The sequence below is a fragment of the Hyaena hyaena genome, unplaced genomic scaffold (assembly GCF_003009895.1).
Source record: "Hyaena hyaena isolate Hyena2069 unplaced genomic scaffold, ASM300989v1 scaffold_533, whole genome shotgun sequence".
NCBI lineage: Eukaryota > Metazoa > Chordata > Mammalia > Carnivora > Hyaenidae > Hyaena > Hyaena hyaena.
The window spans coordinates 535,008-812,475 of NW_024081161.1; the positions used below are offsets into that span (position 1 = coordinate 535,008).

At 44.4% G+C, this 277,468-nt stretch overlaps 6 protein-coding genes and 1 non-coding gene across 8 annotated transcripts in view; 3 read left to right on the forward strand and 4 right to left on the reverse strand.

Moving 5' to 3' along the window:
- Positions 1–16,823: 16,823 nt before the first annotated feature.
- POP1 (POP1 homolog, ribonuclease P/MRP subunit) lies at positions 16,824–51,192 on the reverse strand. The gene is made up of 16 exons (XM_039255478.1): positions 51,135–51,192; positions 49,860–50,003; positions 48,111–48,278; positions 46,418–46,593; positions 44,831–45,079; positions 41,560–41,647; positions 40,692–40,879; positions 39,529–39,785; positions 39,311–39,404; positions 37,054–37,165; positions 36,379–36,498; positions 30,123–30,238; positions 27,855–28,046; positions 26,026–26,180; positions 19,693–20,034; positions 16,824–18,793 (listed from the first exon to the last, which is right to left on the reverse strand). The coding sequence occupies exons 2-16, from the start codon at positions 49,999–50,001 to the stop codon at positions 18,139–18,141; spliced, it is 3,054 nt and encodes a 1,017-aa protein (XP_039111409.1). The 5' UTR covers positions 50,002–50,003; positions 51,135–51,192; the 3' UTR covers positions 16,824–18,138.
- Positions 51,193–51,316: 124 nt separating this feature from the next.
- Positions 51,317–65,719, forward strand: RIDA (reactive intermediate imine deaminase A homolog). The gene is made up of 6 exons (XM_039255485.1): positions 51,317–51,496; positions 60,140–60,245; positions 62,306–62,360; positions 62,595–62,663; positions 63,424–63,479; positions 65,144–65,719. The coding sequence occupies exons 1-6, from the start codon at positions 51,432–51,434 to the stop codon at positions 65,204–65,206; spliced, it is 414 nt and encodes a 137-aa protein (XP_039111416.1). The 5' UTR covers positions 51,317–51,431; the 3' UTR covers positions 65,207–65,719.
- Positions 65,720–78,466: 12,747 nt separating this feature from the next.
- On the reverse strand, positions 78,467–102,408 carry ERICH5 (glutamate rich 5). Its single transcript, XM_039255479.1, has 3 exons — positions 102,351–102,408; positions 80,828–81,730; positions 78,467–78,579 (listed from the first exon to the last, which is right to left on the reverse strand). Exons 1-3 carry the CDS (start codon positions 102,406–102,408, stop codon positions 78,467–78,469), a joined length of 1,074 nt encoding a protein of 357 aa, XP_039111410.1.
- Positions 102,409–111,145: 8,737 nt separating this feature from the next.
- On the forward strand, positions 111,146–115,450 carry RPL30 (ribosomal protein L30). The gene is made up of 5 exons (XM_039255475.1): positions 111,146–111,232; positions 111,340–111,391; positions 111,659–111,804; positions 114,481–114,611; positions 115,346–115,450. Exons 2-5 carry the CDS (start codon positions 111,371–111,373, stop codon positions 115,393–115,395), a joined length of 348 nt encoding a protein of 115 aa, XP_039111406.1. The 5' UTR covers positions 111,146–111,232; positions 111,340–111,370; the 3' UTR covers positions 115,396–115,450.
- Positions 115,039–115,170, forward strand: LOC120247536. Its single transcript, XR_005532344.1, has one exon. It is a non-coding gene; the product is annotated as a small nucleolar RNA SNORA72 (small nucleolar RNA).
- A 5,207-nt stretch (positions 115,451–120,657) lies between the features above and the next one.
- On the reverse strand, positions 120,658–238,930 carry MATN2 (matrilin 2). Of its 2 annotated transcripts, none has more exons than XM_039255477.1 (18): positions 238,770–238,930; positions 208,889–209,458; positions 199,194–199,316; positions 181,388–181,510; positions 167,766–167,888; positions 157,743–157,865; positions 151,288–151,410; positions 147,524–147,646; positions 147,149–147,271; positions 136,704–136,826; positions 135,106–135,228; positions 132,230–132,352; positions 128,163–128,576; positions 125,304–125,456; positions 123,976–124,047; positions 123,482–123,559; positions 123,003–123,101; positions 120,658–121,339 (listed from the first exon to the last, which is right to left on the reverse strand). In XM_039255477.1, the coding sequence occupies exons 1-18, from the start codon at positions 238,912–238,914 to the stop codon at positions 121,284–121,286; spliced, it is 2,817 nt and encodes a 938-aa protein (XP_039111408.1). In that variant the 5' UTR covers positions 238,915–238,930; the 3' UTR covers positions 120,658–121,283. The 2 variants fall into 2 exon arrangements, with proteins under 2 accessions (XP_039111408.1, XP_039111407.1); XM_039255476.1 differs by having other exon boundaries at positions 123,482–123,616.
- A 25,619-nt stretch (positions 238,931–264,549) lies between these two features.
- LAPTM4B (lysosomal protein transmembrane 4 beta) overlaps positions 264,550–277,468 on the reverse strand; it is an 81,653-nt gene continuing 68,734 nt past the window's right edge. Inside the window, exon 7 of the mRNA XM_039255489.1 lies at positions 264,550–265,721. Within this exon, the coding sequence (XP_039111420.1) occupies positions 265,644–265,721 (78 nt within the window). The 3' untranslated portion in view covers positions 264,550–265,643. The remainder of the gene's footprint in view (positions 265,722–277,468) is intronic.

The window sequence follows — 277,468 nt, forward strand, 5'->3', positions numbered from 1 at the left end:
ACTGTCAAAGCAAGTGGTGTCACAGCCAAGCTTTCTAACCTCCAGCAACCAAACAGCACATTGGCAGACTGTCACGTTTGACACGGCTCTCTGGCCACCGCGGGGAGGTGAGCCTGGAACAGCGGAGCCGGCAGATGGCTGGGAACACGCAGAGACATCACTGCCACTTACCAACACGAGGCCCAGCCAGGACCACAGGCTGGCGGCTTTGCGTCCTGTCACCTCCATAACGGGGGAGACAAACCTCAGTAGCATCTTCCCCGAACCCCGTTTGGGCAGACAGCCCTCGCTGAGGGGACAGTCTTCCTAAGGTCCAAGGCCGGCCTCTCTGGCTGGGTGTTTAAGCTGGTTCTTACCATGAGAATTGTAACACTGTGTTTGCCTTTTTGTGCTGACTTACTGCACTTAGCAAAATGTCCTCGGGGTGGATTCATGTTGCAGCACGTGTCAGAATTTCTGTTCTTTTTAAGGCCGAATAGGATCTCATTGTATGTATATACCACGTTTTGTTTATGCATTCGTCTGTTGATTGATACAAGCCTTGCGTCTCCATCTTGGCTGTTGTCAATAACGCTGCTACGGGAATATACGAGTACCTCCCACATGCACGAACCTGCTTTCAATTCTTTTGGATTTATATCAGAAGTTTAAAATTGCTGAATCATATGGTAATCCTTTTTTTTTACATTTATTTATTTATTTTGAGAGACAGAGCAGAGGGGGGGGGCAGAGAGAGGGGGAGAGAGAGAAAGAGAGAGAGAGAATCCTAAGCAGGTTCCACGCTGTCAGCACAGAGCAAGATAGCAAGATGTGCGGGCTCAAACTCACAAACCTCGAGATCATGACCTGAGCTGAAATTAAGACTCAGACACTTCACTGACTGAGCCCCCCAGACGCCCCTCATATGGTGATTCTATTTCTACTTTTTTCAGAAGGCACTATACCATTTGCTGAAGCAGGTATTATATAGCACCTAATAATGATAATAGAATAGTTTGTGAAAGTGTCCACCCCGCAAAGCCCTATCAACAGTTACAGGTCTTTCTCACAGAACTCATGGTCTGGGCTCAGATCCCAATAGCGACCCTGCACTTGATTGCACTCAGTCTCGCTGTCATAATCAACCTTCCCAAATTCTGCTCATTTCACAGATGAAAATCACGAGTTGAGCTGAGGGAGGGGAACTTGTAATGCGCAGCCGTGTAAGGAGTCGGGACTCAGACTCCTGGCAACCAAGCTCTCATCTGCCTCAGGTACGTGCGGTTTCGAGCCGGGGTTAGAACTGGGGCTCGTGCAGCTGTGCTGCCCAGGTGATGCCACTGAAATGCGCCTTGCCTCAGTTTTTCATCCAGAAAATGGGTCTAATGGTACTGACTGTTCTGGGGATTTAAGGATTAAGTGAGGTAATTATCTTAGTCTGCCCTGACTGCTGTAACAAAAGGCCACAGACGGGGTGGTTTAAACGACAAAAATGTATTTCTCATGGTTCTGGAGACAGGAAGTCCTAGATTAAGGTGTCAGTAAGGGAGCTCATTCTGAGGCCTGTTCTCTTGGCCGGTAGGTGGCTGCCATCTCACCGTGTGCTCACCTGACCTCATCTCACTGTGTGCTCACCTGACCTCTTCTTTGTGCAAGCGTGGAGAGACTGCAAGCTCCCTGGGGTTTCTTTTTCTTTCTTTCTTTCTTTTTTTTAAATATTTTATTTACTTTTGAGAGGGAGTTAGAGACAGCATGAGCAGAGGAGGGTCAGCGAGAGAGGGAGACACAGAATTTGAAGCAGGCTCCAGGCTCCGAGCTGGCTGTCAGCACAGAGCCCGATGTGGGGCTCGAACCCACGAACCGTGAGATCATGACCTGAGCTGAAGTCGGACGCTAACCAACTGAGCCATCCAGGCGCCCCTCCCTGGGGTTTCTTAGAAGGACACTAATCCCCTGTTGGGGGCACCACCCACATGACCTCATCTAAGCCTAACTAACAGCACAGGCTCAGAAACCAAAGCGCTCAACCAGCGCCTGCCATTACTTCCTCTACTTTACAGGTAAGGAGTCTAAGGAAGTCAAGAACCTTGGCAGAGCGGTGAGCTCCGCCATCGATCCAGGCTGCTTGACTCAGGCTCCCTGTGGAAGGTACTTCGCGTGCTTCCTGGTCAAGGTCAAGACTCCGCGGCCGGAAGTGCCGGCCGCTGAGGACGATCCCGATGTCTCCTTCTAGTTCAGGCAGCTGCCCTGGCACACCCCACAGGGACAAGCACCTGTCCCCGAGGCCACGGCCACCTCGCCACCCTGCAGTCTCCGATCCTTCCGCACTGCCGTTAGCTGTGGCCCGACTGCAAGATCCTACACTGCGGTCGCGGGAAGTCAGATGGCGCAGCAGCCGTGCGCGGCCCCAGCTCCTCCCGGACCCTTCGGCTGAGCTTGCCCACGGTGCTTGAGGGGGCTCCGGTGGGCAGGGGTCTGTGCTCTCCCCACTCAGAGGGTTAGGTTGCACCCGTGCTCCGAAGCCTGGTCTGAAGACTCCCGGAATCACTCTGCACACCCCCTCTCTCCACGCGCACACACGCACATGCGCACACACACACCCCCTTCAGCAGCGTCTCCCACCTTCCACTTCGTCTTACGGTTATTAAGATGCATGTGTTCTCTTTCTGGCCAAACTGCAAACTTCCTGCAGGTAGAAGCAAGAGGGACACTGTGCTCTGAGCGCCCAGGCGGTGCCCAGCGCCGGCCGTCACTCCAGGAACGGCAGCGTCAGAGTGACATCCAAAGCTCCCGGGGATCTCATTGTCGCCTGAGGCGGGCCAGAAATGCCCACGTGAACAGACGTCTTTATGTCCCAGACTCTCGTCCCAGGCCTCCCCCAAGCGGGAAGGGGAGGCATCAATCAACATGGAGGGCTTAAAACCTCAGCTTTTCTCTCTTTTCCCTTTTAAGGCATGTTTATTGTTATAATTGGCCCAAATATTTTAATTCCCACAAAGATGTGTCACCTCCAGTCTCGGCAATGTCAAAATGTCATCGAGTAACCTCCCTCGAGTTCCTTTTAACCTCCGTGTCAGCCGTCAACCTTTTAACCTCCGTGTCAGCCGTCAACTCCCCCCCCCCACCCCTGCCCCCAGGAGGAGGAGGGCGCAGCACAAAGCGAGGTGAGGGCGAGGTGAGGTGCCTTCCCCCTCCTGCTTCCCCTGCTTCTATATATATGCAAACTCATTATAAGAAATAAAATAACTGTCTGGTGCTCAAGCTAAAGCTTGCAAAGACTATGTCTTGCTGCTCTAGGTAAAGCGCCCAAGAACTGCTTGTCTCCAGAACGATTGTCCTCAGAAATAGAGGGTCCATTAGCATCTCTCCGCGTCATCCTTGCTTTTGCCTGTTGCTTTTCGAACCTTCCTCACAGCAGCATTTTGTTTTCAGTCCTAAGCTTAATACTTTGCTAAATAATGGTGCGGGGTGGGGGATGCGGGGGGAGTCTTTATAAGAAACACAGCCCTTTTAATTTCCCAACATGCAGATTGATTTACGCGTGTCCTTTCTTTCTATTCTTTGGACACGAGGTGCGGTGCAGGCTCTGTGTGTGTGCAGTGGTGTTTCATATTTAGTGCTTGTGTTGGAGCGTGACTCATTGGTGTGGACACTCACGTACGTGTGTCTTTACGTGGATGTGTGTGCATTTGTGTAGATGTATGTGGATATGAGCACACGTGTGGGTGATTCGCAGCAGGCATAGACCCAATATGCGTGTAAAGTTTCTCACCGGCCGCTTCCTTTATTTTGGGGCAACATGGCTCGTTTTAGCCAACGAATCGTGAACAGAGGTAACTTCTGGGCTAGGACAACCCATGTGCCTGTGTGGTGGCATCTGTTTCTTATGTTGCAGCCCTAACCCCCAGTGAGATGGTATTTGCAGGTGGGGCCTTTGGGTGGCGATAAGGGTTAGATGAGGTCTTTCGGGGGGTGGGGGCGAGGTGGGGAGGCAAGATGGGATTCGTGTATTTATAAGAAGAGAAAGAGAGACCAGAGCTGCCCTGCTCTCTCCCTCTCTGCCATATGAGGACATAGCCAGAAGACAACGATCTGCAAGCCAGGAAAAGTGCCCTCACCAGGAAGGAAATATGCCGGCACCTCGATCTTAGACTTCCCATCCTCTAGAACTCTGAAAAAAAAGTGTCTATTGTTTAAGCCCCTTCGCCTGCTCCCCCCTCGCCCCCACCTGCAGTACTTTGTTATAGGAGCAGGAGTCAACTAAACCAGGTCTTAGAGAGATGGATTCTAAATGACATAGCTTCCAGGGGAAAAAGGCCGTCCAACTCACATCAGACTGTGAAGTGAGATACAGCTCCTAAGTGTGCTTAGCCATTGAGAGCTCAAGGTTCATCTCTTGTTGCTGCCAGCATCATCTCATTTGTAAAACAGTGCAGATAACCATAGGGGCGCCAGGGTGGCTCCGGGGGTTGAGCGTCCGACTTCAGCTCAGGTCATAATCTCGTGGTTTGTGAGTTCAAGCCCCACGCCGGGCTCTGTGCTGACAGCTCAGAGCCTGGAGGCTGCTTCAAATTTTGTATCTCCCTCTCTCTGTCTCTCTCTCTCTGCCCCTCCCCTACTTGCTCTCTCTTTCTCTCTCAAAATAAACATTAACAAATTTAAAAAATAAAATAATCCAGATAATGCCAAGCAAACAGTGCTGTTGCTTGGATTGAGTTAGATAATAAGTGTTAAAAGGCCTGTGTGCCTTCCCTCGCCTTCTCTCTTAAGTAACTCGATGAAATTGAATGAGAACCTAATGAGCATCTTGCTTGTCTGGCCCTGCGCTAGGTGCTGGGGACCCAAGCCCAGGGACTCTGCCCTCGGGGACATTTTAATTAACAGGACAGATGTGCAAACAGGTTTTACACAATGTGGTTAGATGCCCGGCGATAGGAGGGAACACAGTATAGGAGGGAGCAGTTAATTCTGAAGGATTCGGGAAAAGTGACACAGAAAGGATTAGAATGAGCAGTGTTCTGAGAAAGAAATAGAGCTTGCCAGGTTCAATGAGGAGGGGTCTGCCCCACGTGAGATGGCGTGGTGGGTGTGAATGGTGAGCTGTGTCAATAAGAAGGGGCCTTTTCTGGTCTTTAGAACATTCATCTCAGTCCTGGGATCCTCAATCTCCACTTTTTTTCTTTTTAATGTTTTTATTTATTTTTGAGAGAGAGAGAGACAGAGCGAGTGGGGGAGAGAGAGAGGCAGACACAGAATCCGAAGTAGGCTCCAGGCTCTGAGCTGTCAGCACAGAGAGGGATGTGGGGCTTGAACCCAGGATCTGTGAGATCATGGCCTGAGCCAAAGTTGGAGGCTTAACCGACTGAGCTCCCCAAGCGCCTCTTAGACTTCACTTTCTATTGGGAATGACGCACCCTCCGTGAGCAGCCAGGGGTGGATGAGGGAGAGAATGAAGTTTTTTTGGTCTTGGTAAACAAAACACAAGCTTTAATTCTTTTTTAAGGCCATGAAAAACTGTCGTGCTTTCTTCGTATACATTCTGAAGGGAGCGACAGCGTCCGCCTCTGCCTCCCCAGGCCGACTGCGCGCTCCCAGGGGCCAGTGACAGACCTGGCCACACATGTCCCTGGGGTTCCCAATGCCGGGCCTCCTGGTCTGCAGCTAGAACTCCAGAAACAGCCATTGAATCCGAAGGAACGTAGAGCTCGGCCAGTTCCCGGGCTGCAGCACTGAGCAACAAAACTGAACGCCCGTCCAGCGGGTGATTTTTCTGGGTTCCCCGAAATCCCTCCATCCCAAGCAGTCCTGGGACTGAACTGAAGCTCCCCTCCCTGGGACCGATGGGGGCGCCTGTGTCGGTCCACGGCGCCACCCCGCGGCCATGTCTGGGAACTGCGCGGAGCAGCGCCCGGGGCCCCTGTCGTTGCATCGTCCTCTCCTGCCCACGGTTCTCAGGAAAACCCGGATCCCGGGGCGGGTGGTCCTCGGCCCCACTCTCTTCCCCTGTGCAGTCTCTGAGATTTGGACAGACACGGTTATTTTGATCTTGATATCTTAAGGCCTTGTTTCCCAAGACACTGAAGAAGGGGTCACTGTGGGATCCCAAATGGCACCTGAGAGACACAGGGGCAAAGACAGAGTGTGGCGACCCCTCACCAAAGGGTGTGTTGGGTAAGGACGCTGACAGATGTGGCTTTGATCCCAACGAGCGGCATGACCCCGGCCGTTCCCTCACCTCACAGAGCCTCAGTTTCCCTTTCTATAAAATGGGGACATAAAACTATAGAATTGCCCCAAAGATCTAAAGATAAGATCCAAATAAGTCAAGGCTCTGCGGGAGGTACACAGCAAGTGCTCAACAAATGCAAATATAAAACACTTGTGCTTCTACTACTTCTCAGAGTCTCATTTCAAGATAGCAAGGTAGAGGGGCGCCTGGGTGGCTCGATTGGTTAAACATCTGACCCTTGGTTTCAGCTCAGGTCATGCTCTCATGGTTCGTGAGTTCGAGCCCTGTGCCTGGCTCTGTGGTGATAGCTCAGAGCCTGCCTGGGACTCTCTTTTTCTTCCCCTCTCTCTCCCACTCACGTGCTCTCTCACTCTCTCTCAGAATAAATAAATAAACTTTAAAAAGAGATAGCAAGGTAGATAATAATTTTATTTCCATTGTTATTGACAAGAACACTGAGGGTCAGTTTGCTTAAGCGACCCACCCGTTGCCTTTCAGCCAAGGGCTGGCAGGAGGTGAAGGAAGCCCTTCCAGGCAGCACCTTGAGAGGAGAGGTGCGGAGGGCAGAGCCGCTGGAGAAGAGTTGGGATGGCCAAAAGGAAGAAAGAGGAGATGCAGAATCTGAATCCATCAGGGCAACCTGTTCCAGAAAAACTGTATTCAGAAGTTGGTCTTGACCCGGCCCTGTCAGGAGACCTGGGTTCTGGTCCCAGCTCTGCTTATGGGGCAGCCATGTCACTAGGTGACCTTCCTCCTCAGCAGAATCAGGGAGGGGTCGGAGAAGACACCTGCCTGCTCAGGGCCCCTCAGCTCTCCCCTGTCACTCAACAGTCTGGGCCTCATCCCAGGCGCCCTGTGGGAAAGGGGCCCAACTGTCACCCTGCAATGTCCATGGACAAGGGTGCCACCATTTGCCCTCGGAAACCTCCTGGAAGGAGGAAGCGAGGACATAAAACGCTGGCCTAGGGGGTGACAGATGGAAAGAATAACTCTCGACTCACTCACATGAACGGGAGATTAACATTAATCCTGGCTGGGACTGAGTAATGGCCCAAAGAGGCCCACACGAGCGGCCGGGGGGGTGGGGGGGAGCAGCGGGCTCAGTGATGCAGGCCGCGGAGCCAGGCCCACTGATTTATGGGCAACATTCAAAAAAATTAAATGAGCAGAGGTTTTGGAGATCAAGGTGGGGCAGAGCGGGAGGAGAGGCCAGTGCTCAGTAACGACCTCTCTGGGTTCAGGAGAATGCTATGCGGTGTACCCACTCCTTTCTGGATGAAGGTGTGTGTGTGTGTGTGTGTGTGTGTGTTTTCGTGTTTTGCTTTTGGCTGATGTTTTAAACACAAGCAGGCCAACTGGGAGACGTAATCACAGGCCTTTCATAACTGCCTAACGATGGCAAGATGAATGGTTTGGGTGGTGCTGGAGTCATAAATAACAGCAGCATATCAGGGCAAAATTAAAGAGCAAGAAAAGCGAATGAAATAAATCTCCTAGGACTCAGGACCATCTTTTCCTAGGAAAACATCACGATGAGAAAGCCTCGATTCCTATGCCAGACCAAGAGCCAAAATCCTCAACACCCTTCACATGGCACCAAAGCAACACGTCACTGACCTTGAAGTGCTTGAGGACAAGTCCACGTCTGATTCATGTGTGCATCTAACCCCTCTGGTGCCCGGCACAGAACAGCAGACACGTTGTGCTCAAACAGATGGGGGATGGGAGGAAGGACCGCATGGCATGTGAACTCAGACTCAAGTCAGCTGATCTATGCCCATATCCCGACTCTGTGTCTTGCCAGCAAATTATCAAGCTTCTCTAAACCTCAATTTCCTAGGGCACCTGGTTGGCTATGTCGGTCAAGCACCTGACTTTGGGTCAGGTCATGATCTCTCAGTTGGTGAGTTCGAGCCCCGCATTGGGCTCTGTGCTGACAGCTCAGAGCCTGGAGTCTGTTTTGGATTCTGTGTGTGTGTGTGTCTCTCTCTCTGCTCCTCCCCCGCTCGCACTCTGTCTTTCTCTCTCTCAAAAATAAATAAACATTAAAAAAAATAATAAACCTCAATTTCTTTGTCTGCAAAAATGGAGACATTTTGTGGCTGCAAATACGAAATGGAATACTGCACATAAAGCCTGGTGTGGAGTGAGTTCTCAGTGCTCCTCTTTATCATTACTAATGACTGAATGAAGTAACTGGGAGCTAAAGCTCCATTCCACAGGCCAAACTGGTAGAACTAGTTTTTTCTACACCTCAGGGAGATACAGGCTGAGGAGCCATGGGGGACTATGATGAGCAAGGTGTCGTGCTGGGGTTCGGGGTTCCCAGACATCCCTGCTCTTGCCTTGACTCCTGGGTACCACACCCCCCACCTCCCACCTTTGACTAGAGGAAGTGTCTACAGATTCAGACCAGGAACACGGCGGACGCCAGCCCACAGCTAGCCTCATCTCTGGCCTCTGGGGAGGGTGGGGAGGGGGAGAGCCCACTGTGATGATGCCGGCCCAGGAAAAACAAAACCTCCAACTCCAACCATCACTGACCGAGTCCTGAAGGTCTGATTCTCTGTGGCCACCGCTTCCTTCCCCACAGGGAGTACTCAGCCCAGGTATGGTCACCTGTAAGAGTGACAAGCTGTGTGGGGAGCCAAGCTCTGCCCTTGGTAAGAAGCAGTTCCCACTTTTCCAAAGGGACAGCCCTCTAGGCTACTGACAGGCAGAAAACAATTAATGATGCACCAAGGAATTGTATGGCATGAGATCGTTAGCTTGCATGAGAGCGCAAGTTCCAGGAGAACCTTCTGAGGAAAGCTTTCTTTTGGTCTGGAGCCGCCTGGAGCCTCTCAGCCTGGCGGAGTGCCCTGAGGGCTTCGACCTCCCTCCTCTCACCCCCCAGCGCTGGGCACTCGAGGGCCAGTCGGTGCCAAGCCCACTGGGCTCTCCTCTTGCGAGGGTGGGTACCACCGCAGACGCCCGAGCCTTGGCTCCCCGGCAAAGGCTTGGAGTGCTTCCTCAAGGCCACTCAGGCTTGCGCGGGCATGATGTAGGTGGACAGGAATGACTCGGGCCATCCAAAATGCCTGATGAGACCAAATGCAAACAGACGCTCTGACCTCTCCCTGTACACGCTTCAGGCTCCATCTCTCAACAGGGAGTCAGGACCTGGAATCTCAGACAAATCCATCCAGAGCCTAATGGCTGAGGGGCTGAAGCAAAACGCTGTCCCAGACGCCACCGGCCCAAACGCCCCAGAGTGTGAGGTCGTGGGAGCTCGCAGGGCCTGGCAAAGTACCCGGACATTACTTAAATGCTGGAAGAAACACAAGTCCCTGACCAGAATATTTAGCAATCAGAAATGAGGCCTCACTATTAACACAAACAAACAAGCAAACACTTAGGCCCTACGAATACCTAACACCCAGAGAGAGTGACATCCACATTTGTGAAAAGTCAGTGTCAAAAATATCAGAATCTCAGGAGTGGGAAAAAACACCCAAGACGCATATCCTGGTGATTCTGGAACCCGATCCCATGAATGGTGTGTATTGGAGTCATGTACGGTGCTTAATAAAAATGACAGACTTGGGGGCCACACTGCAGACGCTCAGGAGTTACTGTCTTTTAGCAAGCTCCCCAGATGCTTTTGATGGTCACCGGGTTTGGAAGCCACCGACTCAGTCCACTGCTCCTGCAACTGTTCGGTGACCACGAATCCCCCCGAGTGGTCTTATTCAAGGCAGACCTGGGTCAGGTCCGGGGTGCAGCCGGAGATGCTGCCCTTATAACGCTGCGGGTCTCAAGAGGCAGGACTGTTCTCCAAGCTCCTCCATTTTACTGAGGAAACAGATCAACTGAGCTGCAGGCATGGGGGTCGGGCGGCGGGGAACAAAATGGGCAGAGGGTGAGCAGAAGGGAAGCTGCGGGCCTCACTGGGCAGGCACGATGGGACAGCAAGCCCTGGGGGAGCCCCCAGAACCTCTCCAGACAACAGAGTCAGGGCTTGCGCCCTAACGACGGTTGCAGGCATTCGGTGGGACATATCAGAACCACGCCAGGTAGTGTCCACAAGCAGGAGAGTCAAGCTCCTGGCCCAGATCCAGCGTGAGGGCTCACAGTAGCCGAACCGGAACTGGCCCGCCCTCGCCCCGCTCTGGCAAGATCAACTGTACATCCACTTGCCAACTGCTGGTACGCAGTGCTCATCAATCACCCGACGCTTCCTCCCACGCCCCCCACACAAGCGGGCGCGCGCGTACACACACACCTCTTGGTTCCTCGCAAGTCGCGACAGGCAATTGTCACCCCCTCTCTTGAGGGCTCTGGGCTAGACACCTTTTCTCCAGGCTCACGTTCCCTCGGCACTTTTGGTCCAGCCCTAGCTGCAGCAACCGGCCCTGCGCGGGTGTGGCCCGAATGCACCTTGTCTTGGCTGTACCTCTTGTTTCTGCCCTTGGGCTTCTCGCTGGCCTTCCACGGGCAGCCCACAGAGTAGACTCAGGCATTCTAGGCCCTGTGCAAACCCAGAGGGGCCCCGGAAGGGAACACTCCCTGGGGCAACCCTTGACCAGCAGACCCGAGAGCTGGGAACTGAAGACTGCCTTCTCTCGTGTGGGCAACTCAGAGGCTTGTGTGCCCACGGGCAACCCGCTGAACAATGCACGCTTGGGTCAGCTTCCATTCCTTCCTCCTCCACTCTGCCGGTCTCTACATTTCTGTCCCCTAGGTCACTTCTTCAAATAAACTACCCGCAGGTAAGCTGTTCCAGGCTCTGCTTTTGAGAAATACCAAGCTCATGCGTGCCTCAAGTAGCAGCAGCTAAATCCTGCAGAGCAAGGCAAGAGGAAGCTGGAGGCTTCAGAGAGGGCCCACAGTGACCCAGAAGCTTTGAGACTCCCTGAAGCCAGCAGCCCTGCCTGAGGCTCGCCCAGCTGTGCAGGATTGTGCATGGAACAAATTATGTTGTGTCCAAAAAATAAATTTAAGATCCTCTGTTGAGATGTTGGAAACAAGAAGGAAAGCTAAAGAAATGAGGCTTGTTTAGCCTGGAGAAGAGAAAACGTTTAAAACTCCCTTTCTAGAAGGGCTGGCTCTCAATATTAGCTGACATAAGTGAGGAGGAGGGGAGACAGGCTTAAGCTGGGGCAGAAGGGGCAGGTCAACCACTGTATGGTGCCAAAGGGGACATGGCATCTCTGGGTGAAGTAATGAGCTCCCTGTCATTGGAGGCATTAAGCTTGTGATGGGGCGGGGAGGGGGAAGTGGGGGGACTTCCCAGGGATGACGTGCAGGGATTCATTTTTCAAATACGCAAATTATTTCTTTCTAGGATCCTCTTCAAAAATCAGAGACTTTCCAAACTAGGATTTTAACAGTATGGATCTGCCCCCAAAGAAAGAATATTGATTGATATGTAACTTCATAACCGTGCCTCCCCCCCCTCTTACACAACGGCATACACAACTGAATTGTATTTTAGTTGTTTTTGCGGAGCAGGCTGTTTTCTCATGAGGTCGTGGCACCACCTAGTGGCTCTTTAGTCCATTGCAACATATGCCTCGGATAAAACAGTATCATGTAATTTACTATCAGCAAGGCTTTAAAGCAGAAATTCAACAAAAATATACTGAATACCAGGCATGGTTGAGGGACTCAGCTAGAGCCTAGGGTGCCAGAGTAATCAAATAAGACATGGTCTCCCCTTCGTGAGGCTCACCGCCTAATAAACAAGTAAACAACCAAAGAATTATTATACGTTGTGATACCATCAAGAAATAAACCCCTGTTGTGATAGAAAATAATATAGGCAGAAGACGGCCTCTCTGAGAAATATGAAATCAATGTGGAAGGATGGGGTGGAAGGGGACAGTGGGGGAGAGGGGAAGGAACCTTCCATGAAGGCAGAGTACAGCGCATCCAAGTCCTGGAGTCACCAAGGGCTTGGTTATTCAAGGAACCAAAAAACGAGCCATTGGAGGGAAGAACAAGGAATATTCTGTGATTATAAACATTTCCTTAGTGACAGCACATAGAAGGTTAGCACAGGTTCCTCCAGAATAGTACCTGGTTAAACTTTAATTTTGAAGAAGCGGGAAAGGGAAAATGCCGTTATGTGAACTTGGTGGTTTGCTCAGGTCCAGCAGGGTCCTACCCGGGGCCATCAGTGTCAGCTGTGCACTCCATTCGAGACAGCCTACATCTACTCCCACCCTGCATGGCTCCGCATTCTTTGCAGGCTTCTGTGTCCTGGCCTAATTACACCGGAACCTCCTATTAAAAGTCTAGAACTGGTTCTCAAGCCTGGCTGCAAGTCACCTCTGGGAGCTCTTAAGAATCCTGGTGTCCAGGGGCACCTGGGTGGCTTAGTCCGTTAAGCGGCCGACTTTCGCTTAGGTCATGATCTCGCGGTTCGTGGGTTCGAGCCCCGCGTCGGGCTCTGTGCTGACTGCCAGCTCAGAGCCTGGAGCCTGCTTCAGTCTGTGACTCCCTCTCTCTCTGACCCTCCCCTGCTCACGCTCTCTCTCTCTCTCTCTCCTAGAAATAAAAATAAAAAAGAAAAAAAAAAGAATCCCGGTGTCTGGCTCACAGCCCTCACCAGTTAAATCAGCATCTCGGGGAGGTGGGCCCCAGGCACCAGGGCTCAGAAAGCTCCTCGAGTGATTCCAAAGTGCAGTCCCATTTGAGAGCTGATGATCTGGAAGGATACTCACCACGAGAAAACAAGAGACCTCATTTTATACTCCCAAGTAGTGAAGGTTATACAAGGAATGAGCCAGGCCCCACTCAGGGCCACCGGCGCTCTCATTAAGTTCCCACCTGGCTGCCTCACAGTGCAGTCGACAGACCTGTGAGCTGGGCCTGCTCACGGCACAGGAGTGGGTGAAGTTCACATGGCCAGATTTCATTCTTTCTCATTGCCATGTAGTATTCCATTGTACAGATAAACCACATCTCCTTGATCCATTCGTCAGTTGATGGACACTTAGGCTCTTTCCATGATTTGGCTATTGTTGAGAGTGCTGCTGTGAACATTGGGGCACATGTGCCCCTATGCATCAGCACTCCTGTATCCCTTGGGTAAATTCCTAGCAGTGCTATTGCTGGGTCATAGGGGAGTTCTATTGTTAATGTTTTGAGGAACCTCCACACTGTTTTCCAGAGGGGCTGCACCAGTTTACATTCCCACCAACAGTGTAGGAGGGGGCCCGTTTCTCCACATCCTCACCAGCATCTAGAGTCTCTTGATTTGCTCATTTTAGCCACTCAAACTGGCGTGAGGTGGAATCTCAGTGTGGTTTTGATTTGTATTTCCCTGATGAGGAGGGATGCTGAGCATCATTTCATGTGTCTGTTGGAGTGGGGGAGAAGAAGGGGAAAAATAGCTGGGGAGAGGGAGGGAGGCAAACCATGAGAGACTCTTGAATGCTGAGAACAAACTGAGGACTGATAGCGGTGGGGGGGAGGGGAGGGGGGTGATGGGCATGGAGGAGGGCACTTGTGGGGATGAGCACTGGGTGTTACATGGAAACCAACTTGACAATAATTAAAAAAAAAAAAAAAAAAAAAGAGTGGGTGAGGTTCATTCACACCTTCCCAAAGGTGCAGGGGCTCCAAAGAGCCAGACCTCCTACCGCCACAGCCTCAGCCCAAATCACACATCGGAACAGCCTTGGGGCTTTTCAGAAACACCTCTACTTGGGCCCAATCCGAGATTGCTTTCTGGAAGAGGAGGCCTGGGCTGTCAGGTGATTCCAACGAACAGCCGGGACTGAAAGCCATGGCTGTCAAGAAGATCTGTGCCTCTGCCCTCCTGCACTGTTGGTGGGAATGTAAACTGGTACAGCCCCTCTGGAAAACAGTGTGGAGGTTCCTCAGGAAACTAACAATAGAACTCCCTTATGACCCAGCAATAGCACTGCTAGGAATTTACCCAAGGGATACAGAAATGCTGAGGCATAGGAGCACAAGTACCCCAATGTTCATAGCAGCACTCTCCACAATAGCTAAAACATGGAAAGAGCCTAAGTGTCCATCAACAGATGAATGGATCAAGAAGATGTGGTTTATCTATACCATGGAATACTACATGGCAATGAGAAAAAATGAAATCTGGCCATGTGTAGCAACATGGATGGACCTTGAGGGTGTTATGCTGAGCGAAATAAGTCAGGCAGAGAAGGACAAATACCATATGTTTGCACGTATAGGAGGATTAGGAGGAACTTGACGGAGGACCAAGGGGGAGAAGAAGGGCGGAAATGGTGGGGGAAAGGGAGAGAGGCAAACCATGAGAGACTCTTGAATGCTGACAAAAACTGAGGACTGATGGATGTGGGGGGGAGGGGGGGATGGGCATGAAGGAGGGCACTTTGGGGATGAGCACTGAGTGTTATGTAGAAACTAATTTGACAATAAACTATTTGTAAAAAAAAGAAGATCTGTGCCTCTGATTTCTGGAAAGAACCACGGTGACCAGAAGTGCTGTGTAACCGGGCTGCCGCTGCCGCTCTGAGGAACCCGCAGCTGCTGGTCTTTGTTACCTTCTATTGCCTGCTAAGCAGCCCAGTCCTGACCAGTTAAGGCTATGACAGAGTCCATCCAGCAGCCAAGAGCCCGCCTCACTCTCCCCTGGGTGTGAGGACCCCCTCTAGGCTTGTGGCAGCCAAGGCAGCAATGCTACAGTGAGTAAGCGATGGGTCAGTCAGGTCCACACTAAACAAGCCCCATACGGAACTGGCAAATACGCACTTAAGCTGCACTGGCACCGTGTAGGATTCTGGACGAACGATTACCAAGTTTGTTTTTTTGAGAGAGTGTGCACAGGCACGGGTGTGCATGAGCAGGGGAGGGGCAGAGGGAGAGAGAGAATCCCAAGCAGACTCCACACTGTCAGCACAGAGCCCAATACGACGGTGAACTCATGATCTGTGAGGTCATGACCTGAGCCAAAATCAAGACTCAGACGCTTAGCCAACGGAGTCACCCAGGCGCCCCCTGAAGCTTTTATTTTACCTGAAAGAAACTAGACACACACCTCCAGGCCTAGAAGGATATGTACCAGAGAGGTAACAGTGGTGACATCTGCATGGTGAAAACCCAGGTGATTTTAGATTTTGTTGTTGCTTATCGGCATGTTCTAAGTTTTCAATGATGAATATGTACTGATGTAAAAACATTACTTCTGTGAAGGCTGAGGATGATCGTACAGAACCAGTTCTGTTTCTCACACAACCCAGGAAGGGGGTAGCATGTCTCCCGGTGTTCAGCTCACAACTCTGCTTTTTAGGACACTTCCTGACTTTGCAAGCTCTGCAAGACTTTGCCCCCGCGACAAGAGGGGCCAGAATGGACTTTTCGGCAGCTCTGTAGCACTGGTAGGATCAAAATAAACATGTTTATTCATGCTCTTGCATGTTTTTCACAGGAGACCATTCCTATATGTTTTTCACAGGAGAAACGCATTCTTCACGGCATATGTGCATATTTTATCATAGTGTTTTGCAAAGTATATTCCATGAAACTAATTTTCTCTGGAAAACAAGTATGAAAAAAGAACGGGGAGAGGGGGGGTGTTTGTGAAAAGCCGATTTTCCTTCCTGCAGGTATATCTGCAGGGCCTTGACGACACTAATTCATTGTGAATCTTTAATAGGAGAATATAGACTACAGCTTTCCCCACACTTATTTAGCCATCACATTTTTCCAGGAAACATCTCCAGGGAGCAGGGCTCCCACGAAAAGATTTTGGGAAATGCTGGTCTATCCTTTCAGCACCGAGGTCTTTGACTTACCACAAAACAGAGTAACATGCCATGTTCCATGATGCAGGCAGCAGGCCCCAGGCAGGGCGCTGCACGGAATGAGGTCAGGTGACTCACAGCACGCTCAGACTTCTGTCACCCAGCAAGCTAAGCCACAGATGAAGTGGCTCGGAGCCTAGAACACAAATGAGGAATGGTCCAATAAACGTTCACAATTGAACATCAGGTGACACTTTTAATTTATTCTGTTTACAGACACCGCTAAGTTACACTATTTTTTCAGTCTCATTTGGGTTGGATACAAATACATCCAGAGGCATGGTGAGAGGAGAAACATCAGACATTTCATTAGCTACTGTCATACTTGCTGTCTCCCTCCCCAACTTGTCACCCCCAAAGGCATTTACACCAAATGCTACTGCAAAAACCCAACACATTGACCTGAAATGCCTAACTGTACACTTAGATTAAAAGAACAAACCCCACTCAAGCTCTGCTAGAAATGAGTGGTGGGAAAACAAGGATCTGACCGTGTGACACACACATGGAAACTCAAAGTGAATGAGCGCCTAGTTTCTCCACAAGTGAAAAAAACCAATGAAGACTGTACTCTTCCCGTGGGACGAGACCTCTCACACCCTGCTCAAGCGTCAGGTGGACATCATGACTGCGTGTCTGAAAGCAGCCCGTCATCTTAATCATCACCTTGCAGGGGTGCCAGGGTAGCTCAGTCGGTTAAGCATCCGACTTTGGCTCAGGTCACCATCTCACAGCTCGTGGGTTCGAGCCCCGCGTCAGACTCTGTGCTGAATAGCCCAGAGCTTGGAGCTGCTTCAGATTCTGTGTCCGCCTCTCTGCTCCTCTCCCACTCACACTCTGTCTCTCACAAAAATAAACATTAAAAAAAGTCATCCCCTTGCAGAGAACTGCACTGTACAGCCACTCTCCCCAAAGTGTGTCCCTAAAAACACTGGTCCTACAAAGTGCTCCTTGCAAAAGGAAGTTTGGCATCAAAAAGATTTAGAAGATAGTGTAGGCTGTTATCGACTTCCTGGAGAGGCGCAATGTGCATTATCACAGGGAAGATTCTAGAAATCCTTTAAAAAGAAATGCATAACTGGGTTTAATCCAGAGTTTCCCCAATCAATCTGACCTTGGGATCTTTTTTTTTTTGATAACATATTTCACAGATTTTTTTTTTTACTTACTAGATCACCAGTTTACTATAAGAGGATATAACTCAGAACAGCCAGACAGAGGGATGCACAGGGCAAGGTGTGGGAAAGGGCAAGGGGCCCCTGCCGTCTCCAGGGGGCGACTCTGTCCCCATTATCCATGCGTTCACCAACCTGGAAGCTCCCTGAACCCAGTCCTCTTGGGTTTTTCTGGTGACTTCCCTGCACTGCATCATCCCTGACCACCTCATAGAACATATTTTGAGAAATCATCCTCTATTGTTTTTGTGAGAGATTCTTTGCAAAGACAAAAAGCACAGAAAAATCAAGAAACTCCCAGAGTCATGCGTTGGTCAACAGCAAAGAGGACAAAGGGTCCTAACGACCAGAGCCCCATTCAGATGCCACCCCAACACCTCTGCCATAGACCGAGCCTGCACGAAAAAGGGCAATAATACATTTTCCACAATTTCCATCTGCTGATGTAAAGCGTTAGGCACGCAGGTTCCGGTATGGAATTGAACACGGTCCAGACAGGGGAACCCTGTTTCATGCACAGAGGCCGGATGTTGAGAGCCTTTGCTGCAGCAATCAAGTCATTAAACAACCACTGTTGCTTATCACGCGTCTACAAGGCTTTTCAAACAGACTTCACCGTCCTTTGTTCCTAATAAAAAAGGAACAAGGAAACTAAGAGCCTCTGATTATTTTCAGCAAGAATGACGCGGACCAAGAAGTCAAAACGTAAAAGCTGCTGGCTCTATATGCCAAATAATTTTAAGGTGTTGCAGCAAGGGCAGGGAAAGATGGAGATGATCTTGGAATAGTGGAATGATGTCAGTACCGCATCACATGCATGATACAGAATTCTTTTATTGTCTCCGAGGCATTTCACGTGGTACTTCAAAACAGAAGGTGGCGAAAACAAAGTCCCTCCAGTGGTGGGACTTGGCAAACACGGTTATGATCTACGCCCTGCAAGGACGTAAGCCAGCATTCACACCTCCACGGCGATCCTGGCAAACCGATACTGCAAGGAGGCGGGGGCCCTCAGGAGCACCAGGCCCCTCTCCGCAGCTGGCTGCCCGGACAGCGTCTCCAGCAGACCCGTCAGGCTAACAAAGCCCAGAGCTTCTCCGCAGCCCACGGCCATGGAGAAATCTCCCTGCGTGACAAAACCGAGGAGGACTCTGGAGCAATGAGAAGTCACAACCGGGAGAGGGCCTGACCACAAGCCCAGGGTCAGAGCGTGGGGCCCGGCCGCAGGGTGCCCCCCCACCAGACCCTCAGACACGGCGCCCCCTCGGTTCTGCCTCCTCTCGATTTTCTTCTTCTCTTTCTGTTTCCGGATCTTGCTCTTGAATGGGTCGCTGTGCTTGGATTCCTGGGGCCCACAGTAGAGCCGATCCTGCCTGAGCTGGAGGAGGTCCTCCCTGGCCGGGACACAGATCATGGTGTGAGGCTCGGGGCTGCCCTTGCCCAGCAGGGACAGGCTGACCCATACCAGGGCCCGGGGGAAGCAGTCCGACAGGGCCAGGCAGGCCTCGCTGCTCAACGCCTGCTGCCTGCTTCCAGGGGCTCGCAGGGCTGCCCCGCGGGGTCCAGACCCGGGCCCACACCAGGCTGACAGCTGCTTCAGGGATCTTCTACTCCTATATGAAATCGGAGACACACGTTTGAGGATATTTTGTTTGAGGAGAAGACATGCAATTAGAAGATTGGGCACTGCTGGAGTTAATTTGATTTTTTTTAATACTCTATGTGGGAATGGATCAAAACTGTAATTTTTTAAAAATTAAAAACAGACATTAATATACTTTCGCAATGATACTTTCCTTTTTATGTGACTACTATTCTTAGACACTGAAGGATTCAAGGTTTAAGAAGTTGAAGGCAGGAAAAAATAAGACAGATAGAATCTAAGGCTGAGAGAGACAGTTATAGGAAATGAAGGAAGGATATGAAATTATAAGGTTACTATATAAAAAATCAACATAAGGCAAGAGAGGTGAGCACTTATGGAAACCTGAGCACAGAACAGAGGGTGACTGTTAAGCACACTCTAACAGGCTACGTACGGCAGGAGCACATTGGTACGGTAGCCTCTCCCACGTGACGATGTTCCAATGAACAGGCACCTAATTGCTCATAAGTTCAGATCACTGAAAAGGAACTAGAAAAATTCTAGCTCAGTGATTTAAGGAAAGAACGCCTGCTCAGAGCTTAGAGAGGTTCCTCATTCCTGAAGGTTACAGTCACGAGGGTACTGCTTGGGAAGAAAGGCCAAATGGAACAGGTCACGGGGAACAGCTGCTTTGGTTTATGTCTATGCACGATAATACTTTAAATCGTTTGGTCACTTAGTATCCTGCCCCAAAAATCAAATGTGACTCGGCTGTTTCCCTGAGCCCTCTATGGACACTGGAGAAATGGCTTTCCCCTTCAGAGAGTCCAGCCCTTCCCTCGAGCTTTGCATAAAGGAACAAAGACAACGTTTACATCCTGTAGCCTGGTCAGCACTGAAACACATCCGGAAGTCGTGTGCACTTACCTAAGAACACAGAGGAGACTGCTGGTGGCTTCTGGGCCCGTTACCCACTCAGTCCCCATCTGAGCTGGACACGCTGTGTCCATTACTTCTCTGGGCTCACTGGGGCTGCTTAGAGATGTGCCCACTTCCTCAGGTGGCTGATCAGTTTTCTGAGGTGTGGGGGCACAAGACACCTTCTCTCTTCTCAAGTCCCTCTCCTCACCACGTGGAGAGGAAGCCACAGATGATTCCTCTTGGGCCTGGACTCTTGATTCCCACTCTTGCGTTAACTGCTCCCACGGATAGCAGAAAGGTGCCAGGGTGCCAAGCTTAACATAGTTGGGCCGTTTTGCAGGAGGGCGCCTGGTGAAAACCAAGGAAGAGATCTAATTTTGCACAGTTTAGGATTGGACCATTAAAATAATTATGGCCATTTGTACTCCATCTCTATTTAAAAAAGAAACATACCAAAAAAAAAAAAGTTTTCCAAGAAATATGAGTAACAACCAACTCTTCAGTTTTAATTTTGATTTTATTTTTATTTATTTTTTTATTTGAGAGCGAGCGAGCAGACAAGCAGGGGAAAGGAGCAGAGGAGCATGGAGCCTGACATGGAGCTCGATCCCATGACTGTGAGATCATGACCTGAGCCAAAATCAAGAGTCAGACACTCAATCACCTGAGCCACCCAGGCACCCCTCTTTGATTTTAATTTTAAAAGGCAAGGCATCCACAAAGCGGCCACGCGTGGCCCCTGCACCACACAACGTTCTCCATTCTAAAGGAACAGAAAGGGCAGCGGTGAAGTTCCTCCCTCACTCTGGACCTGTGGCTGCTGAAACATGCCCCCGGGGTACCTGCCTCACTCGGAGACCTTTAAAAGGAAATTAATGACTCAGCTGCCCTACAAGAGATAGTGTCATTATCAGTTTCTTAACGTAACCTTCCAGAGGCATTTTCTGTACACATGTGCAGATATGTACCTATTTCTTTCCTTTCTGTACCCATTTTACACAAACGGTGACATACCAGGTAGAGCACGTTTTGCCTCTTTTCATGTAACAAAATACCTTGGAGATCATTTTATGTTAGTACATTAAGAAATCCCTCATGCTTTTATAAAAGGCTGCATACTATCTTCCACCATTGCGAGTCCACCCTAGTTTACTTAGATAGTCCACTACTGCAGGACTTCTGCTTCTATACATAATGCTGCAGTGAATAACCTTGACAATGTCACACCTGCACAAGTACATCCACAAGGTAAGTTCCTGGAATGGAACTGCTAAAGCACAGACTGTTGGCATTTGCAATTTTGAGCAACATTTCCAAACTGCTCCTCACAGGGTGAGAGCAACTGACCTTCCCAGCAATGAATGAGAGACGAAGAACCTTTGAGAAATGCCACAAGGCACTCCGGGCTGGAGGACTCTTACGGAGTCCCAGACCCTGTCATCAGACTGACAGTCTCCTGTGGGCCAGGCCCTGACATTCCCTCCCCCACGTGCTTCTTCATGCCTCAGGACCCCGAATGGAAATGAACCTGTAGACTAAAACCGCGGTTCAGTGTGAGTCTATACTCTGGAGACTGAACCAGATGTGTTCTGACCTCCCAAGAGGGGCAGCTGGTAAAAAACACTCCCAGGGAACTTGCCTATCCTGCAGACCTTTAGGTGGAAATAAATGAGCAATTTATACAAAACACGCATGCACACACACACACACACACACACACACACAAAATGATGAAAAACACTTAAAATATTGGGCTCTGCACTGAGGGTGCAGAGCCTACTTTGAATTCTCTCTCCGTCTCTCTCTGTCCCTCTCCCATTTGCTCGCGCTCTCTCTCAAAATCGTAAATAAACTTTCAAGATCAAGAAATAAATAAAAGCTGGTGCTATCCTGTTACTGGGAGTGAGGGAAACAGGCACTCCCCTAACTACAGATGAAACCCTAAATTAATACAAACAGGGGCGCCTGGGTGGCTTAGTCGGTTGGGCGTCCGACTTTCGCTTAGGTCATGATCTCGCGGTTCGTGGGTTCGGGCCCCGCGTCGGGCTCTGTGCTGACTGCCAGCTCAGAGCCTGGAGCCTGTTTCAGAGTCTGTGACTCCCTCTCTCTCTGACCCTCCCCTGCTCACGCTGTCTCTCTCTCTCTCCTAGAAATAAATAAAACATTAAAAAAAAAAAATTAAAAAAAAAATAAATTAATACAAACAGCAATTTGTCAACAGTACAGCAAATCCCTGAGATGTGTATCTTTTTTTTTTTTTTTAATAACCATTTATTGTTTTTAATTTATTTCTAGGAGAGAGAGAGAGAGAGAGAGAGAGACAGAGTGAGCAGGGGAGGGTCAGAGAGAGAGGGAGTCACAGACTGAAACAGGCTCCAGGCTCTGAGCTGGCAGACAGCACAGAGCCCGACGCGGGGCTCGAACCCACGAACCGCGAGATCATGACCTAAGCGAAAGTCGGACGCTTAACCGCTAAGCCACCCAGGCGCCCCATATCTTTTTTTTTTTTTTTTTTTTTTTTTAAACCAGAGACCTTACTTACTTGTGGGATCTGGCCTAAGGTCAGTGCTCTCTTCCCTCCAGCTCCTCTCCAGAGGCAGCGGTTTGTTTCCTGCCGTCCCATGGGCCTGAGCCGGGCAGACGTCCTCCTGATGCCCACAGACCACCTTCCGCTCCTTCCTCCCCAAGACCCCAGCCCCCCTGAAGCACGCGACATCAGATGCACCACTGGCCCTCCCTCGTCAGCCAGGCCCTCCCAGCTGCCCACACACCCACTCCTAGCCCAGCCCACTCAGCCCTCCCCACCACAGGCCAAGCGCCAGAGCTTACTGTACACTTACCACCTCCTCGCCGCACACCACGGCTCTGCACCTCTCTGCGCAGAAAGCTTCCCCTCCTGTTCGTGTACCCTAGACCCGCCCCACCCAGCAAAGCCAGGCACATCCAGCCCTCCAACCCCCCCATGCCAGCTGCGACGGGCAGAACAGAGGTGGGCGAGAAGACACGGCAGCTGTGAACAGCCCTACCGTAAACACGGAACCCAGCGGGGCTCCCTTCCGACTCTCCAGTCAGTTCTGCGTCCTGCGTTCCTGGAAAACTGTCTACATGGATCCTTCTCTCCTCAGACCTCCAGCAGCCTCTGGTCCCTTCTTACTCCTAGCGGACAACCTTGCCTCTCTGTTCACTGAGAAGACGGTCACCATCAGGACAGTACTACCTAAGCTCTGCACCAGAGTCTCTCCTACCTACATCTGTATTCACGACTCGGAGCCAGCCTTCCAGGCTGCTAACATGAGATCTGAGCCCGACCCTATGGGATACCGTGCCCTCTCCCGCACTCAAGGGCTCTGCTCTTGCAATGTGAGCCTCCCTCCCGTCTCCTGGACCGCTCCCACCAGCTCCGAAACATGAGCTTTCATCAAGGGTATAAGCTCTGAAGTGCCTGGGTGGCTCAGTTGGTTGCGTGTCTAGTTGAGCGTCTGACTCTTAATTTCAGCTCAGGTCACGATCCCAGGGTCGAGCCCTGCACTGGGCTCTGTGCTGAGTGTGGGGCCTCCTTTTCATTCGCCCTCGGCCCCTCCCCAACTCTCCTCACAAGCATGTTCTCTCTCGCTCTAAAACAAACAAACAAAAAGAGTATACGCTCCAAGAGGGCAGGAACAGACCCTGCCTGCCTTCCCCTGCTGTCACCACAGTGCCTAGAAGGTGTTTGACACATAGTAGGTTCTAAATGAACATATATAAAATGAATGAATAAATCGGATAAATGTGTAAAGATGCTTATGAAAAGCTGTTTATAGAAGCACAGAGCCCAAAATGAGAAATAACCTCGAGGGCCCCTGATAAATTACGGTACACCCACACTGCAGTCCTGGGCAACTGTTTAGAGATATTTTGAGCAAGGGTTGGCAGATTGATTCACACCTCACACCTGGGCTGCTGTCTGCTTTTAAATGACCCATGAGCTAAGAAGCTTTTACATTCTGAAATGGTTAAAAAAAAAAAAAAAAAAGAATATCCTATGGCACATGAAATTACATGAAACTCAAACTTGAGTGTCCACAACCAAAGTGAGACCGGCATGCAGCCATGCTCATTCATTTATGCACCGTGTGTGGTGGCCTTTGTGACACAAGGCAGATCTGAGCTGCCATTGAAACCAAAGGGCTCACAAAGCCAAAAATATTTATCATCTGGCCTTTGGCGAAAAAAGTTTGCCAACACTTGATTTAGAGTCACATTTATTGATATGGGAAAACCATCTATAATACAGTACTAAATTAAAAAAGCAGGTTTTGAAATAATATTCATAATATAATCCCTTTTTTAAAAAAAATTATACCAAGGGGCACCTGGGTGGTTTAGTCTGTTAAGCATCTGACTTTGGCTCAAGTCATGATCTCACAGTTTGTGAGTTGGAGTCCCGCATGAGGCTCTGTGCTGACAGCGAGCACAGAGCCTGGAGCCTGCTTCAGATTCTGTGTCTCCCTCCCTCTCTGCCCCTCCCATACTCACACTCTGTCTCTCTGTCTCAAAAATAATACACATTAAAAAAAAATTTTTTTTTTTTTTACATTGTACCTCAAAGGCACCTTGGTGGCTCAGTCAATTGAATGTTCAACTCTTGATTTTGGCTCAGGTCATGATCCCAGGGTCATGAGATCAAGCCCTGAGTTGGGCTCTGTGCTAAGCATGGAGCCTGTTTAAGATTCTCTCTTTCTTTCTCTCTCCCTCTCTGCTACTCCTCAGTTCGAGCCTACACGTGCTCTCTAAATAAATAAATAATAAATAAGTTAAACATTCTAGAAAAAAAAATTTGTACTTAAGAAAAATTTGTATCCTTGAAAAAGCAGGTAAAAAATTTAAAAATAGTTTGGTCATAAAAAAAAGAAAAAGAAAAATTTGTATGCGTGAAAAAAAATCTGAAGGATGAGAAGTAAGTATTACTGTCAATTATTTAACAAACACATAGAAGACTGGAGCTACATATTATAGGAGGCACAAAATACATGATCACTGCCCTGGTAAGCCGGCAATCCCCGAAAGCGTCCCTGTGATTTCACTCTTATTCATTCACCTGTCACTCAACGAAGTCTGAAAACCAGGCACGGCCTGCCTCTGTGGCTGCGGTGGTGAACAGAAAAGCACAGTAACTCAGCTCACGGTCAAGGAACTACAACATCCCACTTTCCACTCCTCCGTCAATCAACTAATAAAAGTTATTAAGAACACTGTGCACCAGGCACTAGCTAGACGTCACAGATTCCACAACAAACAAGAGCGTTTCTGTGTTTCTGGAGCCCAGAGTAGTAGGATACCGCTTCTCCAAGTTAGCATGCACTTCATAGTAGAAAGGTTGGTGAAGACCCTCACTGGCCACTCCTCCAGTGAGAAAAAAGAAAAATCAGTCTAGATGGATAGATACCAAAATGCAAAAACAGTGCTTATCTCTTTGGATGGAAGGAATACACCAGTTCACAAAGCATTTTTGCACATTCCCATAGTTTCATTAAAATGTCATAAATAGGGGCACCTGGGTGGCTTAGTCGGTTAAGCGTCCGACTTTCGCTTAGGTCATGATCTCGCGGTTCGTGGGTTCGAGCCCCGCGTCGGGCTCTGTGCTGACTGCTAGCTCAGAGCCTGGAGCCTGTTTCAGTCTGTGACTCCCTCTCTCTCTGACCCTGCCCTGCTCATGCTGTCTCTCTCTCTTAGAAATAAATAAAAACCTTAAAAAAAAATTAAAAAAAAAAATGTCATAAATATAGGGGCGCCTGGGAGGCTCAGTCAGTTAAGCATCTGACTTCGACATAGGTCATGATCTTGGCTCAGGCCATGCTCTCGCTGTTCACAAGTTCGAGCCCCATGTTGGGCTCTGTGCTGACAGCTCAGAGCCTGGAGCCTGCTTCAGATTCTGGTCTCCCTCTCTCTCTCCACCCCTCCTCTGCTCACAATCTGTCTCTCTCTCTCAAAAATAAAGAAAAACATTAAAATTCTTTTTTTAATTTCATAAATATGTATTACCTCAATAACATTATACAAAACACAACTTGTATTTTGAGGGGGCAGGGGCTGGTCGTGGAAATCCTGAACAAGTGTCTGAAACAGGCACATAATTTAGGCATGCACCATCATCAAAGAAGGGTCTATAGCCTGGAAGGGCCAGATTGTAAGACAGTCCTGACTTAATTATGTCTTGGTTATGTAAACTCAAGGAAAAGTCTATGAAAACTGCACGTAGTGTAAGAGTTACTGAAGCCATTCCAAATGTGACTGGCCAAAGTGGGTAGGCCCTTCCCTTCCTCATAAGACATTAGGAAACTAGAGAAGCCAGTTTCTTACCTTTTGTACTTTTCAAGGAGATTCTTGGCTTGCTCTTCAGCAAAAAGAACCCCAGCAGGGCAGTCTGGGAAATCACCAGGGATGTCAGGCGATCTTTTATACTGAGAATGCACCATAGCCTCTTTTAACCCACCAACTCTGGCGCCTCGATAGATCTAAAAGAAATGTCAGAAAGATCTTAACAATATACCAAATTACAGAAAAATTAGTGCTTAATGTTTGTTTGGGGAAAAGGGAATAAACCTAAATGCCCATCAAAAGAGAAAGGGTAAGTGCGGGCTAATCCGACAATGGATTATACAACAGCAAAAATGATGACACAGAGCTTCACCAATCAATATGGAAAAATTTGTGTTGAGTGAATATGGTAGGTTGCAAAAGCATATATATGGTAAGGTATATAAAGTTTAAAAACATGTCAAATATAGTTAACTTTAGGATACAAGCACACTTAATAAAACTATAAAATTAGGCAAAGTAGTGACAAACACCGAAAATAAGAATAGTGATTCTTTTAGGAGGAGGATTGGAAATGGAACTGGAGAGAGAAAGAAAGAGAGAGAGCTTCCAACAAATCTGTAATGTTTTACTTCTTAGGCCGGATGGTGGGTGAAGGGTACACAGGTATTCATTATATCAAGATCTAAACTTTTTTGTATGCTTGAAACACTTCATAATTTAAAAATTAGAATTATCTTAAAATATTCCCACTCTTTTTTAATGAAGTAAGTTCTATGCCCAACATGGGGCTCGAACTCAGAACCCTGAGATCAAGAGTTGCATTGCTCTACCAACTTAGCCACCCAGGTGCCCCGAAATATTCTCATTCTTAAATGATTAACTGGGTATCTCTTGTACTAGGCATAACTGCTAAAACTAATCACCTGTGTGAATCTGAGAGTTCTACATGTCTTTTCTAACCTATTAAAATAATAATTTAGGGGCTCCTGGGTGGATCAGTCGGTTAAGTATCTGACGTCAGCTCAAGTCATGATCTCACTGTTCGTGGGTTCAAGCCCCGTGCTGACAGCCAGCTCAGAGCCTGAAGCCTGCTTAAGATTCTGTGTCTCCCTCTCTCTCTGACCTTCCCCTGCTCATGCTGTATCTCTCTCTCAGAAATTTAAAAAAAAAAAAAAACATTAAAAGAAATAATAATAATTTTTTAACTATTCAGAAGAAAAAAAAAACACTGGATTTTCATAAAAATTTTAGCTGCAGTTAATAGGAATATATGGTCAGCACTTAAAAAGTGAAAACTGTATTCTATACATCTATAAACATTAGAAAATTATAAAAATTCTTTTTTTAATGCTTATTTATTTTTGAAGGAAAGAGAGACACAGTGTGAGCAGGGAAGGGACAGAGAGAGAGGGAGACACAGAATCTGAAGCAGGTTCCAGCCTCTGAGCTGTCAGCACAGAGCCTGATGCAGGGCTCGAACCCATGAACCATGAGATCATGACCTGAGCCAAAGTCGAACACCCAACTGACTGAGCCACCCAAGCACCCCAAAAATTCTTTTAAAATGTAACAAATTTCTTCCATGGGGAAAAAAAACCAACAACTCAACATTTCATTGCCACTACTATTGAAAAATTAGGACAGTTTTAAAATTTCAAAAATTTACATTATGTCAGCCCAACTCTTATTAATGAAAATCTGGTTCCAGGGATCTTATGACATATCTCATACCAGAATTACAGCTCAAAGGGTAGAAAAATAGAACTCAATTTCTAAGTTGTGTGTGATGTCCAGAACGCTTTCAGCACGCGGTATTTACCAGGAATGTAGTTTACACACTGTAAAGCCGGAATCGAAAAGGAACTTACAAACGGGATCCAGAAAGCCATGCCCCAGCCCTTTGGGAGCAGGACGTCCCAGCCACTTCCCCAGCCTCGGCGGTCGTCACCGGCCACCCGTCCCGGCTGTTGAATCAAAAGTATAGGTATCTTGGATTCGTGGGGACCTAAAACAAGCTGTGACCCAGGCACCAGCAATTCACTTCTCTTCCGGTTTAAATCCTAAAGTGGAAGAAAATAATACAAGACAAACAACCCTAATTTTCTGGGAGATTCTACTGGTTCTACTTGTAAGCTGCTTTAGAAAGATAAATGCTCTTTTAAAAACACAAGAAAGAAATGTTCTCAGTAAATAAATGTGAGCCATTTGAAATACATGGTATTCCTCTTACGGTGATTTTCCTCTATACAAGAGCTTTGTTAGAAAATGCCAAATTATCTTAAATTTGAGCTACAATATACCAGATGGCTCAAAGTTATAAAATAATACGCATTCATTCTGCTAATCTCTTGGATCAGGATTAATCTTATCTTCTGATTCTCAGTCCCTGCATTTACTTTGGTTAAGATTTGTAGTCATGAGGTGAAAGAGGTACGAACAATAAACAACTTTTCAAGGAGAGAGGGGCAAGTGGGAAACGCTCTGGCTCCTAAGAAACTTTCTCACCAGGTCTTAAAGATTTAGAAGAGAAGATGCTATAAATTATTTGTTAGGTGTACTGTAGGGAGCAGTGAACAACATCTTCTCAGACTTTTCCTGCCAGCTGTAAAAAGAGATGAACAGGGAGGAGAGAAGCCTATACAGGCGAAACTATACAAGACACTGCCTCCATGTTGCCAAGTCTAATTGTCCCCTCACGGATACCCCTCAAGCATGATGAAGCCCTGATACTCCCTTTTTTACCTCTGGCTGAGTTTCCTCTACCATCTCTACATGTTGGAAATTCCAAAATATCTATCTCCTTAGCCGGGACTTTGCCTCCTGGGATCAAAACTTGCCACCTGGGCATCTGCTCCCGGAAGTCTGAGGCCCTTCACACTCAGCTTACCCAAGATTGAACTCATTGTCCCCAATGCATCTGCTCTCTTCCCATGTTCCCCACCTAGCTGAATGATGCCACAATTCCCATCGTTCAGTCACTCATTCATTCGCCCATTCACATATTTACTGCCTATTCATTTACTCATCCATTCAAATGTTTACTGAACACCAATTCTATGCCAAACGCTTTTCCAGAACTTGGGAATGCAGCAGTGACAAATCAGGCTCAAGCTCTCTTTTACCTGAGGTACTGTATCTAAGCTAGACTGTCGGGAACTAACCTACAAGTCTCCTCCTTCCCCACTTCCCATTATCCAAGCAACTACTGTGTCTTCTCAGATTTACCTTCAGGAATCTGTATTCAACCCCAGGCTCTCTACTCCAGCCACACTGCCTCAGTTCAGGCCCCCATCACGTCCTCAGTTAAGGACTACTTCCAGGGTCTCTTTTAAGGCCATCCAACCAGAAGTCCTCTCTCTGGCCCCATCCCTAGTCTAATGCACCTTCCACAGTGCTGCCATGTCTGATCATGTGGCCAGCTTAAAACCTTCAATGGTGCTCGACGTCTGCTGTCCAAATCCTTAAAATGCCTCAAGGTCTTTTATGGTCTGGCCCCTATTTATTTCATCTTCTGCCTCACTCTCAACTCCAAGCCACCAATCTACTTGGAGATTCCTGAACACATTATATCCTGTTTTTAGCCTGGGCCCTGGCACATGCTGGCCTCACTTCCGGCAATCCTTTCTCCACTACAGCCTTCGCTCCTGGCCCCAAGAAGTCTTGTTCATTCTGAGCACCCATCTAAGAGCTCAAATTCCAGCTCTTCCATCCAAGAAGCTTCCCCCAATTTCCCTCATCTGGGCCTGGTACCCTTTCTTCCGGCTTCCTTTGACCCTATACTTTTTCAAAGATGCCCTAGCCCTCTATCTCATCATCTACTATGATTCCTGGTCCTGGTAGGAGGCTCAATCATTGTGAAACTAAAGATAAAACATTTATAAGGGGGAGAAAAAACAATAAGAGAAAAATGTATTTAAACCATGGGATTATCATTTCAAGAAACATTCTCTGTATTAACGTTTTCTAGAAATTATTCTTCTCTAAGAACAGAAGAAAATCATAAGGGATCAAAAGATTGAAAATAAAAGGAAGTCTATGAGATTCTATAGAGGATGAAATAACTTTCATAGTGTCTAGAGTGAGGAGTTTCAACCTGTCCTCAGGACTTTACCAATAAACCTTATACTATTAGTTACCTGATCCGAGATTTTATTCTCTGTGACATTCTTACAGAGAGCTTGGTTCCAAATAAAGCTATGCGCACAGTCCACAGGCACACCCTCCAGGAGCAGCTGTCTAACTTTCTCATTATCTAAGAGGGAAAAGAAATAGCCTTCAAACTACATCCTTCAGTTCAATGAAGTCAAGCTCTATAAACATTGCCACCTGCCCTTCTATTATAAGAAAATGTTCTGTAGGTACTCAGCTTCTCTAGAAGAATTTACTTGACGAGAAATTAAGTTATTTCTATAGCTAGTATCATAATAATCTGTGAAAGAGCAAAGGCTCCTAAATTTATATTTTTAACATTTATTTTTAGTGTGTAAGATATAAATATCATATTCAACTGCCTGTAAAGAACTAACGCGTGTAATTCCACATTTAAGATTATCAAATTCTAGGAACCACTGCAGAGGTGAATAATTTCTTTCTAATGTGTTATGACAGTACAAGCCATATTTTAACTATTGGTTTCATGGTTCTTTATATCAGTCCTGGCCCAATGGTGGTGAGCCAACAGATACCAGCATTCTCTTCTGCCCTATTATTTCAAGTCTCTTACAACCGGTTCTCATTGAACTGAATATCTATTCCTTCTGTAAAACATGTTTTTCTCATTCCTTTAAGATGAGCATATTTTCTGTGAAATATATTGTTTCATCCCTTTAAATAAACTACAGCATGCCAAAAAGTACTCTAGTGGAAAAAAAAGAGAGAAACTTTTTCGATTCTCAACATATATATTGATAGAAGAGATTTCCTACACTCAGTCATTTAAACACTAGGGGTAAAAAAAAAAAAATCTTCCAAATGTTATTTTCTTGAACTGAAAAATTAAAAGAAAAAGAATTAAAAAAAAACAGACAATTCCTGAGTTTTGGCTTAGGTCTAAACTGCCTACATAGAAAGGTCACTCAAAGGCACATACCTGCATGGGTCTGATGGCCGGGAAAAAAAAATAAGTTGGAAGCGACTGAGCCACAATGACATATTTCAGGGAAGAACAAAGATAGAGAATATTAAATTGATGAAAAGATCTGAGATAAAAGCTCCGTAAAGCAGAAAGTGCTTCTAGTCCGCTATTCCTCATGGAGATAATAACCAACAGTATCCCGAGCAACAGTGCTGTGTGCCCCGGAAGTTCACACAGCCTGTCTAGGAGCAAACAGGCTCCGTTTCAAACAGCCCCTGTCTACCCAGAATGCCTTCCTATGGGGTCCAGCCATACAAAGAGTGACAGAACTGGGATTCTGTTCAGACCTGGCTGCAGACAAGACAAGGCACAGGAAAGCACGACCTCATCTCTAAATAGTCTAAAAAATAATAATAAATAAATAGATGAAACAAAGTAGGAAGTATATCCAGACAATGGAATTTTATTCAGAATTAAAAAGAAATGATCTAGCAAGCCATGAAAAGACATGGAGGACTCTTCAATGACTATCACAAAGTGAAAGAAGATCATCTGAAAAGGATACATACTGTATGATTCCAACTATAGGGCATTCTGGAAAAGACAAAACTATGAAGACAATAAAAAGATCAAGGCTGAGAGAGGGAGCGAGAGATGAATAAGGAGAGTACAGATTTTTTGAGCAGTGAAACTATTTTATGATATTACAATGGTGGACTCGTGTTGTTATAAATTTGTCAAGTCCCATAGACTATAAAACACCAAGAGTGAACCTAATGTGAACTATGGACTTTGGACAACCATGTGTCAATGCAGTGCCAAGGGGCTGTGCATATGTGGGGGCAGGAACTTTCTATTCCTTCCACTCAATTTTTGCTGGGAACCTAAAGCTGTCCTAAAATATAAAGACTATTTAAAACAAAATAGAATATTTCGGCAGAAGGGAAAGCCCTGTTAGGTCAATGGTCTTTAGTAGTGAGAGAAAGAGACTATTACCAGCTGAGTCAGCATGCACCTAAGTGGGCCCTGAATGACTTACCAGTTCTGAATGTAGTTCTAAGTCCTTTGCCCAAGGCTCATATAAAGCGTATTTTCTTTCATACTCAGGCAAAAGCCTTCTAATTAACTACATGCCTCCAGAATAACTTAAAGGCTGAATGAAGGAAACAGCTTGTTTTCTCCTTTCTGACGTGTATTTGAAGATGACCAAATTTTAAATTAAAACTTTCTAAGTAAGTTTCTTTAGAGAAGCAAAGGACATTAATAAAAGCTTTTCTCATTTGGGAACTGAATAAACCAAAGTAACAGTCTTCAGATTCACTCTAAATTAAATATCCAGAACAGTTAAAGGGTAGCAGCTGAAGCTGAGGGCTTTTTCTCCCAAGAGCAGAAACAGAGAAGTCGGGGCAAAATGACCAATAATTGGACACTTTGAGAACCAACTGTAGACCAGTGTTCTAAGGGTACTTGGAAAAGCTGTAAGAAGGGACAATCTCTCACCTACCACCCTAAAGGAAACCTGACTCTTCTCATGGTTTGGGTATATACTATCAAAGAGTGTGTAAAGAGAAAGATTATAAAAAGTACATGAACACAACGTAAAGCACTTTCTAAAGCAAATTCATCTCTGGAAGACAAAGACTAGTTAAAACAATCTATCAGAGCAAATCAGCAGATGATAAGGAAAATAAATACTAAAATAATGGTACAACAGAAATTAGATTTTATTTACATGGTGAAATGCTATGTTACGTTGAAAATATGTGCAAAAACACACTATTAATATTTAAATCAAATTCAAGGATCAAATCATCAAGTAAACTTTTTCTTAATTTTTATTTTTTTTATCTTGAGAGAGAGCGCACACGCCGGAGTGTGGGAGAGGAGCACAGTGGGGAGAGAGAGAGAATCCTAAGCAGGCTTCATGCTAAGCATGGAGCCCAACGCAGAGCTCAATGTCGTGACCCTGGAATCATGACCTGAGTTGGACACTCAACTGACTGAGCAACCCAGGCCCTCATCAAAGCATCAAAATGCATCATTACTTCAGGTTCTTCACTGAAAAAAACTGTTTCCTTCTCTGCACTCTCGCTGTTCTATTCCCAGTATTTCTGACAAGCAAATGTGTAGCCATTTACCCCAGAGCAAGCAATTCTGCAACACCAGCTGATGTTGTACAATCCAAATCAATTCTGACCTGGAGATGGTGTCCAATCCCACAGGTTAAGGGCTCAGTCCCACAAGACTGCTCCTTTCCTCAGATGCCAATGCCAATTAGAAGTCCCTGGTTTCCTGTACTTTTCTTTTTAATGTTTATTTTTATTTTTGAGAGACAGAGAGAGACAGAGTGAGTGGGGGAAGAGCAGAGAGAGAGGGAGACACAAAATCTGAAGCAGGTTCCAGGGTCCAAGCTGTCACTACAGAGCCCGATGCAGGGCTCAAACCCACGAACTGTGAGATCATGACCTGAGCCAAAGTCGGACACTTAACCGAGTGAACCACCCAAGCGCCTCTGGTTTCCTGTCCTTCTGACCAGCTGGCCATAAATTGGTCTGACCCATGACCCCTCCTCAAATTCAGTAATTTGCTGGAATGGCTCCCAGAACTCAAGAAAACAGTTTACTTACTACTAATTTTTTTTCTGCTTTTAAATAAAAAAATTTAACTCAGAAACAGCCAGATGAAAGAGATGTATGAGGGAAGGGGGGTCCTTGACCTCGTTTGGCTTAACCACTTTCCCAACACCTCCATGTGTTCAATAATGCAGAAGTACTCCGAACCCCAACTGGGTCAGATTTTTATGGAAGCTTAATCAGGTAGGCAAGGCAGATTAAATCATTGTCCTCGTTCAATCTCTAACCCCGTCCCCTTTCCAGAAGCAGGTCTGGGTGGGGCAGGGGTAAAAGGGCTGAAAGTTCCAACCTCTAACCTTGTGGTTGGTTCCTCTGGACACCAGCCCACCATCCTTAGAGGCTTTCCACCTCATTAACATAAAAGTTGTGACTAAAAGGGGCTTTCATGAGTAAGAAAAGATGTTCCTTTAGCCTTTAAGGTTTTAAGGCTGTTAACACTTAAAAAGAATGGACCAATTTTGGTGCTATTTAAAAGATAAAGAAGGATTTGCCTGATGTGGATAACAAACTATCTTCTTATGTGTACCAGGAATTAGAAAACTCTGGAAAATAGAAGGTATATATCACTGTGATACTGTTATATAAGAAGAAAATACGGGATGCCTGCGTGGCTCAGTCAGTTAAGCTTCGGACTTCGGCTCAAGTTGTGGTCTCGCAGTTCATGAGTTTGAGACCCGTGTCAGGCTCTGTGCTGACAGCTCAGAGCCTGGAGCCTGCTTTGGAGTCTGTGTCTCCCTCTCTCCACCCCTCTCCCTCTCTCAAAAATAAACATTAAAAAAAATTATTTTAATAAGAAAATATGTATTTAGCTTTTTGTGCAAATACCCCTTTCCTGGCAAATAGCTCCTAAAACCCTTGTAATTTACTAAGTCAAAATAGGCAGAGAAAGACTTCAGATATAGAAAGAGAAAACTGGAAGTACATCAGAGAATTAAGTTTTAGATCATGACATTGAGATTCTTCCAAGGGTTAATCTTCCATTAATTGACCCAGATCATCAAAGTTTATTTCTAACTTTAATTATGAATTATCATCCTAGATATGTCACATTTGTTAATAATATTGATATAATACTAACTCCTTAAAGTTTACTGCTTTATGTGACTCACATAAGACTACTTCAAAGATACTACTTTAAACAGGTTTTAATAAAATACCACAATGACTAGGGCGCCTGGGTGGCTTAGTCGGTTAAGCGTCCGACTTTCACTTAGGTCATGATCTCGCGGTTCGTGGGTTCAAGCCCCGCGTCGGGCTCTGTGCTGACTGCCAGCTCGGAGCCTGGAGCCTGTTTCAGTCTGTGACGCCCTCTCTCTCTGGCCCTCCCCTGCTCACGCTGTCTCTCTCTCTCTCCTAGAAATAAATAAAACATTAAAAAAAAAAAAAATACCACAATGACTAATACTATGGTAAGCTTTTATAGAAATTAAATCATGTTTTTCAAGGTAAACTTTAATTTTCCTGGAATTCATTTATATTAAGATAAAAGCCTTAAAAAGTATTTAATAAGGAGGCACGTGGGTGGCTCAGTAGCTTCTGACTTCAGCTCCGTTCATGATCATACAGTTCGTGAGTCTGAGCCCCACACGGGCTCTCTGCTATCTGCCCAGAACCTGCTTCAGATCTTTTGTCTCCCTCTCTCTGCCCTCCCCTACTCACTCGCTCTCTCTCAAAAATAAACATTTTTTAAAAAAGTATTTAATATATAACTGCCTCATTCCAAAGAGGAATTTGAGGCAGCCAGAGAAACTAAATAGAGTTTAACTACAGCTTTAAGGTGATTATTGTAGTCAACATTTAATGGCATACTGGACACTATAATTTTCATGGTTGCACCAGACTATAACACCATTAAAAAAGGAAAGAAAGAAGCAACGACTCATTGAGAAATGTCTAAGGCTCCATAATTAACTAACCTGCCTATATATCTTCAAACACCTCTCTAATCCAATCCACCTTTCATGTGAGATCTTAGACAGTAATTTATTGCTCCCTTAATAAGCTATTAACTACATGTGGAGGTTGAAAAGAAACACCTGAAGTTGTTACTACACATACCTGTATTTTTCCTCTCAAAATTCACAACATAATTTTATGATTGCTCCAATGAAGAGTGTTCAAATGACACTAAATACAATGAGATATTAGCACAAGTGTTGCAAAACTGAGATCAGACTAAAATCCTAGCCGGCTCCTACCCTATGCCTCCCCACCAAACAAGTCCCATGAGCCGCTCCCCTGAGTCTAAACCAAGACAGCTTACCCTTCAGCACCTGGGATGGCCTTGCCAGGATTCGAACCTGGATCATCTGTATGGTCAGACAGAGGCTTCCAATGAGCACAAGACCAGCTGCGGGTGCAGATCCCTTCCTCACAATTAAAATTCTGAAATGCCAGGCATTTTCAGAGAACCCAGTTTGCAGAAAGACAGTTTTTACCAGATACTAAAAATAACTTGAGGGAAAAAAAAAAGAATGTAAGGATCAGGCTACACGTCTCAAAGCTAAACGATACTCCCACACACACCATTTCCTTTGGTCAAAATCACCTTGAAAAGGAGGCAGGTAAAGATCACCCTAACTTTTTATAAATGAAGTTAAGGCAGAGGTGTCAAAGAGACCTCTTATAATGGGACTAAACTACTCAAAATTGTAAGGAAAACCAAGGCTGTTCTAGAAACTTTACCTTGCCATTTTTCTGGATTGGGCAAAACTCTGGACCTCTTTTGAGGCAAGTTTATTCGAGGATCCCCAACTGTCAGTCCCAAAATAGTACCGGCTGGAATTTCTGCTGGTGATGTTATTCCTTTAACAAAAACAAAAACACAAGTTTATACAAAGGCACTCACCATATATACATATACGCTTGTATTTTCAAATGTGATTTCTTCTCAGGCTATTAAAAAACAGGTATATCTCTTTTTTCTCATTGATGCTTTTCGGGAGTAAATTAACATTTATAACAAGTGACGTTTCTTATCAAAGACATTAAATGAACAAAACGGAACATTTTACAACATGGACATGTATATTTCCGTCAGTGGTAACCACAGTAACTTTACACACAAAGGCAACCACATACAGGTTAAATTTAGTCCTTAGTTTAGTACCTGGTCTATGTGTTTACCTATTGTAATGGAGTGGTGGCTGTTAGGAATACTAATATATACTCAAATAGTGTTTCCCATGCTCACGGAGTCAGGTCTCTCCCGGACATGGTTTCCTGCTGTATTATGGCAGGGAGTTCCAAGTTAAAAAGCACCACTCCATGCAGGTAGCCCAATTGTAAAACATTCTTTCAACCCGCTTCCCACTCCTCCCTTCTTCCCCAAACCACCCCATCGACATTCCCTCTGAATACCTCCCAACAACTCAAAAATGGCTTCTTGTCTGTGATGAAGGGAAACGCTATCAGGATTCTTACAGGTTTCAATCCACCAATGGTGAGGTGTCTTCTCTGCGTCCTCTCCCTCCTGAAAAATAACAACTCCTATTCACCAAACAATGAGCCAGACTTGATCATTTTATTATGGCTGTGATATGTGGGAAAGTGCCATTATATTAACACAGTAATTAATACCAGCCTGACTACTCTTCTCACCAGAGGCAAGGACATTGTGTGACACTTTTCTCGAGATTTCACACACCAAAACAACATGCATGGTTTTCAGAGAGGCCACCCAAGCTGCTCCACACCCACGTTTTTCTCTCAGCACACTACTGACAGAAGAGGCCTGCTCCTGGCTCCTCCCCCACTACCACCAACTTCATACCGATTTAAGCAACAAAACCTTCCCCACCAAAGAAAAAGCAAACCTGTTCGAAGAAATCTTACAGCATAAGGATATCTTACAATCAGTTACATTATTCCAAGAAACTTCAAATAAGACACACAAATACTTTACTTGTATCTTCCCCCAGACAGAACCAGGAATTAAGCAAGCTTTCAAAAAGCACCTCAGGGGCACCTGGCTGGTTCAGCTGGCAGAGAGTACTACTCTCAATCTCGGGGTCATGAGCCCCATGTTGGGTACAGAGATTACTTAAACAAAAGAAAACAAAACAAAAAACAAAAAAGCACCTCAAGTACCAGTTACACACCAAGGAAGGGAACCTACAGCCATGATTCATAGTGAAGTTCACTGAAGTAGGATGTGTTCCTACAGATTCTAAAGAAGTACCCTGTTAACATACGGGCTATTTACCTCACAGAAACTCAGACAACATAGCTTACAGGTTTAAAGTACAGGCTCTGGAACCAAACTTCTTAGGTTCAGATCCTCCCTGAGCAATTTGTTAGCTACAGTGGAACCCCCGCTCTGTACCAGGCACTGTGCTAAGCACTGGAGACAGAGTCTTTGCCATTAAAGTTCAATGTGAACACTGCATAAGTACACAAGCAAATCTAGACATATAAATTGAGAAAATATGCAAAATATGATGAAATAGAATTATATAATTTAACTTGGGGGTCAAGAAAGGATTCTAGAGGTAAATGATATAGAGGCTGAAATCTGAAGAACAAGGAAGGTTAACCAAGCAAAGGTGGGGGGTGGGGGGCCAGAAAGTTGAGCCAGGAGGGGAAAGGGGCTGTGAAGGCTCTAAAGGAGAAATCTGACATATTCTAGGACCTGAAAGAAAGCCAGTGTGGCTCAGGTGCAGGTAAGGAGAGATGAGGCCAGAGACAGGAGGCACAAGAGTATGCAGTCACAAATAAGGGCTTTGGATTTTACCATAAATACAAGAAGAAGCTATTCAAAAGCTTTTGATTGGGAAGTAACATGATGTGAATAAATTGTTAAAAGATCATTCCATTTCCTGCATGGAGAATGGATCGAAAAGAAGGAACAGTAGAGGAAGTGAAAAAGCTGCTTTGGTATGCAGGCAAGAGCCACAGAGGTTGAGGCTGGCGTGGAAGATCTGACCATGTCAAATCTGTGAAAGGCACAGTCAACGGAAGGGTTAGTTGCACGAATACAGGGGAAACAAACCGAATTTGAATCCGAGTATCTGATTCCTAACTTAATCTCTCCTCTATATACCCTGTCCACTTGATAGCCACCAGCCACAGACAGCAATTTCTATTTAATTAAAATTAAACAAAGGTACAAAGTCAGCTCCTCAGTCACACTAGGCACATCTCAAGTGCTCAAGGGCTATACGTGGCTAATGGCTACCATACTGGATGCCACAGAATATCATCCTTGCAGGAACTTCTACCAGACAGTACTGCACTAGACATACTGCCCTTAACCTTTTAGGGAGCACAGACCCTTAAAACTAGCCCCAGAAAATATGCACCACACAAGTACAAACAAACAAATAAAACCCGGCACACACTTGCAGTAATTTTAGGGGTTCTCTGTTACCCACAAAATTCACAAACTTGCAAGGACAGTATGTACTTAAATAAGAACAAGTCAGTTTACTTATTAGATTTGCTTAGATTTGTTCTTCTAGAAGTGAAATAGGGCAAAGTACTTGATAATAAGCATTTAATAAGTAGGGAAATAAACATTTATAGGGCATGGCCCCAAATGCTACTAAAATAGGTGCGGTGTCACAAATTTGCCAAGGACATGACTGAATGAAAGCACGACAGTCATGTTTACTCTTACGGTATGGACAGGAGCAGCTTTGAGGGCCTCGGTTAGGATGGAGTGGGAAAGTGGACCGATCAGCCGCAGCCTGTTCATCTCCATCGTCAAATCACTGAAAGAGAGAAAAGGTCTTACGATGGAAACCTCCTTTGGACACAGTGTCTGAGCCACAGGTAAGAAGAGAGCAAGTCTTCACTAAAACCGTTCAGTGGGTTTAGAGAGAACTGAGCCTGTACCTGAGGATAATGCCTGTGGCTGCAGAGATCCAAGAATACGGCTCACATGGATCTCTAGTTCCGTCACCGATCACTTTTTTAACTGGTTTAGCATTTTCTCCATCATCTTTCCGTTTTCTTTTCTTGCCAATTTTCTCATCAGGCAGTTCCATTTGGCTTTTTTCTTGGGATGGTGTCAACAGGGGCTCAGGGGTGCAGATGTCTGATTTGATGGGTTCCGTACACTGGCACGCTGCTTTTATTTCCTCTAAAATATCCTACAGAAATATTTAAAAACTTCAGGTCATTTAATTCATATTATTTTTTCTTCCTATAAAAATTTACATTTGTATCCCTTTACAAATTAAATGAAATTCATCATCATCAAAAAGCTTTCCTGGGGCTTCTGAGTAGTGCATGGCACTTGAAACAAAAAACTCCTAATGTAAAAGAGTTATGAAAATAATGGGACTTCTCTGAATAATTAAAATTTTTTGAAAATGAGATTAAAGAGAAAATTTATAGTCTACCATATAAAAGCAGTGACTATGCAAAAAAAAAAAAAACAAAACAAAAAAACAAAAAAGAGAGAGAGATTAGAAATCATCCGAATCTGGGGCACCGGGAGGGCTCAGTTGGTTAAGCGTCCAACTCTTGATTTCAGATCAGGTCATGATCTCAGGTTGGTGAGTTCGGGCCCCACACCAGGCTCTGTGGTGGCAGCACAGAACCTGCTTGGGATTCTCTCTCCCTCTCCCTCTCTGTCCCAACCTTGCACACACATGTGTGCTCTCCTCTCTCAAATAAATAAATAAATAAATAAATAAATAAATAAATAAATCATCAGAATTAACTCAAAATGGCTTCTCATCATCAAAAAGGCTCTTACAAGCACCTGGACACCAATGAAGCAATTCAGACCCAGTAGGACCATTTGACCAAATGCAACATTTCAAGCCACTGCATATGTAATATGGTGGGTTTTTATCTCTACTTCGACTCAAGGCTTACTAAAATGTGAAGGGTCAAGATTTGCTTCATTTCATATTCACGTAACATTCTTCCCTATAGTCAAATACCAAGCTCTCAGCCAAAATTTATACTACTTAAATTTCCAAATCATTGATTTCAACAGTAATTAAGAATGCAGTAACAGCCATGAGGAAGTAACTCAAAGATTATACCTGTTTCAGAGTTGGGTGAAGCCAGATCCATAACTGCCTGCTCTCAGAAGTGTGACCAGGGGTCGACTCAGGCCTCCAAATAAACGTAACAGGCCCCAGCATCTCTCTAGGGTATTTATTTGCCCGGTAAAGCGTGACACTACCTTGGCGTTTTCCAGACAAGCAGTGAACTGCTGCAAAAGTCAGTCCTGACACAGACAAAAACAAAAGTCCATGATTTCCCGTGCCGAGATGGCAGTGCTGTTTCCTGATGGCCATCCTCTTATCTGCTGTCTATCTCCATGAGGGATGAAGTGCTGGGGTTGACCACTGCCTAGATCAAACCCTATCACACAGTAAGTCCTCAATAAACACTGAATGAATGAATGAATGAATGAATGAATGAATGAGGACTGAGTTTCTGCCCTACTAAATTCACTACACCAAAATAATGGTTCCCTCATTTTTCACTTAACAAAGTTACAAATAATTTGTAACCACCCCACCTTTCTTACATTAACATTCTCCTTGGGAACAAGAACTATCTCATGCATTTTTATGTATGTTTAAATTCCAAAACATGGGGCGCCTGGGTGGCTCAGTCGGGTTAAGTGTTCGACTTCGGCTCAGGTCATGATCTCATGGTTGTAGGTTCGAGCCCCGCGTCAGGCTCTGCGCTGACAGCTAGCTCCGAGCCTGGAGCCTGCTTCAGATTCTTTGTCTCCCTCTCTCTTTGACCCTCCCCTGCTCATGCTGCCCCCTCTTTCTCTCAGAAATAAATAAAACATAAAAAAAAATTTAATAAAATAAATTCCAAAATGCTTACTTGCTCATGAAATGAACAAATATGCTAAGACTAAAATAGCACTGGGCTTTAAAACCAGTTTACCTGCATCAATGTTACACAATGGAGAAAGTGCTTTCAGTATTTCTTCCTCTTTGCCCTTCAGCTCCAAACAACAGTAGTAGGATAAATCCTGCACAAAGGGAGAGACATAATCAAATACTTAGGATGGGACATGGGAAAAAAACCATAAAAAAAAGCCAAAAGTCACATCAGAAAAACTATAAGTACAAGACACAAAACAAACTGCTAAAGCTATGATTTCATAAGTCAAAATCTGAAACCTATCTATTCTTTGGATATTAGCAAATATTTTTAAACCAAATTAAAGCAAAGTACAAAATGAACTTTCACTTGAAATTTAAGTTACTGTGTCTTTTCTAGACAGAAAATCTGTGAGGGTGCTTCAGTCAGAGGAGCATGAGACTCTTGATCCTGAGGTTATGAGTTTAAGCCCCACATGGGGTATAGAGATTACTTAAATATATAAAACATTTTTTAAAAATCTGTGTTTTATGCCATATTTACAGACAAGTTCTAACTAGATTATAAAAACTGCTGCCTCTAAGTAAAGGGTTATTGCTCTCCCCAAATCTAAGGTAAGAAATCAGAGTAGAATACCATGATAGCAATATATTCTGCAAAGTTATGCTAAGGTTGTTCACTTTGGTTAGCTAATTCAGGACTCCAAGATTATTTAACACTGAACCTAGATACATAATGTTGTAATCAATTTATCCCATATTCCTCCCGTGCTTCGTCTTGACTAGGATATTCAACTCTGATTAAACAACGTACAAGGAAAAATGAAAGTAATGAGAGCAAGACCTTACCAATTTAAATGAGATGGCGAGAGATCAACTGAGCTGGTAAAATCAATATGCTAAAGAATCAGAACCGCAGTAACAGTCACCATGGGATGACGAGTGCCAGGGGCTGGGCTGTCATCTACCCCGCCCAACACGGGACGAGCCAGGTACTTTGAGTTGCCGTATCCGACAGGGGGATACTGACACAGAGACTGTCACTGAACAAAGCCATGTATCAGCAAGTGGAGAAGGCAGCATTTGAGTCAGGCTCACTGACCCCCAAACCAGCCCCTCTGCCCAGCACCTTTAAGCAATTTAGTACACTCAGCACCTGAAACTAAAAAGGGAAACTACAGCAAAGCTTCTGCCAAACTCCCAGAATTCAGGGCTCTCACACACACAGAAATCTTCCCAGCAGCAGGGATCCATTGTTAGCCGTCAATGGGCAGACGACCCTCACCCAACTCTGTACGACTAAGTGACAGCACTACACAATGGTTAAGAGCCTGGAAGTCGTGGCATCAGACTCAGGCTCAAATCTCAACTTCACCACTCACTGGTTGTATAGGTGTGGGTCAGTTACCTATAACTTCTCTGTTCCTTAGTTTCCCCATCTGTAAAGTGGAAATAATGCTAAGTACCTCTGCTGTGGTGTTGTTGTAAGGACTAAATGAGTAAATGTAGATAAACCATGAAAATCGGGACTAGCAAAAGATGAAGTACTCAAAAATGTCTTTTACTATTAGCTATCATTTGTATTACTTAGGGCTGATAAAATGTAAAGAAAATATCTGATAATGTCAGCAAAAACCTTGCCCCAAATAAGAAGTAACAGACCCACGTGTCTGAAAACTTTGGAGATGGCAGTGTACAGCAGAAAAAGCACAGGCCAGGGAAATTAGCTGCCCCAAGGCTACCTAGCCACCGACAAGGTGCAAGACTCTGGACAAGCCACTTTATCTCTCTGGATCCCAGTTTCCACAACGTAAATAGAGGTTTTTACAATAACCAGTGATTTCTGCTGCTGAATCTTCAAATCAAAAGCCCTTAAAAGGTTCTTACCTTTATTTCACACCCATCAGGATGGCTATTGTCAAACTGAAAATAGTAAATATTGGTGAAGACATGGAGAAATTGAACGCTCACACATTGCAGGCTGGAATGAAAAATATCATAGCCTCTATGGAAAACAGTAGGGCAGTTCCTCAAAAAATTAAACATGGTATTACCATGTGAAACCCCAATTCCACTTCTAAATATAAACTCAAAGAATTGAAAACAGAGACTTGGAAAAGATATTAGCATGTTCATGTTCATAGCAGCATCATTCACAATAGCCAAAAGGTGGAAACAATCTAAATGTCCACTGCTGGATAAACAGACAAACTAGGCGTGATGTGTACATACAACGGAGTTCTATTCAGCCTTAAAAATAAGGGAAATTCCAACACATGACACAACATGGCTGAACCTTGAAGACGTTATGTTAAGTGATGTAAGCCAGTCTCCAAAGGATAAATATTGTGTGATTCTACTTATATGAGGTATCTAGAATAGGCAAATTCCTAAAGACAGAAAGTAGAATGGTNCTGACAAAAACTGAGGACTGATGGATGTGGGGGGGAGGGGGGATGGGCATGGAGGAGGGCACCTGTGGGGATGAGCACTGAGTGTTATGTAGAAACTAATTTGACAATAAACTATTTGTAAAAAAAAAAAAAAAACTTGGCCAAGGCTTCTAGTTACAGATCATAGGGATAAAAGGTCAAGCACAGGGAATATAGCCACTGATACCATAACAGTGCTGGACAGTGAGAGATGGTAGGTAGCTACGTCGTGGCAAGCACAGCATAAAATATAGAGAAGATAAACCCCTATCTTGTACACCTGCGACTACTGTAACTGTGTGTCAACTACAATCAGATTAAAAAAAATCTTAAAAAAACAATAAAACTTGGCCAAGGCCACCCAGCCATTGAAAGACAGAATCTTCAAAGAGTAAATTTCTAAGTATGTCCTGGAAGAGTGAAAGCGACTGATTTAGCAAATGGGGGAAGGGAAGAGGGACAACCAGATAAATACTATCACGAGGCTCTAAAACAAACTGCCCTCTCAGAGAATTTAAAACAAACTTCCTGGCATCCCACTGAAGCCTAAACATCTAGAACAGCATTCTGAACACCACTAAGGGCACACAAATATTTGTTGCGGAGGAAGGACTTCTAAATGAATCAATGCTGAATAAATCTTGAACATGACCACCAAGACCCTGGGAGATCTGGGTCCGACTTATCGTTCCTGAACTAATCTCCCCTTAACGTCACCCTCTCCTAATGACTGCACTCTCTTCCTCTGTATCACACCAGATTTATTTCACTTCTTCCCTCTTACCTGACTTCCTCTGCTTCCCCAACTCTCCCGTTTTCTGATCCTTTAGAGCTGAGCCCAAACAGCACTTCCATTTTGTCTAAACAAAAAGAAAAAGAAAAGCAACCGGAGAGGCGTACCTGGAGGAGGCAACGGTGTGTCATGGCCCGGTAGCAGGCTCTGTGGCTCTTGACTGTCGGTCTCTCCCCAAGACAGTAGCCCCACTTCTTGACCATGTGGAACCGTTTGGCGTGCCAGATGTGGGTCTCTAACCAGATGTTCTTCTTCTGTCTACGGTTAAATTCTAGCACCCGGTTTTTGTGACATCTTCGAGCTTTATGGCATTTATTTTTTGAATGTTCTTTTTTCTGGTGCACTGCTTTCTCCGCCTGCGATTTCAAGAAGAGAGGAGAGTCCTAGTTGGTACATATCTCAAAATAATTCAAGCGACTAACTTTAGATTAGGCAGAGTACCTCTCACACTCCATCAGTATGCTTAGTTGTTTGACTTGGCGATCTCTCCAGTGAAAGAGCAGAAAGAAGGCAGAAGAGTGAAGATTTCAGAAACAGGCAAACTTAGAGAGGAAGCACACTGCTATCCCTTACGAACTGGGCATGCTTTGTGGACTATGAGGATTAGAGTATTTATAAAATGCTTCACACAGTAACGCAAGCTTATTGTGGCTATTTGTATTAGAGAGTAAGAGAATAAGTCAGATGCTAGCTTTTTTGTTATTGGTTTTATTGTCTTTTAAATCTCTGAAATTGGAACTAAACCTAAAACAGGATGAAAAATGTCAAGTGAGGAAAACCTATACATTTCAATGTCAGTTAGGTACTGATAGACCATGGAAAACAAACCTTACATTAAATGTAGAAATCATAAAATTCCTGTTCAGTTTTCACTCTTAATCTCCTCCATAGCTGAGCTAAACTTGTGTGGGGAACCAGAAGCTAAGACTTCTGGGTCACTGCTTTCAACATAGCACTGATTTCAGCAGCTCGGGCTTGAGTGAAAGTAGAAGCTATAGACAAAACTCTTCTCCATTACTTTGCTGATGAGCTCCCCTAACCCCACCACCGGTATAGTGCCAAACACAGAAGATACGCCATGAGGAACTTTTGAATGAACTAGCAAAGACATGGGTAGTTTAGACAATCTTACAATGTCCAAGCCAAGATTTTTGGTAAAGCCAAAAACAATAAGACTCAAGCAAAATTAAATCTAAGTTTCAAGTTTTCGATGTTGAAAAAGTCAAAAAGCCAGTACTAGGCATTGTTGCTGCTTTTTCTCTTGATTTTCCAACTCTGAGCTGGCCACACTACCAAAATGCAGAGCAAAAATTGCTTATGTGGTAAGAAGATCAGGATTTTATTTTCAATCTGAAGGCAGAACATCAACTATTTAACACCATAAAAATAAAAGGGATTTCCGACCTGAAATTAATGGAAAAAAATAAAATAGAAGGAAGGAAGGAAGGAAGGAAGGAAGGAAGGAAGGAAGGAAGGAAGGAAGGAAGGAAGGAAGGAAGGGCTTCCAAATGCTATAAGTAATATCCAACTGCTTGCTAATTAGACAGCAAGAAGGATGGTGGGGGGGTAATGATTAAACCAAAAAATATGCAAAATGAGCATGTTGCTTTTCACTTTAGTTCTGTCAGGTTAACATTTCTCAATTTCTTTTAGGAACCACTAACTTGAACATTTAAACTAAGAAAAACGTATACCTCTTTCTGGGCAATCTCCTGCAACCGCCTGGGAAGGCGTTTGACATTGTGGCTCATGGCTCTCCGTCTCATGTGCCGGGGCAGAGTCTGGAAAACCAGTGAATTAGAAGACTTCTGGGTCACTGCTTTCAACATAGCACTGATTTCAGCAGCTCGGGCTTGAGCGAAAGTAGAAGCTGTAGACAAAAATAGCACCGTAATTAAAGACAAGTCTTGAATCAATACTTCTGGTAGATCTCAGAAGGAAGACAGAGCTGAAGTACATGAACTTAAAATTCACCCACCACTCAAACCCTTAATTAGATTAATATAGATAATGGCTATATCTGTATTATAAGATTATAATTTTTTTTTTAATTTTTTTTTTTTATTTATTTCTAGGAGAGAGAGAGAGAGACAGCGTGAGCAGGGGAGGGTCAGAGAGAGAGGGAGTCACAGACTGAAATAGGCTCCAGGCTCTGAGCTGGCAGTCAGCTCAGAGCCCGACGCGGGGCTCGAACCCACGAACCGCGAGATCATGACCTAAGCGAAAGTCGGACGCTTAACCGACTAAGCCACCCAGGCGCCCCTGTATTATAAGATTATAAACCAATCTGTTTCTACTTCTATTTTTCAAGTTCTCTATAAGGATTCAGTGTTACTTTTTTAATCATAAAAAAAGTTCAAAAGCATGTTTACAAACAAAACCTTAAAACGGAGGGCTACATGCAATATAAATCACAACCATTTTTTTAAATATATAAAGTTTCATTTATTTACTTTGGGGAAGAGAGAGAGAGCATGCGAGCAGGCAAGCTGAGGGGGGAGAGAGAGAGAGAGAGAGAGAGAGAGAGAGAGAGAGAGAGGAATCCCAAGCAGGCTCCATGCTGTCACCACAGAGCACAGCATCGGGCTTGATCTCACAAACCGTGGGATCATGACCTGAGCCAAAATCAAGAATTGGACGCTTAACCAACTGAGCCACCCAGGCACCCCAATCACAACCATTTTCAAGTGCAACAATCACATAAGAAAACAAAGGAAAAACAAAATTTTAACAATGATTGTGACTTCAAGACTTTTTTTCTTTAATATTTTCTGCATTGTCCAAATATGCAGTCCTAAGTATTACTAGTTTTCCTTATTGAACAGCAGGCCTTTTTTTGAAGTGTAAACAGAACGCTAGGGAAACTGAAGTGAATTTTTCCCAAAAGGCACAGACACAAGAGGCCAGAGGCCGTAAACCTAAGGAATACGGGGTTATGGACAGCAGGGGTGCAGGTGACGGGGGGAAGAGTCACAGGAGATGAGATCTGAAGGGGCCCAGAGACAGGTATTTAAAGGTCTTGGTTGCCTTCGGAGTGCATTAAACTTGGTTCCATCTTTAGAGAATGCATGTAGATGCCATTTTATATTTAAAAAAAAGGGATGGGGCAAGGGCAAAGAAAGCTTTAGGAAAAGAGGAACAGTTCACAGATAAGGACTTACAAGAACACAAAGAAGAGGAAAAAAGACCAACTGAGGAAGGGAGAGCAATCAGGCCCAAGGAAACAGCAGCCACAGTCTAGACCGGAGGTGAGAAGAACCCCAAGTGGAAGGAGGAGTGGGGAGGGACAGGGAGACAGAGCCGAGGTGAAGAGCAGTGGAAATCTGGCTGTGTCAGAAGCCAAGAGCTCATCGTATAATCAAACTTCACTTCTTCACAAACACCTACCAGTTATATACTTGGGAATCTCCTGAGAAGTGCCCTCAGGACCTGCTTTCCATCCTCCCTTTTTTTTAAACATTATTTTGGATGAAGACTGTTCATTCACATCAGGATCAACTGGGGAATGGTGGATCATTTTGGTATGCCGCTGTCGTGAAGTTCCAGGAAGAAGCTCTAGTTTATTTTCAAAAAGAAAACAAAGAGAAATATGGCAGCCTTACCAGGAACATGGATTACAGTGGAGAACACCATCTGCTGGGTGGCCATGCTAATTAGGTTTTTAGTTCTACAACCACCCTGTAAGGTGGCTATTACTATCTTTCCTTAAAAGAGGAGGCAATCTACCTACAATAGGGAGGTGAATTAACTTGACCAAGGTGATAAAGCTAGCAAGTAGCATGCTGGATAATCTTGTCAGCATGACAAATAAACCTTGCATATAAATTATGAGGGAACTTTTCTCCAAATAGAACAACATAGATTTTAAATCTAAGCTCCCTTAAATACTACAATTTTCATGATTTTGTATATTCAGTCTTTTATCATAACTCTCTGCCACACTCAAGTTGGGAGCCTGTGTTAAATTAAAGAAAAGAAATAAAAGCAAAGTCTCTAAACAAATGTCTATGCATTGAAACCACTGACATCAAATCATGATCTGCAAAGGGAAGGAGAGGCCAGTAGAGAATTTTACAGTGTTCCTCTTATTTCCATTATAATGTTACTAAGCCCCTATAAACCATGAAACATGTTACAAAGTTTGTCACTGGGACATTTAAATGAGATAAGAGGCGTTACGGCTTACTATGTGGCATGATAGGCATCAACTGTTGGATCTGAATCTAAATCTTACAAATATGAGTCTAAAACTTCCTTAATCAGACCCAATGCACACTATTCTTTAAAGTGTCCTCCAAAAGTCCTTGGTCACCTGCTTACTATCTTCCCAAACTGGTATTTTCTACTGCTACCCAAAGAACAACTATCACCTTCGTTATCACTTTTTAAGGTTCTAAAATCAGCACACAAATTAAATGCATATATAATAAACACACTATTTCTTTTAGGAAATAAAGAAATATAATTTAATAATAATTGTGTTAATGTTGAGATATAATATGTCCACTCTAAGATACATACAGCCAATTCTTATCATTCTCAATAGTTATGCTTTATAAAGTCACAATGAACACTGAATTAGCAAATACTGAACCACTGTTCTCAGAAGAAATATATATACGCATATACGTATACATATGCATAAATACATATCACATTGATTGCAATCTCAAATCAAAACAACAACTCATCCTAGTAGATTCTGTTTCCTTTATTTTACAACAGAGAAAAGAGGTTCAGAAGTGTTAAGTGACTGCCTGAGGCCGCCCACAACTAGAACTCAATCCCCAGGAGCTTCCAGCATTATCCCACACTGGCCCACCAGTCTCCACCTCCTGGCCATCTCTGCTCTCAGCTGGGAACCTCAGCTCAGAATGTCCACATGGGGTGACTCAAATCTTTTCCCTCTCCTCTCAAGTCCACAAATAACCACCAAAGTACCATGAGTATTAATTTGGGGGTTACAAATAAACTTAGTGACTAGGTAAATCTGCAAAACAAAATGTGCAAATAATGAAGGTCAACTGTATCTGTTTTTAGTGCAGGTCATTTACCATTTAAATAATAACTATCAGAAAGAGCTGACATAAGCATTTTGATCCAAAGAGAGTGGAGAGAGTACCATGTGTGTCTTACCTTGCTTCTGAGCTTGGAAAGGTTTCCCACCTCCATTATAGTGCTTTGCGCCTCTATCAGCCATGAAGCCAGAGGATAAAGTCACGTTGGTGGGCTGGTTTCTCATTTTCTTAGCATGTTTTCTTTCTTTTGCATTAGACATTTCTGTAAAGAAAATAATAAATTTCATATAGGGAAAGGGAAACTCCATGCAAAAATAAAAATACATTTAGTAAATAAATATTCATGTAACTCAAAATTTGATTCTTCAATACAATAAATCTTCATTTATTATAGGTGGATTGATGATATCAAAATGTTATCACGATCCTGACCTAGAGCAGAGATTCATCACCAGGGTATCTCTAGTGGGGAGCCATGAATGGTATAAACCAAACAAACCCAACTCAATAGAAAAAAATAACTCTAGCGGCGCCTGGGTGGCTCAGTCAGTTAAGCGGCCGACTTCGGCTCAGGTCATGATCTCGCGGTCCGTGAGTTCGAGCCCTGCGTCTGTGCTGACAGCTCAGAGCCTGGAGCCTGTTTCAGATTCTGTGTCTCCCTCTCTCTCTGGCCCTCCGCAGCTCGAGCTCTGTCTCTCTGTCTCAAAAATAAATAAACGTTAAAAAAATTCTATTGATGGAAGAGGCCATTATTAGTATATTCCAGATTACACCTAGCTAAGTGCCTTGCACAAAGTGGGGCTCAATATATATTTGCTGAATGCAAACCTGCGTGCATAAATGGAGCGAAGTGTGCCTATAATACATTTATGAACAGAATAAGAAGTATTTGGCCAAGCACCACGTCTTCTGACACAGCAGGACTATCTGCCAAGAGACCAGCCTATCTTCCTTTTTGAAAGCAGATCCAAGTCACCAGGGCTCTCTGTTCAGATCTGCGGGGAATGCGTAGAGACCTGTAAGGCTAGAAGGAGCACTCATGAATGGGAACATGGGCGGGGCCTAAGGTGGAAGAGCCCAGATCTCAGAGTGGTCGCCTGAATGACCCAACTCATTCCTTCAGAGTGGATGGCAGGAGAGGGGTGCAAGCCCGTTCCGGGGACGGCGTCCGCCCGGCGGGACAATGCAGGGAAATGACCGACGCAGGAGGCTCGCGGCCGGAAAGCGGGGCCCAGGCGCAGGCAGCAAGGGATGAAGGGGGAGGTCAGCGGGGTATGAACAGAAGAAAACCGGGAGGAGAGGCGGAACGGTGCGCGGGCGCCTGGCGGGGGCCGCCACGCACACTTCCCCCAGACTCGCGGACCCTGAGAGACACCAGCCCGTCACGACTTACCGGCCAGAGGCTCTGAGGCAGCGCTTCCCGGATCAGAACTACAAGGTCTGCGACGGTCCCTTCTGTGGGGACGTGTGCGGCAAGAGATCTGCAGGGCGCATGCGCCAGCGCGGCCGCGGCCTCCACGTGGCCGGGAGCCTGGCAGAGACTACAACTCCCAGAATGCAGAGCGAACCCGCCCCGGGAAATAAGTTACCACGGGGATTCTGCCCTGGGTTGGTTAGTCCCGTGAGACGCTAGCCGAGGAGGTGTACAGGATTTTTCTCTTGGAGGGGCAGCAAGATAAAAGGGTTAGCCATGACATCTTTAATCAGAAAGGTGATCAGCACTGCGAAAGCTCCAGGGGCCATCGGTCCTTACAGGTAACGAGGCGGGTGGGTGCGTGGAGTCTGGGCTTGTCGGGTCGGGGGTTTGGAGCTGGAGCCACCCGGGGTCAGAACTGAAGCGGGCCTCGGGCTTCATCTGGTCCAGCCTCCTCGAACACACTGAACCCGGAAAAGGGGTAACACACTCTTTCCAGTGGGATCCCCACTGGCAAAGGGAGCTTGTGTTCCCGGGGACTCTGCCCGGACCTGGAGGCCACTGCGTTCCGCCCACCTTAAGGGTCAGGTTTTTTTAATTTGTGGACTTTTTTTTGTTTGTAACCATTTTATCCAGATATAATTCACATACCCATAAAATTCAACCCTTAAAGTGTACAATTCAGTGTTGTTGTTGTTGATTATACAAAGTACTCACCACTACAAAATCAGAATATTTTAATCACCTCCAAAAGAAACCCTATACCCATTAGCAGTGACTCCCCATTTTTTCCCACTAAACCCTGGCAACCACTAATTTACTCTCAGTTTCTCTGGATTCCCCTCTTCTGGACTTCTCCTGTAAATGGTATCCTACAATATGTGGTCCTTTGTGACTGACTCCTTTCACTTAGCATCATGTTTGGTCTAACCCTCTCTTAATTCAAAGGAATAAATCCCATGAACACATGTGAGTGTCTTCTCTGGAGAGTTGAATTCTTTTCGCGGAGATACTTAGCAAATCGCTGCTCGTCTACCCAAGACACTGATATTTATAACCCATAGAGAAATACAATGGATGTTTATAAATTAGTTGCCTATGCTCATTTCCTACTAATAAAATAAAAAAATCACAACGAAAATCATTTGCCAATATTGCCCTGACATGCTTTAGCTAAATGTATGTATACTGGCCAGAAAGTATGCACTGTGTACATGCACTTCCACGTGTCAGAGTGCTGTTAATATAAAAAGGTTAATTGCTTTTTTTAAGTTTATTTATTTTGAGGGGATGGGGGTGGGGAAGAGAGTATCCCAAGCTGACAGTGGAGAGCCTGACTTGCAGCTCATTCACACAAACCCTGAGATTATGACCTGTGCCGAAATTAAGAGTCTGATAAGGTTAATGGACTGAGCCACCCAGAAATTTGTTATTTTCTTAAAATGTCTCTGCTTTAAAGCTATTAAATCTTATCCTATGCATTCTTGGAGACTTTTTGTCTCTAATATAATTTTTAACTACTTCATAAAGTATACAGTGTACCCTTTTCCCAGTTTTCCTTTTAAAAATATAGTATCTGGGGCGCCTGGGTGGCTTAGTCGGTTAAGCGACCGACTTTCGCTTAGGTCATGATCTCGCGGTTCGTGGGTACGGGCCCCGCGTCGGGCTCTGTGCTGACTGCCAGCTCAGAGCCTGGAGCCAATTTCAGAGTCTGTGTCTCCCTCTCTCTCTGACCCTCCCCTGCTCACGCTGTCTCTGTCTCTCTCCTAGAAATAAATAAAACATTAAAAAATATATATATATAGTATCTGATCACTGTTAAAAGAGTCACAGATGGAAAACTTCTATACCTGAAACACTTGGACTATGACATGCATGTATTGAGTACCTACCCTATGTCAGGCACTGCAGGAGATACAAAAAATGTATAAGAATTAATCCAGTGTGAAAGATATTCAAACATGTAGGAGATAGAAAAGGAAACATTTTCATTTAATGCATGCTGCATGGTGGTCACTATGACAATCACCTTCTTAAGTCCCATCCTCATTTTACACAAAGAAAACCTCTGTCCAAGGTCAGACAGTCCGTAAGTGGCAGAGCTGGATTTGAACAAGCCCTAGCTCCCTCCTCTAAACCATACTGCCATGAGAAATAGCACTTCTTGGTAGCAGAACGGTAATTATTATAGCAGGATTAGAAATAAATGCAGTGGGAGTAAGGCATCAAGGTGGGGGGGTGGGGGGGCGCAGGGATGGCAGAAAAGGAAAAGAAAGAAATTGATGGTAACTGGGGACAGAGGAAGAGAAGGATCTAAGAGGGCTCCTGAGACAGGTAGTCCTTCAGCTGAGTTTTGAAGGTTGGGTTTGCCATTTGTATAGTACTGTCGTAACGTGATCTTTAAAATTACTTTAAGGACTTCACCAGGAAGTCATGGGGTGAAGTTCATTCCAGGTAGAGGGAATGACTTGAGGCATGGTGGTGGAGGAATACATGGCATATTTTTTGGAGGAAGTTTTAGTAATCCAACTACGACTTTTACTTTTTTTTTTTCCATTTGCCAAATCTGTGTACCACCTGTATCATAATTTACTTAACACTTTAACTTAAGGGGTCTCACTTGAAGACATTTAAAAAGGAAATTTTACAGCAGTACTGTAAACAGAAAACAACCTGATGGAAAGTAACAGTGGAAAAATAAACTCAATTAAGTAAAAGGTATTCTTAAATTCTAGGAAGCTGCTGCAATTGGCTCAGAACCCAAGACTGCTCTCTCTGTTAAAAATTATAAATTTCAGGGCACCTGCCTGGTTCAATAGATTAAGTGTTGGACTTCTTTTTTTAGAGAGCTCAAGCTAGGGGGAGGGGTGCAGAGAGGGCAGAAGGAGAGAGAATCTTAAGCAAGCTCCACACTCAGCCTGACACGGGGCTTGATCCTATGACACTGAGATCATGACCTGAGCCGAAAACAAGAGTCCAGTGCTCAACCAGCTGAGTCACCCAGGAGCCCCAAGCATCTGACTCTTGATCTCAGCTCAGGTCTTGATCTCAAGATTGTGAGATTGAGCCCTACGTTGGACTCTACACTGGGCATGAAGCCTACTTCAAAAAAAAAAGTGATAGATTTCTTTTTTCCTTAAAAATGATATTTTTTTCTTTCATATCATTAGAGGATTGATCTCATAATCACTAACATTTATTGATGCTCACTCAGCACAAAGCACTGTTCTAGGTGCTTTAGGTGCACAGTTATTATTACAGTACTCGTTTTTCAGATGAAGAACTTGACCTACACGTGGTTAAATAATATGCCCAAGGTCAACCACTAGGATGGGATATGACAGAATTTGAACTTAGGCAAGCTTTAGAGCTCAATCGTCATCATTAATTTGCTGTCTCTTCCCATGGAATTCCTGAAAGAGAATCGAAAAGGGAATCATTTCCTTACTGTAATTCAGTGTTTGTATGTGACCTACACTTTGAGAAACACAGGCTCGGAGCTGAACTTTGAATCTAAATTTTTGTTTTGCCTCTTGCTAAAAATTAGCTTGTAGCAAGTTCTGGACTGTGATCATTTTCAGTGCCAAACTGAAGAGTATAAACTTTATTTTGTATGCACTGAGGAGCGTTCAAATGTTTTTGGAGAGGAAACGACATGATCAGATTTCTTTCTTTTTTAATGTTTATATTTATTTTGAGAGAGAAAGAACACATGCTAGTGGGGGAGGGGCAGGGGTTAGGTGGGGAGAGAGAGTCCCCAGCAGGTTCCACATTGTCAGCACAGAGCCTGACCTGGGGCTTGAACCCACAAACCATGAGATCATGACCTGAGCTGAAATCAAAAGTCGGACATTTAACTGACGGAGCCACCCAGGCGCCCCCCAGTCAGATTTCTTTTAAGAGGAATAATTATTTGGAAAGGACATTAAGAATAGTTACAGGGGTATTACAATAAAAGTAAAAATCAGCAATCTTTTTCCTCCTCTGCCCTGACCCCTCTCCCTCAATCACCCGGTGGTTTTCCTTCAGAGCAAAAGCAACACTTAACCAGAAACAAAAACAAAATGATTGTAGAGCCTGGAGCATACACCTTCCTCAAGTGTGTACTTTATTGAAGAAAGCAAGCAGGGCAGTAATATGCCTGGTTGACTTTATAGAGCTGCAAGAAAAAAGAAGGGAACTATAATATACCAGTGTGATAGAAAAGATACCAACCAGGGGCGCCTGGGTGGCTTAGTCGGTTAAGCGACCGACTTTCACTTGGGTCATGATCTCGCGGTTCGTGGGTTCGAGCCCCGCGTCGGGCTCTGTGCTGACTGCCAGCTCAGAGCCTGGAGCCTGTTTCAGTCTGTGACTCCCTCTCTCTCTGACCCTCCCCTGCTCACCCTGTCTCTCTCTCTCTCTCTCTCTCCTAGAAATAAATAAAACATTAAAAAAAAAAAAAAAAAGAAAGAAAAGATACCAACCAGCTTCACTCTGTGGGGACTTCCCAGGACATTGTGTCTCTCGTGCTCTTTTGTATCCAGTGATCATACAAGGCCACTAAAAATGGTGCTAATTTTCAATATTTTATCTTGAAGAAAACCACACTCCTAACTAACTAGTTATATCCTGATAAAGCTAATTAGACATGGTTTAAGAACCATCTGAAAACAGATTTTTGTGCAGGGAGTTTGTAATTAGCACAGTTGTTGAAAATTCCAGGTCTTTAGGAAGAATTCAAATGTGTTGAACTTTCAGTCCTTGGCATTGTGATGGATGGGGTGTTGTCACCAATTAACTAATCAGCTGAGCACATTTCAGGAGTACCCCAGGACAGAACCTTGAGTGATTTCAACATCACATTGCATTGCTTTCCATTTTGCTAGCGCACTATCCAAATAGTCGTGACATTTAAAAGTGATGGTCCATGTAGCACAGATTACAATACATAACAATTACAATGAGAATTATTACTAAGATGCTTTTGAAAGTGTTATTATCCTTTGACTTGACAGTAGAACAGTACACTTTTAAATGTTCTGGAAACCTAATGACTTGTCTGTGGATAGTAGGTTTCTTATTCTCAGGAAGGGCCAACTATCTGTTTTTGCGAACAATCTCTTTACTAATCTTTAAGACATAACTCACATAGCTCAGATAGTCTTAGAGGCCTGTTAATCTTCTGAGAATAAATGAATTCCTTTTTACTATTATAAATTTTTTAAAATTTTATTTAGAGAGGGGAGGAGGGAGAGCATTAGTGCGTGTGAACAGGGGAAGGGCAGAGAGAAAGGGTAAGAGAGAATCCCAAACAAGCTACATGCTGACAGCACAGAGCCCCGCTGAGCCCCACAAACCATGAGATCATGACCTGAACCAAAATCAAGAGTCAGATGCTTAATCAGTTGAGCCACCAAGGCACCCCAATACATTTTTTGACCAATGGTAATGAAATGGGCTTAAACTATATTTCATTTATAGAGAGAGTTAAAATTATTTTGCAAAGGGCCCAAGGTAGCCTAATTCTACACAGGACAATTAATAGAAACCTTGTTAGTTGATACTTTTCAACCTGAAAAAAGCTCACACACTAACAAACTCAATAGTTACCTGTTTCTGGGCCAGAGTGAATAGTTATTCTGGGCCAGATAGTTGAGGAGAATTTCTAGACTTTCTAAATCATTAACCAAGTTAAAGTCTACCCTCTTTAGCTCTCCAAGCCCACACAATAAGCCAGTGGGTCCTGCTAAAAAGATATTTTACTAATAGGCAAAGTCATTTAAGCTAGTAAGTAGTTAGACAGCAAAACATCAACAAGAAGTTATTGTGTGCTCACTAGTGCAAGGAATCACGTAGGCCCTGCACAGCTGGAGACAGTAACACACAGCTCCTGCCTTCAAGAAGTTTACAGTCTGGCATGCACCCAGAAATAGGATAAGAACAGAACTAGCTATACTGTAAGATGTGATCCATCCCGTTCATGGTATCAGAAAGGCTCCAGAAAAGCTTAGTATTTGCCCTGGGGAAATTGTGTGTGTGTGTGTGTGTGTGTGTGTGTGTGTGTGTGTGTGTGTGAGATGCAGTTTTCAGTTTTGTTGACAGTAGCAGAGTATTAGAATCAAGGGGTGCCTGGGTGGTTCAGCCGACTCAGTGTTGGACTCTTGATTTCAGCTCAGGTCATGATGTGGTTCATTAGATCAAGTCCCTCATGCTCTCCAATGCCAGTGAGGAATCTGCTTGGGAGTCTCTCTCTCCCTCTTTCTCTCTGTCCCTCCTCTGCTTACAATCTCTCTCTCTGTCTCAAAATAAATAAATAAATAAATACATTTAAAAATATATTGGAATCAATGGTAACTAGTAAAGTTTGTCCATACAATAAAATACTGTGTAGTTGTTAAAAGAATAAGGATGCATTCTGCATATAGTTATAGAAAGATTGTGATATACCATTGAGTGAAAAAATCAAAATGTAGAAAAGCGCTTAGTATACCATACGCTGTATAAACAGGGAGAAGATATATTTAATTTATATATATATGAAATATACATCCATGAAGAAACTTTGGAAGTATGTAAAGGAGAGCATTGGTTTTCTGTAGGGGCTGGAAACTGAGCAGGAGGAGGAAAAGGAGAGAAAGGAGGAGACTTTTTACCGAGATTCATTGTATTTCTAGATTTTTGATCTATGTGAATGTTCTATTCAAAAAATTATTTTTTTTAAATTTTTAATGTTTTTTTTTTAATTTATTTCTGAGAGAGAGAGAGTGTGTGTGTGAGCAGGGGAGGGTCAGAGAGAAAGGGAGATACAGAATCCGAAGCAGGAACCAACTTATCAATAAACTATTTGTAAAAAAAAAAAAAAAAAAAAAAAAACCAACTTATCAATAAACTATTTGTAAAAAAAAAAGAATCCGAAGCAGGTTCCAGGCTCTGAGCCAGCTGTCAGCACAGAGGCCGATGCAGGGCTCAAAGCCACAAACTGTGAGATCATGACCTGAGCCGAAGTCAGACGCTTAACCAACTGAGCCACTCAGGTGCCCCTTTAAAAAATTATTACGAGGAAAATGATAGGGATGCCTGGCTGGCTCAGTCAATAGAGCATGTGACTCTTGATCTCAGGATTGTGAGTTCAACCCCACATTGGGTGTAGAACTTATGTAAACAAATAAATAAATGTGTGTGTATATATATATACATACTATAGTTTACATTATAAAAAGAAAAGATATGGCTGGGAAAATCAGGGGAAACAAAGATTAGAAATGAGAATATAATATTAGAAATGTAAGATTGGAAATGAGAAGATACCCTGTCTACATAAGCATAGAAATGGTAAAACAAATTTTACCTTTAAATTTAAATTGATACCAAAGTTTCTTTATCAACATTTATTTTTTTTTTATTTTTTTTATGTTTTATTTATTTCTGAGAGAAAGACAGAGAGACAGCGTGAACAGGGGAGGGTCAGAGAGAGAGAGGGAGACACAGACTCTGAAACAGGCTCCAGGCTCTGAGCTAGCTGTCAGCACAGAGCCCAATGCAGGGCTCGAACCCACGAACCGTGAGATCATGACCAGAGCTGAAGTCGGACGCTTAACCGACTGAGCCACCCAGGCACCCCTCAACATTTTAAAAATGGTGATAATGCCACTGAACTGTGTACCTAAAAATGGTTAAAATGATAAATTTTATGTTTTATATACATTTTTCCACAATTAAAAAGAGAAACAACAGAGGTGTTTTCCTTATCCAGAAGCTAATAAGTTTTTTTAAGTTGGTTTGTTTGATTCTTTCAAGTCTCGGTGTGGCTTATTCTGTTTCTTGTGATTTTATCCTAATTCTGAAATTTAGTATCCTCATTACAAAACAAGTCATTTCCAAAAGCAAGCGCTTTACAGAAATAAAGCGTTCCCATCATAAGTGGATCCTTAATTGACACTTCAAGAAGCGATAGTGAATCTTGTCTGAGAATAAGTACTTCTTTTCTCACAGTGCTCTTGGCATTGCATTTTTGTTGTTATTGTCTTGCAGCTCTATTGAGGTGTAAGTTACATTCACTTCACTCATTTTAAGTGTAGAGCTCCATGAGTTTAGGTAAATTCTTAGAGCCATGCATTTGCTACCACAGTCAAGTTTTAGCACATTTCCATCACCCACCCCCCAAAATTCCCTCATATCCATTTGTGGTCAGTCCCCACTGGCCCCAGGAAGTCACTAATCTACTTTCTGCTGTTATACTTTCTCTTCGAGAATTTCATATAAGCGGAATCAAATAATATGTAGTCTTTGGTTGGATCTATCACTGGATGTTTATTTTTTGTTTTTCTTTTTTGCTATCATAAATAATGCTGTTCTCAACATTCATGTGAAGTCTTTGGACATATATTTTCCTTTCTTTTTGGTAGCTGCCTAAGAAAGGAATTGCTTGGTTGTATATTAAGTATATGTTTAAGTTTTTAAGAAACTTGCCGAACTATTTTCCAAAGCATCTGTACTGTTTTGCATTCCCACCAACGGTGGGAATATTATAGGGTCCTGGTCACTTCACATCCTGACCAGTACTTACTGTTATCAGTGGCACCTTATTTTGTGTAATGATATCTATTGAGATTTTGCTTTACGTTTTTCTAAGCAGTAATAATGTTGAACATCTTTCATCTACTTCCTGGCTCTTCATATGTCTTCTTTTATGAAATATCTGTTCAAATCACTTGCCCATGTTTTATTGGGTTATACTGAGTTATTCGAGTTCTTTATATATTCTGAGTACAAGTTCTTTGTTAGGTATATGTTTTGCAAATAGTTTCTCCCAATCTGTGACTTGTGTTTCCATTTTCTTAAAGATCTCTTTCAAAAAGCAAAAGGTTTTCATGTTAATGAAGCCCCATTATTAATTCTTTTAGTTTACATTTTGTGCTTTTCATGTCCTAGCAAAGAAATCTTTTAGCATTGACTTTTGTGTTTTATATCTTATATACACACTGGATTTCTGTTTATTGCAGTCAAGCTGTGTTAATCGACAGGACCGTTTACATCTCAGGACAAATAGGCATGGACCCTGCAAGTGGACAGCTTGTGCCAGGTGGGGTGGCAGAGGAAGCCAAACAAGTAAGTCGTTTTTCACATTTGAAGTGCCCTCCTTTATTACTTTTTAATACTGACAGTATTAAGAATCCACTTGGCTGGGGCACCTGGGTGGCTCATTCAGTTAAGTGTCTGACTTTAGCTCAGGTCATGATCTCATGGTCTGTGAGTTCGAGCCCCACGTCAGGCTCTGTGCTGACAGCTCAGAGCCTGGATCGTACTTCAGACTCTATATCTCCCCGTCTCTCTGTCCCTCCTTTGCGCTCTCTCTCTCTCTCTCTCAAAAATAAATAAACATTTAAAAATAATAATAAAAATAAAATAAAATAAAAAATAAATAAATTTAACAAAAAGAATCCACTTGGCTGATTTTTTATAGAGGTTATCAGATAAATGCTTTTAAACTTACTTACTGATTGATTTAAGACAGTTTTATATCAGTAGAAAGTCCAAGCTTTGAGGAATCATTTAACAACAACAAAAAAGTCTACCTTCCAAGGGTGACTTCAAACCTGAGTTCTTGGATAGTCACTAAACTGCAGTCATTATTTTTCAGTATATACATATATCAAACCATCATATTACATACCTAAAAATGATACAATATTATATGTCAGTTTTCTCAATAAAATCACTTAAGTCTCAGTAAAATTATTGAAATCAGATAGCATCTTGCCACTTCCACATGGATTGGGAAATTTCTTAACAGGGCCACTGACCTGCAAAAAAAAAAAAAAAAAAAAAACCCACAAAAGTAACAGTCAGCATTTGTTACTGAGAGAAACCTATCAAAGATTATATGCAATTTTTTTTTTTTTTAAGTAAGAATGAGGCATACAATTCTAATCTAATAAATATAATTAAATTATAATTTTATGCATTCACTGAGTCATTTGTAATATCCAAAGATAGAAAACAATCTAAATGTCCAGCCATAAGAAACTAATGAAATACTGATGAAATAAATCATGCTAGACCCGTACAACTAAATTAATGTGGAAAAATCTCCTAAGATAAATTGTTACACGATAAAATAAAACCCAGATGCAGACCAGCTTGCAGAATATGCTACCATCTGCTGGGGGTGGGGGTGTGGGTGGCATTTATGCTGGTATAAGCATTGACTGCAAGGATATACAAGAAGCTGGGGAAGAGGGAAGTAAGGGTAGGAGACATCTTTTCACTGTATATGGCTTTTTTATAGCTGCTGAATTTTTTTTGCCATAACTATGTATTACCTATTTAGAAGATTTTTTTTTTTTTTTAATAAAAATGTCAGGGTGCCTGGGTGGCTCAGTCGGTTAAGCACCTGACTCTTGATTTCAGCTCAGGTCGTGATCTTATAATCATGAGATCAAGCGCTGCATGAGACTCCACACTGAGTGTGGAGCCTGGTTAAAATTCTCTGTCCTTCTATCTCTCTCTCTCTCTCTCTCTCTCTCCCCCACACCTTCCTCTGCCCCTCCCCCACATGCACGTATATACTCTCAATTCAAAAAAAAAGAAGAAAAAAAATATCAAATATTATAATGTACCCAGTAAAGTGGAAAAGAGTAATGAATTGAAAAAATTGTACATTAAAGAATGAGTGAAAACCTGATGTTTTTCCAAAGGCCAGAGTGTCAAGCATACACCTAATTTACTAATACTGTTTTTTGAGAAAAAGAACTCTTTAAAATCAATTATTGCTTTAAAAGAAAACATGTTTTAATGCTCACTAGCTCTTATTTACCCTCATAGCAATACAGAGTTCAGAACTCCAGAAGCTATCTCTGTTTCAGCTTCATGGACATTGGCTAAGAACTTCGGATCCTCTAGCACTGAAGAAGAGACTTCAGTCCAGTCTTTTTACCCATAGAGGGGACAATGTCTCACTATATTTCAGAAAGATTCATTCCATTATAGGAAAGCCAAGAAGCAGTTCACTTGGTAGCCTAGAAGGAGAATTTCCTAGAAAGGGAGAATTTTCCTGCAACATTAAGCTTCTTAAGGAGGTATTAGTAAAAGTTGACTAATTGAATTGAAACAAAGCTTTAATGTAACATCCATCCAGTGCCTTAGGTCTTTCTTGCCTTGCTTCATAGGCTCTTACAAACATGGGTGAAATTCTGAAAGCTGCTGGCTGTGACTTCACTAATGGTGAGCAATTTGATATTCCCTTACATTTCTGTTTGATACCTCTGTGGTCTTTTTGAAGGACATAAAGCATCCAGTAATAGGCCATGATGTATCTTTGTTGGTTTTGAAAGTTGTTTTAATTTCGGTCCCATTGTAATCAATTCAGTCACAGAACCATGTATGTTTTCCTAAGTAATATTTTTGAGTGAGACCAAATAGCTAAACCTAATAATGATGTATATATATATCTTTTAGTGGTGAAAACAACTGTTTTGCTGGCTGACATAAATGACTTCAACACTGTCAATGACATCTACAAACAGTGTAAGTAATTTGGCTTTATTACTATATTCCATTTTAAGAGAAATGAGTGTATTAACCTTTATGAGTCCATTATGAATTAAGAATGATAGGAGTTGCTAAAGAAATGGCCATAGATCCTGTCCTAAAAGAATTGTCTGATTGGAAACATGCAGTTTGCCGCCATGAAAAAGATCCAAGATACTTCTGTGGAATTCCCTAGAATGATATACTACAGTCTTACAAATTCATTTTCCCAAAGCTTAATATTGGTATACTCTTCTCAGGCTTTTTAAGCCCTCCTAATAATTTTTTTTTTAACACACAGATTGTATTTTTTAATGCTGGGATATGACCTTGCCACCATCACTGTTCTGGCTCTCAGAATCTTTAGCTGGTTAATTACTTAATGGTTTTATGCCTTGGTTTCCTCATATGCAAAATGGGGATAAAACTTTATAGGGTTGTTAGAATGCTTAAGTGAGTTCATTTCACATAAGTATCACCTTAAAAATAAAACCCCATTCGTATCACACAAGATCAAAGTCTCAAAGCATGGGAGTATTTTCCTTTTTCCTAGAAAGCTAAGACATTTTTAAAAGTATTCACTGTCATAGAAATCCTATGGCAAAATATTTTATCAAACAAATATGAGTGTTAGCTTCTCTTTTTCAGTGTTGCTTGTATATGACCACTGATAGATCTATGAAGCACTTACCAGATTCTTGATTGTGCAGTCACAATACAGTGTCTGAAAACTAAAATAAAATTCTTTTAAATTTAGATTTTAAGAGCAGTTTTCCTGCGAGAGCTGCTTACCAGGTTGCTGCTTTGCCTAAAGTAAGTACACTTTAAAATGACTAATGTACACAATTTTAGATTTCTACACTATTATCTGAATATAACAAACTAAGCACTTTGGCAGGAAATTTTTAAAAGAAAAAAAAAATAATCTGTTTTCCAGGATCTTTTTTTTTTTTTTTTAATGTTTACTTACCTTTGAGAGAGACAGAGCCAGAGCACAAGTGGAGGAGGGGCAGAGAGAGAGGGAGACCCAGAATCCAAAGCAAGTTCCAGGCTCTGAGCTGTCAGCATAGAACCCAATGTGGGGCTTGAACCCACAAGTCATGAGATCATGACTTGAGCCGAAATCAGACGCCCAACCAACTGAGTCATCCAGGTGCCCCTCTGTTTTCCAGGATGTTAAAATCTAAAGGAAATACCCAACATTATATGCACAAGGTAAAAAAAAATAAACTTAAGACATTTTTTTAAATTTATTAATTGTCAAGAGAGAGAAAGAGGGAGCACAAGCTGGGGAGGGACAGAGAGAGAGAGGAGACAGAGAATCCCCAGCAGACTCCAGGCTGTCAGCACAGAGGCTGATGCAGGGCTCAGACTCACCAACTGCGAGATCATGACCTGAGCTGAAATCAAGAATCTGATGCTTAATACACTGAGCCACCTAGATGCCCCAGGAAACTTAAGAAATTTTTAAAAGTTGTCTTAAAAATTAAGAAAATTAAAAATTAAGGTCACACATGAACATGAACACAACAGAATCAGGGTACTTAAATTGTAAGAAAAAGTAACATAGCTGTATTATTTTCGCATGAGCCAGGTTAGTGAGTCTTCAGTAAAACAAACAAACAAACAAACAAAACACTTGTATAGTAAAAGCTCTAGATCTTCTATTAGAAAAAGAATCTCAAAACCAGTGGCTCACATATTTTCTCACCATCCTTAATTTGTTATTCGAGCCTAATTAGAAGCTCTTAGCAGCGCGGTATTCCTGTCTACAAAGCAGCAGCTCCCACTGACTTCCCCTGGTAATTTCTTAACATTTTAATTGGCTGTTACCAGAATGGTCAGTATCATCAAACTGAAGTAAGGTATTGGCTATAGTAGAAAAACTTCTGAACTTGGAATCAGAAGACATGGGTTTGAACCTCTGCCACTTAGCTCTGTGTCCTGGGACACGTTGAATTACCTCTCCAGGCTCTGGTGTATCATTGTCAAGACTGAGGAGGGGACACTGTCTGATGGAGCTGCAGCGAGACTCCCGTACGCCAGTGCTTATGAACGTGTTCAGCATGGGAGCCCGGCCTGTCCTGGGTTCTCAGTGAATGCTTCCTCGTCCTTTCCTTCTTGGAGAATTTAATATTAAAAATTCCATATTGCTGTTAGTTGCATGCATTTTTAGTAGGCAGTACGGAGCTCTCTTAATTTGTAAAAAATTACCGGGGCGCCTGGGTGGCTTAGTCGGTTAAGCGTCCGACTTTCGCTTGGGTCATGATCTCGCGGTTCGTGGGTTCAAGCCCCGCGTCGGGCTCTGTGCTGACTGCCAGCTCGGAGCCTGGAGCCTGTTTCGGTCTGTGACTCCCTCTCTCTCTGACCCTTCCCTGCTCACGCTGTCTCTCTCTCTCTCCTAGAAATAAATAAAACATTTAAAAAAAAAAATTTGTAAAAAATTACCTAAAGTTCCTTCCTTGTCTTCCCCGCAGGGGAGCCGGGTAGAGATTGAAGCAGTGGCTGTCCAGGGACCCCTCACAACAGCGTCGCTGTAAGCGGGGCCGGCATGATTTAGCCTGGAATCTCAGCAGCATTTTTAAATTAACATCTTAATCTTTACAGTTGATGTTGGAAAGTGTATGATTGACTAAAACATTGGAAGTTACTATGGAAATACCATATAATTGGGGGAAATGAGCATGAACTGAAGGTCTGATGACAACTCCAGTTACTGGTGTTATAAATCACACACACACTTGTGTGACTGAATGTGAAAAAAGACACACGCATTCTGTACATCTGCAAATAAATGAAAGTAAAGGGAAATAACATGTAGGAGAGAGGGGTTGCTCTTCATGATAAATAATAAAAGCACACCTAATTCAATTAAAGCCTATTAATTTAATGACGTGCAGTATTTAATTCTCACATCAGCTATGTAACTCTGTTTTTACTTGGATAAATTAAAGTACTTAAGTTTGAATGATAGAGGTGAAGGGGAAGAAAGTGGACCACAATTTTCATAGATAATATTTTTCTAATGGAAATAAACAGACATGCAGATTTTCCTTGGTGTGATCTGTTCACTTATTTTTTTTAACAGTTTAATTTATACATTAAAGCACTTACCTAAAGGTGGTGGGAACCATGAAGTTATCTATTTTTTTCTCAAAACTTACTTCTGACTTTCTGTATTTTTACACTGTTGTAACAGGCTGTGTATAACTACTTTGTGTTAAAGTCTTTTAATTTAGACAAGTACCACATGAGTACTTTCTTGCTGTAGAATACATTCCAACGCAGAAGTATATAGATTAAAAAGTAGAAGTACCCAGGGGCGCCTGAGTGGCTCAGTCACTTAAGTGTCCGACTCTTGATTTTGGCTCAGGTCATGAGCCCACAGTTCTTGGGATTGAGCCACCAGCGTGGAGCCTGCTTGAGATTCTCTCTTTTCCTCTCTCTTCTCTGCCCCTCCCCTGCTCACGAACATGCATGCTCTCACTCTCTCTCTCTCTCTCTCTCAAAATAAATAAATAAATAAACTTAAAAAAAAAAAAAGTACCCTTCACTCAGTCTCCCTCCCACAGACAACCACTGCTAAGAGTTTTGAATATAACCAGCAGACCGTTTTCTATTCTTTACATACTTGATCATCCAGTTTGGTTTCAGCTGGTTTACATAAATGGAACTTTATGTATTATTCTCAGATTGCTGTCTTCTGTCTTGAAGATTTTCCATATACATACACATAGGTCTACCTCGTTTTTAAAGCTGTTGTAGAGTGTTCTTTTGTGAGAATATGGCTCAGGTGACTTAACCTCCCCTCCAAACAGTGTTCCGTGTTTCAAGACAATCATATTACAGCAATGCTGCCATAACATTCTTAAACATACACGTACATTCTTAAGTATACAAAATTGTTAGAGCATGTTACATGACAACCATCTCATTTTTATAAAGATAATTTGGTGACCCACTTCTGAATTATTTCCCAGATGTTTCAGCTTATTGTAGAAGTGTCATGCTAATTTGGAAAGCTTGGTCAACCAAAAGGTAACATGAGATGCTGCTAAGAACAGTTTTAAGAGCACAGACTTTGGAGTAATTCCATTGAGGTTCTAGGCCCACATCCACCACTATTAGCCACATGACCTTCAGCTAGCTATTGAACCCCTTAAAGCCTCAGTCTCCTGAGAGATCGTAATTGCACCTCCTCAAAGGGATGTCATAAGGATGAAATAAAATAATGAATATGAAAAATCGCTTTGCAGAGCATAACACACAGCAAAGGCTCAAAAAGGCCACCTCTGTTTAGCAGTATTTAATAATTATTAATCATATGGAATAACGTGTTAGATGGAAAAGTTTCTGCAATTTAGATAACTAAATTTGTTAACAAAAGATAAGTATGACAACTCTTCAAGTATGCATGTTTGAGGAGTATGGCAGAGTGAATTGATAAAACAAGATTAGGCACTGAAAATTATTTTAGACATTTTTACATGATGCAGTATAGTGGTTAAAGTCATGGACTCTAGAGCCAAACTACCTGAGTTCAGATCCTGTTCCACCATTTATAAACTTTACAACTTTGGGCAAGTTTTTTCAGCTCTCATCTGTTCTGTAAAATGTCTCTGATTCATCTATAAAATAGGGATATTAGTGGTACCTACCTTATAAAGTTATAAGGATTAAATAAATTAATACATATAAAGCATTTAGAATAATGCCTGGCACATAGCTATGATGATGATGATAATCCTAGAAGCCTTTCCATTATTTGGCAATAAAAAGAAATGAGCTGTCAAGCCATAAAAAGACATAAGCATTTACTTAAATGCATGTCGCTAAGTGAAAGAAGTCCATCAGAAGAGGCTATACACAGCACGATCCCAGCTAGGACATAATGGAAAAGGTGAAACTATGGAGATGGTAAAATGGATTAGTGGTTGTCAAGGGTCTGGAGATTGGCGGGGAGGTAGGGGAGGGATGAAAAGGTGGAACACAGGAGGTTTTTAGGGCCATGAAACTCTTCTGTATGATACTGTCATGGTGGGTACATGTCATCATGCATTTGTCAAAAACCATAATGCACAGCCCAAAAAGTGATCCCCAGTGTAAACTACAGGTTTCACTTAATCATGTGTCAATACTGGTTCATCAGTTGTAACAAATGTACCAGGCTAATGAAAGATGTTGATAATCAGCAACACTGCAGTGGGGAGAGGGCATGTATGAGTACTCCCTGTCCATAAAAATCTGGGGGGAAAAAATGTGTTTTAAGGACTGTAGCAAAGCAATCTGTGGTAGAGTGTTAAATTGAAAGGTTCCCTTTCAGTTAAAATTTTTGTTCATAGTTAACTGGCATCTCCTAAAAATATGAAGACAGGAAAATCAGCAAGAGGCCAACTCTTCCCCCCCCGCCAAAATGTGCTTGGAAAAATGTGGACAAGTGATGAAATTTGCCTCTCACAACACCTGAACTTAAGTTACCCACCAAAGCTAGTTTATTGCTACATTATACATATCAGAGACTATATAATCTGTGTGCATGATTTTGATAATAAATACCAGATCCACTGAAGCAAGGAACACCGCCAGCACTTGCAGAGCCTCTAAAAGCCATTCTCAGTCGTGTCGTCATCACTTCCCTGAAAGAACTGCAGTCCTAAATTTTATGTTAGTCATTCTTCCTTTGCTTCATAGTTTCACCACGTTCAAGTTAGGCACACAAATGATCATTTAATTTTGCCCGATTTTGAATTTTATATTAATAACGTACTGAATGTGTTTGTCTGACTTGCTTTTTTCACTCAGTATTATGGTTCAAAATTTTTTAAACATCTGTTCATACTGAGTAGATACAAAGGAATATTGGCCACCCATGTTCCCACCACATGTCTGAGACAAAGAACGTTCCTACTGAGGTAGAAGACCTGCTGTGAGGCCCCAGTCCTGACGCCTTCACACTCACCTCAGGAAACCAGCGTCCTGAATTTTGCACTTAACCATTTCTTCTTTTATAATGTATGTTTGAGTCACCAAGCAAAATGTTCTTTTCCTTTACAAGTTTCTGTTTCTGAAGTAAAACAAAAGTGAAATTACTTGGATTGTAATTTGTTTTTAAAGGAATTCTGTTTATTTCATTTTTTTTTCATTCTTGTAATGTTTATTTATATTTGAGAGAGAAATGAGTGCATGAGAGAGTGCATGAGCAGGGGAGGGGCAGAGAGAGAGCGAGACACAGAATCTGAAGCAGGCTCCAGGCTCCAAGCTGTCAGCACAGAGCCCAACGTGGGGCTTGAACTCAGAAGCCTTGAGATCATGACCTAAGCCGAAGTCGGACACATAACGACTGAGCCACCCAGATGCCCCGAAAGGAACTATCTTTAACATTCCACTATTACGATGCTATAGGATTTTTTTAAAGTTTATTTTTATTTATTTTGAGAGAGAGAGAGATAGCAACCAAGGAAGGGCAAAGAGAGGGAGACAGAATCCCAAGCAGGCTCCATGCTGTCAGTGCAGAGCCTGGTGCAAGGCTCAAACTCGTGCACTGTGAGACCATGACCTGAGCTGAAACTAAGAGTTGGGTGCTCAACTGACTGAGCCATCCAGGTGCCCCTGCTATAAGATTTTTAATATACTTTTTACTAGATCAAGGTTTCCTTCGAGCCCTACTTTGCTAAAAGTCCTTCCTTCCCTTCTTCCCTCCCTCCTTCCTTCCATGAGGGAAGCCAAATATTGTCATGAGTGCTGTCAATTTTGAAATAAACAGCCCAAAATTCTTGCCCCGAGGAAGCTTAACTTACAGTGAACAGACAGTAAGAAGACTGGTTAGTTATCAATTGGGCCAATTCATAGAATGGTTAGAGGTTACCAAGGGTTGGATGGTGGGCAGTGGAGAGCTATTGCTTCATGGGTACAGAGTTCCCGTTGAGGATGATGAAAGAGTTTTGGAAACTGATGGTTACACAATGTTGTGAATGTATTTAATCTGCTGAATGGTACACTTAAGAATAGTTAAAATGGTAAATGTTGTTATGTGTGTTTTACCACAATTTTTAAAAAGTTAAAAAACAAAAAAATTATGTGAGATTGTAAAGAGCTTTAAGGAAAAGTAAGGCAAGGGGGGTTGGAGAGCATTGGGGATTACAGGTTTAAGAAGTCAGCAGGAAGGGAAGGCCTCACTGAGATGACACCACAGTTCAAAGTGGTTATTGAAGTCTACTGAATTTTGTCTGTATCTATGACATCATCATATGATTTTTCTTATTCAAGTTGCTAATATGGTAAAGCACAACAAATTACTTTTTTATAATGTAGAACCAATGTCTCACTTCTAGAATAAATTCAACTTGGCCAATATACATGTTTATATAAATATACTCACACATATTTATAATGTGTATGTTTTATACCCTCAGATTTAGAGTGATATATTTTGTTTAGGATCTAAAGATCCCAAACAGTTACATTCATCTGTGAGACTGGCTTTTTCCTCTCGTGAAAGAGTTTATGGTAAATAGAATGTGCCCATAAAACTGTTTGGGCTTGGTAGTTTTCTTCAGGGAACAGTTGTAAACTCCTGATTTGATTCCTTTCATGGTAACAGGAACATTCAGATTTTCTAGTTGTTCTTAAGTCAGCTTTGGTCATTTACATTGTTGTGGGATTTGCACACTTCATCTACATTTTCACATTCATAGGCATCTTTTCAATCTCTTGTATCTGTATGTGCATGCTCCCTTTTCATCTAATATGGCTTATTTGGGCTTCTATTTTTTAAAAAAGTTTATTTATTGTGAGAGGGAGGGAGGGGCAGAGGGTGAGGGAGAAAGAGAGAGAATCCCAAGCAGGCTCTGCACTCTCAGTGCAGAGCCCAACGTGGGGCTCAAACCCACAAAGCACAAGATCACGACCTGAGCCGAAATCCAGAGATGCCCAACCAACTGAGCCACCTAGGCACCCCTTCTATTTTTATCAGTCTTGCCCAGAAGTTTATCAACTTTACTAGCCTTTTTACAGAATCATTTGGGTGGCTTTGTTGAGAGTTTGTTGACTCTTTGTTGAGAGTTTGTTGAGAGTTGAGACTTTGTCCAGAGTATGGCTGCCTTTATTTTCCCATGCACACACCAGAAACTTCCTGGCTCCATCTATCTCTTAGGGATAGTAGCTGCAGGCCCAGACATACAGACCACCAAGTTCTTGACTCCAGCACTAAGGCATCATTTCCTGGTATCTCTGGCAAGTGTCCCAGAGAAGCCTCTGATTGGTCCAGCTCAGATTAGGGGCCTGTTCTTAAACCAATCACTGTAGCCAGAAAATTAGAGACATAAGCCAGACTGGGTCCAATGGGCAAAGGGCATAGTTTTAAAAAAGGTCATGGCTTCACATTATACCCTAGAATGAAAAAGCTGGAAATAAAATGCTGCCACCAAGTTAATGAACTTGTTAGTGGCTGGGTTGGGATTTTGAGTCTTCTTTCCATACTGAAGGAGAATCACTAGTGTTGGGAGCCGTTTCTGAACTCATAAGTTGAGAAAAAAAACTCCTTGTGAGGTTAAGGTAAGTTGCACATACTCCTACCGTCAGATGGCGACCATCTGACCGATATCCACTCCCACTCAATTGTTTCTGCTTGAGCACCAAACCCCAAGGCATCTTGTGGATCGGTATTCAGAGTGACTTATTCGGGCCTTGTTATGCTGATTGCATCTTGTGAAGGAACCTATTGGAGGAACTTCTTTTGTGATTATGGGAGCAAACATTTGTGTTTCCTAAAAAAACCCTGTTTTTCTTAATACATCCCCTTAAGCAAACAGGCTAATGACCCCTGCTCACAAAGAATTAACTTGGCCTTTGCTATGCTAAAAACATTGTCTTGTATGCTAAAGATACCTTCCTTCCCCATAGGATAAGCATCTGAATCACCTACCTCTATCACTATTGATGAGGTTAGGCATGAGTCTTCTACAAATCTATGTTCTGGGAAATTCTTACATATCAAAGAAGTTTGTCATCAGAAACATTGTCTAAGGCAAATGCCACTTCTGTGCTGTCCCCTAAAACTTAATGATAAAATAAAGTTGAGCCCAGTCAGAGCAGAGATGCCTGCCTGGTGACCAGAAAGAAAGATTCTCATGGCTTTCTCACTCTCTCTCGCCCACACCATCCATCCTTTAGGGACCCCTGGACCGGCTGGAGCCGGCCTCCAGCACACCAGAACTTGTTAAAGATGAAAAGGAACACTTATTTCATGTTCATCTTTCAAACATACAGAAATAGCAATCTCTTTGAAATGTGTAACCACTAAATCATCCTGAGATGCCTAAAAAGACCTTGTCAAATTCCTTACCTTTCACAGAGGGTGTAATTTAAAGAATACTTTTCTTTCCGAAGGACACAATGAGTCAAAAGTAATTTTGTAGGTTTCTGTAATAAAAATTCAGATAAAAAATACACCACAAAAAACTTTCAAACACTTTATTATTTCTAATAACATATTCAATCAAAATTGTAAATATTGAATCAGCAGTACAAAATAATTCTTTTAAAAAATTTGGTCACATTTCCCCCTGCAGCCAGTTATATTCAGTTCTGAGGAAATTATCAAGATTATATAAAATTAAAGAGCATTGGTCCTCAAGAAATATTTCAGTGCCAAATTTATACTAGGCTCAGTAGGGCACCATCCCTCCCCTCTGAAGAGCTTACTGTCTTTAACATTTGGTCAGCAGTTAGTATTAAAAATAATTCCAAATAAAATATTAAGTTTCAGTGTTTTTCCCTAAGAGATCAAAACATTATTTATCACAAATTGTGGCCAGCTAAGTGCTAACATACTTGGGCATAGCTTCTCTCTCTGTAGCACTAATCAGTATTTACTAACATAGTACATACTTATTATTGCAACATTCTCTAAAACCTGTTATCCCCAACAGATTCCAATGAGGAAAATGTGAAAATGCTGCACTCAGCCCTTCATTAGACTTAAAGTTCTATTCCTAGCTGAGCTTTGGCTAACTTTGTTTTGCAGTACTGAAGAAGAATCCCTCATATACATCTACATGATTTTTGACCAATTCAATTTCATCTTTTAAGGTTTATATTTTCTGAAGTTTCTTCCATGAACATGTATTCACTTCATACTAGGAAAAAACTGATTATTTCATAATAAATCTTTCCTTGCAATTATTACCTAAATAATCATTGTCACATTCAAATACTTAGATGATAGCAGTGTTATTTTTACCAAAAACACTTTTTAAACAAAACTCTGTTACCCAGGAAACATGACCCACTAAAGAAGAATTATCTGTAGTTGAAATAAACTACTAGCCTGTCCCCTCACAGAACTGCTATGAGTGTGGTGACGGTTAGAAAGTCACCTTTGAACCCTGTGACTTATTGTGGGCTGAATTCTTCCCAAGCCACTCTACCACAGTACAGCTGCCATAGAAAGTCTCTGCTCTTGTCATTGAGAAATTTTTTTAATGTTTTATTTATTATTGAGAGAGTGCAAGTGTAGGAGGGGCAGATAGGAAGATGGACAGAGGATCTGAAGTGGGCTCTGCACTGACAGCGAGCCCCATGTGGGGCTTGAACTCATGAACCACTAGATCATGACCTGAGCAAAAGTCAGACACTCACCCAACTGAGCCACCCAAGTGCCCCGAGTAATTTTTTTAAAAACTATTTGGAATAACAGTTGCATAAATCAACTCAATATAATATATATTACTTTTTTCTTCAATTTATATAATAGGACAAATGATATTATGCTACAGTTACTTTTATTAAGAAAAATTTGAAAACCATTTATGCTCTACAAGGAAAAAAATGAGGCAGATTTCAAACCAATGTCTGTCAACTACACTTCAGTTATCAAAAAAAAAAAAAAAAAAAAAAATTCGTATCCCTAACTGGTTTCTCAGAACTCTTTCTGGAAGCTAGTAAGGCTTGCTGATCTCCATCCCTAGTAATGGATAGGAGTAACATTTATTCATGTCCATAGAGCACATTATTAAACCGAAGGGGTAAATGCCTGGCTTTGATTTCTGAAGACTTGTTTCATTAGGCACAGAAATAATAATGCAGTTGTGAGCTTACAAGATCTCAAATACTGCCCAATAAATTTGCTGAGTGTCATTACTGAGTAAAGCTAATGGCCTCCAATTTGATTCTACACGGGCGAAGATTGCTGGGGAGTTCCCTAGCTTGTGCTGACAGTAACAAGAATTGAACAGAAAAATTCCATGCCTGTCAGCTGCTCTCAGGGATTGCACAGATTCTGTTTCTGCAATTAAAACCTTGCAATTATACCCAAATGCTCGTTAATTTTATAAACTCTGAGGAAGAGGGGAGCTGACAAAGTTTTAGATTAAAAGATATCTTTTTTTTTTTTTTTCCTGACAGAGAGAAGCAGCATGAGCAAGGCAGGTTCAGAGAGAGAGGGAGACACAGAACCCGAAGCAGCTTCCAGGATCTGAGCTAGCTGTCAGCACAAAGCCTGATGTGAGGCTCGAACCCACGATCCATGAGATCACGACCTGAGCCAAAGTCGGACGCTTAACCACCCAGGCACCCCTAAATTAAAGGATATCTTGTGAGCAAATACTTTTAACTTCTCAGATAAATCTTTGCACTGCTATTTGGTGCGGGGAGAGAAAAAGGCGAAGTGGCCCATTCATTCTCTCTTCCATTCCAAATGTGGGTGGGCTACGTGAATGACCTTATGATGTTCCCACTGCTGACAATTGTGAAATAATTCACAAGTAGGTCACCAAATTATCTCTATAAAAGTGAGGTATTTGTAATTTTAGGTCCTGTAACAAGCTTTTGTATTTTCCAAGAGATGTAAACCCTATCAAGGCTATTTGGCAATGACTCCCCAACACTCTTGGATTAGTTAAATGTGAAAAAAAAAAACAACATTTTCCTTTTAAAGCCATTCTTAACTCAAGGCCAAGTGTGGGACAAAGCATTTGTTAAAAGGGATGTGGGTGTTTTGCCTGCTCAAAGCCATGCTAGAAGCTCTTACTCCAAAATCGAAATGGAAAAGACAATAAGTCACAGGTTGACCACACACTCCTATTTTGTGGGTCCCCAGGGGACTCTGGGTGCAGAGCACTTCTGGCCCAGTGTTCTGGAATCAGACTGGAATTTCTTAGCTTTGCCATTGGCACCCTCTGTTGATAAATGCAAACATTCACTCCCTACTGGGAATGCTAGCAGGCAAATCATTTGTTTACCATTTCCCTCCCAGTTCGGTGTAGAAAATACTGAGATTATCTTAGTAGAACACAAACAGGGCTACAATTCTGGGGCTAGACAGCCCCTCAGGATGAGAGAATCCAGTCCCAATGGTAGTTTCTCTATTAATTCATTAAACACAGTTCAAGCCTTTTGTCCAGCTTGTGCATTTTTAATCTGGGGCAAAATTAATAATCTCTCAGAATCCAAGCACTTAGAAGCAGAATGCACTTGGCTGTGCTATCAGTCTTAGGCAAAGGGGTTAAATTCTAACATGGGAAAGGACATAATTGTGGTTTTTACATGCAGTTTGCATAATACAAAGGCTATGTAAATTCTCATTTGTGTTTTAAAATGTGGATATGTAAATATACATTTATGTATTGGTTTATGCATATAGCATGGTATGTACATTACCTTCTTGTGGAACTATATGCAAGAAACCTTATTATCCTTTCATAGAAGGACTAAAAGAACTTCACTCCCCATTTTATAGCTTTCTGTATTATTTGAATTTTACTACAGGCACTTATTACTTTAATTTTATTTTTTAAAAATAAATAATTCTTTAGATGAATATTTCAATGCTAGAATATTCAAATATTATGAGACATTTTCATTTTCTTTGAATAAAAATTTACTAATATTATCTAAAAGAATAAGAACGTGGGGCGCCTGGGTGGCTTAGTCGGTTAAGCGTCCGACTTTCACTTGGGTCATGATCTCACGGTTCGTGGGTTCGAGCCCCGCGTCGGGCTCTGTGCTGACTGCCAGCTCAGAGCCTGGAGCCTGTTTCAGTCTGTGACTCCCTCTCTCTCTGACCCTCCCCTGCTCACGCTGTCTCTCTCTCTCTCCTAGAAATAAATAAAACATTAAAAAAATAAAAATAAAAAATAAAAGAATAAGAACGGCTTCTAAAAATGTCTTAATAACCACATTAAAGGCCAAAGACAAAAGTATAAAAAGTACCAGAAATTTATACAAATTTCCAAAATTTTCTAAGAATAAATTATTTTAGTAATTCATGGAAAAAATAGGATTAGTAAACAATTTGAAAACTTTTACATTACGATTATATAATAATTCCTTTGAGAAAGAGTTCTCTCAAGAATCAGTTCTGAATAGGTCTCTTTAACACATGTTAATGATTAAAAAAAATCCACACAATGGAGAATGGATCTTTATGTCTATTAAGTAAATGAATCTTACTATTTTAGTACTTGATACAAAGTACAATTTCATCTTTTAAGGTGATCAGACATATTGTACACAGAGCTCCATTGTTTTCTACTTACTAGGAATCTGTATAAGAATACTTTTTGGTCGGGAAAAACACCTTTGGATTACAAAAGTCAGCTTGAGAGATGTTATATCAGTTCTGAGTTTTATACTTTGTGACCTCAAAATATTGCTGTTTATGGAAAACTACACCAAATATACAGCATGCTCTTGAGTTTGAGAAGCCCTCATGAAAATGTTAGTGCTACACAAATTGATATCTTAAATATATTCTTTTCTAATGAATTAAACATAAATGGGTACTTATTATTCATGTATTGATTTGACAAATATTTATCAAGAACCTATCATGTTCTATTAAAGGAGCTAAATGCTTGAATTAAAGATACAGAAAACAGTCCTTGCTCTCAATAAAATCACTATCCAGCTACTTTGCAGAAAGGAGGATATCATCTACTCAAGTACCTTCTCTTGTTGTCTACTTCAACTCTTTAAAGTTAGAAACAGAAACTAATACTAAAATCAGAAGAAAGATGATAATTCTTCCCTGTATCCTATATTCTTGAAATTAATTACAAGTCATCTTAGTAGTCATTATAATATAAAAGCCAAAGTAAAAGAGTCTATTGATAAATGGATAAAGAAGAGGTGGTGGTGGTGGTGGTGGTGGTGGTGGTGGTGGTGGTGGTGGTGTGTGTGTGTGTGTGTGTGTGTAATGGAATATTACTCAGCCATCAAAAAGAATGAAATCTTGCCATTTGCAATGAAGTGGATGGAGCTAGAATGTATTTTGCTAAGTGAAATAAGTCAAATCAGAAAAAGACAAATGCCATATGATTTCACTCATATGTGAAATTTAAGAAATAAAACAGATGAACATAGAGGAAGGAGGAGTGGGAAGGAAGAGAGGAAAACAAAACGTAAGAGACTCTCAACAACAGAGAACAAACTGAGGGATTATGGAGGGAGGAGGATAGGAGATGGGCTAGATGGGTGATGGGCATTAAGGAGGGCACTTGTGATGAGCACTGGGTGTTGTATGTAAGTAATGAATCACTGAATTCTAAACCTGAAACCAATATTACATATGTTAACTAAAATTTAAATTAAAAAAAAAACTAAAAGTCTAGTTAGTTCATCTGAGCAGTTATCTTAAAAATATACACTTACAAATAAGAAAAAGAAACTGAATGTTTCCAGAATATAATTCTATTCGGATATACATAAACACAACACAAGGTTCTCAGTGGTAGACAAGATTGCTATCGTCATTACTAGTCACATATAATCTTTTACCAAAATCCTTTGGCAACTTAGGAAGAATTCTTGAAAAGTAACATTCAACGGTGCATCATTTTAACATTAATGCAATATTATAAATGGTTTTTAAATCTTGATTTCTTAGCTCCTTTCCATGTGCAAAGCCTAACATTAAGCCACAGTAATCTGAAAAACAAAACAAAACAGGACCCAGGGATTAAGCTCCACATAGGCGACAGATCTAGGTTTTAATTCTTGCTGTCTGTTGTCTCTGAAATACATTTAAAAGTCAATTAATTTATAATGCCTTTAAAGCCAGTTAAAAGGATAACACCAATTGAAACCCTTCACGTAAGTGTAAAATCAACAACTGATTCAAAATGGCACCTGGAAAACGTGTGTGGAAATGCCTGATCATGCAACAGCACCAGACTGCACTCCTTTGACAAGGATTTTGTTAACACATGATACATAACCATGATAAAAAAGAGTCCATGGTAGTGGACAGACTTAAGGTGAGAAGGTAACTAGATGACACACTTTCCAAGGTTCCTACCGGCTTTAAATTCCACAATAGGAAAAAAAAAACAAAAAACAAAAACCACTAGATATAGTTTGCCCTGACATTGTTGCTCATTCTTACACCATCATAATTCTAACTGGGTAACTTGATTATCATGAGGTCCTAAAATTTGTTAACTCCTTTCTCCAGCCACCTACGCCTAAGGATTATACTTTCTTTCTAGGGTGTCATTTCCTAAACTGAATGGACCTATTGCCACAGTGAAGAAAACACCCTCACAGTCGCCAGTGATCATATACCCTAGTTGTTACTGGCTGTGGTTACTGTAGTCCTAAATGTATAACTATTCAAAGTGCCTGGGAAAACTCTTCACAGCTTAGCAGTTTAATGGAACAATGTAATCAAGAACATTTTAACCACACTCTTTGTATAAAACACATAGATGTTTACAGACACGATTGGTAGCCACACACTTCACTAAAATCTTCTCTTTATCACAACACACTGTACCCATTCAGCCTTCGGCTACCACACCCATCTACAGGGCTGCCGAAAGGTCCACAGCTTCTCCTGTTTCTTCTTCTTTTGTTCCAGTCCCATCACTTATGTTCTCATTCTCCATCTCTGTTTCAACTTTTTCTCCTGTCTCACCTGGAAAAGTAACCAAAGTAGATATTAAGATATGCTCATTTAGTGTTGATAATAAAGTACCCGGCACCCGGTTTCCAATGGGGCAGTTTCTGCTCTTTAGGTCAAATTAATAAGTTTCTCTGTGGTGTCAAGAAAAGCAATTGTCCTGGGCGCCTGGGTGGCTCAGTCGACTAAGTGTCCAACTTTGGCTCAGGTCATGATCTCATGTTTCGTGGGTTCAAGCACCGAGTCGAGCTCTTTGCTGACAGCTCAAAGGCTGGAGCGAGCTTCAGATTCTGTGTTTCCTTCTCTCTCTACCTCTTCCCCACTCAGGCTCTGTCTCTCTGTCACTCTCTCTTTGAAAAAGAAATAAAAACATTTTTTAAAATGTAACTCTTAGTAAAAGAAAAAAAAAAAAAAGAAAAAGAAAGGCAATTGCCCTGATTCTCTCAGATCCTCTGAATGGCCGATGTCACTTAACATTTCCTATCTTGGCATCCTCCTACATAAAATCAGGCTGCAGAATTACACAAGAAATGACAGCAGAACATACTATAAATTAAAAGTTCCATTTAAGGTGCCTTGGTGGCTCAGCTGGTTAAGCATCTAAGTTTGGCTCAGGTCATGATCTCACAGCTCATGAGTTCGAGCCCTGTATCAGGCTCTGAGCTGTCAGCACAGAGCCTGGAACCTACTTCAGATTCTGTCTCTGTCGCTCTCTCTGCCCCTCCCCTGCTTGCACTCTGTCTCCCCTCCCCCCACCAAATATAAATAAACATTTTTTTTTAAAGTGTTAAAAAAGTTCCATTTATATCTAAATAAAAAGGTGGTCTAGGCATGCCCAGAAACCTATTTTGTTGGGCCATTATTGGGTTTAAAGAAAACAACTGCTAAACATTTAAAGATTGCAAACATTTAGGGGCACTTGGTTGGGTGGCTCAATTGGTTAAACCTCCGACTTCTGCTCAGGTCATGATCTCACGGTTTCTGAGTTCGAGCCCCATGTCCGGCTCTGTGCTGCAGCTCAAAGCCTGGAGCCTGCTTGGGATTCTATGTGTCCCCCTCTCTCTCTACCCTGCTCACACTCTCTCTGTCTCTGTCTCTCTCTCAAAAATAAACATTAAAGAAGAGATTTTTTAAAAAGGATTGCAAACATTTAAAAGTCTGGATGTTGTAGATACAAATCTGTCTCCCTAAGAAATCAGAATGGGCAACATTGACCCCAAGCCCGTGGACAGAGCCAAGAAGCAACTGCCTCTTTTGATGGGATGGCGCCCCCTGTTCACCACGGTCCCCAGGGTGCCCCATGGCATAACATGTGCCCCTTACTTCACTCACGGTCATTACCCTAGGCCCTAACGACTTGAGTTTGCTAACCCTAGTGCAAGTGCATGCTTTTACTTGTTCCTCCCTTGTTATTCCTGGAGCGCTTTTATACACCTCCATTAAAGCACTTACCTCAATAGATTGCAATCTATTTACATTCTGCCTTCGTCTCACTAGACTATGTGCACCTTGAGGACAGGGCCTATTTCCTGTACCCCTAGAACTTGGCATCTGAATAGCACTCAAAAACTGCTGGGGCAATAAATGAATTAAGAAACAGATAAATGAGTGCTTTATTTAATTAAAGTGTCGAATGAAACTAAAATTTACCAAAATGTAGATCATGCCCCAGAAGAAATGTTATTTTTTTAATTATAATTCTAATAAAGAACAGTATGGATGCCATTTGTTTTATGCTGGTAACGTACATTTTAAAAACACGTATTACCAGGACAAAATACATTTTCTCCAGTCTTCCCATGAAGACAAGAAGATTATAAGAGGACAGGAGCAGACGGACGTAATTTTCTAAGGATAAGATGGATAAGCTGGGCAAAGACGAAACTTACACTCTAAGATCCATTATGTGGGTATTCTTTCATTAGAAGGTTACTTCCCCCACTAACCACCTATTCATCTTTACTTTGGATCCTCATACCATACATGGGGCCTGATGAAAAGTGAACTTGGAAAAATTCAGAAATTTTAACACGTTGCCTTCAACATCCAATCGTATTCAGCAACGAAACTCCAGGTTAAACATTCTGGACACAGACTATGGTTTAGAAAATGTTTGTTAGAAGACTAAGAGCTTGTTTTGCAGGTATGGAAGTCTTTCTGGTTTGGGTAAAATGAAGTTCAACCACCTGAAAGGGACCCCCAGGGATGACCTCTTACACAGAACATCTAAACCACCTTGAATTTCGGACAACGTAACTTTTACCTTCAATGTGCTGGTCCTCTACATTAGTGTGAATGACCATTTCCATATCAGCTCCTGTTTCTAGGATTCCCGCCGGATGCTCCACGCTTCCAACTATTCCCTCTGGTTGAATCTGCTCCATGTTTCCCAGACCTTCAGGAGTTTTATGGAGCAAATCATTGTTTCCAGCTGTTTCCACAAACTGACTTTCCTCCAATACTTCCGGTGTTTCATCATTCTCTCTGGGAACTGTTTCTAGAAGTTGGGAGTGCTCATCTTTTCCCAACGCTTCTTGAAGTTGCCGCTCTTCAGCCATTTCCACAAACTGACCTCCTTCCAATGTTTCTGGACGTTCATTCTCCTTGGGAGCTGTTTCTGGGAGTTGGGTCTGTTCAGCCTTTCCCATTGCTTCTTGAGGTTGTGGCTCTCCAGCTGCTTCCTGAGGAGGGACTTTCTCAGCTGTTCGTATAGGGCTCATCTCTCTGGCAGTCTGTGGAGTCTCAGTAGCGTCCACTGCTCCAGGAGAGTCCCTCTCTCCTGTGATCTGCAACGGCTCATACTTGGTGTCTCTTCCTAAAGATTCGGTCTCAGCATTTCCTTTTAAAGACTGAGCCTCTGTCATGGCTTCTATGTCATTCTTCTCTTCTGCTCCGGGAGTATCATCTTTGCCACCTGGCTGAAGTGGCCCAGATTCCTCGGGTCCCTCCAAAGGCTGAGTGTCTGCTGTAGGTCCTGGGGGGTCTGCAGCATCGTTTGCCAGTGGCTGTTCCCAGAGGGATTTCACACCGTTAGCTCTAGACACAGCTGAAATCTTGAGCTTCTCTACTGGGGGAGGACTTTCCTTTTGTACCTTGACATGCAGAGCAGATGATTCTTTTCCCAGCATACGTGGTTTGGGTTGGGCCAAGCAGGACTCACTTTCTTCTGTGGTTGAAAAATAGATATTTAAAGTTACTTTTTGATCGTTCACTTGAAAATACATTGTTGGTTAGTTTCTATCCTCAGAAAGTATATCACTATCAAGAAGCAGGCTTAAGAGGGGCGCCTGGGTGGCTCAGTCGGTTAAGCGTCCGACTTCGGCTCAAGTCATGATCTCACAGTTTGTGGGTTCGAGCCCCGCATACGGCTCTGTGCTGACAGCTAGCTCAGAGCCTGGAGCCTGCTTCAGATTCTGTGTCTCCCTCTCTCGCTGACCCTCCCCTGCTCATGCTGTCTCTAGCTCTCTCTCAAAAATAAATAAAACATTTAAAAAAATTAAAAAAAAAAGTAGGCTTAAGAGAGTCCTGTGGTGGGGCGCCTGGGTAGCTCCATAGGTTAAGCCTCTGACTTTTGATTTCTGCTCAGGTCATGGTCTCAGGGTTCGTGAGATTGAGTCCTATATTTGACTCTGCGCTGACAGTGTGGAGCCGGCTTGGGATTCTCTCTCTCCCTTCTCTCTTTCTCTCTGCCCTTCCCTCCCCACAAAATAAATAAACTTAAAATAAGAGATAGTGAGAAAGAGTCTTGTGTGCAGTTGAGTAAAGAGAGGCCATACCATGACCCAAATATTCCCCAAGTCAAACTTCTTTACTGTGTTCATCTCTAACACCTGATCTTAAGCATTAAGGGGCTTCAGAACTACAGTATTTTCTTGTTTGCTCCTTAGATACCTTGCCATATTCTACACAAGCACATTTCATTTTGTTTTCTCTCATGTTCTTCCCCCTTCTCACCCTTTCTTCTTTAGCCTCAGTAGAAGAGTTCAGTGTATGGTTCTGGGCTGCTATAGAGGTCCTACTTTTTCCCAAAACAGAATGGGCCTCAGTGAAAGGAAAGGGCCCCATGACAGAGGAGCTCCACTAGGTAACGATCAAGGTGTCTGGGATGGAAAGTGGCAGGGACAGTTTAGCCTGCGTTTCGTTTCATTTGGGGGGCAGAAATCAAGAAAGAGTTAGGAACCATGTATTTTAATTCAAGCTCTTCCTCCAGCTTGGGCTTCCTCAGTGTGAGCTTGAGGACGTAGCTCCTAATTGTCACATCTGTAAAATGGCAGTGAGTCTCTCTCTACCTCAGCCCCAAAGCTGCACGAGGCATCAACATTAAAGTGAGAACACAAAAGCACCCTAGACAGTGAAGCAACTTGGCAACATGTTTATACTCTTTGACCCAGTAATCCTCCTTCTGGAAATTTATCCTAAAAGCATAAATGTCAGGAAAGTATATATATTTTTGATATGTACCTTTCATCTTGGTATTTTTTTTTAAGATTTCTTTTTTTAATTTTTTTTTTCCTGAGAGAGAGAGAGACAGCGTGAGCAAGGGAGGGTCAGAGAGAGAGGGAGACACAGACTCTGAAACAGCCTCCAGGCTCTGAGCTGGCTGTCAGCACAGAGCCTGATGAGGGGCTTGAACCCATGAACCGTGAGATCATGACCTGAGCCGAAGTCGGATGCTCAACCGACTGAGCCACCCAGGTGCCCCTTGGTATTTCTTTTTTTAAAAAATTTTAATGTTTATTTTTGAGAGAGAGGGAGAGACAGAGCATGAGCAGGGGAGGAGCAGAGAGAGAGAGGGAGACACAAAATCTGAAGCAGGCTCCAGGCTCTGAGCTGTCAGCACAGAGCCTGATGCAATGCTCAAACTCACGAACTATGAGATCATGACTTGAGCTGAAGTCAGGCACTCAACTGACTGAGCTACCCACCCAGGTGCCCCTCAGTATTCTTTATAATAGCAAAAATTGGAAAACAACTTAAAAGTCTAATAATTTGGGGAAAAATATTTGCCTGGATAGAATATTATTGCATTGTGAAAAAAGATGATTATGAAGGCCATATGCTAATATAAGAAAATATTTACAGGGTGCCTGGGTGGCTCAGTCGGTTGAACATGTGACTGTTGGTTTCAGCTCAGGTCATGATCTCATGGTTTTGTGGGTTCAAGCTTCACATCTGGCTCAGTGCTGACAGCATGGAGCCTACTTGAGATTCTCTCTCTCTCTGCCCCTTCCCTTCTCACACTATCTCTGTCTCTCTCAAAAGAAATACATAAAGCTTTAAAAATATATTTATGATATAAGTTAAAATATTGGCATGCACGGTTGGGTTAATCAAATGAAATGATGCATGTAAAGTAGGTAGTAGCACAAGGTCTGCTGTGCACTTACGTGCTCAGTAAGTTAGCTATCAATTTTATATACAGTATGCTTACAGCAGTGTCGATGATTGGAAGGGAAAGAGGAAGGAAGAGAAAGTAAATCACAAAACCGAGAGAAAATAAACCAACATGTTAAAACGGGCCTCTAGGTGCTATACTTCTACCTTTTTTCCCACAAAGATTGTTTTTTTTCTTTTCTTTAAATCTTTTTTTCCTTAAGTTACTCCCCACCCCAGTTATATATGCATACATATATACTAAGTATCACTTATCACTAAGATGCATATCTTAGATCTGCATCTCAGATCTTCTCTCCCATTTCCCATTCTCTAGGGGCAAGTATTTTAATTCTTGATATTTTTCTTCTATATCTCAAAGCAAATTGCTACTTCATGATTTTTCAATTTGGGCTTTTCAACTCCCACTGTGGAAAATAAAGTCTTCAGTTCCTTCTTCTCCCACCTCTCCCACCCCCACCCTCTCCCATGACACATGACATTTCCTTTCAATTCAGCAACTGTATATTCACAGTCATTTAAAATAGTAGTCATGCTGTAATTCGGGTAAATCAATATTCAAGTGCATGTCCATAGAACGAGTATGTCTGCTGGGAAGAACTGAGCCAAACAGTAAGCTATTACTTTGTGTAAATTTCTTTTTATATTTCCCTGAAATAATAATTTTCATTGTCTTCCCTTCCCTAGTGTATGTGTTATCATTAATCCAACTCACTGCCAATTGTTTCTCTTCTTAATACATGTATTCACACCAAATCATTTCCCATCCCGCTTCCGGGGATGGGTATGAAGCCCTGGATGGAGGGTAATTCAAGCTGACACTCAGAGAAGCAGAGTTTGGGAAGGATGTGGGGAGATTCAGGGCCCTGGCTGTGGGCCCCCGGGGGTCACATGTCAGAATAGGGAGAAGGCCTATCCTTCGCCTCTTCCTCAGTCCTCATCATGAAGAAACTTTTCAAATTCATAGCACTTAAGGCAACTTAATAAAAGTGATTTCTCAGGCCTACAAAAACATTCATTATGACAAGACAATTCATTTAGATCACAGAACGGATGTTCTGGTGACGGATGTCTAAGGAAATTAACAAGGTCATGTGTTAACATACTAATCACAGATGTCTGCCAAATTATATTTTCTGGTAAAATAGTTATTACGGTGATTACTACTGTCAGTTAAATGAGACAAGCAACTTTCATCCAACTGTGCCAGCTGTGCGTGCATTCTAAAGGCATCATCCTTCTAGAGCAGAAAGCCACGGGGAGGGTTGGGGGGGGGGGCGTGGAATAAGTAAGCGCACCCAAAACAAAGTCACTCAATTTTATATTTTGAAAAACATATTATACTATCAGATTAAGTCAAGTTTTTTCCCCAAAACCAAAGGTTTTATAAAAAGTTATTTATCCACGAATAGTGTCACAAGTATCTAAGTGATCTATCAATTTTTGCCGTAACTAGAACATTTATGCCCACGAGCACAGTATCAATATTCATTCCTAGGTACTTTTCCTAATCTTGTTGATAGGCCTTGAAGTAGGCAAATGTCCTGAACATATATTGTTATTATATAACCTGTAAATAGTCAACCAAACTGGGAAGTATTACAGAAGAATGTCACTGTCTCTAATATTTTTCTAAGGTAGCTCAAAGGAGACAAAATATCTTAAAAATGATCACCAAATCTTGGGGCACTTGGGTGGTTCAGTCGGTTAAGCATCTGATTCTTGGTTTTGGCTCAGATCATGATTTCATGGTTCGTGAGTTCGAGCCCCATGTCAGGGTCCGTGCTGGTAGCGCAGAGCCTGCTTGGGATTCTCTCTCTGTGCCTCCCCTGCTCTCTCTCTCTCTAAAAATAAAATTAAAAAATATTAAAATAAATAAATAAAATAAAATGATCACCAAATCCTTTTTTTTTTTTTTTTTTAATCACCAAATCTTAACTATAGAGAACAGAGGATACTGGAGGGGAGGTGGGTGGGGGATGGGCTAGATGGGTGATGGGTACTAAGGAGGGCAGTTTTCTGTGATGAGCACTGGGTGTTGTGTGGAAGTAATGAATCACTCAGTTCTACACCTGAAACTATAATATTGCACTGTCTGTTAACTAACTGGATTTAAATAAAAAATTAAAAATAAAATGATCACCAAAAAATAGAGAAAACGTTATAAGCTTAGTGACACATTCATTTTGTATTTATATTAATTAACTGCATTCTGCTTAAATTTTGAAATGAATGTATTTTGGAGATAATAATTTTTTTTTAATTTCTCCTCGTTTTAAATGTTTATTTACTTATTTTTGAGAGAGAGAATGAGGGAGGGGCAGAGAGAGAGGGAGACACAGAATCCAAATCCTGAGCTGTCAGCACAGAGCCCAACATGGGGCTGGAACCTGTGAATTATGAGATCATGACGTGAGCTGAAGTTGGACGTTTAATCGACTGAGCCAACCAGGTGCCCCTGGAGGTAATAGTTCTTTTTTCTATTTTGGGTAAATAGCCCAAAGGTTCTTTTTTCCTATGTGAGAGATGAGTGCAATCTGTTCTAAAAGACAGGACAGAGATCATATGACCTTGAAAACAACACCCATCATGTAGTGGGTTTGAGTCCTGATTCCTATACTTACTAGCCTGATAAAGCCTCTCTGTGCCTCAATGTCACCATCTGTAAAATGTGAACAGTATCAGCAGAGTGTTGTGAGGATTCCATGCATTACATTGCCAGTAGAAAGCACCCGCACAGTGACTGGCATCACTGAGTGACAGTCCATGCTAGCTGTCACCGATGTCACACCTAACTTGATGGCCCTAGACAGGAAGACATTATGGTAGACTAACAGAAACGTAAGGTAATTTCATTCATTCTAATACCGGTATCTGTCTCTAAGCTTAGTCAGAAAAAAAAGAGAGATCGGAGTAAAAAACTGAAAAGATTGGAAAACAAATGGTAATTTCAAACCACCTCTCAGACAGTAGAGCAATGAAGTCTACACTTACCACAAACACTTCCTTTCAGTCACCCGACTGCATAGCCTTCAGAATGTTCTTATCCCCAGCTGCTGAGGAAAGTACAATTTTTTGATCTGTTTGACCTCCTTCCTCTTCAGCTGGAGCAGTGCACTCCAGAGTGTTCTGATGTTGGATGTGAATCCTGATTTCACCATTTATTCAGCTGTGCCATGTAGACAAGATCCTAACCTGTCTAGACCTCAGTTTCTGTATCTGTAAAATGGGGATATGAGAGTTGCCTTTCAGACCTTTTTGGAGAACTGACTGACGTGCTGATATGTGTAGTTCCCCAATATGGTGTGTGACGTGAGAAGGTACTCAGTAACCTGGGGGCGGGGGGCAGCACACAGCTATGCAGGTGCGGGTTTCTCACTGCACAGCATGTCCTGCTGAGAGGGTGAGAGAGAGCTCAACTCCATCCTCTGTGCACCTGCAGGCTGCATGTGTCAGGGGCAGGCATCTCTTTCTAATTTCACAAAGGTCCTTTATGGTCTAGTGGTGGCCCCTGTCAATAAATTACAGCTAACTGAGCAACAGAAAGCATGAACTTCAATGTTAAAGAGCTTGGATAAATAGTTCCCTAAACACCATAAAATTGTCAATGTTGACCTACAGAATCGTGTCGTTATCATGGTAAGTTTTAAAATGTGATTATTGATCAATAATGGGATAATATTCATAATGTCAGGCATGACTTGACTGGCATTAATACAGTCCACTGATAACTTTTATATAAATAAATATCTTTCATTCTGTTTGTTGGCTTTGATTTCATGGATTCACTGATTTCAAGTATTCAAGTGCCTACTATATGCCTCCTCTGAGCTGAGCAGGTTACAGCAATTGACAAGGAAGAAAGATCTGGAGATCTGGTCCCTGCCATCCTCAAGTTTACTGTCTGCAGGGAGATTCAAATAGCTACTTCCCTCACTAAGTTCAACTTGGTACCTATGCATCACCTCTCGCGCATCTACATGCTCTGTCCGTGTGGTTTTGTGAATCCCAGAGGTACCTCCTTTCTTCTAGCACTCTACCTTGAAGCAGTGAGATGTTTTTGTCCACACACAGGAGACATTCTGTGCCTAATCGGTATTATTACGTAATGAATATTGTGGAGAGACGCATTGTTTCCACATCCAAAGTTGTTTAAAGATGTGTCTGTTTTCTGAACCCTACATTTTATCAAATCATACACGGCTCTGGGCCTAATCCTTTGGTGCTCATTATCTCTCTTGATTCTGTTGTAAGTTGATCCATGCACAGATTTGTTGTGACAGCTGAACTAACAGAACCCTGGTTGTAAGCACCGTTGTGATAGGCACACAAAGAAATTAAATACTAGGCAACATTACAGAAGGGATTAGAACTAGAGCTAACATACCTGAAATTCACATTATGATGGAAGCTTTTCAACTCAGTTCATTACCCTAATCAGAAATGAAAAGTTTCTACCCAGCAAGGAGAAAAACTTGAGGTCAATATTTCCTATCGCATGGCTATGACCTATCAGACACCCCAGACACCTCACTGCTTGGTTTTCCAGAGAATCAATGAGAAGGGGGGAGGGGGAGGTACCTGGTATTTTCCCAGCTGCCACCATTTCTAGGTTCCTGCAGCTTTTGAGCTTTGGAAACCCAGATGCCACATGATTCAGCCCCAAGGGAGGAGTCTACTCATCTTTCCCCTTTTCTTTCTTTGCTTTCTCCTCACTTTCATCCTATCATTTATCCAACAAACACTTGAGAAGCTACTAGTGGTGCTATTCTAGATGTTTCTGTACTCTTCTCTCATAAAAGTGTGTAAAAACACTTTCCTTGTGTGCCCTGGCACAAATGCTAAACCCCAAGGGCGCATTCTGTCAGTCAGTAGATGTTAGCAGGGCGTTGATGTTGAAGAGAGGTGAACTTAAGCAATATTCCATGTACTTGAAGTGTGAAACCATAGGCAAAAAATCTTAGAGATGATAAATAAAAATTGGGAAAGCCACCTTTTAAAAAAATAGTTTTAAAAATGTTCTTTATTTATTTTGAAAGAGAGAAAGAGCACAGGCAGGGGAGGGGCAGAGAGAGAGGAAGAGAGAGAGAGTCCCAAGCAGGCTCAGCATGGTCAGTGCAGAGCCCAACGTGGGGGCTCGAACTCATGAACCATGAGATCATGACCTGAGCCCAAATCAAGAGTCAGATGCCTAACCAACTGAGCCCCACCCAGGCACCCCTGAAGCTTTTTTGTTTTTAATGTTTATTTATTTTTGAGAGAGAGCGCGCCCGCGCAGGTGAGCAGGGGAGGGACAAGGACGAGGAGGGAGAAGGTGAAGCTGTGTCTCTGATGCACACGAGTTGTGACACCTCACCAACCTGAACGTGCCTTGTGGCCGATGTTTACTGAGGCACTCTGCCTGGAGCTTTTTGTGGATTATCTCATTCAGTCTTCCTGCAAACTCTGCAAGGTAAGCCCGTTATTTTCCCCATCACACAGCTGAGCAGATTTGGGCACAGAAAGATCGGGAGCCTTCCTCTAGGAGGGGTGCAAAGCTATTGAGAGGCACAGCTCAGATTCGAGCGGAGGAAGTTTGATTCCTCCCTTAAGATTTAGGTGCCGTAATGCGTGCTGGGGTCCCAGAACCTGCATCATCAGCATTACTGGGGGTTGTTTTTTTTTCCATGTGTTTGTTTATTTTGTGGACTTGCAGGCCCCACCCCAGATGCACTGAGCCAAAATCTGTATGATTCTGTTATCCACGGCAGCACTCTGGGGTCCCCAGGGAGAGGCATAAAGGAGCTGGTTAGGAAAGACTTAAGTAGATGGTGAGCACACGGAACTGGTGTCCCTCATTCTCCTCAAGCATCGCTGCCCATCTTCAAACGTCAGGCGTGGCCCATGCTGGTGCCACCGTCAGCACGAGAGTGAGCTAAACACACTGATTTAGCCATGAATCAAGGGCCTGGGGTGGTCTAACTGAGCACCACGCTGGAGGGGGGGTGTGGTGTTTTCTCAAGCTTCTTTCATTTCACAGAACTGGCTGAGCTTGCCCAGCGTCCACCTAAAAAAAGAGGTCTTCTAATTCCTCCTCTGAATGTAAGGTTAAGACGTGTTCTACGTTGCACTCTAAGAGCCGTGAGCAAGCGGCTACACCGGTGCGAGCCCGCTGTCTCCCAGCTCAGCCGCTGCGCCCGGGCTTGCCTCGGGCAGGGTGCAGTGTCTGACGGCCCGTGGCCAGGCGCGGGGCTCTGTGCTCCAAAAGTATTCCCACCAGCGGTTAGCAGATCTGCGGCTGCGACAGAATAAATTTTACAACAGAGCAGTGCTATTCCCGTCAGAAATGTGGGCGGTCAGTGCCCCGCCCCGTGACCCCCCACCCTGTACCCCCAGGACCAGAAGAGCGATGGCAAACTAAGTAGGACTCCAAGCCTTTCAGCTGACCACTGCCACCACTGTCTCAGGTTAGGCATCCACCTTCAGTTCAGATGCCTTTGCGTTCCTGGTAAGGAAACAGTACAGATCGCACCGAGGGAAGTGAAGGATTTTCTTTCCCAGAATGAAAAGCCACTTGTGACTAAGAGCACAAATCTTCCCCTTACCGTCCTAAGCACCTGTGAGGCCAGCAAGGGGCTCTGGCACAGACATTTGAAAACTGAATTGAACTAGCTTCTTCATAAAGCAGGGCATAAGAAAAAGCCTTGATCTTGGAAAAGGCTCCTTTGACAACAAATCACAGAGTGCTCGCTTCGGCAGCACATATACTAAAATTGGAACGACAACAAATCACAGAAATGATTAAACTAGAAGGTTTCAGTAAGACAAGAGTATAAAACAAAAATCTACATTCACCCTTCTTCAAGCTTCAGAGTCTCCAAAAGAAGGATTAGAGAAGTGTAGGAGGCAGTAGTAAGTCACACTGAGAACAAGCACCCTTGATATGATGTGATGTGAAGGTCACTTTACTTCTGTGGTCCTCCTCCCAAAAGGCACAAGCCTAGGAGTGTTGTAAGAAAAACAGCAGACAAATCCCAATTGAGGGATGGTCTACAGAATACCTGACCAGTACTCAAAACTGTGAAGGTTATCAAAAACAAGTCTGGGGAAACGATCATAGTCAAGAGGGGTCTAAGGAAACACAGCAACTAACTGTTAAGGGGAATCCTGAATGGGACTCTGGAACAGAAATAGGACATTAGAGAAAAACTGAGGAAATCTGAATAAGGCATGGACTTTGGTTAATAATAATGTATCAGTGGGGCGCCTGAGTGGCTCAGCTGGTTAAGTGTCCAACTTCAGCTCAGGTCATGATCTCACGGTTCGCATCGTTTCTCGGCCTTTTGGCTAAGATCAAGTGTATGATCTCACGGTTTGTGAGTTGAAGCCCCGTGCCGGGCTGTGTGCTGACAGCTGAAAGCCTGGATCTGATTCAGATTCTGTATTTCGGTCTCACTCTGCCCTTCCCCACTCATGCTCTGTCTCTCTGTCTCAAAAATAAGTAAAAACATTAAAAAAAATTTTTTTTAATGATAATGTATCAGCATTGGTTCATTCATTGTGACAAGCCTGCCCTGTTCATGTAAGATGTTAGTAATAAGGGACAGTACGTGTGAGGTCTATGAGAACTCTCTGCACTACTTGCATTAACTTTCTGTAAATCTAAAATTTTTCTAAAATAAAAGTTTTTTTAATATAGAAGCAAAAGTACAAGAGCATGTAACCCAGAAATATAAGATCTGATAGCTTTAGAAAAACTGTTTCATAAACTTTGGTCACTCGCATTCTACTTTTATGATTTTTTACTATTTTTGTACCACTTGTTCTATTACTAACTTAATATATCTTTTAAAGACAACATTTTTAGATTTTTTAAAATGTTTATTTTTGAGAGAGAGAAAGAGACAGAGTGTGAGCTGAGGAGGGGCAGAGAAAGAAGAAGACATAGAATCTGAAGCTGGCTCCAGGTTCTGAGCTGTCAGCACAGAGCCTGACATGGGGCTCAAACCCACTAACTGCAAGATCATGACTTGAGAGGTGAAGTTGGATGATTAACTGCTGAGCCACCCAGGTGCCCCATTACTATCTTAATATTTCCAACAGTTCCTTTCCTTTTACAGATTTACCAAAATGAGAATGTCAGGAAATCAACAAGCTCTAGGATCTAGAACTTGATGTTGAGCAAAAAACCAAAACTCGATCTTGGAAAAGCAATAAAGAAAAATTGAGATTTACTAAAATCGATGTTAATGACAGAATTTTTATTGAGGACTTACTAGACAATATTCTAGGTGGGGTCAGCAACTTGTGTGTGTGTGTGTGTGTGTGTGTGTGTGTGTGTGTGTGTAAATGAACAGACAGTAAATATTTTCAGCTTTGCTGGCCTTGGGGTCATTATTGCAACTACTCAACTCTGTCACCATGATATGAAAACAGTCATATGACATATAAATGAATAGGCATGACAGTGTTCCTATAAAACTTCATTTACAAAAACAAGTAGTGGGCTGGATTTGGCCAGCAGGTAAGTTCATCAATCCCCTATTCTAAGCAATATTTAGGCTACCTCTAAGTGCTTTATATGTATTAACTGATTGTATTCCTTAGAACAAGTCTATGAAATAGATACTATTGTTAATCCCATTTTACAGATGAAGTCATGGAGGCACAAGGAGATTGAGTGGCTCAAAGCCATACCACTAATAAGTGATCATGAACCAGGATTTGAAGTGAGTCTAACTCCAGACCCACATCCTTAATCAGCACTCTATACTGTCTCCAGTATGTTGAAACTTATACACACAGAAACACACATGTTCAAAGGATACAGGGAATTGGAGCCTCTTATAACCACCTAGTCTATAGAGGCTACTACTCCAGTGCAAACAAAGGAAAAGGAAATCAGACAAAAGAAACAATGTGGTTTCTATCAGTCTTAGGAAAATATAAATGGTAAGAATAAACCCCTCCCCCAAATCAACTAAAGAAAAAAAGAGAAAGAGTTCCTTATCATTATCAATGACAGCAAGGACCCTGCCTGGCTTCCCTAAGGGCTGGGAGAAAGGCTGGCACACTGAAACCCATTCTCATAGGCTGGGATGCTCTGATACATAGAACACAGGGACAAATATATTTCTGTCACCACCAACAGAACTAGAGGAACATGAGGTGGGCAAGGCTGAGAAGATAACGACAGATCAATCGGGACAGTCTGCAAAGTGTGGAATGTTCTCATCCTGCAGGGACACTTTAGGAGGAGGTTTTAAAGGCAAGCCTCTGAAGAAAGCATCTTCACTGAATGTAAGGACAAATATATTACAGGCTTGAGAAACTACTGTCCCCAAATGGGGAAAACCTGGTGAGGGGAGCAGACAATCAATTGATAGACAACAATTGGTTTGTTGGTGCATCCAAGTGGATGTCAAGGATATTTCTTTCTTTCTTTTTTTAAAAATTTTTAATGTTTTATTTATTTCTGAGACAGGGAGACAGCGTGAGCAGGGGAGGGTCAGAGAGAGTGGGAGATACAGAATCTGAAACAGGCTCTAGGCTCTGAGATGTAAGCACAGAGCCCGACGCGGGGCTCGAACCCACAAACCGTAAGATCATGACCTGAGCCAAAATCGGACGCTCAACTGACTGAGCCACCTAGGCGCCCCAAGGACATTTCTTTCTTTTTTTTTTTTTTTTAATGTTTTATTTATTTTTGAGACAGAGAGAGAATGAGAGTGGGGGAGGGGCAGAGAGAAAGGGAGACACAGAATCTGAAGCAGACTCCAGGCTCTGAAGTATCAGCACAGAGCCCAACATGGGGCTCGAACTCGGGAACGGTGAGATCATGACCTGAGCCGAAGTTGGACCCTCAACCAACTGAGCTACCCAGGTGCCAAGGACATTTCTTTTAGTGGAGAGGAGACAGGTCCATCACTGAGAGACAGGGGTCTGGGAAGGTGGGGGGGGACCTAGAGGAAAGGCAAAAGGAACAGCTGCAAAGAAGCCAGGAAAGGCCAGGGGCTCAGGTCACAGAGAAGGCTTGTTGAATGGCCTCTTGAACATGAATTATTTCCATCTTTGACTTATGAGGTCATGTTCATTTCATATCTATCTTAGATAATGTTCATGGTGCTATTTTGATGTCCACTTTGTCATGTTCTACAGTGTTCTACACTGTCATGGCTACAGAATGCATTGTTTATGAATGAAATGTGAGTTCTGGTGACCCTATAGTACATCGATAGGGCAGGGGTGTCATTTTGCTATCTACGGATGCTTCTTGATCTTCTTGCATCTTGACTTTTCTACTTAATGTACATTTGGACACTCCATTTATCTAAACCAGCCTGATACGACGTGCTCATCTCAAGCAAGTTTTCAGAGCCATACAGATTTGAATGTCAAGAAGTGTTCAGTAGGAATAAAGAACATGTTATTGGGTCTTCAGCTTTTTGGTCTTCTTAGAGAAGCCAGGATAGAGAAGCAGCCATAAGGAACAGTTGAGTATGTACTCTGAGAAAAGAGGGTCATCCTTCAGGGCACCTGGGTGGCTTAGTCGGTTAAGCGTCTGACTTTCGCTTAGGTCATGATCTCACGGTTCGTGGGTTCGAGCCCCGCGTCGGGCTCTGTGCTGACTGCCAGCTCAGAGCCTGGAGCCTGTTTCAGAGTCTGTCACTCCCTCTCTCTCTCACCCTCCCCTGCTCACGCTGTCTCTCTCTCTCTCCTAGAAATAAATAAAAAAGCATTAAAAAAAATTAAAAAAAAAAAAAAGAGGGTCATCCCTCCTAGGTGTGGGACTCCAGCCACCAAGTCACCACAGCCCAGCCCAATTTTCCTGGGGACCCACAGCCCGTTGGGTCCTTCCATGGGGAAGAAAGTGATGTCAGCTCAATTTGCCCCTACAACACAGGCTGCCCTTTCTTCTCCTTGCCTTTTTCCAATGACCACCCTTTGTTTCTGAGCACACTAGCATTGCCTGGCCTATTTAGTTTACCTTCATAAAGCACTTCCCATGGGTGTTTACCTATTTAAAACAATGTGGGTTTTCTTTACAATCTTCATCCTTAAAGGGGAACCTCTAACATCCTTGAATATATACAAAAGGAAGAACTCCAGAGTCTGATGGCAATTCCCAAGGAGGGGTTCAAGGAATGTGAACAACAGCAACACTCCTGGGAATGTAAAGAAGCTTCTTCTTTTTTTTTTTAAATGTTTATTTATTTTTGAGAGACAGAGAGAGAATGAGAGGGGAGGGGCAGGGAGAGAGGGAGAACGAAGCAAGTTCCAGGCTCTGAGCTGTCAGCACAGAGCCTGATGCAGGGCTCGAACCCATGAACTGCAAGATCATGACCTGAGCCAAAGTCAGACAGTTAACTTACTGAGCCACCCAGGGGCTCTTGCAAAGAAGCTTCTGAGGTCATTTTGATCCTTTCCAGACATTAACACTCACATGAAGAGCTATAGTCTGGGATTTTGCTTAAAAAAATTACCTAGAACTACATACACTTGAACACATCAGCTTCTGAAGGCTGGCCAAGTTTGATGCTTTTTATCAGTTTTGGCGAGCCTTTCAGTAACTCCCCACGACTCTGAGGTTTTTATTTTAAACTCGATGTTGTAAAACATTAACACAGAAGTGAAACTGCATATTAGCTGGGACACGTGGCAACCTTACAGGAGCATGATTTAAAAGAACACAATGAAGCTTTGTTTTGCTGTGTTGACCTTCTCCTGCCTGACTAGGAGACCCTCTTCACAACCCACTCTCTTCCCAAGCCCACCTCCACCAATGTTGCCTTCCAGTTTCTGTTATTACCTGGGTCCTGATTCCTACTCTCTCCATCTGCCTTTATTTTTTTTTTAAATATAATTTATTGTCAAATTAGCCAACATACAGTGTATACAGTGTGCTCTTGGCTTCGGGAGTAGATTCCCATGATTCATCGCTTATATACAACATCCAGTGTTCATCCCAACCAGTGCCCTCCTCACTGCCCGTCACCCATTTCCCCTTCTCCTCCGCCCCCCTTCCCATCAACCCTCAGTTGTTCTCTGTATTTAAGAGTCTCTTATGGTTTGCCCCCCTTTCTGTTTGAAACTATTTTTCCCCTTCCCTTCCCCCATGGTCTTCTGTTAAAGTTTCTCAAATTCCACATATGAGTGAAAACATATGATATCTGTCTGTCTCTGACTGACTTATTTCACTCGGCATAATACCCTCCAGTTCCGTCCATGTTGTTTCAAATGGCAAGATTTTATTCCTTCTCCTTGCTGAGTAGTATTCCATTGTATATGTAAACCACATCTTTTTTGATCCATTCATCAGCTGATGGACATTTGGGCTCTTTCCATAATTCGGCTATTGTTGAAATCCCTCCACTTTTCTAAGTAGTACTCTCATTCCCCTGAATCCTCATCTCTGTCAAGCCACCCATTCTCCCATCCACCCACCAAATAGATATGGTTTTTCCTACAGAGAAGGCCACACAATGAGTTATTGCAAAAGGGGACTAGACTGCAGATGGAATCGGACTGTGAAGAGCAGGGACTTCCAAGTCACACATACTGCACTTCAGGCCCATCACTTGCTAGCTCTGAGATCTTGGGCGAGTCATTCATCCTCACAAAGCTGGAGTTTCCTAGCTGTATCTGGTGATACAGATGTTTGCGTTAGAAAGCTCTTGTGGGGATTAAATGAGATCACAGTCAAAAGTACCTGAAATCAAGTGGAGCTCGGACCTTGTCTCCTGACTTCCCCATGCCCGTGTTTTGATGTGGCTGCACTAATCTCGAAAATCCTTCAGTTTTATAAGAAAAAAAAAAACGTACTGTACTTTTTTTTTCTAATTTTTTTGTAATGTTATTTTTGAGAGAGAGAGAGAGACAGAGTGTGAGCACGAGAGGGGCAGAGAGAGAGAAGGAGACATAGAATCTGAAGCAGGCTCCAGGCTCTGAGCTGTCAGCACAGAGCCCGATGCGGGACTCAAACTCACGAACCAAGAGGTCATGACCTGAGCCGCAGTCTTACACTCAACAACTGAGCCACCCAGGCACACCTTTGATTTTTTAATTTTTTTAATGTTTATTTACTTTTGAGAGAGAGAGAGAGTGTGAGCAGGAGAGGGGCAGAGAGAGAGAGAGAGAGTACTATACTGTTGAGGAGAGTGTAAACTGGTACAAGTCTTCTAGATGGCATTTAGGCAGGTATCCTTCAAAATCAGGGATTCATATACCCTTTAACCTAATTATGCCACTTCTGGGAAATTGTTCTACAGTTGCACTTGCACACATTCAAAATGATGTATATATAAAGGAATTCATTGCAGCCTTGTTTGCAACAGAAAAAATTGGAAGCAAACCAAATACGTATCAATAGGGGACTGGTTAAACAAATCACACAATGGATTATTAAGCACGGGTAAAAGAGGAGAAAGATATTCTCTATATATCAAGATAGAAATCTTGTTCTTCTTAGATGAAAAGAACAAGGTGGAGAATAGTAGGTATAATACATTTTATAATGAAGATGGGAGAGGGAAACAATATTTACATTGTATAAACCTTGGAAGAATATTAAAAAAAAAAAAACACCTCACCTAATGAAAGTATTTACCCATGGATGTGATTAGAATTAAGTATCTGGTGCAAATAGGGCAGGAGGTATACTTTCACAGGATGCATTTTTCAACTGTTTGCAAATTTCTGAACCACGTATGCAATTCCCTCTTTTTTTAAATGTATTTATTTTTGAGACAGAGAGAAAGAGAGCAGAGAGAGAGAGACAGAGACAGAGAATCCCAAGAAGGCTCCGCACTGTCAGTGCAGAGCCTGACACAGGGCTTGAACTCACGAACTGTGAGATCCAAACCTGAGCCAAAATCTAGAGCCGCAAGCCCAACCATTTGAGCCACCCACACACCCCCATGTATGCAATTCTTATATTCCATTTTAATCAGCTGTATGTAATAAATGCCCTACCACAAAAACTTGCCAAACGTCCCCCGTGTGCCAGGCTCTAGAGGGGGGACACAAACTCATACGAGACTTGGTCCCTACTTCTAGCATTTTCAAGAAAGAAACCCCATTTATATAACATCTGCATGTGAGGAAAGCCTATTAAAATAAGTTTTAATCCTGATGATGTTTATTCTTTAATTACAAAGGAAAAAATGTTTGCCTACTTAGGACTAAAATATCGCTGTCTGAAAATATTGGTTGAAGGCCGAAGGTATCTCCACAGGACAAAGAACAATTCACATAACAGCATGAAATTCAAGTCTCATCCTATTGTCTAGGTTGCCTAGGTAACATGGACCCCAAGCAGCTAGCAACCGTTCAGGTTAGAATAAACAAATGATTATAGCTGTCAGTGGAAACGTACACATTAACTTAGCACTGAATTTGTCAATAATGACCATCTATTTACTTTATCAATGCCGGTCCTTAAGCTCTAAGATCTCAGGAAGAAGTCTTCCGGAAACAGATGGCTTTTATATTAGGAAAGAGAAAAGCAATAATTATGCATGTACAAAGAAGGCTGGCAGCAGAGGGACGAAGGTTTGCATAAGAGACCTAGACACCTGTGGGTCCATTAACATCTGTAAAGTCAACAAAAAACCTTCGGATTCAGACTCCATCAGATCCTCGGGGCTTTGAAAAGAACAGAAATTTTGAACAGAATATTGCCCTAATATTTAGAATTTGCTTCCACACACATAAGAAATTCCACTCAATCTGTTTAATAGTCCTTCTGGAAAGACAAGACTCTTTCCTCGCACATTTTAAGGTGTTCAGTAAAAATCTATGTGCTACTTTGAGTAGCACTGGATAGTTATCTAACTATCCACCTGCGTCCTGGTCCCCCCACACCTCTTTCCCCAGTCAGTCATCTGGTGTCTGACAGGTCAGAGCAAACATATCTGTGTGATCAGTAGAATGGATTTTCCTATTCAGCCTAACAGCAACCTAAGCAAGTAGCTGCTATCTGATTTAAATTCAAGCCCAGAAAATAAACAGCTTCATATTGTAATGCTATAGGATTTTAGAGCTATAAGAGATCTCAGAGGTAATATAGTCCAACCCATTATTTAATGATTCTTTTGCTTGTAGGCTAATATTGCATCACGTATAACAGCGCTTAAGCCAGTTACAGAAAATTTAGTTGGGCAGAACTGTCAACACAAATCCAGTCTACAGGCTACTTCACATATTTTAACATCAACCGGTAAGGTTTTAAGGTTTGATATCATGAGGGGTTACCTGGGTGACTCGGTTGGTTAAGCGTCCAACTTCGGTATGGGTCATGATCTCCTGGTTCATGAGTTCAAGCCCCACATCTGGCTATTTGCTGTCAATGCGGGCCTGCTTTGGATCCTCTGTCCCCCTCTCTCTCTGCTCCTTCCTCCCATGCACCCCCATAAAAGTAAATAAACATTTTTTTAAAAATTTAAGGTTGATATTGTGAATTTAAAGAATCTCTGGTATGATATGAAGATCATCTGTATCTCTATGGGAGGGCACTGGTAGCTTCTCTACATCTATGTACATCTAAGGTTAGGGGCACCTGGGTGGCTCAGTCCATTGAGCATCCAATCCTCGGTTTCAGCTCAGGTCATGATCTCACAGTTCATGGGTTCGAGCCTCACATTGGGCTCTGTGCTGACAGCATGGAGCCTGCTTGGGATTCTCTCTCCCTCCCTATCTCTCTGTCCTTTCTCTGCTCTCTCTCTCAAAATAAATAGACATTTTTAAAAAAATCTCTAAGGTTAGGGGCACCTGGGTGGTTCAATTGGTTGAGCATTAACTTCGGCTCAGGTCATGATCTCGAAGTTCATGAGTTCGAGCCCCACATTGAGCTTTGTGCTGACAGCTCAGAGCCTGAAGCCTGCTTTGGATTCTGTGTCTCCCTCTCTCTCTGCCCCTACCCTGCTCACACTCTGTCTCTCTCTCTCTCTCAAAAATAAATAAACATTAAAAAAAATTTTTTTAAGTAAAATAAACCAGATGTAAATCTAGTTATCACAAGGTGGTTTAAGTCAAGCTTAAAGGGCTTGACTTATTTCTCCTTAAGGTTTAAGGAGAAATAAGTCAAGCTCTAGAATCAAAGTACCTGAATTCAAATCTCGGGTCTGACTTTTAAGAGTAAATAACTTGCCCAAGGTCACAGGGCTCCTTATCTGTGAAATGGAGATAATCCTTAGTCATAGTACTGTCATAAGGATTAAATGAAGTAATTCATTCAACAACTATGTGCCAAGTATTGTTAGACACCAGGGGTACAGTGAGTAAATGCATATACAGGACATTTAATAAACTTGGATTTTTTAATCTAAAAGCTCATACACACAGATTTAGGATTATATATAGGATTTAAAGAAGTTTTGACTTGCAGAAACAGGAATGAATTATTTATTGAGCCTCCAAGATCATAGAGTTGAAATGCTGATGAACACACAATAGTATCCAATTACAAGAGAGTATTGTGTGTTTAGGCAACAGAAGCAAAATACACCTGTTGATTGATTTAATATGGGCATTGAGCAGTTTATGCAGGGTATTAATTCATTTTCAATGCACTAAATTTGGTTGTCAGGAGTTTTAATATTTCTTTCAGAACAACATCTGTGAAAACTTAGAACAATGATGAAAGCATGAATAAAAAATGAAAAGGAATGACTTATGTTGACAGTTATTAATACTGGTGATAAAGTGTTTTTTCTTTTAAACGTTGTTCATTATTTTTCGAGAGGATTACAAACCCGTTCCCCCTGTTGGATACTTTTGGCTTTCCCTAAGAGTAACATTTCTCATAGTCATGTTTTTATAAAAAAAAAAAAAAATCTATAATGATGATTTAGTTCTCTGCTTTTTAAATCAGTATGTTGCTCCAAGGATATCTGGGACCATGGAAGGGGATAAGAGAAACCAAATATGGTGTATCTTCCTGAAGCATCAATTTTCCTCAACTTTTCATATTGAAACCAACATTTATCATGGAATGCAAAGTCTACCTGATTTCATAAAATAAAACACTGAAGAAATTGCTCCTTGTACTGGCCTTTAATTAATTAATTAACTTTTTGCACTGGCCTCTTGAGAGCATATTTGGAGTACAGAGGTTTTCTTTTCTTTAGGAGAAAGGTCAGCAAGTATTGTACCCTAGGAAATGGATATTTCCATCACTTCACATTGTTGTCACAGACAAAGGGTTTGGAATCACACTCATATATGGCTTTAATTACTTTGCCTATTTCTAAACTTTTATAGCTTTCTATTATCTACTAAAATTAAGAATAAATTATCACACACCACGAAAATGAATTCAACACAGCATACTTCTAACTGGGACACGGTGTCTGAACTTTGAAACCGCATTCGCGAAAATCCTGTGCTCTCTACTACAAAATCAGAGAGGAAAACGTTTCTGTTTTATTGGAGTAACAAAAGACACTAAAAGACCTGCGAAAAGGAGTTAACCCGAGTGCAAATTTCCCCTAGAGTTAGCCTTGATTATGACTGCAAACTAATTTGAAGGAATTTACTTAACCTTTGAAACTTTATCCAAAATGTCAGCCATTCAAAATCTAAGGAGTGCTTATAAAACCCATACTCTAGTTCATGAATCTGCTCTTACTCTTTTCACAGGATTTACCACTGTCAGAAACGTACCTTAATCATTTGTTTAACTTGTTTATTACCCATCTCTTCGATCCCTGACCCCCCAGAAGCAGGCTTACTTGCCAGGTACCTGGCGATCACATAATAGACGCTCAAAATACGTTTGCTGAATTTCGGTGATGACCAGTTTTTATCGCACGCATATTCGTCAAGAACCACTGAAGCGAAGGATAGGGGAAAGTGTATCTGACCTCTTCAAAAGTGCAGGATCCTACTTGATGGAGTGAACGTGCATCTGTGCTCTCCGCATCCTTTACCATCTCTGATGCTGAAATGCTGACGGGAGGGCAAGGTCTTGGTGGGAAAACGGGAATCACATCTCTCCTTACGACCAGAAACTAATGGTTCGCAGGGAATTTGCAGCTTTATATAATCTGAAAGTTCGTACTTCTAAATAGCGCCTTTTGTAAGGGCGGGAAATTACTCATCTGTTTAAGGGGACCCCCGGCCAAGCGCGGTAGGGATTAAACGCCACCTCCCCGATCGCGCGGCAGATAACCCCGGGTCCCGCGCTTGGCCTCCCGCGTCCCGCAGCGCGCGCGGCTGGGGCGCACCGGGACCTCCACACCGCAGCTCCAGCAGTCGCGCTCCGGGATCCGGGAGGGAGTGGCGCTTCGCTCAGGGTTCCACTCGCGTCCTCAGCGAGCAGCCCGCCCCCTGCCGGGCAGGTCGCACTTTCGGACCCCTGGGGAGCAAGCCGACCCCGAGGCCCGGGCGAGGGTGAGGCCGGGTCCCCTGCTCACCGCTGCGGAGCCTGCTGCCGTCGCCGGCCTTGTTGAGGGCGCTGCTGGAGCAGCCCATCGCGGGCAGAAGGGCGGCCTTGTGGCTGAGCGCAGCCACCTGTCCCAGCGTGGCGCGAGCGTCGACCCGGAGCTCGGATCCCGCGCAAACCACCCGGGCAGCGCCGAAGCTCCTCCGACTGCGGGCCGGGCTCTGGCGGGTGCAGAGCGCAAGCGCGCAGCGGGGCGCCCGAGTGCGGGGCGCACCTGCGGAGGAATGGTTGCCTCCCCGAGGTGGAAGGGGCCGGGGAGGGGGGGGGCGCTGGGGAGGGGAAGAGAAGACAGGAACAGGGAGCCTCGTGGGCAGAAGGTGGAGAGTGGGGTAAAGGAGAAGAGGAAAAAGGCCTCAGAAACAGGACTGATGTCCCGGAGACTGAGAGAGCGAAGGACTGGGAGGGCTAGTCTGAATCATTACTAAATAGCTGGGGAGGTGGGAGGAGGCGATTCTGGCCCGCGGCTATTGATTGGTAGACTCGCTTTGGTTGACAGTCATGTTCTTGCAGAACGGTAGTTCTGTTACCACAGGGAAGTTTGCTGTTGATATACTATTTAATCCACCTCGTATTCAACGTCGGCCAATTGTCCAATCCAGGACGACATATTACATTGAGTTGTCATGACTCTTTAATGCGCTTTAATCTTAAGTAGTTCCCTCGGTCTTTGTCTTTCATGACCTTGACTTTTTTTTTTAAGAGGACAGGCCATTTATTTTGTAGAATATTTTTCAATTTGGGTTTGTCTGATGTTTCCTTATGACTGTTTTCAGGCAATGCTGCTTGGGCAGGAATACAAGATATTATGTTGTCTGTGTATGCCTGTGGAGAGCACATGATGTCTTTCCCCTTACTGGTGGTGTTAACTTTGATTAGTTAGTTAAGGTGGTTTTGCCAGGGTTGCCGTCAAAAAGTTACTATTTCACTCTTCATAATTATGCAGAAAGACTTTTAGACTAATATCCTGTATCTCATCAAACTTTCATCTGCTACTATTAGCATACATTAATATTCTTGCTGGGATCAATTATTACTATGATGGCTGTCAAATGGTGATTTTCTAATTACACTATTCCTTCTACATTTATTAGTTGGCATTCTACAGTAAGGGAGCACTTTCTATTGTCCTCTATTTACTATTATTTATAGCAGTAAATATTCATGACTTACAGTATTCAGCAGTTCATGTGTTAGTTGGTTTTGGCTACCATAACAAAGTAACACAGATTGGTTGACTTAAACAACAAAAACTTCCTCAGGGTTCTAAGCCCAGAAATCAGAGAACAAGATGTCAGCAGGGTTGGTTTCTGAAGACCTCTCCTTGGTTGGGAGCTAGTTGTGTTCCTCATATATCTTCACATGGTCTTCCCACCATGTCTGTGGCCTAATCTCATTTTCTTTTTTTTCTTTCTTTTTTTAAAAATATTTATTTATTTTTGAAAGACAGAGCATGGGCAAGGGGAGGGGCAGAGAGAGAGGGAGACAGAATCAGAAGTAAGCTCCAGGCTCTGAGCTATCAGTACAGTGCCCTGGAGATTGTGACCTGAGCCTAAGTCAGATGCTTAATGGACTGAGCCACCCAGGCAACTCATAATCTCCCCTTCTTATAAGGACACCAGTCATATTGGAGTAGGGCCCACCCATATGACCTCATGTTACCTTAATTACTTCTTTAAAGGGCCTGTCTCCAAAAGAGCCATATTACAAAGTTTAGGAATCCAATATATGAATGAGGGAACACAATTCAGACCATAACACCATCATTATTGATTTGGCTGCTCAAATTGCCTGAAATTTGTCATATCTCCTTATATGGGTCATATATGGGTCATGGGGGTACACAGCTATGGTCTTTACAGTGTATTTAGAGGTCTCCCTCCCTTCCCTCCTTTCTACCCCCCTTCTTCTCCCCTTCCTGGTCCCTTCTCTTCTCACTTTTCCCCTCTTCCTCTCCCTCCTGCAGTGTAGGCCCAACAAAGCCTAGGCCACCCCAGCAATCAATTCACAAATTCCTTCTAGTGAGGAGACTGGGTATCTTTGAGGAAGTACACTTTACAACATTACAAATACATACTATGACTCTTCCAGCCTTCTACAGGGTTACTGTGCCCCAAGTAAAGAGAAGTACTTTGAAACTGGTTAAGGATTTGGCTGGATTCCAAGTCCCAGAGTAAATTGACAGGGTTAGTGCAAGGAAGTTTAGGGGTATGTGAATAGACCTGGCAGAATAGGCCAAAATTTGGGGGAGTATTAATGTTTTATATAAATGCTGTCAAAAGGCCCTCTGTTAGTTTGGGCTGTCATAACAAAATGCCATAAGCTGGGTGGCTTAAATAACATATTTATTTCTCACAATTCTGGAGCCTGGGAAGTTTAAGATCAAGGTACTGGCCAATTTGGTTTCTGGTGAGATCTCTTTCTGGTTTGCAGGTGGCAGCCTTCTTGCTGTGTCCTCACACGGGGATTGGGGGTGGAACCTTCCTCTTCCTACAAGGCCACAGCCCTAACAGATTAGGACCTCACCCTTATGACCTCATTTAACCTTAACTACCTCCTAAACTCTACCTCCCCATTGAGTCACATTGGGAGTAAGGGGTTCAACATATGAATGGGAGAGGGAGGGGACACAAGTGAGTCCAGACCAGGTTCCCACTTTAGAAGACGCATTTGTAAGTTAAAGTCACGTTTAATTTTATGTAGCTAGTGAAATTTTTTCAAAACTCCATTCTTCCTCAAAAAAGCTGCAATAATTTACAGACTTTTTTTGAGTTTATTTATTTTGAGAGAGGAGAAGGAGGAGCAGAGAGAGGTAGATAGAGAGAATCCCAAGCAGGCTCCGTGCTGTCAGCAGAGTCTGATGCGGGGCTCGATCCCACGAACCATGAAATCATAACCAGACCTGAATTCGAGAGTCAACACTCAACCAACTGAGCCACCCAGGTACCCCAAAATTGGTTAAATATGAACACTAACTTGAAATTCTCTGAATCCTAATGTTTTCATGCTTACTGAGCCCAGTTAAGTTTCCTCTTTTCCCCATCAATTATTTTTTAACTGGGGTATCTTACTTTTCCTTGGAGATAATTTGTCAGCCAAGCCATGGTCTCTTCCATTTTCTTCAGAGGAAGCATTTTATCATTAGGTGAACAATACTAATCAGGTATCCTGAGGATGTTTGAAAGTCTTTCTCATGAGCCACCTCAAGCCTTGCTCAATGAACTCAGGAATAAAATGGCTCTGAGAACAGGGAGGGAAGCCATTTATGGGTTCAATACCATATTCCTCCACTTAACATGGTTTCCCTGGGTAAGTGTCCAGTTTGCCAACAGCAGTACGAACAACCAACTGTAAGGCTCCAAAATGGGGACTATAAGCAGCCATCTCGTGAAAGAGTGATCGGACCACTTTTGAAGCAGTAAAAATCTTCATTTTAATAGACAGTGGATTATGTTTGCTTTTCCTGCACATCAGGCTCCTGGCAGGACCATCGATTAGTGGATAGTATCATCAAGACATTACACACCAAGACGTTACATTCAGTGTATCTTATTAAATGATTCACTTTACTGTAGTCAAGTAAGTCAATACAGCAATTTCTATGTGATTTACTGGTCTTTTTGTCTACCTCAACAGCCAGAAGTTAAACCTATAGGATGGCAGAAGGACACATTAAACACTCTGTTATGGCACCAGCCAAGATAAAACCCTTTTGAAGGTTGGGGTGCTGTCCTGTGGTTTGCAGAGTATGTTATGAACCAGTGACTAATAAATAGTATTGCTTCTCCCATGACCAGTATGCACAGATCTGGGTCTTACTCTCCAAGCTTCCTGTTCACTTGGTAAACTACAATATAATTTTCCTTTGTTGCTTACAACTTAAGTATCTGGACTAATATACAATGCTTACCCTACCTCCCCTGTCCCTGACCATTCTCCTTCTCAGCAATTACCTGTCCTGTCTTATTCCTTCAGTCGTATCTTGACAATAACTCAACATACCTAATACTGTGATTTTAAATGATGATAGTACTTTGATGTGTTGCATCTTGAAGGTATAGTTCATAAATCTTTTCCAAAGAGTTCATCATTTTTCTCCAACATACTCATGTTTTGAGGTTGTCACAAACTTGCATTTATTATGTCTCTATTAGCTAATTGATGACATTTCCTGATCAGCATGGCATAGTATTAGAGCATTAAGTTAATTAAATTCTAGTTCAAAGCAAAAAACCTCGGTGTCTTAATCTGTGTATTACAGCTTTATTAAGGACAAAAGTACATGTACATGGCAGGCTTTTCAAATTACTGAACATAATATGTAAAATGTCATATTAATGGACACTTGGAAACTTTTATACTAAAATTTCAAAATGGACTCTAAGAAATATAAAATAATCCAAAGACAAATATTTATAGATGCTACTTTCCAAAAGTGTCACCCCTTTATAGTAAAATAGTAAATGAAATACTCTGGGTTCTTTGTATCCAAGAATATAAAAAAACCTATGCTCCTTGGATGGAAAAATTTTTTAAAATTAAAAATTTAAAAAAGGAGAAAGCATTTCTCTGGCTTATTTTTAATTCAGTGCAGTCTGGAGCATTCCTAGTCTGAACAGAGAGGGGTATAGAAGAAATATTTTGGATTCCTTACTATTGTGGAGGCAGAAAGGGTGGAGAGGAATAGGTAGCATTCATTCCCCTTTGTCCTCTAATGGTTCAGAATTCTTGTATTGGTGTATGTGTGTTTAGTCAGTTGAAAGTTCACCAACATTCATTTGGTTTACAGGATCTTTTCACTTGGATTCATTGTCCCCTCCCTCTCCTCGCCAGATTTCTGAGCATGTTTAATGTCCGTGACTTAAGAATGTGAAGGTTGAGTTAGACAAATAGAATTCCAAATTACAGCTGACCCTTGAACAACACTGATTTGAAATGGGAGGGTCCACTTATATGTGGATTTTTTTTTTCCAGTACAGTACTATAATGTGTTTACTCTTATTATTTTCTTAGGAACACATTCTTTTCTCATTTATGTTGTTGTAGGTATACAGTATATAATACATAGAATATAAAAAATAGGTTATCTGGCTGTTTATGTTATTGATAGGTTTTTCTGGTCAACAGTAGGCTATTAGCAGTTCATTTTTTTAGGAGTCAAAAGTTATACAATGGCTTTTGAAAACGTGGGGGTCAGTGCCTCTAACCTCTGAGTTGTTCAAGGGTCACCTATACTAATGGGCTGCTTCCTAATCTGGACACTGAGTAACAGCTGATGATAATGAATACAATAGTTTTAACTGCTTAACAATAAGGGGATGTCCCAGTATACTGAACCAATGAATATCACATGAACTTGTTAGTATTTGCTCTAACTGGGCATGCAGCCTGTCACTTTTAATCCCTATAGCAAGTATAAACCGAAAGCACAATGAATGCAGGGGCCTGCAGAGTTCTCAGAATATTGGTGCAGCCATTTTGATGAATGAAAACCAAAGCCTTGTGTTAATTCTGTTCTATCATATTTACCTGTTGTTATTTTTTCAAAGTCACTCTGAGATGCTACAGACTGGCATCCTGAAAAAATAGTATCTAGATGGCAAAGTCCTTTCTTAAAGCATATATATTTCCCAACTTTTTAGTATGATGATTTTCAAACTCAAGAAAGTTGAATGGTACATCCAATACCGAAATACTCTCCACTTTAAATTCAACAATTATTGGGGTGCCTGGGTGGCTCAGTTGGTTGAGTGTCCGACTTTGGCTCAGGTCATGATCTCACGGCTTGTGGGTTCAAGTCCCGTGTCAGGCTCTGTGGTGACAGCTAGCTCAGAGCCTAGAGCCTGCTTCAGATTCTGTGTCTCCCTCTCTCTCTCTCTCTGACCCTTCCCTGCTCACGAGCTCTCTCTCTCTCAGAAATAAATAAAACATTTTAAAAAATAAAAAAAAAATAAATCCAACAATTGTTAACACTTTAATGCATTTGCTCTACCTTCATTTATTTTAGGATTTTTACATTTAGCAATTCAAAAACAAGTTGCAGATAATCACGACACTTCATCTGTAAATACTTCGATATACATCTCTTTAGAATAAAGGCATTACTTAAAGCAGCTATTTTTAATAATAGTAAGAGTAATCTTTTCACACAAGGGACAGCAAAGTATAGCCTGCAGGCCAGATTTGGCCAGCTGCCTGATTCCATAAATAAGGCTTTACTGGGAACCCAGCCATTATATATTGCCTATGGCTGCTTTTGTGCTACAAGAGCAGAGACGTGTAGTTGCCACAGAGAATGTATGGCCTCAAAGGCCTAAGATATTTATTTGGCTCCATAGAAAAAGTTTGCCAATTCCTGCTCTAATAAAATACAAAGGTAGGAAATTTTAGAAAATATTTTTTAATTTTTACTTTGAGAGAGAGAGACCATGTTAGCAGGGGAGAGGGATGGAGGGAGAGAATCATTTTCTTTTAAGTTTGTTTGAGAGTAAGAGAGAGCACAAACAAGGGAGGGTCAGAGAGAGGACAGAGAGAATCCAAAGCAGGCTCCACACTGTCAGTGCAAAGTCCGATGCAGGGCTCAAACCCACGAACTGAGATCATGACTTGAGCTGAAGCTGGATGCTTAACCAACAAAGCCACCCAGGTGCCCGGAAAGAGAGAATCTTAAGCAGGTTCCACACCATTAGCGAAAAGCCCAACATGGGGCTGGATTCCATGACCCGGGGATCGAGACTTGAGCCAAAATCAAGAAAGAGTGGGACGCAAAACCAACCGAGCCACCCAGGCGTCCCAATTTTATAAAATCTTGAGTGAAAAGATTTGACTGTCATTTTTGCATGGCAAGTGTTTCCTGCATAAAGCGTAGGTTTTATGATGTTGTAAAATACTTTATGGGTGGGAGGCTGTGCCGAGGAGGTTAGGGAGGTAAGAGCTGGACTGAGTAAGAGAACTACTATTCACTGCCCATTTATTCTGTACAAGGCCCTATGCTAGATGCTTTAAACATCATTACATTTACTGTGATCCTGGCAACAATACTATGAAGTAGACATATTATTCTAGTTTTCTGATGAAGAAATGGAGGCTTAGAAAGTTTAGACAATTTCCCCAAGTCATGCAGATATTAAAGAGAAAAACTGATGGGGCGCCTGGGTGGCTTAGTCGGTTAAGCGTCCCACTTTCGCTTAGGTCATGATCTCGCGGTTCGTGGGTTCGGGCCCCGCGTCGGGCTCTGTGCTGACTGCCAGCTCAGAGCCTGGAGCCTGTTTCAGTCTGTGACTCCCTCTCTCTCTGACCCTCCCCTGCTCACGCTGTCTCTCTCTCTCTCCCCTAGAAATAAATAAAACATTAAAAAAAAAGAGAGAGAGAAAAACTGAGAACGTGGGGCCCCTAGGTGGCTCAGCTGGTTAAGTGTCCTACTTTGGCTCAGGTCATGATCTCACGGTTCACGGATTCAAGACCCTCATTGGGCTCTGTGCTGACAGCTCAGAGCCTGGAGCTTGCTTCAGATTCTATGTCTCACTCTCCCTCTATCCCCTCCCCCACCTGTACACTATCTCAAAAATAAACATTACAAAAACCCCAAAGACAAAAGAAAAACCGAGAACCTAAATCTGTCTCCAAAGAGATACAGCAAAATCTGTTAAGATCCCCTAGGAAGAATTCTCAAACATTCTGTGGTCAGGTTTCATACATAAAATAAGTGTTTGGGGCTTCTTCCCCCGCTTCCAATACAAAACCATAGTAAGACCCCTGGGAGAAAGCAGCTAAGGCCTTTCTTCAAAGTAGAGCGAGGACATACATAGTAAGGATCAGAAACTTGGTATCATAGAATGAAAAGCATCCCAGGAAGGTCGTATCAAGTACTTTAATCATTTAATCTCTAAAATGGACGCCTGGGGGACTCAGTTGTTTAAGCATCCAACTTCGGCTCAGGTCACGATCTTTAAGTCTGTGGGTTCCAGCCCAGAGTCAGGCTCTGTGCTGACAGCACACAGCCTAGAGCCTGCTTCGGATGCTGTGTTTTCCTCTCTATCTGCTCCTTCCCCCCTCATGCTTGGTCTCTCTCTCTCTCAAAAATTAACATTAAAGAAAAAATGTTAAATAAAAAAGAATAATGATAATTTGATGTTTCTAATTTCCTTTGCTATTAAAAATAATACCGAAATTATTATTTCAAAGACTCACATGTCTTTGAGCAACTGTGACTGTTTCTGATTCCTAAAAGTTGACACACGATGGCAGCTTACCAACTAGCCCGATTTTACATTTTTGGTGCTGGTGGGAGACGCTCTCTGCTTCCTAGTTTGAATGATCCGTCACTGGGGACATTTATATCAAGGTCCAACGTTCACAACAAAGAGATTTTTAAATTAGACCTGCCTGTTGCTCTCTGTGCAAACTTAACTGACGCGGGAAGGGAAATCCGGGAGCTGAGAAGCACCCGAGTAATCCCTGAGTCTCCCCAAAAGCCGCGGCTTCGGTATAGATGAGTTCAGCGGCACTAGGACCGTGGTCCAGCCGCCGGCGCCTCTTCTCACCGCCCCTCCCGCCTCACCCTCAGTCGGCTTATCTAACTCCCGCCCCGTTCGACGTTCCTTGGTTCATCCGTCTGCAGCTCAGAGCAATAGAGTAACACAGCTTTCAGTCCCGCAGCCGAGAGTACACAGACGTCTCCACCGCAACTCTAACCAGCTGCGCTGGCCACAGCCTGCAGCGGCCCTCCTCCCCTTGCCCCGCCCCTTCCGCTTGCGGCTTGCTTCCGGTTCCGGAGTCCGGGCTTTGCAGTGAAGAGCTTTGCATTGTGGGAACTCTTTCCTTTCTCTCTCCCGGCCATCTTGGAGGCTGCTTTTGGTGAGTGGGCTCCGCGGCTCAGAAGTGTAGGCTGTACTGGCAGCGCAGTGGGTTACCGTTTGGAGTTCCCATCCTGAACGTCCTGTCCCGTCCCTTATATGTTCTAGGTTGCGTCCGTCCCGCCCCTAAGGCAGGAAGATGGTGGCCGCAAAGAAGACGGTGAGTGCAGCGGGCCAGGGCCGGAAACCCATTCACGTGGAGGGATGTCTCGGCCGGGGTGGGCAGATGTGAGCACACTGGGAAGACTGAACGGCATGCCCACTGGCTTGGAGGGACCCGAGAGGAATCCGAGCGGTCCTATCAGTGACTTGGGACCCTGGACCTAGGAGGTTTTTCTTAAAGGGTTCAGCTTCCAGAAAGCTGGATCCTGTTGTGACATGGTTAAAAACAAGGCCTTCATGTCCGTGTTAAACGTTTGCTTTGTAGAAAAAGTCGCTGGAGTCCATCAACTCTAGGCTCCAGCTCGTTATGAAAAGTGGAAAGTACGTGCTGGGGTACAAGCAGACTCTGAAAATGATCAGACATGGCAAAGCGAAACTGGTCATTCTCGCCAACAACTGCCCAGCCTTGAGGTAATCAATCTAAGGAAACTTGGGTGTGTGTATCGTCCACTCATGTTCATCCGAGGGAATATCCAGAGCGTGAACATGGGCAATCGGGGTAGCAGGAACTCGGCCTTAGATAAAATCTGTTTCACGAGCGAGCATCTGCAGAAAAATGCACGGTTGCTTCTGTGGTGATTGGGCCTTGACCCCACCCCCAGTCGTGTTTTTTCTTTGTAAACTTCTCTTTTGGTGAAGTGTGGCCAAAAGGGGAAAACCGTGGAATGTCAAAGTTTGAGGGAGATACAGACGTTTGTTTTTTCATGTATTTTGTGTCATGCCTTTTTTGTCATTCTTTAAAAGTACTCCGTTTTGGGGGCTGCCTGGGTGGCCCAGTCGGTTAAGCGTCCACTCTTGATTTCCATTCAGGGTTAATAGTGGTTAGTGGGTTCAAGACTGGCATAGGGCTTTGCGCTAACAGTGCAGAGGCTGCTTAGGATTCTCTCCCTTTCTCTCTGCCCCTCCCCTGTTTGCCCTCGCTTGCTCTCAAAAATAAATAAACGTTTTTAAAAAGTACTTCCATTTTGTGAACTGGTTACGGTATGGTAAAGCTAAGGTAAAAACTCCGGCTGGCTGCGGAGCTACAGGCGAGTTTTTGCTTGATTTCACTGTCTTGAAATTGAACTTAGTATGGAAAATAAGTTAGAGAGACTTGGATTGTGCAGAACATAAGCCATGTGATCAGTCTGCCACACTGTGTTGAGTTTTCCTGTGGTAATGCGTACCGTTGGCCTCTGGCATTTTATATAAGGTGCCTGTACACAGTTGGCTTGCCTGGAGTGCTTTGTCCTCTATCCCATCCCATCCCATGGTTTGGTTTTCCAGCTTACCTCCTGTATCAGTGCTTCTCAAGCGTGAATGTGCACAGTTACTGGTAATCTTGTTAAAATACAGGTTCTGATTTAATGGGTTGGGATGAGACGTGACATACATTTTTTTTGGTTAATTTTTTTTAATGTTTACTTTTGAGAGAGAGAGAGATGGTGGGGGGGTTAAGCAGAGAGAGAGAGGGAGACACAATCTGAAGCAGGCTCCGGGCTCTAAGCTGTCAGCACAGAGCCTGATGTGGGGCTCAAACTCCGATGTTTAACTGACTGATCCACCCAGGCGCCCCTACATTTTAAAAAATGTTTGTTTATTTTGAGAGAGAATGTTCAGGAGCAGGAGACAGGCTAAAGAGAGGGAGGGAGGGAGAGCAAGAATCCGAAGTGGGCTCCCCGCTGTCAGCACACAGCTCTACCAGGGGCCACGAACTAGGAGATTGTCACCTGAGCTGAAACAGTTGGTGGACACTAAACCTATTGAGTCACCCAGGCGCCCCTGACATTAATGCATTTTTAACAAGCACACATACCACTGCTGGTCTGTGGATTCATATTTTGAGTAGTGGCAAGGTTCTGTTAGGACTCTCTCCTGATTTGTAAACCTCTAATGTCTGTCTACTCAGTTGACACAGAAATGTTACCTTTTTGTAAGTAATATCATTCCTCGTCTAGGATTCAGAGCATCAGAGTGGTAAAAGTGGTTTATATTTCATTATTATTTTTTAAGTTTATTTATTTTTGAGAGAGCCAAAGAGAGCATGAGCGGGGGAAGGGCGAAGAGAGGGAGAATCCCAAACAGGCTCCACACTGTCAGTGCAGAGCTCAACGCAGGGCTTGAACTCAAAAACCTTGAGATTGTGACCTGAGCTGAAACCAAGAGTTGAACACCTAACCTAGACTGAGCCACCCAGGCGCCCCCCAGAAATAGTTTATCTTTAAAGAGAACATGGGTTTGGATTCTGGAACGTCCACTTTTAAAAAATGACTATGTTGGGGCGCCTGGGTGGCTTAGTCGGTTAAGCGTCCGACTTTCGCTTAGGTCATGATCTCGCGGTTCGTGGGTTCGAGCCCCGCGTCGGGCTCTGTGCTGACTGCCAGCTCAGAGCCTGGAGCCTGTTTCAGTCTGTGACTCCCTCTCTCTCTGACCCTCCCCTGCTCACGCTGTCTCTCTCTCTCTCTCCTAGAAATAAATAAAACATTAAAAAAAAGTTGTTGTTTTTTTTTTAAATAAAAAATGACTGTGTTTTACTTAAGAGGTTGTTGTGGGATTATACAATGTAAAGTGTCTGGTGTGTAGTAAATATTTTTATTGCACATCCTACCCTCTTTTCCATGAGCATAGTTATGGTCTTTTTTTTATTTTTATTTTTTTAAATGTTTTTATTTCTGAGAGAGAGAGAGACAGCATGAGCAGGGGAGGGTCAGAGAGAGAGGGAGACACAGAATCTGAAACAGGCTCCAGGCTCTGAGCTACCTGTCAGCCCAGAGCCCGATGCAGCGCTCGAACCCAGGAACTGAGATCATGACCTGAGACGAAGTCAGACGTTTAACCAACTGAGCCACCCAGGATTCCCTAGCATAGTTATGGTCTTAAGCCTGGATATTCAGAAGATAATTTGCTGGTTGTCCCATTTCTTATAAAGGACCAAAGGAAAGGATGGTTTGTATTGGTTAATGGATAGGATACTTGTTTTTAGAGTAATTATTGGTTTAATGACTGTTGGAAGGCCTTACCAGCGTTAAAACTACTGAAGGAAATAGTAATATTTAATCTGTCAGTCATTGGTATAGCGTTTATTTATTTGTCTTTTGTTTACCAAAGGAAATCTGAAATAGAATATTATGCCATGTTGGCCAAAACTGGTGTCCATCACTACAGTGGCAATAATATTGAACTGGGCACAGCATGTGGGAAGTACTACAGAGTGTGCACACTGGCTATTATTGATCCAGGTATGTTTTTTAAGTCCTAAAAGAATTTTTCCCTTTATGATGTAATTATTAGTACTCTTTGCTATACAAATGTCTTTGATAGCTAGGTCCAGATATTGAGAATATGGATATATAGCAAGGGGTATCCTGTAGTTTTATTTCACAGAAAATTAATAACAGATATAAGTACATTGTGATAGGTCTTGGTATAAATGAAGTTTCTTTACTTTGAGATTATGAGTTTTATTTGGAGCCCTTAACATTTAGGACCTTGGTAAAGGTGAAATCATAAAGAGGGGGAGGAGGGATCAAGTGATACAGAAAAACAGACCCCTTCCTGGCTGCCTGAGGACAGATGGGTAAAAATTCGGTTGAGAAAAAGAAGTGGCTACAAATACAGATCATGTTGTATTTTGAACTTGGGAGTTTTTAATTAATTCATAAAAGACCGCGAATATTCTCGCTGTTCTGATTTTGTAATAATCAGGGCAGGCTAAACATTCGCTATATTAAGACCATGCATGTGTCCCCAGACTTAGTTCTTTCCCTAGGTCTGGTTTTATCAATGCTGGTGATAAACCAAGTCTGACTTACATGATGGATCTGTGGAAAATGTCTGTGACTCTAGGTATCTGATCATCCTTGAGAAATGACAGCAAAGCTAGTGTGATAACTTTTGAAGATAACCATTGATAATTTGATGAATACCAACTGCCATTAAGTGAATTGTAAAACTATTATGTTTTGTTTTCTAGGTGATTCTGATATCATTAGAAGCATGCCAGAACAGACTGGTGAAAAGTAAATCACTTAAAACTTTTCTTTAATAAAACTGGCCAGAGCTTGTTTTAAAAACTGTATTCATTTCAGTTATTTTCTTTGTATCTTTCTGTTGCCATGCATTTTCCTGAAGAAAGGGTTTGATAGGATGAGGCACTTAGATATGGTGGCAAGACTTTTGGGTAAATAGCTCTACATCCCAGTTTCCATTTTCCTTTTTATAAAGGGAGTGCAGGGTTCCTTTCCTGTACTAGGTTTTTAAGAGATTCCAATCTTGGGATATTGTTGGCATTTTATATTTGAATATGTTTGAGAGGCAGCAAGATCAAAACCCAGAATTAAATCAGAATTGGAATTTATGATGCAGTTTAAATCTATAAATCTGAGTGGCAGAGAGGATTAAATGAAATAACGCCACCTGAAATGTTTTCAGTCTGAGAAAAGTTCTATTGATTTTAATGAAGGATTTTCCCAAAGGGTATGTAGTGGTTTGGGTAGAAGAAATGTACTTAGAGCATTTCAGGATAATCCCACATCTTCAATAAGTGCTAAATCCAGTTGCCCAAAGTTTGTTTTATGTAATTTTATTCCTAGAAAATACACTGTGAAGTATGTTTGGCGTTCAGATACATCTCCCAAGTATGTCCATTGGAACCCTATTCCCACATTTCCTTTGGAACATTCTCAGGAGTTAATTGAGGGGAAAATACTGTAGAATCTTGATGTACAGAGTCAAATGTTGCTGGTGGGGTATACTCTGTGCATTCCTGCTATGCTCTAAGGCCCCAAAAGTATCCTAAATAACCTTATCTTTTGGACTTCAGATCATTCAACTCCTGTAGCAGCTCTGGGAGTGGGAGTAGATGAGTGAGACATGGATGAGGCCATCAATACTCTATGGAATGTCACAAGACATTAATGTTTCTTTTGAGAGAGCCTGAGCACGCCAGTGGGGGAGGGCAGAGAATCTTAAGCAGGCACCACACCATCAGCCAGGAATCCAGCACCCTGGGGCTCCATCTCGTGAACTGCAAGATTGTGACCTCAGCCCGACAGAGTCCTCCAACACCTCACTCACTGAGCCACCCAGGCACCCCTGAGGCTCTAATTGCTGTGGTAACCATGGGTGGGTCAGATTCCCAGTTTCTATAGATGGGGGAATGGGTTTCTTTCAAGCGAGCATTACATAATTTTAGTTTATGTGTAGAATTAATCTGAGGTTATGGATATAATTTGAAGAGTAGCTGTTACCAACTAGTTTTACTGGTTGGTCAGTTACTCTCAGTTGGGGAGCATTACTGATGTTTTTCAATGGGATAATTGTTGTAGAGAACTGAATACTGCAGGATATTTCTCATTCGTGTTTCTTCCATATTGTAATGACACCCCCAAATGCTACCCCATGTTTTCAAAGTAGCATCTCCTGGGTGACAGCCACAGAGAAAATGAAGATCTAAAAATTTTTATTATCTTTTTTTTAATGTTTATTTTTGAGAGAAACCACATGAGTGAGTGAGGGTCAGAGAGAGGGAGACACAAAATCCATACCAGGCTCTGAGCTGTCAACACAGAGCCTGACATGGGGTTCAAACTCACAAACCAAGAGATCATGACCTGAGCTGAAGTTGGACCCTTAACGGACTGAGCCACCCAGGGGCTCCTTAAATATTAAGTGTTCATATCTTCATATCCAGGGAGTGGTGTGCCTGAGGTGGTTTAAAATGTTTGAAATCTGATAAGAATTACTTGGTCAGACTACTGCTGGTCTAATGCGATTAGTCTGTTCCATAGTTGTTAAAAATGTTTGTGGTTAGGGGCGCCTGGGTGGCTTAGTCGGTTAGGCATCCGACTTTCGCTTAGGTCATGATCTCACGGTTCGAGGGTTCCGGCCCCGCATCAGGCTCTGTGCTGACTGCCAGCTTGGAGCCTGGAGCCTGTTTCAGATTCTGTGTCTCCCTCTCTCTCTGACCCTCTCTTGCTCACGCTGTCTCTCTCTCTCTCCTAGAAATAAATAAAAATATATTTTAAAAAAATGTTTGTGGTTAAGGAGTTTGTGCTTATTTTCTACTCGATAAATTTTGTCTTTCAAATTGAGCTCGTAGCTGCTTGGGTTATTTTTGGATTATTTTTCCCTCCAGGTTGAGCAGTTACAGTTTAGTTAAGGGGAAAGAATACATTGTTCTCGGTTCCCGGTGGCGGTGGCAGTGCCAGTGCACCATTTCTTTGTAATGTTCTGTTGTAGGACTTGTGGCCGCAGGCATTTTGGAATGATGGTTTTTAGAAAATAATTTCTAGGGGCTTCTAGGTAGTGATAATATGCTATAAGGTCATTTGGCTTTTGCCTTTTCTTTATATGTGCTTTTTGTGCCCTCATTCTTTAAGCAAGAAAGGAATTTAAAGCTCAGAAAAGGAGTTTAAAGCTAGTAGATAAGAAACCTGTCTCCCCCATTCTGGGACTGCTGTGATGAAATGCCATTAAAATGCTGTCAGAATTGGAGAAAATACCACTAGTCAGAAAGATCTGGGAAGGTCTAAGGTGGCATTTTTAAATGTAATTTTCCGATTATAATCAAAGTAAATTGATTGGTTGGGAAGCTCTGTTATGCGGGGGGTTGCAGGAAATTCCAGCCAATTGGATTTATTCCATACTTGCACTGAGCTGTTAGGTCTGGAGATAAAAATGTCCCAGGGAAGAGGTTGGTTATTGATTGTGGAGTGTGTTAATTGCAGTCGGTGTGGTATAGTGGCAGGGGGAAAGTACTAGAGAAGAAAAGAAATGAGGCTGGTCATGAATGCAGTGAGTTGGGCCTTCTGGGAGATCTGGTTCACGGGAAAACAATTCTCTTTGTTGCAAATCTTACTTGCAGCTGCCCCTTAGACAGGGGCTCCCCCTGTGTGCAGTGGCATCTGGTTTCCTTCCCCTCCTTTTCCAGGCCTCCAGCATTCTCTTCTAGCTGGATGGGGTCCCTTTGGGTTACGGTAGAACCTTTTTTTACAGCATTACTCACATCTGTTTCTCACTAAGCTCCTAGAGGACAGATACTTAGCATTTTCAACTCTGTTATCACTTATGAGTTCTAACACCAGGTGAATAATAACTTTTAGGGTTTACTCATTTATTTAATTCTCATTGATATGCTTGTGGCTTTCTAGGCCAGACTTTATCTTCATCTTGTTCAGAGTAGGTCTTGAACATCTTATACGTTTACTAGAATTTACTATTCCTATCTCTTTGTTTTAAAAGATAATTTAGGAGTAGGAATCTTCCAAAGTACTTTCCTCAGGGTAAGGTAAGCAAAGCATACATTTGCTCAACATATACTTAAATTACCATCTTTGTGTCAGATATTCTGGGAGGCTGAAGAATAAAAACAGTAGTTAATACTTGAATAGTAATGTACAGATTGGCCATGTAATTTTCATGACAATCCAATGAGATAATACTGTTAGTCCCATTTGACAGATGAAGAAATCAAGGCTTGGAAAGGTCACGTAATAAATAATGAAACCTGAATATAAAACCTTTACACCTGAGACATGTACAAATAACAACAAGGAAGATGGAGAAATATTTCAGATCTTAGATAATCTTAAATACCTTGAATTAATATGTAAATTTGATGGATTCATTGGAGGCCTTTGTTTCTTACGAAGGCATTTTCCTCCCCAGTATGAAGAAAGTTGATAACCCTATGATGTTTTTAATAGCTAAAAATGAACTGGGGGGAGGTACAGTCTAGAGCCTCTAGAGGGAGCAGGGACTCAACAGAAAGTGAAGTGCGGTTAAAGCAAGGAAGCAATGCCTGAAGTAGGAGTGTATCTCAGAAGGTAAGGCCAACCCCAATCAATACTTCCTAATGAAAAGCCGTTTTCAGGGTCAACTGGATGACTCCTACAGATATAAACTGAAGGTCTGATACTTGGAACCACAGCTTTCATACTTAGAATCCAGTGATTTTCAGAAAGGAGTGTAGCCTAGATGTTCTCACCACATTGTCCTTTGGGTGGACATTCTGATGAAAACACTCATTTTGAAGTATTTAAACAAGCATACTAAAGGTGTTTTGTTTAAAACATCATTTGACCTCAAATACAGTAGCTTCCGTGGGAAGGATATCATGTTGGGGGGGTCTTCATTTCTTCATGAAGTTGTTACCTGGATTGTCTCCTGCTGCTCTAAGCGCTTCGACTGAAGGACTTGATGTCTCCTTTGACCCTTATATTCCTACTTTCTTATTTTCTCAGGGACAACCACTACTGTGTACATTCTTCCAGAACATTTCCTGTACATATTTATGTATCTCAACAACTAGTAATGTTTGTGTATTTTTTAAATTTATGGTAATAGTATGCTAAACATGCTTTACATTTGGCTTTTTAAAATTGTTTTTGAGTTTTATGATGTATACATGTAGATTTTAGTACATTCCTTTTATTTTTTTCTATTTTTTTAAAGTTTATTTATTTTGAAAAGAGAACAAGCAGGGGAAGGGCAGAGAGAGGGAGAGAGAATCCCAAGCAGGCTCTGCACTGTCAGCGTGGAGCCCGATGTGGGGCTTAAACTCAGGAACCATGAGATCATGACCTGATCAGAAACTAAGAGCAGATGCTCAACAGACTGAGCCACCCAGGGGGCCCTGATTTATTTTTTTATTTTAGTAGGCTTCACACCCAGTGCCTAGCCCAATGCAGGGCTCAAACTCATGACCCTGAGGTCAAGACCTGAGCTGAGAACAAAAGTCAGATGCTTAACCAACTAAGCTCCCCAGCTTCCCCCCGCCCCGCCCAGCGCATTCCTTTTAAGTGGATAGTATTTCTGAGGTATGGACTGGGCCACAATTTTGACAGTTACCTTTGTAATGATGATTAGGTTATTTCTAATTTGTAAACTTGAGTAATGTTCTTGTATGGGTTTCCTTTGCTGTATGTGTTAAAGTCCTCTAGTTAGATGCTTGTTAGTGCAGTTGCTAGAGTGCAGGGTTGTGGGCATTTTTAGTTTCACTAAAATGTCCATTTGCATGAGCACGCCCATTTGTATTCTTGCTAAGAGTGTACAAGAGCCCCACCTTTTAGATCCTTGTCATACATACTAATTCTTGCCAAGCTGATTGTTTTAACTTGCATTTTCCTGATTGCCAGCAAGATTAAACATTTTTTTTAAGAGAGAGCATGAGGGAGGGGCAGAGACAGAAAGGATCTTAAGCAGGCTCCATGCTCAGCACAGAGCCTCACGTGGGGCTTGATCCCATGACCCTGGGATAATGATCTGAGCTGAAATCAAGTTGGATGTGGTTACTGAGCCACACAGGCACCCCAATTTTTTTTTCAAATGCATATTGACCATTCCCCATATACACATACCTTGCATTTAAAGTTAAACTAGGAATATTTACACAGAATACCATTCTCTGAAGTGGTGAACTTTAATATTGTATAAAAAAAAATCCCAACTTGTTAATACAAGTACATATGTTTATGATTTTATGCATACATCCATATACATATATCAAGGTAAACGTCCAATACAGAAAAATAGCTTTTCCTATGTCCAGTGTTCTACAGACATCAGACTGCCAACTATTTTGTCGTCAAATGAGATCACAACACTCTAAGGCAGGACAAGGCCGAAGCAAATCATGACCACGTAGTAGGTTACAGAATGTCTTGCAGAGCTTATTTGTTCTCACTGGATAATCGCATCCTAGGATTCTGAAGGATGTTTTTTCTCAAATTTATACAAGTGAGTGGATACTCTTTGCCTTTGTTCTATAGCAAACCAGCTTTCTCAGTTCTAGCTACATTTTACTTTACAGCCTTCTGGAATTAACAATAGCCTGAGCTTTGGGGCTCTGAACTGCTTTCGTTGTCAGCCCTGATATAATGACGTACAAATACGTAGAGCATTTCAAATCCTTATCTGTATCTCAGGCGATTTTCCAGCGCTTCCATCCTCTGTGTCATTTCTTCTAGTAAATCTCAAATTAAGGAAGAGGAATCTGAATTGCCTATTTTTAATTACATTCAAGTACAACTTGATTTATTTACATAAAAATTTGTCCTGAAGAATAAAAAATTTTTCCACTTCTGTTAAAAATTTTTAAACTCTGACTTGAAGATTTTCATTTAACACATACTATCTACACTATAAATCTCTTTCAGGTTAAATACTTCTTTAACATTAAAGTCAGAGAGTTCAGTTAAAATTCTTTTAGAAAAAAGTTTAATTCTACTCACATCCGTGTTGCTTGTAAAGTAGTTTGCTATAGCACACCTTTGGGAGCCAGAGATGGGAATGTTATGAAGGATGAAGGAAAAGAGTTTGGGGAGTTTTCACCCATGATGCCAGATACAGGCAAAGGGGAGCAGCCTTGAAGTCTTCCGACCTATGCTCGCTCTCTCTTTTTTTTCTTTTTAAATATTTATTTATTTTTGAGAGAGACAACATGAATGGGGGGGACAGAGAGAGAAGGAGACACAGAATCCAAAGCAGGCAGGCTCCAGGCTCTGAGCTGTCAGCACTGAGCCTGAAGTGGGGCTCGAACTCAAGAACAGCAAGATCATGACCTGAGCCGAAGTTGGATGCCTAAACGACTGAGCCTCCCAGGAGCCTCTATACTTATATAACTTCCTTAGACTCTTCTGAAACAGACTCTTAGAAGTTGGGGTGGGAAAGGGCAGAAGAGAGGGTCATTAGAACAAGCATTTGTCTTCATGTAAGCTCCTTAATCCCCTCCACCCATCCCCTTGGTGACAGAGTGAGAGCCTGGATCACCCACGTTAACCACTGTCAGATCATTTCACTTAGGGGAGCATATTTCCAGCTTTCAGAAAGGGAATTGCTACATCTGTTCCTTATTATATAAACCCATTGGCACAGAGATAGATCAGAATTCAACCATTTCCCTATAGGCTAGTTGATCCCTGTGGAGGTAGACATTAGCCATCTTTAGTAAGCTTACTGTAATTTGAAGTTCAGAGCAGCTGGCAGTATAAAAACACTGAATCCTCATTTCTCCATTATCTCAAAGCATTCCTTTTATTTGTAATAATTGGTTTAATGAATCATTAGACCCTGCTGTTCCCTTGATAGAATGTTTCGTCTGAGAGTGCTGATATAAAAGATCTCTGCTGCCAAACAACCAAACAAAAAAGCCCAGTCTTCTAGAAACTACACACTGACCAACTGCGGCTGCAGTGTGGCTTGGGGCCAAAGGAAAGGTTTGGAGTTTAGATGGGAGTTTGAAACCTCTTCATTCTACATTCTTTGCCTGTACTTCCTGTACCTTTTATGCGCATCAGACCCGGTACCTAACCTTTTCCTCCCAGCAGAGAGGGTGTTAAATTTTAAGTCTGTTTTCTCTTTACTTTGCATACTGCCTGGCAGACTGGCCTTCCTGCTAACCCCTGGAACAGCAGATAGCAACTAAGTGCTTGACCCTGGCCATGAAGCTTGGCTTGCCCTTGGCTCTCAAATACCAATCAGGTTGCTTAAGTGAAAAGCCTTTCTGGGAGTTCACTACTCTTGACTTTATGGAAATAGCTTCATTTGACATATACTCACAAGTAGTTATTTGTGAAGTTTGATAAGATTCTTTGCATTGCCTATAGAAGCATAATATTAGAAAAGGATATAGCGCTGTGTTAACTTTCTCACTTCTTCATTTGCAAGGTTCTGGAACATTATAAGGTTTTCACATTTGCACTGATCATGCTTTTCTTCCAAAGGACTTCCTGAGAAAGCACATGGAAAGTGTTCACTCACCTCTATAACCCACCAGACTTCCCAGATGCATAATAATAGGACTGAATCAGCATACGGAAGAAACCAAAATGAAAGAACTGCTCAACTTTTTTCCCCCACAGCCAGATCCAGTAAATACCAGGAAAGGGCTGGGTATACTTCCAACACTGCCTTTCGTGTGGATTGCGGGGAAGGCTACCCAGTTTCCTTCAGTGAATTTTTTTGAGCTCCCATTTGACTTAAGCCCTTCACTTTTCCTCTATCCTGGTTTCTCCTCCCTCCTTACCCTTCCTCCTCTTGGCTGAGTTTTGTCGGCAAGCTAAGAGGCTGGTATCAAGTTCCCTTACAGTAATACTGTATTTGGAATTACCTGAAGATTTTGTTGAGTGGAAAAGTTTTTGTGTGGACTGTGAAACACTATCTTCTTCAAACAGATACCGGTGTTGCACTGCAAAATTAGAACAGGAAAGTAGGTCTCGGATATTTATGGTGACTGGCTCAGATTCTGTAAAGAGAGAGAAAACTGAAGTCAAACCTGCTTACCATGGTTGTGATTCTAAGACAGCCGTCAGCTGTCAGAGTAAGGTACTTGACGTTCCTAGCATGTGGCACACAGCTTTACTCTGGGACACACGGTGGCAAAAGACTGTCAGCAGAGAGGCTATTACCAAATAGGGCTTAAAGCAGAGAGTAAATGTTTCCTCTCTGACCGAGGGAAAAAAGCTATAGTTAATGTAATTCAAATCTTACTCACTGTCACTCCTTTACAGCTTTTGTCTGGGGGAAACCAGGGTGGAAGCATCCACCAAAGGTTCTAGAAACACTGCTTTTTAAATTTTACCTGTTGGATTTTCAGGATTTTACCTGTTGGCTGGTGGGCCCTCTTTGGTAGTTCCCCTGCTGGGGAGTCCTGACTTCCGTCGGAGTCTTCCAGAGCTGAGAGAAAAAAGATGACCGAAAGGAGTGACAGTTGTCCGTGTGCATGTGTCCTCTTTAGGAAACTGGTCCCAGACCAGCTCTTTACCTACGTGCTGTAATCCAGGGGATTTTGGTTTTATTTAGCGATGCCAGTTTCAAAAAGCAATTGGTTCCCAGGGTAATCCAAGACCACTTGAGGAATGTTCTTTAGTAAGAGAAACCGGGACCCCTCAAGTACATCTTACTTAACAATGCCTCCAAAAATGTTATGTCTACAAGGCAGGGTGGGGGAAGAAAGTTAAAGTCGTCCAAGGACTAGGCTGTAGTGACAAAGGCTCCACTGTACATTTCAGTTTGAACCAAACAGCCTACAGGCGAAATCGTAGCTACTCACATTAGACATCAGGAAGGCCCGGGGCGCCTGGGTGGCTCAGTCAGTTAAGTATCCGACTTCAGCTCAGGTCATGATCTCACGGTTCCTGAGTTCGAGCCCCGCATCAGGCTCTGTGCTGACAGCTCAGAGCCTGGAGCCTGCTTTGGATTCTGTATCTTCCTCTCTCTCTGCCCCTCCCCAGCTTGAGTTCTCTCTCTCTCTCTCTCTCTCTCTCTCAGAAATAAATAAACATTAAAAAAAAGAAAGAAATTTGAAAGGCCTTGCCTCCCTGGGTCCCCCTTCATCTCGTTGTTCTTTCCTTTAGAGGAGTAAAACACATGCCTTCGCTTGGGATTTTATTGGTGACTGAATATGGGCCACGAGTAGGGGGGTGGGCAGAGCCGCTCTAGGGAGGCCCCCTGGGATAAGACTGCAGTGGAGACATGCACAGGGGGCTCTTGGACATAGCAGAGTCTACCTTCTGTAAACACGAGTACTCCGTGCAGGAAGGCATTCTTTAAATTTGAAATTTGAATCCCTTTCCACTCCATTACAAGCATATCCTGAAATTGCACATCAGCTCTCCTGATGTGTATAACGGTTGTTTCTTAGTTAAACGATCACTTCTATAGGGGTTTTCTGGGGGTTAAGTATACTGGTGTGTCAAAAGATTTGTCATACTGCTCAGCACAGAGCAAGCACTCATCGATTCTAGCTGTTCCTTTCATCTTCTCTCTCTCCCATTCCCCTTTGTGCTTAGTGTTTCCAGACATTACTGGCCCTGAACACCAGGGAGGCACTTTTTTGAGTACTTTGAAGGAATAGGTTGAGAATTTCTCATTCAAGGGTTCGTGCCGTCCTGTGTGATGTGAAGACCTCTCCTATAGGTAACTGATAGTACCTTCACATATGCCTTTCTTTAGTTTTTCACTTATCTCTCCCATTGTACTGAAGTCTTCGGCATAGAAGAGATGCTTGTCTGTGGGCTCCGAGGCGATCTCTTGTAGCTCTTCCTCAATAGCTTTTCCCACCCCGACAGCATACATAGTTATACCTAAGTTGCAGAGCAAATTAAGAACAAGGTAGTCAGAGCTGTGTTCCCAGAGTCTGGAAGTTGTGTGTACTGCACCCAAAGCCAGGTGGATGTTAAGTGGTGTGACTTGAGGGGTCCATGTCAACCTCCCTTTATTCCTCTACCATTTTTATTTGGGCCCTATGGGAAAAAAAGGAGGGGTTTCCAAGAGAGAGAAAGGTGAAACCTCTAGGGGAAGTTGGGAGCTAGACCACCAACCCATTGCTCAGCTCAGGGCAAGATCATTTCACAAATCTTCAACTTTTGTCTGAGTTAGTCTTGGGGATGAAGTAGAAAAGAGCACTGTCTTACAGCTTACTAAATGGGAATTTCTTCTGGGAGAATTCTAAGAAGCAGGTCAATTTATGACCTTCTAGCCTAGATTCTACTTCTGAAAGGTAAGGACAGGAACATTAAATGATGGGGCGGGAGGGCGAGGTAGGGGAAGCTACCCTCCACTCACATCTCTTGAAAGGACAAAGCCTTCTGAGGAGGTGCTAAGCTGAAAAGGAAAATCTGCAGACCATTGGAAATCTCCAGAGTCAGAAAGAAAACACAAACCCAAGTCCCAACCCTAGATTTCAACAGGGATATGAGACAGCTCCAAAAGCTTTTCTAAACAACAGAAATCATGAGGCTGCCTTCCTCCATATGTGCTTCACTTGAAAGTAAAACATGATAAGAACTTAAATTCTGCTTGATTTTCAGTGTATTTTTAGCACTGATATCTTGTTCTGGCTAATTCATTAGGCTAGATTTTTTTTATTTTTAAATACACATAAAAATGGCTCTTTAAGCCAAGGGGCAAGAGTTATGTCTTGTTCTAAGTCTGTGTAAGGTCAGTAGGCAAGTTCAACATATTTGTCCCAGAGCCCAGTGACCTTATGCAAACTTCCTAAAAAGGAGAACTACTATTTTAAGATTATATTAGCTATGCATAGGAATAATTAAAGTCATCAGAGGATGTTACCAGTCAGGTAATTGTTGATTTAAAAATAATTTTTAATGTTTATTTTTGAGAGAGAGAAAGAAACAGAGTGTAAGCTGGGGAAAGGCGGAGGGAGAGGGAGACACAGAATCTGAAGCAGGCTCTGGGCTCTGAGCTGTCAGCACAGAGCCGATGTGGGGCTCAAACTGAGGAACCACGAGATCATGACTTTGAGCCGAAGTTGGATGCTCAACCTACCAACTAAGCCACCCAGGCACCTCATATCTTGTTGGTTTTAGAAACAAATTTCACCTACCACCTACTCATCTTTGGGTGGGTGATTTGTGGAAATTTGAGTAGGGGAAAGAGTAAGGTAGACTGGTCTTAATGGGACAAATAAAAGGGCTAACCACTGTCTTTGGGACAAGATGTTTCCTCCAGGGCACTTTAAAAATGCAGGGTAGAGGTGGGGCACCTGGGTGGCCCAGTGGATTAAACATCTGTCTCTTGATCTCAGCTGGCGTCATGATCTCACAATTCGTAAGTTTGAGCCCCGCATCAGGCTCCGCGTGATCCTGTTTGGGATTTTGTCTCTCCTTTCCTCTGCCCCTTCCCCACTTGTCCTCTCTCTCTCTCTCTCTGTCTCTCTCTCTCTCTCAAAATAAATAAATAAACTTTAAAAAATGCAGGCTAGTGGGATCCATGGCTTTGACATCAGCTCTAGCAAGCTAGTCTGGAAGCAGAGGAACTGTGTATTAGCAGCCAGTTTTACAGTCCATTCAGATGATTCAGAACAGGACACTTTTTGTGGCTACTATTCTACTGGTCTAGAGAAAAAGGAGTCAGTAGTGAGGTACACAATACCAATAAAATGGCCTCCTTCACAAAGAGTGGTCAACTGTCCATGCAAGTCAGCCTTTCTGTGAGGAGGAATGGAGTTCACTAATGGGATTGCTAGTACTTTCTTTCCTTGTTCATTTATGCAGATTAGTCACACACGTACTATGTGCCAGGCCTGGTCAGGGAATGGCTCCCTAAAGTCTTAGGTGAGGGCATGGTCTGCATACCCTTTTCCCCCTGATAGGACTTGTTAAAGCAATGTACTCCCAACAAGTTCTTAAAGAAAGTGGCTTTCAAGCAAATTGCTTCAAAATCTCAAGTTTTCTCATCTCTGCAAGAAATCTAATCACTTCACCTTATGCTATCTCTTCCAACATTGTGATTTTTCTCAGAAGCTAACTTTTGCCTCCTACAAACACAAGAGTGTTCTCTATTAGAAGGCTATTGTGTTTTCAGAGCGTTCACCTGAAGCAGTGATTTAAAATAAAAAATGTATCAGTAAAAGTTCCTCCCAACAGGAATCTATTTTTAGATCACTCTTGAGGTGATTCTAAAGCAGCCAGACCAGTGTTTGGGAATGGTCGTGTAGTTATCGGTGGTTCAACAGCACATGCAGACTCGCTTCTCTCCCCTGGAGGTCACACACTGGCTAGTAAATCACAGTTGACGACTAACTACTCAGGTGTTCTTGGTTGGTGTCTAGTCGAAAAGCGCAGTCTGCAAGACTCCCCTCTGCCAAGTCCCGGAACCCCTGCAGGCCCCCTTACAGCCCCTAGGTGGCAGTGCAGCACAGGTGTATGAGCACTTGACCGGAAGCCTCTCGCGATGCTCAGAGCTCCCTCCTCTGTCACTGACCACCCTTGACCACCCAGTGAGTTTAAGAAACCTGAACCTTGAGTGATATAAACCACACTTATTACCGTTGGCCTGGGCTTTCTTGGCCCACTCCGAGACGTCATCCTGAGCCCGTCCATCTGTGAACACGATGGCCACTCTGGGCACCCGTGCGGAGAGAGGCCTGGCCCCTTCTACTTGGGTAAAACTTCTCTCAAACATGTGTTTCAGGGCCAGCCCGGTCATAGAGCCCTTGCCCATGTATTTTATGTGGGCCACGGCTTTCTTCATGTCTTTGGCCGAGCTGAAGCTTCTCAGGGTAAACTCTGTGCGGACCTGCGTGGAATACTGGAGCAGTCCCACACGAGCGGCTTTGGCGTTAATCGCCAGAGAGTCTATAATGCCAGTGACAAACTGCTTCACGATCTCAAAATTCTCTTCTCCTAGGCTCTTGGATCCATCGATCACAAAGACCAGGTCGATTGGGCCTTCAGTGCATCCTACGGGAAGGAGGGGAAAGTTGAGGCAGTTAAAGGATCACATGGAAGAGACCTATGCTTCGGCTGGAGACAGAGCCACTTTGGAGAACTACCTTTGTCCTTCAGATAATACACGGGGCAGACGGAAGGTGTGGGAGAGCCGGGAACCACAAACATGTTCACATTTGCCTTCCTATGTGGCTTGTGAAATTGATAAAAATAGTACTTTCCATAAGCAAAATCACACAACAGAGGCACAGACTGTCAGGGGAATCAGGCCACACCGACCTCTGGGTCACTGCCAGCCAAGTCTGGCAGGCACTCTGTGCAGAATCCACTGTAGGGTCTGACAGCACCAAAGATTCCTGTAACTTTCCTCCAGGAGGGTGACATCACCCCAGTGCTGGCATTCTGACAGACTGCAGAGAAGGAAATCCCTGCGTTCAGCGCAGCCATCATCTCTTCCAGGGAACTTTCCTAGGAACCCAGCCTGTATGATGTGCGCTCTGTGTACTCCTAACAATGACTGATTTAATCAACAAGAATTGGCCTCTTGAGCACCTGCTTCATCCAAGGCAGTGGGACTGCGAGAGTGACCGAGGCACAATCCCTGACAGGAAGGTGCTTACAGTCCAGTGTAGTCGGTACAGTTGTCCACACAGCACACTAGCCACCTGATTATATGTCGATCTCTCGGGTCTGCAAGCTCCTCAGCAAGAACCATGTCTCACTCACTTCCATCCCCCCAACCTGGCACACAGTAGTTGTTCAATAAATGCTTGCTGACTGATTAAATGAAAGAGGTGGTGTCCATTGGGTAGCATATCTGTAAGTAGCCTACTGACCTATTAAAGCTTAAAAATGAATCATCAGTGTGAATTCTTTATTTATATGGAAGCTATTCAGGCAACTCAAATGGTTGACAGGAAAGCTCTATGTGAAGACTTAAGCAATCTGGCTGCGGACAGACTTTGTTATTTAGGGCCACATAAAAAAATTTACAGATCCCAAATGAATGAAATGATCTCATTTCAAACGGTCTACAGTATGTGATATAACATTCTCTTACAGAGAGACTGATATAACATTTGTCTCATTTTGAAAGTAGACCACAACCATATAAACAAGTTAGGACACACAAAAGCAAAATTATTTCTGTGCATGGCCCCCAAATAATATGCAGTGTGTGTGTGTGTGTGTGTGTGTGTGTGTGTGTGTGTGTGCGAGTTCTTCTCTTTTCCTATTAAGTGCTTGTCCCTATTATTCAAGTGTGTTGGAGTTCTTCTCTTTTCCTATTAAGTGCTTGTCCCTATTATTCAACTTATTGATTGTTTATTAGTATAAGAGGAAAGGCCAATTCAGAGCTTCATTTACATTCATAGCCTGTTCTTGAATCAAAAGAAAGAAGGAAAGAAAAGGAAGCAAAGGAAGAAAAGGAAAAGAAAGGAAAAGAAGGGAAGGAAGGCAAGGAAGCAAAGGAAAGAAGGAAGGAAGGAAGGAGGGAAGGAAGGAAGGAAGGAAGGAAGGAAGGAAGAAAAAGAAAGAAAGAAAGAAAGAAAGAAAGAAAGAAAGAAAGAAAGAAAGAAAGAAAGAAAGAAAGAAAGAAAGAAAGAAAGAAAGAAAGAAAGAAAAGAATAAAAAGTTCAAAGGAAAGGAAAAAGAAAAAGAGACTCTCAGGAGGCATGCACAGTGCTCTCCAGCAGATTGCAGAAAGACTGAATAATTTTCCAGCAGTAGGTCTGTTTTCTCCTCTCCTCCATACACTCTTTTCTTACGGAACAAAATCAGTACCTGCAGCCTCCACGCACAGAGGCACAAAAGGCTTCTCCAGGAAATGAGAACGCTAGGTAGAGTGGAAGAGCATAAGGGCAAGAAGTGCTAGAGTTTTGCTTCCAGACCAAAGGAATGATAGCTCCCTTGCTGGGTCCTTGTTTGTAAGACGGTCACTCCAATTGCACGTGAGCATTTCCTTTTGGTAGTTAAGTCAAGGAGACTGCAACGGAGCCGTGGTTTGCCTCCAGAACTTCATTTTTACAGCATTCCAGAATTTCAGGATTGGACAAGACCATTAGAGATCACCAGTGCAGCCCTCCTGCTGCTTGCGTCTTTACAATATCCCTACCTAGCACCCACTTCAGCCTGGACCTGAACAACCTCTCCTGATGGAGAAGTCATCGCCCCACCCTTAAAGCCCCATCTCTGGACATCTCTGTGGTTGACGATTATAAGAGCTACCACTTGTCAAGGAATTAGTATGTGCCAGCACTGGGCTAAGAACCTTTGACTACTTGATCTCATTTATTCCTCAGGACATTTCTGTGAGGTATTATCCTCATATTATAGCTGAAGAAAGGAGACTCAGAGAAGTTAAATAACTAATCCAAGGTCACACAAGTAGCATGAATAAGGGTTGAAGTCCAGGTCTGTCTGACTCAAAGTTCATGATCTTAACTAAATCACACAGCCTCCCTGAAAGTGTCTTTGTCTTGCTGCTGGGCTGTAGTTTCCACTGTTCTTTCTTTCCCTGGGGGGGGGGGCGGGGGGGGAGAGTCTCTCTCATAGATCATGAATGAAGTGACTGTCACTTTGGCATTTGAAAGGCACCTCAAGTCTTTTTCTACAAAGATCCCGTTTCTTCCTTTATTTTTCACTTGACATCGTACTGAACATCGGCACTGTGATGGCTTCTAAATCTTGCTTGTCACTGTCTTTTTTCTTTAAATATGTGTTTCCAAAAAATAATACATGTACATGGAACTGAATCCAAACATTACAAAAGGATATGTGTGTGTGTGTATGTGTGTGTGTGCATATCTATATCTCTCTATATTTATATAATACAAATAGAAGTGGAATTGCCTTTAAAATATTGCCAGGGGTACCTGGGTGGCTCAATCAGTTAAGTGCCCACCTCTTGGTTTCTGCCCAGGTCATGATCTCACAGCTCTATGGGCTCTGAGCTAACAGTGTGGAGCTTTCTTGGGATTCTCTCTCTCCCTCTTTCTCTCCCTCTCTCCCTGGCCCTCCCCCACGTGTACTGTCTAACTTTAAAATAAAATAAAATATTGCCAAACTGTCCTCCTAAATGTTGGTACCAATTCACACACCCAGTTGATAACTTCAGAACTGTCTATTACAATATACCTTTCAACATAAGGACTCATCAACCTTTCTGATCTCTGTAATAGGTAAGAAAAGAAAAAGGTATCATAGCTTCAATCTATCACTATATATACATCAGCTCTTTTTTAAAAACGGTTTTCATGTTTTATGTCGTGTTTAGAAAGGTCTTTTCTGAGATTATAAAATAATTTTCTTTAGATTTTTTTCTGCTACCTCGGAGGGTTTTTTATTTTTTTTTTAATGTTTAAACTTTGATCTCTTTCTCTCTTCCTAAAATGCAATGCCCAGAACTGAATATCATTCCCTGGCACAGAGCAGAAGACAAGTCTTACCTCTCTCATTCCAGATATGCTTATTCACCCTAAGATCACTCTAGCCTTTTGGCTGATAGTGAGCTTACTGTCAACTAACACCAAGAGTTTTTCCACAGGTGCCTTAGTTAAGCTCTGTTATGAGAAAAGCAGAGGTAAGGGATTTGTTTCCTGAAAATACTCCAAAGAACAATTACTCCCAAACGAATTAAAGCAGAAAGCCAAGTTCAGATCACTTACTCTTGCACCGTCTTCCATCCTCAGCTAGAACAAATCCCTCTGAGCATTTGCAGATGTAGGAGTTACCACGATTAACACAAATGTGTTCACAGCCGTGGTAGGTCGATTTGCAGACATCCTTCCCTGAGGGAAATGCAGAGAGGTGAGAAACGCCATCCCTGTAGGAATGAGCTGGACTGAATGGTCATGTCAGGACAGTTCATGGAAGGAATCCATTTTGTAAAAACCTTTCCTTATTATAAAGGAGATTTAAGCCTTTGACATTAAAACTTTTTTCAATGTTTATTATTTATTTTTGAGAGAGAGAGAGAGAGAGAGAAAGCATGAAGTGGGGAGGGGCAGAGAGAGAGGGAGACACAGAATCCGAAGCAGGCTCCATGCTCCCAACTGTCAACACAGAGCCTGATGTGGGGCGCAAACCCACGAACCACGAGATCATGACCTGAGCCAAAATCGGATGCTTACCCGGCTGAGCCACCCAGGTGCCCCTAGACTGTTTTCACTTTAATACTCAGGATGGGGTGTGGAAAGAGAGGAATTCCTCTCAGAAAGCCCCAGTCCCCACAAGCCTGAATGGTAAGAGGGGTGATCAGGTGTCCTATATTTCTGATTCATTTTTAGAATCATATGAAGCTGCTTTGGGTTTTGATTTTCCCAAGCCACTGATTTTTCCCCACAGATATCCCAAACACCCCGGTTTTAATTAATGAACGTTTCTCATGTGTGAGGTACTTTAAACACTTCAGAGTAGTCACAGCCCTTCAAGCTTCACAACATGCTGTGAGGAGAGGACAGCAGACACAGTTAGACCAGTGTACACATGAAGAAACTGAGAAAGTGTCGCGGAGTCCCTCGAGGTCACACAGCAAGCTGATGGCACAGCTGAGACGGCTGTCCCTGTGCGATCCTCCCCCCCTCACGTGAAAGCCTGCGACTCTTTTCTGTCATTAGCTCCCTAGAAAGAAAGCTTCCTATAGAACGGGGTTGGTCACTCTGGACCCCCTAGAAATGGGAATGGCGGTGTCTGATCTAGTGACCAAAATCCAAGAGGTAGGTGGCATGCCTGGTGTACAACAGCTCAACTTACTGAGCAAAAAATACGCTGCATGAACAAATGGTGCACATGTAGACGCCTGCATTTACAGAAATAAAATCATGAGCCGACAGCTCCGGGACAAACAAGGAGCCGAACCGTAGACGTGGTCCCCACAGTGCGGTGCGAAGGCAAGATAGGAGGGCGCGGGGAGGCCTGTAGACTTTGCCAGGGTCCCATGGACATCCCTGGGCTCCGCTGTTCCAACAGAACATCTTGCTAGGGGTAGAGAAGCCCCTCTCCCTGCTGGAGGAATGAGGACTGTGCACTCCGCTCACCCCGGCTTTGTTGACAGGTGGGATGTCCCCAGTCATCTCAAGGGAGTCTGGGAGGAGATTCTCCCAAATCCACTTCAAAAGCAAATGCATCGATTTTTGCCTTAACGAACACAGAGCCATCCTGCCCACCAGAGAAGGGTGTCACAAAAGCAAGAAGACAGCTTGGAAAGTCCCCCAAATAGGGCTCAGCAGCTCAGAATCTCACAGTGGAGAAAGATCCCTGCCCTATGCTCTTCTAACACCCACTTCACTGAGCGCATGTGTCTCTGTCTCTCTCTCTCTGGGTGCTGTGATGATGGTTCCTTTTATATGTCACCTTGCCTAGGCTACGGTGCCCAGCTATTTGGTCGAACACCAATCTAGATGTTGCTGTGAAGATAGTTTTTTAGAGGAGATTAACATTTCAATCATTAGACTTTGAGTAAAGCAGAGAACACTCTGTAGAGTTGGACTCATCCAATCACTTGGAGGCCTCAAGAGAAAGAAGATGGGGGCGCCTGGGTGGCTCAGTCGGTTAAGCATCCAGCTCTTGGTTTTGGCTCAGGTCATGATCTCATGGTTTGTGAGTTTGAGCCCTGCATTAGGCTTTGCACTGACAGCATGGAGCCTACTTGGGAATCTCTCTCTCTCCCTCTCTCTCTCTCTCTCTCTCTGCTCCTCCCCCATCCTCTCACACTCTCTCTCTCTCAAAATAAATAAATAAGCTTTAACGAGAGAGAGAGAGAGAGAGAGAGAGAGAGAGAGAGAAGACTGCAACCCTGCCACCAGTACCCTAAGCAAAAAGGAATTCTGCTTCCAGGCTGCCTTTGGATACAACATCAGCTCTTCCTGGGTCTCCAGCCTGCTGCCTGCCCTGATAGCACATTTCCTCTCTCTGTCATCTGGTTCTATCTCCATATATATGCATGCATGCACGCACGCACACACACACACACACACACACATACACACACACACACACCCTATTGGCTCTATTTCTCTGGGGGACCCCTGACTAATACGCCTTCTAAGTAAACTCTTACAATCTGTTCCGAGTGACCTACAGAAGCAAACGGTAGAGAAAATGGATAAAGAAAACCCACAGAAAACCCCTTAGTCCCTCTCCTACCCTCTGCCCTTACTTATAAGGCCTACCAAGAAGAAAAAGCACAGTAATTATCTTGGATCCTCACAGCGACTGCTGGCAGAGATTCGAACTCTGTCCAATGATCAGCCAGGCTCTGTGGGAGGCTCTGGGAATCCACAGAATGGCTGTGGAAGGGCCAGCAACTGGGAGACAATGGACAGAAGCCAAGTGCCTGACAACTCAGGACTTTGACCAAGAAACTCCTAAAGAATTAAGCGTCTCCTGTACTGATCTCCGGCAAACACTTTCAGGGCACCCAAGGCAGGAACTTGTAATTGTAACGTTGATTATACAGGCAGATTTTCAATATTAAATGAAGTTATGTAGCTGTCCAAGTCCCACAGATGGAAAAGTTCATCTCTACCTTGAGGCCACTTACTTCTGCAGCGTTTCCCGTCCTCGGCCAGCCGGAATCCCTCCCGGCACCTGCAGATGTACGACTCATCACTGTTCACACAAATGTGCTCGCAGCCATGGTCTACTGCTCCGCAGACATCTTTCCCTGAGGACAGCACAGCAAGTTACAACATTTTCACCAACAGAAATTTCCCCCAGGCTTCACCTTGGAGGACCCATCCATCTCAGCCACCAGACACTCCAGGGCTCCTTGAGTTCAGTGATCCATGGGAGGAAGGTAAAATTGAGGACGAAGTTCAGTGACTAATTTAGGTTAACTCTTCACACTTCTTCAGTATCAGCCCACCATCACTCGCCAGCACCTACATCAGTGTCTCATTAAATACACTCAATCATCAGCTTTCTGCACATGTGGTTTCTGATATCAGAAGGAAACACCGTTGGTATGACATGATTACTTAGAAGATTAAACCTCAATTTAGATCAGTGGCGCTGAAATCTAATTTTGGCTTTGACTCTGACACATGACTTTGGAGAATCACTTAACCTCTTGGAGCCTTGTGTTTCCTGTCTGTCTGAAAAATGACAGTAATAATTCCAGTCACCTATGTGTTCTTCAAATGTGTCAACATGAGTTGCTCTTTGTAAAGTGCTCTGAGAAGCTTGAGGAGAAGATGACCGATGGGGACGAAAATCATTTGCTCAGAGTTACACACTCCCCTTTGGATTAAACAGAGGCGCATCTTGGCCCCTCTAAGAGGCTTTGCTCTCTGAGACATAAGAATAGACTCATCATTAGGTGGTGTCTTTGAGAGATCTGTGCTACCCGCAACAGCAATAATATTAAAGATGAACAGGGGCGCCCGGGTGGCTCAGTCGGTTAAGTGTCCAACTTCTGATTTTAGCTCAGGTCAGGATCTCACGGTTCTCATGAGTTCAAGCCCTTCATCCAGCTCTGTATGAACAGCATGGAGCCTGCTCGGGATTCTCTGTCTCTGTCTCTCTGCCTCTCTCTCTCTCTTTCAAAAATAAATTAATTAATTAAAAAAAAAAAAAGACAAACAAACAGAAGCTCAGAGAAGGTAAACAACTTGTCCAGCTCCTAAATGGCAAGACTAGAATCTTGGATTGCAGACTGTCCTTTCACTAGAGCAAATCACTACACTTCTGTTTCTTGCCACAGGGTGTAAATAAGCAACTTCACTTGGAGCTCTAGCATTGACTTTTGTCATTCGTCCATGTGTTGGTTTGTTTGTTTGTTTTCTTTCAACAGACTCTATTTTTTAGGACACGTTTAGATTTACAGAAGCTGGGAGGGGAGCACAGAGAGCTCCTCCAGACCCCGTACCCAGCTGCACGAGTGTTGGCATCTTACGTTAGCGTGATACGTGTGTTACAATAAATGGACCAATACTGATACGTCAATACCAATAACGACCATGGTTGATTTATGTTTCCTTAGTTTCTGCCTGAGGCCATTTTTCTGATTCCATCAGGACCCAACATTACATTTAGTGGTCATGGGGTATTGGCTCCAGAGGACAACAGATTTAAACAGAGATCAGGATGGTGGAATTCACGCAGACTCGGTAATGTGACGCGACGCCAGCAGAAACTTACTTTTGCAGGTTCTGCCATCTTCACGGAGGATATACCCTTCAAAGCACTGGCACACAAAAGAGTCTTTGCTGCTCACACAGGAGTGTTCGCAACCGTGGTCGCCCACAGTGCAGGGGTCTGATTCTGAGAATCCAGTTGGAATAAGAAACACAGAAGAAGGAAATGACTCATACATCAGTGACTTATTTCATCTTATAAGGCATTTTAGACACCTTAAATCAGGGCAGTGTCTTATCCCACAATGCACATTTCAAAACAGAAAATGTGTCTATGAACAAAAATTGCTTGTAGATAGTACATAAAATGAGGCAAAATCATCTCCATAGGAAAAATGAACAAAAGACATGAAAGGCAATTTATAACAGGAGAGATATAAATGGCTTATTATAAGTATTAGAAAATAAGTCAAACTACCATGTAACAGTAAATGAACTTATCTACATATCTACTTATCTGCACATATGTGTCACCCTTAGGTAATCCATTCAGTCATCAACTACTTCCTGAGTCCCTACTCCCAGTCAGGCACCCTTCTAGGCTCTGGGGATTTAACAATGAATAAAACAAAGTTTCTGCAGTTGAGAAGCTGACATTTGACAGCAGGCATGGGAAGGGAAGGAGGGGAAGACAAACAGACAAACCTATATGTCAGATGGGCAAAGTGCCATGGAGGAAAGCAGGATAAGGGAGCGAGAACATGTCCGGGCTGGGGATGGTTGGGTATTCTATGTGCTGCAGTCCGATACAGCAACACTGAGCAGAGCCCTGAAGAGGCCAGTGAGTGTGTGATATCTGGATAGAAGGGCACCCTCAGCAAAGAACAGCATTTGCAAACTGAAGAGGTAGGAGTGTGTGTGGCATGTTTCAGGAAAGGCAAAGAGACAAGTGTGACCCAAGCAATGCAAGCCTGGCAGGGGACAAGGCCAGTGAAGCCAGCAGAGGCAGACCATGTGGGATCCGCAAGCAGCAGTGGGATCTGAGTGAGAAAGGGGCACTGGAGCATTTGAGTGGTGCGGGGACTTGAATGGCTTTGTTATAAAAAGAGTGAGGCGCCTGGGTGGCTCAGTCGGTTGAGCGTCCGACTTCGGTTCGGGTCATGATCTCACAGTTCGTGGGTTCGAGCCCCGTGTTGGGCTCTGTGCTGACAGCCAGCTCAGAGCCTGGAGCCTATTTCAGATTCTGTATCTCCCTCTCTCTCTGACCCTCCCCTGCTCACACTGTCTCTCTCTTTCTCTCTCAGAAATAAATTTTAAAAAAACATTAAAAACAAACAAACAAACAAACAAACAAACAAATAAAGAGCTCGGTGTGGGTGAATATGGAGCACGGAGAGTCGGAAGAAATATGCCTGGTGGCCCCAACCAGGATGGTGACGAGTGGGCAGACTGTTGCCTGTATACTGAAGGGAGAGCTCACAAGCTGTGCTGATGGGTTGATATGAAGACACCCCCTTCCTATGGATATGATGGAAGAGTGACGGAAAACTAAGGTTGCGGGACAGAGTGAAAAGAATGGCTTTGCCATCCATGGGGCTGGCATGGCTTCTGTTTGCGACTCTGTGAACACCAAGCTGATGTTGGAGAAATTTGATACTGAGGACATGTGGGAAGTGATTTTTTATAAGAACGATACACAATTCTGAGTCGACTCAATCATTCCAGATCGAGAATAATTTTACAACAGATAGGCACTGAAGTTATTAAATAAAGGCTCCAAAGTACATAGTCACTGTTATAATCAGGCACAGATCACACATTTATTTCTAAGCCATTTTTGCAGGATTTCTTTTTCGGAGGGGAGTCCCGAGAAGCACCCTGTGGGTTAGTGAAGGCGGCTGTTGTTATCCTCACTTACCAGCTGGGAGACTAAGTTTGGGAGGGTTAATGGCTTGCCAAGATCAATTGCTAGTAAGTGATAGCACCAGACTCAAAATGTAATCTTCTGATAATAAATCCCACGTTTCCTCCAATGACACTGCACTGCTCTATGGTAAAGTAAGCTTTTAAACATGCAGGGAAATTTGCCTGTCTTCCTTTGGGCAAAAATGCTGCCAAAATCTTTGAAAGATGGAAAAATGTTACATTAACTAAAATTGTAACTGCAGAAGAGAGTCAACGCAGAGCTGGGCCGTCCTGTTTGCTCTCAACATGACTTACTTCTTTGGGCACAATCTAGACCCATTATTAATGCAGAACATTCCCCAATGGCTTGGGGTGGTTCCTCACATAGTGTTGAACGGAAATACAATTGAGTGATCCATTATAGAGACAGCTGGCTGGCTGTGGAGGTGAGTGTTTTTTTCCCACCGTAAATTTATATTAAGAATACTCCACCTTCCAATGTAATAAAATAGCTATAACTCTTGCAGTCCAGCCTTGTCAAGCCATAATCCAGACAAATACTCACACCCTCAACCCATCACACCCTTCTTTCTGGAGCTTCCCCCATGCCCTGCCCTGTCCTGTCCTCTTGGCTACATGTCAGCCTGTCATTGAGAAGAGGGGCTGGGTCTTCCCACGTGCACCCTGAGCCCTGGTGGTCCGCACCTGCGCCCGGCAGATGGGGGCTGCTTTCCTTTATCAGGAGCCTGCTGAGCCCGAAGCCACGTCACCCCTGGCTACAGAAGATCACAGGAGTTCCCAGCCCAGTTTCTGAGTTCTCCGGAGTGTTCATATTAGCAGCTGTTTGAAACCTTATTGGCTGCATGCTGTTAACGCATGTGCAGAGTTTGCGTTTTTAACCTCTTCCCTCCTCACCCCCTCAGAGCATCTGATCAGTTAAGCGTGAGCAGTGGTGAGTTCTCCACCTCACATGCACATCAGAATCACCAGCAGAGACTTTTTTAAGGCAAAACAGGCACATGGTTCAAAATGCAAATGTATTAAAAGGCATACTTCCCCTAAGGAGGGGTATCTGGCAATATCCGTCAAAGTTACAAAACGTACTTTTGACCTAGCAACTTCACTTCCAGAATTCTCTCCCTCAGACACTCTTGTAGCATATGAAGGGATATACTTTCAACTTGTTTGAGGCAGCTCTGTGTGTAATAATGACAAGTGGGAAACAACCCAAGTACCCAGCCACAAGAGACTAGCTGAGGAAATATTCGACACAATGAGACATTAAGCAGCAGGGAAAAGAATGAGAATGTTCTCTGTGTCATGATATGAAATCTCTAAAAAATGTCATTGAGTGACAAAGAAGGAAAAAGTCATAGAATGGAGCATATACAGTACACCATTTTGTGTGTGTGTAAGAAAAGGAAGGAAATAAAAATATATATTTGTATTGGCTTTTACTCTCATAAAGAAACATGAAGGATAAAGAAACTAATGAAAATGGTGTAGTAGCTCTTTGTTGCTATGTAACAAGTTACCCCAAAACCTAACAGCTTAAAATAACATTTCTTATCCCACATAGTTTCTAGGGCTCTAGAATCCAGGACTTATCTGGGCAGTTCTGACTCAGGGTCTCTCACGAACTGTCAGTCAAGGTGTCGGCTGGGGCTGCTGTGATCTCAAGGCTTTAGCGGAGATGCAGGACGTGCTTCTAAGCACACTCACACCCCTATTGGCAGGATTAGATTTCTCACTGGCTATTAGCTGGCGGCTTCAGTTCCTCAGCATGTGGACCTCTCCACAGGGCAGCTTACAACATGGCTTCCCCAAAAGTGAATGATCCAAGAAACAAGAGAGAGAACACTCAAAAGAGCAGCCACATTGTCTTTTACAAATTAATTTGAGAAGTGACAAGCCATCATTCTCTCCATATGCTATTGGTCACACAGACCAACAGTGAAGGAGGGGACCATACAAGCGTGTGCATACCAGTAGATGGGGATCACTGGCTACCATCTTGGAGGCTGGCTACCACCACTTATTGATAGGAAGTGGAGGTAGAGAAAGGGATGGAAAGGCAAGAGGGGGAAGTAAACCTTTAGATAGATAGATAGATAGATAGATAGATAGATAGATAGATAGAGAGATAGAGAGATAGAGAGATAGAGAGAGAGATAGAGTATATCTTTATATATATATATTTTTGACTTTTAAACCATGTAAGCCACTTATCTATTCTAAAAATAAGTTAAAATTTAAATAAAAATTCCAACTCTTGATCTTGGGGTCTCGTGTTCGAGCCCCACGTTGGGTGTGGAGATAACCCAAATGAATAAAACTTTATTTTTTTATTTTTTTTTAAATTTTTTTTAATGTTTTATTTATTTCTAGGAGAGAGAGAGAGAAAGCGTGAGCAGGGGAGGGTCAGAGAGAGGGAGTCACAGACTGAAACAGGCTCCAGGCTCTGAGCTGGCAGTCAGCACAGGGCCCGACGCGGGGCTCAAACCCACGGACCGCGAGATCATGACCTAAGCGAAAGTCGGACGCTTAACCGACTAAGCCACCCAGGTGCCCCAAATGAATAAAACTTTAAAAAAGAAGAAGAAAATGCCAAAGATGTGCTGTAGTCACCTTCCTGAGCACAGGTTCTAGATGCGTCCTATGCAATCAAGTCTGGAAACCAACTCGGAGTCAGCTTCTGCCCAGAACCAGATACTCCCCTATGGGAAAGGACTTCAGAGATTCTGTAACAGGCAAAGGGAGCCACCATTCCTGACTCACGACCACGGGGTGACTTCAGCCCAGGGAGAATGGTGGGTACCCCAGCAAGGGATCATTCTTTTGGCAAGTGTTTCTGGAGCACTTCCTCTGTGCCAGGCACCATACTCATCTCTGGGCTGGAAGGGGGCTGAGAGATAAACAGGTCCAGCCCTTTATTTTAGAGTTGAGGAAGCCAATGACCAGAGAGACGAAGTGACTTTCCCAGGGCCCCTTAATCTGTAGAGGTGAATATTGTCAGCTGTGCTGGGGACAAAGGTGTGATGAGACCACAAATCTACCACCTCCGTGTTCCCTGGTCCAGTGGCACATGCAGTAGTCATGCTGGCTTGGCGGCATTTACTCAGACTGGGAGATTCTCAGAAGACAAAAAAAAAAAAAAAGTTTTCTCAAGGGAGGCCCGGCCTGCAAACAGTTTATTGTAAACCTAAATACTACAGGTGATCTCCTGCCCTTCTTGGTCCAGTTGTCACCTGCAGCCCTCTGGCACTCAATACTCAGTACTCGGTACTCAGTATACCCCACCTTCTCCAGTTCACTCTCCCGACCTGGGCCTCTGCATGCTGCTCCTTGTGCTAGGAAGCCCTTCCTCCTCTGTCTTAGGCTGTTCCAGCAGCTAGCACAGAATACCACAGACTGAGTGGCTTGGAAGCAGTGGAAATGTATAGCTCACAGTTCTGGAGACTGTAAGTCTGAGATCAGGCTCCCAGCATGGCTGCGTGAGGACCCTCCCACAGACTGTAGACTTCCCCTAGTATCTTCACATGGCGGGGGACGGGGGGTCTCTGTGAGATCTCGTTTTTTAGGGTGCTAATCCCATTCATGAGGGTCCCCCATGCTTATGACCTAATCACCCCAAAGCCCCACCTTCTAATATCATCACCTTTGGGGGTTAGGATTTCAACATATGAATTTGGGAGGACACAGACATTCAGTCCATAATACCCTCCATCTCTGGCTCGCTCTCTCCTTCAATTTCCAGACATCACATCAAACATTTCTTTCTGCGGAAAGTTTCTCTAGATTAGCTGAGTCCCCCTACCCCCACCTTGGCACATGGTCCTGTGGTACCTCTTCTTTCCACATCACAAGAAAGGTTTTTAATGTCTTTCTTCCCTAAGAAACTTGAAACTCTGTTAGGGCAGAAACGGAATCGGCATCAACCCCAGGGAACCTAGTGCCCAGTGTGACACACGCAGCGCACTAACGGTACAAGGTAAATACCTGTGGGGAATGGGAACAAATGGACCAAGAGCTTACGGAAGTACCCAGACTCAAATCCAGAGATGAGCATGAGGACAAACTATTGGGAACCATCTCTTACAGGAAAGGGACAGAAGGCATTTGAGAAATCCCAGGATGTAGGTAGAAAATATTTTCCCTCCAAGAGCTGCCTCCTCTTCCTTTCATCCTTAAGGAGGCTGGTCCGCACATTTAATTACACCCTCAGCATGAATGGGATCTACCATTTGCAGTCAGGATGATGACACGTTTTGGGACAAAGCACAGGTTTTGTCCCACATCTAGCAGTCCTGTGTGCCAAGACAGGCTGAGTGCTCACATCTGGATTCCACGTCCGGTGAGTCATGGACGTCTGTGGTACAGCGATCATAAGGTCACGTGTTCTGGGGACTAGCACCTCTGAGGTGATGACAGATGGCAATCCTGTGTCTGTGGTTCCACGTAGGAGGTTGTTCAACCAACCCCACCCCAGAGGGAGGAGAGCCACAGGGGCCTGCCAAGGGGGTAACGAGGCCTAGGAGATAGAATTACATCATTTTCTGGCATTTTTTTTTATAATAAAACTAGGAGGAGCCAATCTGTGGCCGACTCTGTAATGGCTTTTGCTGAGACAAACCAAAAAACTAGCTGAACTGAGACGTACTTTTACAGGGCATCTCACTCTAGGCAAGAGGTCCTGAATCAGGGGACCCAAGTTCTAGTCCTGACTCTGCCCCTGAACCTCAAGGCCAGCTTGGAGGCACCAGCTTCCTTCCTGTGCTTCTTTCCCACAAAAGAAATCGAAGACGTCTAAGCTTCTTTCCGTTCCATCAAACTTATAATAGAAATACACTGAGGGTGAGGGTGGTCTTCTCCCCTCATTCCCTGCTACGGACTGAATCGTGTCCCTCCCGCCCCACCCTCCCTGCCAAATTCATATGTTGAAGCCTTACCCTCCACCCAGTGTGGTGATATTTAGAGGTGGAGTCTTTGGAAAGTAATTAGGTTTAGAGGAGGTGGAGACCCCATGATGGGATTAGTGCCCTTCAAGCTTATTCTCTCCTCACTCACCACCATGTGAAGACACAGCAAGAAGACGGCCATCTGTAAGCCAAGAAGAGGGTTCTGACCAGAACCTGACCATGCTGGCACCTTGATCTTGGACTTCCAGCCTCCCGAACTTTAAGAAAATACCAACCCATGGTATTTTGCTATGGCAGCCTGAGCAGATTACAACACTCCATTTACCTTGCTCGGGGCTGCTTCCCTTCAGAGTCAAGCTAGAGGTGGGGGGGCATCAGGTCCTGCCAAGGCCTCCACAGACCTGCCTGTGGTGGCTGGACTAGAATTCCCAGTGCTCTGTAGCTTATGGCCCAGATCCCCGTCAGTACCCTCCCCGTGCCACGAGGAAGGAAGGGCCGCCCTCGGGCAGCCCTGGGGCTCCTGAGTCTGACCTCCCCCAGAGTGGCCCACCTCGAGGACCCCTCCAACTGAGGCAGGCCCAGCCCTGGGGGGCAGCTCTCCAGGCCGCAAGGCAAGGCGCTGCCTCAGCCTTGTCCTCAGTACGGGGCAGAGTAACCGTGGGAGGTGAGACCACAGCAAGGGTACCTTAGGGGTTCATGGCAATTTACAAGTTCCCAAAGTACTTCCATTTTTGTCTCTCCTTGTGCCACTTGGCGACGTGACAGAGAAGCAGAAATCATTCTGAGCTGATAGTTGAGCAATGAGATCCAGAAAGGGTCAACTCTCTTGCCCAGGGTGGAAGCAACAAGATTCCAACCGAGCCTCTGGGCTCCTGCGTTGAGTATCCCTTCTACTCTGCCACATTAGTTCTCAGGTGTGTGCCAAGAGTCCCGTGCCACAGGGCGAGGCCTGGGCAGGACGGGGCCGTGGAGAGGCTCCAGCGGTGCTGGCAGGGATGCAGAGGAGGAGCCTGGTGGGGCCTGGTGGCAGGAAGTTCCGCGTGGAGGAACTGGCTGGTTTCCACCAGCGACAGCGGGATAGGACGGCTGTGCTATGTGGGGACAGGGCAGCCGGGGGTGTAGCAGCTGCTCAGAGAACCATGGGACTCACCCTCTTGAAGAACTGGAGGCATCAGGGAAGGCCTGGGGCGGGGCATGAGAGATGGGGGAAGGGGCTCTCTGATATCGCCAACTGGAGATTTATTTTGGGAGACAGGGGTGAGCCACTGAAGGTTGCTGAGCCAGGAGTGGACCCTGGGCCAGGTGCCACAGGATAAAAAGACAGGTGGTCTCTGACCATTCACTCTCCCACTCAGTGAACTTTGTTGAGTATCTCCTGTGGGCCAGGCCTGGGAACTCGGACTGCAAAGAAGACCCAGAGTCTCAGTCCACAGGAAGCTGGCAGGCCAGTGGGCTGGATGCTCCGTGCACATCCAGACTGTGGCCTTGCCTGATGCTGGGATGCCCTTGCCAATGGTCCACCACAGGGAAATCACCAGGAGCCAGGGGGCTTGGGCAGGGCAGGGGGGGGGGTGTCTCTCAGCTGCACCTCATAGAAGAGACTACCCCATTCCCCCATTCACCCCACCTGACCCCCTAGTCTGTGCATCAACCTCTCAAGGAAAGAAAGGCTCCTAGGGAGGATCTAGGCAATCATAGCTTGGAGGTCAAGTTCAGGATGAAGGAAGGATGAGTTTCATCTCAGAGGCCAGAGAGCCCAAGGTGCCTGGAGGGGTGTGGGGGTAACAATGCCCACGTAGTTCCAGGGCCCTTGGACCCTGGCTCTGCTCTCGGTTCTTTAGTCCATCTGCTATCAAGGCTCTAAGTGGAGGCTGCCTTTCTGAAGGACGAAGGATACCCTTAAACACTGAGCCAGGCCTGGCTGGTCCCCAGCAGGCCCCCCAACCCCCACAGCCCAGCAGGCTTTTCCAAAAAGTTGGAGTCATGTCATCAGGCTCTTTGTCATCTGGCACAGAGCTGGGAAACATAGGCCTGAGTCAACTATGGCCACACTGAAAACAGAGCCCATTATTACAGCCCTGGGCAGCCAGGCTGAATCATCCCGGCGCAGACACAGCCTTCAATTAGGGGAACAGCTCAATGCCTAAGGATCAGCTGCTGGTACCACCGCCTCTTAGGTACCACCGTTCCCAAAGGATAATTCTCACCCATAGGATCATCTCACAAGTTTTCACACAGTCACCACCATACAGAAATATGTACCCAGCGAAACTGACTTCTGACTACACTCCACCTAAATGGGAAAATGTGCAACATTGAAAAGTGTCAGTGGCATGACTCAGATGTGGACCTGGGTGAGGAGGGAAAAGGGGTCGTGCGATCGTAAGGCAAAGGGACGGTGTTTGTTGGGAAGGGCTGTGAGAATTTCTTAGAAGTCCTGCTGCCAGTTTATCATGAGCCCGTGATGATCACAGTGAGCAGAGGGGACAAAGGAAGGGCATGGGTAATCTACGATGATGGAAAATTAAAGCAAACCAATAAAAAAACCCACTGCAGCTGGCTCTGGCGTGCAGTCCAATGTAGGCACAATTCCACGCACCCACCCTCCTTCTGCACCCCGATGCCCACACCCTCCGTGTGCTGGCTGTGGCAGCGGCCCTGAAGGCAGCTGGCTGGCTGGCAGCCACAAGCTAGCCACACATGGGTAATCCATTTGCTGAGACTCAAGCATCTGTCTCAAACTAGGGAAACATTTTCTCACAGTCGGCGTGGAGGGGCGCACCCTGCTATGCATCAGTTCACCTGCCCATGCGAATGGACAAGAGAACAAGGTGGCCACATCCGGTCGTGGCCACAATTGTATCAGTAGTCAGGGAAGTCAGCCCTGCGGCTGGAAAGACCAGCACGATGGGGAAGGAAAAGAATAGGCCTTCTCCTCCATTGCTGAACCCTTCTGTCAAAATGACTATTTTTTAAATTTTACTTTAGTCCACTTGGATTGGAGGGCAGAAAGCACCACATTGCTGAGTGAGGAGAGAGGGAGGTCCAGGGGCTTTTTTTTTTTTTTTTTTTAATTACTGGAGCAGGAGTTGGGGCCAGCTGCAAGGAAACACGTACCCAGGAAACATCACCCCCAACTTCTCCATCCGCTGCCAGGTTATGAGGATGGGGCTGGGAGGGTATCCCGGGAGCCCCCCTTCTCCCAGAACTGGCTCTGGAGTCACACAGACCGTATTGTGAACCCACCACTCCAATAGGGGTGGCCTCGGGCTCCTTCCTTAACCCGAGCTGCAGTTTCACCACAAGCTGGGGAACCCACAGTGCTGCTGGAACTCGGGGTTCCGTGTGCTCAGCACAGTGCCCGGCACGAAGTCAGCCCTGAACAAGGGGTCCATGGGACTGTCGTGATTGTGCGTCGCAGGCCACTTTCTGCCAGATTGTGGTAGAGGAGAGGGAGCCCAAGAAGTAGGGCTCTGTCCGAGGCACATCACAGAAGTAGGGAAAAGCCGTGTTGGAGGGCAGGGCAAGGAAGTTCCGGGGCAGGGGGAGCAGCACCGGGGCTCGAACCAGCGAGAGTGGCCTCTAAGCCACGCCTAGCGGGCCCAGGAAGCCCAGCCTGGCAGCACGCTTCACCCACAGACCACCCGCGCCAAGTCCCGCTGGTCACTGGACCCAGAGCACTCACTGGCACAGGTCTTCCCGTCACTGCGGAGCACGTGTCCCTCCGGACACTGACAGGCAAAGGATGTGTCCGTGTTGATGCAGGTGTATTCGCAACCATGGTTGCTCAGCAAGCAGTAATCCGCCCCTGCAAAACCAGACAGCCAGGTGAGGTCGTCAGTAAGCTCCGAACTTACCGGCCAGGGGAATCCAGTGACCACAGTCTTGCTTATCCGCCCCCCTTCACTCCACAAAGACATGTGGTCCCCAGAGGACCTTGCCACGGTCTCCCCAGAGCAGAGAAGGAGAGGACCTCGAGGTGCCCTCCTCCGCAACGCTCAGATTCTCCACTTCTGTTGTGAACCTTTTCTGTGTAAGAGAAGCAAAGAAGGGGACTCACTGGAACAGGTCTTGAGGTCCTCATTGATGAGGAAGCCTTCCGAGCACTGGCAGACAAAGGACTCCTCAGTGTTCAGACATAGTTGCTCACAGCCGTGGTCCTGCTCCGCGCAGTGATCCATGCCTGCAGTTGTCACACGGGGAAACAGAGTAGCCTGAGGGGACAACACTCACCAGCCACAGGGCATTAACACAGACCCCCCTCCTGCCCCCCCTCACGGAGGCCTTTTACTTCACGGGCATCACAGAGAGCAGTGCTAGAAAGACGTGTGCAACCACGTGCAACTGTCTCCGGAAAATCAGACTTGTTTGTTTGTTTCTCTTCTCATTTCTGGGTCGAAGGAGTAAAGCGCACACGACTCCTGCGTTGGTGTGAATGCCAGCAGCACTCTGTGCCAGGGCCTTGGCACCACGGTGATCTGCAGTCCTCAAGGCTAAGGGCAGCCGTGAGCCCTCGGGGAGGAAAGCGAGGCTCAGGAAAGCCAAGCTGTTCGCCCAAAGCCACACAGCTGACAAGCGGTGCTTAAGAGTGAGGGCTGTGGTGTCAAAGCAGCTGGGCTCAAATCCCACCTGCACCAACCACTTCCTTGAACCTTGGCCTCTGGGCCGCCGTTTCCCGCCTTGAGAAATGGGCATGACAATGGTTGCTCTCTTAGAGGAATGTGGTGAAAAGGAGAGGAGTTGATGCACGTAAGGCCCTCAGAACTGTAATCTGGCACACAGTAATCACCGACTGTATGCTTATTAAGTATTGCTGGGAAAGAACTCATTCTATAGTTTCATTTTTCTCTGAAAATGACACGGAAAAAGTGTTTTTATCCCCCAGCCCCAAGACACCCAGATTCCAGAAACAAACCAAAGCCACAGCCTGCATGTGTGGCCGACCCTGGCACCGCGCGCGGTGCAGCTGGCCCCTGGGCCTCGCGCACTGAGGGATAGTGAATGCACAGCTGTGGCGAACGGCTCCCACAGACAGCCCTGCAGGCTGCCTCCCAGATTTCCTTGATGGAGAAAAAGCACAGACAGGGACCGGGGAGACACTAAAGACCTTGTGTAGGGCCCTCAAGGAGGCCTCTTTGACTCCTGAAGGGCCTGGGGCTAGAGCCTTCTGGAACATTCCATCAGTGGATGTGCCTACTGCAAAACTTGTGATTCTGGGAAAGTGTGACTTAATCTTTTTGTGCCACAGTTTCCCTGTCTTTAAGTAGGGATAAGAATGTAGATGCCACAAAAGGCTATGGTGAAGATTAAGTGAGTGAGTGCCTGGAAAGTGCTCACAGAGTGTGCACCTCCTAAGGGCTTGCTGTCATTATGGCCTGGGGCTCCCTGAGTACTTAAGCGGAACAGGATACCATGGCCTTCTCTGCAAATTCCTAGGAAGAGATGGTTTGGTTTATAGCTGACAAGGTGGTCTTTTTAAAAAATGTTTATTTATTTTGAGAGAGTGAGAGAGCAGGGGAGGTGCGGAGAGAGAGAGGGAGAGAGAGGATCCCAAGCAGGCTCCACACTGTCAGCGCAGAGCCTGATGCGGGGCTTGAACCCACGAACCATGAGATCATGACCTGAGCCAAAACCAAGAGTCCGATGCTGAACCGACTGAGCCACCCAGAGGCCCCCAAGTGGTCTTTCTTATTAGATCCCAGGGAGAAAGTATGGTCTAATCACTCTGGTCCCTCCTCTGAGCTCTTCTGGGCTCCCCCAAGGCATGCTGGGAGGGAGGAGAGGCCACAGCCCCTGGGGCTCTATGTCGGCTCCATCAGATCATGCCCAGCCTGTCCTGGGATGCTTCCCAGGGCTGTCAGCTGGCAGACCCCAGGCCCCTGAGAGAAGGCAGAATGTACCCAGACCCATCTTTACCAGGGTGTGTCCTTGTGGAATGGAACATCTCCCGCTCCCCACTCGCTTCTCATAAGACCTCAGGGACTTCCAGAGACAAACGCATAGCAGCCCCCAACTGTCTAGTTCAAATGTTCCTTGACCTCTGGAATCAGTCCTTAGAAAGCCTAATCGAGGCACTTTGTTCCCTCTAACGACTAAAGGGATACCAGTTTTCCTGAGGACCGCTCTGTCCCTAATACTTCATCTGTGAAACTTCCCCTTCTGGCAGTTTGAGGCCCAAATACTGAACAGCTGCACTGTTCTCATTCACAATCTATCTCTGTCCCCAAAGCTGGAGCAGATGTGCAGCCTGCCGTGTGGAAAGCCACACACACAAAGGGCCCCTTCTGTGCTGGCCATGTCACGGAGCCCCTCTCCCAGACCAGGGTCCCAGGCATCGACCACAGGGCTCATGTGCCCCCACCCCCGCTGGCCTGGACCAGTGGAGACTGTGCCTCATAAAACAGGACAGAACTGGCCAGCTGGCAAAGCCTGCGAGTTTCCGTGCATTTACATCACCGAATGGGGGTTTGTTGTGCCTCTTACACAAGACAGTAAAGAAAGGCTTAACAGAAAGCCCCACATTTCCCAGTGTCAGCCTCAGATCAGTACTGTGGTAGCCCACGTACTTTCTGGAGTCTGTCTCTTCTGGCCTCTTGTCCCAGGCCAGAGTCTCACTGGTCACTCTCCCAGGCTCCGTGGGAATAATGAACGGTTATCTTCCATTGTGCTTTCCTTGGCCCAGGCACAGGCTAAGGGCCTAAACTGGTCCTGATTATTCCCCTTAAAAACTCTAGCAGACCGGGGCACCTGGGTGGCTCAGGTCATGACCGGTCATGGGTTCGAGCCCCACGTCGGGCTCTGTGCTGACAGCTAGCTCAGAGCCTGGAGCCTCCTTCAGATTCTGTGTCACTTTCTCTCTCTGACCCTCCCCTGTTTGCGCTGTCTCTCTCTGACTCTCAAAAATAAATAAAAAACATTTAAAAAATTAAAAAAAAAAACTCTAGCAGATTGGGGTACCTGGGTGGCTCAGTCGGTTAAGCATCCGACTCTTGGTTTCGGCTCAGGTCACGATCACGCGGTTCATGTGTTTGAGCCCCACGCTGGGTTCTGCACTGACATGTGGAGCCTACTTAGAATTCTCTCTCTCTCCCTCTCTCTTTGCCCCTCTCCTGCACTAGTGCTCTCTCTCAAGATAAATAAATAAGCATTAAAAAGCCCATGATGATAGATAGATAGATAGATAGATAGATAGATAGATAGATAGATAGAGGCACTTGGGTGGCTTAGTCCGTTAAGTGTCTGACTTTGGCTCACGGTTTGTGGGTTCCAGCCCTGCGACAGGCTCTGTGCTGACAGCTCAGAGCCTGGAGCCTGCTTCAGATTCTGTGTCTCCCTCTCTCTCTGCCCCTCCCCTGCTCATGCTGTCTCTTTCTCTCTCTCAGAAATAAATAAAAACATTTAAAATTTTAAAAAAAAAATAAATAAATAAATAGATAAATAAAACAGATGGGGAAATCAAAGCTCAGCAAACACATCTAGGGCCACACATCTAGTATGTGGTGGAGCTTGGATTTAGATTCCGGTGGGTCTGACTTAATCAGTGCTCTCAAGAGCAAATAATAACATTAGCCAATATTTATTGAGTGCCTATTAATATTCAGCAGCACTTTTCTAAGTGTTTTATATGTATGGATTCTTTTAATCCCCACAAACAAACCTATGAGGTAGGTGGCATAAATAGTCCCATTTTATGGATGATGAAACTGAGGTGAGGCAGGTGAAGCCTGTTGGACTGTCAAGCTCACAGGAAACCCAGCAGCTTCAGAAGTGAGCCTGCATGTGAAGCGCGCCCTCCCCTGGGAACCCCCGCTGCGGCACACTCACGGCTGCAGGTCTTGCCGTTCGGGTCCAGACTATAGCCCCGGCGGCAGCGGCAGTAGTAGCCTTCCTCCGTGTTGATGCATTCATGCTCACAGCCCGGTTTGTGCAGTGCACAATAGTTGATTCCTGAGGAGAGAGACAGAAGACCCTCCTGCAGGCTCTGGGCTTCTCCCAGGGCTGAGGTCAGCCTTCAGAAGCAAACAGTCAGTGAATAAGGTGCCATTGCGGACAGAGAAGACGGCTGCTGCTCGCAGGGAGCTGGTTTGAAGGCGAGCCCGGATCTGAAGCCTAGAGTCTCCAGCATGGGTCTTTGGCCCCCAGGATGGCCAAAAGCTGGTGAAAGAGGTTGAGGACCGCAATTCCCAGCCCATCCCTTCCCAAGAAAGATGGAAAAGCTGGGAAAATCCAGTTAGCCTTGTCTTCTAGTTAACCTCATCACTAGGGCTCAAAGCGTGTAGGGAACCGCTGTCTTCAATGATATCTGACAATGACATTGGACAGCGCAAGGCAGAGTAAACAAAACTCCTCCTGTAAGATAGCCAACTATCTAGGAGAGGCAGGACATGGCACTTCCATCGAGAAGGGTCCAAATGCTCAGCCTCGCTCTGGCTGAGATTGCGACAGCCTGCATATCAAGCAACTGGAGAAGACACATCTGCTGCTGCCCAGGTTGTGACAGGTGTGTCCCATGGCGACATTCACCCCCATACAGGCTACGTTTCTGCCAGCGGTGGGAGCGGCATCATAACCAGGAGCCAATTAGCATTTCATTTCCTGGCAGAAAATGCTAAAACCACAAGACCCCACAAAGAGCGGGTTATGGGGGAGACGGAGAATGGTAAAAGGAAATAAAATGAGCTTGTGGGGGGCCTTTAGGAGACTGGTGTTGGAGGAAATCGTCACTTTTTCTTAACTGCATTGTTCTTTCTTGTCGGGGTGTGGCAGACGCTGTTGGTCGCCTTGCCAACAACCATGACCCTGTCTTCTTGGGACTAGTGCGCTGACCCCACAGGCATGATTCATGATTGATCTCAGCCAGCCTGGTGAGCATCCCTTCAAGGGTCTGTGATGTGCCCTCCCAGGTGACTGGTGAGTGGAACTTTCCATGTGCAGAGTTTGAGCGGAAGTGGATGCAGACTGAGTACACGGAGAGAATTCTCACCCCACTCAGGGAATGGCCTAGCAGAAGAGATGCCACCACAACTGTCATTGACCCCTGGGTACTTTCTGTAAGTCATCCCTTCTGCATGAGGGGAGACAGCAAATCGTTAGCTGTGTGTGGTTTCAGTTCATCAGCCAGGAACTCATCAACAACCTGACCTGTGCGGGACAGAACACAATGCCACGAAACAAGGGGCTTCAGTGAAGGAAAACGGGCCTGTCATTAAAACACTGGCCACATATAAGCAGACAAAAAAAGAAAAAAGAAAAACAGAAAGAGACACAGAGTACCAAGGGCGCTACAGTCTGGGGCCACACAGTGGAGAGTCTGCAGGAATCCTTTTGCTACACCCTCAAAGGAAGGTGAAGTTACTTTCTGTAAACGCGGTTGTAAAAAGGTAGCAGCCACTATGGAAAATAGTATAGAGTTCCCTCAAAAAATCAGATACAGAATTACCATATGATCCAGAAATTCCACCTCTGGCTATTTACCCAAAAGAATCAAAAGGAGGGACTTGAATTCAGCCTTAAAAAGGAAGGAAATTCTGACAAACGTTACATCATAGATGATGCCTGAAGACATTATGTTAAGTGAAATAAGAAAGACACCAAAGGACAAATATTGTATGATTCCACTTACACGAAGCAACTAGAACAGGCAAATGTAGAGAGACAGAAAATAGAATGGTGGTTGCTAAGAGCTGGGTGGAGACAGGCCTGGGGAGTCGTTATTTCATGGGTACAGAGTTTCAGTTCAGGGAGATGATAAAGTTCCGGAGTTTAAGGGTGATGATGGTTATATAAGAATGTGAATGTACTTAATGCCACTGAAGGGTATTAGAATAGTCAGGGGCACCTGGGTGGCTCAGTTGGTTAAGCGTCCGGTTCTTGATCTTGGCTCAGGTCACGATCTCACAGTTCGTGAGATGGAGCCCCACTTTGGCTCTGTGCTGACAGTGTGGAGCCTGCTAGGGATTCTCTCTCCCTCTCTCTCTGCCCCTCCCCAGCTTGCACTCACACATACTGACTCTCTCTCAAAAATAAACAAAAAGCATTTTAAAAAAAATGGTTAGAATGGCCATTATTATGTTATATATATTTTATCACAATTTTTTAAAAGCCAGCATTGTCTTTAAGAAAGATTTACATACAAAATAACTAAACTGAAAAACATTTAGATTCTTAAAGATGTTCTCAGCTATCTGGCAAGCAGCAATTCAAAACTGACTCCAAATGGTTCCTTATGGCAAAGGTCTAACTGCAGATCTCTGCCTTCTTTACATGCTTGAGTTACATTTCTTTTACAATAATTTAAAAAAATTTTTTATGTTTTTATTTATTTTTGACAAAGAGAGAGGGTGAGTGGGGGAGGGGCAGAGAGAGGGAGACACAGAATCTGAAGCAGGCTCCAGGCTCTGAGCTGTCAGCACAGAGCCCAATGAGGGGCTCAAACTCACAAACCATGACATCATGACCTGAGCCAAAGTCGGACACTTAACTGACTGAGCCACCCAGGTGCCCCTTGAGTTACATTTCTTTATATGTGTGCTACTTAATTAGTATTTACAGAGTACCTATAATGTGCCCCGTATCTGGTTTGGTCTCCTTGCTACCTGTGCGGTGTTATATATGGGCAGGTTTGCTGGTAGCTTTATCTGGTGAAGCCTAGAGAGTCTGGTGAGCCCCATGAGAGGTCAGTTGGCAGAACGGTCAGACAACAAATTTTATTTTATTTTTTTAAGTTTATTTATTTATTTTGAGAGAAAGGGGGAGAATCATGGGGGGAGGGGCAGAGAGAGGAGGGGGACAGAGGATCTGACAGCAGAGTCCGATGTAGGGATCGAACCCATGAACTATGACATCATGACCTGAGCCCCAGTTGGACGCTTAACTGACTGAGCCACCCAGCTACCCTACAGACAACAAGTTTTAAACAGAGCTTGGGGTGCCTGGGTGGCTCAGTCGGTTAAGCATCTGACTTCAGCTCAGGTCATGATCTCACAGTTCATGGGTTCGAGCCCCATATCGGGCTCTATGCTGACAGCTAGCTCAGAGCCTGGAGCCTGCTTCAGATTTTGTATCTCCCTCCCTCTCTGACCTTCCCCTGCTCATGCTGTCTCTCTCTCAGAAATAAATAAAACATAAAAAAAAAAAAAATAAACAGAGCTTATGCGTGCCAGCTCATAAAAAGCTGGAAACTTCACTGAGAAGGTGAGACATCAAAACATGTAAGATTAGTGACCCTAGACAGTAAATTATAATGCCAATGGAGTGGCACAGTTAGCACATTTCAGAAAAATTGGTTAGGCTACAAAATGTTAAAGCTGGATGTCGTGTTCCTTTGGTTTAGCAAACCCAGGTCCAGAGAAGGAAAGCAGCCTGTTCAAGATCACACAGCCAGTATGAGTCACACTGCTAAGACCAGCCCTCCCATCTCCATCCTGGCTCTTCAAAGAGTGAGGCCTCTAGCTCCAGGGAACACCAGCTATGGTGCCCCATGTGAGCAATCTTGGAGCCCAGCACACGTCACACCCACGTGTGATTCCCCCCTCGGGCCCCACCTTGACAGCCAGGCCAGTCCTGGTGTCTGTGCTCTGCACCACTGCCTTAATAATTTATGCCTTAAATTGATGACAGTACTTTCCAGAACAAGAAACTGTGCCCAGATGAGGAGGAAGAACAAATCTTGGCCAAGAGACTTTCTTCAGCAGAATTCTGCCTTGAACTTTGTTTTCTCCCTTAATTGGATAACATCAAATTCCTCCAAAAAATAGATGCCTTATTAGATTTGAAAATAGCCCACATCCATCAACCATCTATTAAACGTAAATGGCTGTACCCTGAGCTTGAGATCCATAAGGCTCTTGAGATCCTCACACTCCTAATAACAAGCTCCAGACTTAAGTCTAATTTCTTGCTTCCCTCTTCCACGTAATGCTCCAGAGAGACACTGAGCGCTCACTGCCGTGAGCAGCTGTCTGCCATAATCGACCGAGCGCGAACGTGAAGTCAGGAGCAGCTCGACCAGGCTGACCTCAGGAACCTGGGGCTGGGTGTGCAGCAGACAATGGAAAATGTAACGATGAGGCAGAATGTTGGGAGAAGGGCTGATGAGGAAATCGGGATTTAGACACAAATTCCATTTTTCTTGGATGAAAAAGCAGGGCACCTGGCTAAAGAGGAAATGGAGCTACACTCACTCAACATATATGAATGAGCATTAGGGGCTGTGGAGCGGGCCACGGCCTGCAAACAGGCCCATCTGCGGTGGTCAAACTGCTCCCAAAGGTCACGGCCTCTCCACGGGCCCTTCTGATCTCCACCTCCCTCCCCTCTTGAAAACAATGCATGCGTGCACCGCCTTGGACCCTTCTCTTAGGTCAAGTGTCTCTCCTGGCAGGATGTGAGGGAGTGGCAGATGTTGAGGGAATCCTTGATGACTGGTAAGAGATGAGGAACTTCCAGCAAATTCCCCCGCACTGATGGCCGCATGCCTCACTTGTTCCCCTTTTCCTCCATGAGGAACACACACGAAGCTTGCCACCACATGCGTGTCTGAGTTCAACCTGATCTAATTATTCCCCACATAAGCTTTCGGTCCACAAACGAGTCCACCTGTGACTGATTTTCCCCAGTGGTGGTCAGCCACTAACACACTTACACCTAGAAAATGGTGTAAATAGCACAGAGAGGCGGGGCCAGGCCAGGAAAGTTGGTTTTCCACCACAGTGATGCATGTGTGGTCTAATGGAAAATATTCCACTTCATTGTTTTCATGCGCTGAATGATGCCATCGGGTAAAATTCCCATTTAATGCTTGAATGTTTCCAGGGTTTGCATCTAGGCTAGGCAGTAGGGATTACCTTTTGTAAGAGAGTCTCAGTTTCATAACGTGGCCTCTGCAGCCATCTGCCACCAGACAAGGTCAAACACTTATGAGAGTGAGGTGGTAAGTTCATATGTGCTGGGAGCAGAATGGGGCTTGTCTGGATTCAGTTACATAGCCCACAGTGCTTTTTCAGAAGAAGTACATGGTCAAACTTTTGAAAATTCAGTCCCGCTTTGATGCAGAGCTCTGCTGTACATATCACCAGGAAGAGGTGGTGAAGAAGTGGATAAGAAAATACACCCCTAAATGGAGGTTCCAGAAAGTTCTGCAAATGACACTGCCAGGAAAACACAAACAATTCAGCGTGCCTAAGTGTGGACTGATTATGGAAATACTTTTTATAAAAGTTCAAACCTGTATGCCTTAAAAAGACCATCTTTCTTAATTATTTTTTAATGTGTATTTATTTTTGAAAGAGAGAACACGCACGAGTTGGGGGCGAGCAGAGAGAGAGAGGGGGCAGAGGATCTGAAGCGGGCTCTGTGCTGGCAGCCTACAGCCTGATGTGGGGCTCGAACTCACGAGCTACGAGATCGTGACCCGAGCCGAAGTCAGACACTTAACTGATGGAGCCACCCAGGTGCCCCAAAAGGGCCAGTTTTCTAACAAGATTGCATAATTCGAATAAGAGTTGCAATTTCTCCAGGATGATAAATCTCAGAGAGATCCATTTACTCACTCATTCAATCATTCATTCAATAAGACTTGTGTTGCACTTTCTAGTGCCAAGCCCTTGAGGTGTTGAGGATTCAAGAGTGAGAAACAGAGAAGAATCTCTATCCTTGCGGACTTTCCTGTCTAATGGTTTCTCAGGAACAGTCCAGTGTAAAGAGATCCCACTTGGGGCTCATGCTCTAGATCCCCCTCGATGTGCCAGCTGACAGGCATTTGAGTCACTCAGCACATCATTAATTTCATCCTGCTGACACCATGTACTTCTTGAAGGCTGCGGGAAGGCCCCCAGAGTCCTATTTTTTCCTTCCTTTATGTCAAAGAGGATAGAGCAGCAATTTCCCCCTCTTAGCAGCCAGCAAGTCTCTCATCTGATAGGACTGGAAGAAACTAATTCCTTTTGCCTCCCGTCTCTGGGCTCAGGCTTTTCTCTCTCAAGGTCCCAAATACATGTTGTGGGGCTAAAGAGGAGGGAGGGTGTGTGTCCTCAATAGGTTGGAGCTTCGGTTTGGGCCTCCACTTTGCTCAATGAATCCCATAGGCAGACTCAGTCCATTCAATCTCTAAAAATCGTCTCCATCACAGAACTGGGAGAGACAAAAAATAAAATAAAGGGCACAATGGTATCAGTAAGCACAAATGCTGAGTCCAGGTATGCTGGCTTAAGGTTTGCAAGGAAAAGGGAAATTAGCAGAGCATTTATCAGACAAGCCCTTCTACATCCAGTGCAACTTACGTCTGCAGGTTTTCTTATCTGGATTCAGGGTAAAACCTTTCAGGCAGCGGCAGGAATAGGAGTCGTCTGTGTTAACACACTCGTGCTGACATCCGTGACTGGGCGAGGCACAGTAGTCTATCTCTGGAAAGAGAACAATCGTTAAGAATGGTGAACAAAATAATAAATCTAACAGGGAAAACCCAAGGGATTGTCATTCTTAATTTCCCTTAAATAGATAAATTCCCATAGCCTCAAACACTCCTGCTATGAAGGGATCTCTCAGGGAAGCGATTTCCATGTTTAGGGATATGGCCTCCCAGCAAGAACTTTCTCAACATGTTGCAAAATGTTTTTTTTTTTAATGTTTTTTATTTATTTCTGAGAGAGAGAGAGAGAGAGAGACAGTGTGAACAGGGGAGGGTCAGAGAGAGACACACACACAGAATCCAAAACAGGCTCCAGGCTCTGAGCTAGCTGTCAGCACAGAGCCTGACGCGGGGCTCGAACCTGCAAACCATGAGTTCATGACCTGAGCCCAAGTCAGATGATTAACCGACTGAGCCACCCAGGCTATGTTGCAAAATGTTTATGCAGCAAACGAACTTGTGAAGATGCTTTCCTTGTCTGGGTTCATGTAAAGGCCACTAAAATAAAAGTGGATTGAGAGTTGTTTGTTGTATCACAAGCTGGGAAGAGACAGCTTAGCTCAAAGTTTTATGGAATTTATGCAATTAAAACAATGGAATCTTCCCAAAGTCTAATGCCAGACCGCTTAAAGCCTTCAGACACTGAGCCAAACAACAGGACACAGTCAGATCCTGGGAAGAAGAAGAAGTAAATGACACAGATATTCTGAGTGTAAAGTACTGCCCTCATTACATCATGGGGCTCATTTGCACTTAGATTTTCTCAAGGTTGCACAGTCAGAGAATGTGATCCCTAGGTACACATTAATTTAAACCAAAATACCAAGAGTAAAAAAGGTTACGTGGAATTTTTTATAATGGGACTTTACTTGTATGAGTATTTTTAGATAGGGAAAGAGACTTCTATTGAAGGGTCTGATTATTTTGCTATAATGGAATTAAACACGCTGTTTAATACTGCCTGAAATAACTAGCCCCTGATGGGATCATAAAATAAATATTTTTGTTTCGACAGAGTTTTACTGTATTACAGAATATGTGACCTATGGATATCATTTTAATAAGGAAGAATTTTAATAATGAAGAATTTCCTAGCCTGGACCAGAGGAAACAAAATGAGTGAGAGAAAGGGGCACGATATCCTTAAAAGGAAAAACATAGAGTAGTTTTTAAAATCAAGTAGTTAAGTCCTCCAACTTTGTGCATCTTTTTCAAAATTCATTTGACTGTTTTAATCCTTTGCATTTTCACACATATTTTAGAATCAGCTTGTCAATGTCTGTAAAAGAAGCATGCTAGGATCATGATAGATATTGCTTTGATGTATAGATTTGGAAAGGACAGACAGCTTACCAGTATTAAGCCTTCTGATCCAGAATGTGATATATCTGTTTATTTAAGTCTTCTTTAATTTCCCTTAGCAGTGTTTTATAGTTTACATTGTATAAAAGTCTTTCACATCTTTTGTTAAATTTGTCCATAGGTACTCCACATTTTTGATGCTATGGTAAATGGTATTTTTTAATCTTAATTTTCGATTTTCCATTGAAAAAATGTAAAAAATAGTTTTTTATATATAGACCTTGTATCCTGCAATCTTGCTAAACTCACTTAAGAGCCCTTTTTTGTAGACTCCACTGAATTTTCTACATAGATGACCCCGTTGTCTGTTAATAAAGATGCTTTAATTCATCCTTTCCAACCTAGATTTCATTCTTTTCCTTTTTTTTTTTTTTTATCCCTTATTACAATGGCTAGAGCCTATAGTACAATGCTAAAAAGAGGTGGTGAAAGTGGGTATCCTGTTTTGTTTCTGATCCTGTAAGGAAAGCACGGAGTCTTTCATCATTGAGTATGATGTTGCCTGATGGGTTCTCCACTGATGCACTTCATCAGATGGAGGCAGTTCTTATCATTCCTAGTTTGCAGAGAGGTTTTTTTTTTCTTTTAAAAATCATAATTGAGGGGTGCCTGGGAGGCTTAGTCCATTAAGTGTCCGACTTCAGCTCAGGTCATGATCTTACAGTTCACTGAGCTCAAGCCCCGCATTAGGCTCTGTGCTAACAGCCTGGAGCCTGAAGCCTGTTTCGGATTCTGTGTCTCCCTCTCTCTCTGTTCCTCCCCTGCTCACACTCTGTCTCTCTCTCCTCTCTCTCAAAAATAAATAAAGATTAAAAAAAACTTTTTAAGTCATGATTGAATGTCAGGTCTTGTCCAATGCTCTTTCTGTATCTTTTGAGTTAGATCATATGGTTTCTTTTTAGTATGCTAATATTGTCAATTACCTTTATCATGTTTTGAAGGTTAAACCAACTTTGAATTCCTGGGATAAATCTCACTTGGTCACGATGCATTATCCTTTTTACATAGTGTGGAATTTGATTGCTAAAAATATTTAAACAACTTTTACATGCATTTTATGAGGGATATTTGTATGTAGTTTTCTTGTATTATCCTGGGTTTTGTATCAGGGTAATGCTGGCTTCATAGAATAAGTTGAAAAATGTTCCCGCTTCAATTTTCTGAAAGAATTTGTGTAATTGGCATTAGTTCTTCCTCAACTATTCACCAGTAAAGCAAACTAATCCTGGTGTTTTCTTTGTGGGGAGGTTTATAAGTACAAGTTCAATTTCTTTTAATATACAGAGGCCTTATTCATATGATCTAATTCTTCTTCAGTTAATTTTCATTAGAACAGACTATTAATCAATGAAATAACACCAAGAAACATGTATTGGTCAATTATCTCTACAGACTACCGCATAATTTTATGAAGAAAGGTAATTAGACATGATAATAAATAAAGCAATGAGAAAAAAATTTTCTCTTAAATTAGCAAAAAGTTTTTCAATCGCCTCTTCAAAACACTTACAGTAGAGTATAAATTAGTAAAACTTTTTGGAAAATAACTTTCAGTATACATCAAAAGCCTTAAAACTGTTAACAGACTTTGGCTCAGTAAGTTTCCTTTTATTTGATCCTAAGAAAATGGTCAGAAATGCAAAAACTTACATATGAGGACATAAATGTTTTCTTTGTGGGGAGGTTTATAAGTACAAGTTCAATTTCTTTTAATAAATAGAGGCCTTATTCATATGATCTAATTCATCTTCAGTTAATTTTCATTAGAACAGTCTATTCATCAATGAAATAACACCAAGAAACATGAACAGTCCTAATAGCAAAAAAAATTATTCAACACTTTGTGATGCATACATATGATAGATTATCATGAAGACATAAAAATGTTTTGATAAGGGCACCTGGGTGGCTCAGTCAGTCAGTTAAGCGTCCAACTTCGGCTCAGGTCATGATCTCATAATTCGTGGGTTTAAGCCCTGCGTCGGGCTCTGTGCTGACAGCTAGCTCAGAGCCTGGAGCTTGTCTTCAGATCTGTGACTCTCTCTCTCTCTGACCCTCCCCTGCTCACGCTGTTTCTATCTGTCTCTCAAATAAAACATTAAGAAAAAAAAATTTTTTTTAATGTTTTTGATAGGGGTCTGGTCAGTCTCTCTCTCTGCCCCTCCCCTGATCACACTGTCCCTCTCTCTCAAAAATAAACGTTAAAAAAATAAAAAATAAAATAAAATGTTTTTGATAAAGTTTAAAATGACATGTGAAAATACTCATGATTTAATGTCATACTTATGATCTCAACTCTATAAAAATATATTCATATGCATAAAAAACTGGAGAGAAATGTCACAAGTCAGTATTAACAATGGTTATCTCTAGGTGATGAGAGTATAAACCATTTCATTTTATACAACTTCATTTCTATATGATCCAGTTTTCTACAAAGAGTATATATTACTTCTGTTGTCAGGAAAGGTACTAAAAATAAGTATGCACATTCATAATTGTGAAACTAGTTGCCATGGAAAATATCATTAAAAAATAGAAAAAAGAACAGTGTGGGAAGTGCCCAGTAATGGAGAAGAAAATAATCAGGGAAAATTGCTGGGGACGATGTATGTAGCTTCTGATGTCTATCCCCAAAACATAAAATACAGCCAACAAACAAAGCCATTTTAGGATTTCAGTATAGGGAAGTGACCATGAGCTCACAGGTATCACTAGAATTTGGGGAAGCAAACCTATGACTATAGAGAGGACAGGCTATATCCTCTATGGGCCACACTATATTATTATGTCTCACTCTGTTCTAGGGAGACTTCCTTGCTGTCCCTCAACATTGCCAAGCATTACAGTTCCTGCCTCAGGGCCTTTGCACTGGTGCTGCATTTCCCCTGCTTCAAGTTTCCTCCTTCCCTCACCTCTCTCAAGTCTTTGATCAGATTCCACTTTTTTCGTGAGCCCTATATTCTCATCTTACTCTGCTGCAATAGAATGTAAGCTATTGTCCAAAAGAACAGAAATCTTTTTTTTTTTTTTTTTTACTTAGCACTGCATGCTTAGTGTCTCCAACAGCATCTGGCACATAGCAGGTGCTCAACAAATATTTGTCGAATGAATAAATGGTTATCAGTAGTACTTTATTTTTATATGTTTATTCATTTTTGAGAGAGAGAGAGAGCGCACACACACATGCATATGAGCAGGGAAGGGGCAGAGAAGAGAGAGAGGAGGACAGAGGGTCTGAAGCGGGCTCTACACTGACAGCAGTGAGCCCAATGCAGGGCTCAAACTCATGAACTGTGAGATTACGACCTGAGCTGAAGTCGGACGCTCAGCTGACTGAGCCACCCAGGTGCTGATAACTGATAACATAAGTTATCAGTACTACTCCTTCCTGAAGTGATTTGGAGGGTTTAGATGTAAACATGGCCCACAAAGAACCAACAAGGAGTCACTAAGGATATAAGACAGCTTTCACATATTTTTTCAGGCTTCTTTTTGCCAGGCTGCTTAAAAACCCTCCCTCCGTGAGGATCTCGGCTCAGCAATTAACATCTTCTGGGTACAGACACTCAGCCAGTTATAGATGCAACCAATTAATTATTCTTTCATCCAGCACACATTCCTCCATCTGGTCTATGAGGCACTGGGCTTTGATCAGCAAATTGTCTATGAATGTCTATGAAAGCACAGGTAGCCCCCACCATTTTCCAGGCATGGCTAGTCTACTAAGTGAAATAAAGTTATTCTGATATGACTTAGTCCTAATGACCAAGAAAATACAAGAAGCTTAATTTGCTCTTAGTTTCAAAGTGCAAGGAAGTGGTTATCAGCTCAGTTTAAGGAATCACTTTCTAAGAGTCAGAGCTACACAAAGTGGAATGCACTGCCTGTGGTGGGTGTATGAGTATCCTGTCAGTAGGAGTACTGAAGTGCAGGCTGGATGATAGCATGATGGGAATGTTGTGAAATGGGTGGCCGGGCTAGAATGAGGTTGAATTTTAAGACCCCCTCCAACTGAGAATCTTTGATTTATGTACAGAAATTCATCTCACAAAAGTAAGTGGCATATTACAGTAGGTTAACCATGAGCTGGCTAGGAAATCTAAATTCTGTACATTCTATATTTTATGCTGAGGATTCAGTATAAAATTATTTCCTTCCTCTATGCTTCACGTTTACTGCAAGTATAAATATTCATGTAGTACTTTCCTCTATGCAAAGCATTCCTACATGAAAAAGGATGGAAATGCCAACAAATTATCAATGGAGTCTAAAAAATGACTATAATGATCTCAAAGTGAGTAAATAGCAACGTGCTATTATATAAATTATAAATGTCCATGATTACCTTTGCTCATTATAACAGGCATTAGATGATTAAGCATTAGACTTGAAACCCCAATCTCCTTGGTATCAAAGACATGCATCCCTGTCCAGTGGACTAAAGTCTTCTACCTTTCTCATGAAAAGACCCTGAACATCTGAGAATGTTCTCGTGCCTGGCTCAGTAGTAACGGTTTCAAATTAGACCTCAAAAAGTCTTCCCATAATATGATCTAGCAATTTGGAAGCAGAGATTTGAACAGATACTTCCACGTTCATGTTCACAGCATCGTTACTCACTAGGGCCAAAAGGTGGAAACTACCCACGTGCCCACTGACAGATGAATGGATAAACAAAATGTGATGTATCCATACAGTGGAATATTATTCAGCCTTAAAAAGGAAGGGAATTCAGACATAAATGGATGGATTTTGGACAGTATGTTAAGTGAAATAAAACCAGTGTCTAAAGGATAAACATTGCCTGATTCCCTACGTGAGGTACCAAGAGTAGTCGAATTCATACACAGAAAGTAGAATGGTGGCTGCCAAGGGTTGGGGAATGGAGAAGGCGGAATGGGGAGGTGTTATTTAATAAGTGTAGAGCTTCAGTCTGGGGAGATGAAAGGTTCTGGAGATGGATGGCAGTGATGGCTGTGTAACAACATGAATGTACTGAATGTCACTGAACTGTACACTTTAAAATGGTTACAGTGGTAAATTTTATATTATGTATAGTTTCCCAAAATGAAAAAAAGTCTTGCCAATACTCTGCAAAATAAAACCTGCATGTTTCTACTCTTCTGCCCTCAACAAAATATTCAGATAGACTTGGATGGGTTGCTTTAGGGTAAAGAATTGATATAAAAAGTGGTGCTTTTTGGGGGGCGCCTGGATGGCTGAGTCAGTTTAGCGTCCGACTTTGGCTCAGGTCATGATCTCACAGTCTGTGAGTTCGGCCCCGCGTCAGGCTCTGTGCTGACAGCTCAGAGCCTGGAACCTGCTTCAGACTCTCTGTCTTCCTCTCTGCTCCTCTTCCACTCACACTCTGTCTCTTTTTCTCTCTCAAAAAGAAATAAACATTGAAAAAGTTTTTTAAGTGGTGCTTTTTTGAATACTTACATATTTTAAATTATACTCTTTGCTCAGGAACATAGGACTTTATTATATACACTTTGGTTTAATCATAAATTAATCACGGTGAGTGTATTACATAGTCTACCTTTTCAGACAATAATTACCCTTACTAATTGGGTTAGCCTTCAAATATACTTTTGGTTAAAAATAGAGACAAAATTTAAGGAACTGAGTATCTTTTGTTTTATTTCATTTTTGCAAGTTTATGAGACATGGAAAAAATTCTTTAAAAAAAAAAACCTCTCAACACCTCAGTAGCAGCCAGGCCGACTCGGCTGGAAGCTGATGTGATGCCTCATTAATTACTAACAGGATGACTGTCTTGATTCCGAGTTTCCACCTCCATCCTGTTTCTGTCTTTCTAACTGGGCCCTATTTTGCAGCTCTTGGTCTTGTCCCTCACAGATGTGGGGCGCTCCCAAGGGTCTCCGCTCTTACTGCTGGATTTTGCTTTACTTCCCGCTCTCGCAGCTTTCCAAAAAGCCAGGGAACGCCTTCCTCCTGGCAGTACCCTTCCCAGGTCTGGCTCTCACCCTGCCCCCAAAGCATGATAGGAAGGGGATCCTTTTTCTAGAGGACACATCTCCCCGATGCTGCCCACCCAGACCCCTCTGAGTGCCCAGCCCTGCCCACTTCTGAGTCTCAACTCTGACAAAGCCCGGAGACAGGCTGAATTGCCAGGCTCCGTGCCTCGCTGGCAAGGCCCCCCTGGACCAGACCCCCCTGCCTCCCAGCCAGACCGCCTCTCCCAGTGCGCCTGCGTTTTGGTGTCGACTGCCAGGGTCTCCTCGCCTGCACCGTCCTGGGGCTTTTAATTCTCCGTGTCCCCAGGGATTCTGGGATAGGAGACATACTGAGGCACAGGATGGGGGTGATGGTGAGGCTCTGGGAACTGGGGGTGGGGGTGGGAATCAGGGGGTCCCAGGCAGGGAAGGAGTTCTGAGGAGGCAGGAGGGAGACTGGATAGGACATGTGCTTTCTTCCGGGTCTCATCCCAGTGGAAGCCTGGGGCCAAGTCTTGAATTTTTTATGCGCTATTAAACTTAGCTCAGGCATGTGGTATACGCTCAATAAATACCAATTTAAAGTCGTAAGGCAGTCTCATTCCTTAAAAGAACTTGCTCAGCACCAGACAATTTGCTAAATGGGTTATATGGATTACCCCACTTAGTTTTCAAGACAACGCCATGAAGCAGGCAGTATGATCATCCCCTATTACAGTCGAGGGAACTGAAGCACAAATAACTTGCCCAAGATCAGCCCGTGAAAACGCAGATGAGCTAGAATTTGATCTGAGCCCGAGGCTGGCCCTTGGCCAGCAGCCTCCTCTCTAAGGAACAGACTGACCCATCGGCCTGGCAACCACAGTCCCAGCCATTGCCACAGCCCAGGCTGCTGGTTTATGGTTCAGGATGTTCAGAAGGGAAGGGAGATGAGGACCAGAGGAGCCCACTCATGCATTCACTTCTTCTCTCAATAAACTGCATGCCGGTCGTGTGATGGGTGTGAGCCTGAGCTGTCTGGCTCATATCTTTGCACACCTCTCCTCCTTCTGGCCACTCTGGTCTCAGCCTTTTTTGCTTGGCGAATAAATGATGGCTCTGCCTTCAAGGTTCAGCCAAGATATGGCCTCCTCCAGGAAGGCCCTCCCCTTGTCCATTGCTATTGGCACATGGTTAGGGCTCTAGAGATGCAGATTTTGACTGACCGTGTTCCTTGCAATTCCATGCTCCACCCTTACCTCCAGCTCCAATGTTGGTAAACTACTGATATTTAGGGATTGAAGAGCAAGCTTATGCTTCAGGAGTTTTCAGAGGGTGCTTTCTAAACAACTGTCCAATTATATCCTGCTTTCCATAATCAATGTGTTTTAGAAAGCTGGTGGATACATGAACTTTTTATGAATTGAAATCCTATTTTCTCGGGGTGCTTGGGGGGCTCAGTCGGTTGAGTGTCTGCCTTCGGCTCAGGTCATGATCTCACAGCTCGTGAGTTCGAGACCCTCATTGGGTTCTGTGCTGACAGCTCAGAGCCTGTAGCCTACTTCGGATTCTGTGTCTCCCCTTCTCTTTTTTTCCCTCCCCTAAGTTGCACTCTCTCTTTCTCTCTTTCTCAAAATATAAATAACATTAAAAAAAAAGAAACCCTATTTTCTCCCTGACGTATGTTTCAGAGATGACTCACACTAACCTGGTATTCACCCATGCTTTCTAAACATGCTGGGCCCTAATCCTTTAAAAACAACCTTCTCTCAAGTGAACCTCTCAACAGGATGATAATCCATATACAGTCCCTGAAGCGCTCGGACATAAATTTACATGTAAAAGGACGCTTTTGGAATCCTTCTGCAAAACATCTTTAAAGTTTTTATGGTCAGCCGTTGGGAGCTCAAGCAAATTCTGATCTGCACGTGTATAGTTAAAAACAGAACTAAATATAGCCAACAAAAGAACGAGCAGTTCTCTGCAAACCACCCTCCACCCACCCCTCCCCCACACCAAAGCAACCACATTCAACTCCTTAAGGCTCAGCGATTTTCTTATACTCGTGTGGCGTCAGAGCTGAAGCCCACAGGCCACAGAGCCTCAGTGAAAGTATTTCTTAAGCTCTGTTAACAATGATGGGCACAGCCAGGCTGGGCCGGCGTGAAGTAAGATGGTCGGATCGGCAGCACGTCCAGAAGATGCTGGAAGAACCTTCCCACCTGTGGTCTCCAGTGAAAGAGACCTCTGTCAAATGCCTTGAAGGGTGATACTGAGCCAGGGTGCGCTACAGTCCTAGGACAAGTGAAGAAAGGCCTGACAAAGGAAGAAAGGGGCGGAAGTCATCAGACTCCACAGCGCCTAATCCTGTGCGGCGATATGCTTGGAGAGCTCCCCTGGCCACAGTGCCCACAGCAATAGCAGCAGAAAAATGTCTTGTTATTGAATCACTGTACTGTACACCTGAAACTAATATAACACTATGTTAACTACGCTGGAGGTAAAAGTAAGTAAATAAACAAATAAAACATGAGATCCCAAAACTGCCAAAACACACACACACACACACAATTTTTTTGTATGTAACTTACTTGTGCATGTTTTTTTATCTGGGTTAAGAGCAAATCCTTTAGGGCACCGGCAAAAGTAGGAGCCGTCAGCATTTACACACTCATGTTCACATCCGTGGTTTTCGGAGGTACAGTAGTCCACAGCTGTAAGTATTAAAACACAGAGTTTAAAAAGACACACAGGGGCACCTGGGTGGCTTAGTCGGTTAAGCGTCCGACTTTCGCTTAGGTCATGATCTCGCGGTTCGTGGGTTGGAGCCCCGTGTCGGGCTCTGTGCTGACTGCCAGCTCAGAGCCTGGAGCCTGTTTCAGAGTCTGTCACTCCATCTCTCTCTGACCCTCCCCTGCTCACGCTGTCTCTCTCTCTCTCCTAGAAATAAATAAAACATTAAAAAAAAAATTAAAAAGACACAGACGGGAAAGGGAGTAACAGGATGGAATGGAAATAACAGCATACTTATAACAAATATGAATGAGGATTAAGATTGTTGTCCCAAAAGAGTACGGATGAATAAATATGAATCCAAGACTTCTTCCCCCCAACCCTCACCACCTAAAAAATAATCAGGGGTCTAGATCGACAATTTATTTCAGAAGATAAACTAAAGAACACATGGCCAATTGTATTTAAAAGTTAAAGAAATGCAAATCAAAACAATCACAAAGCCCACACACTCATAACAATCAAAATGCAAAAATAAAGAAGGGATAAAGCCCAATGGTGGCGAGGCAGCATGGAAACTGAGTCAGAGCTGGTGGCATTATAAAGTGACAAAAATCCTCTTGGAAGAACATTTGACAGTGTTCACTGTGGAAACGTGACCCAAAGAAATAACTGATAAAAGGGAGAGATTAAGTATATGAGATAAGCTATTTATAGCAGCATTATTTATAGTGACAAAAAAATCTAGAAGATAAGATGGACATTTAATAATGGTAAATGGCTTAGTAATTTATAAGAAAATGGCGGCACCTGGGTGGCTCAGTCGATAAAGCATCCGACTTGGGCTCAGGTCATGATCTTGCAGTGTGTGAGTTTGGGCCCCACATCGGGCTCTGTGCTGACAGCTCAGAGCCTGGAGCCTGCTTCAGATTCTGTGTCTCCCTCTCTCTCTGCCCCTCCCCTGCTCATGCTCTGTCTCTCCATCTCTCTCAAAAATAAATAAACATTAAAAAATTTTAAAGAAAAAAGAAAATGCCTTGTCCTATTTGTCATTAAATCTACAAATGCTCACTGAACACCCACTGCAGGCCTGGCACTGTTTTGGGTGCTAAGGATAGAGCAAATAACAAAACCAAGAAAAATTCCAGTCCTCTAGGAACTTACATTTGGATGATGGTGGCGGTGGACAAAATATAAAATAAGTAAATAAGATAGTCTTGCAGAGGGTGGAGAGAGAGTCCTGGGAAAAAATAAAATGGAGACAAGCAATAGCGATCATGGGGAGGCTGGAAAGACAGTGGAAGGTAATAGAAGTGGTCAGGAAAGGCCTCATAAGAAGGCGGCAGACAGTGGGGCAGAGCCTTGAATGAGGGTCGAGCCATGCGGATAATGGGGAGGGAGAATCTGGGCAAAAGGAACAGCAAGTGCAAAGGCAGCCGGGTGGGAATGGGTCGGGTGGGAATGGGCCGGGTGTGCTGCAGGACCAGCCGGGAGGCCAGCGTGGCTGGAGCAGAGACAGGTGGGAGAGGGTCAGGAGGGACCGAGGCCACTGCAAGGACTTGGGCTTTTACTCTGACTGAGTAGGGAGTCATTGGAAGGTTCTGATCAAAGGAATAGAGAAGAGATGATAGAGGGCAAGTGTGACCGTAGAAACCCAGTTAGAAGGCTAGCACAAGAACCCCGGTGAGGAATGGTGGAGGGTTAAGCCAGGATGGTGGGGGACGGAGGTGGGCGGGGGAGACAGGGGAGCCGTGTTCTGGTTACACATGTCCCCCCATAAGATATGTGGAAGTCCTAACCCCGGTACCTGTGAATGTGATCTTATTTGGAAACAGGGCCTTTGCTGATGGGGCCGAGTTGCGATGGGGTCAGAGGGGTGGGCCCTGACCCAACGCGACCGGCATCCTTAAGGGAAGAGGAGGGTACCACGGGAAGACACGGACATACAGGGAGGACGACACGTGAGCACGGAGGCTGGAAGGATGTGGATACGGGCTGAGGAACACAAGGGTCAACAGCCACCTCCAGAAACAAGGAAGGACTCACCCCTGCAAGTTCCAGTGGGAACACGGCGCTGCCAACACCTCAATTTTGGACTTCTAGCCCCAGAACAAGGAGACACTACATTTTTTTTAAATTCATTTTTTAAATTTCCATCCAAGTAAGTTAGCATATAGTGCAGCAATGATTTCAGGAGTAGATTCCTTACTGCCACTTACCCAGTTAGCCCATCCCCCCTCCCACACCCCTCCAGCAACCCTCTGCTTGTTCTTCATATTTAAGAGTCTCTTGTGTTTTGTCCCTCTCCCTGTTTTTATATTATTTTTGCTTCCCTTCCCTCATATTCATCTGCTCTGTGTCTTAAAGTCCTCATACGAGTGAAGTTATATGATATTTGTCTTTCTCTAATTTTGCTTAGTATGATACCCTCTAGTTTCATCCACGTAGTTGCAAATGGCAAGATTCCATTCTTCCTGATTGCCGAACAATACTCCATTGTGTATATGTATATATATATATATATACACACACACCACTTCTTTATCCATTCATCAGTCAATGGACATTTGGGCTCTTTCCATACTTTGGCTATGGTTGATAGCACTGCTATAAACTTTGGGGTGCATGTAGGAGGCACTAGTCTTCGCGATGGAAGCCACAGGAAGCTAATACACCAGGTAGGAGTCGAGGTGGGGCTGGTGGGGGTGCTGCTGGAATAGAAGGGAGCCGGGGGAAGAGAGAAGGACTAAGACGAACTTGGGGGATCTTGCATGAGGGTGGAGCTGCTGTCAACTGACGGGGGGAGGCGCAGGCACGATAGGGCTTGTGGGGGATCAGGAGTTCCATTTCGGGCATTGGGCAGTTATTAACATTTTAACCCTAATATAATTGTAAATAGGAAGACGGATAAAATTTGGTGAAAAAAGTAGATCTCAAAATTGAATATTCACAGGAGTGACACCCAGGTAAAATAGAGCTCCAAAGGTATGCCTGAAGCCTGGGAATTAGAAATAAAAAGTCTTGCTGTGTCCAGGTGGTGGGATTAGGGGTGATTTGTTTTTCTTTCAAAAGATATTTCCCAGGTCGGTTGAGCGTCCAACTTTGGCTCAGGTCATGATCTCACAGTTCGTGGGTTTGAGCCCCGCATCAGGCTCTGTGCTGACAGCTAGTTTAGAGCCTGGAGCCTGCTTCTAATTCTGTATCTCCCTCTCTCTCTGACCCTCCCCTGCTCATACTGTCTCTCTCTCTCTCTCTCTCTCTCTCTCTCCCTCAGAAATAAATAAAACATTAAAAGAAAAAAAGACATTTCCCTCTATCATGTTTTAGGATATTCCAGTATCAGAAACTTGGACATAATAAAAAGGAAATGGAATCTGCAATTCATACACCTGTGCGACTTGAAACACAAAACCTTGCACTAGAAGGGTAATAACATACTTAACACAATGACCAAAAGATGCACAGGGAGGAGCACCTGGGAGGCTCAGTCGGTTGAGTGCCCAGTTTGGGCTCAGGTCATGATCTCATGGTTCATGAGTTCAGGCCCCACATTGGGCTCTTGTGGTGACAGCTCAGAGCCTGAAGCCTGCTTCAAATTCTGTGTCTCCTTCTCTCTGCCCCTCCCCAGCTCATGCTCTGTCTCTCAAAAATAAATAAATGTTAAAAAAAAATTTTTTTAAAGATGCAAAGGGAAAAGCTACAGAGTTTTAAAGGGTAATAACCTGTGCTGTGTTTATTCCTTTGCTTCCAGGCTTCATTAAGTTTCAGTAAAGTATCATTTTTGTGGTTTCACCTTCCCAAAGAGTTCTAACAGCACCTAATATTGGAGGGCTTAATACACAAGTCGCTGTGGGAACAGGACAAGCGCATAGTTGCAGAATCTGAATGTCATGGGACGTCAGCCGGTGGCTGGAGTTGAGTCATAACGTAAATATTGCCGTAGCACCAAATCCTTCTAAAAGTTAATAGCTCATCATTCAAGAACCATTGTCACATTAAGCAAAGAACTGCAGAAATTGAGGGCACAGAGATTAAGGGTACCAAGCCCTGGCATGCGCCCCAGTTGGCACCTCACAGAAGCGGGCCACACTGACCAGTGTTAGCAGTAGGCACTTCCCACCTCCAGCCTCCACCTGCTGGCCCTCATCTTAAGAATCTCCCAACCTCTGATATGGGTACCTGCCGTCAGTCAGTCCGTCCTATCTCAGGCCACCTACATTTTAGTGTTCCCTCCAAAGAGAAGAGATGTTGATCTGACTTCCAAGTTCCAGGAGATTGACAACACCACAACAAGGAGTGCGCTAGTTTCTGTACCTAAAGGCAGGAGCTCCTCTCTCTTGAAACTTCCTCTTATGTACCACAGGGCAGGGGTAATTTCTGAGTCCAGCCATCTATGTCCCTCAGAAGAACACCTGAGTATGTTGGCCCCATAGTAGACTGAGGACAGGTGGGAGGCTTTGCTTAGGCCTAAAATCTGAGCCTTATATTCCAAACTTGACTTCTTCCAGAATGTTCTAGAACATCTAGGGTTGGGTCAGGGGTGAATGAAGTTGCACAGACGAAGCCCTTTTAACTGACCTCCACTTTACCAATCCCTGATCAACCAATGCTTTTCATTCCTTCTGAAAATTGGGGACCTGATCCCCTGAGTATACGAGATGCTCAAAGCTATCGGTACACCTGTACTCAGGAAGAGCTGTGCGCTTCCCTCATTGGATGGGAATGGGATGCATGTTATACAGAAGCCCTGGTGCGACACCTGTGCTCCAGAACACCTGGGCTCATTCTCTATGGACCGACCATATGCTCACAAAGCACTGGTTCTCAAAATATGGTGGTGAGCCAGCTGAGAATCATCCCCTGGGAACTTGTTTGTAATGCAGATTCTCAGGCCCTACTATAGACCTGCCGAATCAGAACCTGGGTGTGGAGCCCCAGAACACGTGTTTCACCAGGCCCTCCAGATGATTCTGACCCATGTCAGAATTTGGGAACCACTGTTAAAAAGAGTCAAAATTGTTCTTGTTCCCAAATCTATACATGCTATTTGTACATGTTATTGTAATTAATTGTAAATACTATAAAAACCAATTAAATACAAGCATTAAAACAAATTGAGTTTTAAAAAATGAAAAGTAAGCTGAAAACTTTGGAAAGACTTAATTAAAGCAACTTACTAACCAAAATTGCTGTAGAACCAGGCATGGATGAACATGTAAAAGACTGGGAAACTTTTCATAAAAATTTATAAGAACTGGGGCACCTGGGTGGCTCAGTTAGTTAAGTGTCCGACTTCAGCTCAGGTCATGATCCTGCAGTCTGTGAGTTTGAGCCCCACATGGGGCTCTGTGCTGACAGCTCAGAACCTGGAGCCTGCTTCGGATTCTGTGTCTCCCTCCCTCTCTGCTGCTCCCCCACCTGTGCACACATTATCTTTCTCTCTTACAAATCTTAAAAAAATTATAAGTATTCTGCACTTAGATTGCTTCATAGGAGTCTTCAAATTCTTTCTCCAATTTAAAGAAAGCAAAATTGAAAATCATGGACCAACATTATGGGGCTGATTTACGCAAGAAAAAAAATTTTCAAATCATACATTTAAAAAATGAACTTAAAGTTAGTAATTTTTAAAAGTGTGACTAAAGGTGATTTTTATTAAAAGTACATTGATGTGTGTTAAATAAAAATAAGAAGTTTAAGATAAGTTTGGATACGTAGTTTTTTGATTCCACTCTTTGAAGGATACTTTCTCTCTCTCAGCTAACCACAGGCCCAATATAACAGGGTAAAATGGCTTCTCCTGGACTTTGATTCTCTTGCTGGTTTTGTTTTTTATGTGCTCAGTAATCTGGGCAACGGAAGGGGTAAAGAGAGATTGGCAAGGCGGGATTCAAGTATGCCGGGGGCTCAAGTCCCTGGCTTGTAAAACCCCAAGGTGTCAAATCCCACCTTGATTTGAGGGCCACTCACTAGCTAGCTGCCGGCTGAGGGCACAGCAGAGGAGGCCATCACTACAACATTACATGTCGGGGAGCCTGCTTCCAAGCATGTGAACCTAAGAGCTTTTTAAGACCAAAGAAGTTCCAGGCTATTCAACTCTGACATCCTTTGCCACATAATTTGGGTTCTTTGCATAACTTCCTTGGTTGCAAAATTGTACTTATAAAAAGAGATGCCAAGTTTAGGGAGCAGATGTATGGATGTGCTCTATGTGTATAACTCAGAGATGCTGCTGTTGTTCCAAGTCCTCATTGCCTTCAATAAAATCCTTTCTCAGTTATTTGCCTGACATATCCATGCTCTCATGTACAAGCAGAAAGGGTCCTTCCCTGGCTGTAGGGAATTCGGCCCTTCAGGCCACAAAATATTAAAATTTCAGGGTTAGAAGTCAGTCATGCCACATTCAGTCTCTGCATAATATGTGAAAAATCACTCAGCTGTGTCCAAGGATAAACAACACTTTGGTGAAAGGTAATAAATTTAGCCTAAGATCAATGGTCTCAGATTTACAATCTGGTCACATTCCAAAGTTTCCTCAGCGGGGATCAGTCTGAAAGGGGATGGCATTAGTAGAAATAGGATATTTCAAAGAGGAGCATTTGGGCTTCAAAGTCTGTTGATGACAGAGCAGGAAAAACCAAGATCATCGTTAGAGAAATGGTAGAGGCAGTTGACTTGCTGAGTATACAGAAGAAAACACACACAGAGTGAGATTCACAAAACCTCTCCCCGCCAGGGCACAACTGGACTTCTCTATGCAGGATCTTGAAAATCAGAGAAAGTTTCCTATCGATTTTGATAACAACAGGGAAATATTCTGAGCTGAATTGTCTTCTCCACCCTAAATTCATATCTTTAAGTCCTATTCCTTGTCAGAATGTGATTCTATTTGGAGACAGGACCTTTAAAGAAGAGATTCTAGGATGAGGCCATCCGTGTGGGCCCTAATCCACTCTGACTGGCATCCTTATAAGAGGAGATCTGACACACAGAGGACCCAGGTGTGCGTGTGCATGGAGAAAAGGCCATGTGCAGAGACAGCAAGGGGGTGGCCTTCTCCAAGTCAAGGAGAAAGACCTCAGAAGAAACCAAGCCTGCTGGTGCAGGAATCTTAGCCTCCAGAACTATGAGAAAAGAAGTCTCTAATGTCAAAGCCACTCAGTCTGTGGTTTTGTCATTGAAGCCTTAGGAAACCAGTACAGGGACACATCCAATATTTAATGTCTTGGAAATGGAGGAGGTCAAGCTCCAAACATGGGCAATTAGTTGATAAACTAAAACACTGACCTTTCAATATAAAAATGGATCCTCCCACCCTTGTCCCCCCAACTTAATTATCAACCATCCCCTCCTTACAGACGGTAATTGATAGAGGGTAATCTAGGGGGAAAAAATCTCTGAAGGCAGCAATAATGCCATGCCAAATCCCCATGCTATGTGCCACCATAGTTCTGAGTGTGGGCCTCAATACGATTTCTTTGTCTTCCAAGATTTTATTTTAATTCAAGTTAGTTAACATATAGTATAGTATTGGCTTCAGGAGTAGAATTTAGTGATTCATCACTTGCATATAACACTCAGTGCTCATCCCAACAAGTGGCCTCCTTAATGCCCATCCCCCATTTAGCCCATCCCCCCACCCAACACCCTTCCATCAACCCTCAGTTTGTTCTCTATAGTTAAGAGTCTCTCGGGGCACCTGGGTGGCTCAGTTGGTTAAGTGTCAGACTTAGGCTCCAGTCATGATCTTGTCATGCATGGTTCATGAGTTTGAGCCCCGCATTGGGCTCTGTGCTAACAGATCAGAGCCTGCACCCTGCCTCAGATTCTGTGTCTCCCTCTCTCTCTGCTCCTCCCCTGTTCTGTCTCTCTCTCTCTCTCCAAGATAAAGAAACATTAAAAAATAAAAATGAAAAAGCACAAATTCTTTTAAAAAAAAGTCTCTTATGGTTTGCTTCACTCTGTTTTTATCTCATTTTATTTTTCCTTCCCTTCCCCTATGCTCATCTGTTTTGTTTCTTAAATTCCACATATGAGTGAAATAATATGGTATTTGTCTTTCTCTGACTGACTTATTTTGCTTAGCATGATACACTCTAGTTCTGTTCATGTCATTGCAAATGGCATACATCTGACATACTATTACATGTAAGCATTCATAAGACAAAAATTTATGAAAGATATAGAAATTCAGACTCAGCTAATGTTTATCTGTTGCCCATGTATCAGACAATATAATGATAGTAATAATATTAACAAACACAGCACTGTTCCAATGCCTTACACATATTAAATCAGTTCGCCCTCACAACAATCCTCTGAGGTCGGTTTTATTGTTATCCTCAATTTACAGATAAAGTCAAAGAGAGACAGGTCTTAAGAGACTTATAAAATGTGATAACAGCAGTACCTCCTTCATGGGGTTACTGCAATTCTACATGAAGTATTCAATGACTTAGTAACATTCAGTAAATGTAGATTACATTTTTATTGCCCTGCATCTTCACTCAGATACCATTGAATTTGGGGGTTATAGGATACCTTAATGCCATTCATTCATTCCACAGCCATTTACTGAGTAACTACTATACAATCAGGCATTGTGCTAAACCCTGGATGGTGACAACAAGCAAATACTATACATGAGACATCTTAGAAGAAAGGCAGAAAGGAGAAGCCAAGCTTTTAGCAGTGATGACTTCCAGGAAGTAAAACTGGGGAGGAATGACTTTCAGGTTTTGACTTTATACACATCTATACTGTGACAATTTCTTTAATATGCAAAAATTGATTTTGTAATTTAAAAATCAATCAAGGGGACAAGATTTTTTTTTTTTAATACATGAGTGCTTGAGATTGTGATCAATCACTCAGCTTCAGTCGATGCACTGAGACATACCGCAAGTCTACTCTGAAAGATGAAAAGTACAACCATTGGCTTCTCTCCCCAAGGGTTTACAATCTGTTTAGGCAGAGAAGATGCAAACAGGACCAAAGTTATCCCCAAAGACAAGGCAGCTGGTAAACACCAGATGTAAACAAGGACAGCAGGAAATTCACCCTTGAAGATAGAGATAAACGGTGTTGGGTGGAAATGAACACAGCTTTAGTGGCAGCTGATGGACTACAAACAAAGGGAGCTCAATGAATACAAAAAGGGACCTTAGTTGGGAATCTGCTCTTGATCACCTGAATGTGGAAATAAATTCAGTCCTGTCCAGAGTGAAATGAGCAGTTAGGGAAATGGGACTCTGACACTGGAATTCAATGTTCTACTAACTCAAAAGTGTGGAAATGCTGTCTAAAAAGTCCTGAGTCTGGCTAGGAATTGAATTTTCATGCAGGTCACAGTCATACTTCTGGGATGAGTCAAAGTACTAGAACCTTGGCTTTTAAGGTGCCGAAACCGAAAACGGTTGCATCCATTCACCCGTAGCTGGATGTGGTGAATTTCTACCATGTCTTTAAATAAATAGTTTAGACTTACTCCCCCACTTTCTTACTGCATACCCCTTCCCCTGAAATCTGACCTTTATCCCACCCTTCTTGATCATCATCCGTGGGCCCCTGGTCATCCTTGTGTCCTAATGTCCAGCAGAGTGCCTGGCAGACAGTTAGGAAATATTTGCTAAGATGAATCAGTGACTCAACTCAATGGCTTTTTCTCTAAGTTCTGTTCCCTTTGGCCTCACTGGAGCATGACATTAATATTGCCCTGGCCTAGAAATTCTCTTTCCCATCTTATCCCATGACTTCTGATTCTCTTACCCACCTCCCCCAGCACCCACCCCCACCCCCAACCTTAGGCTGTTCCTTCAGGGATATTTTTCCTGCCTTACTTATCCCCCCTGCTCCCTACATGTGACTCAGGCCAGCAAAGTTCAGACCCTCACTCTCTCCTCACTCTATACTTCATGATGGCCAGGAAATGCTGCTGCTGCTGCTGCTGCTATAGCCTATAATAATAATAATAGTCTCATGTGTATGAGAAACTTTACACGTTGCCTTATTTAATCCCACCAAACACTATGATGTAGGTATTATTACTCTACAATATGGGTGAGAAAACTGAGGCTCAGAAATGAAATGACCCATGCCCAGCCAGCAGCAGGACTGGGATTTGAGCCCAGGTCTTACGGTATTGAAGGAGAAAACAAACATACCCGCAAATGAACATTTAAAGTGAAAATTAGTAGAAATTAAGATTCAGAAAGAAATGGACTGTGCTGCTTCCGGGCTGCATCGTTAGCTCTAACCATCCCTCCTCACATGGTGCTCCTTTCTCCTCCCTCTTGACGCATCCTTGTCGGGATCCCACCTCAACTTCACACTCACCTGGTCTAAAACTACTGTATCTTTCAGAAGTGGCTTTTCCTCCTCCCCTTTATTTACAGCATCTCTTCCTCCCGACTCCTTCCCTCTCCATTTCTTCAGTCACCACTCAAACTCTGGCCCTGGTCACCTCTCCCCTGAAGACTGCCAGAGTCTCCTAACGGGTCTTTTCATCCCTTAGCGTCTTCCTTCTGGACTCCATCCTGCAGTTTGCCACGAGGAGACTACGTTTCCTAAAATGAGGTTCTGCACTTGTCACTCCCAGTTAGAAACTCAGCCTGATTTTCAAAGCCCTGAACACTGTGGTTCCACCTGGTATCTTCATCTTCTACTTCACACCTGTAGCAATTCTCTGCTCCAGTAGAGCAGGTTTCTTCCACTGTTTAAGTCCGACTGGTCTTAACAAGGGTGACCCTACAACTTATCACCCAAAATAGAACCCCTTTGAAAGTGAAAGGGAGGGCTACTGAGAACTGAGCCAACAGGCATAAACTGGGATCATCCTGGATTAACTGGGATTTATAGTCTCCATATTCTGAACGTTCCCATCAACACACGGGCCACCCAAACCAGCTGCTGATGGAATGCCTCCAGATTCCCTACCAGCCTTCGCTTCTCTAAATTTCCTGTCTAAGTCTGACACCCGACGTCTCCATCTTTGACAAGCCCCTTCAGACTGATGTCCTCAGGCCAGGTTGCCTGTTTAGCTTTCAAGCCAGCATTCCTGTGACAGTCTTTCCCTCCTCTACCAGCAACTAGGAGCAAGGTCTGCCCCTCCCAATGACCACTGCTGTCCCCACACCATTACTACCCTCAATATCTCCCCTTGCCTTGGACACTTGTCCAATGGCTACCCTTCCTGCCTTGCCCAGATTCCCCCCCACACACCCCCAGCCATCATAACAACCCCCTTCTCTGACCTTCTGTTGCCTCTATTACCTCCACCATTTGCTATGCACTCAGCATAACCCCATCAAAGCACTTGACCTTCTGAAAATTGTTTCGGTCTCCCTAACCAAGGAAACAGGCAACAAAGGTCCACCATCACTTAATCATCTCACTCCCAGCCTCCAACAGGTCAGGTGCTTGGTTGAGGAGGAAGATGACAGGAATATCTGGTGAATGACGCCTGGGTCACACACACAGTCTCTCCCCATTTCCCCTTTCTTCTGCCTTGATGCCCCCTCTGAGGAAAGGTAGACATTCTGACGTGCTGATAGCAGCAGCGAGAGAAATGCCCACTTCTGATCAACACAGCCCACAACAGCTTCCTGCCAACTGTAGTATTTACTCTCATGCTTGTTGCTCTTCAGCAAATGTCAAACCCCAAAAGTCACAGCAAAAGCCCTAGAGACACAAAGGTTCTCTAACACACAGGGATGATTAGGCAATTATTTGGCAACACTCAGAAAACTGGGTTCCTCACCACCCTCCAGTTTCCCAAGGGCCAGAGCAGACCTCCTGCCCCAGCCATGGCCACTACTGCCCCCCCCCCATTCCATCCCCTGTCACCCACACCAATTCTGGGCCTTCCCTGCTCCTTCCCTCACCCAACTAAGCAGACACCGTCACCCTTCTTCCTGAAGCTTATTCCCAATGGCCTGATTTCCTCCTGAACCAATAGCACCCAAAGTTTCTACCCATTTAACAACTGGTGAGGGAAAAAAATATATAGGTTAAACAAAACAAACAGTATGACTTCATTTTGTTAAACATTAACAAAATGTTTTGAATTAGATATTTGTATGGGGAAAAGTCCAGTAGATAATACAACAAACGACTAATAGTGATTTTCTCATCTGTTAAATCCTCATCCTCAACGAAAGTATGTTACCTGCATAATAAAAATGAATGAAGCAAAAGTAGTAAGAGTTGGTGTTTACATGTCGGCCTCTTTGTTGCCGCCTATCGCTGTCACTACCAGCAGTTTAAGAAAAAAACAAACAGAGCCTCTAAGGCTTAGGGGACCAGTCCATTTGTGGACCTCTGAGAAGCGCAGCTTTCATTCCCATCAGTGTGCGAAAACAAGCAAGCAAACCCATTCTACCCTCACCTGCGAAGAACAGGCCACCCATGCTTTTGCTTTGTTGCTTTTTCCCTCCATGTCCTTAGCTAAGCACCAAAGGGTGCTGGAAAAAGTCAATTCTATGTGCAAAATAATAATCATTCACTGTGGGAAGCAAGACATAGAAAGGCCCCCTGAAAACAATGGGATGCGAACAGAAGAGAAAATGCAGGATTTGGAGTCAGAAAACATAGGTTCCAGCTCTGATGTGAGTCGAGCCCTTTCCCTTCCTTTGCCTGCAGATGTTTTGTCTCATTAAGTACTGAGTTCAGTTCAGGGAATGCCTATTGCTTGCCAGCCACTGTTTGTTGGAGGGAGGATGAAAGGGACCATGCAAGTTTCAGGTGCTTTGCAGACACACCGGGAAGGGGGAGGGACGCGCTGGCCTGCTCTCCCAGTGCGGAGGGGAACCATCATCCTTCACTGAAGAAAGCAGACGCCACCCCCACCTTTCGACCTCCCACCAGGTCCCACAACGTGGAGTTGCCCAAGTGGGAAGCCACTCAACTGATGGCGAGTTGGTGCCTGAAATTCCAAGCATGGCCCCTGAAACTTCTTCCCTAGGGCCCGTATTTGGGTCAACTACTCCTTTACTCTGACGATGGTGCCTTACTGCATACATCTGGGCTCTATACCTGGCAGCTTAGGCCTGTCACCCAACTGCAGATCCATCCCTACGAGGAAGGCTGCCTGCATCTCTGAGGTGCCACTCAGCAAGCTTGCCCACCAGCAAGTGAAGGTGTAACACATGAGCTGTCCTGAAGTCGGGCCGTCCCAAACAGCCTCTGCATTTGCTGAAGACCAGCCCGGTCCTTTTCAAGGGATGTAGTCTATAAAGGGACAATCCTATTTACACAGATTACCATAAATACGCCTTTTGCTGAGGCCCCAGAATGAGAAAATGCTAGCCGCCGCCATAAATGAAGTCTTCAGAGTTCAGATTCTGACCAGCAACTAGACCAGACAACTGAGCATTTTGTTGAAATTCAAAGGAGAGCAGTTGGGTCCACAGGGGACTCCCCTTCCCTCCTCACTGTGCTCAGCTTGCCCTTCCTCATGCAGCAAAGGCAGAAGAATACTCACCCACACATCTTTTCCCGTCCTCGGCCAGCGTGAAGCCGCTGTAGCACTGGCAGACAAAGGAGCCCAGCACGTTCACACAGAGCTGCTCACAGCCGTGATCCTCTGCCGCACAGAGATCCTGGACTGGGGCAAAGTCACACCGTCAGAACACACCTCCGAGGGGGATGACCCTCTGTGCGTGGCCGGGCAACAGGAATAACACTTAACGTATTGAATAACTGTAATCCTACCATCCAGAGGCAACCACAATCACCATTTTGGTGGCTTTCTATGTGTAAATAAAAACATATCTTTCAAAGTTGGAATCATTCACCTCTATTAAATGCACTGAATAATTTCAAATTAACATCAAGTTCGTATATTCCTTATGTTCATGAAAGTGCTCTGAAACATCCGGATGGTCCCTGAGAACTGTTAAGTCATCACAAACAGCCTTCTGCATGGGTCTGCATCAAGTGCCACTCCTGTTCTTTGAGAACTAAAATTGCTTTGTAATCACAGGCTCACCAGTTTACATGAGATAATCTGGCACTGTCTTTGACATTTTGCAGATGGGGAAGCGGAGAGAGAGCGAGCACCTGTTAGTCCGCCCAAAAAATGGCAGACCCCAAGTCTACATCTGTCTTTTTGGACACACTTCTCCACATTCCATTTGTCTACCAGAACAATCCGTGGAACTCCTCCTTGAGCTCTATTGACTCACGCCAGCAACACACGAGGAAAAGACGAAGTCAAAGGAGATTAGGTAGAGGTAACAAAGATTACTAGGGATAAATGGATGCATGGTTATTAGTGGGCCTGTTTCAGTCAAGTATTTATTATGTGTCCACCAAGTGCTGAGCCCTGGAGTTTCACACAAATGCAATGTAAGAATGCCTTTACTGCAATGAAATTAAAAGTATGTCAGAGGATGAAGAGGTTAAAGGCATTTTCAATCCGTCACTGACTCAGTCCCTCCTTTGCAAAAACAGGCTGACATGACAGACATTATTTCTCAGCAAGGCGAACAGCTTGGTTTCATAACTGGCTCTTCCAGTGACTTGCCCATTAAAGCTGGAGAAAATCAAAGAGCATTAAAGAAACTGAATATATTAAAAAGAGTTTCCTCTGGTTAAAAGTTGTCACTATGAAAGCTATGATAAAAACTCAATTAATTAGAAAGTCTGATTGATCCCTGAATCCAATGGTTACACTTTAATGTAATCTCCTATGTCACTGAGTTTTATTGTTTATTATGCTTTTAGATAAATATATCAAATTGATAAAAAGATAAAAGCTGAGTTATTCATCACCTCTATTAAATGCATTAAATAATTTTTTAAAATGAAATCTGCTTCTCAACATTAAAAAAACGCTTATGCCTAAGATTCTACAAATAAGGACTCAGGCTTTCAAGTGCTAAAAAGAAGGACTTTCATTCTCAGTTCAATAAAGTAGATGAGGAAAATCATAGATGTAGATTCTTGTATCTATTACCAGTATATCTGACCTGAGATTTCCCATTGGGAACTCCAATTGAGAGTTCCATTGGATTTAGATAGAAGGAAAACACTAATAACCAGAAAAAACTTCAGTTCATATAAAAATCATAGTGAATCATTAAAAAATTATAAAACCTACAGTTAGTTACAAGCCTAAGCCACAGACCTAAGAAAAATCTGAATCACAAGATGCTCTTCATTTATCAATAAATGAAGCACCTATGGTGTCCCAGGCACTGGGGATACAGTGATGAACCAAACAGATGAAGGAGTACCTACTGTCTCCCAGCTTGTATTCTAAGGGTTAGTAATGTGAAGCTCTAGGAAGAGCATTTTGGACTGAAAGAACAGCAAATGCAAAGGTCCTGAGGTAGAACAAACTAGCCCCATAGTCAAGGGTGGATTGGAAAAAGCTAGCAGGTATAGGCAAGAGAATGGAGAAAGGGAAAGGCACTGGGCTGGGGGAGCTGGGGGAACAGTGTGAATAAATGTGCAGAAATGAGGAAAGTAGGACAGGCGTGGTAGCTAAATTCCATGCTGAGAATTCCAAGGGAAGTAGCAGGAGGGAGGATCAGAAAGACAATTGACACCAGATGGCAGAGGGCCGGAAGGTAGGCTGAGAAGTCCAATCTGATTAAGGAGGTGATGGGGGCCAGTCAGGGTAAAATCCATCACAAGAGAGAGAGGGCGATTCCACCTGGGTTGTCCTTTAGAAGGAGGGATCTGGCAGCTTCTTTAGCTCTGGGAAACTTAGGGGACTTTGAGCTGTTAAATGAAAATCACTGCTCTGTTTGGGAACAGCAGTAGCTTTTTGTTTTTGTTCTTTTTTGTTGTTGTTTTTGATTCCATGCAGAAATAGCTCTGGTTTGCTTGCACACTAATGGAAGAATTAGCCTCCTGATATGAGGACCTGCGATTGTTCTTCAGAGCCAGAGCTTTTTGCCTCCCCTGTCGGCTGTCAGTGCACGCTGGCACTTTTCCCCTTGGCATGTATGTAGCACGATGTTAATTACATAGGCATTCAAGTAGCCATGTATTTACTGTCGCCCTTGCTAGACTCTAAGGTCCCTAGTGGGGATGAGACAGTGCCTGCACAAAAGCCCTATGGTTGTAAAATGTCACCCCAACACCCTGGAACAACGTACTTCTCCCCCCCCAATCCCAAGACCATCTCTGCGGGTGGGGGGCACGAGCTTCTTCACCTGAGTCTCCCTTCTCTGCTTTAGCTGCTGCTTTGCCTCCTTTGGTGTTCAGCAGGAACCCCGCCTAACAGTGGTTACAAAGGAATAGTGGGAGTATAGGTGATTTTTATTCTCTTATAATGATCTGCTTTCAAATTTTCCAACAAGAGTTTATAACAAGAGCTTTTATAATCATGAAAAACAACCCCAACATGTTACAAAAGAACCCCTTTGAAAGCAGCATTTTGAGAGCAATGAACCAGGACCTTGAAGCAATCATCTTTTTTTCCCAAAGACTTCTCCCTACAGGGTTGGTAGAGAGGCAATGCGTATGCCTTTCAGAACAGGGCTGGACACCCACAGAACGGCCTGTGAATCACTGCAAGATCCAGTCCACAGAAGCAGCAGCGCCCGACCTTGGCTCCCCATTAGAAGCACCTGGAGACCTTTGGAAAACCCAGGGCACCCCGCTCCTTAACCCAGGCTGGCTGGGGGTGGAATGCACCAGCAGGGTTTGTGAAAGCTCCCCAAATAACTCCAGCATGCAACCAGGCTGAGCGTCATTGAACTGGAAAAAAAGTCCTTACAATCATCCGAGCGGACGGTGCCCAGACCCAGGGGCCAGTCTCTCCCTTTATTAAGAGACACTGCGAGGCTTAGTTTCCTCTTTGAAACAAATCTCCGAATTATTGCTGTCCTTGGTTCCCTCTCCAAGTGGCTGACGGAATCGCAGACACTACGTGAGGGTACAGAGCATGGTAGGAACAGGCGGCTTAGCGCTCGCATTCCAGAAGTCCGGCCCCACAAACAGCAAGCCTGCCAGTTGGCTTCATGTCTATTGTACTTTCATACTGTTTTATAATGTTGGGGATTTATGGCCTCTGGTGATCTGCACCGTCCCAAGGGAAATCATTGAGGGATTAACTTAATTAAACAAAGACAAAAGAATAAATACAGACTGGGTTCTGACAAAACAACATTGTTTTTCTGGCAGTGGTCACTTCCATGTGAAACAAATACAGATATTGTTGGATGACTCCTTGTGCTTTTGAAAAACAGCGCTTCTTTTTTTTCCTCACAGCCTGAGGGTTTCGCTGAAGGGTAATAAAACCATGGGGGATGGGAGAAGCACCGAATTCAGAGTTCCCATGATCCTTCCAAGCCTCCTCTACCTGGCGATCCCCATTCATGGCTCATGACTTCCGTCAGATGGCACCTCCTCCAAGAAGACTTCTCCAGGTTGGCTGGGCTTAAAGGCTCCTTCCTCTGGGAGCCACTCAAGTGCTTGCGCATTTCTCCAATGGTATTGGAAGGACCTGATTAGGTCTGCCTGCCCCGCTGGAATGTGAGCTGCTCTGACTTACTGATTTCCCAGAGCCCTGCACACTGTCCTAACATGTGTGCTTGGTGCTCCGTAAGTGTTCATCTGCTGGAAGAAGAGTGACAAGGGTCCACACTCCATGCCTCCCAACAGGGATGCTCCCAGAGTCCTGAAAATACCCTCCTCCATCAGAAATGGGATCCTGGCATGATGAGTACCATGGGGACAAAATTCTTCCTGAGCCTCTGCCTCTCCCTGCGCTCAGAAAGAGGTGTTCCCATATCAGAAGGGGGCCCAGAGCATAGTGACATCTGGGAGCCAGCCCCCAGCTGCGGATCCAGTGTTGTCATGACAGCTAAGGAGCTGGCGACCTTGCTATGTGGTGCCTAGCACCCAGTGCCTGGCTCGGTAAATACTTACGGATGAGAGAATGAATCCATGTCCACGCTACACAAGCATGGGGTTGTCAGCTATTTCTGCCTCATCAACCTTACCTAGGCTGAAAACTCTGAGAGGGACAGGATTAGCCTGGGAGTTCCTCAGGATGCCTATACAACACCATGCATTTCACACAGCAGGTGCACAGCAGACATCTGTTGATTTGACTTGACTGCCACCAGCCTGGAGTACTCAGGCGGCTCTTATTTGACTGCTCTCTGTTAGAGGTCAAGTTCCCCCTCACAATCTTCACAACCACAATTTAACACTTCATTTACAATGATTACTGAATCCTACTCTCCCTACCATCTGAGGGCAGGGCTTATTTTGCTCAGCCCTCCAGCTTACACATCTAGCACGGTGTCTGGCATATGACCAATTTTTAAAAATATATTTGAAGGGCGCCTGGGTGGCTCAGTCAGTTGAGCATCAGACTTCAGCTTAGGTAACAATCTCACTGTTCATGGGTTCGAACCCTGCATCAGGGGCACCTGGGTGGCTCAGTTGGTAAAGGGTCCAATTTCAGCTCAGGTCATGATCTCTCGGTGTTCAGGAGTTTGAGCCCCAAGTCAGGCTCTGTGCTGACAGCTCAGAGCCTGGAGCCTGCTTCAGATTCTGTGTCTCCCTCTCTCTCTGCCTCTCCCCTGTTCGCACTCTGTCTCTCTCTCTCTCTCTCTCTCTCTCTCTCTCTCTCCCTCGNTCTCTCTCTCTCTCTCTCTCTCTCTCTCTCCCTCTCTCTCTCTCTCTCCCTCTCTCTCAAAAATAAACATTAAAAAAATTAAAAATGAATAAAAAATAAAAAATACCTGAATGATTACATTCACTCAACCATTTGTCAAACTGTTCAAAGTACTGGGAAAACGAGAGTGAATAAAAGAGGTAAAAAATCTATCAGTTGATCTTTGTCCCCGTGGAGTCAATATTCAGATGGGGAGCCAGTGGTGTGCAGAGGGCCAGCTCCCACTAAGCCGCATGACAGACAGTGCACACCTCTCCCCTACTCTGCATTCAGCAAGCCCAGGCAGGTGGCTTGAAATCGGCCACAGTGTCCATATTTACACCACAGGAATCAGTGAACATTAGAAATCAGAGCCTTTCCCCCCTGGAGATCTGGTTGTTAAACATTTGCCAGCACACCACTGATAGGGGCCAGACATAAACAGGTAAAACCATATGTTAGATCTCATAAGTGCTGCTGAACAAAATTAGCAGGAAAGGGGAGTAGGGAGTGTGGAAGGAAGGGAATTTCTGTTTCATATCGTGTGGTCAGAAGGGGGTCTTACTGAAAATATTCTTTGATACAAGGATTTGAGGGAGGTGATATGAAAAAGTATGGAGCAAGGGAACTGAACCTTGGAGAAGGAGATAAAGGGCAGTTATGTTTCTTTAGACAGGGTGGGAGTGAGACAATCAGACAGAGTGAGAAGAATATGGTCTTTGGAGCCAGACCTGGCTTTGGGTAGGTAACTTGGGTGACTTAAACGTAAATGACTTCTGTGAGATCCAATTTTCCTAGAAGTTAAATAATTAAATGGAGAAAACATCTTATAAATGAAATAGTTCGATGAGTAAAGCCCCTGACAGACAGCAAGTACTCAACAAACGCCAGCCTCCTTCTTCCTTAGCCTGGGGTAAAGAAAGGTCTTGGAGGTGCAGACCCAGTTAAGTGGGGAAGAAAGGGGGGCCCCAACCAAATTTTGCCTACATCACTACTGCAATACAGGGTCACTTTACGGGTGCTTGTGAAAATTACACCCACGAACATAGATTCAGATTTCTTTAAATAATGTCAACGTATCTTTGATAAGGTGGTTTATGAATTCTCTGCTGAATTGATCTGATACAGCAGAGTAGACAAGTTTGAATTTTATAACAAAAGATCTCCCCAAACTCAAGCAATGCCTTCCCAGATGCGGATCATTAGCACAGAGCTGGCTGCTCAGCCCTCCCAGGTGAAATAAATCACTGAGGATTTGATAACTACGAGCCCCAAGTTGTGCTCAGATCCATCCCTAGTGTTTGCCCCGAGGCACGCATGCACCCTAGATTTAAATGCCTTCCTTCGTCTGTGCTCTCGAAACCCTGGCGCTGTGCCTTGGCTAGAGAACTTGGAAAACCTCCATCTGGTGACACTGGCCTAGGAGCATGGGACAAAGACTGCGGCTGCTGTGGCTGACATCATGCCAGGCGAAATCAAAGGCTTTTTACTGGCTTTTCAGAGTTTTAAACCAGCCACACTGCATGCTGTTCACACCCACGACAATTTAATCCCTCCTTTAGAACGAAAGTAAAATGAACACCTTTAAAGACACGTTCCACTTTTTAAGCAGCGCCTGCTGTTATTTAGCCTGAGATGTAAAAATCAGGAATTATCTCTCGCAGCAAGAGACAAGAGAAATGTATTATTAGGGCTGTTATTTCGCTCAAGTGGGAAACAATGGCGTTCTGCCTGCGCCAGTCTGAAGCCCTTCTAGAGTTAGGACTCCACAAACCGAAGCCTGCCGTTTGGGGGACCATCCCCCTTCTTTCACGGTGCCTGAAAGCACTAGTCTTATTTTGACAGCTGCAGTTCGGATTTTAAGACTTTCAACAGTAAATGTGAGTCATCGGCCTTGTGCTTCCATGCTGGAAGAAACAAAACAAACCCAATGTCACCGAGTAAAACAAACCTGTCCTTTTTGGCAAACCCCAGCTGTGCCTCAAATCCTTCTCTCCCCAAGAGATGAATATTTTTTCAATCAGTCCTCCGATTCACTCACAAAATTTTCATTCTCTTTAAGGGATATCCCCCCAAATAAAGCCTTAAAACATAAGTAAGTCTGACCAAATGAGGTTGATTAAAAATAAATAAACATGCACAAATAATGCCCCATTCTTGTAGAGCACTTTGCAATTTCCAAACGGTGGTCACATCATCACGTTCTTAATAAAAACTCCTTACCGAGTGGAGCCTCTCAGGGAGAGCTCTAGTTCAAAGTGGTTTTCAAACTAGAGCTTACATCAGAATCTCCCAGAGGGCTTGTTAAAATACACGTTCCTTTTTTTTTTTTTTAAGTTTATTTATTTATTTTGAGAAAGTGAGAGAGAATCCCAAGCAGGCTCTGCACTGTCAGCAGGGAGCCCAATGCGGGCCTTGAACCCACAAACCATGAGATCATGACCTGAGCTGAAATCAAGAGTCGGATGCTTAATGGACTGAGCCACCCAGGCGCCCCCAAAACACACATTCCTAGGTCCCACCCGAGTCCCTGATTTGGTGGCACTAGGGTCAGCCCTGGGAGTTTGCATTTCTAACCAGTTTCCTTGCAAAGCTGAGGCTGCTGTCTGAGGGGCCACCTGGACAACCACTGGACTAGGTGCTTGTGAAAAGAGGAAAGCAGAAAAGAAGCTGTATGAGCTCCAAACTCGCTTTCCCCTGACGTGTGGCCATTCTTCCACTATGGCCGGCTCTCCACTCACACGCAGTCAGTGCAATTCTCCCATGAGAATGCTACTCACCCCAGATTCCTTTCTTTTCTTCTTCTTTGTCTTTTTTTTTTTTTTTTTTTTAACCCTGATCCTGGCCCAGCAGCCAGGGTGGAGGGGAGGCTCCGTGGGCACGGACTCTGCTCAGCAGCCCTCCTCTTCTGCTGAGAGGTCCTAGTAGAGCCGTGTGTTCAGAAGCTGAGGGCTGGCAGTTTGGGGGCACAGCCTGCTTGCTCCTCGACTCTGGCTCCTTGCTCTCCTTGTGGGCTGCCCCAAACCTCAGATCCTGACCTTCCCTTCCATGCGCCCTCTCTCTCTCCAACATTTTATCCATTCTCGGGGTCAATTGCTATCACCAACCACATCCGACCAGGGATTTTCCTTGAACTCTAATCCCTCATCTCCAGCTGCATCAAACCACTTGTGTGGGCTCCTTCCCAGATTTACTAGTTTCCCTCCAAGCCAGGTTTCCTCTCCGAAGTGATCTGTCATTCTAAATCGTGCTACCTTCCCACACCCCCTATCCCCTCCCTTATGTCATCAACTCCTCCCTGGTGTGGGAATTATTGCTCTGGTCTCCTAATTAATGCTGTGGGCATAAGGAAGCGTGCACTGAACTGACCGAGCTGATTAGAATTGTAAACTAATGGCATCGTTCACCTTCTGCTCCACACATGTGGAGCACCAAGGGAAACCAAGATCTGAGCATTTCTTGGGTCTCAAACATATAAGAGAAACACTCATTTTCCTCCCACAATCGCATAAGAGGCCTCTAGAGGGAACCAATAAGTATTGGATGAATAAATGAATGAGTGAATGGATGAATGGGTGGATGGATGGACAAATGGTACTTCTCCACCCTCTCTCTACCTAATTTGAATCCCACATATATATTACTGCCAGTCTCAGTTTACTACAAGGTAGTTTTACCCCTGACACCCTGTGCTCAGTCCCCTTACCTACCAAAGACCACGGCTGGGAATCAAATTGCTCCATAATTGGTTCCAGCTTAAATTCTTTCTCTCATTCCCCACTAATGCCCCAAACAAACCATTACAGAGAGGCCGTCTGGTCCAGTTAGAGACCTCAAAGACAACAAGCCCTGCATTTTGCTTCTTTGACATGTTAGAAAAACCCCCTCCTCCACAACCCCTCCCCTGATTGGCCCAAGACTCTTTCTCCAAACTCTTATTTTGCAGGCTTCGTCTCAGCATCACTTACCTTCCCAAACCACCTCGTTCTGACTTCCTCTCTCTCTCTCTATATATATATATATATATTTGCTTTATTGAGTCATTAATGACATACAATAAACTGCATAAATTTAAAGTATGCAATTTGATAAATTTGACATGTCAACGTATCATCACCGTAATCAAGATAATGAACATGACCATAAACTCCAAACTTCCAAAGTTTCCTCATGGCCCTCGATAATCCCTCTGCCTGCTCCCTCTCCCTGCCCCTGTCCCCAGGCAAGCACTAATCTGCTCTCAGTCATAGAGAGCATACATTAGTTCCCATTTTCTAAAATTTTCTATAAATGGAATCATTTATAAAGAGTATGCACTCTTTTCTGTTTGGTTTGTTTCATGCAGCATGGTTATTTTGAAATTCATCTAGCTTGCTGCATGTGTCAGTGGTTTATTCTGTTCACTGCCTGGTTGTATTACATTGCATGCATATATCACAATTTGTTACCCATTCACCTACTGATGGACATTTGGGTTGTTTCCAGTTCGGGACTTTTACAAATAAATCTGCTGTGAACATTTGTGTTCAAATCTTCGTTTGGACATAAACTTTAACTTCTTCTCAGTAAATACCTAAGAATGGAATGGCTGGGTCATATTGTAGGTACATATTTTAGCTTTGTAGAAAACTGTTAAGCTGTTTTCCGAAGTGGGTGGACTGTTTTACATTCCTGCCAGGAACAATGATGGTTCTTGTTGCCAACTTTGCCAACACATGTTTTATGGCCAATATTTTAAAATTTATCCAATCTAGTGGTGGCACCTCATTGTGGTTTTAATTTGCATTTCTCTAGTGACTAATAATGTTGAAGGTCTCTTCACAGGCTTCGTTGCCATCCAACTATTTTCTCTGGTTTAGTGTCTGTTCAAATCTTTTGCCCATTTTGACTGGGTTGTTTATTTTCCTAATATTGACTTATAAGAATTCTTTATATATTCTAGGGTCTTTGGTTGAATATATGTTTTACAAATACTTTATCTCAGTCTATGGTTCACCTTTTCATTTTGGTAGTAGTGTATTTTGAAAAGCAAATGTTTTGATTTTGATGAAGTGTAATTTATTGAGTTTTTTTTGTTTGTGTTTTATATCCTATTTTAAAAATCCTTGCCAAACCTAGGGCCATCAGAAAAAATTTTTCCTACATTTTCATGTAGACAGTCAATTGCTTCTACTCTTACATTTAGATTTAAAATCAATTTTCAATTAATTTTTGTATATGGTGTGAGGTAAGGGTCAAGGTCCATGTTTTCACACATGACAATCCAGTTGTTATAGCACTATTTGTTGATGACATTATTCTTTCCTCACAAATTGCTTTGGCACTTTTATCAAAAATCATTTCACCATATGTGTATGGGTCTATTCCTGAACTATATTCTGGTCCATTGATGTCACCTATACATACTGTTTTGTTCGTTATTACTTTATTTTTTTATTTTTATTTTTATTTATTTATTTATTTTTTTAATGTTTTATTATTTCTAGGAGAGAGAGAGAGAGACAGCGTGAGCAGGGGAGGGTCAGAGAGAGAGGGAGTCACAGACCGAAACAGGCTCCAGGCTCTGAGCCGGCAGTCAGCAGAGAGCCCGACGCGGGGCCCAAACCCACGAACCGCGAGATCATGACCTAAGCGAAAGTCGGACGCTTAACCGACTAAGCCACCCAGGCGCCCCTATTTTTTTATTTTTATGTTTATTTTATTTTTGAGAGACAGAGCATGAGCGGGGGAGAGGCAGAGAGAGAGAGGGAGACACAGAATCTGAAGCAGGCTCCAGGCTCTGAGCTGTCAGGACAGAGCCCAACACGGGGCTTGAACCCGCAAACTGCAAGATCATGACCTGAGCCAAAGTCAGACACTTAACCGACTGAGGCACCTAGGAGCCCCTGTTTGTTATTACTTTATAATTAATTTTGAAATCAGGTAATTTAAGCCCCCCAACTTTTTTTTCAGAGTTTTCATTGATCTCATTGTTTGCAGATTCCATATTTACCATTCTACTTTCTAAAATTTACTTGTAAGCCAAATCAATATTTGCAGTGTTTTCATGACCATTGATGGGTGGGCACAGAATGGTAAAAATTTTAGTTACCTGATGCACACGTTCCCAGTTAAGCTCAAAAAAGACAATGCTCTCCCTTCTTATTTTAGCTCTCAAACTACAAACCAGCTTCCTTTTCGTGTTCTATCTAGTGCCATGCTTTTTGCTTTTTGTCGGTGATTTCTCTGTTTAAAATGGCCCTCAGGAGTAGTGCTGAAGTGCTGCTGGCCAATGTTCCTAAACGCAAGAAAGCTGCGATGTGCCTTATGAAGAAAACACGTACATTAGATGATCGTCATTAAGGCATGAGTAATAGCGCTGCCGCTATGAGTTCAATGTTAACCAATCAGTAATATATACTCAATAAGGTACTCTTCAAAAGAGGCACACGGGGCGCCTGGGTGGCTCAGTGGGTTAAGCATCCAACTTTAGCTCAGGTCGTGACCCTCGTGGTTCTTGTGGTTTGACCCCCACGTCAGGCTGACTGCTGTCACCACAGAGTCTGCTTTGGATCCTTTGTCCCTTCACTCTCTGCCCCTCCCCCACTTGTTCTCTCTCCCTCTCTCCCTCTCTCTCTCTCTCTCTCTCTCTCACACACACACACACACACAAATAAAACATTTCCAAAAATAATATAATATAATAAATAGAGATACACATAAAACAAGGTTATATATTCACTGATAAAACGTTGTGACCAGAAGGTCACAAGAACCTAACCCTGTATTTCTTCTAGGCACAATGATCTGGTAATCATTAGTTCAATGTTCATGGAGACTTATAAAACATATAATGAATAGTAAGAATCAACCGTATTTGACTATGATAGTTCTTTTGCATTTTCATATATATATATATGTTTCATATATATATATATAGGAATCAGATAATTTCCACTTTAAAAAGTCTGCTAGGATTTTGACAAGGATTGCTTTGAATCTATAGATCAATTTGGAAAGAATTGATATCTTAGTCATATTAAGTCTTCCATCCCATAAACATAGTATACCTCTCCATTTATTTAGGTCTTCTTTAATTTATTGCAGAAATCTTTTGTACTTTTCAGTGTATAGATCATGCACACTTTTGTCAACTTCATCCCTAATTTACATATTTCCAATTTCTGATTTTTGTTGCCAGTATGTAAAAATACAGTCAAATAATTCTGTATATTGACTTTGTATCTTAAAACCTTGCAAAGTTCTTTTGTTAATTTTAGTGGCTTTTTGAAGATTCTACCAGCTCTCACATAAGCAATCACATAGTCCGTGAATAAAGACAGTTTTACTTTTTCCTTTCCAATCTGTTTGGTTTTCTAATTTCTTTTTATTTCATTACTATATCAGTTAGGACCTCCAGCACAATGCTGAATAAAGTGGTGAGAATGAACATAGTCTTCCCGTTCCTTCTCTCAGGAGGAAAGGATTTAATCTTTCACTCTAGAGTATGGCATATTTATCATATGTTTTTTTCATAGATATCTTTTATCAGGTTGAGAAATTTCTCTTTTATTGCTAGTTTGCTGAGAGTTTTTATCATGAATGAGTGTTGGGTATTTTCCAATACTTTTTCTGAATCTACTGAAATGATTATGTATTTTTTCATTTTTAAATTTTTTCATTTTTCATTTTTAAATATGGTGAATTATACTGATTGCTTTTTGAATGTTAAAGCAAACCTGCCTTCTTGGGATAAACCTCATTTGGTCTTGATTACAGTATATAAATATGGATTCCATTTGCTAAGTCTTCAAGAATCTCTGCATCTAAACTCATGAAGGATGTTGGTTATAATTTTCTTTTCCCTTTTTAATAATATGATTGTTTCTCTGGATCATGCCCCTTGATTAAACTCTAAAATAAAAGCTGTTAAATCACTTGCGTAGCTTGGAAAAAATAATGTCAGGAACATATCTGAAGACTGAAAGCAATAAAATGTATTTGCTAGGGTTCTTGAGAGAGAGAGAGAAATGCTGGATAAGACAGTTTACATTTTTTCGCCAAGTGAAAATTTCTAAATGTTGTGTTTTCAATATTTTTCCAGATAGATTAAATATTCAAGAAGGGAAGGGAAATTCCTTATTTAAAAACCATAAATAAAGAAAAGCAAAGAAGATAAAGTTCTTTCCTATTAGTGGGAAAGGAATTCAAAGGGAGGGGAATGTTAGGGGGAAATGGACACTTGAAGATGGGCATATTTCAAGAGGGTTTTTACACCTTTTTTTTTTTTTTTTTTAATGGGGAAAGCGAGGACATAAACTTCTCTTGAGCCTTTTGGGCCAGCCACTGTCCTGACACTTTTCCACATATCTCATATAGAGGTATGGGATGGGGAAGACATTTTGGAGGGCAGAAGAATCCACAATGTTGACTTCCGGTAACTTCCATACTGCTCGTACGGGCAGAAGTTTGAAGGTAATATTTATTTAATATGCTTGGTCTAGTCTTTGAATGGAAGAGCACATTTTGAGGCACTGACCAAATAGTGTCCAGAAGAGGATTATTTGGACTTTGAAGAGACCCCAAACCCAGTTACTTAAAGATGTATTTATGCTTCCCCTGAAAAACAGAAAATTAATGAGGGGGGAATAACACTTCAATAATCAAAGGGTTTTCTCTCTTTTTTTTTTTTTTAAATGTTTTATTTATTTCCAGGAGAGAGAGACAGCGTGAGCAGGGGAGGGTCAGAGAGAGAGGGAGTCACAGACTGAAACAGGCTCCAGGCTCTGAGCTGTCAGTCAGCACAGAGCCTGACGCGGGGCCCGAACCCACGAACCGTGAGATCATGACCTAAGCGAAAGTCGGACGCTTAACCGACTAAGCCACCCAGGCGCCCCAAGGGTTTTCTCTTTATTTGGAAAAGGAAGTACACTTTCTGGTGAATAGCTGTAGTTAGCAAAATAGGATCAAAGGTGGGAATCATGGAGAGTAGGATTTTAGCTCAACCATCAGTCCACACTGTCTGGAGATGGGATGGAGGTGCTTTGTAACAACTTGGTATCCCATGTGGTAGGTGGACATGCACCATCATCCATGTGGGACACCAGGAGGGAGTAGGATTCTTGGGCTATGCGGGAGAGGGAGCTCAAAGTCTGACAGCCAGGGCCCATTTCCACTGGAAGGATCTCTGAGTTAGCTGTGTCTGCCTCCTCTTCACACAGACAGGTACGAACACAAAATGGTGGCTATGGGGGCGCAGGGGTGTGGGCATCTGAAGGCAATTGCCTGAGAGGTCCTCTCAAATCATTCCGTATCATGACAGTGTCACAGCAACAGGCTTAGGGCAATGATAATCCTTTCATTGTCAGTCCTGTTGAATTAGTTCTGAGTCTCCCTGGAGATCAGTGAGCCTGTGAACCTGGGTCTGGAGGAATTTCTCTGGTTGCAGGATTGCCCTGCTGCCATCTGGGGGCCCTCAAGGATCATGGGACAGTATCACTGGTGGTTAAGAGCTAATAACATGGACTCCTACATAACAGCGACTGGCTTCCGGTTTGGTCATAGTACTAGCCATGTGACCTTGAGTAAATTGTCTAACCTTTTGGCGGGGGTGGGGGTGGGGTGGAGGGCTCCTTACTCTCCTTCTCTGTAGAATGAGAATGATAAAACCTACTTTAAGAGCTCATTGCCCGGATTAAATGAGATAACACATATAAGGCACCAGGAGAGCTCCTAGAACATGGCGGGTGCTTAATAAGTCACGTGGTTGTAGCTGGGCCTGACCTCGTGTGACCCACTGAGCTGGGGATGGGCTACAATTGCTTTTGGTTGCAATTACCTTTGTTGTTTGTTTGAATTACTCCCATGCAAGAAAGTGAGCAGGGACATTGCTGTTTTATTCACTATTTTCTTTCCAGTAGTGTTTGCATGTTGCGTGGCACATCGTATGTGCTCAAAAATGGAGAGAGCTGGGTCTCATTCCTCCCCAGGCCCACTGAGCCTCTCTCAATGCTGGGGCAGCCATTCACAAACAGAAGTCGAGGTATGGCCCTGACTTCCCTTGGCATAACTCTTAACTGTCCACCAGACCCAAACCATAGGCTAACAGGGACTTATCGATGAGTCAGGTATTAATGTGTCACCACCCTTCCCATTTTATGGGTGGGGAAGTGGAGTTAAGGAGTTTAAATAACCAGCTCAGGGTGAGACACGCACAGCCTGAATGCCAGGATTGAAAACGAAGTGTGAGGACTATACCACTGGCCTATATAGAATTTCAGACTTGCAAACAAAAGAGTTATTATCTTTGTTTGAGAAAGAGAAAGAGAGAGAGAGAGAGAGAGAGAGATTACTGCTCTTTATGACTGTACCTACTCAGCTAAGTCTGGTGCTGACAGTGAAGGGGGGCTAACTGTTTCCGGGTGACTGGAAGGCTGGGCCAGATGGGACGGCAAAGTCCTGGCTCCAGGTCTTTCTCTTCTCCCTTAACTTGAAGCCCTTTCCTCCCGTCCCGCTGTTGCTGATGCCAGTAGATCTCAAGAGCCTTGGCACAAGCCATGTCAGAAGTTCACTGAAAATGCATTCTCCTGGGCCCCACGCCAAACCCGTTGACTCTGAATCTCTGGGGGTGAGACCCGGGCAGCTTCCTGAGTGGCCCTTAGTTACTAGAGCTTGAGAACCTCTGCCCTGGGCCGCCGTGCTCCTCCACCTGGTCAGTCTGTCTGAAGCCCAGGTGGTTTCTGCTTCCTGCTCTTTGCTCCCACAGCCCTCCTCCCACAGCAGGGAGCCCGGGCCAGATCAACGCTGGGGAGAGCCTGTGGGCCTCAGGCTTGAGGTGGCAGCAGGCAGGGGTTAACCAAACCTGGCGTGGGGAAGGGAAGGCCTGGCTCGTGACACTACAGGAGAGGACTTTCTATTCTTTCTTTATTTGCTAGTCCCCAAATTCCTCTGACTTGACTAAGCCGGCTCATGGAAAATGAATGACAGCAGATGCCTCCATTGCAGCGGGCCACTGAGGCAGAAGACAAGGGGAGAAATTTCTTGTACTGCTAAGAAGGGAAGGGCAGGAAGGGAATAAGCAAGGTGGCGAAAGGCCGAGCGTTCTTCAGAAGAAACCACTTGCTGAGGGGGAGCTCCTGAAGAGGTTGGGAGAGGGGGCAGGCGGAGCTCCTGAAGGGGGCAGGGGTGTCTAAAAAAGACATTTAGGTTGTTTGCTGAACGGTGTGTGAGGTGACCTTGCCGAGGCCCCCCCATTTCCCCAGGGAATTCTATTAAATCCATGAGGGTTGGGTGTGAGTGAGTTTTGTTGTGGAAACTGAAGAAGGGTCAGAGGTTCAAGCACACCAGGAGGATTCAGGCTGCACTCAGGAATCTGGGATCTGAAGTCTGGGAGGAGCCAAGGAACAAGGAGTACCTGCTCCAGGAAGCTTTGTGTCTCCACAGGCCACAGAACGGGAGGGGTCAAGCAGATGTTCCCTAACCTTGGGGGGGCAGGAGGCCTCTATCCAACAATTTGCAACCCCGAAAACGAAGTGGGAAGAAAACAGGAAAATGTGGTTTGGCTCTATATATGTGATACTAATTACAGCTATTTGTGCAAATGCTTTCCATTAATGCTTAATTGCTTACCATGTGGTATAATCACAATATGTATTGCATGAACTGCACGTCAGACTAGCTGAGTTTTATTTGCCTCCGTGTGGGCCGGTCCTCCTTACATCTTGAGTCAGCCTGTTTGGTAGCCTGATTGTTCATGGGTGAACACAGTGGCTTTCCTTACAACTTAAAAACATACGTATGTAGGCAAACACTCAGTGACTAGGGAATTCTCTCCTCTAAGAGGCAGATCACCCCTTGCTGGCTCAAATGTTAGTATGTTGTCTAGTTTGGGGGATTGGCCAAAAAACAAAAAGAAGGAGAATCTGAGTTCTATTTATACTTCTAACCTATTTGACCATTTTTTTTTTTTTTTAAACTTAGGAGACCTATAACGTGTCCCTCTCCAAAGCTACTAGACCCCTGCACGCCTCTAACACAGAGCTGGAATAATCTTTCCCAGCCAATGTTAATAACTCATCCTAAGTCAATGCTTCAGAGAAGAGGCTAAATTACAGAAACAATTCCTCAGGGTACAGTTAATAGAGACAGTGGATGAAAAGGCTCTCCAGTGGTTCCCCCTAAAGAACATTCTGGAAGTCAAAGACACCAGCTCATGAATTCAAAAAGGCTATTTCTAAGAAGGTGCCTCCAATGGTCTTGCAACTCTTCCTGCTGGACTACTGTGTGCTGTGCTGGCTCTGGTCCAAGCACTATGATGGCGGGGTGGGAGATGGAGGTCGACACAAAATACATGAGTTATAAGGGCACCGGGGTGGCTCAGTTGGTTAAGCGTCCGACTTTGGCTCAGGTCATGATCTCAGGCGCCCACATCGGGTGCTGACAGCTCAGAGCCTGGAGTCTGCTTTGGATTCTGTGTCTCCCTCTCTCTGCCCCTCCCCTGTTATCTCTCTCTCTCAAGTAAATAAACATTTAAAACATTTTCTAAAATACACAAGTTATAAATCCCCCTTTCTTTCCTTAAGGAGATGATGACTGAGTTGGGCAAAAGGCCACAGATGAATTTAATAGGCCCTTGAGAGAGCAGAGGGCAGAGGAGGACAGCGCAGATACACCAGCAAAGCAATCTTACTTCTGCAAGTCGTCTGGTCTGAGTTGAGGATGTACCCTTGTCTACATCTGCAGACGTATGAGCCGGGGGTATTGATGCAGAAGTGGGCACAGTTATGCTCCCGGATGCTGCACATGTGGACCGCTGTAAGGGAAGATATGGCAAGTTAAGGCAATGATGACACTTTCTCTGACTTCACCCACCCACATTCATTCAGAACCTTCTGTGAAGCAGAAAGCAGGACCCAAAGGAAAACAGGCTGCAGTCCATACCCTCCAGAGGATTCACAGCCTCTTGCTGGACTAGGCAGTTCTAGACAAACGCCATCAGGAATCTATAGATAAAGGGCCACAGAGGGCTAAAGGGAAAAATGATGCTAGGTTGACATATGAAATGGCCAACATCCATAAAAACAGGTCTAAAATGATCTACAGAAAAGGGAAATTTCATGGTTCAATTAATAATATTCAGCTGGGGAATCAGAAAGTTTGCTGATACCCGAGGGGGCTTTGGCTAACGTAGATTTTTCAGTGGGCAGCAATGGGCTTGTAGGAAAAGATATTAGTTAAATGAGGATATGGTAAGAGTCAATAGTTTTGGGGGACCATGAATCCCAAGAGCCACCTTTTAATATGCAAACGTGTTATACAGAATATTTTGGAGTAAAAAATGCATTCCTGAGTTCCATGTTTCTTAATCTTTCTGTCAATTTAAAATATTACCGAATTTAGTATCTGAAGTACCTCGGCTTTCAGTAACATCAATTCTTGCATAGGTCTGTCTGCAGCTCATAAAAATTCTCATAGTTTTTTTTTAAATCTTAATTTATTACTTTACTCAACATAATTCAACTTGAACATATTTAAAATTAACGAGCATCATTACAAACAGAGTACGAGTTATGCAAGTGTTCTCATAAACAAAAAAGATGTCTAAATAACAGAGGCTTTCAAAACCTAAGATTAATCTCATTAATCCAGTGCTTAGGAAAACTGAGCTACTGATGAAACCGATGGTGTAACATATATATATCTCATTACTTCTAAATAAGAAATACAGTGGGAAATAAATAGAGGAGTAAAACTTCTAAAATTCTTTTTTTTAATCTTTTAATGTTTATTTATTTTTTTCCTTACATGGTTTATTGCCAAGTTGGTTTACAAAAACTTTTAAAATACTTAACACTATAATTTAGATTGATTGTTGTGAGTCTATGATTGTCTGTTTTAACTTCTGTTAAGATACAAATAATGGGAGCACCTGGGTGGCTCAGTTGGTTAAGTGTCCCACCCTTGATTTCGGTTCAGGTCATGATTTCAGGGTTTGTGAGTTCAAACCTTGTGATGGGCTCCGTGGGGCTCTGCACTGATAGTTCAGAGCCTGCTTGGGATTCTCTTTCTCTCCCTCTCTCTCTCTGCCCCCACCTTGCTCATGCGTGCATACACACATGTGCTCTCTCTCTTTCTCTCAAAATATATAAACTTATCTATTCATCAGTTGATGGAACTCAAGGGTATTATGCTGAGTGAAATAAGTCAGTCAGAGAAAGACAAATGTCATATGTTTTCACTCATATGTGAATCTTCAGAAACTTAAGAGAAGACCATGGGGGAAGTGAAAGGGAGAAAAACCCATTTACAAACAGAGAGGGAGGGAGGCAAACCATAAGAGACTCTTAAATACAGAGAACAAACTGAGGGTTGATGGGGGTAGGAGAGAGGGAAAAGTGGGTGATGGGCATTGAGGAGGGCACTTGTTGGGATGAGCACTGAGTGTTGTATGTAAGCCAATTTGACAATAAATTATATTAAAAATATATAAACTTTTAAAAAAGATACAAACAATGTTTAGAAAGTTCATAGTTAAACCCAATCAGTCAGTTGTACTTTGATGTGAGAGAAATATGTTTCTGTAACCATAGACAATTTTCATAACCATTTTGTATAAAATAGGTATAAGAGGTGCCTGGGTGGCTCAGTTGGTTGAGGCTTTGACTCTTGATTTTGGCTCAGGTCATGATATCATAGTCATGAAATCAAGCCCGTCAAGCCCCATGTGGGGCTCCACACTGGGCATGGAGCCTGTTTAAGAGTCTCTCTCTCCCTCTCCCTCTGCAGCCCCCTCAGTAAAATGGGGATAAAAATAGCTCCTACTTCATAAGCGCCTTGGAAGGGTTAAAATTCAGGGTTAAAATAATTAAGATGGTAAAGTGCTTAGAACAGTGCCCCAGGGACTGCCCCATATGTAGCGAAGGGAAGCATCGTAGTTTATTGTCTTATTTTACATATGTGGGCTCATCCTCTATGCACTGGTCGTCACTCAACACTAACTGCAGGTTTTATCCGTGTTGGTGTATACACTATCTTACAAGGAATCTAAGATACACCCCAGAATGAAGGACGTTAAGATGTGAAGCCGTGTACAGTTGATCCTCATTATTCACAGATTCCATATTTGAGAACTTGCCGACTCACTAAAATGTATTTGTAACCCTGAAGTGAGTACTCAAAATGAAATCCATATAGGCATGCTCAGTGATGAAAAATTTGCCTCGCCTGATGCGCACATTGCCAGCTGGGGTGTGATAAAGTGAAGTCCCACCTCCTCGTTTCAGCTCTCAGATGGTAAACAAGTATCCGTTTTGAGGTCTATATGGCACCTCATTTTATGATTTTTGTGCTTTTCTGTTGGTGATTTTGCTGTTTCACATGGCCCTGAGCACAGTGTCAAAGTGCTAGCAGTTGCTGATGTTTGCTGACATGAAGTGCTAGTGATGTGTGTCTGGTGCTCCTGGGTGCAAGCAGGTGGTAGGTGCCTTGCAAGGAAGATGTGTGCTCGATAAATTTCAGGCCCTGGCTTCAATAATCGTGCTGCTGGCTGTGAGTTCAGTGTTAATAAATCAACATGTATAGTAAACAAGGCGTCTTTAAACACACAGAACAAGTTCATATATTGATCGGTTAACAAAAATGTGGAGACTAGAGACTTGTAGGAACCCAACTCCATATTTCCCCCAGGAGCTGTGGTTCAGCATTTGCAAATCCAGCATTCACAAGGACTTTATAGAACACAATTATTAAGAATAATGAGAATTGACTGTATATCTTAGATTTGATCAAATATGTTAGACGTAGTTTAGTCCCTTCAATTGCTTTATCTATCGATCCTATGATTCTTCCTCATTGTATTTAGTCACTTCCCCATCAGCCGTCATTTGCACACTCCCAAATTTTCACTCACATGATGCTGTGATGAATGTTCTCAAACACCTCTCCTTGAGCACATGTATGGTTGTTTTGCTAGGACTGGATCCCAGTTCGAATAGATGTGGCCTAATTGCCTTGCAAGGTAGCTCACACCAGCAATGCAGGAGACTAAAAATCTTCAGCACTTGGGATTATCAAAATGTTGGCTTTTGACTGTGTTATGAGTGGAGAATCATGATCCTGTTTTTAATATGCATTTGCTGTGCACCATGGAAGCCCCTCTTCCTTTCCTGGACTGTTGGAGCCAAATTACCCACAGGCATGGGGGCAGGGGGGAGTTCCTGAAGAACTTTCAGTGTGTCCCTCTCCGTAATGAAGGAAGTCTCAAGTTTGGAAACAAGCCACACAGCAGTTATCCACTGGTGTGAGGCCCATGTGATGACTGGTGCCCATCTTCCCCTGAGGACCCTGGCAGGCAACATAAGGGGGCAGGAGATGTGAGGCAGAGGACATATCTGTTGGGCAGCAGACAGCACAGTGTTGAAGAGGACAGCTTCTAGAAGCAGACTCCCTGAATGCTCAACTTATTATGACTTTGTATGAATTACTTAATTTCCCTAAACTCTACTCCCTTCTCCTGGCAAGTGGGGAAATTAAAAGAACTATTGCACAGGGTTTTAGAGTGACAGCTTGTTACCAAGGCTTGTTTTGGCTGTGTGCCATAGAAGAATTAGAACCAGGAGACTGTAACTTGGTACAATGGAAAGCACACCAGGTAAGAAGCCAGGAGACTTGTGTTCTGGTCCTGCTCTGCCTTGATCAAGGGAGGGAAGTGCAGGTGAGTTGGGTAGCCCTTTTAGACCTGTTTCTTCACCTGTAGACTAAAAGCATGAATGGTGTCTAAGGACCCTCAATATAGACCCTTATTATTTTGTCTGTGTAGCACCCCGTCCCCAAATGTTCCCTTTTATAGAAACTGCCTTTCCTTCTCACTTCAAATGCATGGGGACTGTAGGAACTGCCCACATGTTGGTATGAGGCAGCCCCACTCTTGGAGGCCAGTGACCAGCACAGGGTGTGACCGTCAGAGTCTTTCTTGGCATCCAGGAGCTAGAACTGAGAGAAAAGAGACTTAAACCAAAGGCAAGTGAATATTGGGGGGCAGACAGGGTGCACACTTTCTGCCCATGGAACAGAGAGGAAAGGGAGGCAGAGGGAGAAGGTAGAGGGAAAGTGGGACTGTCATTCATTAATATGACATATCATGTATATGAATATATATTCATTAAAATATACCTTATTTCCATGAGGTAATATAATACAACCCCCCCCTTAAAAACTGGTTCAAATTGAATTTCTGATACTTCCAAGCGAAAAGAATCCCAAATATATTTTTTAATGTTTTATTTATTTCTGAGAGAGAGAGACAGCGTGAACAGGGGAGGGTCAGAGAGAGAGGGAGACATAGAATCCGAAACAGGCTCCAGGCTCTGAGCTGGCAGCCCAGGGCCCGACATGGGGCTCGAACGCACGAACCGTGAGATCATGACCTGAGCTAAAGTCGGACGCTTAACCGACTGAGCCACCCAGGCGCCCCAAGAATCCCAAATATTTTTACTAAGATAAAATAAAAATGTTTCATCTGTAAAATTTTATGGATGAGTGACTGGTGTTTCCAAAAGCAATGTCATCCTCACACCCCTGCTGTCCTGTGGGAGCCACGTCCGTGGGTGACTGAAGGGGAGGTGACCATCCTGTCTCCTCCCCTGGCCAGCAATGGACGGATTTCTCAGAAGGCCTGATAGGTTGTAACTGGGTCAAGGCTTTGTGTTCTGGGGAAGCAATCACTAATCAGCAGACTAGGTCATTGGCAGGACAGGATTAAAAAGAAAAACTTTTTTAATGTTTATTTTTGAGAGACAGAGAGAGAGAGAGAGACAGAGTGCAAGTGGGGAGGGCAGAGAGAGAAGGAGACACAGAATCCGAAGCAGGATCCAGGCTCCGAGCTGTCAGCACAAAGTCCAACAGGGGGCTCGAACCCACGGACTGTGAGTGAGATCATGACCCAAGCTGAAGTAGGATGCTTAATTGACTGAGCCACCCAGGTGCCCCCAGGACTTGACTTTTTTTTAACTAGGTAATATAAATGTGCATAAATGCCTATTAACAAATGTATAAATGATCAAAGGAATGGTAGGAGACTGACTGGGGGTCTAGAAAGGAACAATTACTGGGTACGTAGAGTCATTTGTTGAAATCAATCTGGCCTCCCGCTTAACACCAGAGCCCCAAAGGGCTGTAATAAGCATAGACTTTGTTCAGGCTGGTTGATGAAAGGTGTGTCTTGGGAACACTATCCAAGCCTTCATTCGTGCCTGGCCTGGGTGGGGTGGGGCTGTTGGGGTAGGAACAGTCAGCCTCTGGGCTCCAAATACCAGGCTTGGCTGATACAGCAGGTAGCAAGAGGCGACTTAAAAGCAGCCCTGCCCAGCTTACAATGAGTCATCAGAGAGCTCAGCATAGACCTGCATTTTTCAGCCCCTAAATTCAGTGTCCTCTCTCCCTGGGTGGTAAAAAAGAGCCCAGGATGCGTAGGTTTTGGTCATCTTGTAGACAGGGCCTCAATTCACAGGCTACCTGGTCTCCGAGTTCCTCCAGTGCCCTCAGGGGTGGCCTGAGAATGCAACCCCGGCAGTCTCCCCCTCGCTGTGGCTGGCGTGGGAATTTACTGCCCGCGGACATAAAGCCACCGCTGTGCCCAAGTTCATGTCCACACGGCCAGGGAGAGCCAGAGCCAGGTCTCCCACTCAAGGGCGGTCGGGCTCCAGAGCCTACTCTGTTCCTAGTTTTATAATAAAGGACCTGCTCTGATCACACAGGAAGACTGTCCGTCTCCTCTGGTCCGCAGAGAAGTAGCATTTTTCAGCTCTGCTCCAGGTGCAGGGGCCCCAGCCCTTCTTCCCTCTGAAATCCCGTCCCTAGCTGCAGCACGGCCCCACTTCCCTGCCTACCCCTTCGGCAACATTTTTCAAACGTGGGTCACATCTCCTTAGCAGGCTACGAAGTTAAGAGAGAATATGGATGAGTTCTTGCTGTTGTTATTGTTGTTCTAACGAAACAGAAAAATCCATTGAAAATGTCTTTCCTTTCCTGGCTTACTGTTGTCGCCCCCCCCCCCCCCCCTCCCTTTGGTTAGCCAGGAAACTCCCACTCATCTTTCAGGGCTTTGTAGTACATAATGGTCAAGATGTAGGCTCTGAGCCACAATGCCTGGGCTCACATCTCAACTCTCCGACAGTGCTGTGTGACCTTGGACATGTCATTGAACCTCTCTGGGTCATAGTTTCCCCTTCTGTAAAATGAGAATTAGAAGAGCACCTACTTCACAGGTGTGTTGTGTGAATAAAATGAGTTAATGTAGGCTAATGGCTCAAAACAGTGCATGAACACATTAATATCAATAAATGGTAAAGATTAGGGGAACTTGGGTGGCTCAGTTGATTAGGCGTCCAACTTCAGCTCAGGTCATGATCTCCTTCATGAGTTCTAGCCCCGCATCAGGGTCTGTGCTGACAGCTCAGAGCCTGGAGGCTGCTTTGGATTCTGTCTCCCTCTCTCTCTCTCTGCCCCTCTGCCACACTTTCTCTCTCTCAAAAGTAAATAAAACATTAAAAAATGTTTCAATAAATAAATAGTAATGATTATTATTATCATCTCCTTTCTAAAGCTCTCTAGGAATCCCTAGGGAGACCCAGGTAGTCTCTGACCAGAATTCCCTCAGTGCCTCCCTTCCCTCAATTCTCCAAGGCCTCTGAGGTGCACGTTTTGGAGAGAGGTGCCGACATCCCACTTCTCTGTGATGAGAGCATCTTCCCACCAGCATGGAACCCTCAGGCCTGAAAAAACTGTAATCCTGATATTCAAAGTTGCTTATCCTTTCTCAGCCTGTTTCCACTTCTGTAAAATGAGAATAATAATAGCATCTGCCTCCAAAGCCTGTTATAAGTATGAAATGAAGAATGTATGGAAAATACTTAGCCCAGGACAAAAATAGCTGCTGTTATCAGAGTGCAGCCCAGTAAATGTTTAAGGAACAAAACCTCACCGATGCCTGGAATTTGAAAGATGCTCGTTGCTGTGTGATAACTGGAGTGCAGACCAAAACGGGGACCACCTGCCTAATGGGCTGGTCCTCTGTGTACCTGACTGTAATCACACAACATGGTGCACCCTGAGTCGGACTCTCCAGTTGATAACACCCGTTCACACATCTACTCTGTAGGTAAAATCCCAATTTCACAGAGTTGCAAAGTATCATACAGCTGGCAGGCGGGGATGGTGAGGCTCAAGTCTGCTCCTTCCCCTACCCCACAAAGCTTCCTATAAATTCCGGCGTGAATGTCAACCTCACAGCCGGTTCACCTAGCATGGCTGGGCTGTGGAGGTGGCCACCAGAAAATGGCTTACCTTAAAAGTGGAATTTATAACCCCTGGCTTGCGGCAGAGTAAAATGAGCAAGAACTTTGGAAGCGGAACCCACGACCTTCTGGCTGTGCGTTCCTGGGGAATTCACATACGCAGGCATAAAGTCGGAGGGATGGTATTGTGTTGCCTCCCCCAGATTTTTGCGAGGATCAAATACAAAAATAGGAAGGCAAGTACTTTATAAATATTAGTTATTGCAATCTTTACTGCACCACTGATTAAGAGGCCCCAGGACCTCCTCAACCTTTCAGGATGGGTCTGCACAGCAGAACCCTGCCATGGGGTGGGAGAGGGGGGTTGGGTCCTTGGGCCACAGAAACAGGCGAATGGCAGAATCCCAAGATTTTCTTCGAGCTTCCAGATGACAACAAAGTGCGGGGTGGAGGATCTAACCTGCCTTTTAATTTTGCTGCCTGACCATGAAGCACACAGAGAAGCTTCTGATTCAGACAAGTCCATGGCCTCCGCCTCATGCTGCCTTTCCATTTGCTGACAAATCCACAGCACTCATAAAAGAACTCCATTGACATTTTCCAAGACAGATGAATAAGCCCATCGACACTGTTACGGAACCAGTGTCTTTTTTAATATTTCCAGGAAAAGGGGAACATAAATTCTGCAGAAGTCATTGAAAGCCATAAACCTTCAAATGTTTGCAGCGTGTTCCACCGGCTGACGTTGACCAGGAGGCCTGGGCCACGGCACGCCACAACACCGCCCTTCTGCGGCTCCAGGCCAAATGGCACTTTTGAAAATTCTCCAAGTGACATTGCAGAGAAAAAGGTTCTTTTTCCTTCATGGCATTGATTTTTTAAGTAAATCTTTTGACTTGAGAAATAATGGAGTCTCTGCTTTTTGAGGTTAGTTCTCAACATGGGATTAAAAAAACAACAACAACACGTCAAAACGCACCATCTTTCCTCCCTGAGGCTTCGGTGGAGAATCGGAGGTCCCAAGGCTGTGTAGACTCTGAGAACACAGTCAGAGTCCTCAGAGCCCCTAAAGGGGCAGGGTCCTACTCCTGGGGAGCTGGAGATGAGTATGGTCCTTAAGCTCATTCTCCACTCACACTCCCGGGGAACACTAGTTATTTCAAAATAGATCCTTCCTTGTGCTTCCCGTCAAAAAAGCATGGCAGGTGGAGGGGACAGGGACAAACGGAGGTGGCCAAGGTAAGCCCAGACGCTGTTTACCACGTCAGGAGGCAGAGGGGAGGCCGGGTGGCCCCCTGAGCCCCTGCCGTCCTCGAGGAAGACAGGACAAGAAGCCAGCTACTGCAGCAGGAAACGGGACTGGCAAGGGGACCTGCTTCATACAACTGAGGAGGAGCTCTGGGTGCAGGAAACTGAACGCCATCTGGCAAGGAAGGGCGAGAGAAGCCCTGTGGAGAGTAGGGTTAGAAAGCAAGAGAGGGCAGAGGACCCTTGAAATAGAAGGCAGCTCAAGGATACGGGCAGGTCCCCCTCGCAGAAGGAGGGGACCAAACCTCAGCCCTCCCTGTGCATTGGGCCTCTTTGAGGAGAAAATACCCAGCACTAGCGCCACCATGGGGCAATAATTCTTGGCATTCGACCCCATCCAAGGAGAAAGTATGGAACTTTTTTGCCCTCCTGTTCTCATCTCTATTCCAACTCATAAATTCTAACTTAGGGAACGCCAGGGCAGTCCAAAGTGCTGGAGAAAAGCTTTGCCCATCTACTCGTACTCATTCTGCTGTCTGGGTTCAAATGTCCCTTCCCCAGAGAAATCTCCCTGGGCGCCCTGGCTTAGGTTGGGTCCTGCCCTGAATTCTTCCTCCATGACATTGTTCCGACTGCAGTTACTTATTTATCTGCGTCGTTATATCCTCACTAACTGTCTCCTTGGTCAGAGTGTAGCCCCAGGAGAACGCCATGTCTACCCTAGCCTTTGACACCCCTTGTCAGCATGGTACCTCAGACGACGTAGCACACAATCAACACAGGGAGATGAAAGAAGGAATCCTAATGATTCCCCCTGGAGGAGCTCCAGGGGAGCAGCACTTACTGCACAACTTGTTCTGGAACACCGAGGTCAGCGACTCCATCTGGCTGAAGTTGGCCACCAGGAAGACGTGGTCCTCATGCGGTTCGCTCCCGATGGCCTTCAGTGTGTTGAGGTCCACCTGGCCCACGCCAATGGCAAAGATCAGGATGCCTGTGTCCCGTGCCTTTGCGGCCACCTCAGCCACGGAGTCCTGTGGCCTCCCATCGGTCACGATCATTATGACTCGCAGCACATTCTCCCTCAGGGGCCGGGCCCCCTCTGCTTCTGAGAATGCGATGTTCAGGGCATACTGGATGGCCAGCCCCGTCATGGTGCCCGTGGACAGGTGCCTCATCCTCTTGACCGCACGCTCCACTTCAGACTTCCTCTTGAAGGTCTTGAGGGAGAACTCATTCTTGACGGTGCTGCCGTACTGCAGCAAGCCCACTCGGGTGACATCAGGGCCGATGTCCAAGAATTGCAAGATGTCCACGATGAACTCCTTGACTTTTGCATAGTCGTGGGTGTTAACGCTGCGGGAGCTGTCGATGATGAAGACCAGGTCTGCCCGCTTATTCTCACAGGAGCTCTCTGGGGAAAGAGGAGAGGTCAGATCCATCAGCAGAGGGCCAAGGCCCAGTGCCCTCCCTGGCTGTTGTTGGAAATCCTAGGGCTGAGGATCACCTTCCCGACCTCTAATCTCCACCGGTGTTTCTTCCCCATGCGGGGAAAAAAAACTGTGCGTGACTGGGTGATCATGAGTATTGGCTACAAACAGATACGATTTGTTTTTGCAAGATAAACACACACTTCAGTTTCTAGAAAGTCATCAATGCAGTTTTTAGGTGGGCACACACCTGAGCGGGGCCAAAATGATTTTATTATTTACCGTGTGCCGCATAAGCTTGGCAGGATACTGCAGGGAATATGCAAGGAGCCTAGGGTGGGGAGCAAAGCCAAGGAGCTTACGATCGACCTTGGAAACTTAACTAACAGAACACATGAAAGAACAATTTGTGTGGAGCAGTGAGGTGCTGACACTCGATGTTCAGAGAACGGGGATGTTAGTGGGCTGGGGTCAAGGAGATAGGACATGAACTGGCCTCACGCGGTGTTTGCTTCCAGAGAAGGAACACGTGGGGAGAGACACGTGAACAGAAGCCTGCGATGGCACGAGTGTGGTGGAAATGGAATGGGCGATGACATGCTGCTAGGAGGTGCAGACAGGAATGGAGGTGGAGGGCAAGCTGAAGCCAGCTACAAAAGGCCTGGGAAATGTGCACCTGATGCCACCGGTGATGAGCACGGTATATTAGCATCATACTATGTAACTCAGCTCACCTGCAGGCAGGTTACAAGACAACAAGCCGGTGGAGGGTGGCAGTGGTGATGCAGACCATTGCTGCACTAATCTGGTTGGGGGACGGGGACTCAACCTCAACCAGGGGAGCGTGTACTGAAACTGGAGAAGGGACCGATCAAGAACAAAGGACACAGTTACGTGGGGAAAAGGTAAATGTTAAGTCTCTTCCTCACCCCCGCCATACTTATTCCATTAGCCCCCAAACAAGAAGGCTAGAAGAGGTTTGAGTCTGTGGGTGAAACTCGTAACATCCTGGGAAGAGGCTGAATAGGGGATGAGGTGAGAGCCTCCTGCCTCACAGGGTAGAGGAATTTCTCAGATGTTCTGAGCTACTGCCTCCAGCCAATAGCGGGGCGTGGGGATGGGGGTGAGTTCCTCCTCCCTTCCCAGATTCTGTAGCTAAATCCAGATTTGACAGGGATTAGAAAAGGGATCCCAAATGCTTGCCCTAAATCCCAATCACCACAGCTGCAAGAAAGAGAGAGAAAGCCAAATATGAAACAGTGAACCTAGTCATCAAAACGAAAAGTGGGAAAGGCCCATGAGGTCATCCTGTCCAGGCCGGCTTGCCAGGCTGTGACTCGTCCCGAGCGTCTGCACACACACCTCATCCACAGTGGCCTCACAAGTCTTCCAATTTGGGGGCGAGGAAGTACCCCCAAACCACAGCATCCTGCCAAGAGACCCACCTTGTGCTGCACCCATATAAAGCTGGGGCTGTGTGAATTCAAAGTGTGTTTCTCAAACCAGAGGCCCCAGAACCTGCCTTTGAGGACTCTGGGAGAATGATCAACATAAAACCTGATGTTTGTGGGATGTTTTAAAATCTATTTTCCAGAGCGCGTTCATCACTATGGCCTCATTTGATTTTCACAATATGTTCTTAAGGGGAAAGAGTAGCGTCATCACACATTTGGATACACGAGAAAATGGAGGCACTGAGAGTTTGAAAATCCCTTATAATATAGAAAAACACCAACACCCACCTCATTAGGTGGTAGGGAGAATTCAAGGAACTGATGCGGGTGAAGAGTGAAGCCTTGGGTCCTGCATGTGGGGACCCCCTTATCTGCCCCAACTTCTCCTCATTTGTCTCCTGCTGGGCCCAGGCTGAGGAGGAGAAGGCCACAGTGCCTGCACATAGGCACCTGCCCTAGGAGGCAAGTGGCTAAAATCCTGAACCCCAGGGGCTGCGTCCACCCCGAGAAGCAGCTGGAGGGGGGCCTCTTGTAGTTTTCACAAAGGTGCCAACAGTCTAGCATATAGCCCTGGGTCGGGGGTGTGGATGGGATACATGCAGGTCCCAGGATGGAAGACAAGGGCCAGGACCCAGCCTGGTCCCTCTCCAGAAGCCACCCACACCCCACCCTTGATGTCTGAACTTACTGCAGGGAGAATGTGACCCAGTGACCTCCGCCTGCTGAGGAGAACTGCAACCAGGCTCAGACCCCGCCAAGGAGGAAGATATTAGGGAAAGGCTCCTAGGAAGGGAGAGAGGAGACAGCACACTGGCTTCCTGAGAACTCTTCCTCAGGAGATTTTTGGAAGCAGGAGGTCCTCTGGGGTTGGGATCTTTGCTGTGGGTCTTAGTTATGGTGTCAACATCTCATCAAGCATCACGGCCAATTGAAAGGGAAGCTGGAAGTTACGTGGGGAATTATGTGCTAAACTGGATTAGCTCCTGTCAAAACAAATGTGTAGTTTCCACAATGCCAGGGCATTTTCGAAAACACCACAAAGGTTCGAAATGCTGTGGGAGGTGCCAAGGGAGCTGTGACTGTGAGCTGAAAGCCAGTCCTGGCAGCCCAAGTGACCAAGTGATCCTCAGGAGAGCTCCTCAGGTCCCTTAGGGGCTCAGGACCACAGTCTTGCAGCTTGTCCCTGAGAGGGCCAGTTCGGTGGTTCTCAAACTTGATGTGCATCCCAATCCCCTCAAGGATTGTTAAAAACTAAGATCAGTAGGGTGCACCTCCAGCATTTCTGATTCTGTAGATCTAGAATGAAGTCTGAAAATCTGCATTTCTAGAGAGTTCCCAAGGTGAAATTGATGTCCTGGCCCAGGGACCACACTTTGAGAACCACTAGTTTATGTACTAGAGGGATCTCTGGAGAAAAGAAGTTCTGGCAAGTCTGGACCTTTCCATCTCACTGTGAATTCCCCAAAGTGGGAAACAGTCTCATTCACCTTCTTAACCATGCCGGTGGGAATGGAGTTAAGTCTTCAGTCAACATTTGCGGAGTTAAATGGAATTCTGGGTGGGGGAGCAAGGTTTCAGATGGAAGGGATTGAGCCAGAGCAGTCAGTTCAAGGAGGTGGATGAAAACCACAAAGTCAGAAGGTTCTAGAGGAAGTATGGATTCTGGTAATAGAGACATAGATTCTAGACCCAAATCTGTGCCATTTTATGAGGAGGCATAGCCACTATTGAACTTCAGTTCATAGACTCATAGACTAATAAACTCTTAGAGCTAGAGGGATCTAAATAAAGTCCAAGTCACTCACTTTACAGAAGAGGAAACTGAGGCTTAGAAATGGGACTCCACCTCTATGAGGCCTCATGGCTCATTAGGGTCAGTCCTGGACTATACTAATGGCTCTTCCTCTATCTCATGGTGCACACCTTGGAAATTCCCAATACAGCTGGCATTACAATATGAGCTTGGTAGATACTGGGGGCATTCTGAAATATTTTCTGTGATGAACCCCACAACTCTTTCACGTGGGGACTGCTAAGAGGCATTTCTAGACTCTCCTCTGTGTTCCTTTCACATATAGGTTCTGATAAGTGGCATCCCTAACCTGGGAGAAGAGCAGGCAACCTTCCTTCTGTCCCCTCCTGGCAGACTTTCAACAGCACTGGATGAGGATTTGTGGGCACTTCATAAAATGTCATCCCTTGAACCACAAAGTGACGGTCTGGACCTTGTCACCAGCACTTCAGTACTGTCAGCTTGTCTTCGAAGCCCACAAGTTGGGCAAACAAGTGCCTCTTACTCTTGAACCTGAGCCAGAACAATTTCAAGCAACATTTCCACCCCAGCAGGATTACAGTGTATAACCTTGGAACTGTTTCCTCTTCTTGGGTTGCGGACTTGTCACTAATCAGCCTCCCTTGCTCTGGCTAAATTCAATCATGGCCGTGTAATTGTACAGTAAATATTTGGTGCCATCTGCCTGGGAAGATCCAAGCATGTTTGGAGAAGGAAAATATGTGAATATCTGTAATAAGAGTAAAATAATTTCATCCAGAGACTGAAAAGGAGCTCGCTCTGAAATGCTTAGTGATACAAAATAGTCCTATGATCTAAGTGTAAGTCCAGCCTCTACCTTCTGTCCATGTGATCTTGAGCTTCTCCTTAACCTCTCTGACCCTTAGTCTCTTCTGTTGTGAAATGGTGATAATAATACCTCCCAGGGATGTTCTGAAACTCAGAAGAATATTATAATAATTTATGGCTACTGTTTATTGAGGACTTAATAAGTACCGGGGCCTTGTTCTGAATATTTTTCATTCTTTGGCTTCTTTATTCTTCACACTCACCTTAGGGAGTAGGTACTGTTTCTTTTTTTTTTTTTTAATATTTTATTTATTATTTTTGAGAGCTAGATAGAGACAGCATGAGCAGGGGAGGGTCAGAGAGAGAGGGAGACACAGAATCCGAAGCAGCCTCCAGGCTCTGAGCTAGTTGTCAGCACAGAGCCCGATGCGGGGCTCGAACCCACGAACCGTGAGATCATGACCTGAGCCGAAGCTGGACGCCCAACCGACTGAACCACCCAGGCACCCCGAGTAGGTACTGTTTCTATTCCCATTTACAGGTGATGACAATGAGCCTAGAATGGCTAGTAACTAGCGCAGGGTCTCATATTTAGGAAGGAAGGGGCCAGGATCTGAACCCATTTTGTCTGGCTCTGTACCCTCTGCTCTTAACCACCAAGCAATACTCAGGAAGGATTTTACTCTTTCAGACCTGCCATTCACAGCACACTCAAGATACACCAGGACTGCACTGGCCTCCCTTCCCTGGAATCATAGCCTGAAAGCTGTGGCTCAAACTTGCCTGCCTCCTGCCAAGTGCTTCTCTCTGCTACATGCCTATTTGTCTTTTTAAAAAATTTAATAAAATGATAAAACAGATGCTTGCCTCCCTGAATAGCAGTAACCCAGTAAACCAGGCTGCTGGTCATTTCCATTCTCATTCATCTGACAAGTGCTTGTCGAGAGATCAGTAGGAGCAAGGCCCCGGGGGGAAACTGAAGGATGGATGTGTGTGGTGGAGAGCAGAGGAAACTTGCATCCCATAAGCATTTGGTTTATGTGAGTTGAGGTATATGGGCTGGTCAAAGAAAGACAGCTGGAGAGACAGACAGACTGAGAGAAAAGACTACCATGTGGGGTGCCTGGGTGTCTCAGTCAGTTGAGTGTCCGACTTCAGCCCAGGTCATGATCTCATGGTTCACACTGATGACGTGGAGCCTGCTTGCGATTCTCTCTCTCTCTCTCTCTCTTTCTGCCCCTTCTATGCTCACTCTCTTTCTCAAAACTTAATTTAAAAGAAAGACTACCAAGTAACACAGCACCACAATCCTACCCAGCATCATATTCAATGAGTACATGTCCACAGATGCCTGAGACGTGGCCCTTGTGGCCAATTCGTATGGTTCTGTCATCACATGCCTCCAGACCGTGACTAGTTCTTGGGACTTACAGGTGATTTCATGGACATTTCAGAGCAATTTAGATGATTTTTTATCCTACGCCCCCAACATGACTTACCCTGCAACTCCCCTGTATTTAGGGCACTTGATTGGGGCACGTGCTTCTTGGCCAGGGCTGCAAAGACCACAGTCAGGTCCCTCCATCTCCAATTCCCGTATTAGTCAGTCACCAGCTGCTGTATGGTCCCTGCCAGACATCTGACGGTACTGTTGATGAGCTATGACCTTCTTTGAATCCATTATGCTCTACTCACATCTTCCTAAAGAACCACTGGGGAATATCCTGAAAACTTGATTCTTTTCTATTAGGGAAACACCCTAGCCTTCTTAATAGTATCTAAAACATACCTTGGACTCATTAGCAAATCACTCCCCACTTGGTAAGATTTTCCAAACATTTTTCCAAATTCTGGGGCACTCATGGGTCTCTCAACACCACTACATGCAATGCTGGGAGCAACTGCTAAGAAGCCAAACTACAGAGTTAGGACCAGAAAGGACTTCTGAGTGCCGGAATAATGAGTCAAAACTAACAAGATGAAATCTAATTGGTATAAATGTCAAGCCCTGCACATAAGGCTCAAAAAACCAAGTGTACAAACCATAGGGAAAGAACATCTGCCCTGACAGCCAGTCATGTGATAAAATCTCAAGCCGGGATGGCAAATCCCAAGCTTTGCATGCCGTCCCCCCGGCTTCCAGCCCCGGCACCTGTGAGACCCCTAATCAATCCTAGGCTCAGAACCAAAGTTCTGCCACAGTGCAACTCCTGGTCCGGTACCCCACGTTCCCTCCACCTGGTATCTGGAGGGGCCTTGGGGAATGAAACCGATTTGCCAACCAGACCCTTTGCAATCGGGCCCATTAGATCCCCCCTCCAACTATAATACCCCAACCATCTCATCAATGGCTTTCCTGGCCTGAGAGAATAGACTCTTCCAACAAATAGAACTCACTCTTCTCTTTACAGCAGAACTTTCCTATAAATGAATACTTTGGTGAGTTTCATTGATCAGAGTCACGATAGCTAAATCAGGCAGCTATAAATCTCAGGATACTGTTTCATCAAAGCAATTTCTTTCAAAGCCACCACCCTAAGGGTCACTGACAGCAAGATCAATAATATTGATGGGAAGGGCGCCTGGATGGCTAAGTGGGTTGAGCGTCTGACTCCTGCCTTCAGCTCAGGTCTTGATCTCACAGTTCGTGGAGTCAAGCCCCACATTAGGCTCTGTGCTGACAGCATGGAGCCTGCTTTCTCTCCCTCTCTCTGTCCCTCCCCTGCTCTCTCTCTTTCTCTCTCTCTCAAAATAAAAAAAAGAACTTTAAAAAATAACAATGTCTATGGGAGAATGAACTAATGAAGTCTTTGGCCCAGCTCTCTCTGCTCTATACCTTATACCCCAGCAATATCAGTCTGTAGTTTCCTACATCCTCTCTAGGCTACTTCCTCAGCTTAAGACTCAACCCTGTGGACACCTGTTTTTGAAAACCTTTCTTTGATGCCCCCTCCCCCCAGCCTAAATTCGGCCTTCCTCTGAGTCCCCGGGTACTTCCCCATCTACCTCTGGACATGCTCCCACCAGCACCTCATGCATGGAGCTACCCAGCCGCATGTGGTATCTTCTATGAACCCTTGGTACCCAGAAAGTTCCAGGTGTGATGCTCCATCATTGCTGTGATGTACACGTGTGACTGGGAGGGGTGGAAGGACAGGGAAGAGTGAAGGCGCAGACACCCTAGGAACTGGGAGAGCTGGTCCATGGAGATACAATGAGGGACCCCACAGCAGTCCCCGCAATGTCTGGATGACATCAGAAACACCTGCGGTGTGGGGGTGTCTGGGTGGCTCAGCCGGCTAAGCGTCCAACTCTAGACTTCGGCTCAGGTCATGATCTCATGGTTCAGGGGTTCTAGCCCTGCATTAGGCTCTGCATTGACAAGGTAGAGCCTGCGCTGGGTATTTTCTCTCTCTCTCTCTCTCTCTCTCTCTCTCTCTCTCTCTCTCTCAAAATAGATAAATAATCTTAAAAAAGAAGAAACACCTGGGGTGTATATTTAAAATGCTGAGCCCTAGGCAGGACCCTAGCCCTAGTCAACGAATTCACCCTAGTCAGTGAATCTGACTCTCTGGGGCTAGTGCCCACTAATCTGCACTTGTAATTCCTTCGGTTGATTCTTGAGACAAATCTGAGAGCTCCATCCCAAGGGGTATGTGAGCCAGAAAGACCATGTACCACTGAGCCAAAAGTCCAGAGGAGAAGACAGTAGCCAGGGGCCCCTTCCCAAGACTGAGAGAGACCTTGTAAATACGGCAACCATACATCCTGGATTTTCTCATGTTCTATGCTGATGTTGGATCATGTACATGTCAGGTATATCCTGGCTTTCAACTAGGCTCAGAAAATAAATAAGGCAGGCACCATTATTACCCCCCAGTGAGGATGCTTAGAGTTTGAATGACAAGTCCACTGGCGTGGGGCAAAAGAGTGGTAGTGGGATAAGGATTTCAAACCCACGCCAGTCTGATGCTAGTACCTGCATGTTAGCCCCTACTTCCCAGTACGTGATGTGATGTAAAGAGTCTCCTATGAACAGGAAAAGATCCCAGAGGAGAGCCTTACCTAGTTGTAGCTCCTGGTTGCCAATTAACACATTTTTTCCCCTCGATAAAATCTGGGCAGGACTGGCAGCAGAGACTGGATGAGCCCCAGGAGTTAAAGCTCAACTGAAGACACGCTCCCCTAGGGCACATGTCCTCTTCACTCTCTACCCTGGGCCAGTGCCCGAGGGGGGAGCACCACTGTGCCTCAGCCCCAGGGATTCACCTGCTGCACGAATCCATGTCCAAAAGTGCCTTGTGCATCACCAGGCAGTGCCGACACCAAGCACTATTAGTGACAATGTGTCATGATGTCATCCCACAAATACCATACTTGCTGGCCTGCAAACCCACAAAACAATAAGACGGACCTCTGGGGTCCCAACTGGGCTTTATTCATCTTTGTTTCACCAATGCCTGGCTCATGGCTGGTACACAGAGGGCAGGGAACTGAAGGCTCCACGGGCAAACTACTGGTGCTGTTGGTGTTGACAAGGAGAAGATGCAGTCCCTGGCCTCAGGGGGCTTACAGTCCAGGGGTTCAGTGAGACAAGCATACAGAGGCCTGTGGAATGATGCAGGGTAAGGTGAATCATTATTTGGTAATCTGAATCATAACACACACTCAGCCAGGACAGCCTAACTCTTGGCATAAAGAAGAGTCACTAGAGACGGTAATTCTGAACGAGGAGGCACGGACAGCAAAAATATAGAGCAAACACACGCTCTACCTCTTGGCCAACTACCGAAGAGAAGAGTAAAAGTACAGCCAGATGGAGTTCATTTCCATGGACTCCCCCCTTGGCTCCATTCATCCCGCTTTGAGTCCTGGTTGGGGAAGAAAGAAGGTGGAAGAGGGCTGAGGGAAGGGGTGTCATGACTGGCCAACCCCCATTCTGCCAGAGCTCCTCCAGTTTTTTCTCTGCTCTGTGTTTTCTTTTTATATGTTTTTTTTTTTAATTTTTAATGTTTTATTTATTTCTGAGAGAGAGAGAGAGAGAGAGAGGCAGTGTGAGCAGGGGAGGGTCAGAGAGAGAGGGAGACCCAGAATCCAAAGCAGGCTCCAGGCTCTGAGCTGGCTGTCAGCACAGAGCCCGACGCAGGGCTCGAACTCATGAACCGTGAGATCATGACCTAAACCGAAGTTGGACGCTTAACTGACTGAGCCACCCAGGTGCCCCTTATGTTTAATTTTGAGAGAGAGAGAGAGAGAGAGACAGAGGGAGAGAGAGAGAGGAGGGGGGGGGCAGAGAGAGAGAGAAACACAGAATCTGAAGCAGGTTCCAGGCTCTGAGCTATCAGCACAGAGCCCAATGCAGGGCTCCAACCCATGAACCACGAGATCATGACCTGAGCCGAAGTCGGACGCTTAACAGACTCAGCCACCCAGGACCCCCTGTGTGTTATTATAGACCTGTCTGTCCCAATGAGCTGCGTAAAAAGCAGTTGACACCATTCGAGACACCACGTACCAAGTGCTTCTCTCAAGAACACATGAGATATGGTCAGAATGTCAACACTTATTCTATTAAGCTCTTTCCAACTCCCACAAGCTGAACCAAAGCTCTCACTATTGTCATGTTTGCTCTGTGTATACCTTTCCTGGCTATGACCAGGGAGAACATTTGCAGAGCAGATGGAGAGGAGCGTGCTGGGGGAGATGGATGTTAGCTGGATGTGGAGACACATACTGGGAAGCTTTTATGCAAAATATACTCTCCAATGTAACAATGAGATTTTGCCGTTGTTGTTCTTTTTTAAAGAAGGTCCTGGTGAATGAACTTGCATCTTTGGGTAGCAATGGGGGATTCTGGATTTGACACCAGTTCAAATTTCAGTCGTCCTTGCTAACTGTCATAAATTCCTTTAGGAACACAGCTCTGGAAGGCCCTCAGGGAGTGTGTGCCAACAAGCCAGCAAAATGGAAAAGAAAGAAAAAAACATGCCACATCACACCAGTCTCCTCTAGTAACTGTTACATGAGCTGAAAGAAAAGACATCATAGGAGGTTCAACAACTGTGGTTTCCAGAACGCTGGACAATTTTCTTTGTGAAGGAGCCAAAGAGAAAGCTGCCCCACTTTCGCCTTGGAGAAAACAGTTTCCAATGAACTGAATTTCCTTGCAAGGTAAAGCAGTTTGCTAAAGTTTCACGGAAAAAAAATGCGCCTCATATCTTCTCTCAGAATTTGTCTTACAAACAGGCTTTCTCCCAATTGATAAAGGGAAATATAAAGAAGCCCTAAAACAATCAATGGTTTTAAAAGTCATTGAGCTGACCGAATCGGTGCAGAGTGAGTTTGGTATTCTCTATCAAAATCCCTCTCGCTGTCTTTCTTCCTTTCTCAAATTGAGAACTGATTCATGTCTTAGAATTGTAACCTTCACACACACATACACACGCTCAAAACCCGCCCGTCCGCTCCCCACAAGATAGCACAGAAAGTACGGGGAAACAGTCAGGTGATTTCTTCTCTCTGCAAAGTGAAAAACAGCGTAGGCATCTTTTAAAAAGCAATTAACCCAGAGGAGCATTTTAACTTAATAAATTGAGCAATTGCCTCATCTGCTTTCTGGGAGTTTGGCAAATGGAAGTCGGGAGCAGAGAGACCAGCAGAGAGACCTGGGAATAGCAGTGCAGGGTCAAGCAGAGACAGATAACAGCCAGGAGGAAGGAGGAAGGGGCCCCGAGGCGGAGTACGGCATTCCTTTCCCTGGCAGGGGAGGGTGCAGGCACACACGGAGGTAAGGGGCAGAGGTTTCCCCAGCCCTGGGCCAGTAAAGGCAAAGTTGGTTTTTGGAGACGCTTCTCTCATCATTCTGGTTGGCTGAGTTATGCAAACATTATAGAACCCCCCTCTTTGTGCTAGGTTTTGGGGATACAGTACGAGAACCAATCTCAACCTGGGAGGAGCTGACAATCTTTTAAAAAAAAGACAGATCCGTTAGATTCATGAAAAACCTAAGCAACTAGAGTCTGGAGGAGAGCACTGATCCCAAGATGGCGGAAAGGAAGACACCAGAGAAGCTGATGGGCACTAAGTTATCTCATAATATTATTCTGTTAGTATAGGAGAAGCCGGTGTTGGCCAGGCAGAGTCGGGGTGGGCACTTTGGGCAAAGGGTCAGTGTGAGCAAAGACCTGGAGGTCAGAACAGCCTCCGGTGCTCGTGTGCATGGGTAACTGCAGGCGCTGTGGTAGAGCTGGATCACACCATGGGGGATGATACAGACAGGTAGGAAGGGCTGTGTGCACCCCCTATTAAGAAGTTGGGACTTCATGGGGTGCCTGGCTGGCTCAGTCAGTACAGCATATGACTCTTCATCTCAGGGTCCTGAGTTTAAGTCCCACATGAGGTGTAGAGCTTGCTTAAAAACAAAAAAAAAAAAAGAAGTTTGGACTTCATTAAGGAGTCATTGGTGAACCCCTGAAGGGTTTTAAATGTGCCATCCTTCTTTAGGGTACATTCTAAGGGCTCCTGATTCAGCCCAGACTTCACTCTTCTCCATCCCTGGCCCAAACCAGGACCAGTCTTTCCAGGCCCTTCCCGGCCCCCACCTTGCTTTCCCTCAAGACCTCAGTCGGGTGTCAGATGTCAGTTAACATCTTCTATGTATAAACTAAGAGAGAAGGCACCAGAGAGAATTTTAAGACAGCTCCTTCATCTTTAGGAGTTGAGTTTCTGCCCCGTTGGTATCTAACCCTGGAGTGAGTCTGCCTGAAGCACTTTCAGGAGTGGAGCAGACGGCTTAGGTCAGCAACGGGGGGGCCCTTCCAACTCCTCTCTCCTCCGTGTCCCGCCCGGTGCCTCTGTTGCTCGCCTCAGTTAATTCAGAGGTCACCGGAAATAACCGGTGATAGAACATCGGTGGGCACTCAGCACAAACTACTAACTCTTTCAGGAGTCTTCCAGTACTGCCGAAGCGAAAACAACAAGAGCCTTGCTTCCCAGACCCCCGGGCAGCTTGGGACCACCAATTAGATGTCCTCACAAAGGATGAGGCAAGATGGAGGCTGTTTCTGCTGGCAAGTAAGGCTATAGAAAGCCAGGCTTTGTGTTCTAGTATCTGCTCACCAGCGTCGTAGATGCGGTTACGGTGACAGCAGCATCCTGATCCCAGCAATGGATTCTTGGGTGATGGCCCTGACTCTCGCTTCTCCAATCTTTCCAACAATGATGTAAGTACCTCATACCCAGTATGAAATCCTTTTCTTTTTTCTTTTTAAGTTTATTTATTTTGAGAGAGACAGAGACAGCGACAGCGTGAGGAGGAGAGGGGCAGAGAGAGTCCCAAGCAGGCTCCACACCATCAGCCCACAGCCCAATGTGGGGCTCGAACTTGTGAAACCGCAAGATTGTGACCTGAGTCGAAACCGAGAGTCAGACGCTTAACTGACTGAGCCACCCAGGAGCCCCCTGAAATCCCTTTCTGCTTAAAATATACCTAGAGAGCTTTGTTCCCTGTATTGGCCCTGGTGGTGCCCTCAACTCCTCAATATATCTGCATTTTGCCATGATGCTCATCCGAGATGGGTTCCTACTGAGAGCTCCAAACACACTGGGACAAAAAAAAAATACTCCTGGGCATGCTCAGTGCTCTTCACAAAGCTCACAGGAAGGCCTCATGCCTCTGAGCATTGTGGAAGTGGGGCCAGCTCTCCTCCCCACCCCCAAAACCTCTGCACACCTCCCCCATCCTTCTCTCCACAGTGACTCCCCCAGGCACCTAGATTGTTCTCATTCTCCAACTCATTTGGAAATTGTCCTCTCTCCACTTTGATATGATGGTTCATTTCCTCCATTCTTACTCAGATTGGCGTAGATCTCCACTCTCTAAAATACACCGAGACACTGGATTACACAAAAGGAAAACTACTGAGCCGGCTATTTGTCTCCTCATCACTCACAGCGCTTGGGTGAGCACTGGGCTTCCAGCTGATGTACTTGACTCCATTAAGCTTAACGCCCTATGTTGGGGTTGCCATGGAAGCCAGAAATAACACTTCAAGCATCCCTCCCAGCCTTGGTGACTTGGTTTCTAGGCTGTTTTACAAATAGTCTTTCTTGCAGCTGATCATTAAAATGAAGATGAGTTAATAAGACAGCATGTTTAGTGAGCTAAATTGGTATTTGTTACCAACCTGATAATCACAAAGTACTTAGGATGTGCAAACTTTAAAACCAAAAGGGACCTTCAAGACAGGATTCACTGTCTCTATTTTACAAGCAAAGAACGTAGATCACGCGGTGTAACGGTAAGGCAGCCTCCTGACTCACAGGCCACCCATGTTCCCCCACCCAACACACATCCCCCATCCTGGGTAAGTCACTTGCTCTAACTCCAGTCTCCTCTTCTACAATAACGGGGACAATGACTGTACCTGCCTCATAGAGTTGTCATGAGAATTAAGTACGTGAATGTGTGTAAAACAAGTAGAATGGTGCCCGGCACAAAGTGAGAGCCAAAAGTCACTCTCACTTATTGTGGTTATTATGATTATTATTATTCCCACCTGGTATTATATTGAAGGCTATATGAAAGCAACATGGCATAGCACAAAAAACAGTGGACAGAGGTCCATGTTCTGATCCCTAATCTGCCACCAGCTAGGTGACATTAGCTACATAACCTCCTTTCTTTTTTAGGTGGGGGGGAGCATGTCACTTTGATCTTGGGTGCTAGGGTTGGACTAAGTGATGTCTCAGTTCCTTTCCAGTTCTAGTACACTATAGTGTTAAATAAATTAAGTAGGGCTGTTCCTTGACCTTTATAAATGGTTATATCCATATCTATAATGATAGCTAATATTTACTGAGCAATGGTTATATATCAATACAATGCTAAATGTTGTACATGTGTTAACTCCTCACTTTTTGCAACAACCTATTGTCCCCATTTAACAGGTGGGGAAACTGAGGCACAGAGAGTTGAGAGTAATTTTCCCAAGGTCATACTGTTAGTAAGTGGTAGAGCTAGGATTCAAATCCAGGAAACTGAGGGGTGCCTGGGTGGCTCAGTCAGTTAAGCGTCCGACTTCAGCTCGGGTCATAATCTCACAGTTCGTGGGTTCGAGCCCCGCATCGGGCTCTGTGCTGACAGCTAGCTCAGAGCCTGGAGCCTGTTGCAGATTCTGTGTGTGTCTCTCTCTCTGACCCTCCCCTGCTCATGCTGTCTCTCTCTCTCTCTCTCAGAAATAAATAAAACATTTAAAAAAATTTTTTAAAAAGGTTTTAGGAAACTTGCCACACAAAATAAAAATTCTTAGTTCTTCATTACACTCCAGAGATGATCACCTCCACCAACATCCCTCACCTGGATGATGGCATTAACTTCCCAAATTGCCTTTGCCTTTGCCCCTCTACAGACTGTTCTCAATCCAGCAGCCAGAGTGATTCTTAAAACACATGTGAAACCACCTGACTCCTTTGTTTAACACCCCCCCATGGTTCCCATCCTTCTGAAAGAAAAGCCCAAGTTTCCTCTGTGCCAGGCTCCATGCTAGCCCTTTATCTGCATGGTCTCACTCCATCTTCATTCCTACTCATTATCATCCGCACTTTACAAGTGAGACAACTGGGGTTTAGGGTGGTTATGTTTCTTCTTTGTGGTCACACAGCGGAAAGCCAGAATTCACATTTATTAAAAGTTAGCTACTGTTATTTTTAACAGCAACTGACAAGAGTGGTGGCAGGTATGGGAAGATTCAAGAGCCACAGTTGACTGGAAGCTCCTAAGAAAATGGCACAAGGAGATTATCAGGAAAAAGGAAGCCATCTTAGTCTGTCTCCGCGGAGCTAGAGGCTCCTGATCAAGGAGTGACAGTTCAGGACGCCATTCTGTACTGAAAGGAAACGTAGGCAAGATTATTTCTCCCACCTGCACTTCAACCTGTAAACCAAACTAGCAGTTGAGCATCTCCAAGGGATGTCCCTTTGGCTGCCTCTTAGACACTCCAACTGAACATGGAATTTGATCTCACACAAGGTACTCAATGTTTGTTGAGTGAATCAAAGTTTAGTTGCTGTGGTTGTGTGTGGTAGTCTTACTTACAGTGGTTTGCAGTCAGGGATTATGTCCGTCTCGTCTGTGTCCGGGGCTGGCCTCAGCTTCAGTGGTTGGTTAGTTTATGGCTTGGTTCCAGCCCTGACTCAGTCTGACCACTGGCTGGGGTAATTGTCTACATGAGAAGACACCATGTGGTCGGAGGAGAAAAGATCTCCCCTGAGCCCTGGGAGACTTGGTCTTAAGTCGTAGGTGCTGCTGGTGAATCGCTTCATCTCTGGGCTTTGGTTCCCTCAGCCTGCTTCTCAGCCTTTATCTGTGCCAGGAACTTCATGGCAGTCTGGTGAAGCCCATGATTCCTTCTCAGAATAAACTTGTTAAATGCCTAACATAAAATTCAACACCCACTAGGATAGTTGCTATTTAAAAAATGGAGAATACCAAGTGTTGGTAAAAATAAAGAAAACCTGGAACCCTTGTGCATTGCTGGTGGGAATGTAAAGTGGAGCAGCCACTGTGGAATACAGTTTGGCAGTTCTTCAAAAAAATTAAACAAAGAATTACCATATTTCACAGCAATGTCATCCTTGGTATATATCCAAGAAAAATTGAAAGCAGAGGCTCAAACAGATACTTGTATGTCAATGATCATAGCAGCATTATTCATAGTAGCCAAAAGGGAGAAATGACCCACGTCCATCAACAGATGAATGGATAAACAAAATGTGATATATATATAGATATATATAGAGATATCATGGAATACTATTCAGCCATAAAAAAAAAAAAAGTTCTGACGCATGCTACAAGATGGATGAACCTTAAAAACATTATACTTAGTGAAAAAAGTCAGACACAAAAGCACCAAAATTGTATCCCTCCACTTACATAAGGTATCTAGAATAGGTAAATTCATAGAGACATAATTGATCACAAATAAACAAGCAAAAAAAATAAATGTAAAGGCTAAGAAAAGAGGTCAATTATTTGAACTACAGTTATTAAGATAGTTTAAAAGCCGGGGACATAGTACAAATGTACTTTTAAAAATAACATTAAATAACGAGGACAAAAAGTGGGCCCACTAACTAGTATAAACTCGAAGTAGCCCTTCTTGCCAACCATATTTTGAATTATCTCTGACAATGATAATGGGCCATGAAAATATCTGTGGTCTCTGTTGGTGATACAGTAATGCTACTATTCCTGTGGTTTGTGGTTTATAATCATAATAGAAGGAAAGGCCCAATCGCAGTTAAGAGGTCAGTGAAAAAGCAGGTCATTTTTTCCCCCCCATCCAAATTAGGGACCCACTGAAGTTTACCCAAAGGCTCTGTGGCGGTCCATGCCCCACCTGCCCATCCACTAAACACCTGTCAATTAGATGATCTCTAAACCCTCTTCTAGGTAGACTGGTGCGATCTATGAGGGACTTCAGCTTCACCTACAAGTCATAGGTAAGCGAATATCTCCGATCAGAGTTTTTTCTTATCTGTAGCTGGGAACTGGTAAAATCTACCTCTGGCGGGCTTTGTGAGGGAAAGAGAAAGAAGGCAAGCAAAAGGTGCTTTCCAAAACTATAAAGCCCTCTTATAAATGCTAGGTATTATCAGGGAAACCTAAGAGTTGATCCAGACATCTTCCCCCACCTCCTGCACACCATCCTCCAGTCTTAATATTCCTTCAGAATTTGGTATGAGCTTTGTGAACCATGGGAACAAAACACTGAGCACTTACTTTTGTTAAAGAGTACCATGTTCCTTGTTAAAAAACAGTGTTATGACCTATCGTGCATGCAATAGAGTTGAAAATACAGATGAGTTAAGGAAAACACCAATTATCAAAAGAGACTCAAGAAGAAATAGAAAACCCAAACAGACTAATGACTGTTTAAGAAATTGAATTGGTTGTGAAATATATCCTCTCTACAGAAGGCATCAAGTCCGGACGGCTTATGAGTACGTTCTACTAGCTCTTGAGGACTTCTTCTCTCACGGATCCTATAAAAATCTCCTCCCAAGACCCATGCAACCCTAAAGCATGACAGGTAGTGAGCCCGATGTGACCCAACATGACTCTGTAGTATTTCGACATCCAAAACCACACCGTCCTTGCACACCATAGATCCTCAATGTGCACCCGTTTACCAAATGAATAGATGATAAAACTGAGGCAAATCATGAAACAAAAAATAACATACTAAAACTAAATGATTTTGGTACAGAAACATAGCTAGGTAAAATCGATGGCTTTCCTATTCCTCTGCATTCTGGAGATAAATTCAAGTTCGATTGGACCAGGGGAGTAGAGGAGCCTGCGTCCTTCAGTAGATGGAACAATCACACAGGACAGCCACAGGGAGACCGGCATCTGAGCACAAACGGACAAACAGTACCTCTAGGAGAAGGGACGGCTTCCCTGGCTACCCCAGCAACAAGTCCCAAACTTTTAAGGATTCTGCATCTTTCACTTGGCCTGACACAGCTTGCAATATGAGGATTCTCAGTACATATTCATTCAATGAATGGATCCTGTAGACTGTAACAGCCCTGGTGTCAGGGCTGGGGAATTAAGAGCTCGAGATGGAAAGCAGCCTCTAGCAGCCCTCTGCCAGGTCTGAGCCCTCTGGCCAGGATTCCTACAGTCTATGTTATGGTCCAGCTCGACTTTAAAGGCCCCTGAGGCTCATTCTCCCTGGGTTTCTCACGGCCAAATGCCCCAACTGCACGTAATCCATCATGCCTTTCCGAAGGCCCCTCCTGGCTCTGAACCCATGTCATCAGATGCCTACATTCCTCTTGTTTCTCCCCCCGCCCCCCAACCCCAGATCCTTCCCCGGCATCAGCTCTTTGTACCTCTGGCCATCAGCTTCCTCTCTGATGTTCCTTCTCCTTGGCTGGCTGCAGCCTTATGATAACTTCTCCCTCCTCCTCCCTTCCCAGCCCCACCATCCTCTGAGCAGCCAAAATACACACATTGCCCTCCTTTCATCTTCGCCTATAAATCAGCCTCCTCTGGATATATCGAGAGAAGGTTTTTCTGAGCTAGTGGTTCTAATTCTTGGCTGTGGAAAAATCTTACTTGGACCTGGCTTCCCGTCCTGGCTACCTAGGACGTCAGCTGCCCAACCCACTACGTTTGCTCACCCTGCTTTAAGGACTCAAATCTCCACATCTCTGACGTCTGTGAGCATGCTTCCCCGGCGTACGTCAGTAACAGTTTTATCATAGGAACATGTCAGAAAAGACATAATGTCCTCCACAAGTGAAAGTGAAAAGCAAAAGCGACTTGTTATGAGCTGAATGGTGTCCCCCCAACAATTCATTAGTTGAAGTCTTAACCCTAGTACCTGAGAATGTGACTGTATTTGGAGACAGGATCTTTAAAGAGGTAATTAAAGTCAAGTGAGGTCATTAGGCTAGGCTCCAATCTAATATGACTGGCATCCTCAAAAGAAGAGGAAATTTGGGGGTGCCTGGGTGGTTCAGTCGATTAAGCATCAGTCTCTTGATTTTGGCTCATGATCTCACAGTTTGTGGGATCAAACCCCACGTCAGGCTCAGCGCTGAGCATTGAGCCTACTTGGGATTCTCTCTCTCCTTCTGCCCTTCTCCCCTGCTTGAGTGTGTCCGTTCTCTCTCTCTCTCTCTCTCTCCCCTCCCTCTCTAAAAGAAAAAAGAAAAAGAAAAAAGAAGAGGAAATTTAGATGTAGACAGGTAGAGAGGGAAGACCATGTGAGGACACAGGGAAAGGGCAGCTATCTGCAAGCCTAGTAAGGAAGCCTAGAAAAAACCAACACCTTGCCAACACCTTGATCTTGGACTTCTGGCCTCCAGAAAGGTGAGAAAATAAATGTCTGGCATTTAAGCCACCCAGTGTATGGGACTTTGTTATGGCAGCCATAACAAACTAATATCCAACTCAAGTGTCTATAATATTTCCTCCCCAGAATATATGAAATGTTTATAGGCTGATCATTCTGGCAACTTTTTGAAATAGCTCCTCTTGCTATTTTCAGTACCTAGTGGTCATGAAATATTTAAACATAAATTTTTAAAAGTAAAGATGATTATTGTTTATAATCATTTCAAAAGAATGTAAAATATCCTTTTAATATTTTCAGTGGGGACATGAAGATATAGAAAGCATGTTATCAAATTTGCAAATGACTCTAAATTGCTACATTAAGGAGGAAAAAGATATGAAGCAAGAATGAGGAACTGAAATGAAGAAGATAAAATTTAGCACAAAAAATGTAAAGCATCCCACTTATGTTAAAAACACCTGCTATATGACAGCTATGAAGCCATGCATCATAAAGGTCTAGTCCTATTCACTGACTTCAAGCTCTCAGTGAATTAACCAACACAGCAAATGCAATTAACCTGTAATCATTCTTTTCATTCATTCAGTTACCATTGCCAGAAGTGAAACCCAGGGATTCAATAAATTATATGTTGCCAATCACTAAAAATTAGTTCTCAGTTTCTCCCTTGTTTAAAATATGTTCTTGGAGGGGCGCCTGGGTGGCTTAGTCGGTTAAGCGTCCGACTTTCGCTTAGGTCATGATCTCGCGGTTCGTGGGTTCGAGCCCCGCGTCGGGCTCTGTGCTGACTGCCAGCTCGGAGCCTGGAGCCTGTTTCAGTCTGTGACTCCCTCTCTCTCTGACCCTCCCCTGCTCACGCTGTCTCTCTCTCTCTCTCCTAGAAATAAAAAAAAAAAAAAAAAAATATTAAAAAAAAAAATAAAAATAAAATATGTTCTTGGAAAGGCTCCTAAGGCAGATTGTTCTTGGGAAGCAAACATTTAGCTTTTTTTTTTTTTTAATAGGGGAGAAAGTCCTTATCTTCCAGTTCATTTCCTAATTCCACAGGCAACTCCATAGAATCTTGGAATGTGAGGGTTTGCCGAGGAGAGGTTTTTTAAAGCCTCTATACCCAAGGCTTCCAACATCCCTGAAGCCTGAGAAGGCAAGTTGTTTCCTTCCCGGAATAATCAGATGGCGACAAAATTTTGTATGGAAGAAAAATTGGTGTCCTTGAAAGCACAAATATTTGGTCCTGCATCTCCTCTTCAAGGTCTTTTTTTTTTTTTTTTTTTTTAAGCTTACTTATTTTTGAGAGACAGTGAGACAAAGCGTGAGCAGGGGAAGGGCAGAGAGAGAAGGAGACACCAAATCTAAAACAGGCTCAGGCTCTCAGCTGTCAGCACAGCGCCCGACGCAGGGCTCAAACTCACAAACTGCGAGATAATGACCTGAGCTGAAGTTGGTAGCTTAACCAACCGAGCCACCCAGGCGCCCCTCCTCTTCAAGGTCTTAATAAGAAGTCTGGACTCATCCATAACAGCCTTCAGAGAGTCCTTCAGCATCTTCTATTTTTTCACACTAAACATCCTTAGGTCTTTCAAATCTTTTCCACATGCCCTCTCTGCAGAAACCTTCACCAGCCCTGTGGCTCCTCTCTAAAGACATCTCTTTGCTCATTTGTCAGTTCATTACTCCTTCTCTAGGTATTTACCGAGTGCCTGTAGCGTGCCTGGCATGTTACTAATCACTGCCGATACAACATAGACAATGAAGCAGGCGATCTCTGTACAGGGTGTAAGTGCCATGCTGGGACACAGGGCATGCTGGGGGAATGCATTGTTGGGGTGTTAAATGCCAACCTAAAAGACTCAGAATGCTTCCACTGAGTCCTGAAGGATGAGTCCAGTTTGGCTGGATAGAAGAGAAGAGGCAGGGTTGCAGAAACGGGTTTGAGCAGAGGAAAAGGTAAGTTGTTGTATTCTCATATTCCACCTCTGCTGCTCAATGGTTATATGACCTTGAGCAAGCCATTCAACCTCTCTAAGTTTCAGTTTCTTCATCTGTATGCAATAGAAAGTGTGAACTGCCTAGTACAGTGCCTGACACATAGTAGATGACCCCTGCCCCCCCACCGCCTGCCAAGAAAAGATAGACCTCATTATCATTACTTTCATTATTATTCCCAGTGAGGGAGACCTGGGACGTGACTGGCCAGAGAGGTAAGACTGTATGGCTTGCCCCTCCAGGAGGACAAGCCATCAAAGAGGAGAAGCGTGGCTATGTCAGCCACAGAGAGGACGTCCCTTCCCACCATCACACCCATGCACACTGCAGGTGCCAAACACATGGGCAAGCTGAGGATAGAACATCCTGGAGCTGAAGAAGGAAATGAGGGAGGGTGGGAGAGATTTAAGAGGGAGAGATAAAGAAGAGTTACAAAAGAAGAAGGGGAGAAAGAGTCTAAGAGAAGAGAAAGGAAGAAAGGAGAGAGAGAGAATCTGTAGGAGGAAAAAAAAATCATTTTTCCCATTGGCTTAGGAAAACTTAACTTTATAGCTTATTGGAAGTCAGCTACTATGCTTTTTTAAAAAAAATTCTTCTAATATTAATTACAAGATATATTAAACATGAATGATAACACAGCAAAGGCATGAAGAGATGCATTAAAAATTTTTTTTAACATTTATTCATTTTTGGTAGAGAGAGGCAGAGTGCGAGAGCGGGAGGGGCAGAGAGAAAGGGAAACAGAATCTGAAGCAGACTCTGGGCTCTGAGCTGTCAGCTCGAAGCCTGATGTGGGGCTTGAACCCACAGACTGAGCCATCCAGGTGCCCCAAGAGATGTATTTTATGTCTCTGGGCTGAGCAGCAGCCATGACAGCCCCTCCACTGAGTCCTTGTTTCAGGCTGCAGCTGTAGAGCCGAAGATGCTGTGGAGGACTGAAGAGGGGGTATGATTCCACTTCAAAGGATTTTATTTTTGCAAAGCCTTTACTAGAGTTAAAACAGTTTGGTAAGCTCTACGCATTAGCCTTCATTTTATAATTGGTTCTGACGACAAAGACACACACCAGCCACTCGATGGTTCAGATGTGTGTTAATCACTCTGCTATAAGGGGCCGGCTCCCTATGCGGGCTGGAGGCCCACCTTTGCCAACGCTCCCTGGGTAGAAAAACGCTAGCAGCTTATGGTCAAAGCTTCAGAAAGGGCGGGCCCGGCCTACAGTCAGTTTATACTTTCCAACTGCAGTTTCTTAGCAGACGTTACTCATCCTGCACTGTTTCTGGCTCACACCCCACAGCATCGCCTCCTTAAGATCTTTCCCCCCCACCCCATTCCTATCCCCCCTCAACCCCGCCCCACCTTCTGGATTTCTCCTCTACAGTGGTTCTCAAATGGAGATCTCCAGAAACGCACCCAACTCAGACCTACCAAATCACATACTCTGGGCTTGGGGACCAGTAGTCTGTGTTCTAACAAGCCTTTCAGGAGCTTCTGATGCACAATAAAGTTTGAGAACCACTGGTCTGCTGCCTGATCCGAGTGCCCCCACCCCCTATCCCTCGCCTGATCTCACTGCCCCACCCCCACCCCCTTGCCTGATCTTATTGCCCCCAACACCCCTGCCTGATCCAACACCCCTCCCCACCTTTGCTCCCAGCTCGATCCTACTCTCCCGTCTACCTCTCTGCCTGACTCTACTACTCTATCCCACCCCTCTGCTTAATACTGCGGTCCCATCCCCTCTCCCCTACTTGATCCTACTGTCCACCCTCCTACCTGATTCTACTGCCCCACCTCTTCTGTCTCAAAACTTCCCCCCACCCTCAGTCTCCAGAATATTGTTCCACTTGGCTCCCCCACCTAGAGTAAGCGAAAGAAAGCCAAAGATCGAATTGGGCGTTTCACCACAACAGCCAGAAAAAGAGCATCCGGAAGGCACGGAATCAGTGACGTCACCACACCTTAGACGAGACCTTCAACCACCTCCCTTTGCAGATGAACAGACCAGAGGACAGAACGACTTACCCAGCGTCACTTGCTAAGTAGAAGTGGAACCAAGACCAGAAGCATTCAAATGGGGGTGAAAACTGTCATTTGTGCATCTCAGCCACTCAGTCTTCAACAAGTACTGAGCTTTCCCGAGGGCAAGACGGACCAGTGCTGGGCTTTGAGGTCCGCAGACCTCGGGGTGAGGAGCAGCAGCACCTCCAAATGCAGATGGGCATTTCGTGGTCTGCCCAAACACTCCTGGTCAGCAAGCAAGCTCAAGGGTGCGGTGCCCTCTTCTTTGTTCAAACACATATCTTCCTCTGAGCCATGCATCTTCTCCCTAAGAGGGGTGGGAGCGGGCACCTTTTCTTTCTAGGTTTGCAGAAGCCTTGACAAGTTTGCCAAATTGCTTAACTTCTCTGAGCCTGGGCTTCCTCTTCTGCAAATGAGATAAACTAGTAACCACCTTGCAGTGTTTTGTCTTTTTTCTCAGATTAAATGACCTAGCATGTCCCTACTCGCAGCAGGGGCTCCGTAAATGAGAGTAGCCTCCAGAGGTGCTATGAGACATGAGAAACAGTCTTTATCTTCAAAGGTTTATCGTCTAGTGGCAAAAACAAGACAGGTACAAAAATAACTAGAACAGGAATCCATCTTGAGTAGGTACCACCATTACCCCTGGAAATACAAGGCAGATGGGGTTGACACCTTGGGAGGGGACTTGGAGTGTGAGCGGCGCATCCCAAGAGGGTCCTGCCTGGCTGGAGAGGCAGCAGGTGGCATTGGAGCTGGCCAAGGGAAGATATTCCAGGTGGAAGAAAGAGGGTGTACAAAGCCCTTGAAAGCACAGGGAATGAGACACAAGTTCAAATCTTGATAAAGCGGCTTCAGGGCATGTAAGATTTGTGGCCACAATGGGTCTGTCACTTCAGGAGCCAAAAGCTCTGATGGCCTCTGGCATCTGCTTTTCCTCCCTCGCTGAGGATGCCAACACTTGTCAATTAGGAGGATTGTTTTAGGATGTGGAAATTCATTTACTGGCAGCCAACAGTTGAAAATGTGAATAATTATCAACATAGGCAAAAACCTCCATTGGCAACAGAGAGTAGGACATTCTTACACTTAATTCTCTTGGCTGGCCAATTCCTTCAGTCACGTGGCTTATTTAGGAGGTCTCGGGCCCTTATATGAAACACATTGCATTGTTACCAATATTCTGATGTCAGACTTAATCAGAAATACATGCAAAAATGGAAGCAAGTCCCTTTAGAACTGTGATTTCCAAGGAACAGAATGTGGGGCTGAACGCTATGAGTTCTTAGATTGTCTTCATTAGCTTTATTTTTAACTGGTAAGTTAACTGTTGTGAAGGAATTTCACTGAATTCTGTAGCCTGTATCCCTGAACACCTTTGAAATTTTCCCTAGAAGAGTGTGTCTATGTGTGTGCATGTGTGTGCATGTGTGTGTGTGTGTGTGTGTGTGTGTGTGTTCGTGGGGGGTAGAGGTGGTTCAGCTCCTACCATCCCTTAACCATACTATGGGGCTAAGCTCCCTCTAGAATCTCTACCTCCCACTGGAAACACTCTCTTAAAACACAAACGTGAACTCTCTGTGTACTATTGATGTGAAGGGGAATCTATCACCAGGAAGGGAAAAGGTTTTGAGGTGAGTTAATAGAAATAAAATGAGCTACGGTGGTAAGTTGAGAAAAGAATGCACATGTCAACAGGACAGAGGGACAGCCAGCTGGCAGAAGTGTAGACGGTTTGTGTACTCCCGTTCTGGGAGTGAGGAGAGTCAAGAGTACAGTGGGTTAAGGTTTCCAAAGAGGGGGATATGAATCCAGTGGTTGCCCTGGCAACAGGTCCACCACCACCCCCATATGGCAGTGATACAGTAAAGGAAAGCAATGTGCACATGCAAGACAGACGGTAATTCGGGGTGGAGGCAACATGACCTCTGGTTAGCCCCATCTTGAAGGGGGCCTAAGGAGGAGCTGGGGAGTTCGGGAAGGGATGTGGGCCACTGATAAAGGAGTACAGATGGGAAGAATCTGGAGGCTTCTGAGGGCTTTTGCGCTGGGTATGGCACATCTTGCAGCTCCAATTCCACCGGCTGGCATTGTTGCCTGGAGGGGACTCTGGGCTGGGAATGTGTTCCTTCATCTGTGCTGGCCTCTGCAAGTGTAGGCTCTCCCTGCCCTCAGCCACAGCACAGGACTGAGGCTGTCCGGATGGCACAGTGAATGGATGGGGAGTCAGCAGAGATCACCACTTTAAAGTCTTCCAGGCATTCCCACCCCTGCCCTAAGTGATTTGGTTCCCTCCCCCAGGCTTGTCTCCAGCTCAGACCACCCGGACCAGGCGCCACCTCCACGCGCTCCAGCCTCACTCCTCCCCCTGCCCGCTCAGATCCTCAGGGAGGATCTCCACCTTCACTAGGAATGCTGCCCTGAACCAGCTGTTTGCAAAGTGTGGTCTGGGGACCCCTAAGGGTCCCTGAAAACTTTCAAAGTCCATGAGGTCAGAACTATACCCATAATAGCACGAATGTTTTGCCTTTTACACTCTTATTCTCTCACGAGTGTATAGAGAGTACGAAAAGTTTACTGATGTGGTTTTCGGTTCTACAACTAACCTTTAAGAAACTATCATTTGTCAAGTTTGGGTGTCATATCAAAGAAGAATAGCCACGATTATATGAAAAGGCTTTTCCTAATGTGGTTGGAACTGGAGGGTATTATGCTGAGTGAAATAAGTCAGTCAGAGAAACATGGATATCATATGTTTTCACTCATATGTGGATCTTGAGAAACTCAACAGAAGATCATGGGGGAAGGGAAGGGGAAAAAAATAGTTACAAACAGAGAAGGAGGGAGGCAAACCATAAGAGACTCTTGAATACAGAGAACATCCTGAGGGTTGCTGGGGGGTTGGGGGAGAGGAGAAAATGGGTGACAGGCATGAGGAGGTCACTTGCTGGGATGAGCACTGGGTGTTGTATGTAAGCGATGAACCATGGGAATCTAACCCAAAAACCAAGAGCATGCTTTAAAAACTCTCTGTTAGCCAATTTGACAATAAGTTATATTTAATGTTAAAAAAAAAAAAAACAATGCTTTTCCTCTGCAGACTACATATCTGTGTGAGGTCATATTTTCTTCATGTAGTCCAACCAAAACAACATTTCATGACAGACTAAATGAGGTGAGAATCCAGCTGTGCTTGATTAAGTCGGACATTAGGGGTGCCTGGGTGGCTCAGTCGGTTAAGGTCCAATTTTGGCTCAGGTTATGATCTTACCACTCGTGGGTTTGAGCTCCACATCAGGCTCTGTGCTTATAGCTCAGAGCCTGGAGACTTCTTCGAATTCTGTGTCTCCCTTTCTCTCTGCTCCTCCCCACTCACACTCTCTCTCTCTCTCTCTCTCTCAAAAATAAATAGCAAAAAAAAAAATTTTTTTTAGCCAGACATTAAGTAGGTTTGTAAAAATGTGGAACAGTGCTGTTCTCACATTTTTTTAATTTAGAAAATGTCATTTTTATACAATTATTTTATGTTATGGGTTATGTTGTGGGTTTATTATTTTTTTTAATTAATGAATTAACTGAGTAAAATATTTTTTAAATGCTTATTTATTTTGAAAGACACGGCAGGAGGAAGGGGCAGAGAGAGAGAGAGGGAAAGAGCATCCCAAGCAGTCTCCATACTGTCAGCACAGAGCTGACACGGGGCTCGATCTCACAAACCGTGACATCATGACTTGAGCTGAAATCAAGAGTCAGACACCGAAGCAAAGGAGCCACCCAAACCCTCCCATTAAGTAATATTTTTTCAGGTTCTCCATTTCAATTTCTGATCCAATAAATGTCAGTAGACATAACCCACATAAACAAAAGCTCTTCGGGTTCCTCAATAATTTCTCAGTGTAAAAGGATCCTGAGGCTAAGATGTTTTGACACGCCCTGCCTTATACTGAGTCTACAGCAGGCAGAGCAGCGTTATCACCTAGCTGATGTTGCTTCTGTTGCACACCAATTCCACCAAATTAATGATCTTCTTACTCATCTGTCTCCCCCACTACTTCCTGATAGCAGCTGTTCTCCCGAAAGTCCCCACGTCTGCCAAGCAGCAGGACTCCAGATGAATGAACGAAGTACGGGAGGAGCATATGTGGACACACACCACCACTGACTACCACCTGGGCAGCCTGGACACATGCACAGGAGAGGCACATAATACTGCATTGTTTTATTTTTAACTGGCTCAAGCTGTTCTGGAACTCAAACTTGAATTTAGACATAAAATATAAACTTTTAAAAAAAAATCATAAGATCCAAATGAAGCATTAACCTAAGAAACAACTCTGTTTCTCTGTTAAACTTTCAGAGACTGCCCTTGCAACTAACTAGTGAAATACAGCATGTAGCGCATACCCTGCATGCATTCAAGAATGATTTGCCACAGAAATCACAGAAGCGAAACGTGCCTGGGCGAGGTTTAGAACATAGAAAACAAAAAGCCGAGGCAAGCAAACACCCATAAAGGTCAGACACCGTATCTTAAGAATGAAGAGAAGGTCACAGAATCAGGGCGAGGACTACAATGAACGTGCCTTCTGCATCTTCATTCCCTGTCAACGGAAGACCGGAAGCAGATGACCCGTGAGGACCCAGGCCAAAGCTGTGGTGTTTGCCTTCCGGTTTCACGGCTCTCACTGAACCACGTTCAGGAGCCAAGCAGCCCTGCGGCACGTCCGGGAGCAGCCACTGGCCACTCTCTGAGGTGGGGAGATGTGCCATGTTCCATCCTCCTCCGTGTCCCTGGCGCATTCTCTAGCAAAATGAGAAACAGGAGGCAATACTGGATGCGGGGTTGATGCCTTTGGCAAACCAGGAATCTGTCTCTTGTTTCAGAAGACAAGGGGTTTCTACTTCAGAGCCTGGGCTTGGGGTGGAGGACAGGATGGTGAATGCTGACAACTAGGGAAGACCCAGTGTGTGTGTGGCTGGGGAGGGGGTGGTTTTCAGGGCCAAGAGGAATATGCTTTTCCAGCTAAGCGTGTGGTGGCTCATTCTGAAAGCCCCATCAGAAACCTAACTGTGCAATCACTGCTGGTGATCTAGGAATCGGGCATTTTCCATTCTCTCTCTTTCTCTGTGTGTGTATGTGTGTGTGTATATATACAGATATACGAATCTATGGATATAGATATATGGATAGATATAGATATCTAGATAGATAGACAGGCATGTTTATCATCTTGAAATTTGTTTTTCAAAGGCCCTTCAGTGTAGTAAACACCCCCCAATCCTTGCCACATTTGCAAAAGTCTTACGTTTAAATCACTATGGAAACAGAGATTCTCAGAAGACTAAAGACACAGAAGGCCCAGTATCACGAGGCCATCATTCAGTTAACACAAGTAAAGACTCCAATCTCCCAAAACAGAGTTTTTTGGGTTCTCCTGGTCTCTGGTTGTAATTTTGAATGCTGAGGCTACCAGGCAATCGGGTAGTTCTCTCAATGGACTTTGTAGGGAATCCGAGTCTGTCACCTGGCCCTCAAGCAATAAAACACAGTCTCAGAGAATGACTTCATAAAATGTCAGTTGTGGTTAAACTATCATTCATGGCATACCCACAATTTACATTTGTTACCTTATTTTCTCCTCACAAAAATATTCCAATCAGCATTAACATTCCCATTTTATGGATCCAGAAACTGAACCTCAGAGAGACTATACTGCCTAAATATACACATCTGGTAAGTACCAGAGCCAAGGCTTGAACCCAGATCTATACCAAAACCCATTCCCTTTCCACTGGCCAACATTCCTATTACTTGCGCATCCTGGGTTTCCCAGGGCCCGTGCTTACAACCAGGTCCATTTAGCCATACCTATGTATTTTCATGATCTTTACCTTCTCTTGAAGAAAAAGAAAAATTCACCTGAAGAAAACATGTTCACAAGAGAAGCCTGATATTTTCTGTTCCTGATATCTTGATCTGGCTCAGAGTGCCCTCACCTCTCTTCTGTGGCTGCTCCCACCTTCCACAAGCCCACCTGCTCTTTTTCTCATGCTGCCATGCAGAAAAGCTGGACAGATCCAACAAAAAACGTGCATAACACCCCATCCGATTAGGTCCACCAGGACCTTTTCAGATCTTTTCCTTGCATGTCATGAACTTCAGATTAAATGGAAGGCTTTAAAATAGAAGGGTGCAATTTCATTTTGAAAACCCCATGCAGTCATTGAAGGTGAGATCAGCTCCCCACACCTCCCCACACACCCAACAGGAGGCCCAGAAAGGAGCTTCCCAAGTGACATGTGTCCATCTCCTGGTCCGGCCTTCTGCCCTTAACCACCTCTTCCCTCCTGCTTCAGAGACGGAGGCACCAACACTCACCCAGGAGGGCCGTCTGGGGGTGAGTCCGAGCCTGTCTCCCTCTGGAGATGGACCTCGAGGGAGGCCGCTCCCTGGCCTCAACAGGGAGGGGAAGGAGGATCTGTCCAAGGACCAGCAGAAAGCAGCCCACCAGCATCTTCGCCATCTTCAAGAAGAGGAAGAGGGGCAAGGCTGTGACAAACATAAAAGGAGGGAGCAGGGTGAGATTTCCAGGTATCCTTGAATTCCAGTATCAGACACGCTGCTTGTCTTTAAAATGCTATTTGTGGGAGCACCTGGGTGGCTCGGCTAAGTGTCTGACTCTTGGTTTCGGCTCAGGTCATGATCTCATGGTTTGTGAGACTGAGCCCCATGTCGGGCTTGGCACTAGCATTGAGGAGCCCCCTTGGGATTCTCTCTCTCTCTCTTTCTGCCCCTCCCCTGATCTTTCAAAATAAATAAATAAACTTTTAAAAATTCCATTTATGTGTTTGATCCTTAAGAACTCTAGTAATTTCCATTAGTAGGTCCTTGCATACTCTAAGGGCATGTATACTAAAATTTTTCATCACTTTCGTATCTATAAGACTGAATGGAAAACTAGAGGGGGAAAATATATGTACACTGAAGTTTCTCCTCAATTAAGTTTATTATCAATTATTTACAATCACATTCTATATCTTAAGTTTGAAAAAGGAAAAACTAGGGGTGCCTGGGTGGCTTAGTCTGTTAAACGTCTACCTCTTGGTTTTGGCTCAGGTCATGATCTCATCATGGTTCATGGGGTTGAGCCCCATGTCTATGCAGACAGCCCAGAGCCTGCTTGGAATTCTTTCTCTCCCTCTTTCTCTGCCCCTCCCCCACTCACACGGGCACACACGCGTGTTCTCTCTTTCTCTCAAATAAACTAAAAAAAAGTTTTAAGAAAAAGGAAAAACTATATCTGAAGATTACAAGTAACATTATTCCTTCAGTCTCATGATAGTATATGGCACAAATCAATATATATAAATTTCCCAAGGAATTCATATCAGGCTGACTTAAGGTAGCATCACATAGTGAGCCTCCTAGCCTCCCTGCCTGCACACATCTATTAAGAGGCAGCATCATACAGTGCTTAAAGGCTTGGACTCTGGCATCAAACTTCCTGGCTTTATGTCTTCTTGACTCTGACACTCACTATGTGTGACCATGGGCAACTACTTACCCTCCCAAGCCAAAGAAGAACAGGATCAAACCCAGTGTTGAGCATGAAGCTCTCAGATGCATAAAGAATTTTAACCTTGAGTTGAGTTTCAGGCATCCACAGGAGCAAGGGGACTTTCACCCAGAGGGGCACTGTCTTTACCAGAATAGCACTGCCTTTACCCATTTTCTGTATTGGTGCTGGAGGCCAGCTGGTGTAAAGGCTTTAAAAGGATTCTAAGCAGGATGGTGACAGGGTCACAACCAGGCTTTCCTAGGATGACCAGTCTCAGTGCTTCACATGGGATGAGAAAAGTACTTGGCCACATGATGAATGCTGTCAAGGCCGTTCTGCTGGCAAAACCTCATGGAGAAGGCAGTGTCCTGGGACTAGGCTTAAATGTATTCTCCCATTTTCTAGAAATAGAATAAGTGTCATGGCAATTTATTGATTTATATAAATTAGGTGGGGAGGAGGGAATATTTAAGGAGAAACAATACTTCAGTAACATCACTTGCGTGTAAAATCTTTACTGAGTCCACATCTTATGCTTGGCAATTTCACCCAATGGATTTCATTTAATCCTCACATCTATCTGCAGAAATCAGAATTATTATTTCTGCTTTTTTAGAGATGAGGAAACTGAGGCTCAGAGAAGCTCAGTAACTTGATCAAGGTCACGCAGCTAAAGTAAGTGGCAAGTAGGGATTCAAACCCAGGCTCAGAAGGCCAATTACCAACCAATTCTCTGATCAACAGAAAACTCAATTAGCTGCAAGTCATAGCCCCAGAAGTCAGTTAATGAAAGGGGCACAGTTATCCTATTGTCAGAGTCAGGAAGGGGCAGGTCCAGGGCAAGGACCATTTCCCAACACTTAACAACAACAAAAAATACATAGTAATTTGGTGAGTTGCTTTCAGGAACTGACCTGGAGATAAACCCAGGGCTGTCAACCTTTAAAGACCACAGTTTTTCACACTTATTGTATAGAGGTAACTCACTTTTCACTATGCATTAAATTCATATTAAAAATAGTGAATATTTATTCAGTGCTTACTATATACCAGGCACTGGGCCAAATGCTTTAATATATTACGAAATTAATTCTTACAGTAACTCAGAGGAGTTAAGTAATTTGCCAAAGGTTATACAGCTGATAAAGCGGTGAAGCTTCAAAGCATACTGGCTTATTACTGATAACTAATACCCCTAACTTTTTAAATAGATTAAACTCTTTACTAATGAGATTGGTCTCTTTTCATAACTTTAACTGTGAGATTCCTTCCGAGAAAAGGAAGAAAACTTAGATTTTGTCTCTTTCTCTGGTCTTAAACCTACCATTGGCTTTCAAGGTTCCTGGGTATTTGTCACACTTTATATGACATTATAAGTGTGTTATGTCATTTACATGTGATTTATTATTTTAAGGCTCTCTCCTTCCTCCAAATTGACAAAATACAAAGTCCACCTTTATTTATTTCAAAAAACATACAACATGTTCTCAAGGCCCACTTCCAACCTGACATATTTGCACTTAAACCCAAACATTTAGGACAAGATGTGGTGAATAATGATCATTTTCAAGAAAACAATACCATTTCACATGGTTGGATTTACTGCTGATTTCAAGAAGTATTTGTGTTTTCAGGTCCCCATTATTAACCAGAAGGCACTGAGGGCAGATGAAGGTTAGGGAGTGAAAAATCAATAGGACGTGGGGTGCCTGGCTGGTTCTGTCAGTAGAGCATGAGACTCTTGATCCCAGAGTCATGAGTTCAAGCTCCAAGTTGGGCACGGAGCCTGCATAAAAAAAATAAAAAGGAAATAAATTAAACAGCACTAAGCGCTTCTAGCTGTCTAACACTGAGCAGACAACAAACACTGTGCCTCAGTTTCCTCATCTTTAAACTGGGGATAATAAATACAGCTGGTTGCTTGATTAAATCAGTCCATATATATGAAGCACACAGAACATGGAATGGCACACAGTAAGTGCTCAGTAAGGGAGCAAAAATAAATCAGTGCCTGGAACCCATATTAATAACTTTTCTCAGTTGGGCACTTACAGCTGCTCGTATTTGAAGAACGGGAGTGAGTTCTAGCTGGAAATGGACTGATGCTCGAGAAACAGTCCCATTTATGTATGGGCATAGGAGGATTGTTGTGCTGGGAAAGAGAGGTTAATTGAATCTGAATGGACCCTGTGAAGCATTTAGGGGCATGGAAAGAATTTTTTTTTTAAAAAAAATACATCAGCTTTACTTCCGTTTGAACAATGAGTCTTTTCATTTAGCTTTAGCAAAGGGGGTGGGGGAAGAGAGAGGAGATTGTTCTGACCCTCTTAGCTGTGGGATCTTCTAAGCATCACTATTCCAAGTAAATGGTCAGGTGAGTAAAATCACACCAGAGCCAACAGGATGTGCTGTGGGCCTTAAGAGGAGAGGCCTGGCCCGGTTACAATACCCTTTGTGACCTCAGTTAGGTGACTCACTTTTCTGGGTTTTAATTAATTAGCCATAAAATGAGAGGCATGACCTGAAAGCAGTGTTTCTCCACCTAAACTGGACCACAGGCCGGCACAACCCTGCGATCCAAGGAAGGCTGCATATGACATCTCATTTGATCTCTACATTCATTCTGCGAGGTGGACGAGTTCTCAAATTTATGAATGGGACACTAAGATTCACAGATGGGAAGACACTCTCCAAGGCCTGAGAGCTTAGCTAAGGGACAAAGCCTATCTCTGCCACCTCTCAGGCAGTCAGCCTACCTGTTAAAAACAAGATTTTTTTAATAGCCTCCCCTGCTTTGAAAATTCTATAGTTTTGTCCCTGAAAGGCCACCCCGTCAGCATCCTGCACGCACACCTAACTACTCTCTGTGTTTCAGAGTCACCTAGGACTGGAGCTACAGCAAGATCAGAGGCTCATCTTCCACCTGAGACCAGAATTCCCATCTCCTTCCTGTATGTCCGGCAATCGGAACCCAACCACGGCTCAGACCCCGGGCCATGGCTTGTAGGTGGCTTTAAATTCTAGACTTCCCGGGGCGCCTGGGTGGCTTAGCCGGTTAAGCGTCCGACTTTCACTTAGGTCATGATCTCGTGGTTCGTGGGTTCGAGCCCCACATCGGGCTCTGTGCTGACTGCCGGCTCAGAGCCTAGAGCCTGTTTCAGTCTGTGACTCCCTCTCTCTCTGACCCTCCCCTGCTCACGCTGTCTCTCTCTCTCTCTCTCTCCTAGAAATAAATAAAACATTAAAAAAAAAAAATTCTAGACTTCCCTTTGCCTTCCTGTCGCCCTGACATAGCCTGTCTGTAATTTTTTCACCCAGTGGAAAAGGCCTGCCTGTCAGCTCGGCCTTTCTAAGGTTGGAACTCATCTTCTTCCACTCAAGTCCTTTCACAGTAAGGGCAGCCCATCTGCTCAGCCACCAGCCAGGAGACTTGCAGCCAATGTCCATGTCTTCCTCATACCACCATCACGTTCACAAGTGGGCAAGCCCCGGCCTCCCACTTCTCCCCGTCCCACCCTCCTGACTGGCCCTATTGCCGTGGCAAGGCTCCATGCTCTCCTTTTCTCACCCAGACTCTTCCAGGAGCTTCGGAACTGCTCCTTCTGCCTGGCATCCTTCACCCACTGGTCCTGTCCCCGCTCCGTTCAGAACCCACCTACGGCCTTACTGCATCACATGCATGGTCAAGGCTCTCCTTGACTGACCACTGCCCACCCCTCCAACCACAGCAATCCCACGGCCACCCCGGGCCTCCCACCGGGGCCCATGGAACTCAGATTCTTGTCATAGCTGGGTGCCTCCATCCATGCTGGTCCCTTGGCCTGGAAGCTCTACATTAATCAAAATTGCATTCACTCCTCAAGACTCAGCTCATTGTGTGGCCCACTCGCTAAAACGTTCTCCAGTTTTCCCAATGAGGATCGACTTTTCTATACACCCCTGACAATGCGTTTGTTGTCTGCTCTAGCGCTTGACTTCTTTTTCTTGCTACCATATCTGTCTCCCTGCCTAGTCTGTGAGCTGTTCCCTGGGACCCTACCTTGTCATTGCTGTGTCAGCCATGTGCCAGGTGCTGAATTTTATAAATATACTTTTAGAAAATAGACAAATGTTGAATAAACACATTTACTGATGAAGGAAAGGTCGATAAATGCTGACTCAAACTGGCCCTAGTTCTGTAGCTGACAAGTGCCATGCCTCAGCTCATGTTTTCCTCTGTGTACTACACTCACCTAAGTCTAGGCGACCCCAATGGCTATCTCCTAAGATGGAAGGATCCCCTCCCTCAAATTTCTTGGCCAAGTTAAATATATAATTTTAAAAGGATATAGATGAAATATCAAATATCTAGGTATAATAACTGTATCAATTTAGTCACAAATGCATATTGAAAATATTTTAAATTACAAAATAATTCATCACTTTGGAAATAATGCTCTTTTCACTAAAAATATTTCCTAGGGACACCTGGGTGGCTCAGTCGGTTAAGTGTGGGACTTTGGCTCAGGTCATGATCTTGCAGTTCGTAAGCTTGAACCCGTATCAAGCTCTGTGCTGACAGCTCAGAGCCTGGAGCCTGCTTCCAATTCTGTGTCTCCCTCTCTCTCTGCCTCTCCCCCACTCACACTCTGTCTCTATCTCTCTCAAAAATAAAAATAAAACATTAAAAAATGTTTCATAAAACAATGTTTTGTCTTGTTTCATAAAACAATGTTTTCAAATGCTTGCCTAACATCAATATTTTGTGTCAACACTTTTTGAGTCTTCTAACATCTTCACTTACTTATGTCTAAGTTGTCTGAGATCCAGCACTTTCCAAATCCATATAGGATGCTGTCACTGGAAGTTTTATCTCAGGCCAGCAATTGCCACTCATATACCATGAGGACAGTATACGTCCCAGAGGCATAAATTCACCATCTCTGCAATGTACTCACTCATTGTGCTGTTCTTTAAAGGACTATATCCAGCATCATCCAATCCTTGCAATTGTTTTTTTTTTTAATGTTTTTTTTTAATTTATTTCTGGGGGGTGGGGAGACAGTATGAGCAGGGGAGGGTCAGAGAGAGAGGAAGACACAGAATCTGAAACAGACTCCAGGCTCTGAGGTAGCTGTCTGCACAGAGCCCAACGTGGGGTTCGAACCCACAAACCATGAGATATGACTTGAGCCGAAGTCGGATGCTTAACCAACTGACCCACCCAGGTACCCCCAATCCTTGCAGTTGTGAAATTGTGCTCTCAAGAATAATTATAAAATCTGACTTGCTTCTTTTTATTGTTCTGGTCTTCTTTTTTATTGTTTTGGACTTCTATATGAATCCAAAACCAGCACATTGATTGGAGACATTTTGAACTTATGTGTATTCCCCAAACAGCAGTTTGTTCAAAATATTTGATAGATTCCTTGTACTTTGAGAGACTTTGCAAGGACTCACATATAGGGCAATTTCTTCTCTTTTAAGGAATAGTTTTGGGGGGTGCGCCTGGGTGGCTCAGTCGGTTGAGTGCTCGACTTCAGCTCAGGTCATGATCTCATGACTCATGGGTTTAAGCCCCACATCAGGCTCTCTGCTATCAGCATGAAGCCTGCTTCAGATCCTCTGTCCCCCTCTCTCACTGCCCCTCCCACCTCAAAAAACAAACATTTTTAAACAAGGAATAATTTGGGGGCAGGACTCTCTCTTCATATTATGGTACATATGGTCATTCCTTCCATATCTTTTTTTTCCCTTCCATGAACTCAAGCACCAAGTCCCGCCATTTTTTTCTCAGTGATGTCACTCATGTCTTCTTCCCTTTCCAGTCTATACCAAGGTCACAGCCCTAGACCTTGTTCCCATCAGAGAGACCACAAAGGTCTTGGCAGACACTGCCAATTATCCCCCAATATCTTCCTTCCTCTCCTTCCTTAGTAATAAAACCCCCACTTTTAAGTGGACACATGATGGGCTGGAATGAAGACCACAATCCCAGTCCTCCCTTCTTGCCTATGTGACAACTACTGTCCAGGGGATACCAGTGGACATGGTATGCACAGCTTCTGAAAGGACTCCTTAAGGAGGGATGAGGGAATGACCTTCCTGCCTTTTTCCTTCCTGCTGCCTGGAATGAGAACATCCTGGCTAGATACCTAGCAGTCATTCTGAACCATGACCCCCCACAGAAATGGGCGCCATGCTGTATGGTAAAAACAACAAAGCGCAGGACTGTGGATCCCTGACTTTACTCTTACTTTGAACTCACCGCCTCCAGGCTTCTAGAACGCAAGACAGAAATAGACTTCCTTCTTTAAGCCACTGTTCTTTCAGTTTTTTCTGTAACTTGGAACTGAACATACTCCTAATTAACAGACTGTTTCTAAGCCTCTCCTACTGCATCCACCTAGCACCAGTGCTGAATTCAATCTTCCCAACACAATAAATATCACACTCTTGCTAAAACTCTGCCTGAGATTTCCACATACCAGTAGGGTAATATCTAGATTTCTTAGCTTAGCATTCAAAGCCCTGGAATCTGGCCCTATGTTGTAATGCTAACCTCAACTACTCCCCCCACCTACCCCACCAATACACACACACACACACACACACACACACACACACACACACACTCATTAGCCCTTCATCCAGCCCCATAACCTCATACAATGTCTCTTTGCTGGCTGGATTGAATTTATGACCAACTGACACATGGGTAGGTGGTCACCCCCTTTCAAAAGGAACTGTGAATGGAAAGAATGCCAATGACCCTTAACAGCAGAACACACACACTGGTGGAGTCACACACGGGATATTACACAGCAAGAGAAAAGGATGTATTCCCACTTCACGCATTAACATCGGAAATTCACAAACATAATATTGAACAAGATAAAATTCAAAACGGACAAAACTAATCTTCTATCATAGGAATCAGGATAGGTGTTGGTGCACAGAAGGAGGCATAAGTGGGGGGGGGGGTTCTGGGGTGCTGAAAATGTTCCACTGATAATCAGAATGCTGGTTACACATCCACGAAAAACAGTCATGCTGCATCCCTGCTTTGTGGCGCTCGAAGCCCCATAATCCAGCCCTGTGTGACAGCACCGACCTCAACAACTCCCCCAGCCACCCCCCTCCCCAGCACACACACAAACACGCCCGTGGGGCTGAGACTGGAACTCGGGTCCTCCAGGTGCCAAGAGCGGTGTGCCGTGGGGTCGTACCCCCACTACCTCTCATCACTGTCATCGTCACTACCACCGATTTCTGACAACAGCTGAGACCTCTGGAGTCAAGCCCAGCCCTGCCTTTCTCTCTGAGTCCCGTTCAGGGTCCTGCCAGGTGAGGCAGTGGTGGCTGTCTGCCGAGCCACATGGCAGGGTTCAAAGATGACCTCACAGTCTGGAGCTCCGAGTGGCAACTGGTCCCTCGGAAAGGCCTCTCTGGCACTATTCACTACCAACAGTGACGACATGCTCCACTCTCCGTGGCGTTTCAGCCTCCCTCTTCCCCTGACCCTCCTGAGCTGTTCTCACTTGAACGGTAAACAGGGCAGCCCTCCTGAGCTTCCCTAAGGGTGGGGAGTCCCGGGAAAGGGCTCCCTTGAACATGGGTGCTGCAGGCCAGAGGGCAGTGAGTCCTGGGGAAAGCACTAGAGACCCCCTCACTGGTCTTACACTCAACCACTCATCCCTGAGTCTTAGCATGTCGTCTGTCACTGCCTGCCCAGCCGCACATCCAGCACCGGTGCCCACCAGCGTTTACACCCACCACACCCTCTTCAGCCTGAGCCCTGAGCCTGTCTCTACCTCTGTCTCCAGCCACACCTCCGCCTCATCCCTTGCCTTCTCTGAGGCACCAGTCAGAGCTGTTTCTAGGAAAACTGTGGGATTTCCTTCTAGAATCTCCAAAGATCCTCTTACTTGTTTTGGATTTTTCAAGGACCCATCATCTATTCCTTTTTCTTTCAATCTTGGGCTTCACTCCAAATACCTCTTAGGGAACAGAGAGATACATGGTGTTTGTTGATAAGAGCTCAGGGCATGACAACCAGCTGAGATCTCAGAGGCGGACTTTGCTCTGGCACCTCCAGCGAGTGAGCTCAGGCCACAGTGGCTCCTGCTTGCCTGGGCCTGGATGCTAGAAGCAAGGAACCCTGGAGCTCTGGTTTATAACAGAGTCCTGGCAACTGGAGCTGAATCCCATTGGCAGGAATAAAAGTGTGGACAGGTAGTGAACAGCCACAGGTACTTGCATTCTCAACAGGGGAGTCTAAGGGACCAAGCTTCAGGGGCTGAGAGGGACTTCATAGGACTTGGTGACTGGGCAGCTCTAGGAGAAAAGGGAGAAGGGGGAGCTGAGGATGGGGCTGATTTTTCTGGCTTGGGCAGCCCGGTGGATGGAGAGGCCATCACCACAGCAAGGAACTCAGGCCTGCAGGTCATCCTCGAGAACATCAACCACCGTGCTGTGCTCAGAAGCCCTTGGGGGGCTATTGGGCCCCGCTGGACTGTTTGGGGCAGGCCATAAACCCATCCTGGGATCTTGACATGGTTTTATGAAGCTGTCCCTTGGAAAGCAGGCAGGGACAGCTGTGAAAGAGTGACTCCTGAATGGAAAACTCGAGTTAATTACATGTGTATTGTCTGCCACCTTCATGTATCTGTGGAGAGGCTATCTTCCTGAGTGGAGGAGGAGGGGACTGGTCATGGGAACTCCTTGCTTTTTCTGGAAAGGGTGGTAATGAAATGCACCACTCCACTTTAGGATGTGCCTGGAATTGTTCCAAGGACTTTAATCCCCACAGCCTTGTAGGTATTGTCATCCTCGTTAGACAGACGAGGAAACTGAGGCATTGCATAGATGGGTAACGCTAAGGTTACCAACCTGTGAACTTCACAGCCAGGGTTTGAATTAGGCAGGCTAATCCCAGAATCCATGCCCTTGGCCTCAGGCCCCTACAGCCTCGCATCTCCTGGAAGAGGGATTCAATGCACTTGGTGCAGGAGCATCCTGGCTCCCAGCTTTCTGACAATTTGGAACTTTGACAGTTGGGTTAGTTCAGGGTGATTGTTTCCGGAGAAGTACCTCCCTGTGCATCTAGTCCTGGAGACCCTAATCAGAGAAGATCCCCATTATTCTGTCCCCTCCCCAAACTGTCCTGGGGGGGAGGGGGTTCTAGCAACTACCACAAAATGCCTTCCCCCTTGTCTCCTTCCTCCACAATGGAGAGACACAGGAAGGAGGACCAAGAACAAAATCCAGATGAAGGGCATTAAAATCCCAGCCGACCGAGGGGAGGAATCCGACTCCGTCTGGCCCGCCAGTATTACAGGAATCACACCGATGCCCGCTCAACAAGTCTCCCTCTCCCCGGGTCGCTGGAGCCCAGGTCCGGAGTCCCCGCGGCGGCTGACAGCGCCCCCACGGGGCACTGCGGTCCCGCGGCCGCGCCGTGCGCCCCGCGCGAGGAGCGCGTCCCGCTCGCCCGGCCGAGGCGGCCTGACTTCTCCCCGCCGCGGGGGTCCGGGCAGCGCCGCCCTCCGCTCGCGCCCGCCCGGCGGGGTCGGGGCGACGGGCCCCGCGCCGGAGGGGGCGCCTGGCCGGAGGGGCCGCGCGGAGCCGCGGGGGCAGGGGCGAGGCGGGCTCGCAGGCCTGGGGGCGGCAGCCGCGTGCGCCCGTCCGCGCGAGCTCTGCGGCTCTGTCTGTCGGTCGGTCGGCCGGGCCGGCGGTGTGTCTGCTCCTCGGGGCGGCGTGGCCGTGTAGACCCCCGGGGGAAGCGCGCCCCGCTCACCTGCAGCCGCTGCCGCCGCCGGCGCCTGGGCAGCGAGACGGGCGCGGCCACCCGGGTCTTCGTCGTCGGCCCCCTCGCCGCTCGGGGAGGCGCGGCTGTCCTCAGAGGTCGCTCGTGGGAGCCGCGGAAGGAGCCGGAGCCGCGGCCGCTGTCTCCTCCTTCGCCGCTTCCTCCAAGTCCCATCCCAGAGCGCTCCCCTCGCTCGCTGGCTGCCTGCGAGGCTCGGGGCCAGAGCGGGAGGGCGGCGGGGAGGCGGCGCCGCGGCGAGGGTGGGGAGCGGGCCGGGCGGAAGGAGGGGTGTCGTCTTTGGGGATGGGGAAGGCGCGGAGAGGGAGCGGCCGCGAGCGCGGCCCCACCCTGCAGGCAGCCCGGGCGCAGGGTACCCTGGCCGGCCGCCCTGCTTGCTGACACCCTGCTCCGCTCGGTCCCTCCGCAAGCCCGGGAGGGATTCGGACTCCAGGGGTCTGGACCGCACCCTCTGGGGGGACTTGGCGGGGTGGGGTTGGGAGACAGCATCTCCTGAGGGAAGGGAGGCACGGCAAGGGGACTATATCCTGAACTTGGGGTCATGATCTGCAAGAGGCATCCCTCGATGACGGGGATGAAGAAAAGATGGTGAGAATTGGGATAATTGGTGACAAGTGCCAGGACCTGCCTTGGGAATGCCCAGAGCACCCCACCTATGCCAGTTCATATTAACAGAGCGTCCACTGGCCAGGGACCAGACCAGGCTCGGGGTGGAGAGGCAAGTTAAGATGCCAGGACAGAAAGGAACAAAGATCGTACCCTGGAGGAGGAGCAGAGAGAGTCTAGTTCAGACAAGACTTTTGAAATTATGGGCGAAGACGTTTGCAACTTTGTGAAGTGCGAGAACGTGACCTTCGAGGTGCCCGCACAACTCTGGAAGGGTGCAGGTGAGAGGATTGATCAGTGGCCAGGCAAGGGCCTGGTGTGCCACTCTACAGGCTACATGCTGACCAGCAGGGGTGAGTGGGCAATGCACACCAGGCCGGCACATCTCCTAATAATGGATCCAAAATTCTATCCCCAAACCACTAACCCAACACACACCCAGGTCAGGTTTTAACAAGCTGTGCAGCAACGGCAGCAGAACTAATGAGTTTCAAAACCTTTGGAGGTGCCAGAGTCTGATAATTTAAGTGATCTTGGCTGACTTACTCCTAAACCATCACTCCTATTTTATGATAGAGTAGGTTTCCAGAATATAAATGAACACCATGTACAAAATCAATTCCTTCGAAAAGCTCCAGGAGTGGGAAGTACAAATTCCAGTCATAAAGCAAGGGGTTAATATATTCAAGCTATCCAGCAGCTCCGCGGTGTCATAATGCAGAGAAGGAATCTTGGCTTCATGCTCCCTTGTCCCCTGTCCTGCACCTTAGACCCACTAGGCGCTCCTGGCTGCGGGCACAGATCAGAAATAGTTTCTCTGTATGTCTTTGGGTGGAGGTAGGTAGAGGTCAGAAAGCAGAGGAAAGTCTTCAGGAAATGTTTGGTCTCTGAAGTCTTGGATCCCACAGAAGAAAATTCTTCCTGAGTCTGGGCCAGTGAAACTCCCCGAGGAGCTGGGGAAGTTGAGTTGCAGTTTATGGAAACTAGCATTTAAAATATGTTGCCTTATTCCAAGATGATCCAGTATGATCCAGTAATTTACCAAGAAAACAACAGCAATCCCAAAATCCCTCCACATTTTAAGGAAGTGTAACTAAGTAACTGATTCCAGGGACTCTGGTATATGCCAATAAAATGGGTGTTTTCCCCGGGGAGTTCTATCAGAATTCTTCCGAATAGGAAACCTCTGTATGAAGCACTCTTGGGGCCAAGTCAAATAGGCCAATGAGTTGCTCTACCTTGTGGAATGATCTTCAGGTCTGCCAGAAAAAATGAAGCAAAAGTGAGCTCAACGTCCTGAAATATCAAGTCAGAAAAAACAATGCCTTTCTTTTCCAGTTACCTAACAATAGAGGCTCTTGGGGGGAGTCCAGATTTGGCCTTTTCTACCGGAGGCCTTGCTACCAGCTTAGTATACAGAGAATCTTATTCAGAAGTGTGAGGTTAAGATTTTCAGTTCTCAGCTATCGCAAAAGCAGACAAGAATGAGGGCCTATCTTTCTGAAAGTTCAAGAGTTTAGTTGAAATCAGGGTGCCTGAGTGGCTCAGTTGGTTAAGGGTCAGACTTTGGCTCAGGTCATGATTTTGTGGTTGTTGAGGTCGAGCCTCGGCGTTGGGCTCTGTGCTGACAGCTCAGAGCCTGGAACCTGTTTCAGATTCTGTGTCTCCCTCTCTCTTTGCACTTCCTCTCATACTCTGCCTTCCTCTGTCTCTCAAAAATGAATGTTAAAAAAAATACAAAAATTAAAAAAAAGAGTTAGTTGGAATTGATGACTTTACACCTGGCAACTATATCAGTTTCAAATCTCAGTTCTCTCTCCACATGTGGTCTGTTGTGGAATAAGGATGGAGGTTTGGGGGGAGAGGGGGGTGCCATTTGACCCAGACCTCACAATCATGACTAACCTCACATGTAGACTTTTGACATATTAATTCACTTGTTCCTTGTAAACATTAGAATTTTTTGGTTTGTTTTATTTTGCTTCCTAAAGGGCAAGTTGAAATGGGACTATAAAATGGAAGGGGACCAGAAACCAAAGAGCAGACAGGTTGGTTCACAGACCCATAACCTAAAATAAATCTTGTACTGAATGGGTGAGGAGAAATGTAAAATCACAGTGTCACCTCCCTTCCACTGTGTCTGTCAAGGTGGTGGATGACGTTTTGAGTCCCATGTTGACTGTGGAGCTCCCCACTCTCTCCTCAAGGAGAAGGGCAGGATGCTCAGCTGGGAGAGGAGCCATTTCCCCTTTGGGCCAGCTGCCAGTTGGCTGGGATGGGGGGTTAAAAGGGGAGCACTGCAAGGCAGTGGCTGGGTTTGTACCCCAGCCCAGGGCAGTGCTGCCTTCCGGATGCCCCATCAACATGGACTACCAGTTCCATGTCCAGAGGATCCTCCTTGAGGACAGGCTGGCTGAAGGTACTGTTGTCCCAGGTGAAATGATTTCTAAAAAGACATACTATCCCACCTTGGAAAAATAAGATGAAACTGAAAAGGAAAAAAATAAAAAACTATAGCAAGTCAAAATTTTATTTAAGAAAACAACACACATTTCAAAGAGGACTCAAATGTTTTTATGTGATCTTGAACTTAAACCTGGCATTCTGCTTGTTTCCTGACATTGCTCTATGCCATGCAGTGGAACGGATTGGGCTGCTGTGGCCTTAACCTGGAGTTCAGAGCCTTGTAATGTTTGTGAAATCAGGTTGATGAGGCCACCTATCAAAAATGAGATGACAGCATGGAGCAGGAAGTTTTAATGTATAGGCAAGAGTGAGTAGAAATCTGAATTGTTTTCTTGGATATTGGCAGGGCTAAAACACTGGAGACTAGTTTCCCCTTTTGAGTGAGGATGGGCCTGCTGTGTATGGAAGCATCACTCAGCGACACAGATTGCAGCGTCTTTCATCCCTAAACCTAGGAATTGGCACAAACTGGTCTGCTGTCAGAAGCCAAAAGCCTCAGCCCTGGGACACTCAACTACCTACTGAAATTCTGTCAGTGCCATTAATAAGTCTATGTCTACATTGGCCGCCCGGTGTCTATCAGACTGCAAGATACTTGAGCAACGACTGTGTGTGTCTGTCATACAAAATCCTCCAGCATGCTGCAGAGATCAAAAATGGTGCCTAAAGAGTGACAAATATAACAAAGATATCAGAAATCAGGACTTCTCTGAGTTCTCTCTTGCTGAAGAAAATAACTGCGGCACGGTTATGACTGGGGTTCCACAGAAGGGGAAACACTACAGACAGTCCAGGGGAAAGAATAAGGCAATGGACGCACTGCCGAGAGCCACAATAAATCATAAGATGGAGAAAAGTAAGAGGCAATGCAGCACAGTGAACAATTTCGTTGGGAGAGCAGTCTCTGAAAAGAAGCAATGGAAATGTCTTGACTCGTTTAAAACAAGAATTGACAAAGCAATTCCCAAGTACAGAAGGCGCCAGAACATTACTGGCTGCATGTTATACTATATGTGAACAGAAAGAGCTTTGGAAGAGGATGCAATAACCAAAGTTTTAAACAGTGGACAATATCTTTTAGTTAGAGCAAAATGTCTGACAACTCAGCAGCCCTGGCCAGGCTGAATGAGAGAGCACTGACCAGCACCACCTCACGATCAGCTCCTGCCTATGCACGGGGGCAGAACGGTATGTCAGGACCATTTCTGAAAATCAATTACAGGTGTACCTCAGAAATATGTGGGTTCAATTCCAGATCACTGCAATAAAGCAAGTATCACAAAAAAGTGAGCCGAGCAAATGTTTTTGGTTTCCCAGTGCGCATAACAATTACGTTTACACTATCCCATAGTCTATTAAATTAAGTTTGCAAAGCACTATGTCTAAAAAACGTACATACTTGAACTTGAAAAGATTTTGTCACTAAAAAATGCTAACCATCACCTGAACTTTCAGTGAGTTGTAATCACTGATCGCAGGTCTCCAAAAGCACAAATGACACAAAAAACATGGATAAATTGGAATTCTGAGGAAATTAAAAGCTTTCATGCTTCAAGGGACACCATCACGAAAAGACAGCCCACAGAATGGGGAAAATCTTTGGCAAATCATAGCCTGATAAGAGCTTTGCATCTAGAATATGTAAAGAATTCTTAGAATTAATAATAAAAATGCAGCCCAATTAATAAATGATCAAAGTTTCTAAATAGGCATTTCTGCAAAGAAGATATTCAAATGGTCAATATGCGAGTGAGGAGATGCTCAACATAATTTGCCATTAGAGAAATGCCAATCAAAGCCACAAGACATCACTTCACACCCACTAGAATGACTGTAATGAAAAAGACTGGCAAGCAGTTCTGTCAAAACCTGCGGTCCAGTGCCCGCCCCTGTACCCGCCCCGTTCCCATGGCCCTGCTGTGAAACCATGGGAGACACGGTTCCCGGCAGGCTACCGCTCCCCGGGCACTGCACAGACAGCAGACTGAAACCCACCCCATTCTTCCTGTGAAAAAGGCCTATTTACTTGTCCTGGAACTGCTCCAAGGGACAGGCTTCAGGTTTACCATGCATCCGGGGGCTATGGAAGTGCTTCAAGGAATGCAGGCTGGGGGGACGCCATATTTGCCCTCTCCCTTGGCCTCACTGCAGCTTGTCAGCACCAGCCAGCAAACAGCTTATACACGTGTCTGGAACCCCCATTTTGCAACTGTCACCAAGAAGGCACTTCCAGATCACCTGGTCTGGAGGCCAACAGGATTTACAGTTGTGGTCTCCTATGTCTGTATATATTTGGATACCCTAAAAGTTGCTGCCAGAGGGACCAGCTTCCAATCAGCCTGAAACTAGGTGCTGATGGAGGTCCCTCCCTCTGGAACACGCAGGTCTTGGCATTCACTCAACAACAGGGACCCATCAAGAACAAATCAGGCTGTTCAGACCATCACAAAGGTTCAAGAGACAACCAAAAGCTAGGGCAAGTTTCAACAATAAGTTTCATCTCCTACACAAGACCACCCCTTCAAGATAGAGAGATGGCTGTTTCTCTAATACACAAGAAACAAACACAGAGAGTCAAGCACATTGAGGGAACAGGAATGTGTTCCAAATGAAGGAACAAGATGCAACTTCAGGAAAAAACCTTAAGAAACAGAAATAAGTAATCTACCTGATTTAAAGAGTTCAAAGTAATGGTCATAAAGATGCCCACCGAGCTTGAGAGAAGACTGGATGAACACAGTGAGAACTCCAACAAAGAGAAAATATAAGAAGGTACAAAACTGACGTTATAGAGCAGAAGAATACAATCACTGAACTGAAAATACACTTAAGGGGTTCAATGGCAGACTGTACGAAGAAGAAAGGACCGGCAATCTAGAAGACAGGACAGTGTAACTCATCCAACCAGAGCAGCAGAAAGAGAAGAGGATTTGAAAAGTTAGGCGATCATTTAAGGGAACTATGGGATAACATCAAGTGGAATAACATTCCCATTATAGGGGGTCCTTGTAGGAGAGAGAGAAAGAAGCAGAAAATTCATCTGAAGAATTCACATTCCGCAAGTGCACATGAAAAAAGATGGGAAATAACAAGTGCTGGTGCAGATATGGAGAAATCAGAACCCTCGTACATTGCTGGTGGGAATATAAAATGGGGCAGCCACCATGGAAAACATTTTGGCAGCTTCTCAGAAACCAAAACATACAGTTATCACATAACCTGGCAATTCTATTCCTAGGTATACACCCAAGAGAAATGAAGACATATGCCCACACAAAATCTTATACATAAATGTTCAGAGCTGAATAATCCATAATAGGCAGTGGAAACAACCCCATGTTCTTCACCAAGTGTTGATGGTTAAGTAAAGTGGAATGTTATTCTGTAGTAAAAGGAATGTGGTACTGATATATGCTACAAAATGAATAAACCTTGAAAACATGCCAAGTGAAAGAGCCAATCACCAAAAACTACCTGTTATATGAGTCTATGTCCAGAATAGGCAAAGCCATCAAGACAGAAGTAAATTAGTGGTTGCATTGAGCTGGGGAGGTTGGGGATGGAGACGGAGAGTGACCTTTTATGGGGGTGGAGTTTCTTTGGGGGGCAATGAAAATGTTCTAAAATTGATTGTGGAGAAGCTTGTCCAACTCTGAATAATATTAACCAACATTGTACGGCAGACTTTATTAAAAAAATTTTTTAATGTTTTTTAGTTATAAGCAGGGGACGAGCAGAGAGAGGGGGACAGAGGATCCGAAGTGGGCTCTATGCTGACAGGCTGACAGCAGTGAGCCCAATGGAGGGCTCGAACCCCGAACCATGAGATCATGACCTGAGCTGAAGTCAGATGCTCAACCGAGATACCCAGGCAACCCCAAATTGCAGACATTAGATTGGTGAAGTGTATAGCATGTGAATTACATGTTAATAAAGTTTTGGTTTATGGGAAGAGGGCACATTTTATTTCTCTCTTTTTTTTTTTTTAATGTTTTATTTATTTCTAGGAGAGAGAGAGAGAGAGAGACAGCGTGAGCAGGGGAGGGTCAGAGAGAGGGACTCACAGACTGAAACAGGCTCCAGGCTCTGAGCTGGCAGTCAGCACAGAGCCCGACGCGGGGCCCGAACCCACGAACCGCGAGATCATGACCTAAGCGAAAGTCGGACGCTTAACCGACTAAGCCACCCAGGCGCCCCTGAAGAGGGCACATTTTAAAGTGTTTTTGTTTTTTGTTTTTGAGAGAGAGGGAGAGTGAGCTGGGGAGGGGAGAAGAGAGAGAATCCCAAGCAGACCCCACACAGAGCAGAGTCCGATTCAGGGCTTGAACCCACAAACCGTGAGATCATGACCTGAGCTGAAACCAAGTGTCAGACGCTCAACTGACGGAGGCACCCAGGTGCCCCAAGTGGGCACATTTAAATTCTGAGTCCTCATGCAAACATTTGGTCTCTTTTTGAACCAGATTGCTCCATTTCCTCATGCACACACTCTGTTTTGAAAGCTCTTCTTCCTGGAACCAGGGCTCTCACACGGAAGCAGGGATGGCTTTTTGACCCACTCGACCCCGTCCTAGCCTGCGCGTTCCCACATCCTTTCGGACTATTCTCTGGTTGTTACTCTCCACTGCAGGACTCACCTGCTGGCGGGACTTATGTACTAGTGTCTGTGGTCCCAGCCGTGGGGAAATTCACATGGCTTCACTATCAGAACCTTGTGAGATTCTTGTAAAAGATGAAACACAAACATGCTTCATCACACAGTCTTTCGGTGGGGGGAGTTCTTTTTAAATCTAAAGTGCCCTGGAAGTGGGTGAGCACAACTGTACTTTGGGGGGCACGGTAGCTGTTCAGAATTTTGCCCCAAGGCTTCAAAATTCTGTGGGGTCTCAGATTTGGTCAATGAGTGCTTTAACAGTGCACTGATCTATGGGGAAAGGAAAAGAAAGTTCGGAGGGGGAGGCGCATCTAGTGATTCCACTTTTCATTCATAGCCCTAGTGAATTAAGCTCACATAAAAGGAACTTGATCACAAGAATAGTATGAGCTAAGAATGCTGTTTTCTTCGGATTCAAATGGAAGCAGATCATTCATTAGCTAGCCTCTCATCTTAGCTGCTCTTTAATCTTTCATCAGAGATGAATCCTTTTATTACTGTGTTGCTGTTTTTTTTTTAACCTATCACCTTTTCAACTTTTTTTTCTAGAAGTCAGGATGCTTATCCCTCAGAATTTACACATTACAGCAGAGGCTAAGTGGGTAGCGTTTTCTGGAGGAGTGACTCTCCCTTTCCTTGCACAGTGGAAAGGAATGATATTTTTCCCCAACGGGCTCTTCTGTGAGAATTGGTCTCTGTGATGCTTGAGCCCCACTGAGTTGTTCTTCAGAACTGGCCCCCATCGCCATGGGTGGGATTACAGGTGGTTTTCACTTCTCCGGCATGCTTATCTTATTCTTACTCTACTAGCTACCTGTGACTTCCTTCTATTTGCCAGCCCAGTACCAGGCAGTGAAGACAGAACACTAAGGAGGACAGACACAGACTCTGAGTTTCTTATCTACTGGAGGATTACAGACAAGAAGAGTGCCGGGAACTGTCAAGTGTAAGATGTGCCTCGACTGGGCCACCGGAAAGGCTATGGAAGAATATCTTCCAGACCAGTGGGTCATAAAGGCTTCCAAAAGGAAGTGATTTTCAAGTTGAGATCCAAAGGCTGCATTATTGGCTTTATTTTGGGGTTTTTCCCCTTGTAATACATTACTTATGTATTATTTTTTTTAAACCCACAAGTTTACAATGTTCCCTGGTGCCCAAATCATACCTGGATTCACTACAAAGATGCCTAAGGGAGGTGGCTCTCAGGGATGCGGATGATAGAGTGCTAACTTCACGGTGCAGAGGAAAGACTACAGCCCAAGGGAAAGGACTACCCTCTTCTGTCTCTGATAGGCGTGAAATTGATGCACTGACACAAGCTTCCTGGGGCAGGGACAGGGAAGGAAGGTGAGTCTCAAGGCCTCCAACTATTCCTCCAAGATAGTGCAAACCAATGACAGCACTGCGTTACTTATTTACATACTAGTCAGAGTTACATGCCTGAAATCTTAATATGCATATTTTCCACAACAAAGATAAATCCGTGCAATTTTAAATGGTGCCTAATTTCCTCGAAAGCAATTGCTCACTTAAGACAATTCACCACTCTGAAAGGTCCACTGCATTTGAGCCTTTTTCCTGCCTGAATACATTCTTTGTGAGAATTAAAAGCTGATATTTGCAGAACGCTTTCCAGTCTAACTAAATAGAAAATTGACAGCTTTATTTATGTAATGCAAACCTCAAGGTAAAGATCCACGCAAGTTTTACACGTTCACATGGCTTTGAATGATGTGCTTTCCTTCTTGGGACATATTCACTTCGATTCATGGAAATCAACCATTGTTAGTAAAAAGTGAGAGGAATGTACAGAATTCAGAGCTTCTAGATGTCTCAAAGGTACACAGCACCCACTTTGATGGACTCGACTGGCACTTAAATCCTGACTCTGCCACTAACGCTAACCTGGGACCAGTCTTTTCCTTTATTAATTTTATTTTATTTTTATTTTCTAACATTTATTTTTTGAGAGACAGAAAGAGCATGAGCAAGTAAGGGGCAGAGATAAAGACAGGAAGACACAGGATCCAAAGCAGGCTCCAGGCTCCAAGCTGTCAGCACAGAGCCCAACGTGGTGCTCAAACCCACGAACTGTGAGATCAGGACCTGAGCTGAAGTTGGATGTTTAACTGACTGAGCCACCCAGGGCACCCCAGTTCTTTTCCTTTAAAAGTCTCATTTCCACAACCGTACAAAAGAGATGAAAAGTTAGGATGTGTAAAGTGCTTAGCAGAACGGCTCGGCACATAGGAAGGGTTCAGTAAATTGGTAAATGTCATCCCACCTGATCAAAAGGCAGAAGCCACAGGGCAGAATCTCAAGGTGGGAAGGATGACTGGAAGGATGGGGAGGCCACTAGCTGATACACGAGTCAACAGGAACAGATCTGAGGAAATGGAGGCCAGTTTTCCATTTGGGGCACAATGAATATGAAATAAGTCATCAAGATAGAGAAGACTGAGAGCACTGATAAAAGTAAGGTTAAAGCGGGGCGCCTGGGTGGCTTAGTCAGTTAAGCATCCGACTTTCGCTTAGGTCATGATCTCGCGGTTCATGGGTTCGAGCCCCGCGTCGGGCTCTGTGCTGACTGCCAGCTCAGAGCCTGGAGCCTGTTTCAGACTCTGTGACTCCCTCTCTCTCTGACCCTCCCCTGCTCACGCTGTCTCTCTCTCTCTCGCTGTCTCTCTCTCGCTGTCTCTCTCTCTCTCTCTCTCTCCTAGAAATAAATAAAACGTTAAAAAAAAAAAAGTAAGGTTAAAGCTGCTTTTATTATTTATTGAAGGGGGCTCATGTAGGAAGATAAGTGTCATTTTTAAAAATGTTTATTTTGAGAGAACATGAGCATGTGAGTGTGTGAGCAGGGGAGGGGCAGAGAGAGAGGGAGAGAGAATCCCAAGCAGGCTCCCTGCGTATAGCGCTCGGAGCCAGACATGAGGCTCGATCTCATGACGGCGAGACTATGACCTGAGAAAGATTATGATACCAAGAGTCAATGGCTTTTAACAGACAGAGGCACCCAGGCTCCCCAAAAGAGCTATGCAATTTAAAAAAACCTGAAGTTAAAAAGAACTAAAGAAACATCCTGTGAACGTAAAATAATGACAAAGAATAATTACAAACACATGCCTTAAGCCAAAATGAATACTGGGTCAAAAATGACATCACACAAAGGCCACCACACTGAGTGGGAGGGGCATCTCCGTCACACAGGACACAGGGTCCTTTGTACTGTTGCTGGTGGCACAGAGGGCAGAACCATTGTTCCCTTGTCTTCCTCAGATGGACACCACAGGTGGAAGCACCACCATCAGCTCTTTAGGCTGGATGTCCCAAATCTAGGATCCCAGGAATCTGGGAACTTGGGCCTTCTCAACGTCTCAGTAGGCGGAGTGTGAGTTGAGACTTCACAACATCCGAGGAGGGACCAGTGAGTAGCAGACGAGATGAAGAGACATTCAATCTGAGCCTTTCCTGAGAGAAATGTGGCTCAAGCCTTCAATGCTGGCTCATCACGCCCAATCCCCCCAGGCTCACATGGTTCTCTGCCAAACTCTCTTTGCTCCGCTGCAGCAATTCCCCTGGATGCCCTGACCTACACCAAGGAAATGTTACGCTTGTATGTGCAGGTTCCCATAATAAGCTTACTTAATAAATGTGTTTCTCAGTGTGGAGGTTCCTCAAAAAATTAATAGAGCTCCCCTATGACCCAGCAATAGCACTGCTAGGAATTTACCCAAGGGATATAGGAGTGCTGATGCATAGAGGCACATGTACCCCAATGTTCACAGCAGCACTCTCCACAATAGCTAAAACATGGAAAGAGCCTAAGTATCCATCAACGGGCGAATGGATCAAGAAGATGTGGTTTATATATACAATGGAATACGACTTGGCAATGAGAAAGAATGAAATCTGGCCATGTGTAGCAATGTGGATGGAACTCGAGGGTGTTATGCTGAGCGAAATAAGTCAGGCAGAGGATAGATACTGTATGTTTTCACTCATATGTGGATCAGGAGAAATTTAACAGAAGACCATGGGGAAAGAAAAGGGAGGGAAAAAAAAGTTACAGAGAGGGAGGGAGGCAAGCCATGGGAGACTCTTGAATACTGAGAACCAAATGAGGGTTGATGGGGGTGGGGGGGAGGGGAAAATGGGTGATGGGCATGGAGGAGGGCACTTGTTGGGATGAGCACTGGGTGTTGTATGGGAACCAATTTGACAACCTATATTATTAAAAAAAACCACCTGTGTTTGTACTGTAAATGGCTTTTTAAAACGCATGTGCAAGTTTTAGGTGGGATAAAACGAAATTGGAGTCCATTATGCTGTTTTGAGCCAAACTCTTCATTCTGAAGCAGCAGCTGTTGGTGCTAATTAGGATCACATTGATGGGTGGATAGCGCTAAGACTCTTGCCTTGATGTAATTTCTTCTGGGTTGGCCAAAGACAGCCTCCCTCTTCTGATGTCTGGGCACTCCAGTCAGCAAAAGGCATGCGTGGGCTTCTGGGCAGGTCACACATCTGGCTGGCTTCCAGAGTTCAGAGTCATTTGGCAGAAAACTTGGCCAGTGTGCAGGGACACTTTTAAGTGAATTCCATGGGTGTGGAGACATCCTTGCAATGCCTCCTTTTTCCTTCCCTTTTAGAACGTGCATCTGAGCTGCCAAAAACCCGTTTTACACAGCCACAGGCACAGGGTCGGTGCACATTAGAGGTGAAGGTGGGGAGCGCTGCACCGGCCTCGCTTGCACTTGATGCTGGCAGCCTTCTGCCATGACTCTCTTGATATCTCGGCAAAGACACCTGTCCTCTCCCCTGCAGGACATTACAGACTGTCTCCCCATAACCAGTAGCCATAGTGTTTAATGATATTTAAGCCCGTTTCCAGACAGGCTGCAAAAGCTTCACAGCTTCTTTTAAAAATGGAAATGTTTTTAGAGTCTCATTAGTTTTCCTTTATCACAAAAGCTCAGTCTGCACAGCAGGATTTTTTTCCCCCCTTGAATGATGAATACTTCAAATACAATCCATCCCTCTGTGGGGAAAACAACTTTAATGGTTAGTCTATAAAGATGGTCTTGGAGATCGTTACTAAGAAGTATTGCTGAATAACAAACCGAGAGTGAAGAGGAGAGACAAATGAAATGAGGTGTGGTTTGGGGAAGCAGTCAAACGAAAGTATTTAGGGCCAGAACAGAGTAATTAAAAAGAAAATGGGTGGGGCAAAATGGGCGGGAGGGGCCAAGTTTCTTGCATTCTCAGGAGACAGTAAGACAGGGTGGAGGGCAGGGACAAGGACACAGACTTGGGGAGGCGATGCTGTGTATGATGTTTGTGTTGGAAGAAGGTACAGGAAGGGGTGGGCAAGTCCGTTGGTCTTAAAACTCTTCCGTGTGACTGGGCATTCTGGAAATCTGACCAGCTTGTTCAACGGAAGCTGTCTGTAGGGCGGACAGACCACATGCGAGCTGAAAGGTGTAAGCTCCCCGTTCCCTCTGGCCCAGAACACCGACTCAAAACTCTACATGGGCTGCCCCTTGGTGGGTCCATTTGCAGAGCTGGTGCTGAGCGGAACATCCAAGACCTTGGAATAACGATCCGGGGAGGGTGGTCGAGATGAAAAAGACGGAGGCGCTCTCATCAGCGAAGTGACTAAGAGCCGTACGTACAGGCATGGGAACAGCAGAGGTAATGACTGCAGACTGCAGAACAGAGGAGAAGAGGGTCACATGCTAAAGTTGGATCTTTTAAAAATTTTTTAAGATGCTTATTTTTGAGAGCGAGCAAGCAAGGGTCAGAGAGCGGAAGGCAGAGAATCCCAAGGAGGCTCTGCACTGTCAGCGCACAGCCCGTCGCAGGGCTCAATCTCACGAACGGTGAGATCACAACCAGAGCCCAAACCAGGAGCCAGATGCTTGACCGAGCCAGCCAGGCACCCCTCCGTGGGGTCATTTTCATCCAGACATCACAAGCCCCCCACAGCGGGGTTGAGAGGACTCCATACTCTGCAGGGGTAACTATGGAGGCAGCTTCTGTGCAGCCTGGGTGATGCTGTGAGTCAGGAAAAGCCACAAGGCCAGACCCACAGGGAACCCCGAGAGCGAAGGGATGTCCTGTCTGTGGTGCAGTTGGAGGGCCACGCAAACAAGATCTTCTCTGAGGCTCCTAGACAGACCCTCAAAATCAGCACTTCCCTCTCCCTGACCATGAGTGCCATTTTCCATACCACCACCATTATTCGACGCAGGGCTGGAAAATCAGAGAGGAACGCACGAGTAACTGAGATGTCCCACTCGCCTTCAGGGGTCAGTGAGACTGCCGCCAGGCCTCTTCCCATTCCTCACACCTCTTAAGAGGATCAACTTAGTGTGACTCTTCTGGGCACAGAGCTCCCAGGACCAGCATTTCTTCAGTTGAGTTTATAAAGAACACTAACGAGCTATACCCAAAGAAATCGCCGAGGCAGATTCTCAGGGATAAAAATCTCCCCTCCCATCTGTCTCATGTAATCTCCCTTGGGATGGAGTAAAATCGCAACTGCCTATTAAAAGTGCACCATGGGGGCACCTGGGTGGCTCAATCAGTTATGCGTCTGACTTCATTCAGCCCAGGTCATGATCCTGCAGGTCCTGAGTTTGAGCCCCGCGTAGGGCCCTGTGCTGATGGCTCGGAGCCTGGAGCCTGTTTCGGATTCTGTGTCTCCTTCTCTCTCTCTGCTCTGCTCCCACTCCCACTCTGTCTCTCTCTCTCTCTCTCTCAAAAATAAACATTAAAAAATAAAAAAAAAAAAAAAGGACACCTTGGACATAAAGCAACAACCATATGCAAAACAGCCGAGCACACAGAGCTCGGCAGAGGTGGGGTTTAGGAACGTTAGGAGCTCAGGTTTGTTTGGCTCTATTTCCCTTGGCCTAAGATGCTCTGATTTTATCAGCACTGAAACACTAAAAAATACATATGTGTGAAACAAGTTGTAAAGCTGCCACCTGAAGCCAAACTGTGTATCTGCATGGCCACGTGAGTGGGAAGGGTCCCTAGGTACAATGACCTCAGAGTCAAAAGGGTATTTACTCAGATGTGGGCAAATGTCACTTTAATTGTAAATCCTTCATTTACAGCACACTCAACAATGAACAAACAGGAGAGCTGTGACTTTTGAACACATGAATATCCGTCCCTTGAAATTCAGAGAGTTGAGACACGAGCATTTCACAAGAAAAGCACCCCTCTTCATTTTTCTGAAGACCGTCTTATGTTTTAAAGATGACTAGGCTTACTCGGAATCTCAAAACAGTACGATGTACCTTGCAGGGAGAGAAGAAAACCTTTTCTCATACTATCAGGCAAATACTTAGTGAAAAGGGTCCTGGGTGGAGATGGGAAGCCAGGAGGAAGGGAGCACCAGATATCATGCAGAACTAAACAAATCATCTCCACCTCTCTAACACGGATGGGACACGCCACTCCATGGGTCCCGAGGTGGGGTGTGTAAGGACAGCCATCAGAGAGTGGCTGCTGTCGCTGGCTGTGGTTGTTGGAGGGTCTCAAATTAGCCCGTGGACAAAATCCTTAAACAGCAAATACAAACTGTCACAGACTGGAAGTCAAAAACAATCTTAAGGAAGGTCTTGTTTTATTTATATAGATATGGACTCCTATTTACCTAATTAGAGCAATGATTACACCGTGACCTTCCCGTTCCAGAAGGGTTTGTTCAAACACTGGAATGGCTTAAGAAAAGCATCGTCTAGTTTCGACTTTATTTTACACTTTGAAAAGAGACAGAGGGAAGACAGAGAAAAAGTATAACTAATTCCCCCCAGACTCTGGGGCCCAGCAGGTACAGAACCAGACTTCTCTGACTCCAGGTTCACTCATGCTGCCGGGAAGTTTCAATGTCTAGGGAATCCCAGGGAAGACGAAGAAAGCCCGCTGTGCCCCACCCCTACACAAAGAATTCTACAGTGAGTCTATCACAGTGCTTTAGCTGAAGCATATCTAAAAACTAAAGAGGGTTTCAACTGAACATCTAAATTTTAAAACCGTAGCATTCCGGCAACAAATAAGCTCAGAGAACTCGTCCCAGAAGTGAAATGAAAGAAGTATTGCTCTGACGTCTGAAAACCAAGCCTCTGCCTCAGCTCTGCCCCACACTCAGGCTTAGGCAGACACATAAGGGGGCGGCGGCTCCTTGGACGCGCCATTCATAGTGGCATCATCATATGGGGGTAACAGCACCTGAGAACAAACAGGGAAGACGAGGGTTAGTGTGTAAAAGTGCACATACATTCCCCTGAGCTTTAGCTTTAAAGGACCTTTCGTGCAATTAAACGTTTACCATACCTGGTACCAAAGATCAACTTGCCAGCAAGTGGCTACCCTTTGATGACATTTTCTTAAGGAAGAAAATGGGAAGAGGCTTTTGACCCTTGTGTCGGTTTCCCTCACCCTGTTCACGTGTGCCTGGAGGGCCATGGGATTGTCTCTGGGTCTAGAAAGCTGGCGACCATGGCTCTCCAGAGGACAAAAGGCTTCTGGGTAATATCTACATGTATACACCAATTGGCACAGGCCCCTAACTGACCACAGAAGCCACGCTCATGGTGAGATCAGCCACAGTTTACCAGCACAGCCCTGGTAAGTTACTTAGCCTGAATTTCTACATCTGTAATAGAGGGATCCCCGAGAATTAGAGGTCTATAAAATACCCAACACTGCTTGATGCACACCTGAGATGGTCGATATCATCTGCAAATGGCTGAAGAGAAACAAACAAGAACAAGCACTCCTGCTGATGGACAACCTTTCTGTTCACATTTCAAGTACAAAACCAAGTGCTTAACTGTTCACAAGCTGTCAACCTAAGAAAATGCCGACTGATTTTGGAGTAAAAAACAAACAAGGGAAGAGCAACTCAATAGAATTAGCCTTTATTCAATCCACTAACACTTATTATGTCCCTACTGCATGAGAGGCATTGTGGGTACAAGATAATTAAGATAAAAGACAGTCTTAGGAATTGAGAGATGAGAAGAACGAGAACCTTACCCACCCCAAGTGCTTTGTGGAGAGAGAAAGAATACTCACAAATGGAACCAAACCAAACAACATTAGGGACATCACTTACTTAAACTGAAAGCAGTAAATGTAAAAGTCAATTTCTTGCCTTTTCATTTATTTATCCCTTCAGCTTCCAGAGGGAGAGCATTAACATTTTCTTTTTAAGTTTTCTGTTTTAAGTTTTCATCACACCCCATTTCCCCAATACCACCACATATGCACACACTTGCTCCTCTCTTAACATACCTGACTGCTCATTTTTCTCTTCCTCTGGTCTGGGAGCACCTCCAGAGTTGTAGCCCTGTCTCGCTTAACCCCAGCGATGGCCCCAGGCCCTATTCGCTAGTAGGAACTCAGATGCATGTAGACTAAATGATGGAGGCATCCCTGGGGCTGGCCCTAGAGAGTCTGTATGGGGGGGTCAGAGGGGAAAGTGCAGCCAGACCTTGTAGGCAGAGGATGTCTACATGGCCTAGAGGCCAATTAGAAGACTGGATACCACCCCGTCATTTGAACAGAAAACATTTCAGGGGCACCTGGGTGGCTCAGTTGGTTAAGCATCTGACCAGTTCAGGTCATGATCTCACCGTTTGTGGGTTCGAGCCCCACGTCGGGCTCTGTGCTGACAGCTTGGAGCCTGGAGCCTGCTTTGGATTCTGTGTTTCCCTCTCTCTGCCCCTCCTCTGCCCTTGCTCACACTCTGTGTGAGTGTGTGTGTGTGTGTGTGTGTGTGTGTGTGTGTCTGTCTCAAAAAATAAACATTAAAAAGTGTTTGAACAGAGAAAACTTTATAAAGAGTCATTGACAGAGGACTGGAAGTGAAACAAGTAAAATCGGGCACGATTGATGCATGGGTACAAAGATGATGTTAAAGAACACACAGGAAACACTACGTTAGGCCTCTCGGGAAGATACGTGGATCTGGCCCAGAGAGAAGAGAAGGCACTGCAGGTAGACCGGTAAGAGCACCAGCAAAGGGAGGAAGCCTGAATGTAGAGTACCTTCTGGGGGCACAAGGAAAGACGGAGAAGGGTCAGAGCATGACCTGAGCCCTGTCTGCCACCCGAAGGCACTTTACTTAGTACCTGGCAGCAGCATCCTGACCAGGGATCCTCAAGGTCTTGCCTTGACGGGAGAGAAAAGTGTACTCTCTACAACAAAGCCACAGCTCTGCTCCCTGCGTCTGCACATTGGTGTGTGCGTGTGTGCACATTTGATGTGGGAACTTAAACCAGTGGCAACAGCCGTGACCGACACCAAAAACATTACATTTTCCAGGACGGAGCTTCAGCATGAGGCTCCTCGGCCTCATTAAACACTGAACTGATTCCTATCTATCATTATTCTTGAAGAAATGATCCTAACACACGGTGGAACTACTAAAAGGGGAATGAAACCAAGCCATTTCATCCAATTTATTTTCTTTCCTGAGCACAATACAACACTCAGATTCTCCAAAAATGTACACTGAAGATTAAACATGAAATTAAAAAAAATTTTTTTTAATGTTTATTTAATTTTGAGAAAGAGAGACAGGGCAGGAGTACAAACACAGAGACATTACAAATTACAAGGGGCAGAGAGAGAAGGAGACACAGAATCCAGAGCAGGCTCCAGGCTCTGAGGTGTCAGCACAGAGCCCAATGCGGGGCTTGAACCCATGAACTGTGAGAGCCGAAGTCACCAGTTAACCAACTGAGCCACCCAGGTGCCCCTGAAATTCTTTTTAAGAAAGAAAAAAAGTACTGTAACTTTGCCTTTTGTCAAAATATACTCACTTTCACATGAAGTTTGGCAGTTTGTCACTATTTCTTTTATCGTTAAACTTGTTTTATTACTATGTATTTATTTTGAACGAGACATAGAGAATGTGAGGGGGGGAGGGGCAGAGAGAGATGGAGGATCCCAAGCAGGTTCTGCATGCAGTCAGGGCTCAAACTCACGAACCATGAGATCATGACCTGAGTCAAAATCAAGAGTGGGACTGAGCCACCCAGGTGCCCCTTCAAACTTGTTTTAAAGTTTCACTTTACATCTGTATCTTATCCCAATATTGGCCTTTTGCCTCAAACATTCTATTGCCTTGGACTCTTTTTATCCAAAGTCTAGAGGCCTGGTGATGAGTTTGCCCTTTCACTAGGGCTTGTGACAGCCTCGTCTGTCTTTACTTCCCCACAACCACGTAGTAAATGCTGACTGAACACAGTCTTCACACAGTACCCTCATGCTCTCTTCACTGAAAGTCATCCAGATGGAATAAGTTTTACATTTTGAAGAGACAGTATCATTTTTTTTTAAAAAATCTAAATTATGTTAGTATTATTGATAGATTCAAGGAAGAGCTGGTGACAGGGGACGGCCATACTGTATTATAGTTTGTCAATACTGACTAAAAACACCTCCTGGTGTCCTTTTCTACTAAAAATCAAGGAAGTACTTAGAAATCTGAGAAAACAACTGTAGAGTCAATTAAGATAGAACATGCCAAATAAGACACCATGTAACAAAACTGGTTGAAATCCAATTATTTTGACATTTCTAGAAGATGGCTTTTAGCTAAGCTCGGTCTTTCAGTTTTAAAAATTTAGTCATTCACAATGAATGACTAAAAAAATAATCTCTGAGGACTAAGAATATAGGTCATGTCCTACTTCAAACTAAAGTCATTGCCTGCTGAACAGCAGCTGCTCAATGAGTAGACAAACACAGAGACATTACAAATCTCAACCACAGAGAACTTCAAGCAATATTCAATACAATGAAATTCTAATCTAAGTACAGTCCCTTGGAGTTTGTCTTAATAGGAGCTCAACCACAAGTGACTGTGTGATAGTGTAACTTTCTTCCACGCAGATGGGAAAATCCTCCTTGCCAGTGACTCCAGAAGGCAGCTGTTTGATAGGAAGAATAGAGTCTGTCTGTGGTGTCTCTTTAGTTGGGCGTTATCTTGCTAGGTTACCGCGTGCTTGTGGGAAAGCAGCTCCTTGGTCGTTTCGGTTCAACTCCACAAATACATCAATATATAGAACAGTTAGAGGGAGAAATAAATTAACATCAAAGGTTGCAAAATGTAACATAGAAGTGATTCCAACTGGCCATGAATCCACAAGTCATTAAAACTTGGTAAACGAATTCATTCCATCAACTACTAAGAGATGATAAAATGGGCAAGAGAAAAAAACTATTGGTAAAAACAGATGTATGGGTACTATGGTTAGATTTGGACTTCCACCATAAGAATAGAGCTTAGGCATTAAAAGCTTATTTGGAACTCTAGAGCTGCCAGCTTTACACTACCCACCCACCCCGGAAAGTATTATATGTAAGTTATATACAGGTCTTCAGACATTCACAAAATTACACGCCCAATTTTGTGTTTGTGCAATTACTTTCCTAGGAAGAGTTGTCAAAGCTTTCATCGTGTTCTCAAAGAATCCTCCCCGGAGTCTGGCTGTCAAGACCAGAGGTCAGTATGAGGACCAGGTAAACTGAGCCAGAAGGCTGCTTGCTGGTCCCTGCATCCTAATCGGCAAGGTAAATTAAAATGAAACCAGTGACCAGGACGATGGCTGTGCGACGCCTGTCCACCCTGGGGCAGGGGGAGGAGACGCTCTAGGAAAGAAAGAGAACTAGGGCACCTGGGTGGCTCAGCTGGTTAGGCGTCCAACTTCAGCTCAGGTCATGATCTCACGGCTCATGGGTTAGAGCCCCGCATTGGGCTCTGTGCTGACAGTCAGCTCAGAGCCTGGAGCCAGCTTCTAATTCTGTGTCTCCCTCTCTCTCTGACCCTCCCCTGCTCACACTATCTCTCTCTCTCTCTCAAAAATAAGTAAAACATTTAAAAAAAATTTTTTAAAAAGAAAGAGAATTAACAGATGGCCTTATAGGGTCAAACATCTGGAAAATAATATTAGTAGGTGGTTGACAGATCTAATAGCCACACAGAAAGGATGGGGGCTTAGGTAACAAGCAAAACACATGGCAGCTGAAAAAACTAGGCAAATGTTTGCTGGGAAGAAACAAAAATTATACAAGAGAATGCACCACGGAGCTCCGCGCTGAACACATACACGTACGTGAAGATGCACATACAATGCACATCGTCCACCGTAAGCACTGACTGAGGGCGGCACCAGAAAATCTGTTATTACAGTATGAGGAGGACTGTGAGGAACATGAGGAGGAGAATGAGAGTTAAATCCTCAACAACAAGATGTCAAAAGAGATCTTGAATTCGTGATCACACAGCAAGGTAGACATGATTTTAAAATACAGAGGTAAACACTACAAGAAACAAGAGTTGCCGTGCTTACTTGCTGTGATAGGCAGGAGCGGGCAGGACAAGTAAGAAACCAATCGTTCAGTGCATGATCCTCAGCTACGTGTATATAATACTGTGTTAACACAAATAACATTTAAAAAATGAAAGAGTAACCATGCCAGCGTTGAAGTCGAAGGCCGTCATCAAGGCGTGACTTCCAACCTGAGGATGGTGGGCAGGCTAAGGGTTGTGTCATTCCTTGCTGGCTGGAGGCAAGTTGTGGACTTGACGGGAGCTTCTGCAGGGGCCTGGAAGGTGAGACCGACTGGCCAGATTTGCGACTCTCAGAGCAGGGAAGGGTGGGAGGGCCTGGACTCCAGCAGTACAGACACTTAACAAAGCGACTGAGGAGCACGGTGCTGGCTGAAGTTACTACCTCAGATGCAATATGTTCTCACAGGGAGGGTGACCAGGCCCGGCCCCCACACCCGCCTGAGACCCTCCTCCAGTCCTGTGAGCCCAACCTCCACACCGGAACATAGTGTAGAACACCCCACACCCCAATGACAACTATAGAGAACTATGGTGCCCTGAGGTACCCCCAAGGAAACAAATGTGTGCAACAGGGAAATGAACAATTCTCTCATTTACCGCATGCTTCCTGCTACTCATGCCCAGGTCAACAGCAGCCTCTGAAGTCAGGTAGTCAGAGAAAGACAGATACCATATGTTTTTACTCATATGTGGATCTTGAGAATCTTAACAGAAGACCATGGGGGAAGGGAGGGGGGAAAATAGATACAAACAGAGAGGGAGGGAGGCAAACATAAGAGACTCTTAAATCAGAGAACAAACTGAGGGTGGATGGGGGGAGGAGGAGAGGAGAAGGGGGGTGATGGGCATTGAGAAGGGCACTGGTTGGGATGAGCACTGGGTGTTGCATGTAAGCCAACTTGACAATAAATTATATTTTAAAAATTAAGAAAAGAAAAAGAAAAAAACATATCCAGCCTCATGCCTTACCTACGTACATCTGGGCACCTGTCGAAGGGCAGCTGGGCTGAGAGGGAGAGATGAAGATGAGGGACTGAAATGTGGGGCAGGATGGCCTATGTCCACCTAGCAGGGGTCCTCCCAGGAGGGGAAAAGCACGTGCAAACTGCATGTCATGAAAGACCAAGGCACACAGGTAACGGTTTAGGTGGTTTGCAGCCTAGTGAGCTGGGTGCATGAGGTTGTATTATAGGAGACAAGCCTGGGGCAACAGGTGGGATCCGAGCTGGTCCTGTCAGTGGTGACAGGAAAGCAGCATTTTCTTCCATAAAAACCAGGGGTCCTCAACCATTTGGGGGGAAAGGGGGTGGACAGGGGTCTTTGGGAACTGAGGACACACAGACTGTTTTTACAAAATCAACTGCTTCTCTCCCCACAAAACATGAAAAAACAAAGAAAATACCACCGTGAATGAAGACTTGTTTTTCTTGTTTTGTCTCCTTGAGTTGGGGGGTGGGGAGGGGGAAGCAAGGGGACTGGCATTCGTGAAAGCACGACAGCTCATGAGAGCGGCCACTGCTGACAACACATCAGTAACAGCCCCTCAAAGCTGCCTCACAAATAAGACGGAGCTGGTAGATGGAGTTAGCATTCTGCCCCCTCCTCTCGTTTCAAGGAAATATTAGAATGCAAGCCGCTGAGACTGAGGTTATTGTAGGGGTAAATCCTGAATCTGTTCTTATTTATTAAGAGGGAAAGAATACCAAACCACTGGCAAACTGACCCCACAAGTCACAAATGGCTATCACATAGCAAAGTGGAGTAACGCAGTGATAATACGTGGCACAGGACCCTCTGAAGACTTTAAAAGATCTTTTGTTTTAATGTTTATTTACTTTTGAGACAGAGAGACACAATCTAAAGCAGGTTCCAGGCTCTGAGCTGTCAGCACAGAACCTGACGTGGGGTTTGAACTCATGAACCATGAGATCATAACCTGAGCTGAAGTCAGACGCTTAACCGACTGAGCCACCTAGGCACCCCTGAAGACTTTTTTTTTATTTTTTCTGTCAGAGAGAGTATGTGAGTGTGTGTGTGGGAGAGAGAGAGAGAGAGAGAAAGAGAGAATATCTTAAACAGGCTCCATGCTCAGTGCAGAGACTGAGGCACGGCTTGATCCCATGACCCTGGGATCATAACCTGGGCTGAAATCAAGAGTCAGATACTCATCTGACTGAACCACCCAGGTGCGCCCCTATGAAGACTTTTAAATAAAGGGTTGACAAATCAGTTTCATGATTTAGATCAATCTGGCAGCAAAAGAGAGAAAAAAACTGCAAGTTGAGCTGAAAACATTAATCTAAAGGACTGATCGTAACAAATTTAAAGGTGACTGGTCAAGGTGACAAGGCAGACATTGCTACCATCCACTTGAGCGGAAGAAAGCAGCCGACATGGAAGAAATAATGTGAGCTCTGCAAGGTGCAGAGGAGACAACTGGATGGGAGGGGTATGGGCATGGAGCTGGTCTGGTTCACTAAGTGACTTCCTCCAAGTGAGTGCCAGTATGCATTCACAAGAGTGTGCCGTACACTGTTTTCTTCCTGTTTGCTACCAGGTCAAGAAGCCTGAGGCCCGCTGGGGTCGTGGCTGAGAGCACGGGCTGTGGGGCAGACCATCTGGATCTACCAATCCCAAATCTGAGGTCTCGGGCCGGCCACTTACCTCTTAAAGCTCTACTTCTCTCCATCTATAAACAGGGACCATAATAGCCTTTCTCTCACAAGGTTAGTGAAATAAACCTCAGCAATGTGCTTATTAGTACATGGAATGTACTGAGGCTCAACAAATCACTTTATCCCACGCAGCTATGAAAAGATGTGGCTCACAGTATTGGTCATATTGCAAAATAAGATGAATGAGTGTTGCAATGACCCAGAAACAAGGCAAAATGGAAATTAATTGGGTTATAGAGTTTATATTCCATATATGAATGGGCAGATAAATATAGAAAGAAAGGAAAAGGGAGGGAGGGAGAGGAAGGTAGGTTACTTTTTTCTTTTTTAATGTTTATTCATTTTTGAGAGGGAGGGAGAAAGAGAGCAAGCATGTGCAAGCAGGGGAAGGGCAGAGAGAGGCAGGGACAGAGGATCCCAAGCAGGCTCTACACTGACAGCAGAGAGCCCGATGTGGGGCTCGAACTCACGAAATGTGAGATCATGACCTGAGCCGAATCAAAGTCAGACACTTAACAACGGAGCCACTTAGGCGCCCCTACTTTTTTCTGATAGTTAAACTAAAACAAGACTTTATGGAATCTTGGGTGGCCCAGTTGGTTAAGCATCCAACTTCGGCTAAGATAATGATCTCGCAGTTCATGAGTTCAAGCTCCACATCAGGCTCTCTACTGACGGCATGGAGCCCTCTTCAGAATCTCTTTCTCCCTCCCTCTCTGCCTCTCTTCTCTCAAAAATGAATAAACATTAAAAAAAAAGGACTTTAGGGGCACCTGGGTGGCTCAGTCGGTTAAGCATCTGACTTTGACGTGGGCCTTGATCTCATGGTTCTTTGGGTTCAAGCATTAGGCTGTGTGTGGCGGTGGAGCCTGGAGCCTGATTCGAGTTCTGTGTCTCCTTCTCTTTCTGCCCCTCTCCCACCCCTGCTCCCTCTCACTCTCTCTCAAAAATAAATAAATAAACATTATAAATAAATAAATAAATAAATAAATAAACATTAAAAAAATAAAAAAGACTTTATGGAACAAATCTTTGTATAAAAGACAGTGAGTAATGTGTACTAACACATAATAGCTTTAGCTACTATTTTTCAAGCCTTTAGTGACTGTTTTGCAAGCAAATTATTCTTTTATTGATTTTCTACTGGAATTTGTTAAATGTAAGCTTGATTTAATCTAGAGGCAAAACAACAAGTAGGGGAGAACTAAAACTTTCTTGGGAAAAAGATGTCCTTTAAAAGAGCCAAAGGATTAGGTGCTGCTGTTTGCAAACCCACGTGCAGGAGAGAAAAGTTCAACTATGAGTTCTATCAAGGCCAAAAGTCGAGATTCTTAAATTCCCAGGATGGTTCCAACAGTTGTCCTACAAATGCCTAGAGAACTTGGCTTAAATCTCCACTAAAGCGGAGGGCTGTGAACTATGGGGGCCAAATCTGGCCTGCCACCTGTTTTGTGTGTGGCCAACAACCTACGAATGGCTTTCACATCTTTTTAACGGTTTAAAAAGAAAAAAATGCTTTGTGATATATGAAAATTACATAAAAGTCAAATTTCAGCATCCATAAATAAAGGTTTATGGGAACACGGCCATACTTACTCATTTATGTATTATCTACAGCTGGCTTCACACTACAACAGCAGGCCTGAATAGTTATGACAGAGACCATGTGGCTCAGAAAGCCTAAAATATTTACTCTCTGGCTCTTTATAGAAAGCTTGCCTATGCCTGTACTCAGGAAAAGCATTACCCTGATTTCTGCCCTTGGAAGAAGGAATAATGTCAGATATGAAATTACATAGCCTGAAAACAATCTCAGCATTTAGAGGCACTTAGGTCTTCCAAAGGTCCTTTTAAATTAATCCCAAGAAGTCAAAATATTTTCTCTTCTTCACCATTTGTTATATCCCAAATGGTCTACAATGTACCTTGTTTAAAACAGGCGGCACATCTTACATCGACCACACCATATCTGCCTATTTAGAAGAGCTTTTCCTTACTCATGCCAAACAGAAAGGAGACAGCTGACTTATGAATCTTCACGATTAACGGAAATACCCATTTGGGCATGTGGGATAGAGTCATCACAAATAGAAAGTCTGGGTTGGGGCGCCTGGGTGGTTTAGTCGGTTAAGCGTCCGACTTTCGCTTAGGTCATGATCTCGCGGTTCGTGGGTTCGGGCCCCGTGTCGGGCTCTGTGCTGACTGCCAGCTCAGAGCCTGGAGCCTGTTTCAGTCTGTGACTCCCTCTCTCTCTGACCCTCCCCTGCGCATGCTGTCTTTCTCTCTCTCTCTCTCTCCTAGAAATAAATAAAAACATTTAAAAAAAAAAAAAAAAAACAGAAAGTCTGGGTTATCTACATTAACTATTTCCAAACTTTTGGAATATCCTCATGTATAATGTAAGTAAGTAAACATACACATAATCATATTTTTTAAAACTCTAAGGTACACATTTTTGTACATTTTAACACTTGAACTGAGGCTCTTCCTTGTAATTGATAGCATTTTACAATAAACAGTACCTAAACTAATGGTGTGATTTACAACCCATGGCATCTTATATCCAGTGAATCCAAATGCCAAGAGACGGAGAGAACGAACATAAACAGATTTTTGGGGAGGTTCTTGGAAGAAATCCCTACTGAGCCCTGTCTGCCTACATAATAAGAAATTATTTCCAGCGGCAAATAAGAAGAGGACTTTGTTCTCAATTCACTGCAAACTAGTATAAATTGCACTTACTTGATATTATAGGAGGAAGTCATTATTTCTTTTAATTCTCAATAGAGAAGCACTCAAATTTTCTTTTACAGATTAGACTCGTAATATAGAAAGAACTCATACTTTAAATATTTCAAATTGGGTCAAAAATTCTCACTGGTGTGTTATTTGGTCTGGAAATACCAAATTAACATACCTCCTCAAATTGAAAGTTAAAATGGTTCTGAGCACTTAACTATCTAATATTTAAATAACTATATCTAAATAAATACACCTTTAAAAACCTATACTTTTATCTAAAATAAGACCACCTCATTTAGCTATACAGAGGAAATGGAAGGGATGACCAGCATGTTGTCAAGCTAGGTTCAAAAGGCACCTGGCGACTTCCTCTGCGCATCCCCAGCCTGTACCTTCTCCTGCAGGATTCCACACCACTCCTCCCAGAGGCGGGCCAGGAGGCAGGAAGAACCGCTCAGGACCTCAGATCTCAGCTTCCCACTGTACCCAGTTACCCCCTTTCCTGTATACCTCCCTCCCTCCTCGCACCGACAAGGGAGAAATATCTCCTGTATCCAGCGAAGCAATGTTTAATTTTCTACTACAGTCTAATTTGTGCCTACATGCTTCATTTTTTCATAGCTAGAAGTACACTGCCAACTTCCATATTCTGCCTTTTGAAGCATCACAAGCCTTTTGTGTGTTGTTACACTGTGTTTTCGTAATAATTTTCATGACAATGATGACATTTTGTCAAGCGGATATATCTTCATTTAACCAAACCAGTCTCCAATTATTAGAAAAATGAGCTTAGGGGCACCTGGGCAGCTCTGTCCGTTAGGTGTCTGACTTCGGCTCAGGTCATAATCTCACAGTTTGTGGGTTCAAGCCTCCACATTGGGGTCTCTGCTGTCAGTGCAGAACTCGCTTTGGATCCTCTCTTCCTCTCCCCTGCTTGTGTGTCTGCTCTCTTGCTCTCTCCCAAAAAATAAACACATGCTACAGAATATGAGCTTGGATACTTTTGCTGTTAAAAACAATGCAGCATAGGGGGCGCCTGGGTGGCTTAGTCGGTTAAGCGTCCGACTTTCGCTTAGGTCATGATCTCGCGGTTCGTGGGTTCGGGCCCCGTGTCGGGCTCTGTGCTGACTGCCAGCTCAGAGCCTGGAGCCTGTTTCAGTCTGTGACTCCCTCTCTCTCTGACCCTCCCCTGC

What these genes read in the sequence shown, in the direction of transcription:
- RPL30 (XM_039255475.1), top strand. Translation starts at nt 111,371, where the DNA reads ATGGTGGCCGCAAAGAAGACG. An exon ending in TGGTGGCCGCAAAGAAGACG is followed by an intron (nt 111,392 to 111,658) that starts GTGAGTGCAGCG and finishes TTTGCTTTGTAG; the next exon opens with AAAAAGTCGCTGGAGTCCAT. An exon ending in ACTGGCTATTATTGATCCAG is followed by an intron (nt 114,612 to 115,345) that starts GTATGTTTTTTA and finishes TTTGTTTTCTAG; the next exon opens with GTGATTCTGATATCATTAGA.
- POP1 (XM_039255478.1), bottom strand. Translation starts at nt 50,001, where the DNA reads ATGTCTAATGCAAAAGAAAGAAAACATGCTAAGAAAATGAGAAACCAG. An exon ending in CACACCGTTGCCTCCTCCAG is followed by an intron (nt 41,648 to 44,830) that starts GTACGCCTCTCC and finishes CCCTTTGTGCAG; the next exon opens with GATTTATCCTACTACTGTTG. An exon ending in AGAATAAAATCTCGGATCAG is followed by an intron (nt 28,047 to 30,122) that starts GTAACTAATAGT and finishes CTTCCACTTTAG; the next exon opens with GATTTAAACCGGAAGAGAAG.
- ERICH5 (XM_039255479.1), bottom strand. Translation starts at nt 102,408, where the DNA reads ATGGGCTGCTCCAGCAGCGCCCTCAACAAGGCCGGCGACGGCAGCAGG. An exon ending in CGGCAGCAGGCTCCGCAGCG is followed by an intron (nt 81,731 to 102,350) that starts GTGAGCAGGGGA and finishes TTTCAACCACAG; the next exon opens with AAGAAAGTGAGTCCTGCTTG. An exon ending in AGAGGACCAGCACATTGAAG is followed by an intron (nt 78,580 to 80,827) that starts GTAAAAGTTACG and finishes TTACTTTTCCAG; the next exon opens with GTGAGACAGGAGAAAAAGTT.
- RIDA (XM_039255485.1), top strand. Translation starts at nt 51,432, where the DNA reads ATGACATCTTTAATCAGAAAGGTGATCAGCACTGCGAAAGCTCCAGGG. An exon ending in TGGCTGTGACTTCACTAATG is followed by an intron (nt 62,361 to 62,594) that starts GTGAGCAATTTG and finishes TATATCTTTTAG; the next exon opens with TGGTGAAAACAACTGTTTTG. An exon ending in AGGTTGCTGCTTTGCCTAAA is followed by an intron (nt 63,480 to 65,143) that starts GTAAGTACACTT and finishes TCTTCCCCGCAG; the next exon opens with GGGAGCCGGGTAGAGATTGA.
- MATN2 (XM_039255476.1), bottom strand. Translation starts at nt 238,914, where the DNA reads ATGGCGAAGATGCTGGTGGGCTGCTTTCTGCTGGTCCTTGGACAGATC. An exon ending in AGATAAGAAAACCTGCAGAC is followed by an intron (nt 151,411 to 157,742) that starts GTAAGTTGCACT and finishes CTCTCTCCTCAG; the next exon opens with GAATCAACTATTGTGCACTG. An exon ending in CCACTCAACAAAATCTTCAG is followed by an intron (nt 123,102 to 123,481) that starts GTAATTCCAAAT and finishes GTGCTTTCTCAG; the next exon opens with GAAGTCCTTTGGAAGAAAAG.